Source organism: Lepisma saccharinum, chromosome 7, assembly GCF_977018435.1.
Source record: "Lepisma saccharinum chromosome 7, izLepSacc3.1, whole genome shotgun sequence".
NCBI lineage: Eukaryota > Metazoa > Arthropoda > Insecta > Zygentoma > Lepismatidae > Lepisma > Lepisma saccharinum.
Genome location: NC_139235.1, coordinates 92,368,237 through 92,608,160, shown reverse-complemented (window position 1 = coordinate 92,608,160; position 239,924 = coordinate 92,368,237). Strand labels below are relative to the sequence as shown.

General features: G+C 39.9%; 1 protein-coding gene across 2 annotated transcripts; it reads right to left on the bottom strand.

Annotated features, from left to right (window-relative positions):
* Nucleotides 1–11,859: 11,859 nt before the first annotated feature.
* nmo (serine/threonine-protein kinase nemo) lies at nucleotides 11,860–234,852 on the bottom strand. 2 transcript variants are annotated; one of them, XR_014441917.1, is made up of 10 exons: nucleotides 233,961–234,852; nucleotides 92,636–92,765; nucleotides 91,308–91,363; nucleotides 46,263–46,369; nucleotides 40,191–40,276; nucleotides 38,591–38,800; nucleotides 37,366–37,554; nucleotides 35,198–35,399; nucleotides 32,408–32,660; nucleotides 11,860–22,544 (listed from the first exon to the last, which is right to left on the bottom strand). XR_014441917.1 is itself a non-coding variant. In XM_083125632.1 (10 exons), the coding sequence occupies exons 1-10, from the start codon at nucleotides 234,194–234,196 to the stop codon at nucleotides 22,490–22,492; spliced, it is 1,365 nt and encodes a 454-aa protein (XP_082981758.1). In that variant the 5' UTR covers nucleotides 234,197–234,852; the 3' UTR covers nucleotides 11,860–22,489. The 2 variants fall into 2 exon arrangements, 1 of the variants encoding a protein (XP_082981758.1); XM_083125632.1 differs by having other exon boundaries at nucleotides 32,567–32,660.
* Nucleotides 234,853–239,924: the final 5,072 nt, after the last annotated feature.

Below are 239,924 nucleotides of genomic sequence, written 5' to 3'. Positions count from 1 at the left end.
TCAGCGGAGTGTATCGACCCCCGAAAACTGATTTTGAAAATTTCGAAAAAGAAATATCTAATTTTTTACCGATATACGAAAATTGTATTATCCTTGGTGACGTAAATTTCGACCTCTTGACCTCCAAACCGGAAGTACGAAATTACAAAGACACCATATCGTCTCTCAACCTATCAGCCTGTTCGTTAAAAGCCACACATCGTTCTCATCAAAGTGAAACGCTTATTGACCATATATTAACAACCAACCCACTAAAAATTCTAAATTTCGGACAATTTCCAGTCCCAGGCATATCGAAGCACGATCTTATTTTTCTTTCCTATTCTCTGAAAACATATAAATATAAACCAAAAGTAATCTCCTTCAGAGATTTTAAACGGCTTGATATTCGAGCCCTGAATATTGAAGCAGGAAACATGCCATGGCACCTCGTGTCCTCTTTTCAAACAGTTGACGAGAAAGTGAATCTCTTAAACTCCCTCATCCTTCATATTTACAACAAGCACGCGCCCGTGAAAAGAAAAAGAGTTTCGAGACCTCCCAGCCCGTGGATCACCCCCGAGATTCTGCAGCTGATGTCCCGTAGGGATGCAGCTTACAGGCGGTATAAGTCCGCACTCAAAGCAAACCTGGAATCAGTACACGATTATTTCGAAGAATACCGCATTCTTCGGAATCGGTGCACCCAGGAAATACGAAAGAGAAAGTTTTGCTTTGCGGGACAACTATTAAACTACAGATCGCAGCCGAAATCGCTGTGGAATAAACTTAAAATGTTCGGCGTTGGGAAAAATTATGATAGTAATGAAATTGTTGGCATCTCCACAGAAGAACTAAATGGCCACTTCCAAAACGTATCAGGTATAAATCCTGAAATTAAGAAACGTACAATCGACTCCATAAGTGTTCATAAAAGCAACAACAACAATAGTTTCGATTTCTCTTTTATAACGCATGAAAAGGTCCAAACTACAATTAATAAAATCAAATCCAATGCAACCGGAGCAGACGAAATTTCTATTAACATGTTAAAGTATATCGCTACCCACATCTCACCCGCAATTGCAGATATTTTCAACACATCCCTGTACACTGGCACATTCCCAAGCATTTGGAAACTCGCTCACATACGCCCCCTGGCTAAAATCACCAACCCAGTAAGAGCTGAAGATTTTCGACCGATCAGTATTCTCCCAACTTTGTCAAAAGTATTTGAAAACATCGTTCACGAGCAAATTTTTAACTATGTGCAATCGAAAAAATTGTTAAACCCCTTCCAGTCCGGTTTCCGCCCACATCACAGCACAAGCACAGCGCTCATTAAAGTGGTGGATGATGTAAGGTCGGCGATGGATAAGAGATATTTGACAATGCTAGTTCTCCTCGATTACAGCAAAGCCTTCCAAACCGTAGACCACGATATCCTTCTGGCGAAATTGTCATCTTATTTCAACTTTTCCCAACCCGCTGTTGACTGGGCTCGCTCATATTTAGCAGCCAGACAGCAATGCACATTCGTTTCTGACAATAAGTCGTCGTGGCTGCCGACGAATTGCGGTGTACCCCAAGGTAGCGTCCTGTCTCCGCTGCTGTTCTCCATGTACGTAAATGATATATCTGGAAACTTTCAATCGACAAATTACCATCTGTACGCTGATGACGTCCAATGTTATTTGTCGTTCCCTAAAACAAGCATCAATATGGCCATCAAAGCCCTAAACAATGATATTATGAACGTCTGCAAGTGGTCTCAGGCAAACGGTCTGCGAGTAAATGCTGAGAAAACGAAATGTATTTTAATTGGCTCACGTCAGCTCATTTCCACAACAGAGAAGTCCTCCATCCCTGACATTCTTGTCGAAGGAAACCCCATTTCGTTGTCGCTTTCGGTCAAAGACCTGGGAGTCGTCGTGGACGAAAACCTCACTTGGAGTGACCATGTGAAGGCCATATGTAAAAAATCCTACGCAGCATTACACTCGCTGTACCGCCTTAAAAATATTTTACCACAAGAAGTAAAAAAAACACTCGTGGAGTCCTTAGTTCTGTCTCATATAGACTACTGTGACTTGACATATGACCTCAACGGTGAACTAGCAAGACGTCTACAGCGAATACAAAATGCATGTGTGCGCTACATTTATAATATCAAATTTTTTGACCACCTGACCCCGGCTTTCAAAGACCTAGGCTGGTTCGACCTTTCCACTCGCCGCCGCTTTCACGCTCTTACAGCGCTCTACAAAATAGTAAACTCACGAGAGCCGTCCTACCTACTTTCTCGATTTCAACCCCTAAGTTCAGCACACACCTTTGCCACCCGTTCGAGAGACAACTCTCTGCTGGCCATTCCCTCCCACAAGACAACGTTTTATGGAAATTCCTTAACGGTCACTGCTACCAGAGCGTGGAACGACCTCCCCAACGACATAAGAAACTCTTCTTCTCTTCTCCAATTCAAATCAAAATTAACAAATCATCTTCTGGAGTCAACTTACCAGAACTGAAAATATGGAAATAAAATTAAACCTTCGTGTAAACTGGTAGGACCAACACCCACCGACTTTTTCTGTAATTTGAGTATGTTTGTTGCGTGTGTGTTTATGTTTTACGTGTATTTTTTTTTTTACTTAGTGTGTATGTATTTTTGTCTTTATTTTGTATGTTTTTTGCGTCTTTCTCTTTTATATTTTCTTGTGTTTTTCTTTTTTTGGTATCTCAATGTTCTTAGTTTTTTATAGATTTCATTTCTTGGTATCTTAAATATTTAGTTTTTTATATATTTAACATACAGTTAGCTATAAAAATCAATTTATAAAATGTAATGTAGAGATGGTTAAGTGGAAGAAAAGGCTTGTGCCTTAACTTCGCCATCCAAAACAAGGAATAAATAAATAAATAAATAAACGTTTACCACTTTTAGTCCTCAAATCACCGAGATGTTGCATTTTGTTCCATTACATACAAAACTACTTCTAGCTACGAATATTTTTGTGTAAAATGAAATGCAATAATTATATTGCATTCTTTTCCTAAGCCATTTTTAAGTGGAATAATATCACAGACTTACTATGAACAAAACAACATAAAATACAACTTAAAACCTACACTCATTATCAACTTGCTCGATATACGTATAAATATACACCTAACACTATTTCTATGTAAAGAGTTTGAGAACTTCTGGCTAAAATGAGAAAACGAACCACAGCAAGAAACTGCGATAAGATGTGTCTGTTTTTATGAGCAGCTACAACCTTGTTTAAATCCAAAGTTTTTGAAAGCTCTTCAAAGAACAGAACAGATAGAGCACTCAGCCTCTTGTTACCAATTCAATTACAAAGGTATTTGACGCAAGCAGACGTTAATGGGGGTATACACATTTAGAACTAAAAATTAGAATTAGGAATTCTTTATTCATGTGCGAAGATCAGCCTGTGGCTGCTCTATCACTTCACAATAACACAAAGCTTATAAAGTTCGTAAAAGGCAATTTTGAATGTTTCAATAATTGCAAACAGCTGCTGAAGGGTCTTTATTTTGAGTTCCTCCTGCCTCATAGTATGTCATAACTCTAAAGTCTAAACTGTCCAAATCACAACAGTAGGGAGCGGCGAGAGATTGTAGCCTTTCCTGCTTCAGAAAAGCGGCACTAACTTAATAAAGTAGCATCAAATAAACAATGCCACCCTTGAATAGGAAGTGTGTTAATGATACCATTTTCTCTGTCATGATGAAATATCTTACGCTTACTTGTTCAACAACTGGAATTCAGAACTTAGGGCTAAAAATGGGGAGGATAAGAGAAATACCATACACTTAGGAGGTGCCTCTCTCTATTAGTATTTTCAGTACTAATTCACCTCCACTAGGAGACAAATAGGTATGATATATTGACAGAAAGTAATGACTGTAGCTGCAACCACATGCATTTTGACTAGCGGAAATAACTGCTGAAGATTATAATTTTATTTCAGAATATATTATGCGTAAATACTGATCAGGATACGATGAAAAGTTTTAGATGTGCTTCAAAAATTGATTCTCTTGCATTGAATCAAATTTCGCCACTATAACGGTTCTGCAGAAATTATTTTCTAACCTCGAAAATTATAATTAACATAATAGGACTGGGCCTGCGAGCAATAATATTGCCAAAGCGTGCTGATTTTCGGACTGTAATGCAATGATTACTTGATGGATTTGCATTGTATTGAGGTGCACGATATGCACAGAGGCTAATCGGAACGAGAGCTATATCTTCTAGTGGACTCCGAACCACTTAATGAAATCGTACCCCCACCGGGGATCGAACCCGGGACAACTTGATATGAAGGCAGCAGTTTTATCGCTAGACTAGCGGTGCTGGGAGTCCAATTTCAATCTTTCAAATTCTTAATATTTGCGAATTAGGTAGTTTGTATATTTTTGACTCTAACATCGTAATTCTCCCTCTCTAATATTTGCAGCGATAAAGATAGATACAACGATGAAACCAATGAGAGAACATCGCTAACACTCATGTAATACTCGGTACTCGAATTATGAACTAACAAACAGAAAAGAAACAGATTTTGAACGTCGTCCTACTTATAAAAAATTATTTGTCACGCCTGTTAGATCTATTCCGAAATATAGTGAAACGATTTTATCCATTTAGCTGTATAAGCCAACAATTAAAGAACAATCTCACAACTACTGAATACGTTCACCTATCAGACAGGCAACATATTTCGTAGTAAGTTTGGCGACTCATGATTGGAAAATTATCAAATGATCAGTGGCAACTGATATCCAGGCATATTTGCAACTTCCCTACCACCTTTTATTTCAGAACACATCGTAATAAAGTATACTTGCGATCTAACCAAACTAGAAAATGTACTTGAATATTTTACTTGCGCCAATGGAAGTTTTACAGTAGAAAATATATTTTGTTTTAAATTTTCATATCGGTCAAAATGCATCTACCGTACTAAAAAAGTCTAGGGAGGCTGAGACCTATTTTGGGGGGCTTCAGCACCCCTAGCCCCCATGTAGCGCCGTCCCTGGTAACAATCCTTGGAATGAGTGAGAGAAGACCTATCCCATCTAAAACGTATGTTGTAATGATACTCAGAGTACCTAATATGGTAACTGTTACTAAACTTCTAACAAGCATTGCTAATGTAGTATGTGTTCTCCATTACCTTCGAGATGACCTGCTTCAAACAAACCATTTTGAAAAAACGTGAATAATTAAGGAGAAATTACTGTACAACTATTTACCTTAAGGGTTGTATCTGCGGATTGTAATGAGTCTTCCTTTGACAGAAAAGGTCAGATTTTAATTGTATCCTTGCATGTCCGTCTGTTCTGTAATGTCACCAGTGTTGCCAATGCATGAATCATCTTGTAATTAAAACTGACAGCAACTAGCAGAAGTTTTTATTATTTTATTGGAGCATGGCACGATTAATGTTGCATTTACGTCCAACCGCTATGTTTGGAGTATTTAAAAAAGGCCGACAACTAAGACTTGAGCAATGATTTACTATTTAGTTTTGCGAATCACATCACAGTTCAGATGGCAGCACTGTACAATCCTGCCGAGAGCTGCTTTAGCGTTTTTAGAAGGTTAATTGAACCTGTGCTCTTCTACTACCCCACGGCGAGACATCAATCATGAACACAGCAAAAGTGCAAAATTCGCTCGATATCTGTATGAATTTCAATGAGCTTTCTTGTTTATTAATAGGAATGATTTGTGGTAGAGATGGTATCGAGACTAGGAGCGCTTCCACGGAGTTCAGTGTAACATTAAGCTACAGACAGATCTCGCCGGATCACACCCCAGGTTCATCATTCATCCTCATCGTCGCTTTAACACATGATATGGAAAAGCGACGTCAAATATCCGAAAGAAGAAAGATAACCAATATCTTGCCGATCCGATATAAAATTATGTTCCCCGAAAACCTAAACAGTTCGTTCATCTCCTTCATTTATGTATGTAACTGTAAGTCGGGTGATTGCACTGGGGTACGAGGGGGGGGGGGAGGGGCTGATGGGGCTACAGCCCTTCCGAAATTTTGAGAAAAACAACATTTTAAAAGCAGTAAAGAACTCGAGAAAAACCAAAATGGTAAATGCAAACCCCCTTTAAAACGACACCGATTACCATTTTTGCCTTCGAATAACTTTTAAAACGAATGTTAAAATTGTTAAATCTTCTTCTTCTTCTATGGAACTCCGTATTCAGTCCATGGCTTCCCCGATCTTTCTCTTCCATCCCGTCCTATCCAAGGATGCTCTCTTCCAGTTCCTAGTTCTAAGCAGTTGTACTGCATCTGCTCCAACCGCTTCTTCCCATCTGTTTCTGGGTCTCCTCACTGATCTTCTCCCTCCAAAACTTCCTTGCATCACCTTCTTGGTGATTTGGCTGCCATCCATCCTGATTACGTATCCAGCCCACTTTAATCTTCTAGCTCTTATATAATCTGAGATGGGTACATCTTTGTAAAGTTCAAGTAATTCCTGATTGGTTTTTATTCTCCGAATATCTTGCACTTTTATTGACCCAAATAGTTTCCTCAGTATTTTCCGATCAAACAAGTCCACCACTTCAGCTGCGCTTTGATTAAATGTCCATTTTTCACTCCCGTATATAATTATCCTGCGAATTAGGGTTTTATACAAAGTAACTTTGGCTCTATGGTTTACTCCATGATATATAATCAATGGTAGTAATGAGAAGTATCCTTTATTGGCTCTTTGCAATCTATTTCTTACTTCTATCATCTCATCATTCTTATCTGTAATGAATACTCCTAGATAAGGAGAGCTTGATACCACTTCCAATTCATGCTCTCCAATTTTTATATGATTTTCCTTTGACTTTGCTTTTCTTTGTTTGGACTAATATTTTTGTTTTATTTGTGTTAATTTGTAATCCAATTTCCTTCCCTTTCTCGTCTAGTGTTTCCACTACTTCTTTAATTGATCTTCCTATGATATTGGATGTCATCTGCATACACAACTATTTGGGTCGACTTTGAACGTACTCAATGTTTTTCCAATTTTAGTTCTATCAATGAGTCATATGCTGCTTTAAAATTGACAAATACTTGTGTTATTTGTTCCCTTCCCAACACTTCTCCAGTATCTGTCCGACTGTGTGTATTTGTGTAGACCTGCCTTTTCTGAAGCCGGCTTGGTACTCTCCTAATGATTCTTCTGCATATGGTTGTAGTCTTTCCCTAAGTATGCTTGTCGATATCCTGTATGCTACACACAGCAACGATATTGCCCTATAATTTTCACACATTTGTTTATCCCCTCTCTTGAATATGGGGCTAATTATACTTTCTTTCCAGTCATCTGGAATATGTTCTAGGCGCCAGATTTGTATAGGAGTAAGTGTACGGATTCTAACTTCTTCCCTCCATATTTCTATATTTCTGCTGGTATCTTGTCTTTCCCTGGTGCTTTGTTATTTTATAGGTTCCGAATAGCTTTTCGAAGTTCTGCTAGTGTGGGTGGCCCTTCTGGTTCTTCTGACTCTTCTTCCCACCTTGGTCTCATTTCTTGGTCCTCATTTTGGGGTTCCGTGTTGTTCAGTAACTGTTCAAAATATTCACCCCATCTATTTAATATTTGCTTTTCATTCCCTAGTAGTTTTCCCTCTTTATCTTTGCAGATGTTTGTTCTTGGTTTAAATCCTTCCCTTATATTCTTTATTTCCTTGTATGCCATGTATGTATTTCTTTGTTTAAAGTCTTGATTGATTTTATTTATTTTCTCTGTTACATGCTTTCTTTTCTTCCTACGACATATGTTGTATACACTCTTTTTCCTAGGTCTTCCAGTTTCTGTTTCTTTGCTCTTGTTGGTCTATCTAGATATGACTGATATACTGTATCTCTTTCTTGGATGGCCCTTTTACATTCTTCATCAAACCATTCCTTCCCCTTGTTATACTGCATTGGTCCTAATACAATCATTGCTGTATTCTCAATATTTCAATATTTGATTTTATCTTATTCCATATTTCTTCTACGTCTGCTTCTTCTATTATTTACATGCTGGTTGTGCCTACTTGTTCTAGTTTGTGCACTAATTCTTTCTTAAACCTCTCACTATGTATCATTTCTGTCAGTTTCTTAATATCGTACTTCTGATTCGTTTCTTTGTGATTTTGTTATTCGTCCTCTGAAGACTACTTTGACTAGGTAATGATCTGTTCCGCAATTGGTCCCTCTGTATGATCGTACATTTATAAGGCTTGTTGCTCTCCTTCGATCTATCACAACATGGTCTATTTGATTGTTGGTTCTTCCATCAGGTGATCTCCATGTATATTTATGTATTTGTTTTCTGGGGAACATTGTGGATGCTATTATCATATTTTTACTAATTGCCAGGTCAATGAGTCTTTGACCATTATTGTTAGAATTTCCATGTAAACTTTGCTTTCCAATTGTTTCTTTGTAAATTTCCTCTTTGCGCGTTCAGGTCCCTCATTATCATCTTCCCATTGCTGGATGGTACACCTATGTCTATTGTCTTTTGTAGTTTATCATAGAAGTAATCTTTTATTAATTGTTATTTTTCTTCTGCAGGTACATAGACATTTATGATAGTTACATTAAAGAATTTAGTTCTCATTCTTATTTTACATATTCTCTCATCTATATGTTTAAAATCAATTATGTTCTCTTTCATTCTTCTCTCTACTATGAAGGCCACCCCTGATACTTTTTTCCTTTCTTTTTGCCACTACTGTATATAACATGTGTCTTTGTTTCCCATATATCATTATCTGTCCATCTTATTTCATGTAGAGCAGCTATCTGTATGTTATATTTGATCAGTTGGTCCGTGACTATTTTCAGGGCACCTGGTTTGAGAAGTGTTCTGATGTTCCATGTACCCATTTCAAAGTCCATATCATTTCGCCTTGGTCGTCTTAGTTTATGTCCATCCTTCCGAGGCTCTGATAATAGTTTCGTAACTGTTGAAATTTTTCAGGGCTGAGTTGTCGGCACAGTGCCCGAACCCCCAACCTGGGGGGCCAGGATTTTCTTTCAGGGTTTACTCCCTTAGCCTTTGAAGTTTCCCTTCTTCACAAGGCAGTGGTTTCCCTCTTCTCCCAAGAGGGTTGCCTCTTCCGCCATCTCTGCCTTTCCGAAGGTCTTCTTCTCTGCCACATGTGCCGTTGAGGTCTTCACCGTATCTCTGGTAAGGAGCCCTTGCAAGGTGCTACCATCCGGAGCCAGATGGACCAAGGTTTTTTCTTTTCTTTTTTTTGTTTTTTTAAAAAAAGAGGTATTACTCCTCTAGGTTCCTCCTCCTCCTCAGCCGTTGAGATGACCGTCCATCTTCTTCCACCTTTGGAGCCGTTGACCGTTAGGTTGCTTCTTAGTCTGGCTCTTTACCGGCTAGCCTGCCCAGCATGGGAGACCCTGCCAGTAGCTATGCTACCGCCAATATAGCCTAGGGGATCATCAGAGCACGCAAGCACTACCACCAATTACAAGGTCCTGCAACCACTAAACCACTAAGTGGGGAAATTGTAAAAAAGTAAAGTGCTCCCCTGTGCTTAGCACCATGCCATGAAGGCATATAGGGGGTGTGGGGGTTACGCCCCACACTTTCTTGATCCGGTCGTGAGTGGGGGTGATGTGATCAGCATCACGCCCCTGACTGCCTTTACCCCCCAGGGTTTCTCCCAGGTACCCATGTCATAGGATGCTGGGTGGGTGTCTGGGCCACTTCCAATGTAATTGTTAATTACGAAATATTTTATTGTGTATCCTGCCCCCTAGAACGAAGATAAGTAATATCACAGATAAAAACTTATTATATACGTTAATATCCACCTTTATAATTTCAGCCCATCCAAAAAAAATCCTGCATGCACTAGTGCAAGACTACAATAAATTTTGTCTTACATAGTACGTACAAAAAGAAATAAAGCAATTACTTTGAAAAACCATGTTACATGAATTATATATCAATTTAAATAAAATAGAATTTGCACTAAATTACATGTTATTTATAATAAATAAATATCAAATTAGTAATTAGTAAATTTTTAGCAATTTTATCAATAAATCAATATTCTCTATGACCGATACATATAATGGAATTGATTCTTTCTCCCATCCATGATGTGTGTGTGATTTTTTAAAGTAAATTTTGGTTTGATTTGCACACTCTTTTCCAAATTAATTTGATATTTTGCAATGTATTATTTAGGGGGAGTTTTGGAACTTTTGTCCTGTGTAAACTACAGGCAGCAAAACAATCAAAAAAGGGTACAGTTAGTCCTCACTAACCATGAAGAGTTGAAGGAGGCCTGGTTGGTGTACAAGGGGTGCAAAAGGGGCCCTCTTGTAACAACAAACATAAACAAATTGTCTTACCTTCTATTTCAAATGTACTTTACTAATAATAATATCAAAAAACACGAAAAACAAAGAATAATGTCTGCCTCTATGCATGTTGCAAATCTCTCCCTCTCTCTACATTTTTTTTTAGAGCTGGTAAGAGCATGGGGTTAAAACGTAGCACTAGACATAGATTAGATTTTGAAATTATATCAAACTGGACCAGTAAAAAGGCCTCCCCGATGGTGTAGTGGTAACGTCATCGCCTTGCATCCAAAGGGTCCAAGGTTCAATTCTCCGTGGAGGTACATAGTGGTTTGGAGCCCACTTTAAACTGTACGTCCAGTCCCGGTTAGCCTATCTGTACATAAAAGTGGACTTCAAACAAACAAACTGGGCTAGTAAGGAACGGAACTCTAGCTGTGAAGGGAGGTAGGGAGGCCAGGGTACAGTCACCTCAGGCGCCGAGGCAAAGAACCCAATATTTAAGGACACTGAACTTATTTAATTCATGTAAACAACAATTCAATAAAATCTAACATTTAACAGCATTTTGGATCTTATCTTTTTCCACATTTTTGGACCAGTTCCCCACCACAAAAAAACAGGCTGTGCGCTCTTAATAAAGCAGTTGTTTCCAGACTAAACATGTTATTTTTTAACAAGTTGGATGCACTTTGCAACTGGAACATGTTTCAGCTGCTGTACTGTATTTGCAGTAGAGGGGTCAAGCTGTTGAGTAGAAATAATATCAATGATACTTGTGTAATTATTGTACGATAATAACCTTTGTAAATTAATAAAAGTAAATCCATTTTATTCTAAATTATTATTATTGTGTCTTTCCTACTCAATCTGCCAGATGAGTGATTATCAAACTCAAGAATAACAAACTTTCATTATTATTATTATTTAAATTTCATAATCAATCATGTTACATTTTTTATTTCGATGTGCACATTATTTAGTCAATAAGTCTACGCTGTTTCTAGTGATTTTTCATACTTTTTTTTTTATCACGTTAATAGAAAATATGAAAAGTATCCAAGTGATTTCATATTATATTAGATTTGTGAAGCACAGATGGGAACTACACCAGAGTTCTTTGAGCCAGCTTTGAGGAACATGTGCTTTTCGTTAGCACTGAGAGTTGTTCGCTATGGCAATATATTATGCTGTTTGAAAACAAACATTTTGAACCAAAAATGTAATAAAAATAAGGGATATAATGAACAGGTCATTTGAAGCACAAAAATTAAATTATAACAAATAAAATGCAAAGAAACATGCATGAAAAGCAAGGAATGAACACCGTGCTCACCAGCAACCGAAAGTGGATTAACTATAAAAATAAGCTTTCCGATTTTTTGTAACTTGAAACCAACAAAGTCAGTTTCCAGGGCCTATTAACCGATAGACCAGTTCGACCTTCCCTCCCAACGCCCATGGTATATACAATTTGTAGGGTTATAAAAATGAAACATTAAAATACATGGAAATTTTGCAATTTATTAGACATTTCACATACAAATCAATATCTCTTTCACAACTGCACATACTTGGTGTAAAATTTCATTTTCTACGGATTTCACTTGTATAGTAATAAATTACATGGGGAAAAAATCAGTGCTGGTATAACCAAAGACAAAGTTATTACATCACTAAATATTTTGCATACTTCTTGCACTGTGTAAAGGTATCACCATCAGTCAACTGTTATATTACAGTAGAAATAAAGTTGACAGAGAACCATCGAATATGTTTACGACATTCACTATTTGAGCTTCATTTTCTTAAGGTATATATAGGCTGCATGGAAACAGTTCAAATTTCTTAATCTAGTTTTTAATTCCATCTTTTATGACAAAAAAAAATATCTCCAGAAAAAATATCAACTCCATACTACAAGAATTCCCTACAATTGTTGCAATAAATTTTAAAAAAACTTACATAGATTGCACATACAGAAGAAATGCCTTGATAAAAAAGTTTCACTGCGATAAAAAGTATTACAATGTAGCACAAGTTAAAATTTGTTATATTTTCTTTCAATATAGAACAAACTAAGAACGCATAAAACAATTTACATTAAAAGTGAATGACAGGGCAGTGGCATTTCTGTACAAATAACTAAAACTTCTAGAAGTCAGATTTTTTTATTGTTGCATATTCCAATACTAAATTTCCAGAACAGATAACTAGAATGTTAAAAACAAGAATGGTGTCTTTAGTTTAAAAAAATTAAAGGAGCAAAAATATTTTTTTTCAGTGAACATTGTCAGCAAGAAAACTTGACATGCTATCTCCTAGATTTCAGACAGACATCAAAAGATTTCTTGATAATTATAATGCTGATGTGTCATTTTTTAGTGAACAAGAATGGTAATGACAGAAAATATTTCCAAAACATATTTTTCGTAAATTTTGATTGTTTCGTCCCAATATTTTAGGATTCGAAGTGGTTCTTGTATTGAGTGATGGTTCTCCATCAACTTCCTCTCTCCTGCATTGGTGTATTTCAATAATCCACGTCTTTTTTCTTGTTTACTACCTTTAGAACATATACCACCACAGCAGGAATGTGGTTATTGATATTTTCATATACGTACTCGTTTGATACAGCAACAAACACATGCTCAAAATGAATATCATACACTGCCATATAATAAACCAGTAGGAAAAAAATTGCAACAATGAAGGCCCATCCGGACACCTAAAATAAATAGAATACAGTATGACTTTTCACCAGGTAGGCCTTCATTGTTGCACTGCACTACAAAAACCCTCACCATACATGCATACTGATCAACTGTCATTACTTACTTACAACTATTTACAATATTTTTAATTTGAGATAGTGAGAGGGAAATAAAGATAGTATAACATATATATCGAATAAGAACACCTGAAACATAGCCATGAAGTGGTACCAACCCCCAGAGTATTGTGCAGGAAAAAGGACAGTGGAGATCTGCTCACAAATGTTAAAGTGTAGCTTTATACACATGTTCTGTTGTCTTTTCCACAATTTTGCGGTTGAAATAAGGGGGATGTCACTCTCTCAGCACATGAAAATTTGCACATCTCTCTCGAGTTAGCATAATTTTCATAAGCATCACCCCACCACATGTCTCCATGTTGATCCATACAAGTATTCAACCATCTATCCCCAAATTCTACCAAGCATCCAGGCCTCCCCGATGGCCAGTGGTAGCGTCGTCGCCTTGTAAATAAGGGGTCCCGGGTTCGATACTCGGTGAAGGCACATGGTTCGGATCCCACATTAAATTGTAGGTCCAGTCCCCATTAACCTTACTGTGGATAAAGTGGACTTAAAACACCAAATCAATCAATCAATCTACCAAGTATCCCCAAGCTCTGAATTCCCACCTCAAGCACTGATAAGAATTGCAGTAAATTAGATGGAAAATAATCTACGTAATTTGAAGTAGTATTAATTTTATTTTGTCTCATGAAAAATAAAATAAAAAGCACTTGAAATTACCATATATTATTTTCCATCTATAAAAAAAATGGTTATGCGAACCTTTAAGAACCTAGATTTGCAGTAAATTACTTTATCTTATTTCTTCTTACTGTTCATCTTTCAATTTACATAGTTCTTTAAGGAAAGAAAAAACATACAAAACTATAGCTTCAAAACTAAATTCAAATTCTGAATTTGAAATTTCACCACTTTAGCACCAACCATAAATTTAAGGTTACCAGAGGTTACACAGAGGAATTTGTAAGTGTGGTAAAATGATTCTTGTTCATCCATTCTTCCCTTTCCCAGAAATTCTGCATGTGTGGCTGCCCGACTTATTGCATACAAAACAATTCATTCCCCAAAACTAATTTATATAATTCATATGACCTGCAGTAATATGTATATCAACCGATTCAATAATACACAGGCACTTAAAACTAAACAACATTCAAAATTATTAATTTAAAATGACTGGAACGTGCGGTAGAAATTAAGCTGTAAAAGCAGACAGAATTTAGGGAAGTTAATTTCCTTTTGACCGCTACTTCTCAACAGTATTTCCAAATTTTGGCACAGAATTGAAATATGCAGAACATTTTTCAAACTGAAATTCACTACAGGGGTTAGAAGTACCCACAGTAAACAGGATGCTTGTTAGAAATGTTACAAAATATGTCAAAAATTCACAAAAGGACTTCACAATCTGTACTGAGGAAGCACAACTTATGCTATGTCATTCTCAAGAAAACCTGGCAACAGTGTATGCTTCTGAAATCAGCTCATGGCTAATGCAATGCTTGAGAACATATCTTTTGTTGTAAAGAAATTTATCCAGAATTTTTAATCAGAAAGGATGTTGGAGGGAGTAGGGGGAAGACCACAAAGTAGGTGTCTGTCTTATTTCGAGTACTTGAAGGGAGAATTTTCTGTTTTGGTAACAACCACTCTGAAGGTTCACTTCACCATGGCTATGAGAGAGTATTGAACGAGAGAACATATTAGTAAATTTTGATATCAGACACATGTAACACAAGCCGATAATTCACACAACAGGCACAGAATACTAGTAACTCCTCACTAAGGTTGTGATGATGCACATAATAGCAAGGAATGTATTGCAAGTTCTTAAAAAATGTCCATATATTTAAAGAAAGAAAAAATCTTTTTCATTCAGCCTGTTGGGAGTTACCACATATTCAACATACTACTAGGCCTTGGGAGTTTTTCAGCATTGCATTATGGTCCAGCAACTTCCATTTTTTTGTTTCTAAATTACTACTTTGTCTTGCAGAGGCATCACGTAATCAGATAAGTGCACTACTTCTTTCGGCACCTGCATTAGTATTGTGTTACTTTTTTTAATCCCTGCGTTAGGATATTGAATTACCGAATTGTACTGGTACCTCGTAACTTTCCATTATCTTGCGATTCAAGAACTGGATTTTTTTTTTGCCAAGATGAATTCTACTTTGTTGCGTCATTCTAAACTTGTACCTGTGATATTTGCGTAAACTGTTAAATGTTCCTATTGTATGGTAAAACCTTTTTTTATGCAAATCTGTATAGGGTGACCACAAGGGAAAAAAGACAACTTGGACGAAAAGTCACCGTGCAGCTTTCTCCTTTCGATTCGCTCGGGCCATCGCGGGTCTGCACAGGTTTCTTTGTTTGTGGTTCCACTATAGAACATCTTACATCATGAACTAAAGGTGCCTCTCAAAGGTACAAAAATGTGAAACAAAACCGATAATGATAACAAATTTCCTTACCATATGTAGCAGCTGCCACTATTAATAAAACAAATCCACAGACCAAAATGTTTGAGAATTTCTCTCAGTCTATTCAGAGTTTTAAGACTCTTAAATATGGTGTGAAGAATTTGCATAGATGACTTCCTGTGGATTATCACATTTGCTGACACTAGAAATGGACAGCCATAATTGATAACTGAACACGATCTGGCTTACGTAAAATACAATACCGACAATTGTACTCAAATTGAAATGAAGGATGATTTTTTTTTAATGTAGACATTCTTATCCCATCACATGATAATATTATTTGGTTATTGTCTTGCATTGTAAACTGAACTCCACATCTTAATACTCATACAGTGAAAATGTTTTGCAATTGCTGAGGTTAACTTCAAGCTCTAGTAGTGCTCAATGCTGAAATCATGTCCTTTACAATTGGCATGCTTGGACTTTAAAAAAAATTAACATCTCAATATGCACTTTTGTTGTTTAAAGTAGACATCGTAAGGGAGTTTCTACTCCGACATCTTAACAGGAAAATGTGCTTACCACAGATAATGGAACTGGGAGAGTACACATTGATTGGTAACAGATAAAGATCATGGAGTTCGACATTAGCACAACTTAAATCTCAGTACCACAACTTCTTGTCACAAAATGCACCATTGCCAGAAAATGAGAGACTATCCTTATGTAAAAGAGTTAGAAGTCAATTTGAAGCCCGACATGCATTTCAGCATCTGGTAAAATTATTTGACTTTACATTACACTCAGTTACACATGGCATAGTTCTTGATGAGTGAACATGTACAGTGAAACCCCGATTATACATTATGCTGCATTACACATTGAATCTTGATGGCCCCAACATAACAAAATGTTATAAAACTTTCGTCGATTTTACATTTTCCCACATTTTAAGTTTTTTCAGCTTCCTCCCCTGAAAAATGTAAAATCGAGGTTTCAATGTATTACTTAAATGTGTACAAACCAAAAATTATTTATGGAAATGCAGATAAAATTACACATTAACTTGGGAGCTGACATATGTGGAGGTGGCACCTGTGCATTTTGGAGTCCTGCCATTCCTGAAGTACCAGGTAACTGACAATCTCAAAGGTCTTACAAAACAAAAAAATATGATGTACATTACTCTTTAGACGTAGAATGCATTGAACTGAATGAAAAGACATGTGCTGAAGTGTCATGATTTTTTTTATATAGCACGGAGACCAGGGAACACAGAAAAGTTTCGTGGGAAAATCACATCTGATTCTATATTCTTCAAATATGACACTTAAATTTTTTGTATTCCAACAGGCATGCGACAACTTTGGAGACAGTCAGCATGAAAACAAAATGGCACTTCAGTGCGAAGGCTGGAACTGACACGAGAAGAAAAGAGTGGCAGGAAATTCTTGTACCCGCGGTTCCAAGAATAGCACACGTGTCACAAAATGAGGAAGGTGCTCTAGCATGCCCTAAGGAATTTGGTCCAATCCACTCATGCACCACCTCTTGAGTGTTATGTACCTAAAAATACCATGAAAACTTCACAATTTATTTTCCCTTGGTTCATTTTCTGACAATCGTAGAGTGTCTCCTCTCGTAACAATCAGTTATGGTACTTAAATGTTAACTTGTGTGCTAATGCCAACCTTAATCTTTATTTAACATCTGTGGTAAGCATACTTTACTGAACACAACTTACTTGTTTCGATGGATTTAGTCTGGAATAAGCAGTTTCGTAAGTAGAATAAACTACTACACACAGCACTGAAAAGTTTGGCTTTACATGTTTCAGAAAGTATTGTACAAGTGAGACAGGCCTACTGTGCATTCCTGAGAAGTTTACCTGATCACTCATAAAATTTGGCACTGTTACCCAAGTCAAAAACAACATGGACATCAAACAAAATGCATAGGTGATTGTTGTTTCGTTTCTGTAAATTCAGCACCACAGCTATGGTTTTCTGTAACAACATAACACTCAACCCCAATTTTAAGTGACCTTTCATCCAAGTTATTCGGATCACTATTAATTTTTCTATACATTTTTTTTATTGCGACTGATTCCGCCACACGTCTGCTAACTTTATCAGGAATGTACTTAATGATGGTACCAGACAAGGTGATGATTGATTTTAATTTTAAAAAAAACTGTGCAGGAAAATTAATAGTGAACTGAACTGAAAAGATTGCCTCTCCCTGCATACCCACGAAATGGGATCTTTAGATACAACCCAAGTTATATTTCAATCTACAACAATTAGTCTGTAAACGAGATCATTTATTGTCTAAAAGTGCCAATTCATTATAACTAGATCTGTTACATTATTACAATTTCGTTCTATGCATTCACAAATGCAACTAACAAAAAATTATTTCCATGAAAGACAGCTGTAAACTTTATTTCATGAACATGTTGTAGTTTTGGAGGCAAACTAAGCATGTGCCTCACAGGACATTAATGTTAAACATATACACACAGTATAATTTTTCTGCAGGCCCATCTCACTATCAACTCTTATGTAGCTCTGCACCGGTTTCATTCTGCTTGCAAAAGCCACTGCATGCCAATATCATTAGCAACAAATTAATAAAAAAAAGATGTACAACAGAAATTATAAAGGAAAGAGGGACTATAATAATAATCATAGGAACATAAAATAAGATTCATCTGTTAGGTTACATATTTCACTTGGCTAGTGTAAAACAGTCATGGGTCACTACATTAAACAAAGGAGAAAAACAGAGAAATAAAATTTCTCTTGGAACTTTGTTCTCTACAATATACAACTAAAACTATTAAAAAATCATTCATAAAATGATGGGAAACACTGAAGTGAAATCAACGGATGACAGTCACCAGATCATAACTTACTTGTATATAAAAAAGTTATTAAAATACCAAACCAAACAATGACCAGAAATTTTGGTAAATTACAACCAGTGTTAATATTAAACATCCAGTTCATCCAAGAGAAAAAAAAATCCACATAATTCCGCTCTTTTGAAAAATCGAATGTATTTTTGTCTTATATTTCAGTTTGTTAAGAAGAAAAACTTATTATTATAACAACACAGTTCTTTTATCAAGTGCAATTCTACAATTGTGTAAATATTGAAAAATATTATTAAAATCACATTTTTTTTCTTCAGTACAGTTATTACCACACAAAATACATCTAGCATGGAATGATGCATTTACACAGACCTCCATAATTCTCCAAGAAATATACTGAACCAGCGACCAGATTATTTGGCAGTGATGGGTGAAAAAAAATTAGAACTACATCCTACATTACAGTTAGAGATAAATTAAAACATACATAAAGAGAGAAAATGTACTCCCTTAAGTCACCCAATTCTACAGTGGAAAAAATATATATATATTCCTGACACTTTGGCAACATGTAAAAAGTTACTAATTTACAATTTATTAGAGGTGAAATTGCATTACTACTACAATGCCCAGGAGAATTATTAAAAAAAAATTACAGCTACTATTAGGATATTAAACATAGTTCAATGTGTATCTTATTTATATATACATAGGGATGAGCACGTGTTTTCTTGGATCACATGCAAAGAGGGAAAAATCACTTGCGCCCATCATACGAGGACATGTATAATCACCAGTGTAAAAAGACATTTGTAGTGGACATTAACAACGAATGATATACCGGTATCTATTTCTGATCCATGCAAATCTATAAGGCCTCTGTAGTAAATTGTGGTTACATATTTACAAGAACCTGTATTGGACCCATCACAGCAAGTTTGTTTTCATAGTCTTACGAAATAAATTTTGAATAAATTGGAGAGTCACGTTTAGTAGGGATGTACAGTAGTAAGTATGGCTTAAGAGATGCTCAATATATTCATTGATATTTGAACACTAAAGCAACATGGATTTTGATATGAATCCAAACGAATAAACAGAAGCTACATAATTTTATACAGTGTGATTCAGCTATAATAATTAGCATTTGTTACATTATGAAGCCAAATAATTTGTTATCGATTCAAGTATTCAGTCTACCAAGTTCACAATTCAGTAATGGTTGCTTAATGGTAGAACCTCAAAGCTTATACATAAGAACATGACAATATCCTGCATGATAAATGAGAAAATCTTATTTGTGCATTTGGCCATTGAAATTGAATTGAAAGAAATCCGATCTGTACATATTTCACCGTTCTACTGTTTCTATTCCAACTTCCTGGAAACTTAAAAACCGCTTTGGCCAAGAATTTTCTTGAAGGAAATATAATATTTGAAATGAAAGGATGGTACTTCATAAAAAAATCACAGAATATGGTAAATCATGTGCAACCAACATTTTTTTAAATTTCATATTCACTTTTGCACACGTTCTCACATTTTTAACAGCCAAATAACAATAATAAACAACTTTCTATGAAATTTAGCCACAAGATTATATCATATCCTTATATATAAAATCTTCTTTGAGTGATATTCCATTGAAACAAAATGAACACAACACTGAAACATTACAAAATTAAATTAAAAAAAGATAAGCCAACACTTCAATGTCTAAATTGTTCATAAAATTATCTTAAGGTTAAAAAAAACTGAAATGATAGTAAAACCATTCCAATAATTTTTAACTGCTATGATGGGTTTCACATATATTTTTTTTAAAAAAAACTATCCAACATGGAAAAAATGTGACACATTCTTTTTCCTTTTGTGCACACTAATATATACATGGAAAAAGTCTGACCTATTTATGTGAAGGCCAATGTACGACACATTGTTTAAAAAAACATTCACAACAATGCCCATTTCATTTTATGACCAGAATATTAAAAAAAAATCAATTACCACTGAAACTGTTATTCTATGAAATATTCACATTAATATTAAAAAAAACCTGCATTTCAAACACAGATGACTACGTTGGTAAAGATGAGATCGTTGGAAGTCCTTGAAAAATCTATTGTGCACAGTTCCCATTGAGAAAGGGGAGTAACAAAGCTGCATTACATATTCACTATTAGTGCAAATTAAAGGTGTTTTACTAAATCAACCTATTCACTACTTTCTATTTATTTAGAGAAAAAATGACCATATGTACAAAAAAAAATATGCATGAGAAAACACTTGACTTAACTAACTTAGCAGAAGAAAGAATTAACAAAAAAATACCATTTTCCCTTTCTTGCCAGCCAAACACAATAGACCATATTGAGCAGCTACTTGCTTCTACGGTGAGATCACAATCAACATGAGCAAATGTGACCCTTCACAAGCGTTTCTACCACTAGAGGACTCTGTGAAGGAACATAACACAATTTACGACAGCACTCGCATGTTTCGAAATCGTGCACGCTTCTTTTTTTAAGCATGGCCTAATGTATACAATTCAATAATACACACAGTACCTACACTGTAAGTGCACAATGCATTCATAACTAATAATTACTTGCTGAAAATTATCACAATGAGTACAGCTAACTCCATTTCAGCATAATATTTTTTTTCATTGCTTAAGGAAATTAATACTACACATCCTGCTTATTTTTTAAATAATCAACTTTTACAATAAAAAAATGCATACTTCCCAGTTTTTTTAATCAAAATCAAAACATAAATTTGGAAATTTAAACCCAAACCACGAGAGGAGGGGGAGTTGCCAACACAACCTAGTTTATCAAAAGATAACAAATTGAATTCTAAAATTTGAAAGAAAAAAATAGGCCCTGTTACATCCTTCTCAATGGGACATACGTTGTTGAAAAAAAAAAGTGAATGCGTATTTACAATATTGATAAATGCTGCTCATTCGTGGTTTAGTAACATGCTGCATAAAAAAAATAGATGCAACATTTTCTTCTTCTGAGCAACATTACAGACAATCAGCTTTTCTTTTAAACTATACACAAGCTAACACACCACTGTCAGCTTCGGGAAAACTACAGGTTTTCCAGGTTCTTATCTTCTTCAGTTTTAGGATCACAGACCACTAATCAGTCACAGAACCAGGATTTCTTTCTTAAAAAGTACTTCAGTTTACGTTGCATTAATTTTTCCACAGGGCACAGTTCATTTTAATGGAAAAGAGCAGTTCTGAACCTCTTGTGACGGTCTTCACACGTTCGTATCTCAGAAACTCAATATGAGTTGAACATAAATTCTTGGCACACCTTCAGTATTCGCCAAAATATCTTCACTCCTTGATTGGCACTGTTTTTATTTCTTTTAACATTCTAACCTGCCAAAACTTTCGAGAAAGTAATAAGGATGCGGAAGATATGGAACGAAAAATGAGGAGAAACATTATCTTTTAGTAGCTGCGAAAAACAAATTTCTTGGACCTTTCGTGTACATGTGGTTACTTAGTACTACACGCTACAAATAGTTAAGAGAATATGAGGAAACAATACACACAACATATATTCTTGTTGATTCCTGAAATCACATACTAAACACTGATTACTAACTTTTTTTTTGGAGGCACTGATGTGTTACGCATGCTGTTTCAAAGTCCTGCCATCTCAGCACGACTAAAAAAAAAAGCACAAAAAAAAACATTGCTTCACAGTGTTCTCGTTAAGCTTTGTATAACTTCACTACCACACAAGGTCTTCCAAAATTGCAGACTAACTCTACACAAAAGGCATAGATCAAAAGGAAATGTTAATATTACAATATGGCTTCGAAGGGGAGGCGTTGTCTTTTTTCAACTTCCCCAAGGGTGCCCACACGATCACGGCTACACAAGTCTTGGAATTCACACTCACTGACCGCGTCTCCACACATTGCCTTTTGTAAAGACTATCCTGCCCAATGCTACGAATGGGCGAGGGAAGGTTGCAGTCCAATGTAAACTAAGTTGAGAAAACTGTCACTCCCATTGGTGGGGTGAGGGAGGTAGTTCGGAAGGGTGAGCAACTGTTGAGCTGAAAAGAGACGAATAAATAGAGACGATACTGGAAAGATTACGAAAAAGTAATAAAAAATAATCCTGTGCGCTCATCTACAATTTAGAGATCTGAGGTAAAACCAGGTTAAAAACTACAATTGTGATTCATGACACGAATGACTGATGGAAGTCAGTCATAATGGCCAAAACTTTGAACAAAGAAAGGATATCACTGACAAGTACTTTTGACTTTTGCTACTGCATTAAGTTTCTTATTGAGTTCTTACTTTTAACTACAAGGTGCCTACTCTAGGATAAAATTTAAGGCTACAACCAGATGTTTTCTCTACTTCAACCTTACATATCACCGCCTCTCACAGCCCACCTACCCACACAAATATACAGCGTGTCCACAAAGTCCTGCTACCGTTACAATGAAACTTAACTCCTAAACTATACGAGATAAAGACATGCAGTTTTTTGCAACGTGTTCTACAGCTCTCAAAGTTTTATTTACAATTACAACACTTCCACAAGTTGCCCTCAGATCGTCGAGACGATATTCGATCTCCATCCATACACGCTGCAGCATAGCAGCATAAAAAAAACTACTTATTAAAACTTTGAGAGCTGTAGAACACGTTCCAAAAAACCGCATATCTTTATCTCATATAGTTTAGGAGCTGTTTCATTGCAATGGTAGCAGGACTTTGTGGACATGCTGTATATTAACAATATAAAGGGTCTGTGCAATTCCAATGCGTCCAAAAATTCAAATTAATTGCAATTGAATGGTTTATACTCTATTTAATTTAAGGTCCGGAGTTTGCATTTGCCATTTCGCATACTCAGACTAGAAATACATCAGCAAACACAAGTCACAAATTTTATGGGATATAGTAATCTACAAAAAAATTGTTAATTCTGTAAGTATTTCAAATTTACCTAATCAACTTCAAGATATCTTGCAATAATCTTCCGTATTTCAGATAGATTGTTCTGCAAAGAACACAATGAAAGTAAAAGGATTGAGAGAATTCAGTTTTATTTTCCACACAGCTTTATTTTCCTTCTTCGATAAAAATAAAACCTAAACTGTGAAAACATTGCCCCAGGGCATTAATAAATATGTATAAATTCAATGGGATTTGGATTAATAAAAGTTGCAATTTTTCACGTCTATGGAGAAAAATTCAAGCAGAATTCACGCATAATTCCCGGTGAGTACCTACCCTGAACTAGGACACACTATCAGTCTCAGCTGATATACCTACACATTAGCGATTCAGTAAAATTACACAGAATTTTATACATCAGCTATTTCTATAAATAGCCTTTAACTTGGTGCAAAATTATGTCATATTGCTGTTACTTTTATGGACACAAAGATGCAATTCAAGTACCCTGCTTTTGTAAAGTAAATGCCTAAATGCACAATTTGTTTCTCAAAGCAAAATTCACTGTGGTCAACCTGGTTGCATACACTGCTTAAGGGGTGAAGAAACAATTCAGGATCATCACAAAAGTTTTATTTTTATTTTCTCCGGGATTTGACGATGTCAGTTGTCGGTATTTAGATTTTACATCAGTAATTTATTGGCATCAGCAAAAAGTTTAGCTATATTGGACCATCCCTGCTCTTTATTATACAAATAATGAAATTTACAATCCTTTAAGACCCAATAAAAACCCTCTGTTCTGTTGTACATAGTCAGCATATCCCTAAATGGAGCTTTCATCTCAAATAGCTTGCTAAGCTACAGTTAGGTTCAATTTATATTACTCTCCACTGCTCTCACTGAACTTGACCAACACGATTTTACACAACACTGCTTTTAATTGGTATCTCCTCAATGAGCTTAGGCATTAATTAATTACAGTGGTACCTCGATTTAACATTTTTCTGAGGTCCTGCGCAAAAGAAAATACTTAAAATGCTGGAAAATTTAAAATCTAGAGGAACGAATCCATTTGTGCACATGTGCGAATGAATATCTGTCTGTTTTTTTTTTTTTTTTTTTTTTTAAGTGACCATATGTTAGGGATGGAACAGATTGATCTATACTTTATCAGTATCTGCCGATATAGGCATATATCAGCATATCGGTTTATTGGTAAAATTACCAATTATTGTACCAATCTGATATATCTACGAATATCTCATAATTTAGTGCAAAATTCTGCTACTTTATGACTAGAAAACTTCTTATGTCATGTGCCGGCAACATATTTGTTAAAACACTAAAAACACACACAAACAGCACGATAAAAACACCTCGGAGTTCTTCCAAGCTTTCGACTCCTTCACGGAGTCATCTTCAGGGCTGGTCGACGACAGACTGAGTAGACGCGGTTGTCGTTACACTGGCGCCAGTTCCAGATTCCAACTGTATGTCAATGTAGAAGCGAAGCGAGGAAACACACTGGGTTTACTACGGGTAGTGAAATGACACGGGCCAATTTTAAACTTTTCTAAATTGTTCAATGTTGAAATACATGTTTTAGATGGAAAGGATCCTTTAACTTCAGGGACTGTTAATTTGTAACGGAATATGGAGGCTACAACAATTTTAGGCATAGTTTTTGAATTCCTGTCTAACCCATATCAAATCCACACCCTTATTCCTGTTTTTTAAAATATCTTGACGTGGCTATGGGAAGTTTTTCGTAGTCGAAGTTTTGGACCTGAAGAAGAGAACAGTAGATTCACGAAAGGTCGTTTTGCAAATAACATACTCACAAAAGTACCATTTTTGCATTTTTTGAATATTTTTAAAATAAGTGTTATATGTCAATGTAGAAGGTAAATATTTTGAATACACACACAAAAAAAAGGTGGAATAATGTCAATAAATATCACAGAAAATAGTGATTTCATAATTTTCTAAGTATACAGTGACTTTTGCACCATATTCTACACATTGATGTACAAACTTGAAGCAACGGACTTGCAAGGTTCTCTCCTGCATGAGAAATAGTACCAAATGGTGCAGAACTTCACATGTGACAAGATACAATGCCAGTCTAAAGGGAAGATGGTGTTCATGTCCTCATACACTGATCACATGATGTCTGTTCGCATGTATATCAGTGGTGGTTCAATGTGTACTTAGACTACACAGTCAGCTACGGAATAAAGAAGACATAGGTGGTTCAATGTGAATAGTTCTGCTGTGTAACAACTATGAAAGCAGTTTGTTAAGACCAAAACCTGGACGTGTGTCTAACGTGAGCTCACGAAAGGAGGCACCTGGAGTGGTGTTGTCAGTGTGTCAAGGAACTAAAAAACACTGGACAAAGGTGTCTACAGTTTCATAAAAACAAAATTCCCAGACTTTTCAACGTTTTCCTGACCAAGGACTAACATTTTCCAGACCAAGTCATATCCTTACACATTTGTACAAGGATGACAATAGATTTTAGCTAAACAATACACTTAGAAATCCACTAAACGAAGTTAAAAGGAATAACAAGATGGAAACTGAACAGAAATTTACTCTTGGATAGGGTCATCAGGGGTGAGCTTTTAGGTAATACTTGCCATGCATTGGCTACTTATAAACGAAGAATTCCTTTTTCATAAAAAAAATCATAATTATAGCACAAATAATACACAATCATAGTAAAATTTTAAAATACATGTATTAATAACAATATCAACCAAATACTCGAAATGTTCAAAACTTGTCCCCCCTCCCCTTTTGTAGAGTATTTAATATCCAATTGTTGATTTATTTTACTTCCCTTTTCTGTCACTTTCGGCTAATTGCAGAGATGAGGATGAATGATGATATGATGAAATTGATGGTCAACTGTCACAAAGAACACAACACCCATTCCCAGGCTGGAATTCGAACCAGACACCTCTGGCATCATAGTGCACTGTGCTAACCACTTTGGCACAGAGGTAGACTATATGAAATTTCTATTATAACTACTGGTTATATTCAGTATATCAAGCTGTAGTAGGGTTTATTCCACAACAAAATTTAAAATTTCGTGTTGTCCTTCTCTTCTTTGTTCGAGAACCTCGTTTTAGTACACTTCCACAAAAATATTGGTTTTCCAGAAACAGTAAATTTCCCCGACTCTTCCAGAAACAGTAAATTTCCCCGACTCTTCCAGAAACAGCAAATTTCCCCGACTCTTCCAGAAACAGCAAATTTCCCCGACTCTTCCAGAAACAGCAAATTTCCCCGACTCTTCCAGAAACAGCAAATTTCCCCGACTCTTCCAGAAACAGCAAATTTCCCCGACTCTTCCAGAAACAGCAAATTTCCCCGACTCTTCCAGAAACAGCAAATTTCCCCGACTCTTCCAGAAACAGCAAATTTCCCCGACTCTTCCAGAAACAGCAAATTTCCCCGACTCTTCCAGAAACAGCAAATTTCCCCGACTCTTCCAGAAACAGTAAATTTCCCCGACTCTTCCAGAAACAGTAAATTTCCCCGACTCTTCCAGAAACAGTAAATTTCCCCGACTCTTCCAGAAACAGTAAATTTCCCCGACTCTTCCAGAAACAGTAAATTTCCCCGACTCTTCCAGAAACAGTAAATTTCCCCGACTCGTCCAGAAACAGTAAATTTCCCCGACTCGTCCAGAAACAGTAAATTTCCCCGACTCGTCCAGAAACAGTAAATTTCCCCGACTCGTCCAGAAACAGTAAATTTCCCCGACTCGTCCAGAAACAGTAAATTTCCCCGATTCGTCCAGAAACAGTAAATTTCCCCGACTCGTCCAGAAACTGTAAATTTCCCCGACTCTTCCAGAAACTGTAAATTTCCCCGACTTTTCCAGAAACTGTAAATTTCCCTGACTTTTCCAGAAACAGTAAATTTCTCTGACTCTTCCAGAAACAGTAAATTTCCCTGACTCTTCCAGAAACAGTAAATTTCCCTGACTCTTCCAGAAACAGTAAATTTCCCTGACTCTTCCAGAAACAGTAAATTTCCCTGACTCTTCCAGAAACAGTAAATTTCCCCGACTCTTCCAGAAACAGTAAATTTCCCTGACTCTTCCAGAAACAGTAAATTTCCCTGACTCTTCCAGAAACAGTAAATTTCCCTGACTCTTCCAGAAACAGTAAATTTCCCTGACTTCCAGAAACAGTAAATTTCCATGACTCTTCCAGAAACAGTAAATTTCCATGACTCTTTCAGAAACAGTAAATTTCCCTGACTCTTTCAGAAACAGTAAATTTCCCTGACTCTTTCAGAAACAGTAAATTTCCCTGACTCTTCCAGAAACAGTAAATTTCCCTGACTCTTCCAGAAACAGTAAATTTCCCCGACTCTTCCAGAAACAGTAAATTTCCCCGACTCTTCCAGAAACAGTAAATTTCCCCGACTCTTCCAGAAACAGTAAATTTCCCCGACTCTTCCAGAAACAGTAAATTTCCCCGACTCGTCCAGAAACAGTAAATTTCCCCGACTCGTCCAGAAACCGTAAATTTCCCCGATTCGTCCAGAAACAGTAAATTTCCCCGACTCGTCCAGAAACAGTAAATTTCCCCGACTCGTCCAGAAACTGTAAATTTCCCCGACTCTTCCAGAAACTGTAAATTTCCCCGACTCTTCCAGAAACTGTAAATTTCCCCGACTTTTCCAGAAACTGTAAATTTCCCCGACTCGTCCAGAAACTGTAAATTTCCCCGACTCTTCCAGAAACTGTAAATTTCCCCGACTCTTCCAGAAACTGTAAATTTCCCCGACTTTTCCAGAAACTGTAAATTTCCCTGACTTTTCCAGAAACAGTAAATTTCTCTGACTCTTCCAGAAACAGTAAATTTCCCTGACTCTTCCAGAAACAGTAAATTTCCCTGACTCTTCCAGAAACAGTAAATTTCCCTGACTCTTCCAGAAACAGTAAATTTCCCCGACTCTTCCAGAAACAGTAAATTTCCCTGACTCTTCCAGAAACAGTAAATTTCCCTGACTCTTCCAGAAACAGTAAATTTCCCTGACTCTTCCAGAAACAGTAAATTTCCCTGACTTCCAGAAACAGTAAATTTCCATGACTCTTCCAGAAACAGTAAATTTCCATGACTCTTTCAGAAACAGTAAATTTCCCTGACTCTTTCAGAAACAGTAAATTTCCCTGACTCTTCCAGAAACAGTAAATTTCCCTGACTCTTCCAGAAACAGTAAATTTCCCTGACTCTTCCAGAAACAGTAAATTTCCCTGACTCTTCCAGAAACAGTAAATTTCCCTGACTCTTCCAGAAACAGTAAATTTCCCTGACTCTTCCAGAAACAGTAAATTTCCCTGACTCTTCCAGAAACAGTAAATTTTATCAGCACCTTTTTGAAAACATTTTCAGTATCTTTTTTCCCCCCCACCATAAATTTTCACCTTAAAATCCTTTCCCTAGTGATGACTAAGACTATGGCTTTAGTCTCGGTACATGGCAGTAGTATGTCAATGATACTCTGTTACTTTATATCCTGTTTTGTTGCAGTGCATTCATTAACACTGACCGAGACTCTGTCCTATACATATCTTTCACTTCAGTATGTGTTTCTTTAATTTTGTGCACCAGGGTAAGTTACCACATTACTATGATATGTGTAGTCTCACCATTCGTCCAAATTTTGTTACAAAAAAACAGCATACACGTATTTTACTATGATATTCAAAATAACAATAACAAAATGATGAGGCAGTGAAAGCAAGCAACAGGAGACTTATAATATGAACAATGCATCGTGTCATACCTAAGGGTATGCTTTGTTACGGCATTGTTAATAACTAGTGAGAGTAACGTTAAATTGCTAAAATATTCCAGTAGCTTTTAACTTTACCCATATTCAAGTGTAAAGTCGAACCCTTGATTACACATTTTCAGGGAGCTGAGACTAAGAAGCTTACAACGGAGGAAAAATCCAAGATTTTTTTAAACAGATTGCCTTATTGGGACATAGACATCAGATTTATAACGTGGAAAAATGTAAAATTTGGGTTCCACTTTATTAGTGAAAAACTTTACACAAAGTTACAAAGAATACGTGTACTATAAATAAAGCCTCATTATTATCATATATTTGGCAAAAGTTTAGCATGCCAGCACATAATAATACACTTATCACTTTCCCTCCTTGCATTAAGTTCTAAAACTTGAATAATAATAATAAATTATGATACAACAGCTAGAACATATATTCTCAGCGTAAGGGATACTTTCTCTGGTTGAAAACAAATTTAGGAGCGAAGGACAAATTCATTTTCTTGCAGACACCAATTAATAACCAAATGAAAGTTTACTGATAACCTATGTTCTATTGATGCGTTATAAAATTCCCAAAGTTCCATGAAGAACCTGATTGGTTCATTTACCTCCTCAATTAATATGCATAGCCAGGTGATTGTTATATGCTTTGCCTCAGAGAGGGGAAAAAACTGTATTCTGCATTTAATTATACATGACCAGATTATAGGAATTACATCTTTATATTCATACTGAGTCATGTATCTGCACATACAATAGTATATCCAATATTATATCCTAAAGAAAATATTACAATTAAATTTTAATTGGCATATTTAAAAATATGTTAATACTGTACACAACTTCACAAAGGAAAGGAATATTTTATTCTTATTGTTCATGCACTCCAGCAGAGCTGTTTTAAATTAAATGAAGGAGAAGCTCCCCACAATAACCCCCCCATAAACAAGCAAGAGAAAAAGTAGCCCATTCCATTTGAGAACCATTGACCTAACAATAACATTCATTAGAGATGTGAACCTTTCATTTTATTACATACCACTATTTTCTTAAGGTTAATTACTGTTTTTAGTGGAATTTAATAGCAGTCTTATGCAGTATTATCTTATGAAGATCTTCCATTACTTGACGTCTCAATTTGTTTACGTGCATTTCTGAGAATTTGTGGTTGACGGCCAACCTTTATGTGGGACTCTTAAAAAATGTAATAATCTCGAAGGTTCATGCAGATGGACATTGAAATGAAAGTAACAATTTGTAAGTTACATGTTAATTAATTTTTAAGTTGGTTGATTTGTTGTTTTAAGTCCACTTTATGCACAGTAAGGCTAATTGGGACTGGACTTACAGTTTAAAGTGGGATCCGAACCACTTGTGCCTCCACTGGGTATCAAACCCGGGACCCCTTGATTACAAGGTGACGACACTGCCACTGCGCCATCGGGGAGGCCCCTTAATTTTTAAGTGTTTAATGTAATTAACGTTGATAAAGGTCAATATTGTGTACAAGAGTATTGTTTCCTCTGAATAGAGGAAGGAAAATGTTGAAATGTGTTATTTTGTGAAAGTAACATAAATTGTTTTCTTGTATGCATAGGAGTTCATGTAACTTAAGTTCTTGTAGTTCCTTGCCTTACCAAAAAATGCTGGGAAGTCTGATTGAGGAACTTTAGCAAACTTAGGACAATTTACACAAAAGTCATTAGGTGCTTGTCAATGCAATAGATATACAGAATAATTATGAACACAGTTCTATTATGAAACAGAAATTGCTGTGTTTTGTATTTATACTGAATGTTAATCTACTCCATACAATTTATCAATGTTCCATGAGTTTTTTTTTTTTTTAGTAATAAATGTTGCCACCCTTCTAGTGATTTTTTGCTTGACAAAAAATGACACACAACAAGTTATCTTCTTCTACGCACCACTAAACAAATTTCTTTTGATACAATTCTTGGATATTGTTAAAGAAAAACACACATAAGACATGAATTTAATACATTAATACATCCCTGCTAATACTTACTACACCAGCTTAACCTATCGCATGGCTACACCACAAACATCTACAACTACACACTACACTACAAATTGAACAATATGTACAGTCCATGTTTTCCATTCAGGTCTTGCTAAATTTATTGATTCCAAAGCATCATGTATTCTTATGTACAGGCTGATTAGAAAAAAAGTAACTCTTTCTTTGCTTCTTCAACACTCACTAAGTTGTCTGTTTATGTATGGATAAAAAAACATGGTTCTAACAACTTAATGTGAGCTTATTCTTGCATTTCGCTTTCATATGGATTGTACATTATGGGAAACATACGGCACTTTCAAAAGAAATGTTATAACTCTGTATTTGTTATCAGCATATTTGTGTTATTTCAATTATATTAATGAATTATTTACATTAAAGTATATATATTACGTTTTAGTCTATATAATACTTTTATTATTAAAGTTTCCATTTTACATTTTAAATAATATTCTTTATTCAAGTTGATACCATCTTTTTTTTATTATTTTAGCTAAATAATTATAGTGTATTGTATTTTTAGTAAATGAATTAAATGAACCAACATTCTTTGTTGTGTGTTTTGAACCTTTTTGTGAAATAACACTACAATATACTGACAAGTTATTATGGATCTCAATAAACATGTATGTCACTCAGAAGTTACACATTTCCTTTATAAATTATGCAAAAAACACATATCATACTATCAGGATTACTCCAAAAAAATTCAAAAATGGGAAAAATCATTATACTGTATATCCATAGCTATCTATATATGTACATATATTACAAGCATCATGAAAAAAAGTCCCATGCCTAGTGAGAATATCTAAATATCTGAAATATTACATAAAAAACTTTGTTTAAATTTTAAATTATAAAAAAAATTATTATATTAACCAATTAGTTTGGCAAACAAAGGAAAAACAGAAATATTAAGTTTACTTTGAAATAAAACTGTGCCCTCTTTACATTTCAATCATGATGCACTCAATTAATTGTTGAACATTAATAATAAAAAAGTTAAACATGTTTTTAAGACACTGTCATGTTGGCACGTGTAACTGAGATAGAGAGAGAGAGAGAGAGAGAGAAAATAATTGAGAACAAAGAAGCATATAAAATATAAAGGAAGTCATGGACTGTACTGTACCATTAGCTTGAGGAACTCTTCTGCCTACGGCTGTCGTCAAATTATGTATTTATTGGTTTCAACAGAGAATTTCTCGCGAAGTTTTGATGAAGAAGAAGAGTCGAAAGTGTATAAAGTTCTTCGTCACTACAGTGCCCTCGTCCCCTGCTGCAGCCTTACCTGGCAAAGCTTTTGAAGGCTGCAGATTGAGGGTTTATGCACAGAGGCACTCGACTCGAGTTCAGCTGCTCTGCTATGAACTTATGCATTTCCTCTGAAAACAAAGACAGAAAATAATTAGTATCTTTCTCCGAATAATACTAATAATAATTTAATAATGATATGAGTGCGAAGAAATACGGCTGAGCCGATACCACTTAGAACCGATACCGATGCTGATACTCTCACTGATTCCGACCCATACAGATTCTTGAAAATTGTAATAATTAAAAGTGGTTTAAAATATAGATTAATGTTAGTGTATAAGTATTACATTCTAATTATATTCATAAATTTACTTTAAAATATTTTAGAATTACATTAGAATATTAAATTACATGTTACGTTATAACAACGTTCAGTTTCTTCGCACGAAACTGGTTCAAATGAAAAGAAACTTCGCATTTTTCGTAATTTCCAGGATAATGAACTGTATTAGTTGTGACATCACAGCAGACGATGGAAATAAAATGGAAACTTGTCTTTCATCTATTCAAATCCATTGAATTTTCCATCAGAAGGTGTAGCTTTATTTATTGTGACAGCAGTTATGAAACAAAATTGTCACGTGTATCGTACATCAATGTTAAGATGAGATTTCTGAGAATACATCTATATACTGTATAACACATACCTTACAGAGAATAAGATAGAGAATAACCGGAGTAAGAATATCATGCAAAATCTAGACATTCCAGTTCCGAGCACAGCCGAATCAAGCCTGAAGCTCGCCCGATCTCAAGTCAGTCATGCTGCCACTATGGATGATGGGGAAACCAGCAGTCTCAAGTGACTGAAGCAGCAGCACCCATTGGCGGCGATTACAGATCAGATGTCGTTAGGAGCTCTCGCTTTATTCGATTTCCTACTCCAGTTATTCTTTACATTCTCATCTGTAAGGTATGTGTTATATACAGACGTATTCTCCGAAATCTCATATTTACATTGATGTAGGATACACATCACAATTTTGCTTCATAACTGCTGTCACAATTCTTAAAGCTAACTCTTCTGATGGAAAATTCAATGGCTTGGGATAGGAAAAAAACACATGGTAAATTTTAGACTCATGATGTCACACTAATATGGTCCATTAGACTCTGTGAGGCATTCCTGCAGTGTCTGTGAAAGACCAAAATGCCGGAAAAGTATCGGCAGGTATTGGTAAGTAAATTCCAAACCGATACTTTCCAGTACCACTGATATCGGCTGATACCAATACATCAGCATCAGTATCAGCTCAGCTCTACTAAGAAGCAAATAATAATAATAATAATATGAATCTTTTGTTTCTTAACGGATAAACTTCTTTCATTTGCTGAACATTTCAACATCAAGAAGAACTTCTTGTTTATTTTGTAACCATCCTTGCAACAGTCGGTCCCATAGGGTTCGAAAGTGAGGATATTGGGAGAGTTGAGCATGGGAATGCGAACAAGAAGAAAGCCAAATATCAATTAACTGGAGTCAACACAACAATAACTAAACACACTTTAGACCAAAGCATTTCCTTTAACATTTTTGCTAGCATAAATGCTTCCAAAAATCTTATAGCATTTTTTATAGCATAGGGTACTTTACACAGAAGAATTTCATGTAACATATGGTTAGCATTTGTGATTGCGATGCGAAGCATGCAGAGCATGTTATAATATATACAGCATGAAAGACACACGAGTTACTTCGTTTTTATATAATAACTGATAAATTTAAAGAGCAAGAGATTTAATTTAAAAGAGGAAGTTGTGTACAAACTGAAACTTTGCACATTTTTTTTGTAACGTTAAATCTCACCTACATATTGAGATATTTCTCTCCATGAGCCAGTGACCAATGCTTACAACTGAAAGAACTAAAATATTCTTCCATTCGTGTATTGTACGTGCTATAAAGTACGTATACAAGTAGCGCCATTGCTTTGTACTCAAACAATTTTTATAGGAAATGTTATTCCTATCAGTTGAATAGTTATCATCTTTTAAAGTGATACGTTGCTTACATCTCACGTGGCTGCCATTACATCTCGTGATGCAAATAAAATTAATCGGAATTAATTAAAATTATGAACATTTCAAACCACAGTATAATCTCATGGGTATCTACACTGCATAAACTTTACTACTACTAATATCTTGTTCAATACACCTTACCCATTAAAAGAAACACCAAAGGAAATAATAAGGAATGAATCACCTTTCTTCAATTAACGTTGCCAAAATTGCAGATACATGAAAAAGCACAGTTGACCACAATACATGCACATATCAGCGTACAAATAATAACCTCGAAGCAACAGGTTACTCAATAACCACTTTCTGGAGTTCCATTATTTGGTCACCTACTAGAATTGACATCATAACATATGAAGAGTATTTTGTTTGAATCCTTGCATTTTAAATATCCAAATGCTCAATTATGCATAAGCATAAGAATATTCATAATAACAGTTCAATACATTAATTAATTTATATTTAGGCCCCTAACGTCTGGAATGATTTGAGTCTACAGCCAGATGCATTGTTTAAAACTAACTACAAAATTTGAATACAGAGTGGGAATTTATAGTTCAACCATCACCAAAATTTTCCTGACCTTTCACTTGCTGTACAGAGGTCAACTTCCTCTCCCACAGGTCATCAAACGCATGGATGGCTACAGGTTCAAAGTCTGCCGTGTACTGCCTCATCCCTCCCGACGTCGTGTAGCAGCACTTGCACATGCAAGAGTGATACCGAAGCCTGCCCTCGTCGAGGTAAGGGTGTGCCAAGGCATCGACTACAGTTATCCTCTTATCCTGCAACAGAGAAATCATTATTTAGCACAGATGGAATCTAGAAATTGGCCAAGAATGATTAATGGTAATAGAGTAAATCAAAAAGTAAGTTACACCTCCTCCCCTGTATAAAACAAACAAAACACATTAGAAAGAAAATAATTATTGTACAAAAATGTATGAACTTTTCGATATAGTCACCAAAGTATTCCAAGCACTTCTTGAATTGTGTGACCCATTTTTTTATTTCTTGTGTTTAAAAATTCCATCCAATTTTAACTGAGTTGCCTTTTGTGCTCATCGGTTAACAATCGTGGCAACCAGTGAGAGCACAATTTACGATACACCCAACTGGTGATGAATCAGCATAGACACACTATCGTAGGATATGTTCAGTTCACTTGCAATCTCTTTTAATTGTCACGTGGCGGTTGGCAAGGATGATTGCATTCGCATGCTCCGTTTTGTCGATAGGTGTTCACAGTTGCAGACTGCCCAACACACCGTTCGTCTTTCACGTTTGTTCTTTCGTCTTTGAACATCTGGCACCATTTCCTGATCATGGGGTGTGACATTGCATTCTCACCATACACCTCGACAATTTGACGATGGATTTCACTCTGATTATGCCTTCGTGTCCACAAAAAGTCGGACAACAGAGCACACCTTAATTTTGGATGCCACCTCAATACGATGCGCCATACTCATACGGTGACTACTCTCATATTAAAACAGCTGCAGCATGGCTGTTTTGGGTATGGGGATAATACATTCCAGACAGTGTTGCCACCAAATGTGATTATTTTATCTCTTTTAGTACAGGAACACGGCTCGGGTGTAACTTACTTTTTGATTTGCCAACGTAATTCTGTATATCAGTTTGCAGATGAATTTGGAATCTCTACTATGAGCTTGTGACTATAAACAGTTTGCAGGCAGACACGTAAATAGGGAGAAGTTTCAGGGTTACAATATCTAATGTAAATAGTGAAAAGTGGTAATTAATTTTACTTCCTTAGCAGAATTAAACATCTTGTATACTAATTATTTCTCTTGTAGTCTACGGTTGGCAAGGATGATTGCATTCGCATGCTCCGTTTTGTCGATAGGTGTTCACAGTTGCAGGCATAAAAACACAGTTTTTCATTGTGACGTTTCATCAGACATTTATTTTTAGTTTGATTAAAGATACAGTTATAATAATGGATGAAGGGAGCGTGTGTTCTCCTGAAATGTCATGACGAAAAACTAACTGTGTTTTTATGCTGCCTCTAATTTTAATTTTATGTGGTAAATATTTAATAATAATAACCCATGGTCTAACAGCCTGTGAGGGACAGGGCCTACCTACCAACTGCCGACCTCACTATCCCTGCCGAAGTGGTTACAGGGTGGCATGTGGTCAGTACGACGAACCCCCAGTCCTTGTTGTACATTTCTGGAAAATATTTACGCTACCAAAATTCAATATTTTTCACAAACTGCAAACCAACATCTTTGGAAATTATTTGTATGTAATCTACTTCTCAAGATACAATTTCATTTATTTATTTTTTTTAAAGAAAGGAGCATTCAACTCTAAAACAGATAATGGGAGTCAAAAGTGATTGCAATCACATAAAAAACATTCATCTGTTATGATGATTGATCTGATAACACAAAAGGGACATTTTGCCAAACTTCCACACTTGTTCATGTTTGGGGAATAAAATATGTGATCGATAATAATTAGACGTAAGCAAGTTACTAATTTTTATTCGCCTCAGTTCCCAAGCGGATGGTGGGCCACCGAAATTAATAGAACCTTTACAAGGAAGTTTCGCGAATAAAAATTAGTAACTCGCTTACATCTAATTATTCCAGACTTTTGTTGAAAATTATAAGTAGATGCTCATGAAATGGCACATGTGCAGCAGAACATGAAGAAATGAATATTTGAGAAATGAATCATTACCTAGGCATCAGTATTTGCACAACAGTTACTTACTGGATCAAAGACTAGCATCTGGCACAAGAGGTGGACGGCTTCATGGGTTGCCTGTGTTGAAAGAGTGTAGAGGGCAGTGAGGGAAGGGGGTTTGGGAGGTCGCCGGAGCATATGTGCCCTCGCACCATCACAGGCATATTTCATGTCATCCAATGAAGGAGTCCCTAGGAGATCAGTTATCAGTTCCAGCTGAAAAGATTTTAAAAAAATGATCAGATATTATGCTGAACAATGTACCAGAAATATACACCTATCAAACATTTAAGTGTTCCTGGGAGTTACGATTCACAGTGAGTAATTAAAAACATCTGACCCGTAAAGAAGATATTCTTGCTGGACCTTGGTTTATCTCTTGTGGAAGGAGGAGGGGGGCATTTGCCCTTCCAGAGACATTAAACTTAACAATAAGATTGCCGTACCTAAAAATGTATGTGAAAAAAAAAAAAAACAACTAAGGTCTGTAGCACACTGTATCATTGCTCTGCAAACCAAGCTAGATTTTGGCTTTGCAGGATTTCTTTACTGTCGCTGTTTTACCTGCGTTGACTTGTATCTGTCAGTGCTACCACAATAGGTTCCGTCATCTTTGAAATACTGACATCGATGATAACTAGTTTCTCCCAGCTTGGAGCTACATTACTTTATAATATGGAACACAGCAGATATATCCAGGGTGTCCACATGAAAACTCCCCGATTTCAAATTATAATATCACAGTAAATTATTATAATTCTTGAGCTTTCAAACATCAATTTCAGAGAGATCCACATGAAAATAACAACCAAAACATGGCCAAATTCACATTATAAAATCTGGACATTTATTTATCTGTTATGTCGATATCTGAATATCCTTTAAAATTTAATCTTTTGATAATTTTATACATATCAGAATTTCCATCTGGTACATAAGAACACTGGTGAAAGCAAACCTTCCAAACTGTCATTATACCTATATATATATATAGCACATACGGGCAGTGTTGTGGTCCTAAAATTTTCATGCCGGCTCTCGTGGTGGAGTGGTTAGCACATTGCGCTACGATGCCAGGGGTCCCGGGTTCGAATCCCCTGGGCATGAATGCTTGTGAATGTCCATTCATCAATTTCATCACATCTTCACAAATTAGCCAAAAGTGGGACAAAAAGAAGTAAAATAAAGCAATTCAATCAAACTGATTTAAATAAATTAATCTTGGACAAAACGATGCAGACCGACTCCTCACCTGCTGAACAGGATTTTGTGCCTGAAACAAGATCCGCCTGCCCAGGAGCTCTCCGAATATGCAGCCCACGCTCCACACATCCACGGCTGCCGTGTAGTGCCTCGCTCCCATGAGGATTTCTGGAGCCCTGTAATACTGCGTCACCACCTCCTGAGTCATGTGCTTCGACTCGTCTGGCTCTTCTACACGCGCTAGGCCAAAATCACAGATCTGGAAGTAAAGACGCAATTATAAAAAACATAGTCATTATGGATAATATGTGCAAACAACAACAGATTGCACCAGCCAACTGTGGAATCTTCGCATAATAAATTAGCAACTGGTAGATTGTTTTAAGTAATATATTCTGTCAGCATTGGCCTCCGTGACGGAACCGTCAGCATACCATGCTACGATGCCCGAGGTCCTGTGTTCGAATCCCTGAATGGGTATGGGATGTCTTCGTGTGTCCCTTCATAAATTTCATCATATCATCACTCATCCTCATCTTCTTGATTAGCCAAAAGTGACAGAAATGCAAAGTAAAATAATAATAATAATAAAAACAATCAATAGTCTGTCAGCTTTAGTTAAGAAATCACAGGCCAGAATCACAATGACAAGTAAAGTAGAGCCGACCTCCACAGCAGAGTGATTAGCACAGCATGTTAAGATGCCAAAAGTACAGGAGCACAGTACACACTGAATGAGACTCCTGGTCTGTCAACTTTTTATGAAAAACACGGGTTCAGTTGGCTGGTTTCCTTACACTTGACTTATGTCCGTTCTGAAGATTAAAGACACAACTTCCAATCGCCCTTCTAAGGGCCAGGGACCATGATTTACCAATCACTCATTTGGGTTTCAGAACACACATTACACATAAAGGATACTCATTTTTATTTTTTTACTTTCCTATATCTGCTTCAAATAAAATGATTTATTTTTAAAGCTATGAAAAACTCTTCAGCAATTTACTGAAACCAACCACCTGTGCACTCTTAGTATAGAATCGATGTCATGCCTTTTCAATGAATAACTAGTTAGTGAACTAATGGCTGGATTCAGTGGCGTATATTGAGCCCAAGATCTGGGCTATCTCACTAAGGCACGTGGTCCGAGCCTATGAAAAGAAATCAGGTTGCCAACCCATAGGAAATCAGGTTGCCAACCCATAAGATATCAGGTTGCCAACCCATAAGATATCAGGTTGCCAACTCATAGGAAATCAGGTTGCCAACCCATAATATATCAGGTTGCCAACTCATAGGAAATCAGGTTGACAACTCATCGGAAATCAGGTTGCCAACTCATCGGAAATCAGGTTGCCAACTCATAAGATATCAGGTTGCCAACTCATCGGAAATCAGGTTGCCAACTCATAGGAAATCAGGTTGCCAACTCATAGGAAATCAGGTTGCCAACTCATAGGAAATCAGGTTGCCAACTCCAGAATCAGCATCATCATCTCACTGATATGAATAATAATAATATTTACAATTTCCGATTGATTTTTCTCCTGAATTTTATTCTCTAGACTTCAGGCTTTGTAGATAGCCTAGGTAGCCTACAATATACGCTCCTGGCTTGATTAATGTTAGAAGTTATTAAATGAACTTACCTTTAGAACACAATTACTGTTGACAAGCAAGTTGCCGGGTTTAATGTCACGGTGGAGAATTCTAGCTGAGTGGAGATATTTAAGACCTGGAAAAGTAATATCAAATGCATTAATAAGATATTTGAAGAGTACAATTATTTGCAAAGCACAGAAATGAAATCCTCATAAATTTGTTATTAATTTTGATATCAAGTTTTATAGAGGGGACTTTTGTAAACTCTGTACATTATGGAACAAAGTTCTCTTAATGACTATGCCACAAAAACAACCACCCAATGGCCCCCTTTATCCCCCCCTCTGAGTCTGCAGGACCCTAATCGCCAACATTGAGCTTAAGCCTACGAAATCTTGTCTTCTTCCCTAAACAGGATTCTCTGCAACTGATATTGGTTCTGGCGGTAATAGATTGGCTCAGGGTCAGGTAGACAGCCAGGTGGAGGGCTAAGGAGGCTGAAGCCCTCCCCGAAATCCTACAAATATATTATTTAAATAGTGTATAGTGGTATTTAATTTTACTTGCTTTGCAGGATTAAACATTAGATCCAAAAAAGGATAGTTATAATAGAGGAACCATGTTATATTCTACTATTCAATCCAAAGAAGAAATGGATCCACAACTCTCAAAATGTATAGTTTTCTTTGTAAGAGGTCACACAATATAAACATTACGAGTAAAATTTGCCCCTAACTTCTAAAGCTTTTTTTTAACAGAATGTGTAAAAGTTAATAAAAGATACAATAACTATGAATTTCAGTACATTAACTGTATAGAATGTAAGAAAAATAATAATGAACAAGAGTTTTGTTGGATATTCACTCATATGGCGGATCGAGTAGCACAGACAGTCCATTATAATATGAGTAATAATAATAATAAAATAATAATAATAATCAATTTGGATTAAAATTGGTATATTTTAATGACTTATAATAGTTATTATTGTAAAATAACAGTTATAGCCCATGCTGATTAGGGATGATGATTATAAATAAATAGCACTATCGATTTCATGGCACAGACTGAACCTGAAATATGATTATAAATCCAAAATAAACAGTGTCATTTGAACACTAGAAAATAGGTACAATATAATTTAGAAGATTTTGCAAATTGGGATTTGACTGCAACATTTTGTTGTTTTTTAACTGTATTGAACATAAATACACAGGATGCTGCCATAGAACATCAACAACTTTCATAATGTGTAGGCAACATCAAGAACAATATTTAAACACTTTGTTCGAGGCTCGTTTCATGCCTAAATAATAATAATAATAATAATAATAATAATACTGTATGTATGCAACCTCATGGAACAGTGTTGTCGTTGCCACTGACATTTATTTTTTTCTGTCAGATAAGATTCTACAAGCAACAGTATGCCATGGAAACAATACCATACCAGCAGAAACGATGTACGTGCACATATATTGTTTGTCGTGTTTCATGCGTGTACGTTAATGAAAAAACTCGTAAGTGTTTGCGACATATTCGCAGAGCGCCTTACCTAGTCTAACCGTATCGTACTGCAAATTGTGTTGCTTTCCGAATATTATATATATATATCTGTGCTACGCACGTGGTTGCATACATATAACATTCAAAATGACAATCTCAGACGGTCTGTGGCACAGAAATGAGCAAAGAGTCATTGAGTAAACTTGCGCGAATTGATGCACTCCACACAAAGTGTGCGAGCTTATCGCAGATGTGAAAAGGACTGTGACAAATCTTCTTCCAGAATTTGTATTTGAAGCCATTAAACTCAATGTGCAAATAAATTCTGACGAAACGAAGTCTTGGAAGATATTCGTCAAAACCGAGGAAAGTGGTACGATGCAGACCTGAGCCGAGTGCTTTAAAAACGATTTAGTTCGTTTCGAAAGAGATCCTTCTCCACCTAAAGAACAATATTAACTTTGACGTCATTCGCACGTTGTATTATGGATAGTTAACACGTCAAACGGGGAAGTTCTGTTCGTGTGCGCTTGACTTTGAGCACGAACGACGTTATTTCTTATTTCTTCTGGTTAACTTGTTTCACTTGCCTACAAAACGTCTGTACAAGTCAACTTGGTGAGCATACTTTATGTCTGAGGAAGTCAAGAAGATGCATAAGAACAGCTAGTCTAAATCTAGTTTTCATTGTTGTATCTAACATCAATCCGCCCTTGATTCGAAATGAAATTATGCTCTAAAAATACATTAAGCTTGTTTTCTTCATTCATAAGTGGCAGAGAATATTATTGGTAACAAAATTAAGCAAGCATAGAAAGTTGTCAAGTTTTCCAATAATTCTTATGTACGGCAAATGAACTTAAAAACATAAACAGAACAATGCAAGATGCGATTAAGTGATGATAATAATAATTTACAGTTTAAATCGCAACGCTTAAGCAGAGTGGTTATCACAGCGCTCTACGACGACAACGGGTTCGAGCCCTGGCATGTGCATGGGTGTTCTGTGAGTATGTCCCCTTCAACAGTTTCAGCATATCATCACTCATCCTCATCTTCGCAATTAGCCAAAACTGGAAAGAAACGCGATGTACGATTAAAACATACTTTATTTGAACAGGAGTGTACAACGAAACCAAATTAGAGCCATAACTCCTAGACACACGATGAGTTCCACTTTGACGTCATTAAAATTCTGTTTCTTGTACCCCGATTGGTTTCGTGAGGGACTATACGGTCCCGACGTTTAGTATTTCTGTGCAGTCACGTCAAACCATAATGTCCAAGAGCAGAAAGAAAAGTATCACATTACAGCGGCCTGAAATAGGCGACGAGCCCTTGAAGTGAAGAAAAGAACAATAATAAAAAAAAAAATGGGAAGAGAGTTGCCCGTCCCTCGTCACGACGACAATGCGAGGGGCTAAAATAAAGCCCTGCCCGTGAGATTTCAGCCTTCCCTTCCCCCTTTTGACGACCTTGCGTTACGGGAACTCCTCGGGACGAAGTGGGACCCCGCTTCCTCGCTCACCTGCGTTGTGTGCAGCCCCTTAAAAATAAACCCTTGCGGTCTTCACGTTCCGAATGCTGCTTCTGCATTTGGACAATTGGCAGAGAGTGACATTTTGGCAACACACACAAACACAATTGGAGTGTACGGTGTAAACAATATACGTGTATTTTTTTACTTTACGTCGCTTTCCATCCATTTAGACTAATCGCGAGGATGAGGATGAAATATGATTAGATGAAATTTACAAACTCGAGACTCGAACCTTGATCCTGCCCCCATATAAAAAAAAAAAACAAGTGAAAGATCCACATTCACAAGCATAGGTTATGGGGGCATTCTAGCGTTACGTGTGTGATATTCAGTGGCGTGCCCACGATTTTCGAAAGGGAAGAGTTATGTATACTTTTCTTGGTAGCCAGCACCCATTTTGTCATGTTTTCCAACCTCTGACGTTCTTTATTATTATTATTATTATTTTTTAAAGGAATACTGGACGAAAAGGGGGTTATAACCCCCATCACCACCACCCTTGGGTACGCCAATGGTGATATTTTACACACAACATTTTAGACACGAGATTGGATTAAAATATTCATAATGAACTGATTTCATAGAATTATGAAGTACTTTGTGGTGTCTGCTAACAAATAAATAAATAAAAACTTTAGTCTGATACCGTAGCCTACATGAATGAAAGTATTAACGAAAATGTGACGTGATTGACGCTTTAAAAATGTAACAAATTTTGACTGCATTTGCCTGTGAGGCATATAGGCTACACATGCTAATAATGTTTGTTGGTGAAATATCCAAGTTAATGCATTCACAAACATTTTAATCTTAATGCAATTAAAAAGACTAATAATTTTCAGATTAATTCATTTTGTTATTTACATGGAGTAGGGCCACTTTTCGTGGAATGCCTGTACATAATATACCATCAATTCTCCGCATTTTAATATTTTTATGAAACTCCTGACTTTTACTGGCGGTTGAGCCTCGCTAGCCCGCAACGAATCAACGTAGTGTGTGCAACGAGGAAGCGGTTTTGGCATTTCAGTTTCGTTTCAAGAGGCCATTTCTTACACACCACCTTCGAATATCAAGCAACCTAATGAAGTTATTTTTACTTCGCCTGGCTTTAGAATTAAATTCTGGAATCGATATGTGCAGGGGTTTAAAGGGGAGCAAATTATTTCTGGAATGCAAGCCTCATGATTGGGGAATTCTTTCTCTGTAACGGTTTCGATAACAGTGGTCGAACTGTCGAATTAAAGTTAATGAATTTACCAATTTCACATTTTCATCAGTGAGGTAAAAGTGAAAAACATTTTGCTTCTGGCAACCAACGCGTCTCTTTGTCGCTGGTTAGGGTGTGACCAGTAGAGCTTAAAACTAACAGGATCCCCCATTCTCACGGGGTCAGGATTTTTCCTTAATCTATCTATCTATCTTCTTCTATCTATATATATATAAAAATGTATCTTCTTCTATCTATATATATATATAAACATGAAAGTGTGTGTGTGTGTGTGTGTGTGTGTGTGTGTGTGTGTGTGTGTGTGTGTGTGTGTGTGTGTGTGTGTGTGTGTGTGTGTGTGTGTGTGTGTGTGTGTGTGTGTGTGTGTGTGTTTGTTCCAGCATAACTCTCGAACGCCTGGAGCGATTTCAACCAAACTTGGTAGGCGTATCACTTGCAATCTGGAAAGAAATACGGTGGGGGTAAGACACCACTGGCACCCCTATGGGTGGGGTGGGAAGGGGTAACATGTAAAAATAATCGAGAACCACCGATATTAAATTCCGCACAAACAGACATCCGTGACTCTATGCAATCCGCACAACGATATTGTTTCTCGGGTTGTCTAACATTCAGGCTGTGGTGCGAAGGGAATCCATAGTTTTCGTGACAGTCCCAATGCTGTTCAACTCCAAGTTTATCACCTACCGGCGTGGGTGGTGAGAGGGGGGGTGAAAAATAAAATGCCACAAATGACCTAGATTAGTGTCGAATCCATAATTTCCGGAGTCGCTAAGCTAATTGGTGACATTCACGATCACATATAAAATTAGTTACATTTTACACTATAGTTAGAATTCATTATTTTCCTGTCTAATACAAGATTTGGATAAATAAATATCCGGGCAACGCCGGGTAATCAGCTAGTACAATATAAAATTCAACATGTATATATGTTCAAAAAAAAAATGTTTACACTTTGACACCATGGTGCAATATGTGCGTGACGCGGAATCACAATTTAGTAATTAATTTACTTTAACTTGTTGCGAGTCACTTTTGCTACTAGGTGCATCATATTTAATGGGACATTCCTTCACTGCGTGTCTGGCATTTTACACCTACAATAGACATGCATTTGGATTAAAATATCCATAATGAGCTGATGTTATAGAATTATGAAGTACTTATGGTGTCTGCTAACATTTTTTAAAAAAAATTGAGTATGATGACGCATGGAAAACGTTAACAAAAATGTGATACGTGCGTGATGTTTTAAAAATTGAAGCAAAGTTTGACTTTTAAATTTTCTGTGAAGCATATAGGCTAAGGATGTAAATAATTTTTGTTGGTGAAATATGTAAATTATGTGAATTCACGAACATTTAAACCTGAATGCAATTATAAATAATAATTTCCGGATTGAGTCATTTTGTTATTTATTTGAGGTGAGACTTCTTTTCGTAGAATGACCCTAATTAGTTTTTTGAAGAAAAAAATAATTTGGGGGTGCAGATCAAGCAAAATGTTCAGTAAAGCAAAAGGGGAGTGGCTTCCAGTAATAGCATAGTAGCAGACACGGTCATAATTAAATACTTCATGGGATTATAACATGATCTGGGGGGATGTGTACCTCTGCATGGGGTCATACCCTTCTCCCCCCCCCCTTTAGCCCAACTTTCCTAAAACAAAGAACTTGAGATACAAAATTCCTGGACACAAAATATGTACCCAATGCTACAGTAGAAACAATTGTGTCGTAGCCTTGACTTGGCCATGTAAACAAAACTGTAAACATCTCATTTAAATTTCTACGCATGCATATAAGCAGCTTCATGCAAATGCTGCTTCACTCATACTCACCCCTGAGGATCTGGTAGAGGAAGACTTTTATGTGGTCTGCGGAGAGGTGCTGGGGTGACACGATGATCTTGTGAAGGTCGCTTTGCAACAGCTCTGTTATGACGTAGCTGAACATGGGAGTTAAGGAAATACACACAAGTAGATAAACAATGATCACATAACATAAACTACAAGAAAACATCTGAAAACACGGAACTCCTCCTCTTAACGCCATGCCCTCACGATTGATAATTTGAATCTCGACCGAGAGATGGCATTGCTTTCTGAATACAACAATGGGCATAAACGATTATTAAATTCCACAAATGCAAAAAAGACAACAAGGGTTAACCCGAAAAATATTAAAATAAACAAAAATACATGGTATTTTATTTGTTACCAAATTAACTTATTCTAAACAAATTGGTCAAGTTTGATCTTACTAAACAATATTAATAAATAAATTATATAAAAGCTTCGTCACCAGTTTAGAAATGTTTTGAATTCTTCATATAATTTTGATGTTATTACATTACATATAAAATAAGTCCTTTATTTTATTAATCAGAAGGGGCGGGTATTATTAATAATACTAGGAAAGTTCTAAATGAATTTACAGTTGACCAACTATCATATTCAGTCATCTCATTTTTGTAACGATTACTACAAACAAGCATTTATTTCTGTGCAGCAAGGAATTAAAAATAAAAGTATTCAGTACAATTAAAATGGACAAATTCTAAATCAATCTTGTAACATAGGTATAACATCAGAGGTATATACAATGTTGGAAAACAAGAAATTCCAAAGTGGAATACCCACCCAATAAAATTAATACTTTAAAGAACTTTAAATTGTTATACAATTCCCAAGTATAGGTATAATTATGGGTATCGTCATGGACGTCCGGAAGGGAGGGCAAGGGGGTCCATGCCCCGCATGTAAAATGAAAGTATCAAAAATTACATATTTGATATTTCACACATATAATTTCTTTTCAGCCGCAATGATATATGTTATTTATTGCATGAATATGATAACTTCAAATTGAAGCAATGTCTTTTGAGGGAAGAACAACACTATTACGGAGGAAAATTTGCCTTGTTTGCCCCCCCCCCCTGGGAAAGGATACCTTACTTGCCCCTCCCTGGGAAAAATCCTGCGGACGTCCATTGGTATCTTCTCGGCCCTATTACCAATATTTCTGGTGACACCCTTGAGTACAGCTTGAAGCAAGTCACGAGATGAATTCTTCACTCACTGCTGAAACTTTCTTTCACTTTCCCCAGCGTGAACGGTGCACAGGGTATTGGCCGCACGCATAGTTAACGTGAAAACCTGTTATTTCTGCCTCCTTTGAATCGAGCATGCGATCTTTATTCAAATTGTTAACTGGTTCCGAGGTTAACGAATCAACAATGGGACGTATCGTGTCGGGATGGACGCACAAGTATGGTAGAAACTCTGGGAAAAACCCGCCCGTGCATGCAAAGAGTGCTGGTCAAGTGCACAAAGGCTTCTGGTTTCGGTCCCGCCCCGCTCCCAAGACCGGGAAGATCGTCACGAACACCGGACAAGAACCTCAATCCGCTGGCCGTCCGGTACAGCACGGGGTGACGGGTGCTGTATGCTCCGTCCAAGGCAGGAAAGAAATGAGCGTAAACAAAAGCACGTGATTTGGTTGACACCAGTGGCGTACGCAAGGGGGGGGGGTTACGGGCTCAGGCCGAGACTTGAACCCGGAACCTTCTTTGCCATCTCAGCTATCCTACACACACGTGCGCGCGCGCAAAGGTAAATTTGTTTTCAAAGTCAACTTTATGTTCAGATAGGCTAATCGGGACTGGACCTACAGTTTAAAGTAGGATCCGAACCGCTGTGCAACGGGTCTTCACTAGCAATCGAACCTGGGAGCTCTTGATCACGAGGCGACATACTTTACCACTACGCCGTAGGGAAGGGCCGAGTGTGTGTAAATTACGATGTATGTCCAATTCATGGTTTGAATAGAGAATCGTCAAGAGATGATCCAAGATCCGAAATACTTTCCTTCTTTCTCATATCCTCTTGAGAGATTACATGCAGATAAAGGGTACGTACGAGACTTTTGACGCACCCTGTAGTGATTCCCTTCACATATGGCACGACACTGGACTGATAAAAAAAGTGAGACCTTGATTCCACCCTTCCAGCGGCAGTCCTCAGCTATGACGTAACATAATAGCGTTCTTCCTCCTTGCATCCCTGCAACAAAGAAACAAGGGAAGGGGGTCGATGCCCTTGTGAATGTGTCAAGTATATAATTCCCCCTCGTACCACCTCCCTCACATGCAGTCACGTGGGGGGAACACATGTCCGTGCTTCTTTGAGTCGGGCCTCTCCCCTCACACGTGTTTCTTATGCATGTATGAAGTTTAAAAAGTCGACACGCGTGCACGACGAAAAAATATACAAGGCCTGATATGATGCATCGATTTTTGTGGGGCAACAAATCACACAAAGAGAACTTCATAAATTTATCATCCCCCCCTCACAGTTGAATTTTATATTTCTAAAAATCTACTTGTCTGCTTTTTTTTTTACCTTTTCTTTAAAATATAGGCTTGAATGTTTTAAATTTATTTAGGACATTTTAAAGCATTTTCACAGTGCCTAAAAAATGCTAATTTTGCAAAACAAATTTTAAAAAGTCATTCTTGGAATTTTCTCTTCTCTAGTTTTCTTTCCATACTCCAGATCTCTACACAGTGTACTGAAGAAGGAAATCTCATGTTCAGTCTCTTTTTATCAATTTCAGCAAACCACCATTCATCAACATCGTTGCAATTAGCAAAAATTAACAGAAATGCGGCGCAATAATGAGAAAATGCAATCTCTCTATATATAAAAATGGATGTATTTGTGTGTGTGTGGGTGTTTATATTTGTTTGTTCCGGCATAACTCTCGAACGCCTGGAGCAATTTCAACCAAACTTGGTACACGTATCACTTGCAATCTGGAAAGAAATACGGTGGGGGTAAGACACCACTGGCACCCCTAGGGGTGACATGTAAAAATAATCGAGAACCACCGATGTTAAATTCCGCACAAAGACGCATCCGTGACTATGCAATCCGCACAACGATAGTGTTTCTCGCGTTGTCTAACATTCAGGCTGCGTTGCGAATGGAATCCATAGTTTTCGTGACACACCCAATGCGGTTCAACTACAAATTCATCCTCTATCGGCATGGGGGGTGAATCCATAGTTCTCGGAGTCGCTAAGCTAATTGGTGACATTCACGATCACATATAAAATTAGTTACATTTTACACTATAGTTAGAATTCATTATTTTCCTGTCTAATACAAGATTGGGATAAATACCCGGGCAACGCCGGCTAATCAGCTAGTACAATATACAACTTCTACGTCAATAAGTGTGGAACTAAGAATATTCATGTTCACGGTCTACTATACACGTTTTTCCTGTCTAAATTCGCATCCTGTGTATAGCTTCACTAATAGGCGTCAGTTCAAAGTATGCTATTACAATAACAACGGGATGATATTGTAAGGCATGCTTATTAAAAAGATGCAAACAATTATTATTATTATTTAAAAACGAATCTTGAGTAGGCATAATTTTAAGATCCAGAATACCTGTCGCTTTCACACACTTTAAAATTACATTCTAGTTTTGTGAATTATTGAAGAATGGAGGAAATTTGATGCCACCGTTTCGAACGCTGGGGGTATCCTGCAGTGGCGTGCCCAGGAGTTTCGAAAGGGGGCGGGGGAGCCAATATCGTTTTTTTAGTTGTCAGCCCTCATTTTCTCACGTTTTCTTGCCTTTGACGTTCTTGTTTAGGAATACTATTGTCTCCACCAAAGCCCCTTTTGGGCACGCCACTGTATCCTGTACCATCCTGTAGATACTTAAAGTCACTTTCCCCCTATGTTGTTTGACTGGCACCATGCACGACGCTTAGGTGAAATATAAGGGAAAATAAGGCCGGGATTCGAACCCACAACATTCGATGGAGATGATCCGACTTCTTTTCCTAACTGATAATTCGGGTCTTATTTTGTTCACGTAAATAACACCGAGTGTCCCCACGTAAAACCGGCTGTTTTGCATCGAAACACGCGCGGGACGGTTTTACGTGGGACACCCGGTATAAGATTAGACAACTTCTTTTGGAAAGCTATGTTGAGTGGTATGGCTTTATCACAAGATTCCTGCGAAAGTGCTATTTCAATATCCTACATTCTCACAAACCGCGTATGTTTGTTTACAATGACTTCACTCTTGCATCGGAAGAAGAAAGCGGAAGTGGGAAATTACGCGCACGGGTTTCCATAATGTACAATCAATAGCAAAAGTGTGATGGTGCTTATGCACTCCTCACTGAAACGTGACTGTACCACAGTTATCTGTTCGTCTTAAGACTTTACAAGGTTTGAGAGTAACGCATCATCACGTTCTTTAGCATAAGCTCTTCTCAAGCAGGAATGCAGTGCTATCAAATGGATAAATCATTGTTCAAACATTAATCACGATTGTCCCTACGTGCAGCGGAAGACGCCGGTAAACTTCCCATTACGCAAAAGAGCAAGGAAAACATTTACGGCTATGATGGTGTGTATTTGGATATTATACTACTTGCCTTACCGATACAAATGGTTCAAGTATTAAACTGATTAAATGTGGAGCAGCATTAATTACATGTTAATGCAGAGAAGGTAAATTGTACACTCGCCGGCAATAAAAAAGGGACACCTATATCCTGAAATACTTGCTTCCTTGCAAGGCGTTATGTGTGTTGCATAACTTCACGGCGATAAGTGGATGTTAAGGCGAGAAGGGACAATTACGCACTAGTTGTTCATTTATTTGAATATCGTCGGATTGGGCACTGCTATTTTAAAAAGGATTTAATATGCAAGAGAGTATGAATTTCTCTCCATGTTGCAAGTGGAAACTGTTTATCAAGTTGATTAGTAAGCTAGACACGTTGTTTGAAAAATATGATTAATAAGTATTTACAGAATCCCATGTATTCCTTATGGGACATCAACTTCAAGTTACGGCTCATCAAATGGGAGTTTCGACTTTTCCTACTACTATGACATAGTTCAACGTGTTCTTTTCCGTCCTTGTACTTTTCTACGTCATTGGATGTTTGATGATCCCGAGAGAACGAATAAAATAATGGTCCCATAAGCCTAATGCATTTCTCCTTGCCTCATACGGTCATCCTCGCAGTGTTGCCAAACCTGATGTGCATAAAAGAGCTACATTTCACCATTAATAAAGCTAAAGATGACTTTCAAGGAGCTAGATTAATGAAGGCTACATAAAGTGCCTCCTAGGGTAATTTTTGGTGTCAGATGAGTGGGGGCGCTGCTATTGCCGTTAGCTTTAAAGTGACGGCAATTTATTCTTAGTTTTCACCGCCTAGATTTGGCGGCATCACCCATCTCAATAATCCAATCATGTTCATATGAAATCGAAAATAAAGAATTCCCGGATAACAATATTGTCATCTTCACCTTAGCCACAGCGCTGTATATAAAAATTTCTGGGGAGGAAAAAGGGGTTGGGTGACGCAGCCTATATATGAATATCACGTCACTTGCAAAGTGTACACTCATGCCAAAGGTTGGTCCTTATGGGCCGGAGCCAGTGGTGGCAACATGGTGCAGCAGAGTGCAGGTGCCACAGTTCACAGTCAAACGAGTGCACGAAAGAGCCAGATTTGGCTCCAAAAGAGCGAAGTTGGCAACAGTGATCGGTAGCTGCCCCGGCGAGAAAGACTTAGGGGAAATTGTCCCTCTTCGACTTAATAGCAAATTTTCAATGGCGAATTCTACCACCTCCGTAGAGTTAGGCAACACACATACCGCCTTGCAGGGAAGCGAGAACTTCAGGATATAGGTGTCCCATTTTTAATGCCGGTGAATGTACATCACTACGTTCATTCACTTTGTTTTGCTAACACGAGATTGAAATATTGAAGTGAATAACATTTACCTGTTATAGTCGACGCGCTAGCTACGTTAACGACCGGCTGACTTTGAAGTCCACGGCGCGCCCACCAGCTGCAACAATCACATTCAACGCACAGTGTTGCCACACATCTACTCTACGCCACCTTGTCCCTCTGCCTTCCCACGGTGTCCATATTGAAGTTGCAAAGTACGGCAACAGCGTTTCCACAGTCATGTGGATGAAGGTTGAGTGTGATTGGACGAAAACAACCCGCCCACTGTTTATCCCCACCCACGTTCGTGGCGTCAGCTCTCTTCAGATCTCGGACGTTAAACAAGTAAACGCGCCATCTATACTCTTTATACATTTCACTGTACCACTTACATAATGAAGCATGGCTTATCTGGCTGGCACTTCTTGTTTAATTATGACGATGAACATCAATGGTGGAGATGAAACTGACACAGGATGGTATTTGAAGGGGGATTAGAGGGATGAGCCCCACTCTGGTGGTTAATTTTTACAACCTGGGGGAGGGGGGTACAGTTGATATAATATCCCATGGTTCAAGATAAGTTACTGGAGCCCCCTGGCTAATAAACTTTCAAATACTACAGTGTAAAATGTGCACTCCCAAAGTAATGCCCGGGGGGAGGTAGTTATTGAGGGGTCATAAAAGTAATTTCAGTGCTTACAATGTCCACAAATTGGACTCAAGTGATTTCCTTTTGGTGTGTAGATAATTCACTTGTAAATCTAACGCATACCCAGACCGGGAATCGAACCAGAGACGTCACAACGCGTTCCCACTGGAGCGGAGGAATACTGATAAAAACAAAACTCCACCCCTTCATATGACATTTCTCGGTATGCCACTAAATGGCACGGTACAGAAGGCCTCTGTGTTCTAACACCGGACTTTATATTTTTTTGTAACACGAAAGCCAAGATGTGTGCGCTTCGGGTTTATCCTCTCTGGAGTTCCTCCTCTCCCCCTTGCGGAGGACGATCGGCACAAAGAAACAACCCCACCACAACCACACTTCATGCACGTGACGTGGATATCCAACCGCCGCCATCCGAACCCATCTCCATGGCAACCGAGGGACAGGGGGATAAATTTTCCTCCCGGCCGGAGCGTCGCCCGCGCGCTGCGGAAAATGCCGCCGGTAGATGGCAGCACGAGGATTGTCCACTGAGCGAACGAGTTCGTCGGACTCCCCTTCAGAGGTAGGCAAAAATTTTGACAAGACCGAAAGTTACTGATTATTGTCAGGCAACGTGAGTGAAAAAAACAAATATGCTGTCAATATAGAATGGCACCATTATTTTACTATAGACAATATTATTTAGAACTTGTGAGAATGTTTACGTATTATCCTCCACGAAGGGCTAGCAACTTGAAGATATTAAAAGCAACAAACCTCTCCTAGAGGGTGCGAAATCATTGAAGACTGCTGGGGGAAGAGGATCTTAATCTACACCCCCATACACACACACATATACATACATAAATTATTACATGATATTTAGGTTATTAAATATAAAAGCCAATTAATTACTAGACATATTTCAAAAACATTATTATTAAATACACAAAGTAATTAATTAGTTACTTTTATATATATATCAGATATGTGTAAAGTAGCAAATTAAATCCTTTGCTAAATGGTTAAAGATGTCAATAAATTACGAAATAGTTTTCTTATGTACAAGCTTTTGTATTAATACAAAACTATTATAATTTATAATTATATTTGACTTTCATTCATCTTTTATTTAACACATATTGTTATTGGTGTAGACAGAGTAATAGTCTCTTGAAAAAGAGAGAAAGCATTCCGCACTCACTATTCTGTGCGTTTTCGATATTATCCTTAGTAAAACGCATAAGAAGTAAATACTAATTGCTTATATTTTGTTGTTACAACAAAAACTCTCCTCCCCGGGAAATTTTTGGTCAAGTGTTGGGGGAGGGGAGTACCCCCTGCCACCAGGATTTCTCACCCTGCTCTCCTAGAAAAAATAAACATGTGAAAAGGTAAGGTACGTTAGATTTAGTGTTGTTAGCGTATTTTACACAATAAATACGTGACGTCATAACAGTCACTGCTAGCTACGTCATTTTGCTAAATACTGTACATGAGTTTTTCAGCATCATTTATAGCCGGCCTTCGCGGCGTAACGCACTGCGAAGTCATAGGTCACAGGTTCGAATTGTGGTCAAGGTATTATGCATTGTGCTTGTCCGAATATCCATTTCATCTTTTAATCATTCATCCTCATCGTCGCGATTTAACCTAATTACGTCATCTACATTCACCTGGCATATTGGGTGCAGTGCTTTCTCCCTATTTTAATGATTTTAACATACATTTTACATTTCCAAGACATGCCTCCTTTCCCGCTTTCAAATTTCCTTCCCCCATCTGCCACCATTGTTCGTGGAATTTATCGGGAAGCAAGGAGATAAAAAAAACAACAAAAAAACATCTGCCCAACAGTTCCACTCTCCCCCTCTTAATTTAACATCGGCGGAAGCACGTGATGCTTGCATTAAATAAAAATTAATCTAATTGAGTCCCCAAATACTGCATTATTTGACAAGGATGCACCCTAGCGGCAAACGCATAAAGTTCCCTGGTTTCGATTCTGGATAAGAGCCGATTTCAGCGATTCCCTTTCCACGTTATGGCGTGAACGTTACAGAAAGAGTGCAATGTAAACAAATGCATGTGACTTGTGGGAAAATCCTGTCTCGATGGCAACTGTTGCGCAGTAATGCTGCGCGTAAACCCATCCCACTGCACTAGTGTGCGACAAATCTTGAGTTATACCCATACGGTCAATATTACCTACACAAGAGCCGATTGAAGAATTAAGCAACTGGCATGCACATACTTCTCAAAAGTCACGTGGTTTTATTTACATTCACTTTATTCTTTCCGTGGACGAAGTATAGCGAATTCTCATGGATATGTAAACTTTTTTTTACGGCATGGCGACATGAGAGCTGCCACGCACCATGCGTAAATACTTGCTTAATTTCTGAGAACGTGTTCTTGAGAAATGAGTGATGCTAATTTTTATTAATACGGGTCACTAAACGCTGTCGCGGTATTTTTGCGGGGGCACATCCCCCCGAAAATTATTTAGAATATTCACAGTAACCTGCGTTAACGGACTGATAACTGTAAGACTATATTATATACCGGTAATCTCTGGAGTATGGCCGCGCATGAAGGTCAGTGCCTGCAGTCACCCCCCCCCCCAACTCCCTCTCCACAGAATCCCGTTTCCTCGCACGTGTTCACTAGTCGAACCCTCTCGAGTCGAGTCACTAGTTTGCGCAGAGACTTGATTTCGTTCGCTCGCTCCAGAGATATATATATATATATATTATATATATATATATATATATATATATATATATATATATATATATATATATATGTATGTATGTATGTATGTATGTATGTATGTATGTATGTATGTATGTATGTATGTATGTATGTATGTATGTATGTATGTATGTATGTATGTATGTATGTATGTATGTATGTATGTATGTATGTATGTATGTATGTATGTATGTATGTATGTATGTATGTATGTATGTATGTATGTATGTATGTATGTATGTATGTATGTATGTATGTATGTATGTATGTATGTATGTATGTATGTATGTATGTATGTATGTATGTATGTATGTATGTATGTATGTATGTATGTATGTATGTATGTATGTATGTATGTATGTATGTATGTATGTATGTATGTATGTATGTATGTATGTATGTATGTATGTATGTATGTATGTATGTATGTATGTATGTATGTATGTATGTATGTATGTATGTATGTATGTATGTATGTATGTATGTATGTATGTATGTATGTATGTATGTATGTATGTATGTATGTATGTATGTATGTATGTATGTATGTATGTATGTATGTATGTATGTATGTATGTATGTATGTATGTATGTATGTATGTATGTATGTATGTATGTATGTATGTATGTATGTATGTATGTATGTATGTATGTATGTATGTATGTATGTATGTATGTATGTATGTATGTATGTATGTATGTATGTATGTATGTATGTATGTATGTATGTATGTATGTATGTATGTATGTATGTATGTATGTATGTATGTATGTATGTATGTATGTATGTATGTATGTATGTATGTATGTATGTATGTATGTATGTATGTATGTATGTATGTATGTATGTATGTATGTATGTATGTATGTATGTATGTATGTATGTATGTATGTATGTATGTATGTATGTATGTATGTATGTATGTATGTATGTATGTATGTATGTATGTATGTATGTATGTATGTATGTATGTATGTATGTATGTATGTATGTATGTGTGTGTGTGTGTCTGTGTCTGTGTCTGTGTCTGGTCTGTGTCTGTGTCTGTGTCTGTCTGTCTGTGTGTGTGTGTGTGTGAGAGAGAGAGAGAGAGAGAGAGAGAGAGAGAGAGAGAGAGAGAGAGAGAGAGAGAGAGAGAGAGAGAGAGAGAGAGAGAGACACGGTGGTTTAAGTCCACTTTATGCACGGTAAGGCTAATCAGGACTGGACCTACAGTTTAAAGTGGGATCCGAACCACTATGTGCCTCCACCGGGTATCGAACCCGGGACTCCTTGGTTACAAGGCGACGTCCCGGAACAGAGTTGTCTTCTTTACAGGAACACGACAACTTTCAGATTGCAGCAGTGTTGTTTGAGGGGGGGATGCGTGGCTTGTCCTCCCTGGAAAAAAAAACCTGCGGACGTCCACGGATGGGACATACAGCGCAGCACAAGAAATTATTTTGCAGGGGCAAGCTCATCACACCATGAAAGAAGTACCTAAGCGATATTTAAAACAAAGAACTTCCTCTTTATTGAAACCCTAGCAGAGGTCGAGAAAAAAAGAACAAGGAAAGGGGGGAGAGGAGGAGCGAACGCGCTGACAAAGGAACGAGCTTTTCATATAAGTCACGTGTTTCTGCAGACATCCTCGCCATGCCACTGCAGGACAAAGCCCCGCGTCGAGTGACGTCACGCACGCGGCGACCTTGAAAACTCCCGAACCCACATCTTCCAGGCAAATCCAAATGCGCTGGCTCCAGTTCTTTCCCAGAATGCCTCCCCCCCTCGCCTGGAGTCACGTGGTTACGGATCCAGTCAGGATTGCGCACTCTCTTCATTTCCCCATCGATCGATATTTGACGCCCTTCCGTTCGGTGGGGTAAGAAATTCAAGTTATTTCCGAAAATTAATCGCTGGAACGAGCCCCCCCCCCTCTTCCCGCCCTCCTCTGCTTACCTGGAACAGAGCTGATGCAAGGTGACTCGTTCGGAAATAACTCCAGCTGCACGTCACCGCCAGAACTGGAAAGGCCTTTTAGAAGAATCGGACACTGCACTTATAGCATTCCCTTCACACACAAAGGGAAAAATTCAGACGAAAGCATTTTCCTTAGAATCTTTCTTAACATTTATGCCACGACCAACCGTGTAAAATGACATTTCTGATTACGTGGCATTTCTCAAGGATACGATCCGTCCTATTTCCGTAGCATAACCAATCAGAAGCGAGCTCTAGGTCACGAGTGCAGCTGTAATGGCGGCCACGTGAGATGTAAGCTATCACTTCACATTTTTAAAAGCCGATAACTATTCAACCGAGAGGAATAATGTTTCGTATAAAACAATATTAGGTACAAAGCAATGGCGCTGCTCAAATACATACTTTATAACGTACTGAGTACACGTATGGAATAATATTTTAGCTGTTTTAATTGTAAACACCGTGCACTCACAATATATGGTGTAACTCGACATGCCTTTCGTGGTGTATATATTATACATTGTAATCGCAAGAGCTAACCGTAATTTTCCATGAAATGCTTCCGTGTAAAGTACTATCTCCTACACGATTTTTGGAAGCATTTACATAGCATTTATGCTAGAAAAAATGTCGAAGGAAATGTTTGGCTACCTAGAATCAAAAACTGCTAACAAATATTAAAGAGCAAATAAAAAAGTCACGGTAATCATTCCATTTCTATTATATTACGTCTGTTTCTCCCAACCTCCGTTGCTAGTACAGGGCGCTACGGAGCCAGGGATCCCGCGTTCGAATACCGGAATTGGTGTTCTTTGTGAGTGTTCCATCATCAGTTTCATTACATCATTCCTCATCCTCCTCGTCGCGATTAGCCAAAAGTGAAAGAAAGGAGACTCTACTAAATAACAAAAATCAAATGGCTCGGGAAAATCGTGACGACGAGGATGAATGATGAGCTGATGAAATTATTAGGACACACCTGATGGCAATTCCATGCAAAACCTGAGACATTTGGCTTAGTAGCGTGTTACACTCTGTCTACAGCGGAAAGGAGGCAGGGCATTTTCCAACCACATCGTATTAATCCAAATGTTGTGGGGAATGAACTTCAGAAATGTCTTTGTCACATTTAAAATACAAGTTCACTCACATGTTTGGTGCGAGAATGTGTGTGTATAACATAAACTGCACTGCCTTTTTGCTTGTGTGTGTGAAACGATGTGTCTTGCGTGTGCGTTTATAAATTATAAAAAGGTAAAGTGCTCCCCTGTGCTTAGCACCACGCCATGAAGGCGTATAGGGGATATGGGGGTAACGCTCCCACTTTCTTGATCCGGTCGTAAGTGGGGGTGATGTGATCAGCACCAGGGTTTCCCCCAGGTACCCATGTCATTCGACGCCGGGGCAGCTTCCAACGTTAGAAAAGTTCCCGGATTTGAACCGGCCGGGGATCGAACCCGGGAGCTTTAGCATGGTAGTCAGACGCGTTACCGACTGAGCAACCGCGGCCACTACGTTTATAAATTATATTATTTTTAATTATTATTGTTTTTCTTTTCTATTTTATTAGCAAACAGATGTAAGACAATGTCGAAGTAGATGGTTACGTTGAAGAAAAGGCATTTTAGCCTTAACTTCCATGTATATAAAGCCGAAATAAATGTTTCCACTACAACGACAATAGTAACAAAGTGCACTATTTGACACGTATTTACTAAAATCGGCAAACCATTTTCATTTAAAAGTTCCATTTTATGGAAGAATAACTACGATTGCCATCCTTTCACAAAGCGTTCACATACCACATTACTACAATCATTACTTCCCGACCTAATAATTAGGTCCTAATATTAGTAACGAGCAATAAAAATGGCAATAGAATGTAAACTCTCGGGTAACAACAACTGGACAGAACAAATACGTTAACGAACACATAAGTGTCGTTACCAGTTCGAAAACATCAAGTACCCTTACTTTTCAAACGACCCTCGTAGACCTAAAAAAAATGTGGTGATATAAGCAATGACAAACGAGTGGTTACTGGTAGTGCTGATCCACTCGTGCAATTCAGATACGATACGGAACAACTGACTAGAAAAAGACCCTTGGGATTGAACGATCGCATGTTCTAGGACAAATGCATTCCCGGTGTTCAACTGCCAATGGTTGCGCTTATCGATTTTTCGGGGGGGGGAGGGGGAGGGACAATGTCAACCCGAACCTGTTGCAATGCTATTCTCGGCCATGTTATACAACCTGTCGATTTCTATCGCTGTCGTTGCATAGGGTGTTGCCAGGCACACAAGCGATCCGATGTTCAGCTCTTTGCTACGAGCGCAATCCCATGCAGTTGGCTCAACTTGCCATCTTATTTCGGTTAGTTTACGTCGCCTTCCAACCTCCAGGGTATATCGCGACGATGAGGAAGGGGTTGAATTTACCACTTTGGTCTTCCAGAATTCTTGACTGCTTTTATTTAAAAAGGTTGATTTTCACAAAATTTCGGCCCCTCTGCGTACGTAAGTGTCGGAGACAGTGTAAAAGGCCCGTGCTTCAGAAAAAGCTACAAAGATTTGTTGAAACCATTTCGACATGGATGAAGTCGAAAAGTGGAAATTTTGGTCTCACGTCATGGCAACACTGCAGAGGACAAGACTCGCTTCCTTTACCGATACACGTGCATCACAACACCTCATCCCCTCTGCCTCTATTCAGAGATAAATATCCTGACAGTCCCGCTTTCATCCGAGCATTTCGCTTCTTGAATTCCCCAACAGTAGGCAACCCCACAAGTTCCTCGCATTGAGAAAGCAGAAAAAGGGCCAATTTAAATTTCCTTCCTTTTCACGCTGGGTGCCTTTGGTTCTACACCTGAAGAGTTTCTTTCCTTTCCACTCTTATCCACCTCGGAAACTAGTTTTTCGAGTTTTCGAGGAGAAAAAGCCGTACATGAGCTTCTGAATACTTTCTTCATCCCCCTGGCATTGATAGGTCGTTTCGAATGGGTCTACCACGGCAGTTTCGGAAATCACCACAACCAACATGGCTGCCACCCTATCTCAAAGTGCCTTCTATAACTCCGACACAACTTTACTATTCTTCATCCACCGCAATAATGAAGTTATGCCTGAATCAGAGGCTACACTTTTCCTGCTGGATTTTCCAGTTGGGACTAGTTGTATGGTACTGGCTCGGCCTCACCGTACTTGTCGGTATACTTTTGTTCCCATAAGACATTGTGCAGAGCAGACAATGATGGACGACCAATTTGAAGAATGCTGTAGGAGAATTACCGCAGTTATTAAAAATTAAGAAAGAAAAGTATGGACTAGACATTGGGTCGATAGAAAATAAGGTAATCAATGCGTATGCATATTCATACATGAGATTCGCAAAATCCATTCATAAAAATATATTTTGTTCAACTAAATTTGTCCAACATTTAATACATGGTAACAATAAGGATTTTCAGTATTGGCTAATCACACATGTCGTGTACAAATCTCATCGCTTTGGATAAATCCCTAAATATACTGCTGGACAAAAAAAAACGGACACTTGCATTTTTTGTGATAACGCAATGGGTCGATAAAAGCTCTGGTACAAGGGCTAACTAAATGTTGCAGAAACTGAATTAAGTACGAATGCATAAACAAAGTCCGAGCCTATGAATGGTGCATATGGTACTACATGATCTGCCGAACATTCTGTAATATACCTGCGAGCTGTTATTGCAATTCAGATGTCAAATATTAAAGTGTCCGGTTTTCTTTGTCCAGCAGTATATTAATGAACACGAATGTACCTCACCTCCGGTATTCTTTCACTGAGCAGCTAACAAAAACAACGAACACTGAAACCTGCTCCTTTTGCCTAATCGTGACGAGGATGAGTGATAACGAAATTGATTAAGACACACTCATAATAATAAAGAAACGTATAGTCCGACCCAGCAATCTCTGCCGCGATCTGCGCAGCAGAATGCAAGAACCAGCGTTGCTAATCTGTTCGATAGAAAAATCGCTACAGTGCGCCGAAGCACAGTTGTTCGTAGAACAAGGAAATTAGAGAACTCAGCTCTACCGTTGAGTTTTAAACGCCATGCATTATAACGAGGTGTGCTAACAAGTGGTTTTATATTAACATACACATGGACTAAAACTTCGCTAAATATGGACTAAAATAAGGTGCAAGTATCCGTTTCACATAACAATGCATTCCATAAGCCATACAAAGCTCTTCATAAGTAATTGCCCCATTCAAAGTCTATTGTTGAACACAAAAATGTAGTCTTCCTAATCCACACTAATTTTGCCATGGCCAATGTACATTTGATCTGAAACTTCCAATCACCTGTTCAAGTACTTAACAAATTATGTGAAAGCTTTTACTTGAGATTCTTTCCTTTTCATCTTCCTTTCAACAGCATTCGTGGCAAAGTTCTCGACACCCATCTCTATAAATTCAACTGAACGACAGGTTTGCCGTTCAGTATTGAGCATGTCTCACTTCTTCCTACGAATACTCGGACCTTCCCAGACTGTTCCAACTTTGTTCCGTTCCTCTGCGTGTCGTGTGTCACAACGCTCCATTCATAGTTGCTTCGATACATACTGCGAAATACCCACACCACCTCCACCCCCTTGCAGGAGTAGACATAAATATAATTCACATTTCAGAAGACAGCATCAAAGGCATTTTCTGGCACAATGATAATATGTAGGTGAAAGGTCAAGGTAACAATTTACTATGAACACGTCTTTTGGAAACACACTGTACTTTTCAATATTATTTTCTTTTCAGATATATGCATCTACTTCCTCCAGATATGGTATAAAATTCATGCATTTAGCAACACTGCTATACGAACCGACAAGGAGTCGTTCTTTCGAAAGGTTCATTACACGAACGATTCGTGAAGGTGAACTGAAGCTCAAAAAGGCCCAAGAAACTGCCACCCCACCAGCTTCTTTCTTTTGAGAGGCAGGCTCCTGTCTGGAGAAGAAAAAAAAGGGGGCAGGTGGTTGTTGGATAGACTCAGCAGATGGCCGGACGCCTGCCCATTCAATACCGTAGACTGCACTTCACCGAAATTACAAGAAAAGCCCGAGGTCTACCCAACCTCTACAACCCTTGGAAATCTATTCTTTGTGCCCCCGCAGGAAATTGTACGTGAGGGCATGGAAAGAGCACATGGAGCTTCAGAAGAAAAAGCTCCAAAAATGCAGGCAATCCGGAGTTCGAATTTCGGGCACGACAAACACGCTCGCCACGACTTATAGTACAGTCGGCGTTATTACTGGCCACCAATAAGATTAGAGCACGGGCAGATTTCACAGATACCCTCTTCTGATTGGCTGTTCCATTCAACTGCTGCGACTTATAAGAAATAGCCCTGTGACAACCAATCACGTCGCCTGCCTTCTCTATAAATTAATGACGTCAAAGGTGCAAGAGGCAGGGCTCCATATATTCTAGGAGAAGTGATTAACACCACTCGCCGCCCGACTTTACCTACCCATTGATTAGACCCTGGGTGAGCCCGAAAAATTGCCACATGCAACCACTCAGGTCGGAAATCAAACCCGCGTCTCTCGTGTGGTCGTCTCGAACATATTACGTGGGGGAGGGGAGTTCTCTCAGCTGAGATATCGTAGAGATGAAGTTGGAGGCCCGTCATGAAATTTTCAGCAGTAATTTGACGGAAAGCGTCGTAAAGAAAAGCTGGAACAAGGAAGAACGAACCGAAAAGGAATGAGGAGACAGGTGAGTGGAGAAGGTTACGTAATGTAGAACTGCATAATTTGTATTCATGTTCAGATATTATTAAAATAATTAAATCAAGAACAATTAGATGGACAGGCCATGTGTCACGAGCGGAAGAGGAAAGAAGAGTTTACAGGATTCTCGTTAGGAAGCCGAATTGTACGAGATTTGTACGAAGGCCAAGACGAGGATGGAGCGATAACGTTGAGATGACCCAAACGGAAATCGGTAAGGATGGAAAAGAAAAGATTGGGTTGATGTTAGCTATAGACCAGTGGCGTATGCTGAGTCTAAGATGTGGAGTAGCTCACTACGACACCTCGTCCTAGTAGGTTATGGAGTAAGAGAGAATACTAGGCTCATTCTTCACATCTTCAAGGAAGCCACATAGCCATCCTAACAGTAGTCGGGTTACCAACTCCTAAGAATTCAGGTTGCCAACTCCTAAGAATTCAGGTTGCCAACTCCTAAGAATTCAGGTTGCCAACTTCAGATTCGCAATTATCTTCTTTTCTTAAAAAATCAGGTTAATTCATAGATTCTAATCGATTTTTCTTCAGTATTTTACTTTCTAGGCTTCAGGCTTCGTAGATAGCGTAGCTAGCCTCGAATATACGCTCCTGCTATAGACCTTCAGGTTTAAGAATGCTAGAGAGAGAGAAATGTTGAGGCCGACTCGAATACGTGACCCTGGGTGGAGGAGAATCGACCTATGAACTCAAATCTCGGCACCGAGGTGGTCATTGCAATGAAGGGAAAGCCGAAAAATAACAACCCATAGGAATAAAAGCATCACGAGAACGTGGAAAATCCTTCGCCTTACCAAAGATCCTCACTAAACAGTTACCCTTATTTCCCTTAAATCTTACATTACGTAGTTTCTGAGAATCCGAGTGTTATGTGCGTACATCAATATCCTACACTTGGAATTTCGATAACGGTTACCGAATGAACACTTGGCAACACTGTCGAAGCGAAGCGCCCCCCCCCCCCAAGAGATTTATTTTCCCAGCAGCAACGGAACCGCAACATCGTCACTTCCGGAATTTCGAACATCCTTCGCACACATGTTGCTCATGTGGTGAGGCTTATTATATATCGAATTTGAGAGTTGCATATTCACTTATTCTCGATACTTACGTTGCTTATATTGTGCTAAGACATAAGAAATTAATGAAACAATTTTCCGAACATGGACATTTACAAGCTGCCATTGGGGGAAAATTGAACATGCCGTTAATTTATTTCTTATAATTTAATCCTGTCCAGACGTTTTGATCACAAACTTTTCCTGACTTTTACAAGTCGGAGAGAAATGCGAAATAAATCATGAAATAATTTACATCAGGCGGGATAAATTAGTTGCATGTTTAATTAATGATGCAGGACCTCCCCGATGGCGCCGTGATAGCGTTGTTGCCTTGTAATCAAGGGGTCCCGGGTTCGATACCCGGTGGAGGCACATTAGTGGTTCGGATCCCACTTTAAACTGTAGATCCAGTCCCGATTAGACTTACTATGCATCAAGTGGACTTGAAAACTCCAAATGAATCAATCAATAATTAATGATGCATGTTTCTTACCAGACTTCATGCGTGAGTCTACAATGAACATTGTGGGAGGAAGCTTAAAATATAGTAAATTCTGGTGAACAGTTTCGCTAAAGCCGCTTAGGTGGTGAGCATTCGATATACGATCTTGCCACCAAAGTTTCAGGGTTATATCTCGCCTCGATTAGCCTACTCAGGGAGGCTCAAGATAAAATTTTCACCAGAGACCAGGTGGATTTTTGGCTCCCCCTACTGTCCACCCTGCCACCCGCCAGTTTCTATCCTGATCCTCTACTTTCCGCCTTCCTCCATTAAACAACATTACCGCGTTATATACAGTAGACTCTCTTTAATTCGAATTTCGAATTCGAATTACTAGCTAATTCGAACAGAAGTTAATTCCCCTTGAAACAATCTACAATGACGTGATGTTTTTGTTAATTCTAATTTTGGATAATTGGAACATTTTTCGTGTCCCCTTGGAGTTCGAATTAAAAAGATTCCACTGTATTTACGATTCTAATCACGAAAAATAATAGGTTTATATCTTAAGTGTTACTGTTCAGAACACATTTATTTTAGGTGTACATCAAAATAACAGTAACCTCTTAGTTTGAATTGCTACATGCAGTGGCGGCGATTAGGGGGGCAACTGCCCCCCCCCCCACTTTTGCCCTTGCACTATGCTAAACCTTATATACAAATGGAAATATACTGTCCTAACAATTCAGGTTGCCAACTCCTAGCAATTCAGGTTGCCAACTCCTAGCAATTCAGGTTGCCAACTCCTAACAATTCAGGTTGCCAACTCCTAACAATTCAGGTTGCCAACTCCTAACAATTGAGGTTGCCAACTTCAGAATCGCTATTATTTTTTTAAAATTAAAATGAGTAAACTTATTCACAAGTTTCTAATGTTTATATTTTTCTTCTGTATTTTACTCTCTATGATTAAGGCTTCGCAGGTAACATAGCTAGCCTAGAATATACGCTGCAGGGTTCCAGAATGTTAACAAAAGTACCACTATTTGTAAATTTTCATAAACCTAAAAATCTTGGGAGGCACCTTGCCAAGTTTACGCCTATGAATTTGAACAAATCCGATTTCTTATAACTATCGACGTTTGCCATCTGTGGCGAAGCAGCTTTTAGTTTAGAAACCTAACGACCTTCCTGAGTCAAGTATTTCAAAAGAGCTTCACGGCTCGGACGCAGGTATCTCTGCGATGACGTCCGATCGCCTGACGTAAAAGACGGGTCGCAAACAAAAGAGAAAAGGGGTTCAGTTCATCCGCGGAACCTGGAGGTTTTTCGCCCGCTCCGGGTAAAAAAAATAAATAAAACAAAGCGAGAGACAACCTTGGAATAGCCGAAGCAAATGCCTCCGATGGGCCTTGGGCACGGGTCCCTGTGGGTCAAGTCCACCCCGACCGACACCTGTTCCCCCGGCAGCGCCGCGCCGCCGAGACGGCGAAATAACGCACCAACGCGAGCAGCTGTCAGCACTGCGTTGCCACATCTAACGACGGGCCCGCCGCCATCCTACCCAAACATCGTGGGTTCGCGACGATGTTAAGATTAGGAATCGCATATATCACATCACGAGTACAGACAGTTTGATGTATATTACCAACGTGGGCTGCTAGCTCTTTCAACTTTCACACATAAAATAAATACACCAGATCACTCTATGTTAGTGGCGTGCCCAAGGGAGGTTGGTGGGAGGCATAACAGCCCCCTTTGAACGCGGGAAAAGATGGCAATAATGAGGGCTGACTACTAAAAAAAAAAAAAGGATACGTAAACCCCCATTTCGAAAATCCTGAGCACGCCACTGCTCTACGCATATAAAGGTACACTGTCCTAAAATGTAAGACACAATCACATTTACAATAAAGTCAGCAAATACTATGTAAAAAGACATTTTCAGTACAAAAAAGTAAAGGTGCGTTGTGCACATGGCAAAAAGGCGTATGGGGGGGGGGGGAGTGATGTGGAGGTGTGGAGCTCCACATATTCTTGATTTCGGCCATAGTTAGGATGATGTGATCAGCAACGCGCCCGGCAGCCTTTACCCCCAGGTACCCATTCATACGAGGCTGAGTGGACATCAGAGCAGCGCAGGGACGACTGGGAAAAAATCCTGGTCCCGTCCACCAGCGCCGGGATTAGAACCCACGCCTGGCAGCCAGATGCTCTACCACTTCAAAAATTAATATTTTAATGACTATTGAGTACAATGTTCCCAAACTTCCGGTCACAAGTACTACCATATGCGTTTCAAGCAACAGTTTTGCGCTTTACCACAGGTGGCAGCACTGCCTATGTGATACGCTTCGATTACGAGGTATGCGATAATCGAAGTGTCTTGTTCCCTCCACCGTCTTTGGTGTTGTTCGAATTGGTTCGTAACAGGAGAGCGGTCCTATACTGGTTACTAAAAATAAATTAAGGGATAAAAGAAACGAGTTCGGTATACTTCAAGGGAAGGAAAATGGCCAAGAAAGAGTGGTAAAGGCATGATGTGTGACGGTCGAAGAAAGAAAACTCGCAAACACGCGTCCTCCCACACAGACTTTTAAAACAGCTGTTTGGTACAATACTACGAAACGCGACGCACGTAAAAAGCGTTGCGTGGCAACCGTTTGCAGTTTTCTCAGGGCAGGCAAGCCCTTTGTTGGTTTGAAATCTCCCGTTGCTAGGCAACGGGAGGCAGGTGGGCTCCCTTCCTCCCGCGTAGCCAGGCCTGTTGGCAATGAATGCTTTATTACAATTTCCTCGCCGCCCCCCCCCCCCTGGAAATCGACGGGCAACGCTTTCCGGTTCCGCTAGGTGGCTCGCTGGTCGCTGCTTGGCTTTGCGGGAGAAGAAACAGCGTTGAATCAATTGTTACATATTTGTGTCATTAGATACACTTGCCTCTCTGTTAAAAAGGGGATAAAAATTCGAAATAAGATTTCTCCAGATCAGAAGGTCCTGGATCACTAGGAAATGTATAGGGCTAATCCATGATTGGTTGTTACCAGTGGCGATGAGTGGGTTCTAAAACTGCATTTCGCTAATCGTGCCAATGTTGCTGAAGTCATATCCACTTTAGGCTCATGTAGCGCACTAGGGGGATTGGATCTACAGTTGAGTGTAGGATCCGACCCACTGTGCAACGTGCCTTCACAGGGTATCGAACCCGGTGTATCTTAATTACAAGGCGACAGCCTTATCGAACCGGCGTTCGAATCAGGACTTCAACCATACACTATAGTGATACTCCATGCATGCAGCTCTCGACCAGTCGCCAGAAGTAAAGCAAAACATGAAAGCAGTCATACGAAAATCATCACCAACGCTGAAGAGCCAGGTAAGCAACAGTTTCTTTGGCAAGCACAGAATTTCCCCGCCGCCTCAGAACCTCCCTGCTCTGAAGCAGGCATTAGCCAAGATTTACGAGGGTGATTACCTCGGGCAGAACGCTTCCAAGTGACTAAAGGTACTTCTTTGAATGGGCGCTTTCAGGTATGAAACTCTTCATTCCATGCTGCAACTGGGCATGCATCACAGTGCTCGTTAATACCTACCCTGCAATCCATGCAGGCTGTTCAAATCGTATGGACCGCAGTGTTGCCAGCATTGTGGATTTTATCACGGATCTATTACTGGTCGCATTTCCAGCTGCGGCTGGGAAACAACGAATCAGCGATCGGTTGAACTTCTCTTCGACTGACATCGGGCATTTTCGTGTCACAAGGCACACGAAACAAATAAGCGTCGGATACACCACATGTTGCCAAACGTACCGTAAAGCGAGAGAGTTCTCCGACAACGCCAGAAATCAACAGAGGTTAATGGCAAAACTACACACGTGATTCTGCACAATGCAGTTTCCGGAACGACCACCCACAGGTCGGTATGAAACTATGATGATCCTTAATAGGCAAAAACAGAAAAATATGCTTGGCAACTTTGTTTCGGGACAGCGATGCTACCCTGCAGCTTTTACTTCGCAACTGGATTTGTTGCAACCCATCAAGCCACACCACACCCCCGAAGATGACTGGATGACAGAAATAGCCATGGAGGTCAGCCGCCAGCTAAAAATATTAACTCAACTGAACTGAACTTAGCAACGCAACAACGCAGAATCGCTCCCCGTGACACCTGTCACCCGGATTAAACATTACATGAATTATAATACGGTCAGGATAAGTGCCTACAGTCGGAGTTACCGAGAATAAACCTAGGAGGATTTGTTTTCAAGTACCTGAAATGACTTTACATAATACTACGGTGGTTCTGAATATACACATATATTAAAACACATATAAATAAACAGTACATCTTGCCCTCTTTCTCTCTCTCTCATTCATTCACTCATTCCATGGCATATTGCGACAATATGACAATTACAAAGGTTAGATTAATTAATACTTTGAATATACTCATGCTATTTCTTGGCTACATTGCCTTTTACAATTTATCGTTTAGGGTTTTAAGTATAAAGTGAGTAATTGTTCTTTGTGCGAACCCTTTTAGCTTTTCAGAAGGTACAAATATATTTCAATGAACTATTGTTTAGCTGTAAACATAAACTCTGATCTATAACTTTGATTATCCGCCGGAATAACGATGTCTAGGTATGCCATAGCACTGATTTAAGTTATGCAATGATTTGATTTACGCAGATTCGCGGTAGATTGGCGTCATCTCTCTCACACACGCACATGGTTGGATCTTTCCTTCGCTGCATTCCCTCTGACCTGGGTAGGGTGAAAGTGGTCCTACAGTTTTGGAAGACGTCCACCTCCAGCGTCGTACTTCGCTGTTATCCTGGTTGGCGAAAATGGATCTCCCGGCAGTTCCGTCTGGCATCGGATCCTGGCTTCACTCGTTCACTTCTCGCGGTTTCCCATGGACACACATGGATATTAAATGTTATTAACTTCTGCTAACTTAGGACGTTGTTTCGGACGATTGACACAGGTGGACGTGTCTGGCGTTATTCTCACATAACCACACGTATGTGCACGAATGCGTTGACGGCGAGGGGGAAACGACCCCCTGGTTCTACTCTGCTCTACTCCATGGCTCTAAAACACTCACTCGAGGAAAAAACAAATCCAGACCTCGGGTCCGATTGCGACTCGCAGCTAGGTCGCGCGTAGCTCACACTCCGGTGGCGATTCTAGGCAAACTGTTTTCTCGCTATTCCGAATCATCCGTTTTATTCCAGATTTGAACGAGGTGACGCTCTAGTCTCTGTGTTCAGGTGCAATTTATTGTTTCTGGTGCTTTGACCGTTGTCCTCCTATCCTGGTCAACGCTCACTCCGGTCCTTAACCTCTGGTAGCAGCCCCTCGTGCAGAGATTAGGCTAAATCCTCCGCTATTGTGTCAGACACGGACAGAGAGCGCCATCTCCACAGGGTATCGTCTCCCATTGAATCCAGCAATGAATCTTTAATAATTCATAACTCCCGTAGTTCTGTTCGGATTGGGCTCAAATTCTGGAATCTGTACTTTCAAGATGTGGTCTTCCGCTTGTTAAAATCTCATCCAATTCGGTCCATTGGTTTAGAAGTTGCTGTTTTCCTGCTATTCCCCATATGAATGCATGTAAATCCGAATTCGGGCGAAAAACGGTGGTTGAGCAAGTTAGTGTTGGCTAAGGCAGTCGCTAGACACCTTTATTCGCGACGGATTTTAATATTACCAATTGTAATTAATTCTTAATAACGGGCAATTAGATCAATTACCTGTTACTCAATATTTGACCGTTATAAGCATTTGATTGATTTATGACTGGCGATTTTATGGGTTGAGTGAAAAAGTGCCATATTTGGCATCTTATTTTATCACCATTCATCCTCATCTTTGCGATTAGCCAAAAGGGCCAGAAAAGTGTAATAAATTCATACTAATTCAATGAATCAATTATTGTGATAGCAAAAATTCTTGACAAGTATAATTTCTTGACTTCTTCGCTTACTTGTTGATTTCTTTAATTTCTCTTGAATTTCATGATATTCTTCACTGGTAGACTGTTCTTTTAACGGATCTGGCAATCCTGTATGAACATGGAAAAACTGCAAGTGGGCGGCGAAGAGGAGATAGAGAAAAGAACATTAAAAAACCCAGGTTCACTTACTTGGAAGTAATCAGAAGACATGACGACGCTTACCAACCGCAACCTAAAATTTCCAATACCGATCGGCTTGTCTCACGCCCCACACCCACCCGAGCACCCAAAAAGTGCAAGCACATCGGCGGGTGCGCTTTCCCGGTGCCTTCACGCCTACAAAGGACGCACCAGGCCCAACTTTTCTTTGTCTTCTCCAGCGGTGACCAGAGAAGACCGCACACGTAGCCATCGTGACTCACGTACTGCATTGGAATTAAATGATGAATGAATCTTGTACGCTGCGATCGAAGCTCCATCATTTGGAATTTCCTGTGACGAAACCTGCGAGAATGGTGAATGGAATGCTGACAGGAGGATGGGAACCGCTGGACCACTACCCAATAAAGGCCGCAAAATATATGCTGAATGATTATGGCTGGAATATCTAGGTAAACGCATAGATACAGTCACGAACACTTCTGGGGTACAACAACCACACTGCCTTTTAATTGGATCATTGCAACCCAGAACTGTCCCTGTACACACCTGTTCAGATAAAGTGGCATATTCTTCAATTGTTCAACCCTATAGTGTGACACTTTCTGTGAACAGGTGTGTACAAAAAAACAGTTGCATGTGTACTGCTGTACTGAACATTTATATAAAATCAAACTAACAATTCACCAATATATTTAATATGGTCGATCATATGAAGGCTGAATTTTTTTAATTGATTTCCAACAATTATGCTGAAAATGCTGTTAAAAAGTCAAATTTAATTGCCCTTAAACTGATTTACTATATGAGCCTATCACACATTGCTATGTTTCTTAACGGAGATAGGTCGAACCCAGTTGGAACTCAGAATCTATGTAACATTTATGTACTTGACAATATTTTAATGGAAATTTATAACATATTTTAAAAGTTTATCTGATCGATCTTGTTATGTTGAAATTCAATTTACTTCTTGACCATTATTATATTAAAAGTTATGGGAAATATACACTGCTCAAAATAATTAGGGGATCAAGCAGAAATAAGTAGGGGATCAGACCAGATATCAAAACTCATGTAGGCATACTAATACCAGAGCCTTTATTTCACTCTGAGATTAGTTACAGCAAGATATGCTGCCATCATACCTGATGTTAATGACATTAATGACATGTGACTTGATATGACAATTAGAGCATCAGTAGGACAGCAAACAAAAAAGCACAAAAACATACACAAGCACTACAGCAACTCTCCTCTAGTACGGTGTATGGTCTCCCCTAACGGCCAATATTGCTGCACACCTGCGTGGCATGGAATCAATGAGCTGTTGGGGGATACGTCGCCACTCTGCCAAAAGGGCAATTTTCAGCTCTGCCCAAGTTGTGGGAGGTGTTGATCGTGCTGCAACTTGTCGGCCTAGTGCATCCGAGATGTGCTCGACTGGATTTAAGTCTGGAGAGCAAGCTGGTCAGGGCAGATGCTCGATACCCTCCTGGTCCAGCATGTCGTCCACAAACCCAGCTCGGTGTGGACGAGCATTATCATCCATGAAACGGAAAGGATCACCAATGGCACCAGCATAAAACACGACATAAGGTCGGAGGATCCCGTCTCTATACCTTCGAGTTGTCAAGGTGCCATCGCGGATGATGTACAGGTACGAATGTCCACCAATACTGATTCCTGCCCACACCATCAGTACACCGCCACCATATCGGGAGCGTTCATGCACAAAAGCTGGGTTGTTTAGTGTTCCGTGTTCCCTTCAGATGAGAGCACGTCGATTGTCAGGTTCCACACTGAATCGCGACTCATCAGAGAACAGAACGGACCTCCATTCGGCATGTCCCCAACCACGATGTTCCTCCGCCTAGTTTCTACGAGCTCTACGGTGTTGTAACGTTAATGGAACATACTCCATGGGCCTACGTGCATAGAGGCCACCCTTATGAAGACGATTCCGGACAGTTTGCGATGACACTCTGCATCCCGTTGCTGTTTGCCAGGAACGTTGCAGTAGCGTTGCATTCTGCCCCCTGTTCCGATGGGCTGTGATTAAGAGATAACGGTCCTCCCTCGATGTTGTTGCTCGTGGACGGCCTTGGCCTTGTCTTCTGCGAACATTTCCTGCTGTTTCAAAACGATTCCATAGTCTGGAAATTACACTTTGCGACACTCCAATGGCGTGTGCTACCTGGGATTCTGACTGCCGAGCTTCAATCCTTCCTATGGCTCTCCAAGCCATAGCTTCCGGTAAATCACGTTGGTGTGGCATTGCCTTTCTCACCTGAACCTTTGCCTTCCCCAACTGAACGGTATCGCTAACCAGAGACGACTAGCATACAACACCAGAACGCACACACTCCTCCCCTCTACCCTTTGATATCACCATTGCAAAGGTTACATCATATTTAAGGCACTGGAACCTTCGTTTATTGGGCTTTAGCAGCTGATTGTAGCTCATACAGGCGCTGACAACATATCTGGTCTGATCCATTACTTATTTTTGCCTGATCCCCTAATTATTTTGAGCAGTGTATAATATGTAATCTCAAGAATAAATACACGCAGATGAAATAAATTAAAAGTTAAAAATTGTGAACACGGTAAATAAAGAATTGAAATGAAACAATGTAATTGTTTAGTCTTTTAAATGTTTAATGAAATGTTACTGATTATCAATCGGACGATGAGAACGAATGATTAGATGATACAATTGGTGAAGCAGGGACACTCACAAGAACATTTATGCACAGGTCGAGATATGAACCCAGGGCACCCAAAGATCAACCTCACTTTTACGTAGCACTGTTCAAAATTTAGGAGGCTCTGGCATCTGAACTCTCTGCCAGTACAGGGTGGTCACAAAGTGGGCGTACCCCCCTGTATTTTCGACACTACGATGGTAATAGTTGGATTACTTGATATGAACACATACCTGTGTCATTGATTAACCACCTCTGGAACTTCTTGGAGGCCCTTCAGAACATATTGAGGGGGGAACTTCCCCGCCCGGAAAAAGGTCTTATTCACACTTGCATCGCGAAGTGTGCCACAATATGGTGTAGAGTCCGGTCGTGCTACGAGAGAGACTGTCTCCATACCGATGTTCCGGATACTTATGTCCATTCAACAATAACCTAGACCTCGGATTTTACGTTTTTAACCTATTTTCTACTTTACAGGTATGTATGAAATAATAAGTTATGTCAGCGTTTCGTTAAAAAACGCAACAACTGATGAAGTTTTATAGTGCCTAAAAAACTATGCTTGTTAGAACCTAATTTAGGTTTATGCGCCTAAATCAAGACTTTTTTTAGGTTTTTAAATATTTTTCAAGGTTTTATAGCATTTTTATGTCCCCCAGAGGCATTTGCTTTGTTTGGTCACGAAATATTTCTATGACGAACGTGTTTGAAGTGTACTCCCTGTCGATTTCCCTTCCTCGAAGTCCATGGTAATTTTTAAAAGCTCGAAACAAAGCAAAATGTCTGGCGTAACTGTTACCTGTACAATCCAAAGCGGTCTGATCTGTGTGGTCTCATTCACTTTCGAGTCACTTGGGTGCTTTGTGGCATTCACGCCTTGCAAAACTAACATTTCAACATTGAAGTTTGCACCACTGACTATGTTTTTGTTGAAGGATCACCATATAAGATGATCCTCACAGACAAATTTGCGGAGTTTGACTGTGGATACCATGAAAAAGGTTTGTTGCCTAACTATACTGTGAAGAGTGGATTTTAATAGCAAATTTCCAATGGTAAGTTCTGCCATCGCCGTAGGGTTAGGCAACACACATAACGTTGTGCAAGATGTGCGTATTTACGGATATAGGTAAACAGCATTTTTCAGGAATTTTGAACTATTTTATGTTTCCTTGAACCTAGTTCAGGATTTTTCGAGCCTAACTTAAAATTTTTTGGGCCTATTTTCAGATTTTTAGAACCTATTTTAGGATTTTCCGAGCCTATTTTAGGAAACTAAAAGCACACTTTTTAGAACCTAAAAATCCAGGGGGTACGCTCACTTTGTGACCTCCCTGTATAATCTTCGATGGGGTCTGTCTTGTATCCTGTCCATGTCATCGCAAACGTGGCAAAAGACCGAATCAAAATAAAACAAAATCAATCAAGTCACGTGCATTTGCTTATCGGACTTCGCTCCTGTGGCGAACGGGAAAAAAACACACCTCCAGATCTTCTTAGCACCTTTATTCAAAAGGAATCCATCTCGTATGTAGACACCCGGTCGTTCTCGATCTGGACGAGACAAACCTCCGTACGTTTCAAGGAAGGGGGTATCGACGCATTGTGCGGCGCAATTACAGGCAAGTGGGGAAGGGATGCCCCGTAATGCCAGGGCGGTGGCTGCAAGCAATGAAGAGGGGAGCCTCCCCTGCGTCGCCATGACAACAGGTCGCCACCCTCCCTTCGAAGACGTTCGGCAGTCGCAGTGGAGGGAGTGAAAATTAACACAACTAATTGCCTTCCATATGGAAGCCTTTGTGTGGTGGCAGCTATCCAGAGAGTCAGCCCCGTTTAAAAATTTTGGAGGGTTTCACTTCTCGCACAGGCAGGCCTCTCTCTGCAACCTCGACTTCTGACGTCAGTACGGAAGACCTTCGTTGTTACGTTAGGTTTATTTAGTTCTCTTAGCATAAATACACCGCAAATCAGGCACGTATCTAGAAATATGATTCGGGGGGAGGGGGGGTCCGAACCAAGTGTCTCAGGAATAATAATAATGTTTCAATTAAAATAATTATATTAAATCAAATTTTTACTAATTACAATACATAAATTAAAATTATATTGTTCTCACACGATTAGGTAAAAAGACTGTACAAGAATAGAGATATAACAGCGCATTTTCATTATGTAGCTTTACTGTAGTTAAGATCGGAATAATTTACATAAAAACAAGTGCCCTGGCAATGAAACTTATGTCAAATAGATGAATAATTGAATATTTATCGAATAACAAAAATGATGTTACATGTAGTTGGAGAAAAGTAAGTTTCTGATTAAAATTTTATGCATATTATTTTGAGTACTAGTGTACATAAATCTTCTTTGTAATGTCATTCAAAGCCGTATGATCCCAATATAATCCTTGCCTTCTAAAAAGTTCAGAGGAAATTAATAACCATTCATTATGCAACAAATGCTAATATTTTCATTACTTAATTTTAGTACTTGGTAAGTTTTTCGGGGAGCCCAGATCCAAATACGAAATTTTTCATTATTTTGGTACTTGATAAATATTTCGGGGGGGCCCGGACCCCCTGGACCCCCTAAATACGTCCTTGCCGCAAATGTATTATTTATGCTAATAGAACTAAACCTACCAACGAAGTCATTTAGCGTAACAATGCAAGCGTTCACCGATGATGAGGTTGCTAGAGGCTTGGGCATTAAAAATTGCGCCAAAACAAAATGGCGTTACAGTGACGTTGCCTTTCACTGATGCCACAGAGAAAACCCTCTGCGTAGAACTCGTGAGACTACATTGACTAGAGTGTTCATTTCTGCATATTGTTTTAAAAATATATCCTTTCTATCGGGGGGAAAAAGGCCCGGTTAAGAACAAGATATCAGGTGATAAGATGGTATTAAATTAAGTGAATCGGACCAGATCCAGGCGACTCACTATGTCACGTGGTACTAGGCTATGAATAGAAATAAGTGTACCAGCTCATATAAGAAATCAGGTTGCCAACTCATAAGAAATCAGGTTGCCAACTCATAAGAAATCAGGTTGCCAACTCATAAGAAATCAGGTTGCCAACTCATAAGAAATCAGGTTGCCAACTCATAAGAAATCAGGTTGCCAACTCATAAGAAATCAGGTTGCCAACTCCAGGTTCACCATCATCATCTCACTGATTTGAATATTATTATTTAGGTATAATGTCTAATAGATTTTTCTCCTGTATTATATTCTGTAGACTTCAGGTTTCGCACGTAACATAGCTAGCCTAGAATATACGCTCCTGCTCGGTAGTCTGGATTGGTTGTTTGGTTGGTTCCACTTTATGGACAGTAAGGCTAATCGGGACGGGATCTACAGTTTAAAGTGGGATCCGAACCACTATGTACCTCCACCAGGAATCGAACCCGGGACACCATGATTACAAAGCGACGAAGCTTCCACTGCGCCATTTGGGGGGGGGGGTCCTTGTTAGTGTGGAAAATGCAGTCCAGGCGAGAGGATCATCGCTTACACCCCGTGTTGTGTGCTGCCCATGTGTATTTGCGAATGGCCCTTCATCCATTTTCATCTCGTTACCATTCTCTTATCTTCGTGATTACTGAAAACTGGCAGTAAAATCAATCAATAAATCTTCTAGGTCCAAATACCCTCACGATCTTACTTTCAAACAATCTTAATTTGTTCCTCTTCTAGTATAGGGGCTGGGGTCCAGGGCATGGATGTTTGTGAGTGAGCCAGCGCCTGTTTTTCTGAGAAGCGCTGCTGTAATTTTTAACTGCAAACTGCGATGACATTGCACTCCCAAGGTATCCACATTGTATAAAAATAAATACAACCGCAACCTCACGTTATGAAATCTCTTAAAATACTGAGTTGGCAACATCTCATTTACTCCATGTGGACTTTACAAGTACTGTCAGTTCTCAAAAGGGACGCTATTGGTGGAAAAGGTTTGAGGGGAGGATTTACTGGGCTCCACGTGGACTTGACACGTGGTTATTAGAAGGGAACTGATCTTCGGAACTTTCATTAAGTAAAGTGACGTTAAAATCAGGACTTGCAACTATAACAAATAATGTGCATCAACATGTTCTATTACAGTGGCCTAGTCAAGCAAGGGGCATTACTTTCAATACAACCCTCGTATATAAGGATTCAAGGTATTGCCTAAAGTTAAAAAATTGTGACCTAACTGATTAAACTAGGTACGTCATCATTCTATGATAATCCGAAGCTGATGCAAGTCACCATCATTGGTGGTCGCTGATATGGTTGTCGGAGGCAAACTGATTTTTCGGAACATTCTTTGAAGTACAGTGGCGTTTGAATGAGGACTTGAACCATATTTCCGTTGCTTCAGTTCTTATATCAACCGTTGCTGAACTCCGTAACAATGGCGTAGCAAGAAGCAAATTCTGCAATCAACATTACACAGCAAAAAAAAAAGTGCTCAGGAAAAGAAAGCGTTCTCAACACATGAACAATGGATCAGCGCCGCTTGAGAAACGATTCTTAATTGAAGAGAAAGTTTATCTTAGAGATTGCTTCGCTTTGAATATTCATTCCCGGTATGTAAAAAAAAATGCGATAATTACTCCCAGTACGGCTGGAACTTATCAATAATTCAAATGGGTGAATTTCTTAAAAATACCGTTAGATAATCGCGAGGAGAAATTACGGAGCACAATGGATTGATATATCTTTTTTTAAAAAACAGGGAAAGGTAGCGACGATATTGAACTCTGGTCTATTTATGAAATACTTTCCTCTACTTTCAGCTGAATTGCCTCGTAACACAGGGTCAAGCTTGGATGTTGCTGGTTTCGGATTAGTTTGATGCGGAAAACAACAGAGTTACAGCCTGTGACATGGTCGTGGTCACCAACATTGTACTCCGGCTTTGGGAACTGGACACAACCCAAGCGGCTTCAATGATAGATTTGGTTTATTTTATTTACCTTTTCTGACATTTTTGGCTAATCGCGAATATAACCATGAATGGTAATTGGATGAAATGGATGAAAACGCGTATGGACGAGCCCCACGGAAAGGGTTGTGCAATTACACGTAAAAAACTGTTTTCTACATGACACGTAAATTACGGGTAATATACGTATAAAACGTAAAAACTAAAATAAAACATGTTTTTCGCTATGCTTATTGTTATGTATGGAAGTTGGCAGTGGTAGAAAAAAAACACTAGAAGAACTTTAATTCCGAATTTGTATGTGCTCCTATATTGGAATGTTACAAACTGCCATATTCACATCATAATTAGCAGGGCTCGGATAGTCATGAACTAAAAAAAAACAACTCAAAATATGCACTTAAAAAGTGTAAAATATGCACTTTAAAAACCCGTTTAATTTATAAATGCTGTATATTACAAATTATGAAAGATTGCATGTCAGGCAATGAATATGCCTTATTCTGAATGCTCATTCGTTACACAGATTTTCTTCAAGTAATATGGTTGTGCGTTAAATGAAATCCAATGCATTACAGATCAATATGGCTAGGATTTTTAGACCTAAAAATCACCAAAATATGCAAAATAAAATATGCTCTTATGATCTAAAATGTTATAAAATATGCACTATAATTTGAAAAATATGCCCTCATAACTCGACTGTTTCAAACATCAATATCTAAATGCCGAGATATTTTCAGATACGTACTATTTTCAGTTCACTTTATAGCCCTGAGTTGCAATGCACAATGTACACTTTCTCTTTTACATCTGCGTAAGACAAAACTAAAAACAATTAAGGCGCCAGCACCTTATTCTCATGAGCCAACTTATTATTATTATTTTTTTCAAATACAATGTACAAAAGCCATGAATTTTCAAAGCAACGACCGTCTTCATGCACATATTAAGCTGATTCATAATAATTTCCCCCTCAACAACCCACCACCAATCACACTCACTGCCTTTATATGCAAGAGAACAACTGCTAACGCACCCCTATCACTTCCCTTCGTCGATCGTGTTTCGGCCGGGGGGGGTGTCGGGAAGTACGACAACCGATCATTGATCACCTTAACGATTGTACGCTTCTCCTTTGGGTCCCCCGCTATCAATCTGCATCTTATTGTCAGCTGCAACGAAGCTTCCCCTCTCGCTCGCTCTCCTGCCATATGTTAGGTTCTTGCAACCCCAGGCATCGATCCTCCGCTGCCACGTGTTGCCAAAGACTGGGAAAATCCCCGCCGTCATTCACCACGCCCCTCCCCAACCCTCTCTCAACTAACTTGCACGTACACTTCATCTCCGCTATTAGTTCAACCCCATAAGCACTGGATAAGCAGGCAAATAAGGACTACAACATAGGAAATTTCCGGGAGGTAAAAGTTGCCACTAAAGTGGCGAGCAGATGCAATAAAATATGCGAAGTTGCCACTAAACCGGTGTGGAAGGGACAGCAAAATAGGGAAACTTGCCACTAAAGCGGCCAGAAAGGGCAGTAAAATAGGGGGAAGTTGCCTCCAAAGCGGCCACAAAGGGAAGTAAAATAGGGGAAGCTGGCACTAAAGCGGACAGAAAGGTACAGTATAATAGGGGGAAGTTGCCCCTAAAGCGTCCACAAAGGAAAGTAAAATAGGGGAAGTTGCCACTAAAGCGGACAGAAAGGGCAGTTTAATAAGGGGAAATTGCCACTAAATTGGACAGAAAGGGCAGTAAAATAGGGGGAAGTTGCCCCTAAAGCGGCCACAAAGGGAAGTAAAATAGGGGAAGTTGCCACTAAAAGGGCAGTATAATAGGGGGAAGTTGCCACTTAATCGAACAGAAAGGGCAGTAAAATAGGGGGAAGTTGCCACTAAATCGGCCAGAAAGGGAAGTATAATAGGGGGAAGTTGCCCCTAAAGCGTCCACAAAGGAAAGTAAAATAGGGGAAATTGCCACTAAATCGGACAGAAAGGGCAGTAAAATAGGGGGAAGTTGCCCCTAAAGCGTCCACAAAGGGAAGTAAAATAGGGGAAGTTGCCACTAAAAGGGCAGTATAATAGGGGAAGTTGCCACTTAATCGAACAGAAAGGGCAGTAAAATAGGGGGAAGTTGCCCCTAAAGCGTCCACAAAGGAAAGTAAAATAGGGGAAGTTGCCACTAAAAGGGCAGTATAATAGGGGGAAGTTGCCACTAAAGCGGCCACAAAGGAAAGTAAAATAGGGGAAGTTGGCACTATCTCGGGCGAGATGGGAGGAAAGGTTGTCACTAAACTGGTGAGAAAGTCCATAGAAATAATAAAGTGGGCGATTATTACTCTTTAAGAAAAAGCAAAAACTCTCGGAATGGACAAACTATAATAAGAAAAACTACAGAACATCCGTTAAAGATGCGAAAACCCTGGAAGGGGGGGAACTTACACCTTTCCCTCGCCTAACTATTGGACAAAAATATCAAACTAGAAGCTAAAATTCAGAATTTAAGCAAATCTTATCTCCAGTGATCAATAATAAGCTTCGTCCTAGCTTTTGAATCTCAAAATGCTTATTTCTGTACTACATCAACAAAATATTCGAAACCAGTAGTAGATGAAATGTAAACACGTAATTTGTACAATTCTTGCACAGACTAGCTTTGTTGAAAAAATTAATGTTTGTTTATTCGTGGTTATAGGCTTGACGTGGGAAAACGTCGCAGATTTCACATGAAAGGGTCATGATTGTATTTGAGGCACTTGACTCAGACGGACCGACCTCAGCATATCCCAATTAAGTCGGCCATACTGAGAACGCGTTATCCCCCGCATCGGGCAGACGAGTGAGTCAGAAGCCATATGTGACTGGACCGGAGACGAGACGCACGTGGGCCTTTTTCCGACGACGCTTGATCAATCTCATCTTCCGCCACCCCAAGCGCCCTTCCCCAGGCCGAGGGGATGCTGCGATAATAGAAGGTTTCCAAGCAACGGGACTCCCGCAAAAAAAAAAAAACGATTCTCTTTTGTTTACGGAGGGGTTGTGAATTTCGTTCTGTTGCTCGATTTCCAGTCTCCCTCCTCGCAAGAGAGTGAAGCGCCAAACAATGAACTCGGAAAATAAATTATGTTTATACGTGACACAGCAGCACTGTTAAAATTATAGTTTAAAGTACTTGCCTAACGGGGAGGGGGGTCAAGTAAAACATAAGCCATCAACTCAGCTCACTAGGCAATATGCAGTAAAGTACTGTTGCATGGGGTATCGGCTGTTGAGAGGACAGAAACAAAGGACATCGGATGTCTTTCCGAGACACGAGACAAGGACGGCGGGGGTATCGGCTGTGGTAGTCGAGATAAGGACGGTGCGGGTATCGGCTGTGGTAGTCGAGATAAGGACGGCGGGGTATCAGCCGAGGAGACGAGATAAAAAATTAAGCTGTCTAGAGGAAACGGACAGGGTGAATGTTGCACGGGATTAGACACAATGTATGTCTTCTTTCGCTCCGCGTCTCAGACAACACTGCAACCTATTCTACAAATGCTTTTTGAGAATATGATATACATTATCGGCTAATTGTTTTCGAACACGCTTCGGGTATCAGAGCTGGCTGGACTTAAAAGAGTTTCCAAGAAATAACAAGTAGTACCTTGCCTTAACTTGTGTAAGTGAGGGGGGGGGGGGAGAAAGCCCATGCGGCTTGCCAGCTGTTGATCCGTCTCGTAACGTAGCTCGAAGCTGCTGTACAAAGAACAATGTCAAGGACACGCTGGTTATTGAAGAACACCCTAAACGCCACGGGCAAGCTGGATTGTCTGGCCGGTTTAAAGAGTCGCGAGAGAAAGAGAGGTGGAGAAAAGAAGGTGGAAGGGAAAAAGAAGAAAGAAAAAGGTACGGCGTGTAGACAACCCCACCCCTCTCAAAAGTTGGTTCGCACAAAACCTGCACCTACTAGCAGGGGAGGAAAAAAACATGAAAAAGAGGCAGTGGTGCCATAGTGAGTGAATTTCCACTTGCAGCAGGGAATTTTGGTATATAAAAGTCAAGTGTTATTCTATCGCCTCATACACAGGGTGACCATGGAATGTAGAACCAAATGGAGAACGGATAAAACAACATTTCCTTACTGTAAAACGTGCTTCACATGTCCGCCACTAGTGTCAACACACTTCTTCAAACACTTGAACATTTCCTTGAATTATTCTTTTATAAAAAGTGAATCCAGAACAGACTGTATCCTTTCCTGATTATACATATCCCACAATCCCATATGGAAAAGTTCATGGGGTTGAGATCAGGTGACCTTGGTGCCCATACGACATGACCCCTTCTAACAACCGTAATCAGAAAATGGTTCAGACTTTTTGGATACCCTGTTCAAAGAGCAAACAAAAATCGAAAACGTCTAAGTCGATGAGGAGAGTGACAACGAATTCGACCAGGTATGACGGCTATTCGCAACCCCGAAACAAAGTTGAATAGTTGTCAATGGCTCTTGAGTCGAGTCACCATTGATAACGGCCGTTACAGATACGATTATTACAAAATCACGTGTAATATTCTTGAGGTTGAAACAGATGCAAGAAGAGCTATACGAAGGACTGCTAAGTGGCATTTCGTTAGGCAATTTTAGACCGGAGCACTACTCCTTCTTAAATAGACTCCCAACCACCGAATTTTGGAACAGTATTGCTCGTGCCGGAGACAAGAACAATTCTTGTCAATTATTTAGTTGAAGTATACATAATTTGTGTGAGTTTCTCGCATGGTAACGAGTGTCAGTTGCCTACTTTTCACGACAAAGGGACAAGTCCTACGTAATGGGGGAATTTTTGTCCTTTGGTGGACGGATGGCAACACTGACAAGAAACCTGAGCACCTGCCACACTTCAAGGTAGTCCGTTCCTGATATATGGCCCTCTGCCGAAGGACCGGTGAAAACGGAACAAAACACTCCTGCTGGACTCTGACCAATTACCTGTCGGGGTAAGGGCAGCGACGGTAGAACACCTACTTTCTGTTAGATTTACTCCAGCCCCTCGCAATACTTCCACAATTAATATATAAAAGTACTCTGCAACACTAACTTTACATATGATACTAGTCAATGTTAACGATTTCCTTTGTATCAGCTGACCCCTTACATAAGTCTAAAGAATTGTTTCTCAGCTCAGTTTCAAAGAAGTCCAAGAAATATTCAAATTTCAAGGGGGGAAAGATCGAAATTTAGAATTCTCGTTCATAGTTCTGGAGATACCGTTGTGTCAACCCGCCAGAAAAGTGAATTCAGATCAAATAAAATAGCTTTTATAGTCTACTGAACCCAACGAACCTACAAAGGGGAAATACGTCCACAAAAATCTGCGTACTCCTGTGGTCATGGAACACCCAGAATGAAACCATATGCGATAGAGAGAGAATATCCTAAAATACTGAGATTATTATCATATCTACTATTACTAGAAAGGATAAAATATCATAAATATTCATTTAAAGGAAATAAACTATAATATAAGAGAAAATAAGGGGGGGGGGAGAACGATGAAAATTATCTCCAACATTCTCTTCTATCTCTCAAGAGGGAGAAAGGAAGGAAGGAAGAAAGAACAGAAAGAAGGTGTTTCTATCTTTTTTCGTCTTTATTCACCTCTGTCTCCCTATTCTCATTCACCATTTTTTTTCTTTCTCTTTCTCTCTCTCCCCGAACAACCCCTCCCTCTCTATCAACTATCTCCTTTGGAACCCCGTCTTGCAGAGAGCGAGAGTAACAGAAAGGGGAGATTTTCTATTTTTCTCGCTCTTCCTATCTCACAATAAAAAAGATTGTATAGTCGACGCGCTAGCAACGTTAACGAGCGGCTGGCTTTGAAGTCGACGGAGCGCGCCCACCAACTCCAACAATACATTCACCGCACGGTTGAGACTCCACGTGGACTAGACGAGCGAAATGACAGCTGCGCCCACTGGCTCAAGGACTCCACGTGGAGTAGACGAGCAGAATGACAGCTGCGCCCATTGGCTGAAGGTTGAGTGCGATTGGACGAAAACAACTCGCCCGCTGTTTATCCCCATCCACGTTCGTGGCGGCATCTCGCTTCAGATCTTACACGTTAACCAAATAAACGCGTCAACTATAGATATTCTTTTTCAGGGTGGCTACAAACAAGCAGAAATAAAATTCCCTGATTTTTCCAGGTTTTCCAGAACAAAATTTACATTTTTCCCTGACAATTACAAACTAAACAAAATCGATGTTTTTGCAAATGGAAATAATACTCATACAGATCCACGTATGGTTTTGTTAAGTACGAATATTATCTTCTATGAAATTGACTCAATTTCTCTATTCTCTATGATTTGAATTCAAACTGCAAAATAGTGAATTTGGAAAATTATTACAATTCACAAGCTAGGGAAGAATTACGGAATTTTGCCATACGCAGTAAGTTTAAAATAAAATACTTGATTATTTTTAAAGTTACGACTAAATGAGATAAGAGTGAATGATTAAGAAATACAATTTGTAATTTATCAGTCTCTTTATACATTCTCGGTATTATATGTTGATATTTCCACTGAGGTTTGGAACCCTCTGCTTGCAAGAATCATGAGTGCGGACTCATTTTTCAATGCATAAAGCTACTTCTCTCTTCTCTGTAAAGCAAACAACTTAACTCTTGCATATAAGTGAAACAATTGAATCGAACAAAATAAAGTGTCATATTTCCTTACACTATCAATGGGATTTCTGCTTCACTACAGCATATCCAAGTGAAGTACTGTGAAACTGACAACATGCAGTTATACCATTATTGCTGACGAAAAGGATATGTAGGTATTAGAAATTTAATGCAAGGCATTTATAGAATTGCATTGTATAGGTAGCTGATTTAGCTAACCACACATTAAAACAGGAACACACTAATAATAAAAGCTTCTGAAAGTTCATATACGAGGGGCATCCTAAAAAAGGTCCAATGGTGCCTATACGCAGCACTAGTGGTCAGAGAGCGACACACACACATGCAGGCAGGAAGAAGTGGCATGTAACTGTCATCTGGTACAGTTGCAATGCAGCCGTTGTAGGACAGTTCTAGGTTAAAGATTGCAGTTCTCATATAGTCCCCCACCGACTGCGATGTAGCCTACATTGCACGCTCAGAATTTGGCACAGCCACCAGCAATCGTGTGAGGTGTGCAGACCATGGGTCGCGCCCCCAAACCCCCTTCCTCGGTTCGGCGTTCTGAATTGTACACGGCTGCATGCGCTGATGTTTTAGCTGAAAAACAAAAGTTATCCGAAGTAGATAGTGCCCGAGTTATAACAATTTTCCTCCAAAGAGTGTTCGAATTTAAAATTCCCGCCGAGAAGTCCGGGCGAGAGAAATTTCTCTCTCTCTCACTCACTCTCTCTCTCTCTCTCCTCCTGCCATCACTGGTTTCTGGCGCCGTGGTTGTGATACGCATAAAAGGGGCCTAAAAGTTGAGGCCGAAACTTACGAACGAGATTTCCTGTTCCCGTGCAGAGTTCCATAACGATATCTTTAAATAAATAAATAAATAAATAAATAAAATTAAAAAGTCAATGAAGACGAAATTCCCTGACATTTCCCTGACTTTTTTTGACACCTCAAATTCCCTGACTTTTCCCGGTTTTCCAGGTGTGTCGCCACCCTGTTTTTGATATGTCATATTATAATACAGTGTTGCCAACTACAACACAGATTGAATTTGTTATCAGGGAATTTCCCAACCATTCCAACCAACAAGCTGGAGCTCCGTTCACGGCGTAATCGCGGTACACTCTATAGGCACTGGTAATATGCTTGGAGCAGGCCTTTCAAAACAACAATACTACAGAGCGACCACAAGGAAAATAACCTTCGATGAAAAATCCCCGCGCACCTCCTTCCCCTTCTTCCATTCAGCTCGGGCCATAAGAGGAAGCATGCTCCACTCTACCTCTCCCCTCCACGCGGGAGTACGGTGCACAGGAGTCGCCGGTCTGCGCAGTTTTTTTTTTTTTGCATGTTTTACTATAGCATCGTCTCGAAGTCCTCTTGGAAATATAAAATAGACGCTCACGACATACAACTATTGTACAGCGTGTCCAGATATTATTCACCCCATAAATGGTGTCCATAAAAAAGTTTTATGCAAGTGGGGAGGATTGATTGGATTGATTTGTTTTAAGTCCACTTTATGCACAGTAAGGCTAATCGGGACTGGACCTACAGTTTAAAGTGGGATCCGAACCACTATGTAACTCAACCGGGAATCGAACCCGGGACCCCTTGATTACAAGGTGACGACGCTACCACTATGCCATCGGGTAGGCCACAAGTGGGGAGGAGATCGTTAGTATTAACACGAAGAACATCTCAAAAAATGTCTTCCATGTACTTGGCAACACTCGGTACCATCATGCATTGGAGTAAAACAGTAAAAATGGCGACGGTGCGGGAAAAGACAATGTGTGTTGTGGTTGTGGCAAACAAAATCAGCGTTAGATTTCTTTATGTGGGGTTACTTGAAGGACAACAGCAAGAAAGTAACGGACTTTGTGGAATTAAAGTCCAGGTTCGAGGCAACAGTAGAGTGACTTCATCAATAGACTTGATATTGTGAAAGACACTCAGGATGCCCATGTAGAGGTTTATTAATAATGAGTCTTTGAGTAAATTAATGAAATTCCATATGTTCCATATGCACCATTTACGTCAGGCGATATGGCTTTCTGAATGGTAGGGATACACAGATAAATGTATCCCGCACGAAGATAACTTTTAGAGTCGAATAGATTTTATCGTTGCGACCGATAACTCGAAAGGGTGCATATGGGTGTGGAATACCGCCCCCCCCCCCCCGCCCCGTTTTGCTGATGATCACAAAAAATGGAGCCACCTATAAGATGTGAGACGCTTATCGCGGCCTAAGTTAACGACCCAAGCATACTGAAAAAAGCAGACATTACCAGACCGAAATCTTTGGGCGTCTCGCTGCCTTCTGCACTTCCCGGTATCCACAAAGGGAGAGAGATAAGATACTCGGGCGTGCTGCGTCAATTGATAAAAGTTTGTCTGTTCCCGCGCTGCATCGATCGGCCGCCTATTCAAGCAATGGTCAGAGACCTCGGCGTAGACTTCGACCGCAAACCATCAATGGCAAGTGCGCTGCTTTTGTGACGAGGAAGCTGTTGCTTGGGTCTGCAAAATCAAGTGCCTTAGGTAAAGTTTCAAGTCCTGATTCGAACGCCACTTTCGTTCAAAAGAAAATTTGATCAGTTTAACTCTTGAAAACTTTGGGATATCACAAATCAGAATCTGCAAAATCAAGTGCCTTAGGTAAAGTTCAAGTTCTGATTCGGACGCCACTTTACTTCAAAGAAAATTTCATCAGTTTCCCTCTCGAAAAACATTGGGATATCACAAATCAGAAACCAATCATACAACAATTAGATCGGGCACACACTGAGAAAACCGGATGGCTCAATAGAAAAATGTGCTTTGGATTGTAACCCCCCCCCCCTCCCAAGGAGCACGAAGGAGAGGACGCCCCAGATGTACATGGAGAAGGACAATCGAGCAGGTGCTGCTGCAACAACAGGAGACGTGGTTGGAGGTCACGAGATTGGCGAAGAAGCGGACAAGATGGAAATGCTTCACGGAGGCCCTATGCTCCACTAGGAGCGATAAGTGAAGTAAGTGAAGTTTCCCCTCTGACAACCACATGTCAAGTCTACGTGGAGCCCAGTATATCCTCCCCTCAAAATTTTCCCACCAATAGCGTCCGTAGGTACTGACAGTACTTGCCAAGTCCACGTGGAGTAAATGAGATATTGCCAGTTCTATTTCTTTAGAGATTTCATAACACGAGTTTGCGTTTATCTTTGCTATGTTGTGTCATTGGCCCAGTATAGTTCGATGCACGTTTTGGCACTAGTGTAGTGCAGGTGTATCCCGGTATCAGGCTGGTGAAAGGAAATTAAGTTCAACGAAGTAGACGAATAGCGGTGTTCAAGTTCAGAAGATTCAACAAATAACTGCCTGCTGCTTTAAACGTTCACTTGATTAGTTAGCACGCACCGCTGCAGAAGGGGAGCAGAGTTATCAGGCGACCATTGTCAGATTTCCCTTACATCACTCCCAGATTCATATTTATAAACTCATTTTTCTTTTTCGTGTGTTTACAGAAAAACTGTTTCGAACTCTGAAAATATCACTAAATTATCAGAATTTTGAGTGTGCACGTAGATCTTCGAAACGAAATAGAAATACTTGCTTCTGGAATCGGCTTCGAAAGATTACAACCTTCCCCCCCTTCCATAAATTTCCACAATGACGATTCTTTCCCCAAGAAAGCAGGAAGGGACCATGCTTTGTTATCAACAGGGTCTTTCCATGGAATTCCGGAGACAAACAACCGTTCACCTTTCCAAGCGGACAACTTAGGACAGCAATTCAACTGCTGGCATTTCACTCAAAGTGTCCAGCCTACCTGAAAACGCACACAAAAGCATGACATTCCGTACTGGCGACTTGAAAGGGAACAGAGTTTGAAAGCGATACAAACGAAGGTGTTTTCGAATAGGTACGTTCAGTAATAAGCAAAATACTCCTGTAAAAGAGCCAATCCTATGGGTAACTCAAATTAACGCATCTGTAAGGAAAACACGTTGTTACCACCCACCCATGAAACTTGGAATTTGCACAAAAACTTTTAGAGTTGTTTCCACATGATCTTTTTGCTGCAACACTAATCAACTCAAACCATATATTTTATTAAGTATCAAAAAAATATTTTTCTTCAATCAATGGATGATACCGATCCATAAGCGGGGGAAGGGGTGGGGGTTGCAACGCCAATGGTGAACGGAAGAGCACGTGTCCACGTCACTCTTATTGCCGGCATCAGACAGTTTCTTCCTTGTTTATTTGTTTGAATTGTTGTACGTCCACTTTATGCACATGTAGGCTAATCGGGACTGGGCCTATAGTTTAAAGTAAGATCCGAACCACTGTGCAATGTGCCTCCGCCGGTTAACGAACCCAGAAACCCTTGATTACAAGGCGACGCTATAAGATGCACCAAGCTTTCTGAAACCTCATGTAAACAAAGTCGTAAATAATATGCGAACTACAGGCTTCCCCGTTACTATAACTGGAGTCACTGCTTTCGCGCCAGGGTTTCAGACGAGTTGGTGGATCTATACCACTACGCCATCGAGGAGGCCCATAGTTGCTTTCTTGTTCGCGATTAGTCAAAAGGGAATAAACGAAATCAATCAATCAAATCTCTTTCTTGTAACAAAGCGTACTTAAATACCATTAAACTTGAATAAAAGTAATGTTAAGGCGAATACAGAGAACTTGTTGAAGTTATACAACATTCAAGTTCTAAAAAGAAGTGAACTATCTCTGATGGCCAGAACAGTCGGTGTTGTATTTTTTAAAGTGCAACGTCACTTTTCTATAACGATGAAGATGAATCATACGTAGAAGAAATCGACGAAAGAAAACCAGACAAAGGTGACCACGGTATTTGCATAAAGCATTGAACTCTTACCAGCTAACAACAAGAACAAAAAAAGTTATCGGGTTATATACTTACTCTTATGAAAATTTAAAGTACATACTGAAACACAGAGGTTAACGATCCTAAGCCAATCTTCATAACAATAAAAAGTTATTATGCACGATAACTGAACAATACCTTTACTCTTCGGAGTGGATGCGGTTTTTAAAACCCATTACTGCCTTCTCACGTAAGGGTTACGATCGTACGTCCACCTGCAGAAGAAATAAAGTCTTGCCTACTGTGGAAACTCTGGAGTTTCAACCTGGATCCCTTTAGCGACTAACTTTTACGCCACGTGGAATCCAAGGAATTTAAGCGGTGGAGATTAATGGGCAGCGGTATTCGAAATTAGGGTCGCCCATTTGAATCTGCCACTCATGGCAATTACACAGTCGTCATGCTAATGAACTTGATAGAAGGTGATGGTGGGGGAGGGATAATGTGTAATAATGTAATCCAAATATCCGGTCTTCCCCACATGAACTTTCCATGGTGAAGCTGATCGAATCCTGCTCCAACGTCACCAATCATTGTTGCCTGAGCGTCTAGAACCATGCGTCCAGTTCGCGCATGCGTAGACGGGAAAAAATGGCGTTGACAAAATGGCAACCACTAGACGCTGCTCAGGTTTTCCATGGGCTATCCCAAAATATCAAACCGTTTGCTTCTCTCTCCAAAGTTGACACGGACTTCTCCACGTGGGCGTGGCCCTATTTCATTCATATTCATCTGCTTAGGTAATTTGTAATACATTTTTATTGCATTTCGTGCCGTTTCTCTGCTTAGATCGCGAAGATGAGAATTGCTGTACGAAATATCAAAGAAGACCTAATTCTGGATTCGCATTATCGGTAAACATGTGTCATTTACAACACCGAGACTTCGTTCTCGATAGCGAGAACGAGTCAAGACTCGAAACGAGCCTTGCTTCCTTACTTACGAGACCAGAAACCTTTAAAATAAGCAGTAGGGAAAAAGCTACGACTGAACAGAATCACCACACTTTCATGTCAAACTGATTCTCAAAGCATAGGATTAGAGCATTTATCATCATTTACTTATCTGCACATTTATGATTAAGGATACATTTCTTGGAAGAAGTCCAAATGTGGTGGCTGCAAGATGTCCAACGCTGACAAGACCTGCAAAATAACAATAAAATATTTCACTCACCTCATACGGTGTAAAGAAAATATTCGAAAATTAAACCAAGCAATACATATTAAAGCGTGTTTTTTACAATCTGACATGCATTTAAATACAAGGCGATTTTAAAATAAATGTATAATTTTCCATTGGAATAATTAATATCGTAAGGCCACAACATGTTTCAAATAATTAATTTACTAACTTCAGTAATTTTTATAGTTTACAATCTAATGACAACATTTAAAACGAGGGTACGTTTCTTACAGATATTAAAAAATACTAATACTTGTTTTGTCGATAGAACATTTTCATTAATTAATAAAAGTGCTTAATAGGCCTACATTACAAAGCATTCTGCCCTCACTGCAGTTAAAATTTCAAGCTACATCATTTGGTTTTATTTCTTAAGAACACAATTAATGAGTGACAGAGATAACTATTTGCAGAAGTTTCTTTTCTGAGACCTACACAAGGGGTTTGTGTTTGCCACAACTTTTTTTTGGGGGGGGGGTAATTCATGTATATATTTTTCATTGCTCACCACGACTCCCCTGAAATTCCCCAACGCCTTCCCAGGGGGGCGCGTCCCCAGGTTGAGAACCCCTGCTTTTCACACTGCAAAGTCTTCTATTGGATCTTCCGAATGCGAGTATAATATTACCACCTGCATACTCGATAAAAGTCTAACTTAACATTCCGTGAGCAGGGGCGTAGTCTGGAGTTTTCTCGGGGTGGAAAGAAAGGAAGGGAAAGATAAATTGAAGGAGATAAGGAATGAGAAATAATTCAAAGATAAAAGGAATGAGAAAAGGGAGGGAAATAAATTGAAGGAGATAAGGATTGATTGATTGATTTGCTTTATTTTACTTCGCTTCTTGTGCCACTTTTGGCTAATTTGCGAAGATTAGGATGAGTGATGATATGATGAAATTGATGAATGGAAACTCACAAACATCCATGCCCAGGCATGGGACCCCGAACCCGGGACCCCTGGCGTCGTAGCGCGATGTGCTAACCACTCTGCCACGGGGGCCGGCGAAGGAGGAGAAAAGGAATGAGAAAGAAGAAGGGATAGTGAAACAAACAGATCAGCACGAACAAAAAAAAAAAAAAAAAAAAGTGTGAGAGAGAGATATGGACAATGCCTCTGATCCAATATTGTCCCAACCAACACTCTTCCTAATCCCTGCCATACGAGTCGAGAACTGGATCACGTATTCCAAGAAGAGTTCACTTGAGAAGTATGAGAGAGGATGGCTACTTACGTTTTCATGTTTGAAGAAGCAGAGCATTTTGAGTTCCCGAAAGACGCGTTTGGACGAGACGAGGGATTGGAAGACGTTGGGTAGCTTCTTGAGCGCCACTCGCCGACCATCTCTGGGATCCGTCACAGCCCTGCAAGACAAGAAAAAGAACCATTAGCTTCCGGAAATGACAAGCAAATGTACAACTACAACCTTCAAACTAGTGACATGCTGTAGAATGAATTTTCTCTACTATTCTCCATTTACTGTAAGAAGAAGAGAAAGTAAAGTGCTCCCCTGTGCATAGCACCACGCCATGAAGGCGTATAGGGGGTGTGGGGGTAACGCCCCACACTTTCTTGATCCGGTCGTGAGTGGGGGTGATGTGATCAGCATCACGCCCCTGACCGCCTTTACCCCCCAGGGTTTCCCCAGGTACCCATGTTATTCGACGCTGGGTAGGCGCCGGGGCCGCTTCCACCATTTACTGTAAGAACTAAGTTAATGTAGACAAAACCACGTGACCGTGAAATAGTTCCTTTTGTATGCGTTAGTTCTGGTGTTAATATGCTCGTGAATACATTGGTCGTATATTTACAGTTGATAGTGGACAATAAAAATACAGTAATTTTAAATTCCTCAATAGGCTAACTATACGTATTACATAGTTATTAATCTCGCAAAGGGGAAACAAAAATGTTACACGTTTTCCCCTGGATGTTACGTAACATAAATCAAGTTTTAAGTAGTAACATAAATCAAGTTTTAAGTAGAACAGAGATGTTTTTAATATTTTTTTCTTGTAATTTACAATGTCCAGCAGCTATATGTTCATTAATTTTGAAATTCGGTCACTAAAGCTCTGTATTGAGTACAAAAGTCCCCCCCCGAAAGACAGCATTTACTAAAATTAAATAATAAAAATATAATCGTTTAGCATTTGTTATATAATCGATAGTCATCTGAAGACTAAAATTGGTAAACGCTGCAAGTGCCACAATAATTCAAACACCGTTTTCCACGTTAAACTGTGAAAAGTGGCTGGTAACCATCTTAAGTAGTTCAAAGTGCGTGTAGAGAGGTCACTAGTGTGCTGATGTGCGGAACGATGCGATTTCCCAACACTTTCGCTTTTGGCACTTACAACGTTTACCACTTTTAGTCCTCAGTTATTTGCGCCGAACTTATTGGAAGGCAAGGAATTGGGATAATACGGCATGAAGGACAGTTCAACATTCATGAACACTTGCTATTGGAACAACCAATAGGATTTCTGAGAAGCTTCGTGTATTTGTTTATACGGACTTCGTTCTTAAAGAAGAGAGAGAATAGTATCTAGCGAAAATGTGCACTGAAATGCAGAGCGCAATTATAATTCTTCGCCGATACTAGTAACAACATGAGGATGGAAGACAGGCATATATGCAACCTTGGGAAAATGCTGTCGGCAAGACGAAACACGCGTGAATGACCTTGGAGGTCCATTTAATTACAAGGCAACCACAGAATCTGGCACTGGAGCGCTAAAGAGGTGCAAATTTCCTGAATTTCAAGAACAATGAATTCAGGTAAAGGCAACAGGCTTCTCTTGTGGTCGAGGCAGAAGCTGGTAGGCTGTCCTTGGAAGACCCCAACGAGGCCAGACCGGAAATTCCTCCCTTGGAAAGTGATGGGAACTGGTCTGCAGAAAAGAGTCTGCTCTTGTTCCCCTCTCGCAGCGTGCATAGACTTGCCTCTCAAATTTCCCTCGCACGAGGTAAAAATTCCCACTGGCGACAGAAAATATCCCACAGTTGCGTTTGTGAGCGAGCGTGAATGTAGGTTGTGCTGGAGTCGTCATTTATCCTTATCGTCGCGATTGGAAAAAAAGGTGAAAGGAAAGTATTTATTGCTCATCTCATGTGCGAGCCATGGGCTGTGCGCACTACATCTATCAGTGGCGTATACTAAGTCCAAGATCTGGGCTATCTCACTATGTCACGTGGTCCTAGGCTATGAATAGAAATAAATTTACCAACTCATAAGCAATGAGGTTGCCAACTCATAAGCAATGAGGTTGCCAACTCATAAGCAATGAGGTTGCCAACTCATAAGCAATGAGGTTGCCAACTCATAAGCAATGAGGTTGCCAACTCATAAGCAATGAGGTTGCCAACTCATAAGGAATGAGGTTGCCAATTCCAGAATCAGCATCATCATCTCACTGATATGAATAATATTATTTACAATTTCTGATCGATTTTTCTCCTGTATTTTATTCTCTAGACTTCAGGCTTCGCAGATAGCTTAGCTAGCCCAGAATATACGCTCCTGACATCTATTCTTATTACACAACTATGATTTTCCCTACAGACTACACTTTCCATTACATTGGTGTTAAATAGCAGTTCTGGTTGTTGTAACTGTTCTCACTTAAGGCGAGGAGGGACAATTTCCCCTTGGTCTTTCTCGCTGGGGCAGCTGCTGATCACTGTTGCCAACTTCGCTCTTTTGGAGCCAAATCTGGCTCTTTCGTGCACTCGTTTGACTGTGAACTGTGGCACCCGCCCTCTGTCCCACCATGATGCCACCACTGGCTCCGGCCCAAAAATACCAACTTTTGCCATGAGTGTACATTTTGCACGTGACGTGATATTCGTATAGCTATAGGCTGCGTCACCCACCTCTTCTTTCCTCCCGATGTATTTTTATATATAGCGCTGTGGCTAAGATGAAGATGACAATTTTGTTATCCGGGAACCCTTTATTTTCGATTTTATATTAACATCATTGGATTATTGAGATGGGTGATGCCGCCAAATCTAGGCGGCCATCACTTTAAAGCTAACGGTAATAGCAGCACCCCTACCCCTCTGACAACTAAAATTACCCTAGTTGGCACTTTATGCAGCCTTCGTTAATCTAGCTCCTTGAAAGTCCTCTTTAGCTATATGAATGGAGAAAATTAGCTCTATTATGCACATCAGGTTTGGCAACACTGCCAGGATGGCCGTAGGAGGCAAGGAGAAATGCACTAGGCTTATGGGACCATTATTTTATTCGTTCTCTCGGGAATATCAAACATCCGATGACGTAGAAAAGTACATGGACGGAAAAAGGACACGTAGAACTATGTCATAGCAGTAGCAAAAGTCGAAACTCCCATTTGATGAGCCGTAACTTGAAGTTGAAGTTGATGTCCCATAAGGAATACATGGGATTCGGTAAATACTAATTCATCATATTTTTCAAAAATCGTATAAGGCTTAATAATCAACTTAGGAAACCGCTTCCACTTGCCACATGGGGAGAAATTCATACTCTTCATTTCTGCCGGAGATCTTTTTAGTAGCATTGCTCATTCCGACGATATTGGAATAAATGCATGCCTGGTGCGTAATTGTCCCTCTTCGCCTTAAACTAACACTATTCCTTTCCTTTATCCCGTCTCTGTGCAACACTTCTTTTCCCCCTAACTGTTTGTCCACTTTTTCCAATAGTTCCACTACAATTGATTCGAACACTCTTTCCAAGCTTATGTTGCGTAGCTTCTCCTCCTGTAGAACGCGCGTGTCCTGAAATAAGAATAATTCTGGCCCATCATCACCATCGCATAATACGCATTTATATCTCCCTTCCTCGTTTTTTACTGTATTGTGGCTCCATCCCCCAGCCCCATCCATGCCAAACTCTTTCATGCTCAGCCTCCTAGCTCATTTTTTCTGGGTAAAGCTCAAAACTCCCCTCGTACTTCTCGAGTTGGGAAATTCTGAATCGGGAATAAAGCGATGCGTCGACCAGAACCAGTGATGGGCGGGGTGAGGCTTCGAAATTATGAAGATTCAGATTCGATTGCCTCAAGCTAACTCTAACCCGGGGCTCGTATGCACTGCGCTAACCGCTGGACCACGGCAACATGACACACACAAAGACAATGCCCAGCGCCCGCTGGCAGTCTACAAAGGTCAAGATGTTCCCAGTAGACGCCCGTGCAAGTTGCATATCCTGGGGCACTCCCGCAGATTCACACAAGCTACAAGTGCAAAATCTTTCGACAAAAGATTCCCTCTCTCTTTTTCGAAAGCAAAAAAATGCCTTGCCATAGGGCATGTAGCGTGAGGCGCCCAGATTCCGCCAAAACCCATGTCTGGTGGCGACTCCGAACTCTCCCTCCCTTCCAGATATTCCCAGATCTTGCGCCTCTCAATCCTACAGAGCAGGGAGTGACGTCACCACGATCCGTTCAATAAACTCTCAAGGATTCCGGCTATTTCTCCCCACGCGACGTCGACGAGAAGTTTTGTCCATGCGATGAAACGCCCATCGGTCGAGGAACTACTATAAATAAATACCTCATCGGAATGGCAGATGGGGCTCTCCGCTCTCCTATCTTTTCTTCCACGAAACAAAAGGGAGGGAGGGAGGGAGGGAGGGAGGGAGAGGGAGAGGGAGAGGGAGGGAGAGGGAGGGAGAGAGAGAGAGAGAGAGAGAGAGAGAGAGAGAGAGAGAGAGAGAGAGAGTTTCGTTCTCTCTTTCCGTGATTTGAAAGGGAAATGTTACAACTGCCGTCACTGCTACAGACTGGCACCTACAACATTTTCAAGAGCCACTTGGTCGGTCCTTGAGTCTGTTTCAGAGGAGTTTTTTTTCTCGTTTCTAAATTAAGGGAGGGAGGGGGGTGGGGTAGTAAGAGCCGCGGTGATCTGAGTTCTGCTTGACACAAGATCTCGAGTCCTGGGTTCAATTATCTCATGTCTGGAAGGACCCTAAATAGCCATGGGTCAGCAAAATCCGTTGGAGACCGGTTAAGGGTCAGCCAACCCCGCTGGAGACCGTTCACGGGTCGGACAAACCCGCTGGAAACCGTTCACGGGTCGGACAAACCCGCTGGAAACCGTTCACGGTACACGAACGACCCATTGTCAGAACACTAAGCGTTCTGTGAAGCCGATGAACCTGGGGCAAGGGTTGGCGTGACCTGGAGATGGCAGTGGCCTTGGTTGAGCCGGCGACCCTGATGGAACTCGCTCCATCCGCCGCACGGAATGGCATTGTCTCCTCGGCCGTTCTTCCCTCCTCAAGGCCATCCACGGGCGGAGAGGAGGCGGCCAGTGCCAGAAGCGAACCCACGACTCCACGCATGTGCAGGAGGAACACATGTGTCCATGCGTGTATGCGAGCGCCTCTGTGCGCGGGAGTGTGAATCAATATTGGTGCAGCAATTAGGAAGACGGCTATTTTCGCAATAGGAGTACGTGTATCGGGATATTGTCCAACTGCACGCGAGTGTTTAAAGTTAAAACTGTTCTGTTGGCACGGACATGTTTTAAAATGAAAATTCTGAGCCGGGTCGGGGGGGCGGATAGAACCTAGCGGATTCGTGGGAAGGGCAAATCTCTTGTTTCGTCTAGAAATCTATAGTCAAGCCGGCTTTAGAAAGTATTTTTCTTAATATTTGTGTCATGACCAAAAAGCTACCGTGTAAAGTGAGAAATCTTATGGCATTCCAGATGCCATGGCATATTTCATGCCATTTTTCAAGAATAGGATCCGTCCTATTTCCGTAGCATAACCAATCAGAAGCGACCTCTAGATCACGAGCGCAGTTATAATGGCGGGAACGTGAGATGTAAACAACGTATCACTTCACATTTTTAAAACACACTAATTATTCAACCGAGAGGAATTACGCTTCGTACACGTACTAAATGGTTTTAGTTTACTCGTATTAAATGGTTTTAGTTAAGAGAAGCATGGCGCTGATTAAATATATACTTTACAACGTTTACTGTACACGTATGGAAGAATATTTTAGTTTTTTTCAATTGTAAACACCGTGCACTCGCCATATATGATGTAACGCGATGTGCTTATCATGCTGTATGTATCATACAATGTAAACAGGTAACCGAAATGTTTCATGAAATGCTTTCGTGTAAAGTGCTATCTGCTATAAGATTTTTGGAAGCATTTATGCTAGCAAAAATGTGAAAGGAAATGCTTTCGTCTACAGCCGGCTTAACGTTGTTGCTGCTGCTGTTTAACGATTCACTTCGACGCTACGATCCCTAAAAAAACGTAGTTGTATCCGGAATGTATGCAACTAAAATTGACGATTTTTCTTCCACTTGTGCGAATAGATTGCACATTAAAGAATTTTGGATTTTAAATACCAAGAACAAGACCCGCCTTGGTCTGGTTTCATTGGTGTTGTTGAGTTGCTGTTTAAAGTGGGCCACTTATGTGCCTCCACCGGGTATCGGAACCCGGGGCCCCTTGATTACAAAGCGACATCGTTACCACTACGCCATCGGGGAGGCTGTCTGGTTTCGTATTCGTCTCACTTTTCAAAAGACCGTCTCGGAACCACCCTTAATTTACATCCCTTCCGTCGGTTTCAGTAGTGAGTTGTGAGGTAGACAGAACACAGAAGGACCATGCATCTCAAACAATTGCCACAAGGGGTCGCTCTCAAAGGTACAAAGGCGCGAAGGTTCATTTAAAAAAGAGCTTTTAATGACCTCACTCGAATACAAAGGAACCATCTTATTTACACGATCAAAGTACAAGAAAACACTTGCCAACGCCTCCCCACACTCCCGACAATTATTCATATGCATTTCCTTCCACTCACAGAGGGGAGGAGCTCGCACTCTAGGTAAAAGGTCATAGCAACCAAGCCATGCGACAAAAACCGGAAACATTATTCTTACGTCACATCCTGTAAGAGGGGGAAAAACATTTTAATACAAGTCCGTTTTTTTTAATGTTGCTTATGGAAATTTAATCTCGCGTCGCGACATGGTAACCCCTTTGTGCCATCACGGACACACACAAGCTCAATTCTATCGCCGAGCCAGATCACAACCTAACATTTCCATATACGCAATTGCCGATGGACCTCACCTATGCAGGTTGCCCATATTGTATTTGTACTTTCCTTATTGTTGAAAATATCTAACTGGATAGAGATCTGATTTCGTACTCTATGGAAAAACAGGCGATAGCTCAAACTGATGAAAGGACACACACAAATGAACGCAGTCAAGCTAATTTGTGACAGGTCTACCAGTCCGCCAAATTTTGTCTCTACGTCTAATATATATATCTACAGGGTGTTTATTATAGAACCGGACTGATGAATTTGCTAATAATGCTGCAGGTGATGCAAACAACAGATCACAATTACGACATAATAATCCGTGAGCTGTGCTGAGTCGAATGGTGTGCAGATGATCTGACAGGTGGCAGCACTTTTGCCAAGGTTAAAGGACACACAGTGGTGCACGTACGAACGTGTTTGCGGTGTATGGGCGTCAGGACTCAGGACCCTACCAGTCCCGATTTTTTCTTGTGGGGTTTAATGAAAGACAGGGAGGGTGTATGCAAACAAACCGCGTACGTTACAAGCTTTAAAAGTCACCATTTCGGCTGAAATCTGGAACATCACCGGTAAAGCATTGCGACGAGTCGCAGGAATATGCAAACGTGGGTGGAGGCTGCCTTCTTGAAAACTGCGGACACTTTCCACACATGCTCTGATTACAATGCACACTCAACGGTACACTATCTAAGGTACGTTATGTATAAATTACGTTAATACATGTATGGTATATTTCATATCACAGCTCATTTTGTCGGTCCGGTTCTATAAGAATCACCCTGTACGTGTATATTTGACACGAATGGACCAGCTCTAGTAGAATGAGATATCGATAGTTGGCACGAGTGGACCAGCTCTTAACAGATTGAGATATCTACAGTTGGCACGAGTGGACCAGCTGTTAACAGATTGAGATATCTACAGTTGGCACGAGTGGACCAGCTCTTAACAGATTGAGATATCTACAGTTGGCACGAGTGGACCAGCTCTAACAGATTGAAATATGGATAGTTCACACGAATGGACCAAAGTTGACGTGACACGCACGGACTGACTGACGTGACACGCACGGACTGGCTACAATATATAGATATCGATAGATGTCACGTGTAGGCTGGCTCATAATAGAGGAAATCTCCATAGTTGACACTTATGAGAGGACTCGACCAGTGCACACACATACTTTTTTTTAGCTTTGCTGATTAGTGCCTTAAAAAGAGCGGATACTCGAACCATTCCATTTCTCGATTACCGATCACATGGCAACTTTTTTTTTACTCGAACTCATTTGCCTCACAAATGGCACTGGCTGCCACAGCGAACGCATAAAAAGCAACTGAGTTCTTAATCGTGTGCCAAAGCAGCACAAAACAAAAGACAGGTGCTCATTCCACTTGGCAGGTGCACAATTTGGTCAAAATAAAAAAAGAGAAAACCAGCTGCACATTTCATCTGCGGAACCTGCTCACGTCAGAGTCAAGTCTTGCTGCAACAATGCACTCGTGCGAGTCAATTCACTTGCTACAAGCAGAAGCAGGTTTTAAAACTACGCCAGGACGTATCCAGATGTTGGATATACTGTAATCTACTTGACAATTGAAGATAGTAGGATTTTTCAGAATGCAAATTTAAGTAAGGGCCGAAAACAATAAACAAACTTTAAATGGAAACGATTACTGTTAATTTTACAATAATTTCTTAGTGAAGACAAGTAATATTCATTACTTGTACTTGTCTGTTTGAACTGTTAAGTCCATTTTATGCACAAATAGGGTAATTGGGACTGGAGCTACAGATTTAAAGCGGGATCCGAACCTCTGTGCACTCTGCCTCCAGGGGTATCGAACCCAGGATTCTTACGCCATCGGGGAGTGTCTCATTACTTGAACTACGTCTGATTACAAATTATAGATGCTAGAATTTGGAAAGATGCAGTAGTGTAGATGGAACGTGACAACAATGTCCGTTGAACCGTGGAAACTGCGGGTTGTCACCGCGAGTGAGTGCGTGCGGTGTTGCCACGTTGCACTACATCATTACTCCGCTGAATAAAAATCTGCATGAAATCGGTTTCGCAATGTGAATCGACAATGATAAATGATTTCAAAAACAGATGAAAAGAGATTCAAAACAAGACAAATATTGTATTTGTGGATTAAGAAAAAGTTGTTTCGCAAAATTGAAAAGACAGTTTCCTTGACAAATTACAAAAATCCCAATATTTAGAATTGTGTTTAAAACCTTTCTGCCTGCACCGTATTAAAATTTCATCACCATTCGACCATATGTTTATTTTATTTATAGAATTTCAAAGAGAGTGATCGTCAGCAAAACACAAAAAAAGGCACTTTTTTGTTCTCACGACGATAAAAATTAGAAGGCATACTCGAAAAAAAATTGGTTAGCGTAGATTAACGCAGAATTGAATAAGCTAAATTTTGATGTAACTCGTTTTTATATGGGACTACTGGTTAATTTTTAATTGGAGTTCAAACTCGAGTATCTATAATTTTTAATCCAACAGTAAGTCTGATTGTAATTTTCTCATTAACGAATGATACCCGTGTGTACACATCGTACCGCGACCGCACAATAACGCAATAATCAAAATCACACCACACCAATCCCAGACTACCCTTTTCACCATGCTTGTTTACAAACAATGGTTAGAAACACTAAACACTGCCACACGCAGCAGGGGAACCATTGTTCGTGCTTTCGCAGAGATCCGAACGATTACATTTAAAAAAAATCACAATCGTCGATTTCGTTTCTGATGTTCTCCGCATTGTGACGATCTTATCTCCCACCGATCAACAATAGGGCATTAAACTAATGAAATATTAAGATGCGGCTCGGTGCTATGTATGTGCGTGGGACATGCCTCGTACAGGAGATGGGCAACTTTTTCACTTTCATTGCACAAAGAAAAGCGTTCATGAATATGCATGATCGTGTTACCCTATACGACCTCCAGCAGAAAGTGTCACAGGTTCTGAAAGCAAGTGAGAGATCTTCCAAGAATTTCACGAGTACCAGTTAAGTTTGGAAGAGAGCGAGTAGTTGTATTGATACTACGGACAGCGCCGGAAAGGAAGAGCTTCTCTCCAGCAGCTTTGCTACACTTAAAACTTGCTTAACATGAGCATATGAGATTTTTGCTCAAGTGTAGAGCTCTTCCTAATCCAAGATTTTTGTAAAAATGCCCTTGGGAATTTTTCAGAAAGGAAGAGCTTCCTCAGATTGATTTGCACATACTTACAAAAGTTGCATCAGCCAGATTTTTGTCCATAAACTTGTCAATTTTTGGCCACACCAGAAATTAAGCTTATAGTATGTTTTTCTGTCAAAATCCCAGGAATCTTGAATTGATATCTATTGGGTTCTGAGACCGAGTGGAGTGTGGTGCATTGTCTTGTAATCAAAAGGTTCGGGTTTGAGTCCTCATAAAATCTGATGGCAAAATGTTAATATTGTAGTTTTGTAAACAAGGGGTTTTGGGTTCGAGTCCTGATAGATTGAAATATGTGTGGCAAAATAATATCTCCACACGTGAGATTTTGAGAATAATTATTCCTAGTTGATATACAACTCCCAGATCTGAAAACCTGGTAAAAAGTGTTGTTCAACAGAGCAAAATTATTCTCTATTGGGAACCACTCGCTCAATACAATATGAGAAGAGCGGGTAAGCATAATTAATTGCCTCTATGCCTTGCCGGCACGCAAGAGATAAAATCTACACGCTAGTAGGGAGCATTAATGATTTTTCTGTACGATTCACTGAAGGGGCCATTAATCTTTCTGTGCGACAGGGGAAAAAGTGTAACATGTCTGCAACATGTAAAAGTGTAACAAAGATTATTGAGATAAAAATACATATTTTCACACAGTGGCAATGAACTGCACCCCCTTCATGCTAAAAGCAATTCTATTCTAATAATATGAGCCTAGGCAGAGACTTGGAAAATATTATGGCAGTTCAAAATCCAATTTTGTCTGTATAAGGGTCTCAGAACCCAGTAAAATGTGGGCATATTCCATATTGAGAAGTGTTATTATTGTTGCATTGTAATCAGGGGCTTTGGGTTCGAGTCCTGATAAAAGATTGAAATATATACAACTGCCCACACATAAGATATTCACTGCTAGCTGATAATACAGTTGAGGTTTCAAAGCTGGTAGAGTGTCTGGGACCTCTCTGACAGCAAAGTGTTGGTATTATTGCTTTGTAATCAAGGGGTTTCTGTGTTTGAATCGGGCCTCTAGAATTGCTCCGTGACCCTCTCATTTCTTACATCATAAACATATGATTTTTCACCTATGAGAATGACACTACATATGGTGTCGTCGGGTAATGCCTCGTGGAATTCACAGATAATTTTAATGTTTGTTCTGTCATTAACCACAACCTGTTTTCTTTTTGAAGTGTTAATTACAAACATGGGTCTCCGCGCTTTGAATTCATCTGGCGTGTAATACATGTCAGTATTGCCTGTAGTGACCCTCTTGAAAGCCGAAAAAGCCTCATATAATTTGAGAAAATCATCCTTGGACATGTCTAAATTGTAATTTTCTCTAGGAAAGACCTCATTTCTGCCATTTTTAAGATATATGTTCTTGATGTTGCAGCTATCAAATTTACTTGAATTTTTTTCCTGATTGTTGTGTCTTTCAGTCTGAAACAGTACCACCACAAAATCAGGCATGTCAAATTGAATACTGGAGAATGAATTTGTAGCATCAAATTCATAATAGGTGCCAGATGCGGGCTTCTGTACACATTGATATGTGTAAAATTGCAGAGGAACTTGTGGATTTTTTATTATATCAGCTTTGTATTTAAGAGCATAACTGGCTTCATATTCAACAACCGGGATTCTTAGCTCCATAGTCTGAATAATGCATTTACCTGCATCTGGTAAGGTATTAGGCAGAGCTTCTCCTGTAGAGTTTAATGTGCTGTACCTCATCAATGCATTATTATCATTTGCAGCTCTTCTAAATGTAATTCTTAACCCACCCTTCCACATAATATCTTTGTAATCCGAGAAGAATCCTGGCAACAGGCGCATGGGGAACAGCACTGTGTGGTTCTTGGATAATATCTTATCACCAGCCTCAAATCCGCCTATTTTGTAGTATGATGCCTCGGTTTTGGATAATTTTAATGTGGCCAAAGCTGTGGAGGTAATGCCGGGATAATCCACTCTGTTTATAACAACACCATGCTTTCTGATCTCAATTTCAGAGAATAGATGCGGCACAAAATTGTCTACAAGTCTTATATTTGAATTTGCAGGGTAATCTGTTCCATCGAGCTTTACAACATCAAATTTGATGTATAGATCTGCTCTGTGGGGGTGTATAAAGCCATCCCCTACATCAAGATCAACCTCAATCTCTGTGTTGGGTTGATTTAAATTTGCAAATGTCCTCCTGTTTGGAGGGAATGATTGTAGCTCATAACTCTCAATATTTTCCATTGTATGTATTTTTATTTAAATGTTAATCTCTATGATAGCAGTTGTTGTGGCTCCAGCAAAATCAACTAATTCTTCTTTTTCATTAGTGACCATCAACTCAATGTTATCTATTCTATTGTGGCACACAGGAAAATATAATGTTGGGGATGGATTGTAGATGATCGGCTCCATAAATTCAGAATTAGGTTTGAATGTTGCAATGATGCCAGTTTGTTTGTGAGTGCCTATGCCATTTGATTTGGTGATCATACCCTCGGCCACATTACAGTGAATATTCAGAGTCTCTATGGCTAAGAATTTAGGTATATTCATAGCAGTGTGTTTGATTGCTGGTTCAAGTTTTGTGTTGTTCTCAAAGCCTAACAGCTCTCCTATAGTACCCAGATCCACTGTTTCTGTGGCAGATACAATCTCTACTCTGTGAGTGACAGAATTTTGACTTAACACTACACCTCTGGGTAATTGAGCATTTAGAGTGGACAGATTATACTGCCCTGGAGTGATGACAATTTTTTGATCCCCTACTGCAATTGTATTGTTGTGGTGTGTAATATTAGGGATCAAGTACATGCCGTAAAATGCTCTGAGAGCTATTGTTTTGGGATACACTATATCATTATGTAATTTGAGTTTCAATATTGAATTTTGGCTGGTGAGATGGAATACCCCCATGATGTTTCAGATACCACAAGGCTTTTTGAAAATTTTCAATTGATGGTTTATTTATTTGAGACATATATCTGAGAACAGATAAACACAAATGTCCACAATTAACATCTTTGAAGTTTTGAACACGGGCATTATTGTAATAAAGATTAGCTGAATTTAGATATTTTATTAAATTTTCAGGTGGAACACCTCCAAATGAATCAAACACAAATGCCTTATTGTTTAAATATTTAAGATAACAGATCCAGTGAGTGCCCTGATTTTTGTACTCATCCAAATTAACAATGCCACACTCTTTGTTGAGTGGTTGTTCTGGTAAAGAATCAGACATGTACACACCTCTAAAATGTTTGATGCCCAGTGGCTTGATTAAAGCTTCAATATCTTGGTTTGTAAGCGGCTCTTGTTTTTTTTAAACTTACTCATGGCTCTCTTAACACCTTTGCCTTTTTTCTCCATTGCCAGGTTATGGCGCCTCTGCTCATCTAATTCTGCCCTATTTTTCTTGGCATCTATTACTGTTTTTGCTATGGCAGCTGATCCCCCAGCCAAGCTCCCAACAGCCCCGAGAGCAGCTAAGATGGCCGGGATAGTGAATATAAATCCACCTACATGTGATTTTTTTCTTGATTGCTGTAATTTTTTTAATTGGGGGGTACTAAGCAACAATTTCATACCATGTCCTTTTGCAAGACAAGAGCTTTTTTTCTTGCGCTGCTTTTTGGTCAAGAGACTGTCAATAGTTTTAAGAGATTTGAGACCTGCATAAGGTATTTGATACATAACACCCTTGGCCTTCATTCTAGGTTTATTATATACATATTCACAGCCCCCACCCCAGTTTTTGTTTGGTGCTCATAGCTATGGTGGTTCCCAATGCTGCTATTCTCTCACTCAAAGAAGCATCTTTGCTTACAAATCTACCAAATGCAGCCTCTTCTAATTTCTTGTCTGCAACATGTCTCTTGTCAAGATCAGAATGTGTGTTGTATGCTATGTCATGGTCTCTGCAAGCAGCATCTAGGGGATTTACACCAGGATCCCCTCTGTTTAATCTATGATCCAATTTTGTGCCTGGACCACAATACTGATAGCCTGGAATATGTAGTTCAAATGGCAGCTTGTTTATAATGTCATTAACCAACCCCCGACCCTCAGAAACATTCCAAAATTTAGGTGGTAGAGTATTAATAATTTTTATGAGATATCCAATCCCCTTAGGGTCATTCACTATAAAATTAGACAATTTTGTGCTTATCATGTCCATAATTCCAACCTTTTCATTGTAAAAATTGTGGTTCCCAGCATTTTCCTCCCCAGCTATCACCAATAACCTATCTACAAGTTTCCTGACATCATCAACCCACACAAATTCTTTAGGCAGGGTGTTGTATTGTTTGATTCCACTGCCAGTCTTGATCTGTGACCATATGGGCTTGATTAAATTATTGTATTTTGCCCCACTGCTAGACTTAACTCTTTTTTGTGTGGGATCATTGTTCTGGTATAGAGCATCTGATTTTATTAATATTTCTTTGTAGTGCTCATAATCTTGATCTGTATAGCTGCCAGGTCTCTTCCTAGTCATCAGTTCCCACAATCCAGGTGTTCCGGGGTACTTAACAAAAGCACCTTTTTCTCCGAGACGAGATTCTGAATAAACAATTATATCATCCCCCATAAATGTTACTCTGAAATTGCCAATTCTATGAATGATGCTCCCATCAAGCTCTGTGTCAGCATATAAGCCAAAGACCTCATCTTTGTTGTCTTTAGGTGTGGTTAAATATTTTTGAGCAAGAAGACCCAATTCAATAGGATCCTGAGTAGCTTCAATTCTTCGAGGAGCAACAGGACTAGGTGTATGAATACTGGAAAGTGGGGTGAATGGATAATCTAATATGTTCCTTGCAGCTACAGGTACAAGCTCCGTGATCAAATCTTGATTCTGCTCTGTAACAGTTTTGATATTCTTACCTAAATTATTAATAGCATCAATTACAGGCTGTTCTGTTTGCTTGTGTTTTTCATAAATTCCTCGGTTCTCTGATTTCCATCCCTTAAATCTTTTTACAAGATAATCTCTTAACTTAAGATCGTCAATGACTGGTCGTTTCATGGTTATTTATATATGTTTCAACGTCTAGAAAATCGTTGATTTTATTTCTGTATTTGCCGCTATTGGGTGTTCTTGTCATATCAATAGTGACAAACCCATAACTGTCCTGGTTCCAGCACCTGCTGCAAAACTTGGAAAAATCATTGTAGCTCAAGTCCCCACCTACATATTCATCATGTATGTGTTTGAGGTTGGTATGATCTTGATGAAACACACATATAAAATTGCTGTTGTCTCGGATCAGCTGCTTCGGTATTTTTGAAAAAGTCTGTGCCAGGTAGAAGCAATCAATGTTTTTGTGTCGGCCCTGTGTAAAGAAATTTCTAACCTTGTTTTGATTATCCAGTATAACATCATCAAACACAACAACAGAATTATCGAGACATTCGTGAAGTGGCTTAACATCTGGTTCAAAAGTGGCTATATCCAATCCATCATATAGCTTCATCAGCTGCTGATATTTTAATTGTTCCAAGCTCTTAGAGAAGACATACAAGTGCCTGTTTTTCCAGTCTAACCAGTTGGGGGCTAATAAAAAATTATCAACCATTAGTGTAGTTTTACCACAAGCTGATGGCCCAACAATAAGACACCTAATATTTTCAGGCAGCAGGTCGCCATTTCTCTTTTTCTGCTGTTCAGGTTCTGGCAGTCTTTTTATAACATCCCAGGTGCTCATATTATCACTTTGTTTTCCTCGATCCAGCTGTGTTCTGGAAGTCCCAGCCATTTGACAAGTAACTTGTTGCCTTTTCTGCGGATAATTTTTTCTATGAGATATGTGTCAGGCTGTTTAGTTTTACTGAGCTCTTGTTCATAGAATCTGCCTTTGAGAATTTCTCCTCGGTGATCCTTTATTATATATGTATTAAGGGTCCCGGGTTTAACTTGAACCACTGTAAATAATTCGGTGCTCCAGTTTCTTGTAAAGCCTCTCTTGAATAAGTGCTTATATTTGCTGATTCTTACTTGATCACCCACCCTGTATTTGGCCTTTCTTGTTGTTGGCTGGTATCTAGGATAATAAACAGTCCTGATCAATTTTTGCTCATCAGATGAAGTTACTTCAGAGGGTTTCATGTTGATTGTGGAATGGACAGAATTGTTATATTTATGTAGAAGTTCTGGAAGAATATTAATCCATTTATAATTACCTTGGAGGGTAAATTGTTTATACATAAGATTTTTTAAGGTTCTGTTGAATCTCTCTACAATTGAGGCCTTGAGATCACTGTAACTCGAGTAATGTTTTATTGCCTGGCTTTTAATAAATTGTTGAAACACTGAATTATAAAATTCTTTGCCATTATCTGTTTGCAAATAGCGCGGTGATCTTCCACTCTGATTGATGATTGTCCTGATAGCTTCTGTAACACATGTTCCAGTCTTGGATTTGAGTGGCACAGCCCAGGCAAATTTTGAAAATGTATCTATCACAGTGAGTAGATACTTGTAGCCCTTGTTGATTTTGTCTAAGTTTTTCAACTGTCCAGTTGCCATTTCAATCAAGTCGCTCTGCCATAAATCATCTATGCCTTTTGTGACTACTGGGAGTCTCTTAAAATTATGTCTGGCTTGTCTGTGTAATTCATCAACAATAATTTGTCTAGACATAATATGAAAACAAGAATATTGCAACTATGGGGTGTTCAGCAGCTGATACTACAGGATTTTCTAAATATAATTTGTCCCCTATTTGTATTTTAAATTCCAGAGAGCCATCATCTTCAGTATAGGCTGTTTCTAATGTATTGGGATCTGTAAAATCCTCCAATTCTACACTCGTGATTTTCACTTTGTTCTCAGCATTTGTTATTGATAAGGTGGGGTAGTGGTGTGCCTGTGGCTGATGCCAATATTTGATCTTGATTGGTCTCAATGTGCCCCCAACAAAAAACTGGTAATAAAATTGTGCAGGGGACAGCATATATATTTTGCCACCTGGTGTAAATGGAGAATCATATTCTTTGTTGGGGATGCTGTACAATTCAAGAATTACTGTATGTTTTGGATTCTCGATTATGCCTGTTATTTCCTTTTCTGCTGTAAGCAATCTGCTTGTTACAGATTCAAGATGTTCATTGATGGTCCTAACAACATCATCGTGGCCTGGCTTGATTTTTATGTCCACAATAAGTTTCTTGTATTGTTGCACAATTTCTTGAAGCTGGGTGGCAAAAACAGACAGAGCATTTGCTTGATTGGATTCCATGGTTCCTAGCTGTTGCTTGATATTAGCTACAATTTGTTGCAAATTTTCAACAACTGCCAATTTTGAATTTTGAGCAGTAAGATCATGGACCTGTCTTCTGATATCCTCAAACAGGGCATGCAGTTCATTAATATGTTGATTGGTTGGTAGAGTGGCCACTGTCTGAGTAAGTTGTTTGATCTCTGTCTGGATATTCTTGATATCTTCTGATTTCAATATGCGATTCACTGCCCTCTTAATATTTTTAAGTTCCTGTGATGTAGGAAGATTTGAAACAGTATTCTGCAAAAATTCAAGTGCCAATTTCACATTGTTTAATTCAGAAGCATCAGCCACATTTTGCATAGCATTTTGGAGCAGGGCTATATCTGCCTGAGAGGGTGTTGATTGTTGTAAAATTTCAAGCTTTGTTTGGATATCATCGATCAAGTGATGAAAATGAGATAGTTCAGATTCAGTGTTGAGGTTTTCAAGCTTTGTGATTTGGTGCTGGACACTGACAAGTGTATCTACAATCCCAGGCAGGCGAGATTCTTGTACATTTGCCAAATCACTTTGCACTGCTGCTATTGTACCTTCAAGATGGGTTATGGTACTTTGAATTTTTCCAAAATCTTCATATGTTTCAAGTTGCAGCTTAATATTTGCTACACTCCGAGTTATTGCATTCAAAGCATCAGAAGATGGCAAGTTGTTCATAAAATTTTCAAGTGTCTCAATTTTTTCTTTAACCTCGGCTATGGCATTGTGCAGAGGATCCAGATTAGGTATCTGGAGTGATTGAATCTGTTCTTTTAGAGTGGAAATCACTAGATCAAAATCTTCTTGTGATTTTATGCTTTTGACAATTGTTTGGAGCTGTGCCTGGACATTATTTATCTGCTCTTCCAATTGTTGTTTCAATTGCTGAGAATTGGTGGCCTGGGTCTTAAATTTGGCTTGAAGAGCTGCTACAGCTTCTTCTAAACTTTGAAAATTATCTAATGTGGCCAGATCAGTATATTTCTGAAGCAATAATTTGAGTTCAGAATCAATTTTAAGAAGAGGGTCCATGCATTGTGATTGCAAATTTGTAATTTCTAATTGAAGACTGGCATTGAGTGTGGTTTGTAAAGCTTGTAAATCACTTCTTAATTTCTTGACTCTGACATCAAGCATCAAAATCTCATCACTGTGATCTTCATGTCTTGTATGGCCAAATATATCATTAGGCATTTTGTTTTAGTGGTTATTTATTATAGAGTATCTGATTCTTAATTCTATAAAAAAAGGTATAAGCTTGTCATATGACCCAGGGACCTCAATATATAAGCAGTCACCAGCAGAAACAGTATAAACAGTGCCAGAAACCATGTTTGAGTGCTTAATTCTGTAAATATTTCTCCCTACTGAAATCTTGACATCACCCTCAGGGGTTGTAATAAATTGCAATTGCCCACCTACAGGTAATTGGTAATGATTTAAATTATTGTTAAATATGTACAATATTTTACCTGTTTCATCATCAACATCTGTAAGTATGCTGTTCAGATGAATAATTAACAAGCCACTCAGTTTAGACAGCATATCAGGAGAGGCTTGTGGTGTTGGCAGCTCCATAATAGCCTGTTTTTTGAACCCAAATAAGTTCATAGGCATGTTTATTTATTTCAAATCATGCTCTGTAATTGGGCATTGATTCCCATTTTTCAAATCACAATGACCCCATGGTAGAGTATGTATGCCACATGATAAAATGCATCTCTTATCATCATGTGGGTCCAGGGCCACTTTTCTTACAACATTTGAAGTCAACAAGTGATCCTCACTCTGAATTCTATTTTCTGATGTTTTGATTGAATTCTGGGATTTGATGCAATTTTCATAATCTTCAAATTGGAGATCTTTTTCAACAGTAACTCTGCCAATGCCCTTGGCTTTTTTGGCAACAGCACCACTACATGTTTCAAAACTGTACATCTTGGCACTTAACCCAGCAAATTTCACAATAACATCACCAAGTGTCTCATCTTTTAACTTGCCAGGCACCTTTTTGTTGTGGTGATGTTGAATCTTTGTATGTTCACTGGTATCAAAGTATGGAAACAATTCAGGCTGTGACATATCTTGATAAACATCTTCTGTTTGAATATCAAGAATAAAACTATCCGTGTCCATGTACAATAATTTTACACGATCACCATAAAAAGGTTTCAGCACATCATAATACAATATTAACATATGTAATTTGGACAATTCCAATATCACAGCCCCTACATAAATAGGTTTATCAAACTTAATCTTTGTTTTCATCATGTTGAAAAGTGCCATGTGCTCATCATAAATTCTTCTGTAATTGAAGTTGGGCTTTGCAACCAATTTTTTGCTCCGGCTGGGGTCAGTAATTATTTTAACATCGGTATGTTTCCTGACATTTTCAATTGTTTTGCCATACACTGAATTCACCATCAATTTAAACAAGCCCTTATCAAATTGGCTCTTTGCAGATGTTCGAAGCTCTGTATTTGTATCAATATATGGTTTCAACCATTCTGAGTGCCTGAACCTCAAGACTTTGCCAACTTTAGTTACTTGAACACCATGTTTCATCAGGAACTGGAGGTTTTTGTAATATATGACATATCCTTGTTTCGGCTCCAGAGTCATCATGAGCTTCTTCTGTTTAGAGCCAGGTGAGCACTTAACCTCGGGAATTGGGGACAGATCAGAAAATTTATTGTGCGAATCATCAGGAATTGTCAGATCAACCTCTATGAATAGGCCATATTCACTGTCATCAAAGTCCTTAAGATCTTCAATATTGAAATTTTCAACCCATTCAAGCTCTGCATATGGCAGTTTTTGCATCATGGCGTGACCATAGAGGTTGTTTGCATCTACATACGTTATATAATTTGATGGCCGTGCTGGATCATAATCAGGCATATACTTGTTATTTGCTCTGGCATATCTCTGGGAACATTGCACCATCCCTCCTCTTATACATTTCTCCATAAACAGATACTTATCTTGATCGTGGATCAGATCCAATTGCATTTTAGTGTTCAAAAACGTTGCAGCCCATGCTAGGCCCGGGGCACTGTAAAAATATATTGGGTCCAGTCCATAATTTTGCATGGAAGATTTTCTGAATGCTTGCAATATATCAGCTAAGAGAGTGACATCAAGTTTCAAATATGCCATGTGATAATCACCAAATGTCTTGCATTTTAAATTGTTCCACATCAACTGAGCATGGTGATAATCTTCATCAGTGATTCCAGATCCTCTGATTTTGCTGTAAAACTCTTCTTGTGGTGGTAGGGAACACTCATCAAATTTAGAAAAATCTGTGACATAGTCATATGGATATACACCCTTCCGCCTAATTAATTTCAGGTCCTGATTTGGAAACAATGCACGTGTGATTTTGAATTGATCATCAGATAATTGAGAGGCCAGTGTGGCCAGGCCAGCAGATAAAAATCTGTAAGAATCAAGAAATCTTATGTGAATAGGAACACCATCAACTTTAATTATCTTGATAATAGATATATATTTTTCATCATTTTCAGCTAAAATATTTAAATTCTGCTTGTCAAACCCCTCGTACCTGATCAAATGATGGAAATCATAATTGGATGCTCCATGGCAAAATATGGGGATAAATCTTGGTCTCTTGATCTGAATATTACAGCTATTACACAGGGCCTGTTTATATCGACCATCTGTATGAGAATGGTGATGTACCTTGATATTTGTATCTGAAAATTCAGAATCACATACCGGGCATTTTTCTGCATTGTTGAAATCTTCAATCTGTTCCTCTGTTAAAGGCAACATAGGCTTTGATTTTAATAAGATGTTAGATGCTATGTCACGGCACACATTTTCTATTCTATGTGCAAATATTTTGATGGCATTTGGTCCCTTGTATGAATATTCTTTAATAACAATACCATCCCGTACAACTACATAACAAAAACTGGAAGGTTCATGTAACTGGTATGGTGTAGTTGAAGATTCTTCGGGATCTGGGCTACAGAATGCAAGAGGTTTGAGGTTCGATTCGAAATCACAGACAATATGTGCTGGGTGTTCCAACAAGGCTTCATATTTTTTGAATTTGCAATTTTCACTTGGATTGGGCATCACCATATGAACAGGTTTATGGTTCCCACAGTATTTCAGATGCCCAATTAACTTGTTTTTAGCAATTTCTGCATTCTCTTCACAAACACCATTCACCATTTTTCTACCATCAAATACGGTTAAACATCTTCTGCACAACTTAAATATTTTTTTATATTTGTCTAGTTGTGTTCTCACTAAAGCTTCAAGATTATGTATCAGAGTATAATGGTATGTATCATCTCCTTCAATTAAGAGCAGATCAATCGGAATAGCAGATTCATCATCAATTGTACTGATTCTGAGAGGTGCTATCGGGCAATTGCCAGTAGAACAAATAAATACATTAATAGATAATTGTTTGCCATTGATGTGCCTGGCCCTTTTTTCAAATTTATCAATATTCTGAACTGACATTGGATATTCCAAACCCTCCATTACATCATCAAAATCATGTTCATGCTGTTTGTAATAAGTTATTCTCTCAGGATTTCTTAAAACTGGAAACAAAGCAGCTAATATACACCACAGAAAACATTTCTGGTCGGTATTTTCTATATTAACCACGGCTCTTTTGTTTTTGATATTAGCAGGCAATGGCACATAAGTGGATCCTTGTAATGGAGTGAATTCAGAAATATTAACATAGAGCTTGTGTGATGAACCGCATAGGCTCCATCCTGACTCTTTTGCCGCAAATTCAGAGTGTTTAATGTTCAATTGATCTATCAGCCTGCTTATTATTTTGTCTGAATTTGCATTTGAATATACAGGTACAGTTTCTGTTATGTGGGGATGTGTAAATTTTGTGCCATTTGGCTTCTTATATTGTACAAACAATTTGAGGGAGAGCTTATAAGAGCCATTTTGTGCATTAAGAATTGCCTGCAGATTAGAATTTATACTATTCAAGAAATTCTCAATGCCACATCTTGGCTCTGATACAAACCGGTGATCCCTTAATTGGCCGTTAAAACTGCTACGGATGGGTTCATAGCGTGGCTGCTTTGCTGCTCTGGCATTAACAGGTGCTTCGTGCCTTCTTTTCAGACCAGATGTGGATGGTTGTGCAGAGCAAGTATCTTTATGTGTATATGTAAAGTATTGCATGCTGTATTTTCTATTGCATTTGGGGCAAATTTTTGTGGGAGTTCTGTATTTGTCTGGGTTACAAATTTTTTGGTGTCTGGCCCAATTAGAGCTGGATATATTTTTATTGCATTGGTCGCAATATTTTTGATTCGGCATTTTTACTGTTGTTTATTATATACAATTTCCCGGGTTTCAATTCAAAACTTTATACTGAATAAAAAATATCAGTTGGGTTCAGCACTGTACTTTGTATGTATGTATGTATATATGTGTGTATACACTTAATATTTTTGGCTTTGGTATTTATATAAAATTTCCTGGGTTTTAAATCTAATCTTTATGCTTATTATGACAGGTTGTAAAGCCAATAGCTTACAAGTGGAATATTCATTCACACTGCCATTCCGCAAATGCCTGCACGGACATGCATGTATAGAATGGCAATGACCTTGTTATGTATAACAGGCTGGGACAAATATAAGCTTGACTCTAAATATGAGTGGATTACAACAAATATCAGATTTTATAATGTTCAATTAAACCAAACAGGCCTGTAAGTATGAGAAGCACTGTATCAACACATCTATTCCCCTCAGTCACTCTCACATAACTGGCTGATGCAATAATCGGGAATTTCTGTAAATACTGGCGCTGAGGAAAAAAATCAATACTACCGTCTCGGGAATTCCACACATTGCCACAGAGGGGGAAACATGCAAGCACAGAGCAATTCTAGAAGAGGGCTCTACATATTACATTGTTTTAATATTAGATAAGCAAATTGAATGGTATCCAATTAAACTTAAACCAGAAGTAAATATGTATGTGTATAAGCTTAATTTCTGGTATGGCCAAAAATTGACAAGTTTATGGACAAAAATCTGGCTGATGCAACTTTTGTAAGTATGTACAAATCAATCTGAGGAAGCTCTTCCTTTCTGAAAAATTCCCAAGGGCATTTTTACAAAAATCTTGGATTAGGAAGAGCTCCACACTTGAGCAAAAATCTCATATGCTCATGTTAAGCAAGTTTTAAGTGTAGCAAAGCTGCTGGAGAGAAGCTCTTCCTTTCCGGCGCTGTCCGTAGTATCAATACAACTACTAGAGCGGGTTCAAATATTCGGTTTATTCTAACTGCAAATGCTTGGACGTTGCTAGAAATGTTTGTAGTGAAGGCCAGACCGTTGATATAAATTGATTGGTTGTCTTAGCTTATCCAGCGTCGCAAGTTCTACCTCTTTTGACTAATCCAGAATATGGTGAATACATAGTGGTGGTGAAATGGATGAAGGCTTGTAGGACTCAAGCCTCTCAGAGGATTATACTTGGCTGCGACTCCAGGCGCCAGAGCCTCGTTAGTCTGCTAAATACAATCCCGGCTGTACTACATGGAAGAGAGGTTGACATTTGGGAAAGTTAATCCTTATACCCTTTGATATAAAAAAGTAAAGAATTCCCCTGTGCTTAGCACCACGCCATGAAGGCGTATAGGGGGTGTGGGGGTAACGCCCCACACTTTCTTGATCCGGTCGTGAGTGGGAGTGATGTGATCAGCATCACGCCCCTGACCGTCTTTACCCACCAGGGTTTCCCCCAGGTACCCATGTCATTCGACGCTGGGTGGGCGCCGGGGCCGTTTCCAACGTTAGAAAAGTTCCCAGATTTGAACCGGCCAGGGATCGAACCCGGGACCTTTAGCATGGTAGCAGTAGGAATAGTAATAATATAACAATTATTACAAAGTAACAAACTAAATTATTATATTGCCAATGTATTAGAATAGAATAAAATGATGTTTGTCTTTATTTAAGCAGGAGTGTTTCGGCCTCGTGGGCCGTTCTTACAACCAACCCTTCTCAGAGATACAATAAGTGAATACAAACAAAGGAAAAAAAACATTGATCATGGTAATACAATAAAGATAATATAAAGATTATACAATGATAAAATAATACATTGAATACATTAGTATATATACTGTGGAGTAAAGATGAGTAATAAGTCTTCAGTACGTGTGCGGAGGGGGGGGGGGAGGTATGTTAGGTATGCATTATATGATGTAGGCCTATAAGTGCAGGTGCAATTGTTAACATATAAAGGTTAATGTAGTTGTTGGGACAATAGTAAGTTCTTTAGTTTTTCTTAAAACTTTATTATTAGTAGTATTATTATATCCTTTGGAGAGAGGAGAGAAAGAATCTTCTACTCGATACAACTGATGAGCGAACATTGGGTTCACACACACACAAACAAAATAGAATAACTGCGCATTTTACTATAACGCTATGATTTTAAAAAACATTACGGTAGTTTGGTAGAAGTAGAATTATCTTGTGTTTCAACTGGTGGAAGTGTCAGAAGTGCCTTGCACTCTTCTCTGCAAATACGTACAATTTCCTGCTAAATATAAACACAACATATGACTGATAGAAAAATAAGGTGGTAATAACGCTGTCGCCTTGCAATCAAGGAACCGTGGGTTCGACCCCCGTTGGAGGTACACTGCACAGTGGTTCGGATCCCACTTTGCCTATCTTTAATTTTTGTCGCTTTACGTCGCCTTTCTGCCACTTTTGATCATCAGTCCAGTCATCTCTATACTGATGCGCGGACAGTCTTACAATTTACAAGATCTGTGTTCGTCTCGATTAGTCCAAAGAGATAGAAAAGCGACGTCAAATAACCGAATCAATCAATACAAGATCTTCGCGTGGTAGCTGAAAGCATTCAAAGTATGTTCCCACCCGCGGGGGAGAGGGAGGCCTTGAAGAGAAGCCGTGCGGGTGATTAAACAGGCCCAAGGTCGCAAACAACTATCTTCTCACGATCAAAGGCAATCGACGCCATCACGTGATTGAAGACAATGAATGCGACAAAGGAAACCGGGTCCGGTGCACGTTTTTGCAGCACGTTGTTCGTTCCATCTTCGTGGTCCGGGTTCGACTCCCGCCGTGCTTGGACCGCAAACAAAATTTCAGGCGAAGAAGACATTTTGAGGAACAGTACTGAGCGTTCATAGTGACCGATTCCAGGATGGTAATCTTTGATTTGATTTGATTTATTTTACTTCGATATTTCTGCCACTTTTGGCTAATTTGCGAAGATGGGGATGAGTGATGATATGATGAAATTGATAAATGGACACTCACAAATATCCATGCCCACGCCAGGATTCGAACCCGGGACCCCTGGCGTCGTAGCGCGATGTGCTAGCCACTCCGCCACAGGGGCCGGCCCGTATGGTAATATGTCCCGACAAAAGAGCTATCGCTAAAACGTGACTTTCTACTCTGATGCGATCGCTTTGTAATCAAGGGGTCCAGGGTTCAATATCCGGCGGAGGCACAGAATGGTTAGCAGTGGCGTATACTGACTCCAAGATCTGGGCTATCTTACTGTCATGTGATCCTAGGCTATGAATAGAAATAAATTTACCAACTCATAAGTAATCAGGCCAATTCATAGGAAATCAGCCTGCCAACCCGTAAGAAATCAGCGTGCCAACCCATAGGAAATCAAGGTTGCAAACCCATAGGAAATCAAGGTTGCAAACTCATAGGAAATCAAGGTTGCCAACTCATAGGAAATCAAGGTTGCCAACTCATAGGAAATCAAGGTTGCCAACTCATAGGAAATCAGGTTGCCAACTCATAGGAAATCAGGTTGCCAACTCATAGGAAATCAGGTTGCCAACTCATAGGAAATCAGGTTGCCAACTCCAGAATCGCCGGCATCATCATCTCACTGATATGAATATTATTATTTACAATTTCTGATCGATATTTCTCCTGCATTTTATTCTCTAGACTTCAGGCTTCGCAGATAGCCTAGAATATACGCTCCTGATGGTTAGGATCCCACTTTAAACTGTCCCGAGTGGCCTACCAGTGCAAATATACTTACAAAAACTGAAGCTCAAACTCTGATGCGAGTCTCATGCGTGTTTAGGGTGGAAATTATGGTTGGTTTCCACCACACGCCTGTCAACCTGACTGCCAATAGTCTTCGGCCTGATCATATTTCAACTTAAATGATGATTTATTTTACTTCGCGTTTCTGCCACTTTTGGTTAAATGCGAAGATGAGGATGAATGGTGATGATGAAGCAACAAACACATGTGGACAACACACAACAAAGGCCCCATAGAGGGTGATACTGGCCATGGGTTCAGATGCCAGTCTCTCATTAGTCTGCAAAATGCAGTCCAGTGTGTACTACGTGGAAGTGAGGTTGACATTTGAGCGTCTTGATAAAGGGCCACCCTTTGAACTTGATTCCCTTTGATAATAGCAATAGAAGGTGGCAAAAGAAAATGACCTTAGAAAGACTTTAAAGCCACTCACCGATAACTTGCGTGTTCCGAATTTTCGTACGGAAGGGAGGGGGGGGATGATCATAATGGGACGGTAAAATTCCGGCCGTCGTAGCAGCCGGTGTGCAATCACAGCGCAGAACGGTTATTTTGACAAAATCCTCTTTCCCTGCTGGCTGCTTTGAGGAGCCCAAGCAATAGGCCTCATTGGTTGTTTGACCGTGAGTGCCTTCGTAGGTAAACGGGGCAACAGAGGGTCACTGCCATAAAGGCGGTCTCCCCGCCGGATATAAGGACGGCTGGACTGTAGTTTATTTATTTATTTGTCTCTTTATTTATTTGTGGCGGAGATTCAGGCTCATGCCTTTTCTTACACTCAACCACATACCAAAGGTTCATAATATAGAACATATTCATAAATTGATTCATATATAAACATTGCAAATAACGATCACACATATACATTTCATATCAAACGAACAGCGGTAAAAATATGTAATTAAAAGAAATACAAAAAAACATATATATATATACATGTACACACACGTTCTTTTACTGAGGGAGTGCACGTGCAGGACCAAAGTGTGTCGCATATAAGGGGGTGGTTTAACGGGTACAAACCCCTCCCACAATGTCACCACTACGCCATTAGGAATCCCCTGTGAATATTTTACGGCTATTTTCTACTTCTTGGATTAATCAACAAGGATGAACTGATAAAGGAACAATCACCATTCCTTAACCAGGGTTCAAACCTGAGACCTCTGGCTTTGCAGCGAATTACGCTGAAAAATCCGCCACTGAAACCGGAACTTCCAAAATCTACAGCAGAATGAAAACTTAATCGCCCTTGTGTGCGTCACTTCGTCCAGCCATGCGCGGCGAGTTCCCGCCAGGCTACAATTCCCACTAGAACCATTGAAAGATTAACCCACTATCGATCTGCAGAGAATTCCGCCAATTTCCAAAGCCACTGATTTATATATTTAAAAAATAGCGCCTAGTGGACAAGGGAGAACAGAGCGAATTAGTGTGAAAGCCTTGCAGTGTTCGCAGCTCGATCTAATCGCCTCGGCCCTTCTGACAGGCTCCTTGGGTTGGGACCTCTCCGTATATTGCGTGAGACGTCCAAGGTTCCCCACCCGACAATAATAATTCAGTCCATTTTAGCTACCGGCTCTGCCTACGACAAAGCCTTGAGAATTTCTAGTTGGCAGCGTGAAAAGAGTGTCAAACGGTGCAAGGATATGTCTCTATGTCTTTCTTCATGATGAAACACACGTGGCGAGTTACTTACGAGTACTTTGTAACCCGAACGCATTTTTAAAAGTAACTGCTCCGTTAATTTCAGAACTACACTATTCGATTCATACGATGAAAAGGTTGTTGTTGCCAGTGGCGTGCCCAAGGTGAGGTTGGTGGGGGGGTCATAACCCACCCTTTGGCCCGGTAGTGCTAAAAAAGAACGTCAAAAGGCAGGAAAATATGGCAAAATAAGGGCTGACTGCTAAAAAATGTTAACGTAACCCTTCATTTCGAAAATCCTGGACACGTCACTGGTACCGACCGTTCATAGTGGGTTAGAAATGAACAGCTTGTTAACCGTTAAACAACGGAGCGTGTTTGCCGGTGAATGGGCGAACTACGGACGTGTTTCCAGCGGGAAATTTAAACCTCCGCATGCTTTTAATGAAATATTATTATTATTCTGGAATTAACAACGCTAGTGTTACAAATTATACCTCGTATAGTTCAGTACACATTGGTATATAAGCCTGCGGTAGAAAAATAATTATCCGTAATCGGTTAGAAGAAAGAAAAATTATATGATCACGAAATTTGAAATTTAAGAAAATCCAGGGGGGGGGGTCCCCAGACTCTACCCTTCCACACTTCAATTGGAAAACAGCAATTTGATGATAACGAATCGATTCCTTGAAAGAATCAGTTCCCTTTACGCCAGGACAGTAACGGTTTAGTTCTCCGAAAACAGCTGAAACAGAAATCCTCCCACCACCAAGCAACGAACAACTTATGAAGGAAAGCACGATGCAACCGGCCGTCCTAAATTGGAGGCGATCAACAAAGCCATTTTCCCTTCACTTGCGTCCGGTGCCACGTGCTTCAACAGGTGACGATTGGGAGAAGGGGAAAAACTGCCTTCATGTAACGGCCTCCGTGTTCACCTGTTCCCAAATTAACTATCTGGCTGCCAGGTGGCTTCCGTCGTCAGCACCAGGAACGAGAAATCAAATGGGTAATCGCAGGACTGGATGCCCTGGAAAGTAAAGTTGAAGTCCTGATTGGAACGCCAGTGCGGTATCTTTCACATAGCTCGAGAGAAACCCGATCGGACGCGTATCTGGTATCAAGCCAGCAACCTGTTTTTCTGTGAAGCGCTGTTGCCACTCTTACCTGCAGTGTTTAGACATCCAGCACGAACTGCGACAACGTTACACTCCCAAGTTCTCCACGTTGTATGTGTAACCATAACCTAGCAAAGATAACCGCAGGCTCACGTTATGAAATCTCTAAATAAACTGAATTGGCAACGTCTCATTTACTCCACGTGGACTTGACAAGTACTGTGTTCCACGTGGACTTGACATATATGTATGATTGTCAGAGGGAAGCTGATCTTCCGGAACTTTCTTTGAAGTGGCGTTCGAATCAGGACTTCCACCTTTACCTCAACATCGACGCTCTCACTATCCCAAGAATGTTGCAGATAACGAATTAATTCTGAAAACGTATCTATTCTTTGTCCTCTGTAAGAACGAAGTCAATGATTGTTTCAGTTTCAGTCCACGTGATGCACAGGAAGGCTAATCGGGACTGGACATACAGTTTAATGTGGAATACGAATCAGTATGTGCCTCCACCGGTTATCCTTTGATTACAAGTGTGCATGAATCTTGCGCAAATGAATATATAATGTATGTCATAAAATGAAAACCGTAGTTTTCTTTTCGTTATGAAGCATCATCCATTGAGATACTTTTCAATGTTTAACATTATCAGTTGACTCTATACAGAAAATTCTACATAAATTATTAACTGGCTGAGGTCGTAATAAGACGTCTGACGACTGATGCTATGTTAATCTGTCATTTGCGACCAATGTGAATCACGTGAAGCTTGGAAGTGGCGACAATATGGGTTAAATGAAAAAGTGCCATTTTTAGGCGCATACCACCTTAGCTGGCAACACTAGCAAGTCGAAATTTTGTTTAATTAACTTCCTTCTTACAGGGGATGGAGAATAGAGCTCGCTCTATCAGTTCCAATACAGCGTTGTCCCCTTAAGGCAAGTGTGTATTTGGGGAGGAATTATCCATCTGCAAGAATAGCTAATTGCAAGTCAGATGCCGTGGCAGCTAAAATATCTGTACATGATACACCTCTCAGTGACGGCGATCATATTGGACTTGAATCCCGATAAAGGGTAAAACTTGTTTCTGAAATTGTACACTGGTTTCAGCTGGACCTGAATTCTCTTTCTCTCACGTGGAGCTGGACCGGGAACTCCAGCTTCTCTTTATCTTAAACCGCCGCAACGGACACCTGCCCCGACAAGAAAGTGATGTCAGCTGCTGAACATCACAGATACACCTGTACGTTTCACCATTTCCTTGCTCTTTTTTGTTGACTAAAACAGGCAGGCATCTAGATGACACTACATATTAACGTTAAATAAAAAACTTATAAAATAACCGGCCAACATCTGCGTCGTAGGTAGTGCTAGTCGAATGTGTGTACTGGTTCGAATCATCTGTCCGTGCCACTCAAGAGTAGTTTTGTTTCACAAGACTTAATGCACCTGTAACATGAGACGTGATCACTGGGGAAACAATCGCACATCAGACGATTTTACATTGGGCAAAATACATTTTGGTTTTGAAAAAGCCCCTCTTGGTGCTATCAACGAAAATGTATAGTGCAAATTACTTTCGTAGCATCTCTGTACTGTGTTGGAAGGCTGAGGAAGAATTATAGCTTCCGAAGTCGTCAATCCCTGAGCCTCGACCTTAGTGCGTGCTCACGTCATCTCAACCCAGCACCTCTCCTTTACAGTCTTGCTCATACTTTGCACTCATTCTTAATCCACAGCAAGAACGAAGTTGCGTGTAACACCGTGCCACATTCAGGGGATGTGGGAGTAAGGCCCCACACATTACTGATCTGATCAGCACCACGCTCCGATCGCCTTTACTTCCCAGAATTGCCCCAGGTACACATTGATTTGAGGCTGGGTGAGTCCCAGAGCCGCTTTGTGCTGGGACAAGGCCGAAAAATTCCAACCTTAGATCATTCACCCCTGGAATCGAACTCGGGTCTCCCGTGTAGCAGTGAGATTCTCTACCGACTAGACCACAGCGGCTTTCAAGAACAAAGTTGATGCAAAAACAACGGGAACAATAGGTGATTAGATGAAATTAACTCGAACCGACAACAATTATGTTGTCTCTGGTTTTGTATCCTCATTTTACGTCGCATTTCTGCCACTGTTGGCTAATCGTGATCATCAGAATGAGTGATGACTGAATGGGATGAAAAGACTAGGACGGGACCAGGCTAAAAAGATCGCTCCCTAGCCCAAAAAAGTCCTAATCTACCCCTAATTTTACTTCCCAACTCCAATTGACCCATTCCAATAAATTTCTCGACCCGGTATTTATGTAAAACCCGTCGGGTAGAACTACAATAAATCAGTTATGATATTCTGAAAATGGGAGACGTGAAACGTCGCATCCTGTACATCTGTTTATTACTGCGATTACAAAGAACCTTACTTCAACATTTCAAACAATTGAACTTCAAGATCGAATTGACAAATGTATTTGCTTGCAGCCACATTGCTAAAAACTCAGTGCAATAGTACACACAGAAAACTAAATGCATCATATCGATTGATGCACCAGAATGCATCGATTGATGCACTAAAGTGTGTTTTATGGCTTCTTCAAAGAATCAGATTCATATTTGATGCATTTGGATGCATTTTTGTATGTCGTGAGAGAAACACAAAGTGCATCATTTGATTCAAGTGAGGATTTATTTCAGTCGAGATGCAGTTCAATGCATCAGTTGATGTTCCTTGATGCACCTTCCTGCATCTTTTTGGATGATGCACTAAATGTTTGGTCTGAGCTACAGAGTTTATGTGCCTCATCAAAAAAGATGCATTCTGGTGCATCAAAACGCATCAACTGATGCATTGAAGTGCATCTCGACTGAAAGGAATCCTCACTTGAATCAAATGATGCACTTTGGTGTTTCTTTCACGACATACAAAAATGCATCCAAAGTGAATCTGATTCTCTGAAGAAGCCCTAAAACACACTTTAGTGCATCAAACGGTGCATTCTGGTACATCAATCGATATGATGCATTTAGTTCTCCGAGTGTAGATTACACAAAGAACATCCAAGTCCAGGCCGGGTTTCGAACACGGGAACTTCGGTGGCGAGTTCGACCGGCTGTAATTCTTTCTTGTATTTCCACATTGGTCTACTTCTTCGGCAATCGCATGCTGCAGATATAAATGTACGATGGGGGGAAAACTCAATAAGATGGACATAAATTCATAAACGAGTTTCCCGGACGGCCATATAAACATGTCGCCACTGCCATTTCGCAGCTACACCGATCTTGTACATGCGCTAATGGATTTCTTCGAGGCACTCTGCAATCAAATCACTACTTAATTAGCTAACAAATTGAATTTCCTCCCTGCAGAAATCACATAAGGAGGGCTGAATGATTCAAGTGGTCCTACAGCTCAAAGATTAACGCCTCCGGGCGAAAAGATCAGCTTTCGACGCGTCCCCACCAGTGTTGCCAAATGCAGGAAAATGTTTCTTGGCGCAGGGAAATTGAGGTAAAGAGGAAAAGAGAAATTTACTAAAAAAAATTAAAACATAGTGGTAAATATGAATATATACTTCTTCTAATGTCTCACATTCAAACTCTTACGAAGTGTAAAGTATATTTTCCCCCTTCTATCTTCGGATAATTTATTCGCTTCGATCAAAACTAAAATTACTTTTTTTTAAATTTGCTTAACTTTTGAAATTACTATAATAACATGGTTAATACTAAGAGTAAAGGTTTATCCAGATTTTTCAACCGTGGTTGCTTTTCACGCTAAGGCGCCAGGGGTTCCAGGTATGAATCCCATTCCCTGTTCATCAATTTCATATCAGTCATCATCGTCGCGATTAATCAAAGTGGAAGAAAAGCGACGCTAATAGCAAATAATATCAAATCAAAATTCTCGAACTGTGGTTGTAAGATTGATGCGGATCATGTGGATAATTCACTGCTAACTGTTGCCACGAAAATTTTCGCAAAGTGTGCACGTTTATATCATTAAGTTCATGTTTTGTTAATCCCTCCTTATGTGAATTATGTTTGGGGTAAATTAATTTGTGATCGCGATTCCAATTTTTTCTGAAGTGAAGGGAAAATGTGTATGAAAAGGGAACTTTTGTATGTGGAGAAGGGTATTTATGTCCACCGGTTATGGCAACACTGGTTCCCACGGTCTCCAAAATCACCACTGCGAAACTGAAAGTAATATAAGGCTTCTGATGGATGGCATCAAATACTCATCAACCCCTCCATGCTCTCCTTCGCAGGCGACGCTTCGAGAACGCATGCTGACTGCTTCAATATGCAAATGGAGAGTTCTTTCCCTGAGGGTGCCACACGGTATTGGAACAATAAGTTAACATACTGATTGAGTCAGCGCTCAACGGAGTTAATGTAAACAACACCAATTGACTTCCTAGAAATAGTTCCTTTCCTACGAGTTAGTTCTGGTGTTATTTTGCCCATGAATATATTGGTCGTAGCTGTACAGTGGGATCCATGAGTATTACCGTGCAAATTGTCCATGACTTCTTTCATTATTTTTTTTCTTACATCCTGTGTGTTTTTAAGCGATAGATATTTATGTATGCTGGTGCAGAAGTTGTCAACAGCTTGGTTTGAGTTTTCTTTTAATTCTTGAAGCTCTTATTGGGTCAAATGAAGTGCACGAACAAGGTAATACTCACAGATCCCACTTCACAGACCATAATACAAGGACCAGCAACTTTGGCTTTATTACATTGACTATATTCCGACGCGCAACATCCATGCACAACTGCCGTTGGAATGACCAATAGGCATTCTCGCAAGTCACGTATAATTGTTTACATAGACTTCATTCTTAGAGCGGACAGAGTTAGATGTGTCACTAATATGAGAACCAGGGCCTTCTCAGAGACATTTTATTTTGGGGGGGGACATTACGGGCTAAGAAAGCCAACATAAAGCTACACATTTTTAAATATGATTTTAAAACATATAATTTATTAATTAATACAAGATTAGGTTAAAAGTAATTAATTCCTCCGTCGGAGTGGCCTACCTAAAGAAGGCTTAGCTGGTTGAGTTGGGTTGATTTAGTGTTTTAAGTCCACTTTATGCACAGTAAGGCTAATCGGGACTGGACCTACAGTTTAAAGTGGGATCCGAAACACTATGTACCTCCACCGGGTATCGAACCCGGGATCCCTTGATTACAAGGCGACGACGCTACCACTGCGCCATCAAGGCTTAACTGATAACAGCATGAATAAACTATACTACACATTCTTATATATGGCCGACTCTAAATACTGCTGCAGATTTTAAAATTCTGTTAGGACCACTGCAAAAATTTATAATAGCATGTTTATTATTTATGATAATAATCATTCACGTGATACAGAAAACACGCAAACATTAAAATGGAATTCTCAAAATAAGTATTCATCATATTTTTCACGCACAGTGTCTAGCTTAACAATCAACTTAGGTTCACTTCCACTTGCAACAGGGGGAGAAATTCAGCCTCCCTTGTATAGTCTGAACAGCCTTCCTAGATGACGCGTATTCTAGCACCGGACACAGAAAAGAAGCACTATACCCTGTACCAGCTAACTGTACACCAGGCGAACGAGAACAAGTCTCTGCGCAAGTAGTGACGCGAGACGGCTCCACCAATGAACAGCGAGAGAAACGGGATTGCGTAATGGGCGACGGGAGTTACCCGATTTCCCTGGTTCTCTCTGTCAGCGTTGCAAACTTTTGAAGAAGACTAAACCGTACGCATATGGCAAAAGGACCGTATTATTGTCTCCAGGTCCGTGCGGTTGATTTAATAATTTCTTATGGAAATGATAAAAACACCAAGTTTTAATTTTGACAAGCATACGGACTAAGGTCTGGACCGTACGCCCGTGCATGCCATGAAATTTCCGTGCACTTCACCACTCGATTTCCCCCCTCCTCTGCCGCTATGTGCGGTTTTGCTCTACGGTTAGCAGGTACAGAGTTTCCTTCCTTTTTCGAGATGGCAAGTTACGTGTTGTAAAAGCTTATATTCATTCCCCTGCAGCAGAATAGGCGCCAAGAAGCGGCACCCCGCCATTTGCCATCCCGCTCCCCCTGCAACACCCACCAGTTCCCTCGCACGTTTTATACCAATTAAAGAGAAGGGGAGGGATGCAACATGACACGCTGCAGGGGAAGCCATAACAGTGGCGCTCAGGAATCACGACATCTGAAGCCGTAGGAGGGATTTCCAATAACCGAAATGAGTATCTTTAATGCTCCTGGTTTTCACTTTCTGGATGGAGGCAATGGACGTAAGAAGTTAAAGAAAAACAAGATGGATCTGAGTTTACTGTACTCCGTGGGTAGTAGCATTGGTTGCTTTTTTTTTTTTTTTTTTAAACGAGATGGCCACTACATTTTCTTTGTGTGCTTCCAGTCATCGGTTTCATCCAGTGGCGGATCCAGGGAGGGGTGAATTTCAGTCGGATACTTCAAATCTCCAAGAATCAATTTTAACCAACACTTCCACTGTTTTATGAAAACAACAGTGGCGGCGATTAGGGGGAGACGAGTGGGCAGTTGCCCACCCCACTTTGCTACTTTTGCTTTCGCACTGTGCTGAATCATATTTATCAAGGGACACTCCCCTTGCCCCACTCCCAGTTATCGAACCCAATCGCCGCCACTGGTAAACAATATATATCTTACTCTGAACAGGAATTACGCTGACTTCCAAGTTTTAGAGATTTTTTGTACAAAAACAAGTGCCCAGTACAGGAATAGATGGTTATTCCATGTCGTTATCACAATTTCTACATTGCCAGGGTAAAGTGAACGATCAGAGGAGTAAACAAAACAAAGAAAACAAAAACCTATTACCAAGGGGTCTCGGGTTCGATATCCTTTGAAGGCATATTGTACAGTGGTTCGGATTCATATTTAAACTGTAGGTCCAGTTCCGATTAGCCTATCATGAGGGTAAAGTGAACTTGAACTACAAAAAATATTCTCAAGTCTAATCCTGGTAATTAAAGACTGAACTTTTGAATTTGCAAAAATTTTAGAGAAAATAATGTATTTAAATACGTAGCAGTTGGGATGGACGATCGCTCCTATCGGCCTCCCCGTGGATACGCGCCTGGTTTCATCTAATCATCACCCATCTTCACAGTCGCGATTGCCAAAAAGTGGCAGAAAAGTGACGTTAAATAACAAAAATGGAAATCTCTCACTCTGTGTGTGTCTTTTTACTTCTTTTCATGGGCGTGGGAATTATCATCGTTCAAGTCAGAAAGCTTGTTATTTCGAACAGAACACAGAGGAGAAATGCGTCGATTCGAAAAAAGACAATAAGCAAAACACTGGAACCCGTTTATATTTTAATATTCTACCATTTAAACCAAATAAGAATTTGTTTCATGCTTTTCAAAATTCCAAAAATGAGTTTTATGTGAGAGATCACACAACATAAAGTTTAACTTTCCGATAACTTTCAAAGCTTTTTCTAAAACGAGGTGTGTAAGAAAACTGAATGAATAACTATTCATTTCAGTACAGTAATGAAATGTAAATTTAAAAAAATAAAAGCCAGTTAGGCCTATGCTGGATATTCATTTATCTCGTGCACCGAGTAAATAATAATAATAATAAATGAAATTAAATTCGTGTATTTTTATTAGTTTATAATTATTTAATAACAATAATCATAAGCATGATAATTATTTTTGTTATTTCTTCCATTTCAAATTTTATCTATGGTATGACCCCCCCCCCGCTCCTACAAAAATTCCTGAAGACGCCCATGTTTCTCTTCCTTTCTCCCAAAGCTCTATCACTTTCTTCACTTCACTTCAGGCTTTCACTCTCCCTAACAATATTTCTGGCATGTAAAGGTGACGTCAGTATATTCCATTTAAGGGACACAAATGTACCATATATTTTGACCTTCCCACGCCCGCATGACCTCAGAGCAAACACACATTCCGTTACAGTTTTCTCCCCTCATTCCTCAGAAGGTGGAAACCCCGCCGTTAAAGAGTTGCCCTTTCTAGAAACCGTCCGCTAATTAACAGTTACGCATGCAGCAGCAAACGGGAACACCAACTACTGTTAAATCATCTACGCGTAACACTCCCATCGCCTTCAAGGCCAGCGAAACGGCTGCTGGATGAAAGGCGCTTCGATACCAACCAAGCAAGTACTTCGCTCAATACCACAGGGGCTGAACCAAGCGGCCTACCATTCTCGCATGTGAAAGCTTTGGGAGTAGACAATTCAACCAGCTACACCTCTATCTCGCAGCGCCTTCTGTAACTCTGGCACAATTTCATCGATATCAAAATAATTTTACCCACTATGATTCGATCCGGGTTTCGAATCCTGGTCAGGACATGTTCGGTTTCATCTACTCATCCTCTTGTAGCAATTAGACAAAATTGACAGAAAAAGGTTAATTCTTACAAGAAATGTGATACACGGAGATGAACAATACATTTTGCTCTACCGTTTTACTAAAGTGTTTAATGTGCTTTTACGTTCAGAAACAAGACATGTGAACTTCCGATTCTAAACCGCGTTTGGCCCAACCTGTTAGCTTCCCCGCGCTAACGATCGCTCGAGAGTTCCTGTGCCAATCAGGAACGTGTCTGCTGGTAAGCGAGGAGCGAATGAGAAGCAGAGACGCAGCCATTACGCATGCGCTGTTGCCACTTTGTAGTTCATTTCTCATTTTTTAGCATCCGGCCGCCGTATCAACCGGTGTCCATTCTCAGCGCAGAACGGTTATTTTGACAAAATCCTGTTTCCCTGCTGGCTGCTTTGGGGAGGGGGATTTTTAACCAAGCAGTAAGCCTAATTGGTTTTTTGACCGAGAGTCCCTTCGAAGGCAAACGCGGCAACAGAGGGTCACTGCCATAAAAGTGGTCTCCGCGCCGGATCATAGGCCGTCCCGGGAATGAAGAGGTTCATCTTGCACAATTTTCGCGGCAGTGGTGAATTCACCCGTAACTTGTTCGTAGAGTGACGTTTCCCCAGCCTGAGTTCGTAGTAGCTACACAACGCAGCCTGGTTTTTGCTAGAAAGGCCAACGTTCGGCAGGCGCGGGAAGAGCAACAGCTTTGACCAAACACGGTTTAGTTTCAGTCATCAGAGCATTGCAATAAAACAATTAGCAAGCAGTAGACTGACATTTTAGCGTTCCTTTAACACGTTGTCGTCATCGAACCGATTTGAATGAGACAATTGCCTTCTCTCCCCCGACAGTGAGCACTTCCCAGTTCGTTACTTGCGAGGGGAGCATGGTGAGGATAAAATGCGTCAAAGACGATTAATAGGGGGGCTACGCGCCTGCCAGCTTGATTTACTTGCTAAGCCTCCGCGTGCAACTGCAGGAAAACAATGAACACCGGTATTATCCTCGCCGTACTTACAGTCCAGGACGCACGCTGCATACAGAAGGGAGATCACGTTTCGCTCCCCCTTCCCCCACGCACCAACTAAATCAGTTCTGACTCATGCCACAATGGATCAAAAAAGAAAAGGAGACAATGGCTCGGATTGGCTAGTCGGTCGATGGGTGAACAGACTGGAGCATATGAGCACGTGCTAAGCTGCGAGACCCCAAACGCCACCCTTTCTCTCCAGAAAGCAACCCTTACTCTACTTGCATGATGTTTTATGCTGCCAAACGAAATGATAAAGAAGCAACGAGCTTAGTTTTTCCCCCGATGCCTTCTTATAATGAGGCCCGTGCAGTTTCTTTGCTTACATGCAACGTCATCATTGATAGATCATGGATCGCAAGACGTTATCGGCACCACAGTAGCAACTATGTGTAGGTTGGCAGGAAAATAATGAGTTTGATTTTTTTTATTTGAGTTATTTTACTTCGCCCTTTGTGCCACTTTTGGACAATTTGCGAAGATGGGGATTGAGTGATGACATGATGAAAGGACATTCACAAACATCCATGCCCAGGCCAGGATTCGAACCCGGGACCCCTGGCTAGCTAACCACTCCGACACGGGGGCCAGCAATGACAGTTTGAATGTAATGTGTGGTGATAAAGTGTAATAATTGCAAAATGGTGATTTCTTGCGACTATTATGCTTATATCGTGTTACGACCTACCACATGTAAACAAAAAGTACGCATGGGCCTTATTATACGAAGGGATGATGGGAGTTGTTCACAAAAATGGCAGTTGTTCGCTACCAGTACCTACACAAACAGGGTTGTTAAAGGTCCAGGAATTTTAAATAAATTTAATTCCGGTCCAGGAACCTTTTTTATAGCTCAATTTAAATACGGTCCAGAAACCTTTCTTGAATGAAACAATACGCAACTTGGACTACATTTAAATCGTGTGAGAAAAAAGTTCCGGTCCTCCAGCGGAACCCAATAGAATTTAAGAGTTCATGGTCCTTTACCAACCCTGTACACAAATATTCCATTGAAATTTACTTTAGGTAGAGTAAGATTATTTCCATAACATCCCTGACTATTGTGCATTTGTAGCTTGGGAGCGAGTCACAACTCCCGAGGCAGCCAATCAACAAGCGAGCTACTGAAGTCATTCTAACCCAGCACCAATCGCTGACCCTCTTCCTCACGCTCCTCGCTGTCGGTAGGCTCACTATACTGCTTTTCCGGATTCTCTGGAGTACCGACGCGCAGAGGGGAAAGCTTGTGGGCGGGGCCAGACTAGGTGGGGAAGGGTGCCTGATGAAAGCAACGAAGTGCTGCGCGGTGTAACGGCCGTAAAGCAAAACGCTTTCTGCTGCCAATTTCTTCTTTTATTCTTAACAATGGCCAGTGTATTATTTTACACAAATAACAAATAATATTACACGTTTATTTGTCTTTTGATGCTACGAAAAACAGAAAAAAAAATTTAAAAAATTTAAACATACATTTTCAAAAAACATGCAAATAACCACAAACTATGAAACATCATGTATCAAAATGTGTTTTAAACAAGTCTGAAAAACATGTTTAAAACACTTTGTTTTAAACGTTTTAAACATTTGTAAAAAAACAAAGCCATTTGTTTTAAACTTTTCAAACAAGTTGTTCTCGAACACATTCACATTCAACACTATGAGGCACTCTCCTGAATGCAGAGTTCCCCTAGACTTGCGAGCTGACATGTTGACTACAGAACTACTGGACCGCGAATGAGCAGTCGAGTCGCCCCCTCCCGTGGATGCCCCTCCCTTCCGCGCGTTCATTGGACGAGGCGCACACCCTTCAACATGCGCACAGAACGCGTTCGCGTTCTCTTACTCCAGAGAATCCGGGAAAGGAATATAGCTAGACTCGCGCAGTCAGCCGGAGCTGTTCCGAAAATAATCTGACTTTAACCTCGATCGTGTTATCATCTAAATATTCCAACTGGCTGTATTAGCAAAGAATGCTCACGTTCATTGGGAGTTTCATGATTTTTCTCCATGTCACTGAATTTTGTGTGGTGCATCAATCACGAAGGAAAAGCTGGCACCAGGCTTGTGGCGAAGGTGAAGATTAATATAACACAAACAGTTGCATCAACACTTCACAGTTTATTGCCATTCATGATTCGATTCAGTGGGTAAATAACAAGCATTTAAATTGCCCAAAGCAGGTCGGTGTTTTTTCAGGCCATCATGTAGATTGATTAATTTGTTATATTTTACTTCGCTTTTCTGTCATTTAGATCAATCGCGAAGATTTGGATGAATGGTGATAGATAAAATGGATGAAGGGACAGACACAAGCTCCAATAGAGGATTATACTGTCTCAGTCCAGACGCCAGGACCTCGTTAGTCTATAAAATGCAGTCCAGTGAATTGAATGCCGGATTCGAACCTAGAACCTCTGACTTCGAAGCGCGCTACGCTTACCCACTCTATTTATTAATTGATTTCCCTTCTTGCGCCACATCTGGCTAATTTGCGAAGATGGGGATGAGTGATGATAAGAATGGACGCCCAGGCCAGGATTCGAACCCGGCACCCCTGGTGTCGCAGCGCTACCCACTATTACCGATGCTGGTAATTACACCTAAAAAAGTACATTAACACATGGCGCGTTAACAATAAAGTTTATGCAACTAAACAGTGTAATTTCACGTGCTGACGTAATCCATCATCACGACACAACATTTGTCTTCAATTACTAGCTCGTGTTTGCCAACAAAATGTACAACACAGCTCGACACCCACGCGAAAGGAAATCAAGTTTTATGAAATACCACCGCATCATGAAAATATTCAGGACAAGGGTTTTAAAAAAAACACAAACAGTTTCGCAAGAAACAATTCAACATATTTACATTCGGCGGCGGGGTTATGTCAGCGGCTGCAAAATGTGGAAAAAGCTCTCGCAACCAAGCATTGTTGCAAGATACGAGCCGCCTACGATGCTTGTCGAGTTTATGCATCGTATTACCAGAGAGAAGGATCTGTTCAGGAATTATCATAAACGCATTAGGCCTCAGTTCTCAGATGGCGCAATCGGCCGGTCGACATTCAGCAAACAGAACGCTGACCAAAAACACTCGTGAGCGCTTGCTTCAACCCAAACCTGTTCAAGATTCGAAGCTTTCTTGGTACGTTGCACAATTTCTTTCGGGTTAGTGTTGGGCGAGATATATCGTCTAGGGCATTGGTTCCCAAAGTGTGGGGCGCCGTGGCTAGCTTATAGGGGCGCCGCGAAATGTTCCAATATTTTCACTGAAATGACACTTATTCCAATGTATGTGCTTATTTAGTACTTTTTGTGTAAAATGTTTCTGAATTTGAAATATGTGTTTATTTTTAACACTAAACGCTCAGTTATTATCTAACACTTGCAACGCTCAGTTAAAAATAAAAACATATTTCAAATTCAGAAACATTTTACACAAAAAGTACTAAATAAGCACATACATTGGAATAAGTGTCATTTCAGTGAAAATATTGGAACATTTCGCGGCGCCCCTGTAAGCCATCCAAGGTGGCCCAGGGTGCCACTGCGCACACTTTGGGAACCACTGAACTAGACGATATATCGTCATGATGATATGACGTATATCGTGTCTGCCATATATCGTCACGATATCACGATACGTAAAAAATATCTCATCGTCTGTGACGATATATCGTGATATCACATTTTCGATATCGTCCATCATTAATGCCAACTTTGGTCATTCGAGCTACGAAGATTGAATTAAATTATTTTAAGTCCACTTTATGCACAAAAAGGCTAATTTGGACTGAACCTACAGTTTCAAGTGGGATCCGAACCGCTGTGACATCTGCCTCCACCGGGCATCGAACCCGAGATGCCCTTGATTACAAGGTGGCGACGTTACCACTAGCCATCGGGGAGGCGGAGCTAGGAAGAAGTCCACAAAGTGAATTTGTTGTTGAATTTTTTATTTAAGTCCACTTTATACGCGCATAGAGGCTAATCGGGACTAGACCTACAGTTTAAAGTGGGATCCACCGGGTATCCAATCCTGGAGACCTTGATTAAAAGGCGACGAAAGAATGAGGCTCTATTTAAAAACAAAAATATGTATTTTCTTGAGAATTTATGTTATCTACTGCCAATCCTGTCGATGATTAAAGATCTGGCAATGTAAAGTTTCTTATCACGAATATCATACAACGGCAAACGTGCGTTACTAAAACAGGAGTAGCACATGCTACAGAACACGCGAATAAAATTTTATTTATACTGTATTTAAACCTCTCCTGATTTAACCTTATGTCGCGTTGGGAAAAGCAAAATTTTGACTACCCACACCAGCTGTTTCGACCTTTGTGATCTTGGGCAGGGTGGAGGTTCGGAACTAACTTTCCACTCCTTCAGAAGCTTCTACTCGAACGACCGAATTGCACCTCCCAACGAAAATGAATCCCGTGACCTTGAACATCGTGAGCTGAAAGATCACGCCATGGCAACACGTTCGAAAGAGCACGTTCTCCGCCCTGTCAGGCTTCGTGTTCGGGGGCATTCTGGGTGGGAAGGATTCACGCTTTTGTGCAAGCAACCGTGAAAGGTATAAATGAAATGTTGCACTTAATTCTCTTCTAGCAATCCTGGCGGAAACTAACAAAGTGGTTCTCAGACTTCGAAAGTCGATGCCCCGTTCCCAACAAATTTATTTAAAAATATATTTCTATTTTTTGTAATCTTTATACGTTATTTATTATGAATCTTTGAAATATTAATAAATAAATTATGAAAATTATTATTATTATGAATCATTATTAAACCAAGACGACTTAGGTGGGCAGGCCATGTGGCACGAATGGGAGAGGAAAGAAGAGTTTACAGGATTCTTGTTGGGAAACCTGATGGTAAGATACCTGTAGGAAGGCCAAGTCGAAGATGAAAGGATAACATTGAGACGGACCTAAAGGAAATAAGGAAAAAGATTGGATTGATCTTGCCCAGGGTAGGGATAGATGGAAAATACTTGTGTTGCTGCAGCCATAAATCTTCAGGTTTAAGAAGGCTAGAGAGTTAGTAATAAATAAATTATGGGATTACGAGTAATTCGATTATGCCTAGGCTTGTTGACAAATATAACAATAGATTTAATTTACTTGTCAGTCATGGGATTGTTTGCGGGCCAATGGCATGTTTTATTTGGAACATCGAAAATCGGAAATTAATCACAATATTTCCACTACGAATATTTATTAATAAAAACTGATGCGGAAACTAATATCCAGAACCTCTCCCGGACCGGCCTGCACATTCTCGATCTCGGCCATTTTCGGAAGTGACGTAATCAGCACCACGCTCCCGCTGCGTTTACTCCCCAGGGCTGACCCCAGGTACCCATTTATTTCAGGCTGGGCGAACCCCACAGCAACTTATGCAGGGATAGGGCCGGGAAAGTTCCATCCCGGGAATCGAACCATGGTCTCCCGCGTGACAGTCAGACGCCCTACTGACAACACCACCGCGGCTCCATAAAATTAGCGTCAGTATTGTTAGCAGCTTCTACTCCATAAGTATTAATGCCAGCCAACGGAGATATACCAAACATTGTACACAGAAAGAGGAAGCACGGTGGCAACGCTGGTTCTGGTAACAGACTCCACCTATTATCTTCAAGGGAGGTAAAGTGCGCCGGCACCAGCAACCGGGATTTCTCCGCTGATCTTCGGAAATCTCTGGAGGTAACGGTGAGCTCTCTGGTGCCGTTCCGAAACACCGTTACTCCTCATTAGGGTCATTTGCTCTCTGCATCTCCTACCAACTGGACAAAAATTAGTGCTAACAATGTCACCATGAACTTTCGGAGGCAATGTCTCAAAACCGAAGCTGTGTCACGTCCCGGTTGGTCGGGCGCGGTGAGGCACTTGCTTGTATGCGCTCCTTTCGCTGTGTCCCGGAACTGTTCTCTTCAACGAACGATTCAATAGTGACCAGTTCTCAGTAAACCGGTCAGTTCCACGAAAACTTTCGGGGATTCTAGGAGTGATTGATTCGTAAACCCGTTCCTAATGAACTGTTCAATTTTTAATGAACGATTCGCTCGTAAGGCCCTCTCCGGAAATGTTCATTTCCAAGGAATATTTTCGAGACTGTAAAAAAGCGATTTAATTTTTCAAAGCTCCATGGGGCATAATCAAGGCTCATCCTCATCGTCGCGATTAGCCAAAATCAGAAGAAAGGCGACGCTAAATAACAAAAAATCAAAGTTCCAGGAGAAATATGGTGCACATCATTTCAATGACCGGTTGTCAATGAACGAAGAAGGGCTTGGACTCGTTGCAGGAGCTCCAAGAGGCGATTCATTCGTTATACGCCGTTCTCAATACACTGTTCGTTTTGATGAACGATTCGAAGAGAGCAGAATGTAATATTGGAGGCGATTTGTTCGCGAATGGTTCTCATCGAAATGTTCGTTTCGACGATTGATTGAGTTGGTGTTTTAAGTCCACTTCATGCACAGTAAAGCTTATTGGGATTGGACCTACAGTTTAAAGTGGGATCCGAACCACTATGTGCCTCCACCAGGTATCGAACCCGGGACCCCTTGATTACAAGATGCCGACGCTACCACTGCGCCATCGGGAGGCCCTGTTCGTTTCGACGAAAGTTTCAGATAAGTGAGGTAGGAATGGCTGAAGCAGTTTCTCGCTTTATGCAAATCCAATGCGAAATTTTGACTTACTAGCAGGGAAGAACCACGTTATGTGCAAGTTGGAAGTACTAGATATAAGTAAGGCAATACTTTGCTTCAATAAAAGACGATCAATTTCAGTCGCTTCGTCCCTCTGCCTCTATACCTACCCGTTGCTTCGTTCTAGACAGAAAGTGCTTCTCAGGGCGATTCATTTCCGAACGGAGCTCAATGAACTGTTCATATTGTTTGACGATTCGGGTACTAAATATGATTCTTTCTCGACAATCTGTTCATTTTACACTGAACTTTTAAGTAAAGGTTATTCTCTGGTGAACGGTTCGCAAACTGTTCGTTTCGACGAACCATTCGGAAGGAGTTGCGATCAGTCACCCATCTGCGGAAGACACAGATTAAGTCCTGAACTTGTTAATCACAAGAGAAAGGGTTCCTGGGAACCAATTGAGCAACGGCTACTTCTTTACAGCTCTGCTGATTTCCACAACGAAAAGAACAATTTTTGTTAAAAGGTGCATGTGCTCAAAACACCCACCTAGATCGAAAGAGCCAGAAGAAATACAAGTAGCGTGTAGATACGTTAACTATTTGCTCATTCATATGCAAACTGCCACCACTCCACAAAGGATCTTTTAACAGTTCCACAAGACATTACAAAAAACATTCATGAAAATCTAATTATCTGTTCGTGTGTAAGGAACTACCATTAACTACAGTGTGTGGCAAGAAGACAATTTTCGTCGTTACGCTGTAAATGATGCCTCACGAAACTCGATGGTCAAAGATTGAGTTGCCTGGGCCACGTTGAGAATGCCGAGCTGACAGTGTTTCAAACAAAGAGGGCAAACTGTTGGTACCCGCCTCTGTTACCAAAGTACCCATGTTATTTGGCGTATCGAGAGTGACTCTGTACAAGATCATGATGACATAATAGTGTGTCCGGAAAGACATCATCAGATAAACAACTGCGTGGACGACAATGTACACTGCGTGACAGCGACAGAAGGACACTGAGGATTGTCACCATGTTTTGCCTGAAGAATGGTGCAAGATCCCATTATCCACCATCCAGGACTTGTATTTGTCCATTCCTCTGAGACTGCAGGCACTTTTGGAAGCTAAAGGCCGTCCCGCACCTTATTAGCTACAGCTTTTCAGCTTTTCTTCGCAGATGTTTTTGTCCATCCCCTGTAATACAGTATATTGATTTCAGAGGCCTGGGATGTGCTATATCAAAAGCAGTGACGTGAGCATGTAAGCAAAGTGAGGACAATGGTGAAGGAAAGATTTTGAACAGTTTGTTTTGTTGTTTACGTCCATTTTATGTACAGAAAGGCTAATCGGGAGTGGACTTACAGTTTAAAATAAAACATAACATACAAATCAACTTCATACAGGAAGTTTACAAAAACATATAATTCAATCTATAATTCACATGTACAGTGGCCATCTAGTTAAGGAGTTGAAAATTTAAAACTGTTTAATTTGATTATCTCTTGTAGTCTAAGGTTATTACAAGCATAAAAAACACAATTTTTCGTTGTGACGTTTCAGGAGAATTCAGACATTTATTTTTAGTTTTATTAAAGATACAGTTATAACAATGGTTAAAAAAATTAACAAAAAAGAATAAGTTATACAATGGATCTTGTCAATGTTACATTGTCGTAATATAGCAACTTAACTGTGAAACAAGCGGTCTGTTTTATTATTTATTTGTTAAGAAACTTTTAACAATTTATAACTGAAATAGGTCAATAACATGTGTGTCAACATTGTAGTTTTGAATTAGCATAAACATTACGCAGAGTACTCACTATATTGCGAATGCTGCATTCAAGTCATATTTTCTATTCTATCGTGCAATCCAGCTTTCTTCTTAATAAATGTATCCTAAAATTAGTTCATCAGTATTACACTGCATAAAAAGACACGGTACAACTCAATTCGTTGACCCGTACCATAGCTAAGGTGACAGCACAAAGAAGTTATCCAAGTTATTCGTTCATAATCTATCCCAGTGCTTCCTGCCATTGTGTACAGGAACAAACATCCAACTTCCATCGCGCTATCTTGTTGATGCATGAGCCACTGCAAAGGGTATGCGAGGCACGTCCGATGTTAACATTGGTGTCACACGGAGCGACGACCGCGGACTAACAAACAAGCGACGAACAATTACCAGAAGAGACAGTGGGTCGAGCAGCCAGGCAATGAAAACGAAGTTAGTCTGTGCTCGGAATAAAGCTCGCAACTGTGAAGTTGCAAGATATCGAGCCTTTATCACAATCAGTATCGCCACCTACACTTCAGCCAAGTTTTCTCAACGTTATCATAAATGATTGATTGAAATGGTTATTTTAGGACGTTTTTCTGCCACTTTCGGCCAATCGCTACGACGGGAATAAATGGTGATAAAATTAAATGGATGAAGGGACAAGCTCAAACATATGTGGATGACACAACACAACTCCTACAGCTACAGAGGACTACCCTGGCAGCAGGTCCTTGCACTAGAGCCTCGTTAGTCTGCTAAATGCAGTCCAGGGTGTACTACGTGGAAGAGACGTTGTAAAAGGAGAATCGATTGGCTGTCTTAGGCGTGAAAGTTGGGGGCGATCGCCGCCTGTCTCTGGACGTTGGAGATGGGACGATGGCCTGTCTCTAGACGTTGGAGATGGGACGATGGCCTGTCTCTAGACGTTGGAGATGGGACGATGGCCTGTCTCTAGACGTTGGAGATGGGACGATGGCCTGTCTCTAGACGTTGGAGATGGGACGATGGCCTGTCTCTAGACGTTGGAGATGGGACGATGGCCTGTCTAGACGTTGGAGATGGGACGATGGCCTGTCTAGACGTTGGAGATGGGACGATGGCCTGTCTCTAATGCAAAAGAAGGGGCGATCGCTCGTTTCTAGACGTAAAAGAAGCGACCAACGCTTCTCTAGATGTAAAAGAGGCTGCGATCGCATTTCTCTACACGTAAATGATTGAGTGATTGCTTTCTCTAGACTTCATTTAACGTAAATTAAGAGATTATCATATTTTTAGACGTACACGAAGGTGATGCTAATTAACGATTTGTTTGTTCTAGATGTCTCGGGAAGGAGTGATCACCATTATTATTATTATAACTGGAGACCTATTGTTTGTTTATATGCATGCAAAAAAATGTAAATCAAATCGTTTCTATGTTAGGTTTATATTTACATGACTCTGCCCTGTTGTTTGATTCACTGAAGCCATTAACTCATCAAAACACAGCAGTGCAATTCGTGTATGAATTACTAATCCCTAACAATAAAGGCATTTGTCAACCTGTTTACAATAATAAACAACACTGAGTTTCAGTGTTGTTTACAATAATAAACAACACTGAGTTTCAGTGTTGTTTTTCGAATGCAAAATCTACATACGATTTCCTACTACATCCTCTGGTGTGTTAAATAACGGTTAATTTTGTGCAATGATGTTATACTTAGATATATAGTAATCTAATTAGCCAATAACGGGAATCGATCCTGCAACCACCTTTGTAATTCCTTAATGCAGGGTGATCAGAAATTAGCGAATCCATGTAAGCGATGGTTTCTGTAACAAAGCTCGCGAGCAGACACTTATTCAACACACATCTGCGACTGTCATACTGATATCGTGTTCCAATCTATGACCTACCTACGATGACGTTGCATGTAAACAAACAGGCGTTGATTGAATTTGCAAACTGTTGAGAGCGTCGACACATAGGGCCATTTTGAACCCTTCATTGTATACGGGGAAATATCCCCTTATATAAAATTCTCACTTAAAGGTTAAAATAAGCCCCTTAAGAAAAGTTGAAAGTGCAAGGTTGTACTAAAGGGACCTGCACAAGACAAACACATTAAAAAATTAAGAACAAACTAAAAACTTCCTCACAGACAGTGGAAGAGAGCAGCTCTTCGAGAGAAAAAAAATTGTTAAAACACTGTCGTCATCTCCCAACGTTGTAAGACGTTATTGGTTAAAGAATAGTTCAAGAACCAACGAACTGTTATTAAACCAGTTTTTTGGAGTAATAACTTTATTTTTAAATATGAAAATAATTAAGAGTTAAATTAATTAAATATGTTTACAAAATTATTCGATAATTCACAATGCACTATGGATATCGTGTGATGGGAGTTAAAATTTAAAACTGTTTTATTTGTTCTGACTTGATTCATAATACATTTCGATCGTCTTTTAGTTTTGTTACAATTCATCACTGAAAAACAGCCAATAGCTTTTAACAATGGCGGTGTTTTGCATACTGTTTCTATCCTATTATGGTTGTATTTATTCTGGGCAAATCTAATCTACATATGTATTCATGAGATGTGATTTTAGAATACTTATATTCTGGTAATAATAATGTTGGTTGTGGATTTATGGGTAATTTATATACACTTCATACGAGCACGTCATTACTCTACAGTATATACGTATACTTATGTTATGGTTATTTCTATGTAATATGTATACATGCTATTTAATTCCACTTATAGTCATATTTATATTTATATCCATGCCTCTGTAATTGGAGATATCCTCTCTCTGTAGATGGCAAATAGATAAATTGGTATAAACGTTTCCTAGAGTACACAGTACATCACAAATACTGCCTAAAGTAACAAGTGTTGGAAGACGAAACAAGCTTTTCCCAAAACAGAGAGAAATCTATATTTGGCGCCTCCCAACTCGCTCACCTTCCCCTTGGAATAGACAAACTGCCACGGTTGAGAGGTGACGACCACTGAGCTATTATTAGTATGGTAGAGGAAGAAAAGCAACGACACCAAAGAAAGGATGAACTTTGACGATACGCTGGCAAGCTGAACGGAGGTGAACATTTATTTATTTATCTGAAATAGGGACCGAGACGAGACTTTGCAGCATCTCGTTCTCGTCTCTGTCTCGAAAAATACAGTGTAAACAACATACGCCTCGTTTCGATGCTACGAGCCCTAAAAAAAATAATAAATATCCTGATTTTTTTTCTAACCAAACGTAACAGATTAAAATTGACACTAATTGTACATAAACAACATGTATGACTATCTATAAATGGTAGATACCCAGTTAGTTCTGTAGAAGTCTCATAGTAAAGAAAGCTTTGGTCCCCTCTCGATTTTACTGAGGTCTGTGTCTCATTTCGACAAATCTCAAAATCTGAAATATGCAAATGAGTTATTTAATTTTATATGTTGAAATAGAACAACTCAAAAACAAATGAAATGCCATGTCAGATACAACAATCAATAGCAACAATTGATTTAAACAATAAAGTATTAAACAGTTGCATATTCACAATCTAGCAATAAACAATGAACATTCGAGAATTGTTCAATTGTAAAAATGTTAACTGTTCAGTACTAAATTGCTTAATGGATAGTTACTCATTACGTGTTGTAACCTGACATTATATTTCATTGTGCTTACGACTCTTTGAGAATGTAGAAACGTTGGGTAATTAAAAAATGTTTAGTCGCTACAAGAAGAGTTTGATTGATATGAGTTGCAATTCGTCAATTTTGTGCAATATCGTTTGGTTGACCTGGCGCCGTTTATTTCTATCTTTAAGTAAACTGCAACGAGGAAGACAAAGAACGAAATCTGGAGAGTAGCCACGAGAAGACATCATGTTAACAATGTGAAATCTCGAGAATGCATTCATTGATTTCCATGGAACCCAATGAGAAGAAAAGATAAGGATACAAGATAAGACGGATAAAGTGATGGAACTTTGGATCGCAGTTATTAAACTATGCACAGTGGAAGATTCTTTGGTAGGTTGTTATTACAGAATCGGATGAATGATCGCACAGCGAGTGGTCTACTTTCATAAATTGCACTGTATAAAATAAACTAATAGAAGAAAATCGTCCGATCCATAGTGCTAGTCTTACTGTAATTATCTTCATTACTTTTTATTTGAAATGAACGCAGGTTATTTTAATTGATCCATCTTAATGCTTAAGCTGGTAGCCTACGTCAATGCCTCCTTCTCCTTACTATTCCCATTGGTACAATATACGTTTTATAAATGTATAGTTGCTAAGGCAAAACTTCCCTTTCTCACTCATCTAATATAAAGTTTCCATTGGGAATTTATAAGTCAAATTTGAAGCATGTGATCTTCAATAAAGAGAGAAGATATGAAACGGATAGGCACCAGCAAAAACACACATATAGAAAACTGTAAAATATATAAATAACTATTTTGATCTTGTTGTAATGATTATGTGAAAGAATAAAAAATGAAACACAATTTAGACACGATTCAATCATTCCAACGAATATAATCCGATGATTTACAAGTGTGCATATGTGTATGTGAATATGCACACACACACACACACACACCTTCGTGCTTCGAAGGTGGGGATTAGGGACACAATCGTACAGAGGACATCAATATGATCTATCCAATACACAAAAAGTACCGCATGAACCATGATTCTGTACTGGGCGGTTGCATACAAACAGGATCTTAAAAATAGTGACATTTGTCAGCGTTTACCTGTATATAACAATGTTTCCATTCTTATGATGTCATGCAATTTTAGAATACAAAGAGCCCCCTATCGAAGGAATTTACCGAAAAAAAAACTACACCGTCAGTAACTGTGGTAAGTAACATGTGTTACTGAACAATCGTGGGCTACTTCTGGCAAGTTCACGCTAATGGAATATTACCAGTAAAACCAGGCGTTCGCACCCTGAGCAATCCTAATCTATTTGGAGGCCCTCGCGTTTGGAAAGTTCCAGTACACTTGAACCCATTTCCCCTCCGGAGGAAGGTCGGAGCACCAGCTGACAGCGCCGGTCACACCTGCCTGCCACCTGCCGGCCGGGGAGACAAAGGAGAGCCTTTCGTCTCGCTTTTTCTTCACCAAAAGAAGAAAACTTGAAAACTTCAGAACGAGGGACGTGAAAAGTTTTGTGTGCCCTGAGTGCTTCGGCAACACTGGTTCGCATTTCCTTCCACCCCCTCTCGGTGTTCCCAGTTGTCAGACCTTAGTGCAAATGAAATGAAAAAGGTCTCGCCAACTATTTACAGGTGTGCATAGGCGTCGTCAGAATTCTTTTTAAGGGAGAGGGGGTCGGGGCTATTGATAAAACTTAACAGAAGTAATTATTATTATTACCACTGTTATAACTGTTGTTTTAAAATAACTTATAGACTAATAAAAATAGCAAAAGGTAAAAGTAAAGTAAAGTGTTCCCCTGTGCATAGCACCATGCCATGAAGGCGTATAGGGGTGTGAGGGTAACGCCCCACACTTTCTTGATCCGGTCGTGAGTGGGGGTGATGTGATCAGCATCACGCCCCTGACCGCCTTTACCCCCCAGGTACCCATGTTATTCGACGCTGGGTGGGCGCCGGGGCCGCTTCCACCGTTAGAAAAGTTCCCGGATTTGAACCGGCCGGGGATCGAACCCGGAACCTTTAGCATGGTAGTCAGACGCGATTTTTATTCAAATTTATTACTATAATTATATAAATCGGGAGATTTTGCTATGCGATCTACCAGATGAGTGAAATCCAACCAATCGATTTTAGTTATTTTTATAGGTATTTCATACAGTTAGTGTATTTACAATCATAGATATTGTATTTTGTTATATACCTTTACACACCTCGTTCAAGAAAAGGATTGGACAATTGTGAAGATATTTTACTCATAAAGTTTATGTTCTGACCTCTTACATAAAACTATTTCTTTTTAAATTTTGAAACTATTGAACCATTTATTGGACTACATGGTAATTAAAATAATAACGTGGTTTCTGGATTTTACACTAAATATTTTCGATGTAATGCAGTTTTTACTTTGATTATTCGTTACGAATGTTAACTAAATTAACTTTATTTCTATTGTTAAAAAAATAAGATATCTGCTTTTATGTAACTTGAAATAAACGAAGCCCATGCAGGAGTGTGTTATTTAATGAGTGAAAGGCAGAAAGAAATGAGACCTTAAAAGTGCCATCATCTCAAAGGAGAAAAGAAAGAAGCCAGTCTCATGGTATTCCTTGCAAAACTTTTACCGATTCCAGAACAGTGGAAATTAACCGATATTCCCATGGCAGAGTTACAGTAAGTGAAAGGACGCAACGCGGAAGAAAGAGAAAAAGGCTCATTGTCTCTTTCACTTTCCACCACCAAAACCTCTCTTCCTCCTCGGAAAAAAGAGAAACAATTGAGCATCACCTAGACCTGGAGGGAGGTGGCGCCAGCCTCAGAACGTCATGGAAGGTTCTGCTCCAATTCGAAGCCTAGCCTGCCACGCCGATATGCGTTACTGCGAAGACCATTATTCCTTCTACGCATGAAGAACGCATCATTGTTTTATCCTGCGTAGATTCCCGTTGTTGCCCTGCTTTTAGAATTGCGGCGTTTTGATCTGATTGCTGGGTTTCCGCGGGGCTGGTGCGGGGCTAATCCAGCTGCTAACAGTCACATTCCTAAAGCTCAAAACCTCGCGCTCCTAACCTAACACTTCCGTTTAGTTCTAATAATGATTGATTGATTGATTTGTTGTTTTAAGTCCGCTTTATGCATAGTAAGGCTAATTGGGACTGGGCCTACAGTTTAAAGTGGGATCCGAACCACTATGTGCCTCCACCGGGTTCCGAACCACTATGTGCCTCCACCGGGTATCAAACCCGAGACTCCTTGGTTACAATCCGACGACGCTACCACTGCGCCATCAGGGAGACCCAATTTTAATAATGAATATGTGGTTACTATACTAAGTCCAAGATCTGGGCTATCACTATGTCACGAGGTACTAGGTTATGAATAGAAATAAATTTACCAACTCGTAAGAAATCATGTTGCCAACTCGTAAGAAATCATGTTGCCAACTCGTAAGAAATCATGTTGCCAACTTACAAGAAATCATGTTGCCAACTCGTAAGAAATCATGTTGCCAACTCGTAAGAAATCATGTTGCCAACTCGTAAGAAATCATGTTGCCAACTCGTAAGAAATCAGGTTGCCAACTCGTAAGAAATCAGGTTGCCAACTCGTAAGAAATCAGGTTGCCAACTCGTAAGAAATCAGGTTGCCAACTCGTAAGAAATCAGGTTGCCAACTCGTAAGAAATCAGGTTGCCAACTCGTAAGAAATCAGGTTGCCAACTCGTAAGAAATCAGGTTGCCAACTCGTAAGAAATCATGTTGCCAACTCGTAAGAAATCATGTTGCCAACTCGTAAGAAATCATGTTGCCAACTCGTAAGAAATCATGTTGCCAACTCCAGAATCAGCATCATCATCTCACTGATATGAATAATATTATTTACAATTTCTGATCGATTTTTCTCCTGTATTTTATTCTCTAGACTTCAGGCTTCGCAGATAGCTTAGCTAGCCCAGAATATACGCTCCTGGTGGTTAGGTTAGGAGAGCCCTTAAAACTCTCAGCAATTCATTTTCATGGCTGTTAGCAGCTATGAAACGTAACCACAAATGCATTATTAGACCTAAGCCGAATTGCAGGTTAAGAGGGCCAGGTTTAGAATTTAGATCTCTTAGCAATTAGTTTTAGTTTGTTGCAAGCTGGATGTGTCCCGCACCAGACCCGTGGCTTGTGGCCTACGTGGAGGATCGGAGAAAGGAGGCACATTTTCACAGTAACAAGCAATATACGATTGATTGAAAAATATACTACTTCTGTCCACCTTCTGTTCAGTTAGGTTAATGGGGACTGGACCTACAGTTTAGAGTGGGATCTGAAGTACTGTGCAATGTCCCTCCTCCGGGGGATCGAGCTCCATGTTCTTGATTGCAAGATGACATCGGGGGGGATATGCGACTGATTTGATTTTTGTTATTTGGCGTAGCTAATCGCGAGACGTTGAGGATGAGAGATGAAGGGACACTCTGAAAAGAATACCCATGCCCAGGCCAGAATTCGAACCCTAGACCAAAAAAATGTCAAAACAATAGGCTACATGCTCTATCAATCATGTGATATATTTAGCACAAAATTGTCCATACTTTTAAATAGGAGGGTGGTTGTTAAAATTCAGGAATATCTGGAGCAAGTAAACGAAAACTAGTCCTGTGCGCAAGTAGTAACTCGCGAAGGCTCGACCAATGAACATGTGACATCAGTAGCGTACGCAGGATTTCATCAAGGGGGGTGTTATTTCTAAAACTTTTTTCCAAATTCACATTACCATTGTTTTATTATACTTTAATTACATAATAATAATAATAATCACAATTAATTAATAATACTTATAATTAATTAATTAGCTAAATTAATACTAATAATACTACTAATACCACTACTACTACTATTAAGTAGTAGAGATCTCCATAAATATAGTATTTATGAAAACAATAGAACGAAATTACTTTCTAGTCATTCGATTTTTATCAAATACTGGTAGCATTTTTTTTTTGTTTCTTTGTTACGAAATAATTGTCTGGTCAACGAGGTGAGACATTTCAAGGGTGAAGAAGATCCATAAATACAAGAAAATATATTAAAATAAATTGAAATAATCAAAGTATGGGCCCGACCCTGTGGCCGAGTGGTTAGCACATCGCGTTGCGACACCAAGGGTCCCGGGTTCGAATCCCGGTCGGGCTTTGTTGTTTGTGAATGTCCATTCATCAATTTCATCATTTCATCACTCATCCCCATCTTCGCAAATTAGCCAAGAGGCACAAAACGCGAAGTAAAATAAACCAAATCAAATCAAAATCAAATCAAAGTATGGAACTCATCCAAGGAGCTGCTGTGATCTGGTCGGTAGAGCGTCTGACAAGTGACAATCAAGCTGGAGATCCGGATTCGATTCCCGAAATTGGTTGGAATTTTTCCGGCTTCTTCCCCGCATAAATGTCCCCGATAATTCACATCTGGATTGTCTCCCTCTTCTTACCAACAAAACATTTTTCAATAGTTAAGCTTATTGTCGTTTGAATAATTGTCTACTCAACAAGGTGACACATTTTAAAGAGAGACATTCAAACGTGCTGCGGTAAACAATACAATGGGAAGGCGAATTGGTGACTATTTTTGTCCGTCTAGCCTTTGTCTATATATTAGCCTCTTACAACGTACCAAGAACTTTATTTAGTTAATTCTCATTGTTCACACACAAAAAAATACATGTTCGTTGAACACTGGCGTACGTAGAGGGGCGGCCGATGGTGTTCCAGCCCCTACCGAAATTTTGAGAAAATCAGAATTTTCAAATAAAAATCCGTTAAGAACTTTAAAAAATCAAAATGTGTAAATGCGAAACCTCTTTTAAAGTGAATCCCGATTACCATTTTTGTCTTTGAATACAATTTTAATAGACTGAAAAGCTCCAAAAATACGAAATATTTTATTATGCATCCTGCCCTCCAAAACGAAGCCATGTGCTATCCACATTTACTATTCCAGCTCCTCCCGAAAAAAAATCTGCGTACGGCAGTGTGTTGAACATTGTTGCAACTGAGATACAAAACAACTTTTTCTCTTTTAAATCATAGTTACCCTAACCTAACCTCATAAACTCGTGGTTATTTTCAAGGCATCACTCTGAAAGACGCATGTGTTTAGAATGCTCTGCTTTTCTCCATGCTACATGGAAATAATAATTCAAATTTTATTATTATTATTATCATTATCATTATCATTATTATTATTATTAGTAGTAGTAGTAGTAGTAGAAGTAGTAATAGTAATATTATTGTCCCAGATGTTTGACTGTGAAAAATTGGCCTTTAATTTTTTTTCCACAGCATTTTTCATAATATTTCACAAGCTCAAGGGGGGAAGGGTTTAAACCCCGTAACCCCCCCTTGCGTACGCCACTGTGTGACATGAAAAGATGGGGAAAGAGGGGGTAAGCCGAGTACAGGGTAAGGATGTCGAATCGACCCTTCTTAATAGAAATATTGTTGGAAAGGGTATGAAAGAAGGATTCCAGAAATGTAGGATTTAGGGTGAGGAAATAATTGAAAGTGGAAAAAAAGTAGTATTAAGTTTGAAGAACATCCATTATAAATGAAACATAACGAGCCTAATTTACGTGCAGATGTAAGGCTAGATGCCTAATTTGTTATTTTAGGCTTGTTGGGTTTAGTTATCTTGGCACAAATAATACACTTACAGTGTATTTGTGCTAAGAAAACCAAACTTAACAACGTTGGCATTCCTCGAGTGACGTCACAATTCAAGGATGTCCTTACTTTGTGCGATAAGGGAGACAAGTGAAGTCAGGGTTTCCCTTATTGCACAACGCTAGAACAAATTTGAACAAAAAATCGCCAAAAATCACTTATTTCCCAAACAAATTGAAGTAAAACAATTTAAAATAACGAAAATAATTTACAGCTACTAATAAAATAGAAAATTCAATATCCAAAAATAAAATTAAAATCATAAATACGGATGAAGAAAACAAGTAAAGAAAGTTGAATCCTAGTGGAAATTCGCAAACAATCCAGGTTAAAAACCAAAGTTCGACCTGGCAATACTGTGTGTTTAGATCATGTAAGAAAGTTTGTATTATTTCACAGAACAGGAAATTCTAATTGAAAAATGCACAGTGCCAAATCAATGCACGAATTAAGTACTACGAGTGAACATATTTTTCTTTTACGCCGAAACGATAAAACATAAGGGTCGATTGTGCAGTATAGCCGAGTACAGCTAGCTGCAGTTTCCAGCAGCGCGCACTCCCACTTGCTTTCTACCCTTCCGTACTGCCATGCGGCGGACAGAGTATAGTGTGTGTAGGGGCCTCGGCAGGGAAACAGCAGGACAGCGCTGGAAACAACAGACGGTCATCCTACGCTACGAATCGAGCCGTGGGTCTGGCCAATCAAACATGCGATTAGCAGGATGGTGCAGACAGACTCGCATCCCCGCAAGATAAAGACACTAAAGACGGATATAAGGAGCCACAGACGAGAGGCAAGGGAGACGCTATTTATATAAACCGAGAGGGGGGAGGGACCGCGCCCCTCCAAGGTCAACGCCGCTCCACGTGGCTCACAGACGGGACTTATTGGAGTTGCTCCAACAGAGCCGTGGCAATGGCCTTCCCCAATCGATAGCTCCTCTGCAACACAGTATCACGGTAGGATTAACGACCATCGCGCTCACGGGATGTCGACCCACGATCTTCTACGCACCATGGAACAAAAGATTTTATTTGTTTTGTAAATAAACACTAGATCAACCAATTATGTTGAGTTTTTTGGGCTTTGAACGCCACGAGGGACAGTTTCACACTAGGTGGGAATTTCTTACCCCGTTAGAAGTGGAAGTACGTTGATTACCAAGCCAGATACGATCTGTTAAAAATATGGTAAGTATTTACAGGATCGTAACATTCCTTATGTAGAGGCAACTTGAACTTGAACTTACATCTAATCAAATCGACATTTCGACTTTTCCAACCGCAGATGAAAAATATCGAACCTGCTCTCTTTCCGCTCATGTGTTTTTCTACGCCATCGGAAGTTTGGTATTCCAAAGAGAACAAGTAAAATAATACTAAGTTCTCCCCCCTCCTACAACCATCCAGCGGACAGACCTTTCTTCAGCTAGCCACGGGGAAGGGTCGGTGGGGGAAGGAGCGGTTTAGGGTCCTCGCGTCTGGCTGGACACAAACTGTTCCTCATAGCCTTAACCACAGTTTTAAATTTTTATGTACCTACATTTCGGATACATTAGAATGAAGCTTAAATGTAACTTATCTGTCTGCCATTTCACTCTGCTGATAATGCCCAGTCTCAAGAAGCTTTGACTTACCTGTAAAACAAAGAGAAATTATTAATAAATATGTACATTAGATTGTGATTAATGTTCTACATTTACAAAACATGCAATTAAACACAGGCTCGAAAATGTAGATATTTTAATAAAACAGGAGAGCATGAATACAGAATTTCTTAAATTTAAATTTCTACATATGCACGTATTCATCTCTTGAACATTACTCAATAAGAACACGATGGATAGACGGATAGGCACTTATTCGAAATAAAGATAGATGCAAGACGTGTTACATGATTTAAAAAAAATGAATTAGTAAAAACAACATCGGAACTTAAAAATATATAATGCCAGAGTAATGGAAGGATGATAAGATAGTTCAGTCATGAGCTATGTGGGTAAAATCCACAGGTAAAATAATACGAAATAAATTAAATAGGAAAACAAAGTGAGGGAGTGCAGAGAATAATTTGAGAACAGGAGGATGTAGGTGCAAACTTTTGGATAGAGAGAACAATGCACTGAAATGATGCAGAAGGACATGGACCTATGTCTAGAACAGAACACATGAAAAAAAGGAGGGTGAGAGAGGAAGGGGGAGGGACACAGAAAAAGATAGGCAAAGGGACAGAGGGAGAGGAACGGGGAGAGACAGAGAAAGTAAGGGAAAGGGACAGAGAGAGAGAGAGAGAGAGAGAGAGAGAGAGAAGCAAGGGAAAAGGACAGAGGGAGAAGGACGGAGAGACACAGAGAACGGAAGGGAAAGAGAGAGAGAGAAAGAGAGAGAGAAGTAAGGGAAAATAACAGAGGGAGAAGGACGGGGACACAGAAATTAAGGAAAAGGGAGAGAGAGAGAGAGAGAAGCATGGGAAAAGGACACAGGAAGGACGGGGACACACAGAAAACGGAAGGGAAAAGTGACTCAGAAAGCAAGGGAAATTGAAATAACAGAGGGGAAACTGACAGGGACATAGATAAGGAGTGGGGATAGATGAGAACCAGAATTGGATGGGTGAAGGACATGGATGGAAAATGAGAGAGGGGGTGGGACACAGAGATGGACAGGGAAGTGTCCGGGAAAGTAGACAAGAGGAAGTTCAGATAGGTACAGCAAGAGAAGGGGGAGAGAATTCACAATGAGAATTAACCAAACACGAAAGTGGTTCACAATATCCAGATTAAAAATAACACATGAAGAAACTGATTCTCACTATGAACTTTCTAAGTACTAAATATAATTTACAAGTACGGGGCGGGGCAGATGGTGGGTAATGCCACAACAGCCCATGGCTCTATTTATAGTTTCCCCAGCTAACGAAGTAAACATAGGGGAGTCTCGCGTAAACACTAAAATAAGATAGGAATGAGATGAGTCTCCGAGCCTCCACGAATCACTCGACTTCCCCAAACACAAATCTTTCCGCGAGACAACTTCGTGATTCTCGCTCCGTGATTTTCGCTTCCCCGCGCAAGCGCCAGGAGAATCCGATGACACCTGTTCACCTCCGCCCCAACCCTACCGCTCGATTTGCGAATCAACCGCGTCGCCACCACAGCATCTGCACACCACGTGGGGCAAGAGGAGGTGAAGATCCTAAGAAAAGACGGTTGCGAATTCATGAATCCGCCACTTTGTTCCTTGAACATCAATGCGTTGACTGTTTAGCAATATTCCTCCCGAAAAACACCTCTCAATCCGGATGGTTGAACGTATGATCATCGTGCCGCACCTGCAGTGGCGTGCCAAGGATTTTCGAAAGGAAATTACGTGTACTTTTTTAGCAGCCAGTCCTCATCTTGCCATCTTTTTCCTGCCCCCCTTTTTTTTAATACTTGACCAGAGGAGGGGCGGGGGGTTATGACCTTCACCAACCCCCTTTGGGAACGCCGTTACCTACTCTGTTCCTCAATGTAATCACTGGATAAATACTGGAAACGCAAACAATAATAAGATATACAGTGTGACCCAAAAAAACGTAACCGAAAGTTGTACACCCTTGTAGATTGTCAGAAGGGGAGAGGGATCCGATAAGAGGAGGGATAACAGTCAGAGAGAGCAGAGGGGAAAAGTTAGTTTGGAATAACCAATAATATCATCTTCTCCTAACCAAATCATTTTAGTAATCGCGCACATTTGCTTCGAGTTATCAAAAAATTTGGTCAAAATTACCCAATTTATAGTAGGACCGCCAACAAAAGAACCGCGTGCCCTGTGCATCATACTCGCGCAGAGCGAGAGAGAGGAAGCTGCGCCTATTTACGGACTTCCCCTCGTATTTATTTATTACAATAACAATATTCGAAGAGACTGCAACTAAACGACAGCTCAGTAGTCCTTAAGTGACGGACAGTGATGACGTGTCTCGGTTTTGCTGACCAGAGCTATAAAACAAAATAAAGCCTGATCGCACGAGAATCGCCAGACGTAAAACCGGAAGTAAGGACGACACCATCTGCTAGTTCCTTCCGCAAAAACCCGAGCGCAGCTCCCGACAGAAATCAGCTGCAGTAAGCAGGTTCCGCAGGAGAGATTCTTGGAGGTCCATTCACCCTGGAGGATAAACAAAGAACGCCTCGGACCCTAAAAACCCACCTCCACGTGCGAAGACTGCAATTCGCTAAATTTAGAATCCCCCAAGTGGATTCTCACTCCCACTCGCCGGGATGTTACCGCCACCGCTTTTATCGCGCGGAGACTTTAAAATAAACCACCTCGTGTTTCTAAAACCTGCAGCGTCAATCTCCTGCCAACTATCATTTATACGAAGTGCCACGGGTTTCTCATAAGAGCTCCGCAGGTCCTTTGAGAAACAAACATTCGGCACAAGTGCTTGGAAAGATAAGACAGACACTTCTCTGGCTTGCAAACAGTAAGATGGTGTTGCACGAAGACGCAACACTCGGGTCTGTAGCTGGAATTCATTTCAAGATGGAAGGGTCGTGCCAAATGTTCTTCAATGTAAAATGAAGAAGTGTGTGTGTGTGTGCTTGCAATAGGCACCGACTTCGAGTTATAGAGGTCTAAAGTTTACTGACCCTTCTGAACGTCGGCACTACGTATGCCTATAACTAGGCAGACAAATTTATGGTAAATAAAAACTGAGGAGAGCGGTAAATATAATGTTAGATCAGCGGTATATACCAGAGGTGAAGAAAAAAAATTGGCACACACTTTTTCATTATGAGAGAAAACAACATACAAAAGAGCTATAAATTGATAAACTACTTCATTTTTATATACTGTACACATAAACAAGTACTTAGCTGTCCAACCAAAAAGAAAACATCAACACAAAATCAGTTCATTTCTAAATTGCATATCTCAAGTGATTTATTCATTGCATGTGTTTAAAGGACATCCTTGCTGTCCAACAAATAAAATACTGCACATACACAAACATGTTGAAAATCATATGATGATAAACAAAATTCATTAATGACTGAACACAAATGACACCATTCTTTCCCTTGAGGTGCGGGAACAGACTAATCTTATCGCTGCTACAGCTAGCAAGTTCAATGAAACTGGAAGTTGAGTAGACATTCGGGGGAAGAAAGGAATGCAGCTTGAAAAGAAGCGAAGTTTTCGAACTGAGATTATGTGCATGGGAAATCCCAATTTGCAGGGTGTTCCTGATGTGATCGAAGATAAAACGTTCTTCAGCTGCAAGTGGTAGGAAACTTTAGGCAAACGTTTCGTTACAAATCGACAGTTTGCGCGCACAACCTCGATTGCCGGTTTTTGCGTGTTTTCTACTTAATTTGATGATATTTCACGGTTATTTCGCGAAAAAGCGTTCATTTCGTAGAAAAGCACACATTTCGCATTACTTCGCGAATGAAACTCATGCATATTTCATCATTGGAGGTGTAGTTACGTGCAGAATGTTCAAAATTGCATCTTTTTTCTCACATTTCGCGATTTCGCGCATCGCGAAAATTCAATGTCCCTACTTATAACATATGTAGCATCATTTGAAGTTAATACGTATACTGTGCAGTACAACGTACGTAGAAATAAATTTTATTGAACGAAACATTAGATTGTTGATCACCTGACATTGTACGTACGCACTCTACACTTCGACTTCTTGAGGTCCGTGCGAAAAAAACTTCGAGTTATAGAGGTGATTAGAATTTAACTTCGAGTTATGGAGGTTTTTCATACTCTACCATCGAGTTATTGAGCTCAAACGCCATCCCATAAACTGTACAAAAATTCGTCTTATCAAGGTTTTATTCGAGTTGTTGAGGTAAAATTAGTATTGAGTGTTACGGACAATTCAAGGGGATTACAAAAAAAATCGACTTATCGAGGAATTCGAGATGTTGAGCTTCGAGTTATCAAGGTTCCACTCTATTCAGATGTGAATTCAGATTGCTATTTACTTTTTCAAGTTATTACGGCGAGAATGGTGGAAATTAAGGAAATAATTATCAAATAAAGGGTTCAAAACTGTATCTGTTTTACGTTTACTTGTTACGGCGATAAACTTTGTGCATCTATAATGAACTTAGTAATGCAGAGATCCGTTTTGGGCCAAAAACATTAAAAACATGCGGAGAATGCGTGAAATGGATAAACGGATAGATTTGATAAAGGATTCTTAGAGAATCCGTACAGTAGAAATTTGAACATGACGAATAAAATACTATGCAGACAGCCAGTAAAACTGTACGAGGTATTTCTGATATCCGGATTTGGCAATCGCTGATTTGCATGTGCATACAAACAATTTGTCCACACACCCTTCAAAAGCTCTCCGAAATGATACAAGACTCTCCCTAATTTTTTAGGCCTAAATTATGGTACTTTTGCCAGTACATTACACATTCCTAAAAAACGTACCTGTAAATGGAAAAAGGGGGGTATTTGTTCCCGCGTTGCTTTGTGCATCGTATGTGTAGGCAAGTGGCTAGCGCAACCCGTTGCGCAGTCTGGGGTCCCGAGTTCGGATGTTTTGCTCGCTTTCCTATCCTACACCTGGTACACTTGATCTGCATTGTTCATACATTCCACAATCCCATGCACTCCGACCTTCCATTTGTATATTTCGGATTTTCGTGCCGGTCCCGCATTCTCACGATAAAACAGTTGCCGTGAGTTATGCCCCAACCCTCGTATATTTGCTTTGCGTAAATTTTTTAGGGGTCTGTCTCGTTCTCGGTCTGGTCTCGACAAGTCTCGAAAAGGCAGATCTCGTTCTCTACTAGATTCTTACAAGACCGTCTCGGTCTCGTGTCGAATTTCGAGACAAGGTAAAGAGTGGTCTCGGTATCATACTTAAAAAAAACATGAACTCCATATTTACAGAACATGTGGAGTTGTCAGCATATGAGGATCAACGACCTGTAGGACCTCTACGAGTGGTTCGCGTTAATTTGTGAAATGACCGGCTCAAACCAATTGTTGTAAACCATTTATTCGTTTGAAACTACCTGCAACCTGATGACGCAATTTCCAAGAGAGAGAGAAGTAGAAGAAAGACAAAAACTCATCCCGGACAATTTTCTATCTGCTGCAAGAATGAAGTGCACCTAAACAAAACCACGCTTGTTCTGTGAGAAGACACTGCAAGCTGATTGGTAGTTTATTAAACACGTGTTGTATTTTCAAACCACGTGGTTTCATTTACACGGACTTCGTTCATTCGGGAGATAGAGAATAGTATTTTTGGATTGATTTGGTGTTTTAAGTCCACTTTATGCACAGTAAGGCTAATCAGGACTGGACCTACAGTTTAAAATGGGATCCGAACCACTACGTGCCCCTTGATTAAAAGGCGTCAACGATGCCACTGCGCCATCGGAGAGGCCTAGTATTCTTTGATACGCAACTTTCCTCCACAAAAAAACTAAGTTCAGTCAATTAACAAAGAGCATCTGACTGAGTGTTTTCGTATCCACAAAGAACAACACACGGTATCCTTTACTAAATTGGTTGATTGTGACTACATTACTTGGTAATTGTAAACAAAATTGATTGTCCTGAACCATCGTTTGTCTGTCATTTATTTAAACATGTTTGGTCAGCAAAAAACTTTTTCCCCCTGATATTCCACAGTGGCGTATACAGAGTCCACGATCTTGGCTATTTCACTACGTCACGAGGTCCTAGGCTATGAATAGAAATAAGATTACCAACTTATAGGAAATCAGGTTGCCAACTCATACGACATCAGGTTTGTCCATCAAGGATGCTTGTGGATCACTTTTGGATGTGTGTTTGGGTGTAAGCCAGAAAACAGCGGCGATAGGACTCGATGCGCTGACCACGCGCCACTCAAGAAAAATCAATATTGTAACTATTTTTCCTAGTACATTCTTACTACTGTACTGATTTAGGAATTGGACAATTTAATCGGTAATTATCGATAATTTTACCGATTCGATATATCTATAAATATATTTTAGTGCAATAGTCTGTCATTTCGTTCTAATGTTTATGGATGTAAACATACAATCTCCATTTCCTACTTTTTAAAAACTCAATGTCTAAATATGCAGCTTTACATTGTATCTCTTAACATACATTTAGTAAGGAGCTCAATGAACCACTGAGATTTTCAAGGACCATTTGGAATTTTCCTATCAGATCAGTCTGTAAATTTTATATCGATATTTTATAGGGCTAAGCCGATACCGATACTCTCGCCGATTCCCACCGATGCTTGAAAATTGTAATAATTAAAAGTTGTTCAAAATAATAATAATTCCACTTTAATTACATGCATCAATTTACCAAGATTTTTGCTTTAAAATATTCAAGAATTACATCAGAATATGGTTTGTTTGAACTATGCACAAACAGGCTAATCAGGACTGGACCTACAGTTTAAATTGAGATCCGAACCAATGTGAAATGTACCTCCACCGGATATTGAACCCGGGACTCATTGATTACAAGACAACGACGTTACCACTACAATATTAAGTTACATGTTATCACAAAATTCAGTTTTTTTTCACACAAACTGGTACAAAATAGAAGAAAACTTCGAATTTTGCATAATTTACAGGATATTTAAGAGTCTGCGAAAGATTCGCGCGACAATTTAGCGAAGCCCGTGGAAGACTAAATTCAGGAAACTAAGCAATGTAAGTACGATACTCATAGTATCCCATTTTTCACAGTTGTATGCTATATTGTTTTATTTTGCCTAATCCGATTATTGCTAGGTTGGTTGGTTTATTTATTTATTTTATTCGAAGTAGCTTCAGTCCCGTCCACCTCGAATTATGGTGACACTACTGCAGCTGAATAGCCCTTGAATAATTTCATTTGCATATAGCTACAGCGTGAGACGGACAGACAAACTTAAAAACTTCCACATGGCAGGGCTCCACGAAACGCATCAACACACAGTCTTTCAGTTCCCACCAAGGCGAAACATCCTAATTGGGCAGTGCGTTCAAAATAGCCCCAACAGCCGTCCCCGTCCTACTTAAGAGAGAAGCGAAAAAATAAAGGAAAACGGAAATTCAACATATGAGGATATCATCCCTTTTGTTCGGCCAGACAAATGAACCACACGTAAACACCAAGCCGCTAGCCAAGCGTGTCAGGGTATGCGTTCCCTACCACCTTCATGCGATCATAAAAAAGTTTGGATATCATTCAATTTTTGCCTGAGCGGAGCATCGTTGTTTCAAAATAAAAATTCCGGGATGGTGTCCAAATATTCCCCCTTCCCACATGTTTCCCCACCCGTGTCTTCTTTTGGGTGAAAAATAGCTTCCGAAAATATCGCCTGAGCGTCGGCCCTGAAGAACCCAATATTTTCCTCCCTGCAGAAGGTAAACCTTGGGAGTGAGTAACTTGGCGAAGGACAAGCGACGCTTGGCAAGCCACAAAGGACCTAATGTTCTTGCTTGGACGAGGTGTAAATAGTTTCAATATGTGCCACGGCTCTCTAATGTGATGACTAGGACCCATTTTTTTTTTATAAACGTAGCATTGACCTGCAGAAATATATAAGCTCCATCTTCTTCCCTACCGTTTATGCCGTTAGAGCGTTGCATCCTATAAAATATCCTCTCTTCCCCTGGGTCTTCGTCTCTTGCCTCCTAAAACTATTTGCCGGCCTCCGTGGCGCTACGACGACAGTGGTCCCGGGTTCGAATCCAGGCCTGAGCATGGATGTTTGTGAGTATCCATTCATCAGTTTCATTTATTCATCCGCATCTTTGCAAATTAGCCAAAAGTGGCACAAAAGCGAAGAAAAATAAATCAATCATTCCTAAAACTATCTAGGTTTCCTTTTCTCTATTCTGGTTACTGTCCCGAGTTCGATACCCGGTGGAGGAACATAGTGGTTTGTATCTCACTTTAAGGCTACGAGGAACAGTTTCGCAACATGCGGACACTTATTTTAATAACGTCGAAATGTGAGCTGCTATTGCAAGAAACAACAGAGGCAAAATATAGCATTAATGTTGTAAGTGAAAGTGTTTTTAAAAATACTCGTATGATGAGTAAGTATTTACAAGATCCCATATATTATATTCCTTATAGAGAGGCAACTTCAACTTCAAGTTACGTCTAATCAAATGGACATTTCGACTTTTCCAACCTCAAATGAAATCTTGAACCTGTTCTGTTTCCGTTCATATATATTTTCTACGCCATCGTAAGTTTGGGCAATAATACTCCCATAAGCGTATAGCTAAGTTTTCACCACCTCACACAGACCTCTCTTCCCACCTCGCCGAGCGAAAAGTCGGTGGGGGAGGAGCAGTTTAGGGTTTGACACAAGATGTTCCTCCTGCCCTTAAACTATAGGTCCAGTCCCGATTAGCCTTACTGTACATAAGGCTTAAAAAAATCAATCAACCATTCTGGTTACATGATTCATTTGGATTACTATACTTCGCGTTTCAGCTCCTTTTGCCTGATCGCGAAGATTAGGATGAGTGACGATATGACTAATTTCGTGAATGAACACTCACTAGAACATCCAGGGATTCGAACCCGGAACTCCTGGCATCGAAGCGCGCTGCGCTAACCACTCTGCTGGTTACATGACCCAACCACCACATCTGTCTGTCTCTCAATGAGTTGGTTTTCAATGGATGTTTATTCCAGCTCTTGCCTTATCCTTTCGCTTCTAGCTCCGTTACCATCTTTCGATTGCACTTCATTTCTATTGTTCTTTTTTGCTATTTTTGCTTTCCTTTCGTTGACCCCATACAATAGTATTGGTTGAATCATTGTTCTATATACCGGTACTTGGAATTTGGCCTGGTTCTTAGTTATTGTTTCTGCTTCAATTCATACTATGCGTTTTTGCTTCGTCACACGATTTTGAGACTTGCGGCTCAAGTTTTGCTCTGTAGGCTATATTTGTCTCCTACTCGATCATCACGACCTTAATCAATCGCACGGGGTTATCAATCGATTCACAAAAATTGAACGTGCCTTGGAAATGCCGCTATGTAACTTTCAAAAGGCATCATATTCATTGCACACTCCCTCTTATAGGGATGGTATAGAGACAAGACGCAATGTACATTCCTGTCATGGGCGTCCGGAAGGGGGGGCAAGGGGGGGCCGTGGCCCCCCCCTGGAAAATGAAAGTCAACCAAAAATTATGTATTTCACACATATAATTTCATTTTTGCCACAATAATATGTGTTAATTATTGCATGAACACCATAAATTCAAATTTAAGCAATGTTTTTTTAGGGAACAACACTATTGTTGGGGAAAATGTGCCTTGTTCGCCCCCCCCTGGAAAAAAATACCTTCCTTGCCCCTCCCTGGAAAAAATCCTGCGGACGTCCATGATTCCTGTTCACATAAAGTGGCACATTTTATAAGGTTGGACAGGTGAAGAATGTACCACTTTATCTGAACAGGAGTGTACAAAGACCGTCTCGTCCTCCGTCAAGTCTCGATTTTGAAATATTGTGTAAAAGATCTAGAGCATGTCACCGCATAAACTTTCGCATTGCTTGATACCTCGTTTTGGGGAAGTGTATGCTTGATACCTCGTTTTGGGGAAGTGTAATGGCAAATTTAGCACCAACGACCTTTATAGGGAGGGTGGTGATATTTTTGAAGGTAGCGACGCGACACCTCGTGAAAGAGGAGGCCCGTCTCAGTTTAGCAAGGAAATTCTCGGGTTTTAGACTCGGGTCTTGAAATACCACACTAAAAACATTTTCGTTTCTTTCTGTGCGTACCCTTCGTTCCAAAATGTGACGTCCAAAAGAGTTCAACGCCTTACATTATTGCGCATGCGCGAACGACGAAGTGTTAGGCTGTGTTAACGTACGTACAGTATTCAAAGGTCTATCTACCGTGAGGACGTAACTTGTCAGTGTACTGTGGGGTGCCAACACAAAATATTTACGTAGCTGAGAATCAAGTCACTAGAAGCGGCATTTCAAAAGAAGTTCAAGAACCAACCGAGCCAAATTGAGACCTTTACCAGCAGTCAGGGCGATTTTCTTTTTCAAATTTTCCTCTCCATTCGAAAAACCGCTATGATATTCTAAAATATGAAAAATTACATCACCGTAGAATTCCTTGTAAAGCAATGACGTGAATTTTCGTGTAGTTTGGTTTTACTGTTATCTAGACATTGAATAGTTTAATAGACTTACGTAATCGCCAAACTATTGACAATATCTAGATAACAGTGGAAGGAAACAACACGAAAATTCACGTCAATGCTCTAGAAGGAATTCGAAACAGATGGAATTTTTCAATTTTGGAATATCACAGCGGTGTTTTGTATGGAGAGGAATATTTGAAAAAATTCGCCCTGGCGGCTGCCAAAGGTCAAGTCTAACCTTAATAATCGCCTGAAATTGAAAATCTTAGCTGAGGAGGGGGGGGGTTGATATAGTCGACGCGCTAGCTACGTTAACGACCGGCTGGCTTTGAAATCCACGGAGCGCGCCCACCAGCTGCAACAATCACATTCAACGCACAGTGTTGCCACACATCTACTCTACGCCACCTTGTCCCTCCGCACACAACCACCTTCCCACGGTCTTCACATTGAAGTTGCAAAGTTCGGCAACAGCGTATCCGCAGTCATGTGACAGACTCCACGTGGAGTAGACGAGCAGAATGACAGCTGCGCCCATTGGTTGAAGGTTGAGTATGATTGGACGAAAACAACTCGCCCGCTATTTATTAACGAAGTAAACGCGTGGACTTAAAGCCTTGGGGTAAGTCAAGGGGTCTTGAGTTCGATCCCCGGTGGAGGCACACTATGCAGCGGTTAGGATCGCACTATATATCCAAGATTAGTTACACACAGAAAACTAAATGCATCAGAATTACATTTAAAGAATTTTTGTATGTCGTGAAAGAAACACCAAAGTGCATCATTTGATTCAAGTGAGGATTCCTTTCAGTTGATGCGTTTTGATGCACCAGAATGCATCTTTTTTGATGATGCACTTAAACGTTTCGTCTGAGCTACATAAACTCTGTAGCTCAGACCAAACGTTTAAGTGCATCATCCAAAAAGATGCAGGAAGGTACATCAAGGAATATTAACTGATGCATTGAAGTGCATCTCGACTGAAAGGAATCCTCACTTGAATCAAATGATGCACTTTGGTGTTTCTTTCACGACATACAAAAATGCATGAAATGTAACTGATTCTTTGAAGAAGCCATAAAACACACTTTAGTGCATCAATCGATGCACTCTGGTGCATCAATCGATATGATGCATTTAGTTCTCTGAGTGTATGTGAGCATACAGTGGACTGAAACTTTAGATCGAGATCTAATGGCTCTAAAAAATATCGTGTTGCACTATACGTCACGAAAGGTCACATTTTTATTATGCCTTCCTGTCAGTTCAGTGCTTCTTTTATTTACTAATAAAAACCACTTTGTATGTGTAATGTTCGGTCCATTACGTGCACATGTGTGTGTGCTTTGTGTACACCAACGTGCTGACCTTGCGTTCAAAGGCGGTCAGCAATGCTCTCCTTTACAAAGACACTTTTCCTCGTCCTTGATGTGCTCGCGCGTGATCGTGGATGAGATTCCTCTGACCTCTACAAGACAAATATTGCATTCATTGCCTCATAAATCGCCGTATCAAGTTTCTGACATCCCTTATTCTGAGAATTGTGTATGGTGACTACGCTGAATCGAGTATCGTGTCAAGACTAAAACCTGATACGTAAAAGATTTCGATGAGGCATCACTAGTACGTACAGTCAGCTTCATATGTATTAACATATTAATATATTCTGTCGAATTAACGTCTTGAGGATCGGTACCTAACAGAGATCGCCTTGCGAAATTCGAGAATAGACCAAGACTTGGTCTCTTCGAGTAGCTTCACTTTTCTGCCATCTTGGCTAATCGCGACGATGAGGATGAGTGATAATATGATGAAATTGATGCAGGGACACTCACAAAGAACACCCATGCCGGGATTCGAACCCGGGACCCCATCGAAACACAGGAAATAATCTGTTAAGGTTAATAGTAATTTTAGCCTACACAACAAACCATGTAAAAATGTTACAGGATGTAACATGTGCACAATTCCGGTTCGATAGAGGTATATAGTTTCGGATCCCATTTTATACTGTAGGTCCAGTCTCGATTAGCCTTTTGTGCATAAAGTGGACTTAAAAGCAATAAAATGTCATATATAATAGCCCTACCATGTCAAAAATTGCAACACCAGACTCTGTGACGAATTCCTAGTTGCGTTAACATATTTCCCGGTGTTTGAATCCCGACCTGGGCATTCCTTGTGTCCTTTCATCAATTTCATATCATCATCACTAATCCTCATCTTCGCGATCCAAGCGGGGCAGCGACTAAGAGTTCGAACATCCAAGCGGGGCAGCGACTAAGAGTTCGAACATCCAAGCGGGGCAGCGACTAAGAGTTCGAACATCCAAGCGGGGCAGCGACTAAGAGTTCGAACATCCAAGCGGGGCAGCGACTAAGAGTTCGAACATCCAAGCGGGGCAGCGTCTAAGAGTTCGAACATCCAAGCGGGGCAGCGTCTAAGAGTTCGAACATCCAAGCGGGGCAGCGACTAAGAGTTCGAACATCCAAGCGGGGCAGCGACTAAGAGTTCGAACATCCAAGCGGGGCAGCGACTAAGAGTTCGAACATCCAAACGGGGCAGCGAATAAGAGTTCGAACATCCAAACGGGGCAGCGAATAAGAGTTCGAACATCCAAACGGGGCAGCGACTAAGAGTTCAGACAATGAGACAGGACAGGGACTGAGGAGGTCGCGAACCGCGAAAGAGACTAAGAATTCGGACATCGAGTCGGGACGGGACCTACGAGTTCGGACGGGGACTAAGGGTTCAGATATCCATAAGAGAAGGCAACACTGCGATTTAATACGACCATCCGAAGAGACAAAAGCCGCCACTCGTCATTCCATCAAGGACTGGGAAGCGGCCAAGGCGGCTGCAGTAGTGAATCAGCTTCGATGACTCGCCCGCGACATTCGTCATCGCAAGTCCTCATGCACCACGAAATGAATAATCGGGAACTCGAACGGGACAGGGAGGGGGGGAATCGGTTATTTCCAACGGCGCACTGCACGCACCCATCCCCAATCGAACGTCCACTCATCCTCTCGTGATTACAACGCTTCGCTCGAGCTGCTTCGCGGATCAACCAACTTGGAAGCGACTTCTCATGCAAATACGGAATGGCACGGGATGGTTCATTGATTCTTCGCGGAGGCGGCAAAGGGAAGGGGGCCTCTTAACTTCTGCTGTATCATCGCATTGTCTTTATGGAAGTTTACGCGTCGGCGGGTCGACAGATGTTGGCTAGCATAGGGAAAGTTTCTTCTTACGTTCCAACTGGACTTACCCTGTGGAATTTCTGTAAGGCAGGGCCGGATTTAAAGTATTAGATCCCCTGGACCGGTGTGAAAATGCCACTCAGATTATTTCCGTGAAATTTTTGTTGCGTGTGTGACGAATTACCAAAGTATGACTTCAGTGGTGGATTAAGTAATTAACGTAATCTTTTCCCGACTGGGAGACGGAACCGGCTTACAAGATGGAAGGATTGTGATTCGTCTTGTTCATATTACTTCGCTTTTCTGTCACTTTTGACTAATCGCTACTGTGAGGATGGGTAATGACGAAAAAAAAAACAGATGAAGGGGCACTCACAAAGAACAGCCATGACCAGGTCAGGATTCGACCCCGGGGCCCCTGGCATCTTAGCGCGCTATGCCATGGAGGTCGACTAGGATGGAAGTGGGGCAAAGTAGGGAAGTGTACGCCCTGGGCACTCTTTTACTTGGAGAGATTGAGAAAAAAACAGAATTTTCATGTGGTTACGTATTGCCAGTCCCCGTGGCGGAGTGGTTAGCACATCCCGCTACGACGCCAAGGCCCCCGGGTTCGAATCCCGGGCTGGACACGGGTGTTCTTTGAGTGCACCCCTTCATCAAATTTTCATATCATCACTCATCCTCGTGATTAACCAAAAGTGACAGAAAAGTGAAGTAAAATAAAGCAAATTAATCAAATCAAGTTACATTAAGTGAAAAACGTAAATGATTTAGCCGAGTTATTAATTAGAAAGACATTTGTTAGTGGCTGGAAGTTGCGAGAAAATAATATCTCGTTTATTGCAAGGTAAAGGCAAATCCATAACCAATTGGAGCAGTTTACGTCATTATTACAACTCAACATGGAAGTACAGCGCCACAACCTGGTGGCGGAAAATTGAACTATTTTTATCACCATCCTCTTCCCAATGGTCTGCATAGTGGATTCAAAAATTTTAGAGTTCTACGATGCCTCAAACAGGCTACAGAGGGCTCTGAGTTGGGTAACTTTAATTCTGGCCACCCGGTACAAATAAGGAAAATAAAACATACTGTTGTAATTCTAATTCTAATTGGTTCTAATAGCACGACCTGACGCTAAAAACTGCTAATGATCAACTCGAAATTAAAAAATGGATTTGAAACCAGAAACCGAAAAAGTTGATTTTATGACGTCACTTTTTCATTTCAAAAACAGATTTTCAATACATACAGCATTTGCCAAATTATTGGACTCATTGTAAAAAAGAAGCACATTTCCTTGTTTTGAAAGTGTTTTAATTAAATATATTTGATGATTATAACCACTTTTTATAGGATTAAACTGTTTGTCTGCTTCGATCTAATCTCGTTTCCCACAATCCTTTCTTTTACTGTGTCCCAAGAATAGGTGGCAACACGATTCTTTGCACATTCGCAAAAATGCCTGGAACAATAATGTACATTGTTTACCGTGTTATATATGCTATTTGCTTGGTTATAACAAAGGAAATAATATTAATCCTGGTTGTTGTAAAGGTCTTCTTCATTTGTTTTTGGGAGCAACATGTAATTTCATTATCCACGTGGTTTGAAGTTTAGAAATAAGAGTGATAAAGGAATTGTACAGAAGCAGTGATTAAAGTGGGTTCAAAAAGAGCCAAAGGTGGTCATAGGAAGCACTGACAGTACTTGAAGTGTGTATAACAATGCAATGTGTATCACAAAACATTAAATCTGTCAAATTTCTCTACATAAAGTGAGTTAATCTGTGTTTCACTTTTTCAACTAATGAGTTTAATAATTTGACTAATACTGTATACTAGGTAATAAAGCAATTTTGCCGCCCCCTAAATTCGTACGTCACCCGGGCATAGGCCTAAATCTGACCCTGGCTTTTAGAGCAATTCCGAATTAAGATAAACATTTCTGCGATATGAAAGAGGCCAATCGTACGAGACGAGACATGCGTACGTTGCAGAGTGGAATGCATAAATGTTGTCAGGCAAATTGTCAGTCGCCACGAGTTCACAAATTGACAATGTGCTTGGAAATGTTTAGGCATCCCACTGTACACCTTAAAGACTGCCACGGCATTATAAAAAGAGTACGATAACGTCCCCTGCCAATGAAAAAATCAAGTAGTGCCTAGTTCGATTCCCTGTGGAGGAAGTTGTCCGTGCGCGCCAGGCAAATCGAAAACACGACTCTTACGAGCTGCAGCCGTGACCGCAGCTCCAACATGCTGCAGGCGCTCAACTATCGGACATGTCTCGGCGACAGAGTGACAAGTGTTGTAATATGACACGCGTAGCCTTTGTGCTCATTTTTGCCTATTTTCCTCTCAAGGGATCAAAGGTTATTACTATTACAGTCCTTCAGTCCGTATCTTCTGGGCTATTTTTGCGTCTTGGCATTCATTCACTTGTTCGGGGAGCTTGTATCTCCGCAGATAACTTTGTCTTTTCTGTGAAAAACACGAGCCTTGTGGGCACTGTGCGTAAGTGGAGATACGGGCAGAACTGTCAACAAATTCGTTTCACATTAATGAGTAGCGTCGCTCAAGAATTTCGATGGGGGGCTCAAGGCCGACGAAATATCTTCAGTGGACTGCTGTATTTTTTCCCTTGTTTCTACTACAGTATAGAACCTCCTTTCTCCCTCAGTTTCTCCAGCTATTTCTTGCGTCCCTTTCTTTCTGCCTCACTATTGATTCTCTTTTCTTCCGCTGTTTCTCCACCCCTTTCTTTTCTTGTTACACGTTTTCTTCCTTTATTTTCCCATCTTTTCATTCATCTTCTCTCTCACTTCCCTTTGCTTTCCTTACTTCATTCTCTTTCGCTTCCACGATTTCCCTATTCATTTCTTCCTTCTTCACTCTTGTACCGCTATTTCCCTATCCCTCTCTCTTATCTCTCTCCCCCTCCCTTCTATTTTCTTCCGCTAATTCTTCCTAATAATTTCTTTCACCTTCTGTCTCCCAGTGGCTTTTTCTAATTGATATATACAGATTTATATCACCTTTTCCCCCACTTCTCTCTCTCTCTCGTTTTCTACATTCATCCTTCTTCCGCTACTTCTCGTTCCTTTTCTTTCATCCTCTATCACTTTCTCCATTTCATTCTCTCTCTCTTCCGCTATCCCATTTCTTTTCCTACATTTTCCAATGGTTCTCTATCTCTTATTTCTCACATTTAATTTTTCTTCACTCCTTTTTTTCTTTCTCATTTGTTTATTCATGTTTCTCTACATTGATCTATCTTCCTTTGGCTGGTTCTCTTCCTTCCTGTCATTCTTCGTTCTCTTTATCCATTTGTATGTACCATACTTCCGGACGTGAAGAGGAATGTGGTTACTACATGTCCCCTCGACGTTGCTAACTGTTGCAAGGACACCCACGTGAACATGTGTGGAAAGCACAAATTTCGAAATTGACACGCTCCACACGTGAACAGAGTTTTTACTAAATGCGGGTTCATGAATCAACACACTTCCTTTTTTTTCTTTTTACCTGAACATATTGCAGAGAAAATGACAGACTAGACGTTTTCGGGTCAAAAACTTTTATTCTAGATTTCCTCTGTAAAGAAATCGGTGGAACTGCTGCACATCAATTCAAAGACGAACAACATTATCTAAACATTCATGGAAACACATTTACGAGTATCGTAGTTGTTTCGCAAAAATCTATAAATATTTCAAGGCCATCTGGCGTAACTTGGACAGGGTTACCATATGAAGGAAAATTTTCCATGTTTCAGGGAAATTATATTTTTGTAATAAAAATTAATTATGAAAATCATTCATATCATCACTTCCAGCTCAGCTGAATATCATCTTGGAAAAATATAGTACAAAATAAACCTTTATCGAGAAATCCGTTAATGTGCACTTTTCCAATTGTAAGTCTCTATTCTGCCTCTTTAGGTTCATCGCGACGGTAGATGGAATTGATAAAGTAACATGGTCAGAACTGGGCTCGAACCCTGAACCCTAGCGGCCACAGAGGTGGCTACAACGTATTTTGTTTGAGTTTTAAGCACACCTTTATGCACAGATAAGCTAATCGGGACTGGATCTACAGTTTAAAGTGGGACCCGAACCGCACCGGGGCTCTATGATTACAATGCGACTAAGACATCGGGGAGCCCCCTAAAAAATGTGCATATAATATGCACGAAGAGAAAAGCTTCCCAACGTGATATTACACGATTTGATTTGTCTAAAGAACCGAATACGTGGAAAAACAAGTACGGAAAGACCAAAAACTTGATTGGAAAACAACAACGAATCAGACGTGGCAAACCACGACACCTTACATGGAGCGAGCCCTTCACATGCTGCAGCCATGACGCACCAAAGTGACAACGGCCTGTAAGCATCTCCACTTGGCACACGCGAAATCCCAAGGCCCCCAACGCCATTTAGAACGCTTGCCAAAGCTGCCTTCGACCTCGCATACCCCCAATTATTCTTCCCACAGCCCACAATAGAGCAACAATGAACTCTCGTCCAATTTTCCCTACTGAATTCTCCATCATTACTGGGCAAAATAACCCGAACTGATTTTTTTCATCACAGGCAACCCGCCTCACGGGTGATGCTTGAGGGTTGCATACAGATCAAGGCGCAATACCAATGCTTCAAAGGAAGTGACACGTATATCCCTAAAATAGGCACTGCGAGTTTGTTGAAACAGTGTATACTTGAGACGCACGAGAGCGTAGCTCAGAGTCCATCTAGCTTTATTTCTCGTACTTTGCTATGTTCTTTGTGCGACCAAACGAGTTTGTTGAAACGCAATCATCAATATTTATTTATTTATTTATTTATGAACTCAACAGGTACATACCTAATTACAGAGCCCATATGAAGGATACATAGTCATTACAATTACATATATTTCTGTAATATAGAGATAGAAATTATATATAAATATATATACATATATACATACATACATATATATGTATATATATATATATATATACACATACACACATACACATACATATATATATATATAAAATATTAAAAATATTTTTATATATATATACACTTTATCACACAATTTAAATACAAACTTATGTGATTAAGCTTAGGCCATTGTGTTAATAGTGGCTTTACTGAAGTCCCTTAGGTTCATAGAAAAGATGTCAATGGTGTTATTCTTGATTAGCAAGTTATTGTAACTGGTGCACATTCTCCACAATGGAGATTTCTTTTTAATTTCGGATCTAGCCTTTTTTATAAGGAAAACTTCATTCTTTAGTCTAGTTTTCGACGACGGAATTCGAAAATTAATCTGGCAGAGTAGATGTTCAGCATCTATTTCGTGATTTAACAATTTCCACAAGAATACTATTTCATGTAACCTTCTTCTGTGACACAGCTTTGTAAACCGACATTCATATATTAGGTTGTCGTAGTGTTCAAATGTGGGGTAAACTTTCTGAAATTTGTATTTTAAAAATCTAAGAAATCTCGATTGGACTCTTTCAATTGCTACACTGTACTTTGCTGTGTCTGTATTCCATATAACAGATGCATATTCGAGTTTGGGTCTTACATATGAATAATACAAAACTTTTAGTGTCTCTATACTCTTGAAATCCCTCCCCATTCTAAGAATAAACCCAAGGTTCTTGAACGCTTCACTAATTATTTGTTCTACGTGTTTATTAAAAGTAAAATTTGAATCAAAAATAACCCCTAAATCCTTGACTGTAAAATTTCTTCCTAGAGTATTGTTGCATATTTGATACTGAAATTCAACTGGGTTTTTCTTTCGAGTATATGTTACATAATGACATTTACTGATATTTAGCGTTAAATCATTGATTTTTGTCCACGTTTCTAACTTTGTAACATCATTTTGAAGTTGCACACTGTCATCTTGTTTGCTTATTTTCCTGTAAAATTTCAGGTCATCTGCAAACAGCAATTTGTGTGAGTTTTCAAATGAATCCGGCAAATCATTAATAAGTAATGTGAAAAGAAGTGGCCCAAGGTTAGACCCCTGAGGTACTCCTGAGGTGACTCTTATCTCGTCGGATGTGTGGCCTTTATACGTTACGTACTGCTTACGGTTCTGCAAATAGGAAGCGAACAGTTGACGCAGTGGTTCAGAAATATTGAAGCATGCTAATTTACTTAATAGAATATCGTGGTTAACCAAGTCGAACGCTTTGCAAAAGTCGGTATATATTACGTCAACCTGACCTCCTTCGTCCAATGTTGAACTAATAAAATTGGTAATATCGGAGAGATTGGTCAACACCGATCTACGTGGTACAAAGCCATGCTGAAACGTTGATATTACAGGTTTTACGTGGGTAAATATGTAACGGTGCATGATTTTTTCGAATATTTTTGCTGGGGCTGATAATATACTTATTGGTCGGTAGTTTTGTACGTCATTAGTGTTATTACTTTTGGGAAGTGGACAAATTGCTGTGGCTTTCCATTTTTCAGGAAATTTGTGTTTTGCAAGAATTAAATTGAAAATTAGATATAACGGGTATTTCAATATATTACTGCAACCTTTGACTACATAGGGCGGTATCTTGTCCGGTCCGGCTGATTTCTTAGGTTTTAAGTTTTTAATTGCTTTTTCTACGTCCTCAATTCGTATCTCTGTAATATTAAGATTATCCAAAGTTTCATATTGCTTATGGTTAGGCAATACTTTCATGTCATATCTAGGGGGATCTTTTTTATACACCGACTGAAAATGCTGTGCAAAAGCTTCGACTACTGATAGTCGGTCTGACAACACTTTGTCTTGGAACAATACAGGATCTTTGTTACTTTTCCTGCGTTTATTTGTAACAAACGACCAAAACTGGGTGCTATCTTTTGCAATATTTATTTCCGAATTGGCAACATAACTGTTGTATGCATCAATAATTTCCTTACTAACTATTGTTCGAAATTCGCTAAATTTATTGTAGTGGTATCGAAAGTCTCCCGCCTGTTTTTTCCACTTCTTGTGGTGATAATGTTTCCTATTTATATTTTTAATAATGCTGCTCGTAAACCAACACGGGTACTGTCTTTTGCGGCTTTTCTTTAAGGGGATACATTCATCGAATATTTTATATATAATTTCATAAAACACGTCTGTAGCTTGATCAACGTCATTCTTTGTTTTCAATACATCCCAGTTCGTGTTAAGCAGCTTGTGATAGATTGATGGAAAGTCGGCTTTACTAAAGTTGTACTGTAGCTTATGACAAGTTTTGTCGCGGGTTTCTTTGACATAATTAATATCTACTAGCAACGAGGGATGGTGTGTGTCTTCAGGAACTAGCGGCTGTGTGTTTCGTGTTACTGTTATTCCCTGCCCATTTATCAAAAACAAATCGAGTGTTTTCCCATTGCTATTTTTAATGTCGTTCAAGCTTTTTAGTTGATATACATTAATAAAGTTGTTTAAATCGAAATACGTTGTTGCTGATGAACTAGTTAGATTGTAATTGCTACCAGTTATATCTGTCAGATTAAAGTCCCCACCTATCAGGAGTTTAGCGTCACCAGGTTGACAGTGCTTTTCTATGAACTTAAAGAATAAAGTGTATGTGTCTTTGTTACTACCAGGTGCTATGTACACAACGCAAATATATACAGTTCCTAGTCCATTTAACCATAGTTTAATCAAAATGCAGTCTATATTCGGATGTAAACACGGCGAATCTATTAATGCACTCTTAGCGTTTGATTTCACTGCAATGATTACACCACCACCCATTCTTTTACCAGACACTTTTTTGCTTCGGTCCCCCCTATATACAACATATCTTTCATCGAAAAGATATTGGATAAGTATGGATTGCTTCTTTTGCATATTTTTCTTACTTCACGTCGCTTTTCCGTTACAATCGCGACGACGATGCTGGATGATAATTAAATGAAATTGATGAAGAAAAACAACCGTACCTCAGGTGCAACTCAAGTCCGGAACTTTCAGCAAATGAATTGATTGAGTTAGGTTATTTTACGTCGATTTTCTGACACTCTTGGCTAATCGCGACGATGAGGGTGATTGATATGAAATTGACGAAGTGACGCTCACAAAGAACACCCATACGTACGTCGGTATTCGAACCCGAGACACCAATTTTTGTAATTAATCCATTTTCCGAAGTTTCTAAAAATAATAAGCTAGCCTCCTAGTTTGTTACTCTATAATCTGTCGACCTATGTTAGGAAATGCAAATTTCTCTTTGTCATCTCGTCTCTGCGGTAAATGATAAGCCAGTGGCACTTTCTCAGATTTTGGAATATCGAAAGGAGAGGAAATTTCGAATATGACTTGGCAGCGGAACCTTAAAGCAAAGGCCTTGCCACCCACGTAACGTAATTCCGACACTAGCGCCACTGCCTTAAATACAGTAATGGATCAGTAGATAAGTAAAAAAAGCGACGTAACTAACCAAAAAAGAAAGGGAACAATTTCGTTAATTTTTCTGCGAAATAGTTCCTTTTTCGATGTAAAATAACTGCACCTGGCAACACTGAAATTACGCCTTACTTGGCATGCAAGACACCAAAGATTAGCCGTGAAATGGGCCTGCTGCTCATCAAAACTTCTCGCGTTATGCTCTCCGCAAAATAGTTATTTCCTCACAGTCTTTGGCAATACTTTTCTCTCCGGTTCGTAAGTTCGCCGAGTTGACGGCCCAAAGCAGCTGGCCCGCATCTGCGGATTTCGTCCAAGGATGAGCCAAAGCCGAGATGAGCTTCCTCCTCGCCGGTCCACGCTCCCTCGGACGTCACGTGAGGAAGACCGAGGAGGTCAGTGCCAAAGCCAGCTGGGGCGTCTGGCCGAGGACTCGGGCGAGGGCCCTAAAGATTTTTATGTTGCGTGGAGAAGCGGGGAGGGGAAGAAGAGGGGAGGTTCAAGGACCCCTTTAAGATGCAAAGTCGGCAAAAATAACACAGACACAGGAGTTTTATTGTTCTGGCTGTTGCAGCGAGGATGCTGTGCCCGTGAAGGGAATTAAAACCTTGCAATTCGTAACAGCTGGACGGTTGTTTGCTGTTCCTTCGTGGACGCAGAATTTTGTGTGCGTTCCGGCAAGTCTTAAAGAACACTTAAAATAAGCTGAACACATAATGTGCGTCTATTTGCTGGCAGTATTGTGTTCGGGATATTCCTTTGTCTTGTCATTCTTCCCTCTCCTACAAAGAACACAAAAAAAAGAATGCAAAATGCGCGTGAAACAAAGAATAAGCGCTGCTCATGTTTCCTGAACAACTGTTCAGAAACACTCGTTCAGTTCGATTGATTCAATTATTTTTATATTATGGGGAGGGCTCGAAAAATCCCAGTCCCCAGGTCGCCACGCCGACTAAACATTTCAGCCTGGCGACTGATCTTTCGCTGTAATATTGCCGTTCTTTTAGGTTTGCATGTACGAAATTTTGAAGATTTTAAGTTCAAATTGCACGTTAGCAAATTATTTTTTTGAAAAACTCAATATGCTGACCAAGGCAGAAATTTATTTTATTTTAAAACTTTTATTTTAAAACATAAACTAAACGTAATTTTTCAACCTTCTAGCAAGGTCTTCTTCAGACTCTGTACTAAATACAAAAGACCTTGCTAGAAGGTTGAAACACTACGTTTAGTTTATGTTTTAAAAATAAAATAAATTTCTGCCTTGGTCAGCATATTGAGTTTTTCATATCATGGAAACAAGGCTTAATGGTGTTGATTTTTTTTATCAACGTTGTGAACATTTCATAGAATCAGTAACTATTGCTTACTCTTCGTCCCCCAAACCCTACTTTTCTGCTTTCTCGCATGATTTAGCAATGTTTTGAATACGGTGATGCTCAACTTCTTATAGTATGCACAATTGCCAGTAGGTGGTTTCCTGGCGCCTGAATTTCAGAGCTGGCGCCTAGCTATGATGAAGATTTTTCGAGCACTGATTATGGGGCAGTGCTCGAACTGAATGCAGTGCATCATTGGTAGTTTATGCATTTTTGTATTTTACCGAATTGAATGATTTGGTTTACTTTAGTTCGCATTTCTGTCACTTTTGCCTAATAGCGAAGATGAGGATGAGTAATGACTAGGGAGCGGAAGTTGATATTTTTTTCTGACATCTCGAACACGATGCCCATTAAATATACACAATATTACACTTCGTCTAGAACCCAAAAAGTGCATTTTTTTTGCCAATTTTCAGGTTTTAGGTCATTTCCCCCGATCTTCTTAATTTTCCCGGCATTTTTCGCAATATTCTGTGTATTGTTTCGTCATATTTTGGTCACTTTTTTCATTTTGGAAATATTCTTGAGTCTTACCTTTCTGGGGCAAACTGGGAAATTAATTCATTTTACACCAATTCATTAGGTGTATACGACCTTTTCATTAAATTGTTTTAAAATTATTCGGTTGTTTCCATTAGAAATCCTCGTTGCATATTTTAATTAAATGTGCATGTGGTATCATTCGGTGCCTTTTTTACAAAGGCAAGATTGCATTTTGTTTAATTCCCTTTTCATTACAATTTCTAACCTGAAACTAACAAATTTAATGGTCGATTTTTCTGCATTGCTTACGTCATTCTTTCCCATTTTTTAGGATATTGTATAGGTCATATACCTATATTTTTTAGGTCATCAACTTCCGTTCCCTAGTGATGATATGATGAAGGGACACTCATAAAGTAGGATTCGAACCTGGGGCCCCGTCCGGGCGCGCTGTGGCAATCACTCCGCCACAGAGACCGGTGCGTGTCTTACAGAAATCAATATATTTGTATCAGCTGACACACTTAGCGTTCTGTATGTAACAGTTACGTTATTCGAAAAAACAATTGCTGCAAATAGTTACTTTTCGAAATGAGGACCTGCAACTCTGGTTATTTCCTCACGTAACAAGTACAGAAATTAATAGTTACTTTTATTGTTTCTTAAAAAATAGAAATAAAATCACTATATTAATATAAACTAAACACTTGTTAGTATCAAGTATTTTTGTGTCACATAATTTTCTCAAACCTAAGGGCTTGATTTCAATTCTCCCACCTCTGTATTTCCATATTTAATCATACGAAGTTTATTTTACACACACACACACACACACACACACACAGTAGAAGCAGTGGCGTGCCCAGGAGTTCCGTAAAGGGGGAATATGCCCATGCCTTCCTTTCTTTTTTGACTTCTTTCCTTAAGGAATGACGGTCCAAAGAGTTATGTCCCTACCAACCCTCCTTGGGTACGCCACTGGGTGGAAGAACCTCCCGCTTCAAAGCCATTCGTGCGCATACGGGCGCTAGGTCAACCCGCACCGGAAACAAGTCGCTACCACGGCGGATGTATGCGAGAGAGCGTTTGCAGAAGCCACGCGGACCTTGGAGGAGTGACCTCGTGTATCGGAGGTCTCCACGAAGGCAACAGGAAGCAACCTATCTACTTCAAACAAACACCATGTCCTTTTTTTTCTAAAATTCCTTATCAGTCAGAGCATGCCATAAACTCCTTGCGCCGAACAGCCTTCACGAATTATCCAGATTGGATTGGAAGAGCGGGCATTGTTTATATGGAAGGGATTTTAAGGTGCATACCGATCGTTTGAGTTGTGTATTTTAGGGCATGAAATCGAGTAAAATGAACACACTTTGTTGCACCTTTTCGTGAGATTAGCACATTTATTCCCATTTTACCCCTCTTACATGCTTCAGCACCTTTTTCCCTTGCTTTTCTTTCAGGTTTTGTTAAAAAAATTGGACGTAAAAATTAAGGATTTTCAATCTTCTTGAGCAGCTACATAAAATCCTATAGTCTCATTTTGTAGAGCAGAACGAGGGCTATAAAATGGTATAATATAATCATTGCAGCCCCAATAGTTCCAAATATAATGGAGCAAAACCCGCGAGAGAAAACACAATCTTCAACAAAACCTATTCAGCAGAACCACAGTTCTCTATGCGGTCCGCGCGTATTATGTACAGATGCAGAAAAAGAGAGCACTGAATAAAAGCATTTTATCAGCATCTTTTTTAAAAACCTTTTGCCCCCCTTTTCTGACCATAATTTTGCACCTTTAAATCCTTTTCCTGCAACCCGATATGAGTTACCATGTTCATTTCATAATAAAACCCTCCATGGGAACAGCCCTGGTGTACAGTATTGATATCTAGCTCTTAAGAGAAGTTTCCGAGAGACACTAGGCGTGATGCACAGCGCGCTCCGTCACCAGGGGGTCCAGGGTTCGAATCTCGGACTGGGTATGGGTGTTCTTCGTGAGCGTCTACTTTATCCGTTTGATCATTTCACTCATCCTCGTCGTCGCGATTAGCCAAAAGTGACAGAAAAGCGACGTAAAATAACTTAATTCAATCAATCGCATGTCTGCATGATGTAACAATCCATACGGGACGATCCAAAGGTGACGAAAGAAGTAACACAACGAAACATCTTTGCTGTTTTGGGGGATAAAAGCGTGACGATGAAAACTGCATGATTCAATGAAGTTTCCGTTTCAAGTCCACTTTATGCACAGAAAGTCTAAACGGAACTGGACCTACAGTTTAAAGTAGGATCCGAAACCACTACATGCCTCAACCAGGTATCGAACCCTGGACCCTCTGATTACAAGGCGATGACTTTACATTACAGTATCCGAGAGGTCCTACGATGAAGGAGCACTCATGGCAGGAGTTGGAACCTAGGACCGATAGTGGCAAAATTGCGAGTTGAACACCTCAGTGGCTGTCGCTTTCAGAATGCTATATATGCAAATATGTGACGTGTGGCTGCATAATTGAGGATAAACATTGTAGTTTTCCCGTAGCCTCAAAGAACAGAATGCCATAAAGAGGTCACATACAGGCTGGTGTATGGCAACATCCTGTAATGTGTAAGGAACAAAGGATCAGAACACGAAATAGACTATTCGAAGTATTCCGTCTGCCCTGACAAAGGAAGGGACGCGATGACTGGTGGAAAACCCAGCGATGGATTCGTCAGCTGATAACATAACAGAGGAGAATTCCTGAAGTTCCATGTCACGTGGAGTTCCCCTTGTTTGGACGCCAATCCAGGAACTCCGCTCCGTTCTACGAACTTCAAGCATCACATCCGCTTCTTATCACACTCTCCAGTGGTTTTCCAATGTTCACCTAGTCACCGGACCCATGGAACAAATTTGGCCACACATGCAGAGTCGTGGATGACCACATGAATGAAATGAACCACATAACGACTGAAAGAACGTTCTACTTGAATTTTCTACTCAAATATAGATAGGGTCATCGGGCCGGGATAAACAGTGCTCCTTAAAAAAACTGTTCAACATATCGAAATGATTCCAGGAATTTACTTAACTGAGGCGAGAGGGACCTCCGAGGTCTACACATTTTTTATCACTAAAATTCAAGAAACCAACTTGTTACTGAATCACTGCTTCCTTTGATGTTTAGAGAAGTGCAGTTATATAATTATTAATAAATGCACAAATCAACATCATTAATAAAAAATAAGAACCAAGTATAGCATGAGTCACACATCTTATCATTCACTAAACCTTAAAAAAATATTAATGTTGCATCAACGCTTTCTTTGTTTATACAGGTGCAGTTATATAGTAATTATAATATATATTTTTTTAAAAAATACCATCATTATCAACCAATGTCACTATGCCTGAACACACATCTCGGGGGGGGGGGGGGGGCGATAGGCCCACCACGTGAATTTTGCCTCCCATGTAGGCCTACGTTACTTTTATGATTTTAACAAAAGTAATACAGAAATATTGGGAACAACCTATATAATTTATTATTATTTTTGTATTAAAATGTTCAGAGTTGACAATCGAAAAACAAGAGGAGGTGGGCCTGTCAGCCCCCCTGGGTAAGCTAGGGTTAAAATGGAGCCAACGAACGAACGTATCTTTCAATGGATACGCATGCGCAGCTGTGGTGCGACTTCCGGCGTAGGTGGACTTCGAATACGGTTTCAAGGTCTACCGTGGGACAAAACGAAACGCATCGAAGCAATACATAAGCAATGAATGACCACTTGCGATTAAAATAAAGAGTGAAGTTTTCAATAGCCAATTACAGCCTGAGTAACAAAACTATTGACAAGACTTGAAACAATTTTTTGCTCTTGACAAGAGCAAGGGCTCGTCACATGGTAGTCGAAATATATACATTATCCGAAAATACACGTCAATAAAACAAGCTTCCTTGTTATGAACTTTCCTTTCCAAGACAACTTCCTTCAGATGGCCACATTACCCTCCTATCCCTTACATTTTGCCCGTGTTATTTCTGGAATACCCTGTATTGCAGGTCGCCGACTTCTTCCCAGTCATTAACCGAGACTCAAGACCGAGAGACAATAAGTATGAGCTTGCATCTCCTTCGAGAGTGGAGAAAGAACCCTCCGATTTCGCTCTCGCCGTCAGTCGCTCAATAATCATCAGATAAATGTCACTGTAGAGCAGTACCACAAAATTTTATGGATCCTTTTCCCACCATTGTTCGCCACTAACACACTGCTTTTTCTGTAAATAAATGAACTGGGAGAGAGCTTAACTTCTGTATGTGTGGGGGAGGAGGCCATGTATGTGCGTATATTGGTGTATTACTTATTTTACCGTGATGCCACGTGTGGCTAATTGCAAAGAAAATTATGAATGATGATTATATGAAATTGATGGGCGGACCACGTTCAGGTCAGGACTCGATTCCAGAGCCTTAGGTAGAGAATTCCCTGGCTTTTCCAGGCATATTAACGTAAGCTTCCACGTCAATCTACACTGTTCAACTTTTAACTTAACAGTAGCGTCAAAATACAAAACACTGGCTCCACTAGAAGAAAAGTCATTTCAAAAACATCGTTTTATACCGTGGCTCTAGTCATCGTGCATTCACGAAACAGTTTGACAGCAACGTCCCGCAGACGACAGACCACCTAGTGGCGGGAACTGTACAAGAAAAAAACTTCTGACCTGTAGTTAGCATCCTAACAAAGCTAGTTGTGAGATGTGGCAACAGCGCAAATTCTGCTATCCGCCTAATCACGCGTCTCCGAGTATAAGAAAGCATTCAATGTCAATTTTCTTCGCTGGTGAGTAAAATTAGGCTTGTCGTAGGCATAAACGGCTGTTGAACGTTATTTCGATTTCAAGGAAGATGGGCAACTTGCAGGGCCATATTATGTGCGTTACGCCACTGGCGCACAACGAGAATGCGTACCAGGCACAAGCTTTCAGTCGTACTTTCACGTCCTTCAAGCGTTACGTCAGATGCTAATGAAGCGCCGAGGAAACCTATGCGATCACTGAATGCTCACCAAGCTACCTCAACAAATCCCTAGCTTTTTCCGTAGCCACCCTTTTATGCTGTTACTTGGCGCCTAAGTTATCACAAAATTCTCCAAGGACCATTCTGGTCATAAAGTTCCAAAATCTTGACCTTTTCGTGTGGACAATCATCTCACTAATATCAATTCCCATCTTTTAGCAACGGTATTTTGTTGCATGCTCACTTGTCAAACATCCAATCCTAGGGCTTGCGACCTACAAACTTAGTGGTCAATTCCTTATTATAAGTCTCGGAATGTTTGTGGCAATGGTTCTATATACGCATGCAAAGTTAATTGGACATTGTCCAGTGATTGTAATTATACTTATTAAAGCCAGCCTCCCGTGGCGGAGTGGTTAGCACATAGCGCTACGACGCCAGGGGTCCCGGGTTCGAATCCCAGCCTGGGAATGGATGTTTCTGAGTGTCCATTCATCAATTTCATCACATCATCGTTCATCCCCAACTTCGCAAATTAGCCAAAAGTGGCACAAAAAGCGAAGTAAAATAAAGAAAATTAATAGAGAGCACGAGGCAATGGATAATGTATAATGTCCAATTAATATTACTTTCTTATTCTTCTCATCTTGTAATAAAAGGATCACGGATTCGATTCCCGGTGGACGATGGTTTAGGATTATGAGTGGTACAGAGTAGGGATGGCCAGATCCGGATCCTAGCGGATCCGAAATCCGGATCCGGTTGGTTCCGGATCCTAAGGATCCGGATCCTAAAATTTTTCGGATCCGGATCCGTGGATCCGGAATTTTCAGATCCGGATCCGGTATTTTCGGATCCGGATCCAGAACTTTCGGATCCGGATCCAGAACTTTCGGATCCGGATCCAGAACTTTCGGATCCGGATCCGGTACTTTCGGATCCGGATCCGGAATTTTCGGATCCGGATCCGTTTTGCCATCCCACATGCGCTTCTTTGGAAAGTAAGAATGTGCTTATAAAACATATTGTTACCTGCTAATATACGTATATATATAATATACATACACACACACACACACGCACACACACACACACACACACATATATATATATATATATATATATATATATATATATAGTGTGTGTGCGCGCGTGCGCGATTTGTAATTAATTAATACACTTACAAGGGAGGTCTAAGTCTCCCCCTCCGATTTCCATGAAACTTGCAGGGCCCAAATGAAGAAATACGTGTTTTTTTGTTTCGGCAAAAAATTTGTTCTAGGGGGCAACCACCTCTCAAATGTCAAGATGAGGACAAATTGAAGAGGGGATCTGACCCCTGTGTTCCCCTCCGATTTCCATGAAACGTGGCAGGTGTATAGTAGGGATGGCCAGATCCGGATCCTACCGGATCCGAAATCCAGATCCAGAACTTTTTTATTTTAATTTGTAGAACTGTAACTGTAGAACAATTGTATAATTTTTGTATAACATTTATATCTTGTTATATGTGTTAAAGGTTTCATCCTGGAATGGAATGTCTCACATTTATGTGTGTTTTCATTCCCCCTCAAATGTCAAGATGAGGAGAAATTGAAGTGGGGATCTGACCCCGAAACCACGTAAATATGGCATAGGAAGAAACAGGGGGGATAGGACCTCTCTATACACCTGTCAAATTTCATGAGAATCGGAGGGGGACACAGGGGTCAGATCCTTACTTCAATTTGTCCTCATCTTGACATTTGAGGGGATTTTGCCCCCTAAAACCGTTTTTAGCTGAAACAAAAAAACACGTAATTTTTCCTTTGGGCCCCTCTATACACCTGCCAAGTGTTATGGAAATCGGAGGGGGACACAGGGGTCAGATCCTCACTTCAATTTGTCCTCATCTTGACATTTGAGGGGGTTTTGCCCCCTAAAACAGTTTTTTAGCTAAAACAAAAAAAAAAAACACGTATTTCTTCATTTGGGCCCGTTTATATATACACCTGCCAAGTATCATGGAAATCGGAGGGGGACACAGGGGTCAGATCCTTACTTCAATTTGTCCTCATCTTGACATTTGAGGGGATTTTGCCCCCTAAAACAGTTTTTAGCTGAAACAAAAAAAACACGTAATTCTTCCTTTGGGCCCCTCTATACACCTGCCAAGTGTCATGGAAATCGGAGGGGGACACAGGGGTCAAATCCTCACTTCAATTTGTCCTCATCTTGACATTTGAGGGGGTTTTGCCCCCTAAAACTGTTTTTTAGCTGAAACAAAAAAACACATATTTCTTCCATTGGGCCCCACTATACACCTGCCAAGTATCATGGAAATCGGAGGCGGACACAGGGGTCAGATCCTCACTTCAATTTGTCTTCATCCTGACATTTGAGGGGGTTTTGCCCCTTAAAACAGTTTTTTAGCTGAAACAAAAAAATCACGTAATTCTTCCTTTGGGCCCCACTATACTGCCAAGTTTCATGGAAATCGGAGGGGGATACTTAGATAACCTCCCTTGTTAGTCTTACACTTTGTAATTATTTAACACTGCATATATTATAATGTTTTATTTTAATTTGTAGAACTGTAACTGTAGAACAATTGTATAATTTTTGTATAACATTTCTATCTTGTTATATGTGTTAAAGGTTTCATTCTGGAATGGAATGTCTCACATTTATGTGTGTTTTCATTCCCTCCCTCAAATGTCAAGATGAGGAGAAATTGAAGTGGGGATCTGACCCCGAAACCACGTAAATATGGCATAGGAAGAAACAGAGGGGATAGGGCCTCTCTATACACCTGTTAAATTTCATGAGAATCGGAGGGGGACACAGGGGTCAGATCCTTACTTCAATTTGTCCTCATCTTGACATTTGAGGGGATTTTGCCCCCTAAAACAGTTTTTAGCTGAAACAAAAAAACACGTAATTCTTCCTTTGGGCCCCTCTATACACCTGCGAAGTGTCATGGAAATCGGAGGGGGACACAGGGGTCAGATCCTCACTTCAATTTGTCCTCATCTTGACATTTGAGGGGGTTTTGCCCCCTAAAACCGTTTTTTAGCTGAAACAAAAAAAAACACGCATTTCTTCCATTGGGCCCCACTATACACCTGCCAAGTTTTATGGAAATCGGAGGGACACAGGGGTCAGATCCTCACTTCAATTTGTCTTCATCCTGACATTTGAGGGGGTTTTGCCCCCTAAAACCGTTTTTTAGCTGAAACAAAAAAATCACGTATTTCTTCATTTGGGCCCGTTTATATATACACCTGCCAAGTATCATGGAAATCGGAGGGGGACACTGGGGTCAGATCCTTACTTCAATTTGTCCTCATCTTGACATTTGAGGGGATTTTGCCCCCTAAAACAGTTTTTAGGTGAAACAAAAAAACACGTAATTCTTCCTTTGGGCCCCTCTATACACCTGCCAAGTGTCATGGAAATCGGAGGGGGACACAGGGGTCAGATCCTCATTTCAATTTGTCCTCATCTTGACATTTGAGGGGGTTTTGCCCCCTAAAACTGTTTTTTAGCTGAAACAAAAAAACACGTATTTCTTCCATTGGGCCCCACTATACACCTGCCAAGTATCATGGAAATCGGAGGCGGACACAGGGGTCAGATCCTCACTTCAATTTGTCTTCATCCTGACATTTGAGGGGGTTTTGCCCCTTAAAACAGTTTTTTAGCTGAAACAAAAAAACACGTATTTCTTCCTTTGGGCCCCACTATACTGCCAAGTTTCATGGAAATCGGAGGGGGATACTTAGATAACCTCCCTTGTTAGTCTTACACTTTGTAATTATTTAACACTGCTTATATTATAATGTTTTTTTTTAATTTGTAGAACTGTAACTGTAGAACAATTCTATAATTTTTGTATAACATTTCTATCTTTTTATATGTGTTAAAGGTTTCATCCTGGAATGGAATGTCTCACATTTATGTGTGTTTTCATTTCCAATACATTCGAATGAATACATATTCGTTTCAATGGCATTTACAAAATCACCTCTGACATGTGTGCACGAGTGTGTTAGCCGATGCGTAGCAAAGTATTTTAGGAACAGCACTTGAAAAAATTCTTGTAGGACTAACGAAAAATTTCTTTGTAATCGAAGATCATAATACCTTTTAAGGTGTGGTAATATTATAATGGGATTGAGATACGAAACTCTCGGATCCGGATCCGGATCCAGATCGGAATCTTTCAGACCCGGATCCGGATCCGAAATTTTCGGATGCGGAACTCTCGGATCCGGAACCAGATCCGAAACTTTCAGATCCGGATCCGCGGATCCGGAACTCTCGGATCCGGATCCAGATCCGGAACTTTCGGATCCGGATCCAGATCCGAAACCTTCAGACCCGGATCCGGATCCGCGGATCCGGAACTCTCGGATCCGGATCCAGATCCGGAACTTTCGGATCCGGATCCAGATCCGTAACTTTTGGATCCGGATCCGGATCCGAATGGATCCGGATTTTTCGGATCCGGATCCGTTTGGCCATCCCTAGTACAGAGACGAGACACAGTCTAGAAGAGACTGAAGAAATTTGTCACGGATTCGGGACTTGTCTGAAATTGCAAAGCCCGTCTCACAGAGAGGCGAAACTACCTGAAAAAAGGAGGGCAAGGGAGCGGTGTACCACTGTCGCGACAAATCTTAAGAGAAAACAACGAAAACCTCGAAATGTGAATTATTTTTAATAAAAAGTAAATGTAGTGACTAAAATATTTTAATTCCCAACGCTCAACAGAGCGTTCTACTAAGATTGTAACTGCAGAGGCGATCTATAAAAATTCCTGTGTGGGAAGTGTAAGTTATGTTTACACAATATTGTATTTTAAAATAAAAAAAATGGTCTTCCATTTCAAATACTTTCAAATACTATTTTTAAAAAATCGTCTTCCATTTTTGCTTTTGTTATTGTGCTGACCAGGAAACGGATTTACATGTAGTAAAAATGTGCTAAATACATATTTACAAATTTTAACCAAATTATAGAGTTAAATATGGACTTAAAATTGTAAAAATGTACCTTTTTAATAATATCAGACACTACATGAGTTACATAAAATACAGTACACTTACATTAACATTAATTGTAAAACAACACAAAATGTGTTTTCAATTTTCTGTTTCCAAAACAATGAATAACACAATTTTGTTGTAAGTGTTCGAACGTGAATTCCTTCTGTTGTCTCTTAAAATGGATTTATATTGGCTAAAACTGCGTTCACTATCGCAAGAAGTAGTAATGTAATGGGAGTGTTTTCAAATTTGTCAGTTATTCACCATTCACAAGAAAATCACCCAACTATCATTCGATCGCACGGGGACATGTAGTTATTGCGCGAATATGGAGTATCTGTTGAGAAATGTTCTCAAATATGGAAATATGTAAAAATAACTAAAATATGTAAAATATGAGCCAAAACCTAATATATGTACAAATATGGAAAATAAAAACTGAATTTTTGAGTCTACAAGCCATGATGCGCAAAGATAAAATAAAATATAACTTATTTCTGCTTCATACATAAATATGTATTTACATATAAATCCGTTTCCTGGTAATGACATAATTGGAATTTGTTTATCTACGTCGTGACGTAAAATAAACGTGGACAAAGAAATGTTCTAGTGGAACACTGAGAAAGAGCCATCCATCATTTAGAAGAAAACATCAACTTCCACGGACAAAGAATGGCAAGTTGTAGTATTATCAGCAGTTCCAGAAACTAATGTCCATATCGTCAACTAACTGGAGCAATGCTGTTTGGTATGTTAAGTGTTTTGTTCTCGTTAATAGCCCCTTGGCGACAAGATCGCCTCCAAATTAGATGCGGCTGATCAGCTGGGAGGCGGGCGTGGGATTGCCGCCATGCAAAGTGGAGAAAGTGGGTTATACGCTGGAAATATGCTGTGAAGCAAGAAGGAACGTTACTTTCTCTGCAAGCTCTCGCTTTCTTTTCTGGGCCGAAACAGCAACTTCCATGATGTTCTCTTTTACGTCATCGGCAGATGAGCCGTAATGAAGCAGAAGAAAAAAAAAGATTACTTAGATCTACCTGTGATGAATAAGTGATCGAGTCTTAAGGCTTGACTCCTATATCCTGAATTCCGTAGTGATAGGATCTTATATAACAAATGGGTTTTGGTTATGTACCGTTCCTTTTCGCCAACCAAGTGCCAACGTACGGCTCCTTTTCGCCAACGTACAGGTCCTTTTCGCCAACGTACAGCTCTTTTCGCAAACAAAGTGCCAACGTTCGGCTTTATTGTATACATTTAGATTCAGAATTTAGAATTACCAAAACGAGCATTCATTGAATTGAGACTGATTGGTTTGTTGTTTTAAGTCCACTTTATGCACAGAAAGGCTAATCGGGACTGGACCTACAGTTTAAAGAGGGATCCGAACCACTTGTCCCTCAACCGGGTATCGAACCCGGGACCCCTTGATTACAAGGCGGCGACGTCACCACTACGCCATCGGGGATTACCGACCTTCGACCGCATCTTTACGCTAACAAAAGTTAAACAAAATACGGTTCAAATAAAAATCATAGGTGTCGTGTCACCTTTGAATTGGGGAGTGAGTGGGGCGGCAGTGTATATATCTTCATATGCATATATCTAGGCATTATACATACATACCACCTTTCTGAACTATAGCGGTGAGATACAGCTATAAACCCTGTCATCTTCGCCTCCGCAGCCCGTGGTCAAGACACAGAAAGGGAACTTGACACCAAATTTAAATCAAAACAACATTAGCTAGTTCGATGATTTTCTGAACCACTCCTTGCCCAAATATGGCGTCACAGAAAATCAAATAAATGTAGAAACAAAACTACAGAAGAGGGTGGTGGTAATTAATGTAGACAAACCGAAGATACAACACGCAAGCTTTATTTTTTGGCAAATACACCCCCGAAATATTTTATCTTAGAAGGCCGCGAAATCTCCCGACGTTCCAGGGACATGCGTCGGTCTTTTTAAGCGACGCGGCTCAGAAATAGGTTCAAAAGTGTCGAAAGGCTAAGGTCAGGACGTGTGTCTTCATTTCTTGCCGAAGTTGGCCTCCTGACAAATGACACGGGCACGCGTCTGAGCAGCTGATCGGCTTCTTTCTGCGCACATGCCGATTCTGTGAATATCTCGGCGCCAGTGGGGGCGGTGTTTTCAAAGTTTGGTGGCACATGCTATTCGGTATTCACAAACTTTTGCAATGCGCAGTTCGGAAAAAAATGAAGAAAAAAGGAAGTTCCCTAGATCAAGTGGAAAAGAGTGCGTGGCGTGCCCAAGCGGAGAGGGGCTTGGTGGGGAGTCTTATCCCCATTGGTCGAGTATTTCTAAAAAAAAGAACGTAAAAAGCAGGAAAATATGATAAAATAAAGGTTGACTACAGAGTAACGTAACCCGTCCATTTCTAATATCCTGGGAACGCCACTGGGGCCAGCATAAATGAGGTTACCGATTTGAAACATATTACTCACGATTAATGAATCCGGATGCAGAATGGACTGGAAAGTTACACTCAAAAAGTGTTCGCCGCCAGCAACGGCATAGGGAAATTAACTCGAATGCATGCTGGCACACAACATATAATGTTAAAATGTCTTTGTGTTTAAAAGGCTTACCTGCATCTTCCGTTGCCGTATAAACTTGAAAAGCTGTGTACTTCTCCAATACAAGTTGAGATAAAGAACAATACCCTATAAGCGAGTTCCCGCGAAGATTGTTAGCGCTCTCGCCTTCGGTGCGAACGGTACCGGGTTCGATTCCCAGGATGAGTTTCAGAATCTCGATCATCGCGAGGATTTGAATATTTGTTTCTTCAAGCCCCTTTATGCACAGATAGGCTAATCTGTACTGGATCCACACGTGCCTCCAGTGAGTATCCAACCTGGGACCCCTAGATTACTAGGCGACGACACCATCACTACGCCATCGTGAAGGCTCAGCATTGAGTGGAGCTCCTTGAAATGTCCTTGTGAATACGGCAGAAAGCAACGGCGATGGGATTTCACGCGCTGACCAGGTGTCGCCAAAGGAAAAGCCCTCGTCATCAAAGGGCTGTTGTGCCAGGAAGGTGTGCGGAGGGAGATAATGGTTGATTGGTTTGGTTATTTTAAGCCTCTTTTCTGCCACTTTTGACTAATCGCGACGATGAGGATATTATGATGTAATTGATGACGGGACATTCACAAGAACACGGAGGCCGGGATTCGAACCTGGGACCCCTGGGGTCGTGGCGGACCGTGCTAATTACTCCATAACGTAGGTGGGTGAGAGAGAGTGTGCGTAGACCAGGAAATTTTAAGGTGAAAATAATTTTGGCATCCGTTGAGGAAATTCTTCACCCCAAGACGTCAGTGAATTTAGAGTATCCTTCGAAAAGCATATTTCACAACTCTCCTTGGCGTTTCTTACTACCGTTATTGGTGGTCCTTGAGGCTAGATCAAGTGACATTTCTGTCCCGTTCCTCCTGGGGTAACGGAATGGCGATTGTGCCATACTCCCGCAATAAACGCTTCGGAACGATCAAGCCATCCTCCGCACTCGGGAGGGACCATTGCCGCCTTCTTCAACGCTATCTGCATGTGCGGTCGTGTGAAGTGACCCGAAATGCCTCGGCCTGGGATGGATCGGTGGGTTTGCTGAGGGGGGCAGAGGCTTGAAATCTGCCTCGCAAAACTCGTGGAGAAGAATAGGAGCATGCAAAAGAGGGCTTCGCCCGTGCGGCTACTCGCAAAAGGTCGTGGCTCGTGCGAGTGTCTGCGTGAACGAATTTACGTCGGGTCGGGCAACAGATGTTTCCACTTTCCACAAGGTACTGAGCATTCAGACCTCTGTCATTGGGGAAATTACCTTATTTTATATCTTTATTGCGGACACAGAATTTATCACAGGTTTTGATTCTCCTTATTTCTACGTTGTTTATTTCACGTAGTTTTTTTTACCACTTGCGTTAATCGCGACAATGAGGATGAATCAGGGTGCGAAACCATTCAAGACTGGTGGAGGAGAACACATGCGCGCGTGCATATATTAATAATGTAATTAAATATAAAAATGAATTACTAAATATTTAAAAATACATTATTACTACATACATGAAAAGGAATTAATTTGTTACTTTATAATATATATAATATTATATATATATATATATATATCTCCGAGAGTAGCAAACTAATCCCTTTACTAACTGGTTATAGATCGATTGATTTGCTTATTTTACTTCGCTTTTTGTGCCACTTTTGGCTAATTTGCGAAGATGGGGATGAGTATTGATATGATGAAATTGATGAATGGACACTCACAAACATCCATGTCAATTAATTACAAAATAGTTGAAATACGTTTTATTATGCAATAGTTGAAATGAAATAGGTTTTGCTTTCTATTAAAATAACACATCAATATATCACCTTACTAACTTTTTGTTTCGGCTAAACCATTTTTTAAACAGTGTTCCTACTCATCACAGAAATGACGACAATAACTAAGCACACATTACATCCAGTCGAGACGTGACGTACTTGTGAAAATCGGAATTGTACTGAGAAACAGAGGAGCTTTTGACCATTAAGGAGATAATTGTACCGGTGGTTTACGTAATGGGATAGGAGGCCTTGAAAACTACGCGAATCGCGCGTGTCCATACAGCCTGTTCGCTCTCTCTTCCCTGTATCTATCGTGTAGCGACGGCGGCCGTCCCTGAGCATACAGACGCGGAAGAAGTCGAACGGGCTGTCGGAATAATTTCTGCTCCACTGTTCGGCAGGTCCTTGGGGGTGTCCTTAGCACGCACTGCGTGTACCAGCTTTCCTATTTTCTGTTTACGAATGACTGCGTGTTCTTGGAATTTGCAATTTCCATACTCCTCCCGTTCCCAAATATGGCAACGAAACATGTCATTTATGTTCCAATGTGCGGTATAGAGGCACGCTACTAGAAATATATTTAGACGAGGGGGGGGGGGTCCAACCCAAGTGTATCAATAATAATAATAATAATAATAATAATAATAATAAAATGAATAAAAAGTTTAAACTAGAATAATTATAATACATAACTAATTAATATATATATATATATATATATATATATATATATATATATATATATATACACGAAATTAATTAATATAGCCTATTATTATTACACGTGATTAATATATGTGGCTGGAATGGGATAGGAATGAAGACTTTACAAAATTCTTGTTGGGAAACCTGGTGGTCAGAGACCTATTTGGTGTTTTAAGTCCACTTTATGCACAGTAAAGCTAATCGGGACTGGACCTACAGTTTACAGTGGGATCCGAACCACTTGTGCCTCCACCGGGTATCGAACAAGGGACCCCTCGATTACAAGGTGACGACGCTACCACTGCGTCCATCGGTGAGGCTGTGTAGGAAGGCCGATACGAAGATGGAGGGATAACGTTGAGATGGACCTAAAGGAAATTTATAAGGATGTAAAAGTTTGGATTGATCTTGCCCAGAATAGGGACAGATGGAAGGCTTGTGTTGCTGCAGCCATAAACATTCGGGTTTAGGCTACAGAGTTAGTTACTTATTATTATTATTACACGAATAGGTAAAAAGACTATAAGAATATAGATATGAGAGCATATGTTCATTATCTAGCTTCAATATAGTTAAGATCGGTATAAAAAGACAAGTGCCTTGGCAAACAAATTAATGTCGAATATATGAAGAATTGGATATTGATTGAATAACAAAAATAGATCAAGTTGGCGAAAAGTAAAATTATCATTTTATGCATAAGGCCTAATCAAAAATAGTAGTGTAAAACATAAATCTTTGGTATTGTCCTTCAAAGCCGCATAACCCCAACATAATCCTTGCCTTCCAATAAGTTCAGAGGAAACAACCATCGACGATAAAACAAGGGGTCCCGGTGGAGGCACATAGTGGTTCGGATCCCACTTTAAACTGTAGGTCCAGTCCCAGTAGCCTCGCTGGGAATAAAGTGGACTTACTACACCGACTCAGTCAATCAATATCTGCCGTGAATGTATTTGAGGGATTAGCAAACTTGCAAGTCGAGCAAGTAATCCTTTCCGACCCGCCATTTCAACGCCCTCTCTTGTTTGCTCGGACCAGCATGCAATGCGGTAGGTGGTGCTCCACTGACCCGGATATCAAATCACTTGTCAAGTCGCACTACTCGATATGCCACTGACGTCACGGGAGCAAGCGAATGTCACCCGCTGGCTCTTCGGAGGCTGTCGCTGGTTGCGTCGCAGGAGGAAAAAAAACATTAAGCGGCGACGAGGTGAGGAGTGAATGTGTGTCAGGTTCACCGCTTGCCTCCCCCAGTTGCATAAACCTCGCGGCAACTATCAGCCTTGCACTTTCGCGCGAGTTTTGCTCTCCTGCGATACGGGGCGGTGCCAACGGCTCGCTATCTGTCTCGTATTGCAAATGCCGGACTCGTTCTCGTCTCGAGATATAAGTCGATGGCGTTTTGCCAGAACACATTACACAGTCCTATATTGTAATTACTAGGGAACGGAACTTTATGTGCTAAAAAACTCAGAAATATTTTTTTTATGTGTCATAAATGTTGAAAATATGTGATAAAAACAGGAAAATATGTGACAAAAATAAAAAAACATTTGGTAACAAAAACAAAGTATTACATGAATTTTCAACACCTGAAATCAGTTTCTAACTGCTTACCTCTTAGTGAGCTTTTTTCTTTTTTTTTTAGAAAAGTTGCAGTGGATCAAAATCGTTTTTTTCCAAATTCTCCATTGTAAATCTGTGACGATTATCCCTAAAAAGCATCTTATATTGCGAGAAAGATTGCTCCACGTCACAAGAAACAATTCTTGCATATTTGAAGCACGAAATGCCACTAACGCTGAAGTTTTTCAAAGCTTCCCCTTCCTCTACTTCACCTTTCAAAACACGTGCAATTTGGCACAAAGTTTAAAAACCTTGGTTTTTCCCCAAAAAAATTCTGTACATTTAGACAGCAGTTGAGCGTTAGATGCAGTTGGGGTAATCCCCCCCCCCCAATAGGATCGTAGGCGAAGCGCCAGAAGTCTGCCAGCGAGCGTGTTCAAAGACAAAACAAACCGAACACAGTCGATATGAAAGAGGTGCGGAGAATAAACATGTTTCCTTCGAAGATTTCGAGGTAGCTGAAGTCGATGAGCGATTTTATGTATTTAAAATGAAAATTCGCAAAATATGTATTTACATACGGAAAACTGGAAAATATGTGTTTTTATGTAAAATAAAATTTGCTGTGTTGACATATAAGGCTATGATCAGAATTTTGGCAAAAACGAGGGTCTCTATCTTATCGCAAAAAAAACAAAACATTTATTTACCTAAAGTTCCGTTCCCTAATAATTACATTACTACATAGGCTACAAGGGAAGACAATAATTTATACGATGGAGGGGGTAACAGAAGATCGAACTTGGGTTTCCCGCGTGGCAGTCAGAGCTCTCTCCTGAAAGAGAGAACAAATGAATATATTATATCACGTTTACTCTCGCTTTGTGCCTCCCCCCCCCCCCCTCAGGAGAGAAGAGTGGAGAAACACGGTTAATTTTATTCTTATCAGTGTGTCACTTATTATGTATGAAATTAAAACTATGGTGGTTTGCAAGTTATTTGAATATGCTGCGTTTTAAAAATCTAACTCTTATAATAAAACATGCTCACAAATCAGTCAGAGAGGTGTACATTAGAATGTATTGCATAGTTATTCATGCTGTTACATGGGTCGTTCAATATATAAGTTTCCGTATGCTGTAAAAAAAAATTTTTAAGATACATTAGAAAACTATACATACATGTGTAGGAGGATCCTTCCTCACTTCTGCACATAATCCCCATAGAGATTCAGGCATTTGTCCCACCGTTGCACCAATTTGTCCATACCCTTTGCAAGAAAATCAGGGCTCTGACTATTGATCACTATTCTCACATTCTGCTTCACTTCATCTGTTTCGAAATGGTAACCTTGCAATTCAGACTTTAACACCGAAAAAAGATTGAAATCACTCGGCGCTATATCGGGGCTGTATGAAGGGTGGGACAGCCGTTCCCACCCCCAATTCTTCAATTTTGTGTTGTGTTTGCACTGCTGAGTGGGAGGCGAGCGTTATCGTCAAGAAGAATGACACCAGCTGACAGGAGACCTGGTCGCTTATGTCGAATTGCGTTTTTCAGTTTATCCAATGTTTGACAATAACGGTCAGCATTAATTGTTCTTCCTCGTTCCAAAAAGTCCATAAGCAGAACGCCCTTAGCATCCATGCTTCTGAACTCCTTATGACGCGAGCCCGCGTTTTCCGAACAAGCATTTACTTTTCGCCCTTGAGCGCATGCGCCTTCACGTCTGATAACGAATCGATTGTTGTTCCTTGTAGACGAAGGATGTCGCTTGTCAACCAAGTGCTTCTTTTTAATGGCATTGCTTTATACAATATTTTATAGCACAGGGAAACTTATATATTGAACGTCCCTAGTACCAGTTGCTAATCCTGCAATAATTAATTACTTTCAATCCAATCTTGCATTAATTAATTAATTTAATGTTTTAAGGTTACATTTCTAAATGTGTAGTTTTATCTTAGTTGGATTTATGGCTTTCTTAGCCTGTATTAAAGGGGGGAAACCTGGCTCCTGACAAAAAGGGGCTGGCGATTGAATAAGTTTTAAATTTTTTTATCCATGTACTCTGTATGTATTGTATACACACACAACAAAATTTCTTGGGCCATCTTTTAAGAAAAAACCTGCAGCTGCTGACAGTGGGGGCTATTTGAGCCCGTTTCGCATGGCAAGAACTTACAAAAAAAAAAAAAAAAAAGGAAGAAAAACTTCCCATCGTTCATTCACAATGAGGAAAGAATCACTTTCTTTCTCTAGTGCTTCGTTTCTAGTATGCTACTTTTTGTAGTCTTTGCCCGTACGGTACAGTCAGAATAAAATTATACCTCGTAAAGTACAGTGGTGGAAAATCTAGCAAAAAAAACTTAGTTCATTAATCACTCATAACCATCCGTTCAGAAATATAACGTATGGCGGAGAGGCTTTTGGGGGAAGAGGGGGGAGGGGAACAGCCACCGTTATTAAGGGATATGTAGGTTCTCTGGGGAGACGGATCAAAAAGCTTGAGGGGTTCTGCAGGCAAGATGGCACAGTCTAAACCCGTCGCTTACACGAAGGCCTCAGGAAAAACGAGCACACCGCCGTAGTTTTTTATATTATTATGTGCACTGGCTTGCCGCAGGAATTTCGTAAGAAAAGCTAAGGCTTTTTGCAGTTGCCTTTGTTAATTTTCCCATCGGTTATTCTATACGATTCTCTTCTCTTTTACTTTCGAAAGTAATGCCGAACAGGGGATCTCTCCGGTCACGCCAGTTCTCGTGTTTACGCGGGATGGTAACAGACTCTTGCAACATATTTTCCTACTTTTAAATAGCAATCACTGGTACCAAATATCTAGTGTCTGGTAGAATCCTGAATCTTTGGACCAGATATATATTCCACCAGGGGGTGTAATCTGAATCCTTGTATTTCGTTAGTTATATGTTACGTCACTTACAGGATGAATTGCGATCAGAATGATTTCATTGTTGTTTTAAGTCCACTTTATGCACAGATGGGGTAATCGGGACTGGACCTACAGTTTAAAGTGGGATCAGAACCACTGTGCACTGTTCGTCCACCGGTATCGAACTCGGGACGCCTTGATTACAAGATGAGGACGTTAACACTACGGCATCGAGGAGGCTCAAAATGGTGATCAGAAGATACTCATAAAGGGACCTTCGAGTTCTATGCCAAGGGCGGGACTCGAACCATGAACTTTTGGTGGAAAGGGTCGACAAAGCATTTGTATTTGTATCTATGAATGGTTAATAGACGAAATTGATGAAGCAGCACTCGCACAGGAACGCCCAGGCTGAGAATCGAGCCCGGAACTTCGGTGACGACTAGTTGGCCAATCGCGCCGAGTGCTGGACTCGCAATCTCACCACGGGCGGTCTCGGGTTTAGTTCTGGTGTGGTACTGTGTTCCTTTGCGGGAGTGTCGAACCATCAATGTCACCTATTCGTCATTCAGTCGTGGTCGTGATTATGTATGTAATTCTATGTTGTAGTTTCTATTATTATTTCAAATTTGAATACTAAAGAAATAAAACACACAAATAAATAAGGGATAATAATATAATTTTGAATTCGAATTTAAGAGTTTGGTGCGTCAGCACTAGGGCTATTTGCACCCGTCACATGATACGGGGTCCAGCCCCTTACCGTAACTAAAATAACAACTGCAATTTCATGTACCTAAAATATTAAAATACCCTGACTTCGGTTAAAAGCTGAGGCTGTAAAGGGTCACTCAGCACACATAAGGACAAAGAGCAGAACACACAGAATTGTACTGGCCATAGGGCCAGACGCCACAGCCTTGTTAGCCTGCAAAATGCAGTCCAAGGTATATTACGTGGAAGTGAGGTTGACAATTGGGTGTACACCTTATATTACAAGCTACCACTGAATATATGGATGGAGGGCATCATGAGCATAAAAAAAGTCGTGATTAGACGAAACAGGTAAAAAGCGACATACAACGAGGAAAATACAAAAATAAGAGATGTATACGGAAGGGGAGAGATACGTGTTAGCAGCCAATTCTATTTTTCAGTGGTCACGCATTCGGTCCGATCGAACAATGGAAAAAAAGAAAGCTGGATCAAAGAACAAAGAATGCGTAAAAGAATTCGCTCCCGGGGAATCATCATCTGTTCATGAGTGCGGGCTAGGAGGGGGGGGAGGGTGCTCGTTGATGTGGGACATGTAGGTCAGGTGGAGAGAAACCAGCGAGAGTCTACCTTGCTTGGTAATTGTTTCGTGTCGCCTGCTTCCAGCACAGAGGCCGTTTGTTTGTTTAGTTATCGGCGGATGAAAAGTGCCCGCCGTGAAAGTGGGTTTGGCTTATTTCGTAATTCTGTGCGATGCATAGTTCCAAGATTTTTTCCCTTTGTAATCTCGGCTCCATAATTAATTCCTTTAAGTTTCTGGTCTAGTTAGTGCGTCGGTCGTTTTGAAAACAAAAAAATATAGTATGTGAAATGTGTTATTATTATTATGAATATTATACACTCCCCAATACATTAGTTCCTTACTTATCCGGCACTACAGTTCTACGTGGCCTCCCCAATTACAGCTCTCCATTCTTCTCTATCCTTTGCAAAATTTCTCCAATTTATAACTCCTAGGGTGTTCAGACAGGGTGGCTACCCTAGGACCATGATAAAGTTCATATAATTCCCGGTTTTCAAGGTGAATTTTCCAAAAATTCAAGGCCACAAGCAGATGTTTCCTCTATTTCAACCTTACGTATTACCTCCTCTCAATACCCACACACATATACACACAAATATTATATAACAATATAAAGGGTCTGTGTGATTCCAATGTATCCAAAAATTGAAAATCAATCTAATCAAACGGTATATTTAAAACATATAAGTAGAGGCATGCATATTTCGTTTTTGAAGAAAACACGAAATGTGAAATAACACATTCTAATGTTAATTTGTCATGTTTCTGAAAGGTGTGAGATGCATTTTCCTACCCTGTTTTGTCACGAAATGATGCGAAATGAACTGTAAAATGCGAAATAGACTCTTAAACACGAAATTTGCCGTTTAAAAACCGACGTGACACTTTCTGAAATCTGAAGTATCCTGCAAGTTATGCAATTCGCGGAAAATTGATTAATTCTGCTGTAAATATTTGAGAAGCAAAAATGGACCCCCTTTACACAGGAATAAACTTAATATTCTGGTAATGATTTAATGTGCTATTAGAAGGGATATGTTTATTTTGTGTAATAGTGCAGTTTTTAAATCGAATTTGGGATTATATTCACATTTTAATAACCAAAATGTACAACTTTTTCACCGCTATAACAGCGAAATTTCATTTTATTTACCGCTTTTGAACCCGAAATTGACTGTTTTTATACCGAAATTTTGTTTTTTATTTACCAAAAATATGTGCCTCTACATATAAGTCGCAAATGTTACGGTATATATTCTAATCTGCGAAAAATTGTTAATTGTGTAAGAATTTCAAACTCAAATTTACCTAATCATCTTCAAGATACCTTTTAATAATCTTTCATCTGTCACATTGCTCTACAAAGGACACTAAAAAAGTAATGGAGAAAATTCTGCTTTATTTTCCACGCAGCTTTCATTTCCTTCCTCGATAAAAAGAAAAACTGAACTATGAAAAAACTTGCATCAGGGTATTTATAAATATGTACAAATTAAATAGGATTTGAATCAATAAAAGTTGCAATTTTGCACGTCTACGGAGAAAAATTCAAGCAGAATTCACGCATAATTCCCGGAGCCAAAAATTCAAGCAGAATTCAAGGAATTCCACTTCATCTAGTCATAGGTTTCGTCGTCTTCCTCTTTTTCTTCCATCTTTACACGGGGAATAGCTCTTGGTATCCTTCCTTCCTGCATTCTCTCAACATGTCCAATCCACCTTAATCGATTTGATATTACAAATCTCACAATATCTTCCTTTTCTAATTATATAGTATTGTGTATTCTCCATATATTTCCATCTTTGACAGGTTCATAAATTCTTCGTATTATTTCTCTTTCCAATACACGTAGTTTGTTGGCATCTTCGGCACTAATATTCCAACTTTCCGAGTCATACACTACCACTGGTCTTAGTGTTTTATATATTTTTATTGTTGTTATCTTGATATTAGATGCGATTTTAATAGTGTGCGATTTGCAAAGTATGCTCAATTTCCTACCATTATTATTTTTTGTATCTCTTCACTAACTTTTATTATTATTGTTGTTGATCCAAGATAAACAAAACTTTCAACCCCTTTAAGTTATACTACCTGTCAACGTTTAGGTCTTGTATACGATTTTTCCCTTTTCTTATTGTCATTTTCATATATTTTGTACAATATAGTAGTAACAGTGATAAAAAATAGTTAAACAATATTCAACATACACTTGGTCAGGTGTCCTCCGCTTCAGAAGGTTCCACAGTTACGGTTCGCAAACCTACTTATCTGAGAACCTGTCCGCAAAAAGAAAAAAACGCATTTTTTTTACTTCGAATAATTGCACTAAATATTTGTGAATAGTGCACTAATGAATTCCACAAGATGCTTAAACAATATTTATCTGCATTGATTTGTTCTCAATAATGAAGTAGAGACTGAGGAATATTATTACTTACACAAAATTATGAAAACTAAAACACGTTCAATATTCCCCTACAAAAAGCCCTCTTTCCACAAGATGCTTATACAGTAAATAAGGAATGTGTGGAATAATAACAATAAACTTGACTTTGCAACATCGCATGGTTTGCTGTGCTGTTCTGCTCGGGGAAATTAAGGATTGGTTGTTTATAATAATAATTATTATCCACTCTAAATAAGCCACGAACCTTTGCTGCAATTGCGGATCATTCGGTGAATATTCACTTTGACCAATCCCTCCCCAACTGACGTCTGCTCCAGCATCCATAAGAGAAAGAAGTGAAAAAGGGAGAGAATGAAAACAGCACTGGACTTTTGCCGTATGCTGTACTTGACCCCCCCTTCCCCGGCATTTTACTTTGTGTTTTCTGAGCGGGGGATCACGGCCGTGATGTACGTCGCTGATTCATGACGTCACTTTCTTTTCCTCCTTCCTGCAGCAGAGAGAGCGGGTGAGGGTGGTGTGTATCTCTTGACGGGCAACGATATTACCACATCAGCTGTGTGTGTCATTCGACCCACTTACTTACCGTCGCTTTGTCTGCTTTTCTCTAGGAAGGATGTAGTCGCGATTACACAGCCAGTGTTTTCTGCTGTGTTCATCGGATTGGGAAAGTGAATGATAACGAAACACACATACTAGCTTACAATTTCCCGTTTGACAAGGGAAAAAATCAGATTCCCAGAAACAAAGCTTAGCCCCTCCCCTTCTCCACAGATTCTCAAACTATTACATATCCCATTCTCGATTACATGACATCTGGCGAGAGATTTTCTAACTACTTTTTTCGGGGATGCTTGCCTCGTCATGTGAACGGAAATGAACAAAACACGGGAAACAAAACATTTTCTCCTCTTCGTTTTGGAAAAATTTAAATCGCAAAACTCCATCAAATATTATTCTTATTAATAATCAAACATAAATGCACAGAAATACTAGGGCTGATTCAATGAAAATAGGGGATAACTGACAAACGACGATACTCATCACATTTCTGTACATTGTGGTAAAACTATATGTGCGTCAACACTGAAGGCAATTGGCACAGTCACTTTATGTAAGATCCACCAACCCATCTGAAACCCTGGCGCTAGTGTCGCTAGTTAAACTTACGGGGAAGCCTGTAGTTCGCATATTTTCCGAGGTTTCAGAAATCATGGTGGATCTATATAATAGAATGCGAGTGGGAATGTCCGTTCTAAATTAGGCTATTGAAAGTCACACATCTGCTCCATTTTGCATATTGAGCTACATACTTATGTGCCATCTTTCTTAAGTTGACACTGCATAAAAATTCAGGTTCCGCTTGTTACTATTATACAAGATTATTCCATTATGTAACTTTTGCAAGCTCTTTGTCCCTGTGGCGCATTGAGAAGGTTTCGTTGTGAATTCCTTGTCTGTCTCCAGAAACCCTGCAACGCAGTCTAACACTGGTTCTTCTTCAGCTTCTACGTTGTAATCCGTGTACAGGCCATGCCTTTGTGTGCAACGTCATCCGCGATAGGTCATGGATTGCAACAAGGTATCAGGTTCGCGGTCAGAAATGCTTCGGAAAATTGACATACAGGGTGCGGCAGAAATATTGAGACGATCTAAATTTGCAAAATATATACTATTAACATTCAGAATAACAATGAAAACATTTACATGACTGGAAAGTACATAAAAATAATTTCATGTGATGCCTATGTCTTGAAAATAATGTCTCACAGGTGGGCACAATTCTCCCTCAAACAAACCTCTGTACGTCGGCGTACAGGCGTCAAACCTTGTGTAGCATCTCCAGCGGAATTTGCTATATTGCAGCGCGAAAGCACTCCAAGTCATCCAACGTGTTATGTCGGGTCATGTAGACCTTTTGCTTCAACAACCCCCACAAAAAGAAATCGCACCCTGACGTGACATGATCATTCCTGGAAACATCCCACGAAGAACCGTCATCGATATCCACGCTATGTGAGCTATGGCACCACCTTGCTGGAACCACGGCGCCTATGAAGACCGAGCCTACGCAGTTCTGGCTGTAGAAGGTCTCTCAGCATGGTCACATATTGGTGAGACTTTCCAGTTGCACCGCTCGAGATGCTGCACAAGGTTATCACGCCTGTTCGTCGACGTGCAGAGGTTTGTTTGAGGGAGAATTGTGCCCACCTGAGTGACATTATTTTCAAGACACAGACATCACATGAAATGCTTTTTTATGTACTTTCCAGTCATGTAAGTGATTTCATTGTTATTCTGAACTCAGATTTTGCAAATTCAAATCGTCTAAATATTTCTGCCGCACCCTGTAGTTTCAAGGTAGTACAACTACTATGTGTAGATAGAAGTGTAAAAATTGCAATATGACGAGAGCTGTGGCTGTTATGCTGATACCGTGTTGCAATTCGTGACCTACCAATGATGACGTTGCATGTAAACGAAGAGACCCTGCACAGGCCTTGTTACAAGAAGGCATTGGTTCCGGCAGGTTTCTCAACCTCCTTAAGAATTCTGCATATTTCAGGTAAAGTTCTCAGTGTCATGGAGGTACAATTAAGGGATGTGGGGGCTACGGCCCCACACATTGTCGATCTCGGTAATTGGAAGTGATATGATCAGCACCACGCTCCGTCCGCCTTTACTCCCCAAGGTTACCACACCAGGAACACATTTTTTTGAGCTTGGGTGGACCCCAGAGCCGCTTTATGCCGGAACAAGGCCAGAAAGACACTCACACCGGGAATCGAACTCGAGTCCCCTGCGTGGCAGTCAGACGCTCTGAATAGACCACCTAGGCTCCAGCATATTTTTTTTTTTACGGGGGGAAACAATTTTCACTGAGAAACTTTATTTTTAAAAAATCCTGGTCTTCGGACAAAACGAAACGAACTTTGAGCAATGAATCGGGACGACGTTCCTGGAAAGGGAAGGGGGGGGGGGCGGAAAGAGCTCCCATTCAGTTCTGCGTCGATAAATTCCACTCCTTACCAGCGGAGCACGGTTCTGTCCTTGGGGCAGGAATCGAATGGGAAGACGCGATAAGGTCAGCCATTGGAAACAGCCCCATTGGAAGGGCTCCAGAGGAGAGTAACGTATGTGGGTGAAGGTTAGAAGCGATTTCTCCTTCAGTTTCCCCGGACTTCAGGAAATCGCCGTTTCCAAGGAAACACCGACGCACTGCTTCACGTTCCGATAGCTCCGGTGCTTTGTGGGACACACAAGTGCATAATGCGTTGAGGGACCTTCATGGCGAGTGTGATCCACATATTAGTGGAAAGGTGAGGGCATCGTGATCCGATTTCACTGATACAACCACCAATGGAGAATAATTCACTCCCCGATGGCGTGGAGGTAGCGTCGTCGCCTTGTAATTCAAGGGGTCCCCGGTTCGATATCCGGTGGAGGCACATAGTGATTCACAACCCACTTTAAACTGTAGGTCCAGTCCTAATTAGCCTATTTAAAATGGACTTAAAAACAACTCAACCAAACAATAATTCACGGTATCCATTCAGTTCTGCAAGAAACGTAGGTTGCAGAAATACGACCAAAAACTTCTCTACCATCCTGTTTTGGGGGAAAAAATAAAGTTCCTGAAATATAAGCGTGAGCAAATTGTTATTTTCTATAACATATGTAAATACGCGCATTAGCACTATCAAGTACCAACATTAGATTTTATTCTTCTATTCGATGGTCCGATTTTTTTTTGTCCGATTGATTGATTGATTTGGTTAATTTTACTTAACATTTCTGCCACTTTTGGCTAATCGCGAAGATGAGGATGAGTAATGATATGATAAAATTGACGAAGGGATACACAAAGCACACCAATGTCCATGCCGGGATTCGAACCCGGGACCTCCGGCGTCCAAGAAAAACTTATTTGTTTCAACGATTAAAAAATGCTCGATCGACTTTTCTTGGAAACCATCAATAAGTTTTAATTATTCTACGCACAAGGGGCAGTCGGAATTACTAAAACACAAAAAAAGCACTGTGAAAATGACTTGTTTGTTTAAATATATCACCAGAACCTTTATGTGTAACATTCATTTTCCCCACCCTTTAGGATGGCTTCGAAACATACGAAAATGTTCATGACAATAGTTAACATTATGTTAGCATTGGCTGTGTTATTAGCATAATTTAAAACTATAATGGAAACACACTGGTTGGTTCCAAGTGAAAATAAACATTTAGAGGGACTAAATTGCGTAACAAACGAAGGTTTTACCCTTCAATTTATAGTTTCCCCATTCATCTAAGATTTTATCTGAATTTCCCTGTGCTGAGGGAAATTTATCTTGAAATTGCAACACTGTCAGGAAGTCAACTATCAGCAGTAAAACCACTAGACCACTAGTTTGTCTGGTTCTACTAGAACCACTTCCAGGAGGAACTGGGAAGTAGACCCCCTCCTCCTCTGCCTCTACCCTTGAGCACAACGAACGAGGAACGACTGGTTTCTTCCCCTTTGTACAGCATGGCAAAAAAGATCATTCATTACCAATACCCTTCCTGACTCAGCGGGATTACAGGTGGGTAGTGTAATGTAGAAGAACATTGTGCCTACCATGATGTGTAGGGTTGTTGAGGGAGAGGTTACACAGCAGCTAAGTTTTTGAGAGCAGGGGAGACCTTTAGAAATGTATGGCGGTCCTCGTAACACAGAACTGCCTTCCTTTTAGTTTGCTTCAACGTGTTGGAGTTCATGTCTTGTGAATTGATTAATTTGGTGTTTTAAGTCCACTTTAGGCACAGTAAGGCCAATCGGGACTGAATCTAGTTTAAATTGGGATCCGAAACACTATGTTCCTGCACCGGGTATCGAACCCGGGACCCCTTGATTACAAGCGACGACGCTACCACTGCACCATCGGGGAGGCCACTTATGTCTTGTGAAGAACGCTACAACTTTACGACAATAAAGGAGGAGGATGACGTCGTAAATTAATACCTTTTTTAAAAAGTTCTCAATTTACTTAAATACCATGATACGTTTGCTCCAAATCGTACATAATAATATATAATAAACAAATAACTCCACGTTTTGAATATCGGACCCTTGTCTCGGAAATCATTCTTAACGCAGGAACAATAGTAAAGTTTCATCTCATACAGTTTATATTTTATGTGATAATCCTCAAATATTTTCGCACTTCAATACATTGTCTATTTAATGATCTCCTTCTCTGTCCACAATATATATACACACATACATACCTATAACAACGACTTGGGGTTCGTCGTGCTGACCACGCGTCACCCCGTAACTGGTTGGATGATCTCCTACCTCGGCAGGTGGGAGTGAGGCCGGCATTCGGTAGGTAGACCCTGGCCCTCACGGGCTGTTGCGCCAGGGGTTATTGTTTACACACACACACACATACACATACACGTCAGTGCGGAACGCTGAAGCCATTATCTGGGCTCTCTCACTATGGCATGTGGTCATAGAGAAAGTGAGAAGACCTGGCTCGTGTAAATGCCATGTATAAGTGGTTAAACGCACTCATTTTGCTAGTTTTTGGGGTCTTCATGGAAGCTATGTTGCTATGCCAGGTTGGAAACTCGTAAGAATTCAGGTTGCTAACTGCCGAAACATAACGTTATTAAAATGAACAAATTTTATGCACAAATTCTAATCAATTATTCTTTTGTTTTTATCTCTGGACTTTAGACTTGGCAGATGACCTAGCTAGTCTAGAGTGTTCGCTCTACATACACATACATACATAGCTCGCTATTGTCGTTTGACAATAATATTAACTCCATATGTAAAACAAAATATATAAATTACTACTACTATTAATGACAATAGTAATAATACAGAGTTGAATGTGTACCAACCACTCAGAAATTTAACTAGATGGAAAAAGAACCTTAGCTAAGAGTCCAGTCTAGTTATAGCACTTTTGTTCAAGGTGTTTTCAATATCGTGAAATCTAATCAATATATCACACAAAGCTCGAACGAACGCAAAAACTATACAACTTTATCCTCGTGAGTAATTAGTAGGAAACCTGCAGCACCTTTCCAAAAATATAGCTGTTTTCATACCGATCGTTTCACATATGTATTTTAGGACATGGAATCAAGTAAAATGAACACACTTTGTTGCACCTTTTCATGAGATTAGCACATTTATCCCATTTTTACCCCCTCTTTGAGCTTTCAGTACCATTTTCCTTTCTTTTCTTTCATGTCTTGTTAAAAAATTGGACAGAAAAATAAATGATTTTCACCCTTCTTGAGCAGCTACATAAAATCCTGTAGTCTCATTTTGTAGAGCAGAACGAGAGCTATAAAATGGTATAATATAATCATTGCAGCCCCAATAGTTCCCAAGATAATGTAGCAAAACTCGCGAGAGAAAACGAAAACTTCAACAAAACCTATTTGGCAGAACTACAGTTCTCTCTGCGGTCCGCGCGCATTATATACAGAAGATGCACAAAAAGAGAGCATTGAATAAAGACATTTTATCAACACCTTTTTGAAAACATTTTCAGAACCTTTTTTACCCTTTCCCGACCATAATCTTGCACCTTAAAATCCTTTCCCTAGTAATTACCTATGAAAAGAAACCCACACTGACCGTGGAGGATGTGTGTGTGTGTTATCTGTCCAGTTTCACGAGTACGTTACACATGCACATATGTAACCCTTGCATGCTCGCAAGCACTACCTTGTCCATGCCGCCCCTCGCGCTTGACTCATTTCGCGGGCGGATTTATCGGAAGCTCGCACGTCACGTATGTAATCGATAGCGGCTCATGAAGGAGCGGGAACCGATCAGGTACCACAAGCGGTGCGCTCAACAGAGAAGGAGGAAGCACGCACAGAATACGCATCGCGTACGCAAAAACGTCGCACACTCTGGAGTTCAACGACGCTGCCGTGACTTTGGCGATTAATTTGCGCATCCTCCTGGAAATGACCTCTAACCACATCCCGTAGACGCATGACAGTGTTAGGAGGATGCGAGATGATGTTCTTCTCAATAGTAATACGTAACAAGAAAATAATATATACACCGTGTTCCAAAAGGTACTTCACAACTTTGATGTCATACAGCACGAGTTGTGATTGACATAGAGGAATATACTTTGTTGTGGGTGATTCACCAACGCCTATTTTTTTCGTCAGTTATTGAATAAGATGCTGCACCACCATACTGAGCCTTAGACAGAACATTTCCAACATATTAGATTGGAAGAGATGGTCCAATTGACCGCGCTCCTAGATCCTCTGACATTGCACTCCTGGACTTCATTTTGTGCGACTATGTCAACGACACTGTGCACAGCACTCATTGATCATTGATCTTGATGATTTGAACGCCAGAATAATACAGGGTGTTCATAAAGTCCCGGTACCAATACAAAGAAACAAACATAGATCGGAAACTACATGGAATAGAACAATGCTGTTGATTGCAAAATGACGGTTTGTCTGTTTACTTTTGTTGCAGGTGTGATTGACCAAAATTACAACACTACAAGAAAAAGCACAATGCGTGCTGTGGTATGCCTGTGGATTACCGCCTTGATGTTCTGAGAGCAACTAGAGGGGCGCACATTGAGGTGTGTGGCATATAAACGTGGAGAGTTGTAGCTCTTTTTGCAATCAACAGCATTCTTCTATTGCATGTAGTTTCCGAGCTATGTTTTTTTGTAATGGTACCGGGACTTTATGAATACCCTGTAGATTGAAATATTTTAAATTCACTTTATGCACAGAAATTCTAATCACAACTGAACCTACAGTTTAAAGTGGAATCCGAACAACTACGTGCCGCCACGGGGTATCGAACCCTTGATTACAAGGGGACGACGAATTTTTACTAATGTTTTACCGGTACATCTAGTATATTATAAAACGAAATTACTTACGGCAGTGTACTGAAATGCATATTATGTTCTGTTATCAACCTTGTAATCAAGGGGTCCCGGATTGGTTACCCAGTGGAGCCACATAGTGGTTCGGGTCCCACTTTAAACTGTAGGTCCAGCCCCGATTATCCTATTCGTGCATCAAGTGGACTCATAATTAAACCCATTCATTTTTACGATCGCGTTGAAGAAGAAACTTTCAAAGTTAGGGGGGAATTTTAGTCAAAGTTTATGCTGTGCGACTACTGACATAAAAATCCCACAATTAAATACTGTAGAAACATGGGAAACACAAAGTGGTTATTTTATTTGCGCTCAATTCATTTCGATCTATCTGAACTTATTTCTATGGTTAACTACAAGACAAGGACGTATTTAAGGGGGTCCGGACCCCCCAGAAAGACTTGCCAAATACTTAAATTACATAATTAAAATATACTCGTTTAGCATTTGTTTCTAATCGATGCTTATTAATTTCCTCTGAACTTATTGGAATGCAAGGATTTTATTGGGATGAAGGACAGCAAGGACGTCTGGACACCCCCCCCCCCCCACCGAAAGACTACTTCTCATAATAATATGCATAAAATATTAATCAGAAACTATACTTTTCTCCAACTGCATCTAACATCATTTTTGTTATTCAATAAATATTCAATTATTCATCTATTTGACATTAATTTCATTGCCAGGGCACTTGTTTTCACATAAATGATTCCGATCTTAACTACAAGCTAGGAAATGAATATGCGCTGTTATATGTCTGTTCATATACAGTCATTTTACCTATTCGTGTAATAATATATTAATTTATAATATATTATAATTAATTTGATTTAATATAATTATTTAATTTTAAACATTCTTATTATTGAGACACTTGGTTCGGATCCCCCCCCTCGAAACATATTTCTAAATACGTGCCTGCTACAAAAATAACATGTTTCTTCATAGTTGAAATGAAGGATGGCAATTTTCACAGTGGGGGCGGTTCCTGACGCCCATGAGCTCATGCGGCAATCTCATTGAATGAACACTTTATCACTACGTGCTGATGTCTTCCTGCGACATGTGGATATCACGTGCTGGGGGGACGTTCTGCTATCAGACCCTGGGACCTCGATTTCACTGACGAGGTTGACGTAAAGTATTGCGGAGGCGAGAAAGAGAAAAGGGGGGGGGGGAAATTACGCCAAACTGTGGAAAGCAGTCGTCCTTGCTGCATGAACTACTTGGTTATTTTTACGCAATCCTCGACCTTCTCTTTATGGTCAAAGTAAACGAAAGTGAGACATTACCAGTTGCCCCCCGCAACTTTCACAGCGGCCGATCATTTCTACAAGTGCTCCCTTTTTTTCCCCTTATGATTAGCTTCTACTAGTACCAATTTCAACAGACATAAAACTAATAAAAACAACAATGTTTCACTTCGCAATGTTCGTAATGTTCCTAACAAATGTTTCAAAAAGTTTATCAAAGCTAATTCTAAGCCCACTTTATGCTCAGATGGGCTGATAGGGACGACCTTCAATTTAAAGTGGATTCCTAATCACTGTCCGCAATACCGATATGTGAGTTTCACCGAACACGGAACCTATCGATTACAAGGTGATAGAACTGCACTATTGAGAAAACCCACGAAGGGTTTCGTCAGGCTGAATGGTTTCTACAATGACGTATTTCTCCACACAAGGCAAAATGATATGCTGAACTGGATCGAACTCTGAATGGCTTTTGATTCCCGACCGATTCAACTCCAAGCAGTTCTTTAAACCGATTCCCTCAACTGAATTGAATAGTTCATCATAGAGATTCCCTCTAATGAATCGAATTGCAAGCAATTCTTCAAAGTGATTTGATTCCCTCAAGTGAAACCAACTTTAAGCAGTACATCACAGCGATTCCCTCAGATGAATGGATCAAGTGAATCGAACTCCAAGTAGTTCATCACAACGATTCCTTCAGATGAATCCAACTCCAAGCAGTTTTAAGAGCGATTCCGTCAAGTGAATCGAACTCCAAGCAGTTCATCACAGTGATCCACTCAGTCGAACCGAACTCACGATTTATCTAGTGCAGTGTATTGCTTTGGTCCCGGATGTCATGACAAAAAAAACCTGTGACATATTATATGTAGGCCTATATAAAGAGCAGGAAAAGTGAACAGCTTTAGTAATTATATTTCCCAGCCATATGCATTCAAAATAGAAAGACTACTTACTGCACACCCGCTCTCAGTACAGTTGAGACACGACAGTAAAAAAAAATAGATAAGTGATCCTTCAGGCTTCAAATCATACCCTCTGGACGTATAAACTTACCTGTAAAAGAAAATAAAAATCAATATTCAAATTTACAATGCACTTTAACATTTGCACAAGAATACACAAAAATAACCAAATAGAAATTGCTTCAGTGGGGACCAATTTTATTTCAGAAATTTTCCTTCAAACTGCGCCAAAATTTCCATACGCCAATTACCATCCCGTTACCGAGTCACGTGTTTGCTCTGACTTCGTTCTTACATTGGACGGAGGATAGGGAGGAATAACGTTACCACATGAGGCAACAGTTATGGCAGCTGGCTTTCCCAGAGTAGGCGCTGATTGGGGCACCGTATCTTCAAGATACCTGAATCCGCATGGCACAGTATCGCACGAATTGCTTTTGTGTGAACTAGTTTTTACTAACGGTGCGGTGCGGCTACGTCTTCACTAACGGAACAAATGTTCATTTTTTTTTACATGAACGAAATGGTAACGTAATTATGCCAATATCCATGGGTTCCATGAACAAAAAAGAGGGGGATTGAATATGGTCCAATGCGTATGCTGGTCTCGCACAACGGTGCGTTATTTTGGGATTTTGACGCACAGGAAACACCTTGTCGGTTAACGTCAAGGAGCTATCACACGTAACGATTTCCTCATCTGCTTCTCCACATGGAGTCTCCCATGGGCAAGTAGCGCGTTGGTACGGACACATTTATGGTGAAAAACTTGCATATTTTGGAATGAAAACTGGCAAAAGGCATTTCAGTGTTAAATTATGGATAAAATTCAAAATTTGACTTCGAAACTTACTTATAACAACAAAAAAAGTTTTAATAGCAAATTTATGTAGTTGGATAAATTTGACTGGAAAGTGATGTGTTGGTATAAATAAACTAAATTTCGTGTTCAGTTCACTTATTATATGATATACATATTTATGTTAATAAATTTGAAATAAATGACTAAATATTTAAAAATAAATAAAACCCTTTGTCATCGGTTTTGGGAGGATATGTTTACAAAAGAATAAAACAATAACACTGTACCTTCTGGAGGTCGTGTGGGTAGTTGGTTTGTAATATTGCAATCAAATTTATGCATTTTGAAAGGTATTGTGGTTAAAATATGCTGCCAAGTAGCTTGAAACCCTGCACCTAAAGGTAAAGATAGCAAGAAAATGTGTCAATCCTTTCTCATACTTGGCAATTGTAAACTCCCTGTAGTTTAGTTTTCTTTTCAATATACGGGTAGTAAAGTGATGGGATATTTCTGAAGAAAAGGGATCTTTTTACATTCCGAGAGGGAAATTCCACGAAAAATTGATCACCGACACCGCTGAACAAAGTACACCATTTTATCTCAAATCAAAGTTAGTTCTGAAGCATGTTTAGTACTGTCACGCCACGACAAAAGCACTCAATGGTAAACTGCAGCTAAAACTATTTCTGACGTAAACAACGACAAAAAAACAGAAAATGTGGCAACGCTGCGAGGAAGGGCAACAAGGCAGTAGCGTGGGGCTGGTTCCTCAACAACAAAGAACAAGCTCCGGGCTCCCACCCTCCAAAACAGACACAAAAACCTGCCAACCGGGGACGTCTTGCGCTTTGTCCCTCCGCCGAAAAGAAACTCATTGCGATCCCTCCTGCAGGGTGCAGGCTGGAACGACGGGTACCTGGGAATACCTCAGAAGTACTGTTATACCTAAACCAGCAGGGGGGAAAGTTTCATCCATTTACAGCGGCCGAACCGTTAATTAGGAGAAGAGGGCGAACTGAAGAGGGGATGAAAAACTATCAATTAACTCCTCAAGCATGGCTTTACGTGGAGCTCAAATCAATAGCAACAAAGAGTGGATACTTTCGATCCCTGACAGGAACGAATCCTCTCTGTGGGAATGGGCTCTTTTTTATGCACGGTAAGTGCCCAAGTGTTTGCTTTCAAGGTGCTGTGAAGTCAGACCCATTGCTAGGCATGACCTTGGAGGCGAAGCGTTTACAACACCATCATACGTATTTTCCATAAAGTTTTCACAAATGGTAATTCATGTAGATACACAGAGGCAAGGTAGGTAAAGTTTCCCGTGCATATAGCACCGTGCCATGAAAGTACATTTAGCGGGTGTGATGGTAGGGCCCTGCACGTTCTCAATCTCGGTCATTTTGGAGGCGATATCAGCACCACGCTCTGTCCGCCTTTACCCCGTCAAGGTTAGGCTCAGGTACCTATTGATTCCGAGGCTGAGTGAGCCACAGAGCCGACCTTACAGTTGTTCCGTCCGAAGAATGGCCTTGGAAATTCTACTTTATCTTTTCTGTCGAAAAGCCAAAGAGGGTCACATGAACCGCTGAACCAATCAGCTTTGTCCAGTTGCCGTGGTGACGCGTTGCCAAATTTTGCGTTTGGAGTCGTTGTCGAAACAGGTGGCACCCTCAACAAGGCCAAGCATGCCGGTGCCTAATAGTTGCCGCAGCGTAGCAAGCGAATTGGTCTCAGATTCCCTGCCTCTCCCTGAAATGCGAGCGAAGGGGGGGGGGGGTTTCCTCAAGTCCATTCTTTGGCCGGGCGGACTTTAGATCACCCACCCCGGGTCTCCGCGGCTCATACATAAATATAAAGAGTCTACCGAGCGGGTTCTCGTTGGTTGAGGCGTGGTCAGCGCATTGTGTCCCATCGTCGCGGTTTTGTTGCTCTCGAAACCACCAGTCTGCTACTATCCTTATCAAGTAGCTCCTCAATTGTCCGCGTCACGGGAATCGAACCAAGGACCGCTCGCACCAAGGAGCAGAGCTCTCACCATTACGCTACGTAGGAGCTCCAACTGATCTATTACGTATTAAGTCTGCAATATAAGAAAACATGAGGAAAAGCAGTTGCGACAACAGCTTACAAAATAATTCAGCTGTTTTTCTTGCGCAACGAAAATAATTCCCGAGCTACACTCTTGTGTCATTTCTGCTTGTGCCTTTCGAAGTATTCCCCCGAACAATAGCATCTGTTCTACATTCCTCCCGATGTGGCAACTGCAAATGTAAAAATGGAGCCTTTTGTAAGTCGCTTCCAATATGTCCGAAATTCGAGCGGCAATGCTTACAGCGCCCTCTGTACCTGGCAGTGAAGAGTCGTGACCTTTCGCCTGTCGCTATTGTCTTCTGACACGATTGTTCAGTCTCGCACAATGCGATTGAGGAAACGGTAGCTCGAATTAGATCACAAGATTCTGTTGGCCTCTGCACCGTGTCTGTTCATCCAGGTACGCAGTACACGTTCAAACAGGTGCAGCGTCAAAGGTGGACCAATAGTGGCTCACCTATAAACGGGCTCTCCACCCCTGTCAAAATGTAATAGGGAAAATTTCGTGATAAACATAAAAAGGAAGTGAGGGGAAACCTAAGAAGATTCGAGTCCAGGATTTCTGGTTTCAGAGCGCGTTCTGCAAACCCCATGTATCATGAAGTCTGAACATTACTTTTCGAAAAACTCAAAATCGAAAAATCATTTGTTCGAAAAAGCGAAAAACGAAAAATCGCATTTTCGATAGTCATCCATAGTCTGAATCTAAAATTTAACACATAAATAACGCAACATCAGAATTTGTATGATTTGTTTTTGCTCTAGTATTTAAACTTCCTACTTCTTGATAAATCAATTATAATTATGTACTCATTTCAATTCTCTCTCTAATGCCTTTACTTTGTATCTTACATAAGATTTCAAGGTAATAATTACTGAGTTTTTGTTTAAAGTCCACTTTATGCACAGATACGCTAATCGGGACTGCGCATTCAGTTTGAAGTGGGTCACAACCATTGTGTGCCTCCACCGGATATCGAACATGGCACCTCCTTGGTTAAAAGTCAGCAACGTTACCTATCATTATTCGACGGTTTCATATAACCGACCTTGTCTGCCTAATACATCTAGGATGTTTGGGAAAAGGCACATTTAAGTTACAAACTGCATTATTCTGATGCTTTCATGTAAGTCACACTGAATCATTTAAAGAAAATATTATAAGCATAAATTTTATGCTGAGCATGTGTAAACATTCTAAACAGTGATGATGCAATACGCATATTATGTCTGAAATGTTTGCTATTACAAGCCTAGATCTTTCGGTACAACTATATACGGCTGCTGTACAATATACATACCACAGCTTCACGAGTAGAGTCGAATTGAATTACTTTCGGAACATCTCCAGCGGACTACGCGAGTCTGTCTAGCGAGCCTAGTGGGCGTGTAGAGCATGAGCAGGGGGCTTAGCGATAGGTTCTGGGTTGAGATGACGTCAGCGGCTCGCTTCGTTGATTGGCTGCTTCGAGAGTTGTAACTCGTTCTGAAGCTTCAAATGGATAACAGCCAAAGATGTTATGGAAATAATCTCCCTCTACAGTAAAACCTCGTTAATCCGGACAGGCACGGAAGAAGCTGCATTGACAACAGGCATACCATCGTACTGCATTGTATGTACAGTATTGCTTTACATTGTGTTGTACTGTATAGTGTATTTAGGCCTATGCCCTTTAAATACAACATAATAAACATGTTTTGTTGCAATAAACGGAGTTTTAATGCACTTTCTACTGTTCCCTTAGGTTATTTAAGTTAATCCTGACTTTCGTTAAACCGGTCAACTTATCCCCCCCCCCATTAGTCCGGATCAACGAGGTTTTACTGTAATTAAAAAATGCAACGCTGAAGCAACGTGCTGCAAACGAAATGTGGCAGTACCGGAGGAACGAGAAGACGGCTCTTTCCTATTCCTATTCGCAAACCCTACTGCCAGCGTCACCACGGGAGGGGTCACTGATCTGGAACATAACAGGACGCCTAATTTGTGTACCACGAGCGAGCTGAACCCGTCAATGCCCCTTGATCCATGCGAACGGTCCCGACAGCCAAGCGATGTGTTCGGAGTTCCGGTTTAGCACTTCCTTTCCACGGAGCTCCTCGCTGGTTACAACCTGGCTTGACTTTTTTGTTTTTGTTTTCAGAATTATCCCACGAGCGTTGCCCTGGCCGGTGTTCAAAAAGCGTACCCTCCCGTTTAACTCTTTCCTCGACCAGTGATATAGTGAGGCAGTGTTGCCAGGAGTGGCGCTTCAAAACTGCGGGCAATGTAAGGATACAATAGTTACAGAACTTGAAATGGGTTACCTTTTTTAAAAAATCTTGAGGGTGAAGTGGGAGAAACGGGATTACAGGAGGGGAATATATTATTCCTTCTTTCTTTATTGGCTGTTGAGGCTGCTATGCAGGGTGCGAAATCATTGAAAACTGGTGGGGGAGAAAGTTCTTAATCTACAAATCCCCCTCCCCCACAAACATATGTGCAAATTATACAATATACATATTTGTAATGTTATTAAAAGTAAAAATAAATTACTCAATTGAAAATTTATTATTATTATTTACATAAATGAAATTAATTTGCTACTTTTATACATATCAGATATTGTAAAGCAGATAACTAATTCCTTTACTAACTGGTTCAAGATCTTAATAAATTATGAAATAGTTAACGAGGTTTCATTAAGTGTAAGTTTTGTATAGTTTGTGCTTTATGTTAATATAAATCAATTAGATTTCATAGTTATTATTTTCTTGCTTTCTTGTTTTACTTGTATTGTACGTATTTTTAATGATCTCTTGAGAGAGAATGTATTCAATACTCACCACTACACTAATTTGTGAGTGTTTTCTATATTATTCTTAGTAAAGTATATTTGAAATAAAAGTAATTGCTTATATTTTGTTTCTTTTAACAAAATCTCTCCCCCCGGAAATTTTTGGTGGGGAGGATTTTTCAGGCCAAGATTGTTGGTGGGGGGGACAGGGATTAAAAAGAACAGACTCCCATTTAAGGCGAAGAGGGACAATTACGCACCAGTTGTGCATCTACTTCAATATCGTCGGACTGGGCACTGCTATTTAAAAAAGGATTTAGTATGCGAGAGAGTATGAATTTCTCTCCATCTTGCAAGTGAAAACTGTTTTTCAAGTTGATTGGTAAGCTAGACACGATGTTTGAAAAATACGATTAATAAGTACTTTCAGAATCCCATGTATTCCTTATGGGAAATTAACTTCAATTTCCGGCTAATCAAATGCGAGTTTCGACTTTTCCTTCTACTATGACATAGTTCAACGTGTCCTTTTCCGTCCTCGCCCTAATATGATGAAGGGAGACTCACAAAGAACCCGTGTTCCCTGGCGTAATAGCGCGTGCTAAGACCTCCGCCACGGAGGACGGCCCGGGTTCGATCTTCCAGTGGAAGCATATTCCACGGCAATTCGGATCCCTCTTTTACATACATACACACACAGTACTCTCTCTTTAATTCGATACTAAAGTTCAAATCACCAACCCTGATACCTTCTGTAAACCAAACCACCTGCATTCAGAAAGCATTGCAAACTCATAGAAGTAAAATAATCCACACGAAAATCCAGCGTTTTTACAGGATTCATTACGTAAGGTAAAACAACGGCCAATTTGTAGTATGGGTAACGCTGCCGCAGATGACGTCTCACTTTAAACCCAATGCTCTTTCTTTTGTACTTATTGCTTCACCTTTATGGTTAACTCTTTGCACCAGTAATCATTTCCCATAAATTTGGCTTCTTTCCTGCATGCAAATTGAATATATTTTACTTGCATTTTTTTTATACAAAATGATATAACATGGTAATGTCTATTTCTAAGGTTTGATATAGATAGTGTATTTGAAATTTGTTTGTAGATTTTATGTAAATTGTATCTTATGTAAATATAATATATAATGGGCATAAACAGCCATATGCAATGCTGTAAATCCAATAAATATATTGATGATGATGATGATCAAAACAAGACAAAGAAAGTTCGTAAATTTATTGCGGTTGGAAACTTTGACAAGCATCCTAATAACGATTTTTGTTCCGCCAAATATAGTGCACCTCGTAAAATAACTTGGTGACATGGCAAGGCAAGATAAGTGTGAACATTTTGTAGGAAATGAGCTTAGAGATTTGTGTACATAATGATATTTTATAACATTGGTTATTTTCTATAAATAATCATATGAACAGCAAGGAAGTAGCGCCACTTTCAACATGGCGAGTTCTATGCGGTAGTCGGCGGTCATGAATCAGCTGACGCGGAGTGATACATCGAATCAGTGACACTGTTTGTTTACAGAATAACTCAGGGTTGGTGATTTGCACTTTAGGTAATTCGAACAGAGGTTCATTCTCCTTGAATTTTCGTCCCTTGGAACATTTTCGTGTCCCCTTGGAGTTCGAATTAGAGCCAACCTTTCTATAAATAATTACTGATCGCTGATAAAATCCGGACACCTTGCAACACTGTCACGTACTTTGAACAGTCGGGATCCCCTTCCCCAACAAAGCATCGCGTCTCCTGCTCTTCCCCCTTTCGCTCCGTCGATGCAAGGAAATCATGGGGAGAAGGGAGGGGGAAGAAGGGGGATGCTGGACGCTCTCGAGGAAAGGATTGCGAGCAATGTGTGCCCAGGTTCCTTCCGCCTTGTTATTTCGAGCGGCGTACCAGACGCTCATTGTACGATGGCCACTGAACTCCTCTTTCACGAGTACCCGTGAAGTAACGACCTCGCCCCATACCCACAAGGAAACTTTAAACTTTTGAGCAGATTCCCGGTTCTACTTAACGATATAACAAGTAAGCAGGAAAAATTCTACAAGTTTCGTCAATAACAGGCTAACGATCTTGACAACTGAAAAATCTTGAATGGACAGGAATAATCGCGGCGTTTTTGCATTTTTGTTGGAAGTTTGGGCAACCTATTTTTGTAATGTGTGGCCTTTTTTCCCCGTCTTGGTTTCCTTTGTTTTGATATTTTCCCCTTTCGGCAAACCTGATCATTTCAATTCTATTACATATATTTATTTGCCTCTGTATTTCTTCTGCCTTGTCCTAACTGGTTTACTCAATTGATTGATTGATTGATTTAGTTTATTTTACTTCGCGTTTTGTGCCTCTTGACTAATTTGCGAAGATGGGGATGAGTGATGAAACTGATAAATGAACATTCACAAACAACCAAGCGGAATTCAAACCCGGGACCCTACCGGTATTACGACGATCACCCATCCGAATACTGACTGTCCAGCGAAGACGCTGCTTGGCTTGTGTTCCATTAAGCCGGTTGCAGTATGTACGAGGGCGTGCTGAAAAGTAATGCCTCCTATTTTTTTTTGTGACTGTGGAAAGACATTTGGGATTTTGAGCAACCATGCATTGTACTCTTCAGACTTTCCCCCTTCTCCATTCCAAGTTTCAAACTTCTATCACCAGGGGTTGCTGAACTAGAGCGAGGAAAATGGCAGCATGTAACCATACTGTGTCGGTGCACCAGAAACTTCGTGTAGTGACAGAGTTTCTAACTGCAGAAAATGTGTCCCCCAATTGACATTCATCAGAGAATGAAGGCTTTTTATGGCAACGAATGTGTAACGTCAGTGCTGTATGATGTTGGGCTGTTCATGCTCACAATGAAAACCCCTGCCGAGGCGGCATTACTTTTCAGCACGGCCTCGTATTATCTTGTGCTTGTTGCTGCTTCGTTATTTTATAAATCCGGATATGGTTGGGTTGATACGATGTGGCTGTTTCGCCCAGAACTTTATGCAGAATGAACCCATTTTTATATCTAGATGTCAACAATGGAAAATTAATGATAATGTAAGTTCATTTGTATCTTTTAAGTCATACAATGCAATGACTGGAGATCTTAAATTATGTTAACTGGGTATATTTTACTACGCTTTTCTACCAATTTTGACTAATCGCGAAGATGAGGATGAGTGATGGTAAGATGAAATTGATGAATGGACACTCATAAAGAATGCCCATGTTCTGGCCGGGATTCGAACCTGGGACCCCTGGCCTTATGAGTTGTGATGTACAGCTGGAACTAACATTCAGAAGTCACGTGCGTTTGTTTACATTAACTTCGTTCTTGAAGTGGAGGACAATTGAGATAACGTATTGATGTTCCTTGGGGATTGTAGGCAAAACTCTTAATATATTAATTCCAATACAACTGACAATATTTCAATAGAAATGTTTATATGGTCGTTCTTGTGTTGAAACTAAGTCCATCTCTTGCTGTAATTACAAAGCCATTTATTGGAATAATTTCAGTCATGAGTTTGTGTTTAACCAGCGATTTACCAAAGTGACCGAAAAACATGAATGGACCAACGTCAAAACGTGATCTGTCAAAACTTCTCGGTTGAGACATCCTGTTGACCGGGCATCGAACCACGCTACCCGCGAAGGATCACTGGGGAGGGGAGGGGGATAGCGGGCCGAGAAAAAACGAAGCCTGGTGGGAGTTTCAAACAGCGCCGCCTGATGTCGCCCGCAACAGCATCGCACTGAACATCGATCCGAGAGTGGCGAGGCGAGGCGATGCCTACAGCCGAGGCCAGCGACACTTCCTCTCCCTCGCCCCTGCACCGCCTATCAGGAAGGAATGACGTCATCGAGGGATCTCTTCAACGAGAGGCACGGCTCTTGCATGCAGGCATACGGATGACAAGAGAGAGAGAGTAATTAGCTTCGACAAACACTCAAGCCAACACAGGCCTCAGAGATGAAAGACCCCAACAAACAACAGCTGCGTTAATTATTTCAGTTGTCGACTGGAAGGCCCCTTGCATCCAAGTTAAATGGAGGAATGTGCACACAAAATACTGAAAACACGTGGACAAGCAAATACAAACAATCTGTGAAACACGATGATTTATCATCGCATACCGAACGGGTAAAAATTGCACAGCAGGAAGAAGCATTGGATTTCTTTGCTCCCAATTACTCCCTCAAGTCCAACAGCAGGAAGAAGCATTGGATTTCTTTGCTGCCAATTACATCCTAAGTCCAACAGCAGGAAGAAGCATTGGATTTCTTTGCTGCCAATTACTCCCTCAAGTCCAACAGCAGAAAGAAGCATTGGATTTCTTTGCTGCCAATTACTCCCTCAAGTCCAACAGCAGGAAGAAGCATTGGATTTCTTTGCTGCCAATTACTCCCTCAAGTCCAACAGCAGGAAGAAGCATTGGATTTCTTTGCTGCCAATTACTCCCTCAAGTCCAACAGCAGGAAGAAGCATTGGATTTCTTTGCTGCCAATCACTCCCTTAAATCCAACAGCAGGAAGAAGCATTGGATTTCTTTGCTGCCAATTACATCCTAAGTCCAACAGCAGGAAGAAGCATTGGATTTCTTTGCTGCCAATTACATCCTAAGTCCAACAGCAGGAAGAAGCATTGGATTTCTTTGCTGCCAATTACTCCCTCAAGTCCAACAGCAGAAAGAAGCATTGGATTTCTTTGCTGCCAATTACTCCCTCAAGTCCAACAGCAGGAAGAAGCATTGGATTTCTTTGCTGCCAATTACTCCCTCAAGTCCAACAGCAGGAAGAAGCATTGGATTTCTTTGCTGCCAATTACTCCCTCAAGTCCAACAGCAGGAAGAAGCATTGGATTTATTTGCTGCCAATTACATCCTAAGTCCAACAGCAGGAAGAAGCATTGGATTTCTTTGCTGCCAATTACTCCCCAAGTCCACTAGCTCAATTATAAACGAGGCTGATTTATTAGATGGAATAGAATAAATAACAAACAACTGGGGTTGACCTCCGTGGTTTGCACAGCGAGCTACGATGTCAGCAAGGACGTATCGAAGGCGGGGGGGTTAGGGGTTCCGGACCGGCCGAAAACTTACCTAGTACTAAAATTAAATAATGAAAATATACTTGATTAGCATTTGTTGTATGATCGGTGGATATTAATTTCCTCTGAACTTATTGGAAGGCAAGATTATATAGGGATCATGTGGCTTTGAAGGAAAGTTGCAAAGATTTATGCTTGCACGCTACTGTTGTAGTTTTCAGGTTTGGTTTTCATTCACTTTTCCTCGTAAGTTGGTTAGTTACCTTGCTGTTATGACAAGAGTAAGTGGTAAATCAATATTGGTTTATACGAAATTCTCAAACTTGTTTATCGAAGGGTCGCTCTCGTCTAGATCTCGTTATAATCCACACAATTCAACAAGTCGGAGAATTTTAAGAGGTACTACAGCGCCAAGATATTTGCGCCTTGGGAAAATATGCTAACAAGAGGCTTTCCTGCGATTTAAAATTCGACACTGCTCACAGACCAGAGCTACGAATATGGTGCCGGATCCGTATCTATATGTGCTCGGAGACATGGCAACACTTGGAGCGCATTTGCTAACCATCAGGAAAGGAGCAGAGGGGGGGGGGGGGCGAGGTCACACGGAGGCTGACAGGAGCAATCATCCTTGATAGAAGCCAGCCTCCACTAACCCCTGCAGATTAGAACAATTTATGACCAGGACGACTCGCTGGAGAAGAAAAATCACCCGACTGTTCCCTCCCAATAGCATCTCGCTTTTATTCCTGGAATACAAAATGTGTTTAAAAAAGGAATAACCATCTGCCAACCATCCTGTGAGACGTCATACACTGGGCAAGCATCAATACAAGTGATTCGGGCGTTATTGCGAAAACTACTTCATAAACCTTTGTTCAAGAGGAAAATCCCATGTATTCAGTGTAGTATATTATCCAGTGGAGATATTTTTAAAAAATCGAAGCATCTGGGTATTATATAAAATATAATTACACACAGCTAAGGTCTCCCCGATGCAGTCCCCTTGAAAGTAAGAGGTCCCGAGCTCGATCCTCGGTGAAGGCACATTTGCAGAGACAAAGGTTTGTACAGAAAAACCAAAGAATAGTTTCTCCTAACCAAATAATTGTTTACCAGAAAAACTCTTTTAGTAATGGTAAAAAAAACCTTAAGAGTTGCTAAAAAAAACTGTCAAAATTACCAATTTCTTTATTCGTTGTTAACAAAGAACTTAACAAACGTGCTTCATTAATTCAAAGAAACCAATTTTTCCTGTTTGGTTAGCAGTATCGAACGAACCCAGGGCCACTTGATGACAATGCGACGACGTTACAACTACGCGATCAGGAAAGCCCTACAAACCAAACAGAAGAACCGCGAATGGCGTCGATTCAATTCCAACATTCGAGTTCTAACCAATCAGGAATCAGCTTACAACACATATGCAGGTAAAATCCACATTCTGCCGCTATCTCTGCGAAAGGATTACGCTACCCGCATGACTGTGCTATGGCGAACTACGAATATATTCCTTGCTTGCGTGCCCTTTTGAGAGGGTCAGGACAGGATGTAACTAGCGATTGGGGGAACTCGCGTCACTTCCGCTGGCGAATGCACATGGACTCTTATCGGTCATGAACCTTCAAAGTACTTCAAGCAGCTTATAGGTTTCGCCCTCACAGATCATAAAAAAGGGGAGTAACCATTATCCTTCAGCCCTTGCCCTATGTCAAACCTATCTCCGGTATCTCTTGTACTGTATTACTTGGTACCCTGAGGGTGGGCTATAAAGGAAACATCCTAGACCAAGATTTCTGGTTCCGTGGCTGTTGTATTTTCCACTATAATTCACGACACCGATCATGAACTGTACTTTTGTTTCTTTCTAAACCTTTCATGTGAGCTGCTAGGAAGTGAATGGGTGCTATTTAGGTGAAAGGACTAAATAAATTAAATATACACATGCTCTGTAGAGCTTAGAACGCACGTAGGCGCCATAATGGATTGGAAATGGCTTCAATCGAAACCAGGACCCCCCGAGCTACATTGCCCACAGGAACAGAAAAATATCATCCGTGAGATTATATTCGTTACAGAAAGGTATGTAGCCCAAATCTGTGCATAAAGAGCCTTTGCCATGGACCAACTGTTTACACAAGTTATCACATCTCTTCGATGGCGTAGTGGTAACGTCGTCGCCTCGTAATCAAGGGGTCCTGGGTTCGATACCTGGTGGAGGTTCGGATCCCACTAGGGTGACCAACTTTCGGCATTGAATTTACGTAAGATTTAGTCGCGACAAATTTTGCGCATTTTTATCGGCACAGCATCATCACTCGGCCAAATGTTTATGGAATGGATAATATTAAACAAAATAAATCCATTTACATTTTATATAATATACACATCACAGCAAAGAATACAAAACTAAGCATCAATCAAGTACTGCAAGATATGACGTCACATCCGCCCGCCAAAGGTTAACGTGCAAGATCTTGCCGTTTTGAATTGCTTGCCGAACTCTGAATGACATGGCGTGCATCGGCCTGACAAATTAATCCTCTAGTTCTGCATGTATGAAGGTGACGAAGTGGTTACAATTACGTTTGTAATGTCGGCAATGCGTCATTAACGCAAATTCGAAATGGATTTGGGCTGCGTCACTGGTATCATGGGGATAACGAATGACACGACGACGCGCACAGCGACGCAACGCGAAACTGCGTAGCCACACTCGTTGCGACATTACACAGTGACGATTCCTGAAATCCGCGCAGATCCACACCGTTTGCTCAATCCCACGCTCCCGACACTGAACAAAACCTGCACTTACGAGGTCGTTTATCAATTCGTTGACCTCGCGTCGCGGAGGAGGGGGAGAGGGGCAGTCGACGAGTTTCGGCTGTCGCATCATCCGTGCCCGTCGGCCTCGTCTGATAGCGCACGCAGGGAGGGCGAGGGGGGACAACGGCCCCTGCCACCGAGGGGGGAAAAGCTGCCGAAAAATCGCCGCGGCGTGCATCTCTTCTCGTCGCTTGGCACTCGTTCCCGCAGCCGGCCAGAACACTGACCTTGCAGTCGGGGAACAGACCAAGCGCCCCGAGGTATATGAAGCGGACCATCGCCCAACGAAGGAGCCACCGCATAATATAAGGCTAACAAAGAAACAGCTTTCGCAATAAGCTGCATCGATATTGATCGACAGGGAACGGATTTACATGTAGGAAAAATGTACCATTTTAATACAACAAGACACTACACAAGCTACATAAAATACAGTACGCCTACATTGACATTAATTGTAAAACAACACAAAATACGTTTCTTTTCATTTTCTGCTTCCGAAACAATGAATAACAAAATTCCAACTTAAATTTCCTTCTGTCGTCTCCTAAGATCGATTTATATTGGCTAAAAATGCGTTCACTATCGTAAGAAGTAATGGGGATGTATTTCAAATTTGTAAATTATTCGCAAAACCATCTCTTTCGGTCACACGGGGAGTATATGTTGCGAAATGTTCTGAAAATATTCAAAACTCCTCGGGCTCTACATTTCTTAAATTCCTTCAACCTCTGAGTATCTAGCGTAATGTAATAGTTAGGGAAAGGAACTTCAGGTAAATAAATGTTTTTTCTGCGATAAGATAGAGACCCTCATTTTTGCCAAAATTCTGATCATAGCCTTATATGTCAACACAGCAAATTTTATTTTACATAAAAACACATATTTTCCAGTTTTCCGTATGTAAATCCATATTTTGCGAATTTTCATTTTAAATACATAAAATCGCTCATTGACTTCATCTACCTCGAAATCCTCGAAGGAAAAATGTTTATTCTCCGCACCTCTTTCATAGCGAGAGTGCTAGGTTTGTTTTGTCTTTGAACACCCTCGCTGGCAGACTTCTGGCACCTCGCCTACGATCCTATTGGGAGAAAATAGCTGTAAGTAGCTGGGGCTGGCTACACGTAACGATAGCAAGGCTTTTTAATGAAGCAATGCAGCTATTGTGGCCAGAAGGCATAAAATTTGACAATGTTCTCTTGACAGATGCTGCAGCTTACATGCAGTGGTCTTGCCGTTAGCTACCCCAAAATGGTGCACGTTACATGTGTGGCTCATGTGTTGCATAGAATATGTGAAAAGATAAGAGCTCTTTATCCCAATGTCGATAAACTGGTTTCAAATGGGAAGAAAGTTTTTATCAAGTCGCCTAGAAGAATAGACATTTTTAAACAAAAATGTCCTGAGGTTCCCCTTCCCCCTACACCTGTAGTAACGCGATGGGGCACTTGGTTGGATGCAGATGTTATGCCCAGAACTTTGAAAAAATTGTATCTGTTGTAAATGATCTCGACAAAGAAGAATTCTGCAAGAACTGTTGATGAAGTCCTCCTTAAAAGTCGAATTGGCATACATCTCAACAAACCTGTCCATTCTCTCTAATTCCATACGAAAGCTTGAATCGTCCGCGAACACTTTGGCAGCTTCCATTGGTGAAGTCCGTACAGTAGAAACGAAACTGAAAGAACTCACTGGATTTAAATGTCTAAATGTACAGAATTTTTGGGGAAAAACCAAGGTTTTCAAACATTGTGCCAAATTGCATGTGTTTTGGAAGGAGGTGAAGTAGAGGAAGAGGAAGCTTTGGAAAACTTCAGTGTTAGTGACATTTCGTGCTTCAAATATGAAAGAATTGTTTCTTGTGACGTGGAGCGATCTTTCTCACAATATAAGATGCTTTGTAGAGATAATCATCAAAGATGTACAATGGAGAATTTGGAAAAAAACTATGGTGATCCACTGCAACTCTTCCAAAAAATAGCTCGCTAAGAGATAATCATTTAGAAACTAATTTCAGGTGTTTAAAATACATGTTATAGTTTGTTTTTGTTACCAAATGTTTTTATTTTTGTCACATATTTTCCTGTTTTTATCACATATTTTCAACATTTATGACACATAAAAAATAAATATTTCTGAGTTTTTTAGCACATAAAGTTCCGTTCCCTAGTAATAGTGATTTGATTTGCTTTATATTGCTTCGCCTTTTGTGCCACTTTTGGCTAATTTTCGAAGATAGTGATGACATGATGAAACTGATGAATGGACACTATCAAACATTCATGCCCAGGCCAGGATTCGAACCCAGGACTTAATGTAATAGTGATTTATTTCTATTATGCATAAATCATTTGCCGTATATTTGGAACTACATTTTAAGGTTTAAACAACCGACATTTCAAATCTTTGTGGAAGACAATAGGAATCTTTGTAATTTATATTTCTTTTCATGTAACGTTCGGGAGAACATACCCGACATTTATTTGCAAAAAATACATTTTCTACAATACAAATATACGTACAGTGGGATCCATGAGTATTACCGTGCAAATTGTCCACGACTATTTTTATTAATTTTTCTTACATTCTATGTTTTTAAGCAATGGATTTTTATGTATGCTGGTGTAGAAGTTGTTAACAGCTTGTTTTGAGTTTTCTTTAATTCTTGAAGCTCTTATTGGGTCAAATAAAGTGCACGAACATGGTGATGGACAATTTGCACGGTAATACTCATGGATCCCACTGTACATACAAGAACTGGAGCTGTTACACAAGATTATATATCTTTTTTAAGTAAAATGTTTTTAATAAAAGGCCTTTAAAAGTACACTTTGTTGCTATTGCAAGGACACAATTTGCACTGTTCTATTGAAGGAAAGTCATACCCTAAGGTCTAAAGTTGATAAAATAAATATCTTTTTTTTTAAGCCTCGAATACGACCCAAATGTATAGCAGCCATTTCTGTTCAATAAGAAACTTAAATATTTTTATTGCTTTCTTATTTTGGGGGGGCATGTTCTCCCCAAATTCTATAACAGAGAGACTGTCTTCTTGGCGCAGAGAATGACAAAAGGTAGAGTAGTAGTTAGCTACAAGTAAAAAAAATATTACGGCGGTACCTAACTGTCTATGCCCGTAACTTGGGTAGTAACGGCGATTTTGAAGATTAATTAAAAACTCAAGCTCAGGTTTTATTTAAGTAACTTACAGGTCATTTTGAAGTGAATTCCTAGATCATAAACGTCGCAACACAAACCAAAACTCTTTAAAATATCTAAATGTTCGAAAAGACATTTCTGAAATCCTCACCTTCCTTACCACATACTGTTCCGAGTGAAACAGCACGCTGACCCTCAAGAGTTCTTGTAACTCCCAACAACCCTAAAAAAATTGTCGAGTGAGGTCCGAATTTATCATCTAGTGCACGAGCACTGGGTCCTATGACTTCCACTCGCAATTATCCCCAACTTGATAATCAAGGTCAAACAACATTCAGCTTTTTCTCCGTCTGCATACTTTACCAAGAATCCTGTGCTACAAGTTTTCCCTTTGTGTATGCTGTAACCACAATCAAATGCACGTGGAAGATGGTGAAAACCATAACATCCAAGAAAAGTGAAAGTGGCTGGTGAAAACTAGGTTGTTGCTGGAAATTTGACTGTAGGGAACAAGGGTTCAAATATACTTCATTAAGGAAGGATATAAAAAAACCCTTTGTTGCAAATAGAACATGTAATTTCCAAAGATCCAAGTTATATCGTAGCAAAATACTTATTAGGTCTCTGTTTAATTTATGTACATGTTCGTTTCAATCAGTGTTATCACACGTATAGGAGGGCCTGTATGGTCATAGAAGATATCTAGTGTTATCACACAATTACGTATGATAATTTTCTGTGCGAGGTTGGCAACTCCGGAAAAATAAGAGAGTTGGTAACTATGCAAAATGATAGAGATTTTTCTTTCGGTTTTGTTTATGAGGCGGTGAGGGTTAGGAAGAAGAAGGTTTTGGTTATGAAAAAAAATGATGTAATATTGCGACATATTAAAGACCACAACTACTACGACTTCGATTCTATGAATCCCCAGTGTTCTACACCCCTTAGACCCTTGATCAACTGCCACATACCTGGCGGGAGGGTCATGAAGAAGATAAAAAAATGAAAGATGACAATGTAAGTCCAAGTTTGTGTTATTTCAAGGCTTTTTGTGAGTAATCTTGTGACTATTTCTCGTTTCTAATCTGTTGAAAATAGCAGAGCTGAAATTTAATTGAAAGATTTGCCTCTGCAAGGCTTGTATAAAGTTAAGTAACCCAGTGGAAGTGTCTTTTAAACATGTTGATTCACGTGTGTTGTAAACTAGTATCTAGTTAAAGCTGTTACTGTTAATAAAGCGTTAATTATGCAATATTAAGACTGTTACTTAAACCCAGCAAGCCCTGGGTGTAGAAAAGTTCTCAAATTCCTAGCCGGGGACGTAGCAAATTCCATTCAGAACTCATTAACTGCGTTATAACACACTACTTTTAATTACAATCTCGTATTTACCAGAAGTCTGCACTTATCTTATGTATAGGGCTAGGACGTTCATTACAATTCATCTTCTTTCTGGGCTTTGAAAACAATCCTAAACCTGATAATAGTCATTTGCGTCAGTTAGAACCAGAAAACATTGTTCATATTTTGCATTTTTCCGGCCTTTTCTTTTTTGTTGTTGTTTTTAGGTAATTTTTCAATATTTTTTGCCGTTTTTATTGCACCTCCCCATTTGTTTCATGAGTTTTAAATGCATTTGCTAGCATGAAATGAAGTACATTTTTTTTAGAAAACTACATTAGCACTTAACTGCTTTTTCTCCTTTGCTTCGATAGTTTAAACCACCAAACAACAGATTTTACCGAATTATTCAACTAGTCTCCTGTAATTTATGAAAAATCGAAGCTTTCGTTTTAAGAGCGGGAATTGTTTTTAGGTCCCTACTTATGTGTACTCAACATTTTATATTACCATTACACCTGTAAACATAGAATTTTACAATTATATCTTCAGACTACATTTCAGATGAAGAAAAAAAGGTTGCACTTTGAAAAAACGGGTAACTACATACATGTATAAAAAAGAACGAGAATATGTTAAAAGGTGAGAACACACAAAACTACAATGCCATTAAACTGAGAGGGGGGGTAGCCCTATCAGACTGTAACTTCTCACCTGCTATGTGGTAGCCATTATTTAAAAACTGCTGGTTCAAAATGCTAAAACTGGGCACATCACATAGCTACATTTATTTGCAATAAATATTAATAAAGAAAATAACAAAATCCTGAAAACATATCCATAATGTGGCACATAATGTGAAGCCTATCCTACAAGCTTTGCCAAAAGGTGACAAAATTTACATCAATTGCGAGAGTCAAATGTCACAATATTCAGGAAAGATTATCATACAAACGAGTTTCCTGAACATCTTGGCACTGGATGATTTTGAAAGAACATTGTCCAGTCAGGAGCACCATTCCACAATGTGCTTCACATGGGCCTAAACAATGCTAACTTCGGGCATGCATACAGAAGTAATTACATTTAGAAGAGAAAGGTGGGTTGCCATAAGAAAAAAATTGGATATAAACTACATGCATGTGCAATCAAACTAGAGAAATATAATATACATATATCCACATAACAGCTGTATCTGAATATGAGCTTACTGCTATACTTAATGCCTAATGTATTAATTTTGCACAAAAAATTGGCACCCTTGACCCTCTCTACCCCAGCTAGAAAGTGAGAACACGCACGTCCATTATGATGTGTTCAAGTAATGTACCTCTGTTGCCTTAGCCTGAATGCTTCACACAAGTGAATGTATCACCTGACATGACAATCCAAATCACCACACAGGATGTTGACTACTGGTTCATAAACACAAACAAATCAGGCCAATAAATTTACAATAAATATATTACAATGTAAAATAAACATCAAGAACTGTAAACTTACAAAATCAAAACAGAAGTGAAACTATCATCAGAAGTGTCTGCTATAATACAATCTTTAAATTATTTAAGCAAACTACCATGCTAAAGGTCCCGGGTTCGATCCCCGACCGGTTCAAATCCGGGAACTTTTCTAACAATGGAAGCGGCCCCAGCACCCCCCCAGCATCGAATAACATGGGTACCTGGGGGAAACCCTGGGGGTAAAGGCGGTCAGGGGCGTGATACTGATCACATCACCCCCACTCACGACCGGATCAAGAAAGTGTGGGGCGTTACCCACACACCCGTATACGCCTTCATGGCATGGTGCTAAGCACTTTACTTTACTTTTGTACTTTTAAAGTATTGTTAAGGTTCTCTGGGGTGCAACGATAGCTTCTTGGTTGGGTAACATGCAGTCTGTATATCAAGTCCATCACCACCTTTTTTCAATCTAGACCGGAGCCTGCTACTTCATTTCAAGTAGCTCGCCAACTGTCCTCACAATGCCAGATCAACACCAAACCAGGATTCAAAGTCAAGACAGCTCCCACCAGGTTAAGTTAACCATATGTCTTCATATGAGAACCTTAAATAGCACTCCAGATCATGCAATCCACAAGATTCTCTTGAATGTTCTACAAGGAAATTTAGGCACATTTAGCACTACACAGTTTTTGAGAATTTGTATCAACTAAGGCCTTTGAAATGATACATTCTCCAAAAAGTTGTTGCTCAGGCAGACACAAGATCCAATGGAATCAATTTGTTATTTCACTTAGCATATCAAATAGCTACATTTCTATGTCATTTAGTATGTAATTTCCATTCTTAATCATCATATGATACAAATTCACACAGCGTACATACACATATATTATTTAACTTCTATTCTATTATCATTAGTTTCAACTTGCAATGCAGGAACACCAATGCCTGTGTAGTTTTTCAATCTACAACAGAAATGACTGAGTACACTCGTGCAGACAAAGTGACATGCTAGATAGAATTCAATAGCTAGAGTGTGTAACATAACACATGGAAGTTGAAACGCAGAACTTAATATGAATACAATACTGCTAGTACTCATTTGCACGAAAAGATTCAGTGCTCCTTCAGCATAAACCTGGTCCAAGTGACCCTTCAGGATATAATCATAATGGGAGAACTGCAAACACGGTTGGGCATAATCCAATGTTCACAGGGGTTTATAAAAAAAAACACTTACATAAAGAATAAAGGGTTTGTTAATTGATTGGTTCACTTTATTTTACTTCGCTTCTTGTGCCGCGTTTGGCTAATTTGCAAAGATGGGGATGAGTGATGATATGATGAATGGACACTCACAAACATCCATGCTCAGGCCAGGATTTGAAGCCGAGACCCCTGGCATTGTAGCGCAATGTGCTAACCACTCTGCCATGGGGGCCAGCAAGAATAAAGGGACATGTACAAAAATCATATTTATCAAACGCCTATAAATTATACTAAGCACTAATGTAAAGTTTACTTTCTACTTGTTCAATACTTGGACAGAAATACACATACCACACATCAAAGTATTGAACGAATTAAAAAGTACACTTTTACATTACGGTGGTATTTAATATAAAATGTCTGTGTTTACAAGTATTATCTGCAACATAAATCTTGAAACTACAACTTATTAATGTATACTTAATAACAAGAGATACAGTGTCGTTCACGGAGCACTAGGAACCGGGTGAGAGAATATACATTAGAGTACTGCATTGGACACCTTTCGCTTGCTCAAACTCGATCTAATCTCAGACGCTTGAATATATAGAATATCAAATACATTTCAATCTGACAATAATCGTACAAAGATATGTGTAAAATTCGTGCTGGCAGTTTCAGCCCATAATCTTCTATTCATTTTCACACATTGCGATGTATTGGCAAGATAGGCTAAATTACATTTTAACATGGAGATGTTGACTATGTACACTTTAGTTTCAATTTTACTGTGGCTTTCACTTCACGAAGCATATTTAAAGGACCAGTACCATAGACAAATTATGGTTGTACGTGAGCTTCTGGGCTTCGAGCATATACCGATCGTTTGAATGTTCGAGCGAAGTAACAGTCGATTCCGTAAGCCATCTAGCGTCATCCATGCGAACTATTAGACGATCGAGCAAAAAAGCCCCGATGCAGCACTCTAATCTACATGGCTTGGTGCTAATTTTTTTTTCAGTACTCTAGGAACAGTTTACTCAATGACAAAGTGCATGGATGGAAAGAAAAAAAATGTTGAACTGGCTGATTAGCAAAAACTTAATAAGAATAACAAATACATGGGAGTACAATTTTTTATGCGAGTAGCAGGCTGATGTAAACTCCTATTTATCAAATTCACATGCGAGAGGAAATAATGTATTCCTAGGAATATGTCAGAAAAAAAAAGTCAGTAAATTGGGTTAGGTTACTCCAGCTTACCACTAAGGATTAGAGATGGAGAGACATTGACCGGACTCCAGTAGAACTCTTTAGAAGCGATACATTAAACAAAACCGAAAAACATATTTTTTGCCGTTACATTTGTCTGGTTCTTGCACAACAATTTATTAATGGTATCTTCAATAAGTGTAGCTTTTGTTCATTAGAAGCACAATTACACTTACAACTGCAAACTACGAGGGAAGTCATTTTATTTTGCTTAATTATAGACTTAAAGATCTGCTTACAACTGTGTGAGGAGAAATATTCTCTTAGTTTCCTATTACAGTAAAACTTCTCAATAACGGTCAGGCCTGGGGGAAAAATAAATCAATAAACCAATTGTCATATGCTACTTTACATGTAAATGAAACATTTTCTTACCATCTAAGGTACGCCTTGAAACAAATGTCTCCTACACAGGAGGGGGACTACTGAACTATTTAGGTTTCAACTTTTCCCTTTAAAGTCAGTCAGTCCTTTGTGTTCCTGCAACATCGTAGCAGAAGTGACACACACTTCTCAAGATAACCACAAAGAATACTGTCTGCACTTTTAAAAACAAATACGTTCCATGCGTTCAGTGCAACATGAAACAATGCATGCTAGTTCGAAATACTGGCCTTTGTTGTGGCGAATTCTAGGAATTGCGACAGTTTTCTTTCAGGCTGTCCGTTATTAAGAACAGGCATCAGTGAAGTCAGGATGTATGTGTAAAATATACTTTTTATTGCTCAAGTATAACAATATAAAAGGCATTTTACTTACAGCTGGTAAGGTTTTACCAATTTCATACGCTACTTTACATGTAAATGAAAAATTTTCTTACCATCTAAGGTACGCCTTGAAACAAATGTCTCCTACACAGAAGGGGGACTACTGAACTATTTAGGTTTTACAATTCAGAGTAACTATTATTCATAGTTAACAAGCATGGTACCAATGACAACTATTCAACACTCACAGATGTTATGACATCTTGCAATTCCAAACTTCACATACTGTTGCACTCTTGTTTTGTTGAACACTCTGCATGTATACAAGTTTGTATTATGCTTACTGTGAAGTCGTCGTTTACTAGTCATCAGGCTCATTGTTCATGAACACAAAGAAAATGAAATCTATCATTAAAAAAACTTGGAAGTTTGGGTGTAGGTACCCTTGACCCTCTGTACCCGCTAGAGAAAGTGAAATATTTTGTATGGTATATGAATATTATGTTGTTTATGAACGTTTTCAGTTGATGTTCAGTATTGTTATTGGGAAATAAAGAACGTCTGTTCACCTTAGCATGTTACTTTACCGTGAAGTCTTCACGCAAGTGAATCTAGCACCCAAAACAACATTCCACAACAGCAACTATAATTTTACGTAGTTAGGTTAGGTTTCGTACCAATAGTTATTATAGACATGTTATTTCGCTATTTCAGTGTGCATACAAAGGGTCTTAATAACAAAAAGTTGCACACTCCAAAATGGCAGGTTTTTGCTTACGCTGGTCATAATTCGTGATCGAATATCTCCATTATTTGTGTTTTCCGCATGCTGGAACTAATTTTATATTACGCAAAATAACAAAATCTGTCGATTAATATAAATTTAAATGGAATTCTCGAGGGGATACGGCAGGTAAATGGGTATGTAATTCTGGCATTTGAAAGATGTGGAGTTATTTATCTTGAAGATGATTGCTTAACTGCCCTAGCCTAGCACATCGACACGAAAACAATAAGAAGATGGGCCCTGCATGGTCACCAAGGCAATACAGCCTACATGTCCCAGTCATGGCAGGAGAGTGTTGTAAGTGTGTTTGTGTTGGAGGGAGAGAGATAGAAAAAGTCTTGCACTTTTCTTTTTTTACATTGCATTTCTGCCTGTAGACAGGATTTAAACAGAGAGCCTTCTGTGAAGAGATAAAGTTACAACCAGCTACTGAACTGTTAGCAAAATCCAAAATAAGGGTAATAAATCAGAATGTTGCACTAGATGATCTTGTCCACCATAAGAAGCTGGGTCCAAGAAAGAAGAATGACACTTTAAAAAACAAGCAATTAGAATGATCAACATAAAAGGAAAGCAAAATATGTCAAAAATATAACAGAGTCTGTGCACATTCAAGAATAAAAGATAATTTACTTAAAACAACATCTTTAGTAACAACTGTCATGGAAAAATAAGCAAAGAATAAAAGCAAATTCTCTGTAGAAATTTTATGAATGCACTTGAAAAATCATAAGATATTGATAATGAATCTGAGGGATGTAATGTATATGCAACATTAACAATAAAACAAAAATACAAATCACTGCTAGTATGTTACACATTATATACAGCTATTAAGGTGCAAGGTCTACCTGCAAGAATTGGATCGCTGAGGCAATGGTGACAAACAACACTGACTGAAACCTACCACTCCAATACATATGTTCATGCAGAAAACCATTGCATTGGTCCCAAGTTGAAGGAAAGGGACAGCCCTGTTTCGTGAAATTGAAGCCATACTCGACAAGATATGCAACTGGGGGGGGGGGGGGGGGAGATATGACAAAAGAGCTGTATCAAAATTTCCAATTAGACTCTCTTACACACATGGGTGGAACGTGGGTGACAAGTATGTACTCAGTATGGTAGGACAGTTGGTTCTAATGCGATATACTTCACTTCTATTATACAATGTAACATGACTGGTATTGCACTCGAGATATCGAAAGGTATTTGTACTTACCAGACAACGCCAAATGCTCCATATCCGATGGGTCTATCAGGCTGTACATCCTGGCTATGCGAATGTCCTGTTGTCGCTTGAGGTGTGTGTTGGGGGTGATAATAAGCTGGTTGTGCGGCGGCCAATATTGCCTGATGGTGCGTCGCACCGCCTCCACCCCCACCCCCGCCCTGCATGAGCGACATGGAGACAGACATGGACACCCTAGAGTGTCTGCTCGGACCCACAACAGCCATGAAGTACCCGTCAGTCCGTTTGGGAAAACACTGGCTGATTACTGACGTCGTTTTAAACGGCGGAATAATTTTGCAACAAAGTTGGTACAATTCCTCCAAGAACGGGTACCAATTGTTTTCAGCTTTGTAGGCGCAGGTGATGGGAATGGAGACAGTGTAGAATCACATAAAATATAACTGCAGCATCACCTTCTCGACAACGCGTTCTACGATTGCAAATCATGTGCTGGCAGGTTTCGATCAGGATTTCACCCCTTGTCGTTGATGCATAAAAGACACCTCCATCTCTTCAACACCCGAATTTTTCTTGTGTTAACCACATTTGTATTTGGTCAGAGGTATGCATATGGGAAGAAAAATATGCTGGATATTTCCGGCACAAGTCACTTATAAATCTCTCTTGCTATGATAATACCTTACTCAGCAAACCCACAGAACAATCGTGCTTTCTGTCTTCACTTTCATATCTGTTTCCTCAGACTTAACTGCCGCGCGACGAAATGTAATCAAAATTCATTATATCCGACTTCATTGGTCAGCACCATTGTCGAAGAAACTTATCCTGGTTTAACATAAACATCACCATACACTTAAAAACCACATATGCACACGACTAACATACACGCACTTCCTTTCGAAACGACTACGTCCCTCAGACAAAGGGACCTCAACGACTGCAGTGAAGCTGAAGCTGGGGGAACAGCTGCACAAAGGTGGGAGACCTACTCTTCACTTCAAGCAGGCAACTGGCATCAGTTATGAGTAGTTCTACATATAGAGCATACAAACAGAATAAATGCACTCTCTTCAGCACAAATTATGTTTTTAAAAGACCATCAGCGATGTTCGCTGCTTTGGTTACAGTTTGCTTAATACATTTCTGATACAAGATATATTTTTATTTATTTAACAAACGAGCTAAATCGAATGAACTAACGATAGAAACTAACAACATAATGTCTTACGAATTTTTACACAACAAATTTCTAAAATGTGCCTGATTTTAACAAATTATTGTATAGGTTGGGTAGAATGTGAAACACAGAAGGCGAATAAGGCATCGGTGAACCGGAAAGTCGAGCGCTTCTTGTTGTGCGAGACGGCACTCGAAAATGCCAGATGATGTGTTTATCAATATAAATATAATCTTAAAATTAGGCCTTGGCGCTCTATAATTTTTTTATACTACTTTATGATGAACTTGTTTAAGGGCACGAGGGAGAGTTTCCATGCCCTGCCAGAGAAGAGAGAACCCGAAACTGCAGACGTCCGTGTCGAACCCTTAAACCGCTCCTGTCAAAGAACTTCATTTATATGGCCGCGTGTACCAACGCCGATTATTTCGAAGTTCAGATGAACGAGATAAATTTTAATCCACTATAAATGAACTTGATTTAAAGATTTGCATAGCACTAACGAAAAACGACGTTCAGGAGATTCCGTTCAACTGATCCGAGATTAATTTGTAAGGCTATACCTGATTGGTTGGCTAAAACAAATGACAATCAAGAACCCCATAGAGTAATGTGATGTGTTAAAGTATCAACATGTAAAAGAAGAAAATAATTCGGGCTGCAAACTTCTATGAATTTGAGAGATGTACTAATCAACCTTGTCAATATGTACAAGGATGTAGTGGAGTAAAAAATATATATATTAAAAAAGAACTGACGGCACAACACAAAAGGAGAAGGAGAAAGCATGAAACCTTCTTCTACGGGACTTTAATGTCTTACGAAATGCATTCGATTTTGAGAGAACAGCGTATGCTGAACCATCTATGGCTGAACCTCGTCCGCTCAAATAAAGATATATTATTATTATTTCTATTATTACTGTACTGTAGTAAGTATTTGAATTTTTCATTTCTTAATTCTTATGTATTTATATTGTCGTGTCTTGTAAATAGCCAGTAACATGTATTTTCATAAATTTATGCAATCATATTCCCAACACCATGTAGCAATATCGTAAACATTGCTGTGTTATAATGTTATAATTTACCTTGCACGTAATATATGACATTTATATGTTTTGTGTTCTGGGATAGAAACTACAGTATTTATAAACATTACAACTTTGCACCACAGAACCACAAATTATTATTTTGGCAGTTTTTAGTTTACACAGTTCTCGAATTATCAGCATTGTACATCCAACATCTCTAACGTTTGAACGTCCTCGATATCACTTTCCGCTTATTTTATATTAAAAAACAACTGCCTGCAGTCGAAGCGTCAGTATCGTGAACCAGGATCAGACATCAAAACGGTCGCGAATGGCCGATCAGAAGATAAACTCGTTTTGATGTTCCTACATCGCGATCAAGTGTTGAACCGTCTTCGTGCAATGGAATTTTCCAGTGATCCTTTCCCGATCCGAGTTTAAAATTTGATCTTCGTTCGTGCACACGGCCATTAGTAACTAAACTCAAAAAACTCTATTTTGTCTACATTATCTCCCTATCCAAAATAATCAAAACAAGCCTGAAACTTTTCCGTTATATGGTAGTACCTCAGCTGACCTTTCTGTGCTCTTCAAAAACTTTACAAGGAAGTTCAAAATGAGTAGTAATGGTAGTACGAAACGATTGAATGTGGGCTTATGCTATGTCGTCCATATATGATTGTGGTTTACCCTTCACCCATTTCATCGTATCACTATTCATCTTCATCGTCGCGATTAGCCAAAATAACAGAAATGAGATATTAAATAAACTAAGCAAAGGATTGAAAGGAGCATAAGGGTTTTTAAAACCTGTTAAAAACTATATTGAAAATAGCCATCAATCATTTTTTTAAAAAAAATTGAAACTTGTGAACATCGTTTTATTGGCAGTACGAGGTTACGTAAATTTTATTTTAAAAATCGAGAGCTATGTTGCCTGTTCTAAAATATAATATCCTGTGCTCGCGTGTGTGTCCATACTCAAACACGCAAAAATTCACCCCCTCTCCCATACCACTTACGCACACATACACACATTGTTGAACCGCTCAAATCAAAATCGTTCCTGTGCCACTGGAAGCGGAATGTGTTGAACAAGGGAGGTAATTCTTATCCCAACAGAGTTGCAACCGACCTTAGCAAAATTCTCATTCGATATATCACATATTCACTTACATGTAAGAATCGATCAAATTGAACCTCCTTCTTAATGGTTACGCAGCCCGTAATTGATTTGAAATTTGAACATTTATCTATATAGTTTTTGGAGGGGAGCGCGGCACACTTAATTTATTTATTCGTTATGGTGCCACTATGTTGCTACATTGCTGTTTAGCAGCAAGAGGCTGAAGTACTTTACAACGTTCTTAATTTAGATCGTTCGGCACCCAGGGTCATGACCCACCGCTTTTAACATGCTGACAATCAGACAGCTGGGGGGATGCCATCTCCGAGCATTAATTTGAAGACTAGGGAACGTGTTTGTAATCTAGCTCCTCTTTTAAACAAGTCTCCTGACACTAAATAATATTTGCATGTAGAATTGCTCGTTATTGATGTCAGGTTGTATAATTGTACTGAATTTTCTTCTCCCCACAAAGAGGAGATCACGTCACGCGATAACCCATGAGACACTGCGCGGAGACAGTTGATCAACGAAATGCGTGAGTCGCCGATGAATTGAAAACTTCACTTTTTCTTCCTTGTATTGTCTGGCCGCGCAGGTATGGGTTTCGAAGACTCGAAGTTATTCATCTTTATTTCCAAGTACAAAAAAGATGTATTTTCTAGCAATAGAAGTGAACATTGACAAGAGCACAACGTTTTATTTATTTCATTCATTTGCCACATCGGAAACCGAACGCACCAACCAGTAATTTCAGAGAAAAAGTGCTTTCAAAATTTCAAAGTTTTCTATCATCGAAACATCGAACATCTTTGCCGATTTTAACCAACTCCGCAACTCCCTTCTTCATACTATTAGTCATTATTTGGTACCTTGCATCTCACATCGACATAAATAAATCGTCTGCAATTATTTTTTAAGCACTTTGTGCACAGATAAGCTAATCGGTACCGGACCTGCAGTTTAAAGTGGAATCCGAACTGTGCCTCCACGGGGTATCTAATCTTGACCCCTTGTGATTAGAAGGCAACAGCGTTATAACTATACCATCGGGGAGGGCTTTAAGCAGTAGCGTGCCCAGGATTTTCGAAAGGGAGGGGTTGTGTACATTTTCAGGTAGTCAGTCCTCATTTTGCCATATTTCCCTGCCTTTCACGTTCTTTTCTTTAAAATACTGGACACAAAGGGGTGGGTTATAACCCCACCAACCCCCCCCCCCCTTTGGCACGCCACTGGCTTTAAGCAATAAGTATAAACTTTCATGTGGCTCATAAAATTGGTAATAATGTGAGGGAAGTGAGGAAGAAAATTGTTCCTTATAAGCTGACAATAATAATAAATTTATGAGGTGTCGACACTTTTACAGGGTAGCACAACCTTTGTTGAACTACCCCTTTGCCTTGGCGCTCACTTCCCTGCCTCTCGATTTTTTTACAGATACTTTTCAGAGAACACTTTATGCTGCAAATATCAATTTCTTTAGTCCCTCCATCAGAGATATATGGGCTGAATTTTTTTTTTTAAATGAAAATTGAACATTTTCAAAGAGCTTCAATTAGAAGAAGAAACCAGTAGCAGAGCTCAAATATTTCTGCCAAAACTTTGGATGCATATGTTTTATCTTAATAAAAATATATCTCTTATATTATATTACTTCCCTACTTAAAAAAATCCTAAACTTTGACTTTTGTTCCAAATTGAATATCAATTCTGGCCTTAAATTTCAGCCATTTTCATTAGAGATGATGTAGAAATGCACAGAACATAAAATAATGCTTGAGCTTGAAATGTACTGGAAACAATGTTGTTTACCACAGCTTTCTATCATTTTTCTTAGCTGAGCTATCATAATTATCGCAACTGTCTACAAAGGCCAAAAAATACCCAAAGTTATGACCCAAAAAAATATGGCCAGCATTTAAAACCAAAGTCAAGTTTTAGAAAAACCATGCTGCTTTGAAGTAACCCTGCATGTATGTCAAAACAATCAAAATATTGAAAATTTTGAAACTGGTCAAGCAACCAGTGCTGGAACATTCGGTATGGATTGACCCATATACATTCTGGACAAAAATTCTGGTCTTAGTACAATTTCTATGAACTAAAAGTAGATGAACATCATAGTAATGCTTCTCCCACTTATTCAACATTTCTAACAATATTATGTGTACTCATATCAGTGGTAATTAGTGAGTGTTTTAGGGCCATTTGTCAAAAATATAGCTCTATGCCAGTGGAAAATTGGTTCATACAACCTGTACTGAAACGTGATATTTTTACTATGAAAAATATTACCTTTCTGATTTCTTAATATTATGTCTCGCATGTATTTATTATGCTGTGTAACAATGTTCATTGTGGTAAAACCTGGGACTCCCTGACAAACAATTACCCGAAGTGGAGTTTTTTTTTTCATCACAACATTTTTAGGTAAGAGTGGTAATATAGTCATTTTCTGTTAGGACTATCCTTCTCCTCTCCAACAATACCTAAATCATCAAAATACTTCACATAGTTTATGATATATGACATGTTTTGTGTCACATGGTGCCTTCGTTCATCCACCCAATTTCTAAAAATCTTCAAATTTTCAAAAATTCGTAACTTTCAAAATATTTGTTGGACAAGACTAATATTACATATTTGTCATATTAG

Bases quoted from the DNA above. Each gene is read 5' to 3' on its own strand.
- nmo (XM_083125632.1), bottom strand. From the start codon at position 234,196: ATGGCTGTTGTGGGTCCGAGCAGACACTCTAGGGTGTCCATGTCTGTC. The intron at 92,766-233,960 runs GTAAGTACAAAT...CTTGTCTTGCAG, and splicing joins GGAGCATTTGGCGTTGTCTG to GGCTGTGACGGATCCCAGAG. The intron at 91,364-92,635 runs GTAAGTAGCCAT...GTTATTTTGCAG, and splicing joins GCTTCTTCAAACATGAAAAC to GTCTTGTCAGCGTTGGACAT.